General features: G+C 40.3%; 2 protein-coding genes across 6 annotated transcripts; both read right to left on the reverse strand.

The window, feature by feature from the left end:
* Nucleotides 1-8,333: 8,333 nt before the first annotated feature.
* On the reverse strand, nucleotides 8,334-108,880 carry MRPS28 (mitochondrial ribosomal protein S28). The gene is made up of 3 exons (XM_065895747.1): nucleotides 108,637-108,880; nucleotides 92,090-92,271; nucleotides 8,334-8,757 (listed from the first exon to the last, which is right to left on the reverse strand). Exons 1-3 carry the CDS (start codon nucleotides 108,850-108,852, stop codon nucleotides 8,589-8,591), a joined length of 567 nt encoding a protein of 188 aa, XP_065751819.1. The 5' UTR covers nucleotides 108,853-108,880; the 3' UTR covers nucleotides 8,334-8,588.
* Nucleotides 108,881-112,976: 4,096 nt separating this feature from the next.
* Nucleotides 112,977-232,899, reverse strand: TPD52 (tumor protein D52). 5 transcript variants are annotated; one of them, XM_065895741.1, is made up of 8 exons: nucleotides 155,907-156,045; nucleotides 141,823-141,938; nucleotides 132,205-132,353; nucleotides 130,492-130,593; nucleotides 129,428-129,454; nucleotides 120,753-120,794; nucleotides 118,801-118,849; nucleotides 114,609-114,728 (listed from the first exon to the last, which is right to left on the reverse strand). In XM_065895741.1, the coding sequence occupies exons 1-8, from the start codon at nucleotides 156,043-156,045 to the stop codon at nucleotides 114,609-114,611; spliced, it is 744 nt and encodes a 247-aa protein (XP_065751813.1). The 5 variants fall into 5 exon arrangements, with proteins under 5 accessions (XP_065751818.1, XP_065751817.1, XP_065751813.1 ...); XM_065895742.1 differs by lacking the exon at nucleotides 129,428-129,454; XM_065895744.1 differs by lacking the exon at nucleotides 120,753-120,794.
* Between the last annotated feature and the right edge of the window lie 55,459 nt (nucleotides 232,900-288,358).

Here is a 288,358-nt window from a genome sequence, read left to right on the forward strand (position 1 = left end):
AAAGCCATCAAGGAGTTAAGGCCTTCCGTATAGGAGCCCTCAGAAAACTGAATCCTGCCAACCATGTAAGTGAGCTTGGGAGAGGACCCTTCCCCAGTCAACCTTCAGATGAGACCCCATCCCTGGCTGACAACTTGAATGAAGGCCTGTGACAGACTCAGAATCAGAGGACCCAGTTAAATTGTGCCTGGGGTCCTGAACCCACAGAAACTGTGACATAATAAATGTGTCTTGTTTTAAACTGCTAAATTTGGGGGTAATTTTTTACTTAGCAATATACAATTACTATAACACCTAATGTGTAATGGTGGAACATGATGACTGCAATAAATACTCCAATTTGAAAAGGTAAAGAATAGAGGGCACACAGCAATCACTGGACCACAGCAATATTAAAATCCTAGTAGGTAAATGTTATGGAATTCCCATCTTAAGGTAAGGGGTGTTCCTCGATTAGACCCCTATTCTGCCTCACAGGATTGGCTCTCAGGTCCATCTTTCTCCACTGTTCCTGGCTTCTCAAGGGGTCCTTTCTGTTCTGTCATACTCCTTGCCATCTTGTGAAGAGAACATAAGAACATATCAGCTAAGCCATTTTTAAAGACCCCTTCCTGGCTGTAGGAGTTGGGGTTCATGAAATCTTTTTATACCTTGAACAGTTTCAGTCTCTTTTAGTCTAGACTGGAAGCACTTCTGTCAAAAGGTATCTCCCCAAAACTTTTTGAGCTTTCTACTTATTTGATTCCAATAAACTTCATATGCAAAAGGCACACCAACAATTTTTTTTTTGGAGGTAAGCCTTTAGCTCTCTAAACTTAATTACTTCACTTTGGGCACATTCAGGCTTCTGTGACACTTTGCCCTTATGATTTCTGTGAGTTCTTCTGTCCATCTGAAAGAATCTGCTAGACATATTTTAGTCCTTTCAAAAGTCCTTTCAAGATGTTTTAGCTACATTCTAGATTTGGTCTTTACCCTGAGGTCATGTCAACACTGTAGATTTCACTTTTGCTTGAGCAATGTTTTAATGCCTACACCCTTGGTTTGATAAAATTTTTCCTGAATTCAACTATTTCTTGTAGTACCATATTAAATGCAGCTTATGCTCCAACATTCTGCCTCAAAATGTTTTGCCAAATGTCTCTGTTAATTAGGTATGTTTTCTATCTTCTAAGTTACCTCAGGTGACAGTTTTACCAAATGTCTTGCTACTACTTAACACAGGCTGCTATTTTTCTAGTCCCCCATAACAATTTTCCTGCTGCCTACCACCCAATCCCAGGACCAACGCCACTACTAGGTACTAATTTCTGTATCAGTTAGCTATTGCTGCTTAACGAACAGCCACAAAAATGTCAGTGGTTTACAATAAGCTTTCACTTCACTCACTGGTCTACAAGTCTGGGATGGCTCTGTTTCAGGCTGTGGGTCCATTAGGCTTGGCTCTGCTCTGAAGGTCTGTGCCATAGAGCAAAGCCAAACACTAAAGAATGTTTCAGCCTCTGTTCACTGTCACTAAGATCCCACTGGCCAAAGCAACTCATATACCCAAGTCCAAAGTCAAGGGGTAGGAAAGTATAATTCATCATCATAAGACCACGCTGAGAGTATGCATTTACAGTATTACTACACTGAAGGGAAGAATTGAGATCAATAATTCAATCTTTCACACTAAGTAAAATTTTATTTGAATGAGGGTTTCTGTGCCCATAAATGTCTTAAATTCCTGGCCTAGATGATTTCTAAAGTCTTTCCTAGTTGTTTGAAACACCATGGAAATAGAAAGAACACTTGCATGGAAAAGGGCAAATCAGCAAATACAGAAAGAGGCCAGTTCTTTTTGGCAAAGCACTGGGGGTGGTTATGGGTTTCATCAAACACCTGAAAGGAGTGCAAGAAAGGAGGTTGTGAAGATGCTGTACAATGAACCAGCTTATCTTGAATCACCCCATTACTTATTATGGGATAGCATATTTTTCTTTCATGCCGTTAAGTTGTTTAGGTCACAGACTCATTCAATTGTTAAGTTCAAAAATATATTCTAGCACAATGTTCACAGCAGCATTATTCACAGCAGCCAAAACCTGGAAACAACTCAATGTCCATTGATAGATGAATGGATAAACAAATGTGGTATATACATACAATAAATATTATTCAGCTTTAGAAAGGAATGAAATTCTGATACATGCTGCAACATGGATGAACTTTGAAAACATTTATGCTAAGTGGGATAAACCAGACATGAAAGGATTAATATTGTATGATTTCACTTATTGTACAACACTACCTACAGTAGTCAAATTTATAGACAGAAAAGTACAATAGAATGATGGTTATGGGGGATGGGGGCAGAGAGAAACAGGAAGTTATTGCTTAATGGATAGAGAGCTTCAGTTTGAGATGATGAAAAAGTTCTGGTGATCAATAGTGGTCATGGTTGCACAACAATGAGCATGTATCAATACTTAAAGCCACTGGATTGCACATTTAAAAATGGTTAAAATGATAATTGTATATTAGGTATATTTTACCACAATTTAAAAAAAGGATTTGCTTCATCGAAAAATATACTTTTTCATTTTAATTTTATTTATTTTTATTTTTTTACCATCTTTATTGGAGTATAATTGTTTTACAATGGTGTGTTAGTTTCTGCTGTTTAACAAAGTGAATCAGCTTATATGTATACATATATCCCCATAACCTCTCCCTCTTGCGTCTCCCTCCCACCCTCCCTATCCCACCCCTCTAGGGGGACACAAAGCACCGAGCTGATCTCCCTGTGCTATGCAGCTGCTTCCAACTAGCTATCTATTTTACATTTGGTAGTGTATATATGTCCATGCCACTCTCTCACTTCGTCCCAGCTTACCCTTTCCCCACCCCGTGTCCTCAAGTCTATTCTCTATGTCTGCATCTGTATTCTTGTCCTTCCCCTAGGTTCTTCAGAAACTTTTTTTTTTTTTAGATTCCATATGTATGTATTAACATACGGTATTTTTTTTTTCTCTTTCTGACTTACTTCGCTCTGTATGACAGTCTCTAGGTCCATCCACCTCATTGCAAATAACTCAATTTTGTTTCTTTTTATGGCTGAGTAATATTCCATTGTATATATGTGCCACATCTTATTTGTCCATTCATCTGTCGATGGACACTTAGGTTACTTCCATGTCCTGGCTATTGTAAATTGTGATGCAATGAGCACTGTGGTACATGACTATTTTTGAATTATGGTTTTCTCAGGTTATATGCCCAGTAGTGGGATTGCTGGGTTGTATAGTAATTCTATTTTTAGTTTTTTAAGGAACCTCCATACTGTTCTCCATAGTGGCTGTATCAGTTTACATTCCCACCAACAGTGCATGAGGGTTCCCTTTTCTCCACACCCTCTCCAGCATTTATTGTTTGTAGATTTTTTGATGATGCCCATTCTGACTGGTGTGGGGTGATATCTCATTGTAGCTTTGATTTGCATTTCTCTAATGGTTAGTGACGTTGACATCCTTTCATGTGTTTGTTGGCAATCTGTATATCTTCTTTGGAGAAATGTCTGTTTAGGTCTTCTGCCCATTTTAGGATTGGGTTGTTTGTTTCTTTGATATTGAGCTGCATGAGCTGCTTGTATATTTTGGAGATTAATCCTTTGTCAGTTACTTTGTTTGCAAATATTGTCTCCCATTCTGAGGGTTGTCTTTTCGTCTTGTTTATAGTTTCCTTTGCTGTGCAAAAGCTCTTAAGTTTCATTAGGTCCCATTTGTTTATTTTTGTTTTTATTTCCATCTCTCTAGGAGGTGGATCAAAAAGGATCTTGCTGTGATTTATGTCATAGAGTGTTCTGCCTATGTTTTCCTCTAAGAGTTTGATAGTGTCCCGCCTTACATTTAGGTCTTTAATCCATTTTGAGTCTATTTTTGTGTGTGGCACTAATTATAAATTAGTGTTCTAATTTCATTCTTTTACATTTAGCTGTCCAGTTTTCCCAGCACCACTTATTGAATAGGCTGCCTTTTCTCCATTGTATATTCTTGCTTCCTTTATCAAAGATAAGGTGACCATATGTGCATGGGTTTATCTCTGGGCTTTCTATCCTGTACCATTGATCTATACTGCTGTTTTTGTGCCAGTACCATACTGTCTTGATTACTGTAGCTTTGTAATATAGTCTGAAGCCCGGGAGCCTGATTCCTCCAGCTCTGTTTTTCTTTCTCAAGATTGCTTTGGCTATTCGGGATCTTTTGTGGTTCAATACAAATTGTGAAATTTTTTGTTCTAGTTCTGTGAAAAATGCCAGTGGTAGTTTGATAGGGATTGCATTGAATCTGTAGATTGCTTTGGGTAGTATAGACATTTTCACAATGTTGATTCTTCTAATCCAAGAACGTGGTATATCTCTCCCTCTGTTTGTATCATCTTTAATTTCTTTCATCAGTGTCTTATAATTTTCTGCATACAGGTCTTTTGTCTCCTTAGGTAGGTTTATTCCTAGGTATTTTATTCTTTTTGTTGCAATGGTAAATGGGAGTGTTTCCTTAATTTCTCTTTCATATTTTTCATCATTAGTGTATAGGAATACAAGGAATTTCTGTGCATTAATTTTGTATCCTGCTACTTTACCAAATTCATTGATTAGCGCTAGCAGTTTTCTGGTAGCATTTTTAGGATTCTCTATGTATAGTATCATGTCATCTGCAAACAGTGACAGTTTTACTTCTTTTCTGATTTGGATTCCTTTTATTTTTCTTCTCTGATTGCTGTGGCTAAAACTTCCAAAATTATGTTGAATAATAGTGGTGAGAGTGGGCAACCTTGTCTTATTCCTGACCTTCGTGGAAATGGTTTCAGTTTTTCACCATTGAGAACAATGCTGGCTGTGGGTTTGGCATATATGGCCTTTATTATGTTGAGGTAAGTTCCCTCTATGCCAACTTTCGGGAGGGTGTATATTCTAAAGCTAAATATGAATAATTAGGGTAATCTACACCACTGTACCTCTCTACATAATGGAAAACTAAAGAGTTGGCTACATTAATTAATTAAATCTTAGGACAAATAAAAATGAAATTGGGAAGGGCTGAGAAACTTATGACATATCTATATTTCAAATAAAATTATACACCTACAAAGATATGGTAAACCTGTCATGACTGATAATTCACTTATTTCAAGTTTATATTCTTGCTCAGAAAACCAAAAGACAAATCAGAACTGTAGTTTTTATACATTGGCTCTTGGATGTTTGGAAACTGTGGTAGGCATAAAAACACACTATTCAGGTCTCCCTCAAAAAAGAAATAAATAAAGGGGGTGGGAAGAACCTTTGTGAGGTGATGGATGTGTCTATGTCTTGATGGTGTGATGGTTTCATGGCTGTAGACTTCTCCTCAAACTCCTTGAATTGTATATATTAAATGTGTACAGCTTTTTACATGTCAATCATACCTCAATGAAGTGGTTTAAAAAAGAGTGAGAGTCTGATTTGTGGAGTGTACGTCGTAGACAGCCTCTAGCTGCTGTACCTTCAGGATCCACCAACAGTGTTCATGCTGAGGTGATACACTGAGAATCTCCAATGATGGAGCTTGGTGGGAGTACCAGAGATGGACCATTCCTACTTAATACAGGACTCGTCTAATGGGTCATCTTTGTTCTGGGGTGCTTGACCTACATAATTTGTGAAGTATGATGAAGTGTTTATGATTTGCAAGTTTTTATATTACATCAGGACCTCTCTCATGAATTCCAGATCCACGTATCCAACTGCCTGCAGAACATCTCCACTTAAGTCGTTAATAGGCATCTCAAATTTAACGAGTCCAAAACAGCCCTCATAGTCCCCCTCAAACCTGCTCTTCCCTTTCCAATTAAAGGCAATTCAATTCTTCCAGTTGCACAGGCCAAAAACCTTGGAGTCATCCCTCACTCCTCTCTTTTATCACACACTCCATATCTAATATGCTAGGAAATACCACGGTCTCTACCTTCAAAATATACCCAGATTGCAATCACTTCTCACCACCTCCACTGCTACTCCACTGGTCCAAGCTACCAGCATCTCTCACCTGGATTGCTGCAAAGTCTCCTAACATTTTGCTGCTGCTGCCCTTGTTCATCTTCAGTCTACCCAGCTAGTACAGGATCCAGTGAAATTGTCAGTCAGATTATACCCTTCCTCTGCTGAGAATCCTGCAAAGACCCTCCACCCCAATCAGAGTAAATAAAAGCCAAAGTTCATACCAGGACCAACAAGACCTCCCTCACTTCTTCAGGTTCATCTCCTATTCCTCTTATGCTCAGTTACGATGGCTTCCTCCCAAGCCCCTTAAATGGGACAAGCACAATCTGGTCCTTTGTAGTAGCTGTTCCCTCTGTTAGAATACTCTTTCCCAGGGACTCATGGGACTAGCTCCTTCAATCCTTCAGTTATTATCCAAGTGAATTCCTGGTAACTATATACAGGGATGGATGTTAACTAGACTTACTGTGGTGATCATTATGCAATATATATAAATATTGAATCATTCTGTTGTATACCTGAAACTAATATACCATTATATGTCAATTATATTTCAATTAAAAAAAATCTCTTTAAAGAGCTTTTTCTAAATACCGTATCACGGGAAAAATAAAATCTTTTACATCAAAAAAAAAAAAGTAAATTCTGAGGGTTTCCATTGACAGCACAACCTAAATTTCAGTCTATCACTCTGATACCTCATAACCCCAGTCCTTGCTTTATTTTTTTAATTGAGATATAATTGAAATACATTAGTTTCAGGTGTACAGAATGATTTGCTATTTGTGTATATTGGGAAATGATCACCACAATAAGTCTAGTTAATATCCATCCCTATACATAGTTTAAAATTTTCTTCCTTGTAATGAGAACTTTTAAGATCTATTCCCCTGGGCTTCCCTGGTGGTGCAGTGGTTGAGAGTCCGCCTGCTGATGCAGGGGACACGGGTTCGTGCCCCAGCCCGGGAAGATCCCACGTGCTGCGGAGCGGCTGGGCCCGTGAGCCATGGCCGCTAAGCCTGCGCGTCCAGAGCCTGTGCTCCGCAACGGGAGAGACCACAGCAGTGAGAGGTCCACGTACCAAAAAAAAAAAAGATGTACTCTCTTAGCGACTTTCAAATATACGATACAGTATTATTAACTATAGTCACCATGCTGTACATTACATCCCCATGGCTTATTTATCTTATGGCTGGAAGTTTGTACTTTTTAACCCCTCTCACGCATTTTGCCCCCTCTCCCCACCACCAACCCCTGCCCTGGAACTACCAATCTCTCCTCTGAATCCATGAGCTCTTTTTCTTAGATTCCACATGTAAGTGAGATCTTATGGTATTTATCTTTCTCTGACTTAATTCACATTGCACAATGCCTTCAAGGTCAATCCATGTTGTCAAAAATGGCAAGAATGGGCCTCCCTGGTGGCGCAGTGGTTGGGAGTCAGCCTGCTGATGCAGGGAACAGGGGTTCGTGCCCCAGCCCGGAAAGATCCCACATGCCGCAGAGCGGCTGGGCCCGTGATCCATGGCCGCTGAGCCTGCGCGTCCGGAGCCTATGCTCCACAACGGGAGAGGCCACAACAGTGAGAGGCCCGCGTACCGCAAAAAAAAAAAAAAAAGGGCAGGATTTCCTTATTTTTTAATGGCTGAATAATATTCCATTATGTGTGTGTGTGTGTGTGTGTGTGTGTGTGTGTGTGTGTGTGTATCACAGTTTCCTTATCCATTAATCCATTGATGGAAACTTAGGTTGCTTCCATACCTTGGCTATTGTAAATAATGCTGCAATGAACATGGGGGTGCATATTATTTTTGAGTTAATGTTTTCATTTTCTTTGGAAATACCCACAAGTGGAATTACTGGATCATGTGATAATTCTAATTGTTTGAGGAACCCCCATACTGTTTGCCATAGTGGCTGCATCAACTGACATTCCTACAAACAGTGCACAAGGGTTCCCTTTTAAAACTCCACATCCTCGCCAACACTTGCTATTTCTTGCCTTTTCATGACAGCCATTCCAACAGGTGTGAGGTGGTATCTCGTGGTTTTGACACGTTTCCCTGACTTTGAGCACCTTTTCATGTACCTCTTGGCCATCTGTATGTCTTCTTTGGAAAAATGTCTATTCAGATCCTCTGCCCTTCCTGCTCTATTTCTGTCCTCAGCACACATCCCTAACATACTATATATCAATATTTTACTTATTTGTATCAATGTCCCCCAGCCAGAGGTAAGCTCTACTAGGCAAGCAATTTTGTCTAACTTGTTTACTGCTGTTTCTTTAGTTTTTAGAACAGTGCCATGCACAAAGAGTGCACTCAAAACGTATTTATTGAATGACAGAGTTTCTCAGTACAGTTTACACTATTCCAATCAAAGGAAAGAATGGGTATAAAAACAGGAGGAGGAGAGCTACACCTAAAGAAAATTCTGACAAATAAGAGCTATAATTATAGCTTGCATTTACTATGTCTTCTCCAATCATTTATTCATAATTATCTAATGGCATTCGTGATGAATACCTGGGTTCAACAAAAAAGGAGTGAATACGCTAAGCAAAGTTCATTTATTTTTCACGACGTTCTTCTTTTGATTTTGAGTCTTTACTCTCCTGGAGTCCTAACAGAATTGCTTCAGCCTCTAGGATAGTTGTATCTGTTGTGGCTCCCAAGAACCTAGATGTAAGTTCAAGATCTAATAGTCGCAGCCGGACTCTGGTTCCTTTCTGGTATTTCCTAAATAGTAAGAAAAAAAAATTCCATTAATTCTGAATATCACTAAATGAACAACTACTTTAAAGTAAAACCCAAATTCTAATTTTGTGTTGGCTCAAGATAACAGAATTAACACTAGTATATGAGAAATAGTTGTTTTTGACAGAAAAGTAATTTAGTTGTATCAGAATTTTCATCTTAAAGCTGCCTTTAAAGATTTTATAACCTAAATAAAAATGTATTCCAAACTGAAATTCAAACAAGTTGGTTCTTGAAACTGACATTTATTTTAATGTCAGTTATTTTTAAAGTCAAAAAGTATCAAGGGGAAAAAATGTTTTCAGAAACATTTTGGTTTCTAAAATTAAAATCTTCTTTTAAAGTAAAAGAAATTTTACAAAAACAAAATGGAAAACAGTCTAAGGGCAAAGTACTTAGTACTGGGGATTGATTGAACTGTAACTAAAGTATAATGCTGGCCATAACATGCATGACGGCTCAATTTGGTCAAAACAATTATTCAAGTATTTCATAATACGAAATGAAAACTGATACTCATTTGTCTTTCTTCCTTGACCAATTATTTTAAGAGTTTAACATCAACATTATGAAAAGGTACAGGAGAGTGAAAATATGGCTACTGAATGAAAACCACAAATCTTTAAAAATCTAAAAATATATACCTAGAGTACTCTAAGTCTTAAAATTAAAATTAAAACAATTTTATATAAACAGAAAATGAAGAAACAGAGTTCTCCAAAAAAGTCACTGGAAAATGATTTTAGTAGACCATACAATGAACAATGTTTGATTAGGTATTCTGGAGGAACTTATAAGTGGTCCATCAAGTAAACATTTAGGCTATTTGGCTTTTTTTTTTTTAAGCTATTTTTCTTTGTGGTTACAGAAGGAAATGTCCTTTTGTAAAATTTGGAAAATCAAGATGTCAGTCACATTTAGTCAGTCACATATAGTCCTTCTATATGTATGTTTATGTATATATGTACATGGGTATGTGTATCTGACGGCATAGACCTTACTTTCTGTCTCTGTTTAAAAAAATTAAAGAGATATCCTAGAATATTAAGGCATAGCTTTATATTCTTAGAAAACAGCAGTTATAGAACACATTCCATATGAATTAACCACTGGGAAAACAAGCTAGTTCACAGACAAGGTAAAGCTGAACACTATTTTCTGCATTACTTGGAGCTGTAACCTGTGTTCTAATGGAGTCTTTCATTTGTCCTTACAGCACTACTCCAGTGATTCATTTAATCAATCAGCTTTGATTCACGTCGACCACCTTCCTCCCCGCTACCCCCCACACAACATCCAATTAGTTATCAAGTTTTGTTCATTTTTTAACACAGATATTTCTTGAGCTTAGCCCTTCAGATCTCATCATCCTTAGCTAAAGCTTGAGGTAGGACCTGGTCTTCCCGGAGCCCACCTTCCTAGTCTACTTCTCACGATGGTTCCGTATCTGCTCTGCTTATGTGGAAATGGCCTAACGTCCATTCCCACACACTTCTACTGCTCTGCACCTTTGCTTCTGTTGTAGCACTGCTTGGCCTTTCCTTCTAAATAAATCCTATTGATTCCTAAGTATCCAGGTAGAATGCATCAAATGCAGCTCCTGAGAGCCTCCACATTCCCCTTATCAGAATGCAGATTCTGTCATTGGAATTGCCAAGGAAGACAGAGGTTTTGCAGTCACAGACTTGGATGCAAATCTGAGTCCTGCTACTTACGAGTTGGGTAACCTTGGGTAACTTGCTTTCTCTGAACCACAATTCCCTCATTTATATAACAGACTTCGACCACTTGGCAGGTTTGCTGGGATGGTTAAATGGGATAATATTATATATTGAAAACGCACAGCCCAGTAAGTGCAAATGTCAGTGCCCTTCACTCACCTGTATTGGTTAACTGTGTAAATCTCCGATTTCTCATTAGATCGAATACTCCCCAAGATCTGGCACTGTATTTATCTCTGTATCCTTCCAGTGCCAATGCAGCAGGTCCTCAAATGTTCGTCAATAAATTAACAAGACGCTTGCTGGCAAAAGCCACCACACCGACTACCTAGGCTTTCCATTCTCTTGGCCTTAGCAGCTGTGTGGCCTGGCTCATTTACTTAACCTCTCTGAAGTTTGCCTGGCACAGTGCCTGGTGCACAGTAGTTAATAAAGTTAGTTCTCTTCTCCTTCCATTATTCATATCTGGCCTATAAACAACCATGATGAAGGGCAACAGTGACTTTTTATGAAAAGGGTTGAACATTCACACACACTTGGGACACAATTTCTGGGCACAGTCTCACTGAAGGGGAAGCTCTCAGTGTAGATGGTTCTGTGTCATAAAATGCTAGCAATCTCCTGTTAAAAAATAAAATCAAATACCACGAGTGCACAGTATGCTTGGTAGTTTATGGAAAGGAAAACTTTTTCTAGGTGTAGTAGCCTTTAATAATATGAAAGTTTTGTCTTCATCTCTAAAAATTATGCAAATTCTAGAAGTTATCCAGTGAGTTGGTAAAGGAGATGAAAAATGGAACTGCAGGACTTTACATGTGCTAAATGAATGAAGAATCACCCACATGTATATACCTTGCACCAAACAAAAAAAACCTGTAGAAGATTTCTGACTTCTGCTACCTGGAAGTAGCTGTTTCTACTTTTATGGTACTTAATTTTCACTGTGCATTATTTCTATGTGTTTCTTCCCTAGCAGACTACAGGTTCGTTATGGGCAGGGCTTTAATCACATCTGCCTCTCTTACAGTACTGAGATGTATACATTTCATTTAATGTAGCCTTTTGAACAGTGGTTTTTCACTTTCCAGTACATCAGAAGCACCTGGGGTGCTTATTAAAAATGCAAATGAGGGAAGCAACCCCAGAGAGTGAGCTGGCAAATCTAGGGTGGAACTTGGGAATTTCCCTTTTTAACAAGCTCCCCAGGTGATTTGGATGCAGTCTTCTCTGATCAGCATTTGAGAAAAATCTGGCCTAGAATTACCTTTATTGTATACAAGACAGAGCGTCCTACACACATACAAAGGGCCAGTAAAATGAGGACCTCTGACAGGACTTTGTGGCCACCATTAACAGCCTTTGAGGGTAACAGATGTTTCCTATAAGTGATGAAAAAGCCAACAGACTTTAGGGTAATTTAAACAGATCAAAAAAAAAAAAAAAGGTCAGGGAATGACAATATATAATGGAGAAAGGCACCTAAGAACAGTCCCTTGAACAAAGCCTACTGACAGCGGGGGTGGGGCTGCCTCTCCCAGACACAGACTGTCCTTTCTGGGAGTCCCGGGACATGGAAAGGTTAGCATAGTCCTCACTCAACAGGAATAGGAGCCATACAATTAATGTGGAGTTTATCCGCGCTTTAACTTTTCTTTTTTTTTTTTAACATCTTTATTGGGGTATAATTGCCTTACAATGGTGTGTTAGTTTCTGCTTTATAACAAAGTGAATCAGTTATACATATACATATGTTCCCATATCTCTTCCCTCTTGCGTCTCCCTCCCTCCCACCCTCCCTATCCCACCCCTCCAGGTGGTCACAAAGCACCGAGCTGATCTCCCTGTGCTACGCGGCTGCTTCCCACTAGCTATCTACCTTACGTTTGTTAGTGTATATATGTCCATGCCTCTCTCTCGCCCTCGCGCTTTAACTTTGAAACACTTTATTAAAGGGAAGTAAAGAAATAACTAATGTATTTCTGAGAACTCCATTTCTGCCAATGAAATGTGAGGTGAACCTTCAGTATTGTAGTCTTTGACAATCACTTAATACTACTTAGTCTTCCCATTTGGGTTTCCACTGTTCCACATAACAAGATTTAAAATGAAAATGCCAGTAAACTCTTTCCCCAGCTTGTTCATGCAGTTCTTAAATGGTCTGTTTATTCAAAGATTTGGGCCTAAGTATAAATATCCAGAAGAGGCAATGTGGTGGTCAAGACTCTAGACTCTGGAGCCAGATGGCCAGATGTGTGCCCAGCTCTATCCATAAAACTGCAACTCTGAGCTGTTACTTCATCTCTCTGTTTCAGCTTCCTCATTTGTAAAATGGGAATAATTACACCTTCTAGGTTCCTATGAGCATGAAAAGAGTTAATACCTGCCAAGCCCTTATAAATACTCAATAAATGTTAGCTACCATCATCAGTCACCACCACCACCACCACCACCATCACCATCAAAACAAACCCAGTGACACCTGATGCTCCAGCCTTGGTGTGATGGGGAGTACAAGAGCGGTCCCAGATATAATTCCAAGTGATAATTAAACCAATGAAGGATTTCTGTAGAAGGTATGTTTTGGGGGTGAGTTTTCTTTCAATAATTTGCTTTGATTCAAATCTTATTTCAATGGTATAAGCATTCCTCTCTCAAAATGTATTATATAATGTATATAACATGCAATATATATAAATACATTATAAATGTCCTACAAGAAAGAAAACAATTTCTCTTGAAATGAATGCTGAATTTCCTTTGAAGATGTGAGGCAAAATAGCACTGAACAAAAGCAAGTAAAATTCGGAGAACTGCACATTTAACAGTCCACACTTCCCAGCATTAACCACAATATAACTGAAAACAAGAAAGTAGAATATATTGTCAGTCACAGTGACTTATCTATTCTAGTATTCTTTATGACAGTGGTTCAAGGAACACTGAGGATTGAGGGGCAGGTAGAGCTGTCTAATTTTACCTGTCTCCTATCACTCTTCCTTAATTCTTGACAGAGTTAAGCTGTCAATGAATCTATTTTTAGCACATACTATTTCTTGGAAGGGGAAGATGATCATCTCAATAGGTTCATTATTTTTTCTTCCAAGAAGCATTTTTAAGCTTCCTTTAAAATTTACCATTTCATGCTGGAGAGGGTGTGGAGAAAAGGGAACCCTCTTGCACCGTTGGTGGGAATGTAAATTGATACAGCCTCTATGGAGAGCAGTATGGAGGTTCCTTAAAAAACTAAAAATAGAACTACCATATAACCCAGCAATCCCACTACTGGCCTATACCCTGAGAAAATCATAATTCAAAAAGAGTCATGTATCACAATATTCATTGCAGCACTATTTACAATAGCCAGGACGTGGAAGCAACCTAAATGCCCATGGACAGACGAATGGATAAAGATGTGGTACATATATACAATGGAATATTACTCAGCCATAAAAAGGAATGAAATTGGGTCATTTGTAGAGACATGGATACATCTAGAGACTGTCATACAGAGTGAAGTAAGTCAGAAAGAGAAAAACAAATATTGTATATTAACGCATGTATGTGGAACCTAGAAAAATGGTACAGATGAACCGGTTTACAGGGCAGAAGTTGAGACACAGATGTAGAGAACAAACGTATGGACACCAATGGGGGAAAGCCGCAGGTGGGGGGGGGGGGGTGCTGTGATGAATTGGGGGATTGGGATTGACATGTATACACTGATGTGTATAAAACTGATGACTAATAAGAACCTGCTGTATCAAATAAATAAAATAAAATTCAAAAATTAAGGGAAAAAATTTACCATTTCAATAGTAGACTTAACTTCTAACCTAATCAACCATCCCCTTTCTTTATATACCAGACACTATCTCCTCTATGTCTTCTTTCTATAATGAGGTTTTATTATTTTAAAATTTTAATTAGTTTTTCCTCATTCCTTTGATTACATCAATGGACTCTTCCTTCTAAAAATGCACAAATACCCATAATTTTGCTACAATTTAAGAGGTTCACAGGTTACCTGAAGGTCATCTACGGACCTATAAGATTACAAAGTTTTGTGCTAGATTTTAAGTCTGTTAATGTTTCTTGAAGTGAAAGAAATGGGTTCTCATTCCATCTACACAACAACATTGCCTTGTGATAATTATGTCTGTTGTTTAATTCCCAATGTGTTTCTTAATGAAACCTAGGACTTCAATGAACAAGCTCACTGGGCCACTGCTCCCAGCCACACAGTTGGTGGATGGGATGGAGACATTCTGTAATGCGCAGAACTCTTCCATACAACAGAGTTGTCCTGCATCTGTGCCAGACATTGATGTGGGTGAAAAACCTGCTTATAATTATCTAAGCCTAAAACTCTGTCTGCTAAATACAAAGAGTTGTGTTTTTAAAAATAAGAGTTTAGGGCTTCCCTGGTGGCGCAGTGGTTAGGAACTCGCCTGCCAATGCAGGGGACATGGGTTTGAACCCTGGTCCGGGAGGATCCCACATGCTGTGCAGCAACTAAGCCTGCAAGCCACAACTACTGAGCCTGCGTGCCTAGAGCCCGTGCTCCACAACAGGAAAGGCCACTGCAATGAGAAGCCTGTGCACCGCAACAAAGACCCAAAAATAAATAATAAATTAATTAAAAAAATAAAGGTTTAAGTATACACCAAATTTCCAAGAATGTGATTACTGTGTAAATTAATGGAAGACTGACTTTGTCCACAATGTTAGCAAGAGTTGCTCACTATTTCAGAAAATCACACTGCCATAACAACACCACCATTTCATTTTTGTGTCTTGCTACATGGGCTAAATGTACCTTCTTTACAGCTTAAACTTTGGCTTATTGTTTGCATTGGGAGGAGATCCATCTCCTCTACACCTGCTATCTAAAAGTATATGATTTATCTTCTCACCTTTCAATGAAATGCATTGATAAAAACTTAACTATCAATAACACCAAAACACTGCTGCCCAACATAACTTTCTGTAATGACAGAAACATTCCATATAAGGTGCTCATTGAGCACTTGAAATATGACTAATGTGAGTGAGGAACCAAATTTTAAAATTTTATTTAATTTGAATCAAATTTAAATAGCCATTCAGTGCAGTTGTAGACAATTTCAAATTGACAATAAAAATAGTAAACATATTTGTCCTACAATATATACGCTGGAAGAAAGGCTAGTTTTACAGGAAAAATAGAACTCTGAAATAATTTGTTATAATAAATAGCTATTACTAATTAGATTCCAGCAATAATAAACCATCAGATCCATGTTTGCCATTCCTAACTCCTCTAATGTTTCTTTCCTTTCTGTTATTTTTTGTATTTTTCCTCAAATCTGTGTGACACTGTACTAGACACATAGCAACTGAACTGTCTTTTAGATATTTAGAGGTTAAAACAAAATTCTCTGTGAAGATAGCTTCTTCCATATTACAGACAGAAAATTAAGGTACATGGAAGTCACTTGCCAACACCACAAAGCTGTATAAGAGGATTCACAGACTTTTTTTCTCCTCTTCCTTTTCTCAAGTTCTCAGTTACCTCTGACTTCTTGCAAGAACTGTAAACTTAATCCCTTTAGGAGTGATAAGAAGTTACCACTTCATATGGTCTCATAATGTCTTCCCTTTGAAATAAAATGTAAACCATGTTGCTGCCACCCAACTCATTGTTTTAACTGTTCCCCACTAGAAAAATGGTTACTTTCAGTGGTAACAAATAATAAATTATCAGAAAAAGTCTCCATGGCTTAATGCAAGGTTGTCTATTTTTTATACCTTTTTTAATTAGAAAAAAAAACTTTGGATATTAGTTTTTCAGAAACGCTGTATTTCATATTATAAAACATTGAATACTGTTGTCTTGAAAGCAAATAGGATGTCTCCAGTGAGCATGTTCAAAATGAAAATAGCCTGTGTTTTCACTGCTTGGTGTGTTTCTTTAACTTCAAGTGCTTGCCTCCGACTGATCTTTGTGAACTCCAGCCTAAATGGACTCAATGCCAGCCTTCACCATCACTGCTCTCTTCCACTGCGCATTTTCGCAGACCATATGCTGCAGTAAATGAGCCTGCATGTCTGAGCTGTTTAGGAAAAGGGCAATTAAATCTGGTTTTGCATTTCTGTATTAAGGACATGGTTTAAAGACTTTCCTTTGGAGAGGTTTTTGACATTCTTTCCACAGACATTCTTTAACATCTGTCAGTGCATGCTGGTGACGGTTCTCGTAGACTTAAAATAGAGACAGTCTCTCTGACTAGTTCTTTGATATACGTATATTAAATAATACAAAGCCGACAAATACAAGGCTTGGATTGAACCTCAGTATCCAAAGAGAATCTTGTAAGGAATTCTGACTTTGCTAGTCAATTTAGCTGTCTTGCTGTAATCTTAGTTCTCAGAGGTTTTAAAAATAGTTCTCTTGAAATCATTAACCATCTATGTTTTCATCCCAGTAAGTTAAAATAGTTTAGAACTTTTTCTGATTTTCTTACAATTCGTTAAAGTTTTAAGACTTTAGAAGTAAAATTTTGTTTTCCGAAGACAGAAAGCTACAATGTTTCTAATGGTTCAATTACCACCTATTTGTCTTTTCTAATTCATACAAATGTTCACAGTAATGCTGATCTCTGTGTGAAGCCCATACTTTGTCCGTGTGTGTGTGCGTGCGTGTGTGTGTGAGGGAGAGCATTTGCATGTGAGCATGAGGGAATATATGTACTTTGTTCTTCTTTAAATGAACTGTCTGGGCATCAATTTCCTCAGTTTTGAAAAGCACAATGTTAGAAGAGACCTAAGGTCTTTTGCAGTTCTATGATTTTATTCTACTTTTATACAATTTTAAGTGTTTGAAAACAGATATAGTATAGAGAGCTATTAAGTGAAAAACTGATTAAATATACATACAAAATGCAAAATTTTAAGACTTTTTATTAAATATATAAAACATTATTATAGTCTTAAATATTCAATTAACAAATGAACTTTTATAATGCAGACTCTGTGGTGTATCTCAGATTTGTCTCCTTTTTCAAAGTACCATCACTGTGTTTCCTTGACAGTGTTTCTAGTCTATTGCTTCTTTCTGTTCAATCTGTAAGATGCCTGTCAAGACTGACTCACCACATACAATCTATTCTGTCTTATCAAGCACAGCATCCATGGTTAACAAAATAAAGGTAGAGAGCGCTCATAAAGTTCTGTAGCTCTCCAATAATTCAACTCATTAAAACTTAAAATGTTCATAATACTAAAATGCATTTCCTCAAATTGCTATCATCATGGATAAGAATTTTAATCTTTTTCTGCAACTCTACTATAAACGTATGATTTTGTTTTCCCCTTAAACCAAATTCTTTTTAACCTTGCCCTGCCAGTTAAGTATTTCGTGAAATAAATAAAAATATAAATAAATAAAAAATATAAATAAAAAAATAATAAAAATAAATAAATAAAAAAGAATATACACACATTTATATTTAGAGGGGTCAAAAACTCCAAAGGAAACATAAGGAATAAATGCCTTCAGGCACCTGAGATACGCTGATGACTAACATTACATCAAAGTTGGAGCCAGAATTACAGCATCTAAGCAAAGGATACATTTTGTGGTATACAAGTTTTGTTTTATGAGAAAAGAAAATATACACATTTATTGCCAGAGATAAGTTTTGTCAGTGTAGAACAGAGGAAGGAATATGGGCTTTAAAAAGTTATAGATGGGTGGAGTCAAGATGACAGACTAGGAGGACGCAGAATTCGTGTCTCCGCACAACTAGGGCACCTACCAGGCACCAGTGGGGGACCACGGACACCTAAGGGGACGGGAGGAACCCCTAGCGACTGGGTAGGATGTGGGGAGTTGGGGGGGGAGTGGGAGGGAGGAGAAGTGTAGGCTGGACGGGACTGGTGCCCTGAGGGGCGGCTGGGGGAGGAGAAGGGAGCCCACGCCCAAAGGGGGAAACTGGGGGACCACTGGGAGGGCAGAGGATCAAAAGGGAGCATGGCCAGGCTTCCCCCACTCACTTCGGCCCCCAGGAGCCTGCTGAGATCCCCGGCCTGACCCTCTGCCCACCGAGGCCCACTCCAGCTGCGCGGATCCTGAGGGAGTGTGAAGGAGGGAAGGGGGAACAAAAGTAAAGGTCTGACCTACTGACCGGCACCCCTGAAGGGTGGTTGGAGGAAGGGAGTTCCTACACCCAGCGGGACCCACCCACGGTTAGGGATCCAGCAGCAACGGGGGAGACCATGGGGGGAGACAGTAGGCGGGGGGCAGGGAGGAACAGAAGGAAACACGGCCAGAGCTTTCCCTGTCCACTTAGGCACCAAGGAGCCTGTTGGGCTCCAAGGCCTAATCCTCTGCCCTCAGAGCCTCCCTCCTGCCGTGCAGAGCCCAAGCCCCACCCCTACACCCCAACCCAGGGCCCTACCTCTACACTCAGAGACACCCTCTGAGACACCCTCCAACGGCTCTGGGCCTAAACCCCACCCACACACCCTCACCCAGGGCCTTCCCTCCAAACTCCGGAACTCCACACTATGGAGGACCCCCTTTGGAAGTGCTGCCTCTCCCCTTCCGCATAGGTCTTAAGCAGAGGCCCCGCCCCACGCTCAAACATCAACCCCACCCCTGCCTAAGAGCCAACCCCACCTAAACTCTGCCCCCCAGAGCCAAGGGCCTTTTTTTTTTTTCTTTCCTGTTGTGGTTTTGTTTACCTTGTTGCAGTTGTTTCAATTATATTTTAATTTTTCCCAATATATTTTTTATCTTTCTAACTTTATTTTATTTTTTATTCTTTGTTATTGTACTGCTCCTTTTTTCTTTTTTTTTTTGCCACACCACATGGCATGTGGGAACTTGGTTCCCAGGCCAGAGGTTGGGCCCGAGCTCGTGTGGTGGGACACCAAGTCCAAACCACTGGACTATCAGAGAACCTCAGACCCCAGGGAATATTCATCAGAATGAGGCCTCCCGGCGGTCCTCATCTCACCACCAAGACCCGACTCTATCCAACTGCCTGAAAACTCCACTGCTGGATGCCTCAGGCCAAACAACCACTAAGACAGGAATACAGCCCCACCCATCAAAAAAAAAAAAAAAAAAGCGACAAAAAAATATGTTACAGACGAACAGCAAGGTAAAAACCTACAAGACCAAATAAATGAAGACGAAATAGGCAACCTATGTGAAAAAGAATTCAGAGTAATGATAATAAAGATGATCCAAAATCTTGGAAACAGAATGGAGAAAATACAAGAAACGTTTAACAAGGATCTAGAAGAACTAAAGAGCAAACAAACAGTGATGAACAACACAGTAACTGAAATTAAAAATACTCGGGAAGGAATCAATAGCAGAATAACTGAGGCAGAAGAATGGATAAGTGAGCTGGAAGATAAAATGGTGGAAATAACTGCTGGAGAGCAAAATAAAGAAAAAAGAATGAAAAGAATTGAGGACAGTCTCAGAGACCTCTGGGACAACATTAAATGCACCAATATTCGAACTATAGGGGTCCCAGAAGAAGAAGAGAAAAAGAAAGGGTTTGAGAAAATATTTGAAGCGATTATAGTTGAATAATTCCCTAACATGGAAAGGAAAGAGTCGATCAAGTCCAGGAAGTGCAGAGAGTCCCTTACAGGATAAACCCAAAGAGAAACACACCAAGGCACATATTAATTAAGCTATCAAAAATTAAATACAAAGAAAAAATATTAAAAGCAGCAAGGGAAAAGCAACAAATTACCTACAAGGGAATCCCCATAAGGTTAACAGCTGATCTTTCAGCAGAAACTCTGTAAGCCAGAAGGGAGTGGCAGGACATGTTTAAAGTGATGAAAGGGAAAAACCTACAACCAATATTCTCTACCCAGCAAGGATTTCATTCAGATTCGATGGAGAAATCAAAAGCTTTACAGGCAGCAAAAACTACGAGAATTCAGCACCCGCCGAAACCAGCTTTACAACAAATGCTAAAGGAACTTCTCTAAGCGGGAAACACAAGAGAAGGAAAACACCTACAAAAACCAAACCAAATCAATTAAGAAAATGGTAATAGGAACGTACATGTCAATAATTACCTTGAATGTAAATGGATTAACTGTTTCAACCAAAAGACACAGACTGGCTGAATGGATAAAAAAATAAGACCCTTATATACGCTGTCTACAAGAAACCCACTTCAGGCCTAGGGACACATACAGGCTGAAAGTGAGGGGATGGAAAAAGATATTCCATGCAAATGGAAATCACAAGAAAGCTGGAGTAGCAATACTCATATCAGATAAAATAGGCTTTAAAAGAAAGACTGTTACAAGACATAAGGAAGGACACTGCATAATGATCAGGGATCAATCCAAGAAGAAGACATAACAATTATAAATATTTATGCACCCAACATAGGAGCACCTCAATACATAAGGCAAATGCTAACAGCCATAAAAGGAGAAATCGACAGTAACAATAATAGTGGGGGACTGGAACATCCCACTTACACCAATAGACAGATCATCCAGTTAGAAAATAAATAAGGATAAACAAGCTTTAAATGACAGAACAGACCAGAGAGACTTAATTGATATTTTTAGGACATTCCACCCAAAAGCTCAAGAAAACACTTTCTTCTCAAGTGCACATGGAACGTTCTCCAGAATAGGTGACATCTTGTGTCACAAATCAAGGCTTGGAAAATTTAAGAAAACTGAAATCGTATCAAGCATCTTTTCCAACAACAATGCTATGAGATTAGAAATCAATTACAGGAAAAAAACAGTAAAATACACAAATAAATGGAGGCTAAACAGTGCATTGCTGAATAACCCTTGGTTATTTCACTGAAGAAATCAAAGAAGAAATTAAAAAATACCTAGAAACAAATGACAATGAAAACCAGACAATCCAAAATCTATGGGACGCAGCAAAAGCAGTTCTAAAAGGGAAGTTCATAGAAATTCAAGCTCACCTCAAGAAACAAGAAGAACTTCAAATAAACAATCTAAACTTACACCTAAAGCAACTAGAAAAAGAAGAACAAAGAAAACCCAAAGTTAGTACAAGGAAAGAAATCATAAAGATCAGAGCAGAGATAAATGAAATAGAAACAAAGAAAACACAAGCAAAGATCAATAAAACTAAAAGTTGGTTCTTTGAGAAGATAAACAAAATTGATAAACCTTTAGCCAGACTCATCAATGAAAAAAGGAAGAGGACTCAAATCAGTAAAATTAGAAATGAAAAAGGAAAGATTACAACTGACACTGCAGAAATACAAAAGATCATAAAGGACTACTACAAGCAACTGTATGCCAATAAAATAGGCAACCTGGAAGAAATGGACAAATTCTTGGAAAAGTACAATCTTCCAAGACTGAACCAGGAAGAATTAGAAAATATAAACAAATCAATCACAGGTAATGAAATCGAAACTGTAATTAAAAATATTCCAACAAACAAAAGTCCAGGACCAGATGGTTTCACAGGCGAATTCTTTCAAACATTTAGAGAAGAGTTAACATCTATCCTTCTGAAACTCTTCCAAAAAACTGTGGAGGGAGGAACACTCCCAAATTTATTCTACGAGGCCACCATCAGCCTGATACCAAAACCAGACAAAGATAACACAAAAAAAGAAAATTATAGACCAATATCACTGATGAAAAGAGATGCAAAAATCCTCAACAAAATATTAGCAAACAGAATCCAACAACATACTAAAAGGATCATACACCATGATCAAGTGGGATTTACCCCAGGGATGCAAGTATTCTTCAATAAATGCAAAACAATGTGATACACCATATTAGCAAATTAAAGAATAAAAACCATATGATCATCTCAATAGATGCAGAAAAAGCTTTTGACAAAATTAAACACCCATTTATGATAAAGCTCTACAGAAAGTGAGCATAGAGGGAACCTACCTCAACATAATAAAAGCCATATACGACAAACCCAAGCCAACATCATTCTCAATGGTGAAAAACTGAAAGCATTTCCTCTAAGATGAGGAAAAAGACAAGGATGTCCACTCTCACCACTATTATTCAACAAAGTATTGGAAGTCCTAGCCACAGCAATTAAAGAAGAAAAAGAAATAAAAGGAATACAAATTGGAAAGGAAGAAGTAAAACTGTCACCTTTTGCCAGTGACACGATACTGTACATAGAAAATCTTAAAAGATGCCACCAGAAAACTACTAGAACTAATCAATGTATTTAGTAAGGTTGCAGGATACAAACAAAATTAATGCACAGAAATCTCTTGTACTCCTATATACTAACAATGAAAGATCAGAAAGAGAAATTAAGGAAACAATTCCATTTACCATTGCAATAAAAAGAATGAAATACCTAGGAATAAACCTACCTAAGGAGGCAAAAGACCTGTATTCAGGGCTTCCCTGGTGGCGCAGTGGTTGAGAGTCCGCCTGCCGATGCAGGGGACATGGGTTCGTGCCCCAGTCCGTGAAGGTCCCACATGCCACGGAGCAGCTAGGCCTGTGAGCCATGGCCGCTGAGCCTGCACGTCCAGAGCCTGTGCTCCGCAACAGAAGAGGCCACAACAGGGAGAGGCCCGCGTATCGCAAAAAAAAAAAAAAAAAAAAAAAAAAAGGCCCCAAATAGCCAAAGCAATCTTAAGAAAGAAAAACAGAGCTGGAGGAATCAGGCTCCCAGACTTCAGACTATACTACAAAGCTACCGTAATCAAGACAGTATGGTACTGGCACAAAAACAGCAATATAGATCAATGGTACAGGATAGAAAGCCCAGATATAAACCCACACACATATGGTCACCTTATCTCTGACAAAGGAGGCAAGACTATACAATGGAGGAAAGGCAGCCTCTTCAAGAAGTAGTGCTGGGAAAACTGGACAGCTAAATGTAAAAGAATGAAATTAGAACACTAATTTATAATTAGTGCCACACACAAAAATAAACTCAAAATGGATTAAAGACCTAAATGTGACACTGGACACTATAAAACTCTTAGAGGAAAACATAGGCAGAACAGTCTTTGACATAAATCACAGCAAGATCCTTTATGACCCACATCCTAGAGTAAGGGAAATGAAAACAAAAATAAACAAATGAGACCTAATGAAACTTAAGAGCTTTTGCACAGCAAAGGAAACTATAAAGAAGATGAAAAGACAACCCTCAAAACGGGAGAAAATATTTGCAAACAAAGCAACTGACAAAGGATTAATCTCCAAAATATACAAGCAGCTCATGCAGCTCCGTATCAAAAAAACAAACAACCCAATCCTAAAATGGGCAGAAGACCTAAATAGACATTTCTCCAAAGAAGATATACAGATTGCCAACAAACACATGAAAGGATGCTCAATGTCAGTAATCATTAGAGAAATGCAAATCAAAACTACAATGAATTATCACTTCTCACCGGTCAGAATGGCCATCATCAAAAAATCTACAAACAATAAATGCTGGAGAGCATGTGGAGAAAAGGGAACCCTCTTGCACTGTTGGTGGGAATGTAAATTGACACAGCCACTATGGAGAACAGTATGGAGGTTCCTTAAAAAACAAAAAACAGAACTACGATACAACCCAGCAATCCCACTATTGGGCATATACCCTGAGAAAACCATAATTTAAAAAGAGTCATGTACCACAATGTTCATTGCAGCACTATTTACAATAGCCAGGACAAGAAAGCAACCTAAGTGTCCATCAACATATGAATTGATGAAGAAGATGTGGCACATATATACAATGGAATATTACTCAGCCATAAAAAGGAATGAAATTGAGTTATCTGTAGTGAAGTGGATGGACCTAGAATCTGTCATACAGAGTGAAGTAAGTCAGAAAGAGAAAAACAAATACCGTATGCTAACGCATATATATGGAATCTAAAAAAGCGGTACTGATGAACCTAGTGGCAGAGGAGGAATAAAGATGCAGACTTAGAGAATGGACTTGAAGGCGCATGGGGGAAAGGGAAGCTGGGATGAAGTGAGAGAGTAGCACTGACATATATACACTACAAATGTAAAATAGATAGCTAGTGGGAAGCAGCTGCATAGCACAAGGAGATCAATTCGATGCTCTGTGATGACCTAGAGGCATGAGATAGGGAGGGTGGGAGGGAGGCTCAAGAGGGAGGGGATTGGGGATATGTGTATACATATAGCTGATTCTCTTTATTGTATAGAGGAAACTAATGCAGCACTGTGGAGCATTTATACTCCAATAAAGATGTGAATTAAAAAAAGTTATAGAAAGGTCTAGATTTGACTGTGACTGAGTACAAGAAACTTACCTCGTATGGACTGTTTACTTATCTGTAAAGCGATACATAACACCTGGCAAGGCTGCTTTGATGCCTAACACATTATAAGGTATGGAGAGTGCCTGTCACATATATACAAACTCAATAAATAGTAGCTATTATGAAATTCACTACGTTGATACTTATATAAAGTATAATAGATAACTGAAAGGATAGTAACTTCAAATATAATTTTATTGAAGATAACTAGAATACTGTTCAAATGGATAAGTCTGACAGCAACCTTCAATATATATAAAAGAAAAGGAAAACGAAACTCATTGAAGGCGTTCTTTAAGTCTGAATTTGGGGCTGAGGGAGGAGGGTAATAAAATCCAGGGGTTATTTTATAAGGACAGACTTGGTGAGTCTGCAGGGAGTCAGAGCTGAGAGGCAAAACACAATCAATTGCCTATGGAAGCGTTTTACAGTGTTTTCTTTTTAAAAAAAATACTGATGCCTGGAGTCCAACCCAGACCTACTCCCTCAAAATCAATAGGGTAGAGCTGGAGATTCATGCATATTTGGGGAAAAACTCCTCAAATGGGTCTTGTTCAAAAAGTATTGGTTAAAGTGTTCATAAGTTACATTCTCTGAGTCTCTGTCTCAATCAAACTCCAAATGAATGGTTCACGGCAGTTTGGGGGCCAAGCTGAGTCTTGCTCAATTCAAGCTTTAATTTCCCTAACACGTGCACGCAGTACAGACGTTATACAGAAGGTCAAAGTTAGAACTGCACATTTTAAATATCAAATGTGAGACGAGCAAGGTTGTTTTTCTATTATGAAAACTGAAGAGATTAATATGTATTTCCATCTATACAAAGGGCTGGATCATTTTAGGTTGGTCATATAAGGATTATTGCAGTTAAGGATATATTTTCATGACCAAAAGATTTTCAAAATCACTTCCATGGCACTTGAAAACCTAACACTTGCTGGCATATACAACAACTGTCAAATTTAGCTTCAAAATTATCTTATGGCAGATGTCATCTCCTGATCCCATCCCTAAAATGTCCTTAATAATGTCCTTCAATGGCAGAAACTCTGTCTCCAGATTCCTAACTCCTGTAGTTTTGCCTACATTAAGAGAACAGAGGACTTCTAAATTCACTGTTACCAACTCATTTTCAGAGTTTCCTTTTTTCTTTTAATCTTGTTTCTGTCTCTCTGAATTAGTTACTTATTAAATAAGTATTACTGAATTTTCAACAAACACCTGCTCAACTGGGGTAAGGGGGTACCAACAAGAAAGGGAGAAACTATCCTGCTCCCTCCCAACCCATGGAGGCAAAAATGGAGTGAAAACCCATTTTCCATCAATTCCCTCGGTGGGAGGTAGGACTACTTTAGCAGGTCAGTCCTGATTTCTGTGCCCTTTCAGTAAGACATGAGACTTTACCAGATGTCTTTTGGAAAGCCAAATACTTAAGAGATTGTTATCTCAGTAGCCTCTGTGGGCTGGCAAGAGTCAGAGAGAGAAAAACCTTTCAAAAAAGAGTCAAATACATGCCTGCAGATTTCATGTAATCCAGAGTGTTTCAAACAGCATCCTCTGTAGAACGAGACTCAGTGTCTGGGGCTGGCGGGGGACGGTGGCGGGGGGGGGGGGCGGTTAGGGATGGGGTAGTGGAAGCAGGGAATGGAGCACAAAGACTCCTATCACATGCTGACAAGGCTGAAGTCAGGTTGGTTTTAAGAGAGACCCTTAGGGCTTGGAATAGAGCTTGTGACTTGGCACTTTACAGTCCCGGGCTGATATTTGTCATCTGCACCCCCACATCTGGGTATATGCATTAAACACTCTGGTTCATGCCCTTTTAAAACTGAGGGCAATGAAGCCTAGAGAAGTTCTGTGAAATTAAAAATAAAACAGAAAACTGACTACATACATTCAGAAAAGCAAGTTGTTTACAGGCATTTCACGTGATTAGGTGCTTTTAGATCACTGAAAGCTCAGTAAGAGTCACCAATGCGATTTTGTTCCCCCCCAAAGTTAATGTAATTTAGGCTGAATTAGTACAAGTATATATTCCACATTTCCCACGTGATAATCCCAATCTCCTTGCACTTTTCTAACCACTCTAGGGAATTGTCACCTGTTTGGAAAGAAGACAGTGAAAGAATCTTGTATTATGTGAATGAAAAATTAAGGGAAGGAGAGCAGTTAACAGGTTGAAAAAGGACCTTATACCTGTCAGAAGAATTTGAAAGGCAAGGATTAGATAATGATATTATTAAAGAGGTCACAATATTTACTTTGTGCATCTACTTTGTATGCCTCCAAAAAGCAGAAATAAGAAAAATGGTTAGAAGTTACAGAATGGCAGATTTAGCAGATTTCAGCTTAATATGAGGAAGAACTTCTAACAGAGTTGGCTGGAAGAGGAACTGGGTGTTTTGTGCATTAATGGAGGAAATCACAGGGAATTTTCAAGACGGATGAGCAATGCGGCAGTGATGGAGTTGGAATTCAGTAAGGGCTGAATCAGATGACTTCTAAGATTCCTTCCATTTCTAAAATTTTATGATTCTATGACTCAGAATACTTATTAGGTCTTTCCACCATTCAGGAAGCATGAAAGCTGGAAAGCAAGTTAAAAAAAGAGCAGCCAAAGGGTCAGAAGGCAGGTCAGATATGCAATAAAAAATTGAAAATCCGATCACTTTTTAGTTTACCTTTCAGCACTTAACTCTTTCAGACCATGTTGGTGCCTTGACTTATTTCTGGATAGCAATATCCGCTAGGCACGATTAACTTACTCATCTAGCTGAAATCTGAAGTTAAAGATGATTCCTGACATGACTGCTGGCTAGATGACAAACTAAATTTTGTTTCAGATAGAATACACAGTTAATTGACCAGGAAAAACATATGTTTTACCCCTTCTATTTGTCACTTCCCTAGGTAGGCCATTTCTAAATCACCCTCTGCTTGGATACAAATGAGAAAAGTGACAGAGGTCAAACAGAGCTACCTTTTTCTGTTACCGTGCTCTCTTTAATAAATTTATGTTAATGTGATACTTTTGAAATTGCACTCTGTAGCACTGCACTACACTAGAAATAATAGGCACCTGATAAACACTTGTGGAAGACTACAGTGAATATACATTCTCACGTGCTACACAAAACTTCTGCAACTGGAGTTGTACACTGGGAGTCTGCATTTGACCACAGTGCATTCCACCACTAGTCATATGTGCACCTTAACTGGGCTCCAATCTCAAGGCCACACTGATTTACTTCAAATCCTGAGCAGCAGCCTACATGTTGACAGAGTGTTACAGAATGCTGCAAGTGCTCGCCGATCGCTGGGTCATTCCTATCAGCACAGGAGTGTGCCTGCACAGTGACCAGGGGGCTTCTGCTCAGCCAGCTGATGATTTTTTTTGCTTCTGATTTGAGAAAAGAAATTGTTTCAGAGCAGATTGGTATCTCTAGGGTGACTTTATTCTAAATGCTAATAGAGTAAAATATTGTTAAGAGTCAAATATCTTTGGAATAAAATTCTGCAAAAAAAAGAAATATTACACACTCTGAAGTCTCCGAATCAAAATCAAAGCATCTCTTTGTGATTAAAAATGGTAAATAAGAGCCTTTTTTTTTTTGCTTTTATTTTTATTTAGTAGGAGGCTGTGACTATTTCCTTGGGATTAGATAATGATACTATTTCAAGGCTTTTACTACCCAGAAACAAGATTCAAAAAATACTAAAATTCCAAAAGAACTGTGTTAGGTTAGCATTTTGACTAATATTCGCATCTCTGAATAAATTCTTATGCTCTTAAAGTAAAGCAAAACAGGGAAGAATAGTGATTAAAATTTTTTCCTTCGCTACTAAAAAGGGATTAAGGAACTCAACTTTTTTTTTTTTTTTTTGGCAGTACGCGGGCCTCTCACTGTTGTGGCCTCTCTCGCTGAGGAGCACAGGCTCCTGACGCGCAGGCTCAGCGGCCAGGTCTCACGGGCACAGCCGCTCCGCAGCATGTGGGATCTTCCCAGACCAGGGCACGAACCCGCGTCCCCTGCATCGGCTGGCGGACTCTCAACCATTGCGCCACCTGGGAAGCCCAAGAAACTCAACTTTGATGAGCATTCATTTCCCCTCTCAAATTCTATTTTATAGAGGTTATCTGTATATAGCTTTCCTTGTCCATGTACATGGACTTCCTAAATCAGTGCCTACAAAACGCGGGAAAAAAGCTCAAGATCCTAGAGCTTTTAAACTTGCCAGAAAAGGGTGAATGAATAGCACAATTCTGTTCAAAAAGCATATATCATGTCATATTAATAGCTAAAGAAAGCCATGGTTTATTGGTTTATTGTTCAGTGATAACTAGGACCATGGATAACAAACTGACAGTGTTTAAGAACAATTCTGTTCCCCAATTTACTCGTTTTTTTGCGAACAACTCTATGATCATTATGTAATCTTGAGCAAGGTTACCTTTATTGTAAAATGGGGATCACCATAGTACCTACCTCCTAGGATTGCTGAGAAGATTGTACCAGAGAATGTATATACAGGACTTGGGAAATGCTCAGTGAAAGTCTAGTCAGGACAGGCCTTGATTTAACAAAGAAACTGTTCAGGCATATAACTAGTTCTGTCACAATCAATGTAGGTCTGGCTGTAAGGCTTACTGGGGCTGGCAAACTGATTTGGCAAGCGGTTGATTCCTGTTGGGGTTGGACAGAAGTTGACAAGAAAGTTTTCAAAGATCTCCTGTTCAAAGAGATTGGGTTTAACTTTAGATGGCTGTCGATTGCTAATCTACTGGATAAGCAGCTGGACTCTTGACCAAATGTGTTTCTAGACCTAGAGGGCCTTTCTGTTGAGAGTAGGACCCCCGTGACAAAGGATACAGGAACAGAACATGAGCCCTGAGAAAGGGGGGCCCAGCATGAGTGCTTGCCCTGGGTCTGGGGTTCCAACCTGTCAGTTTGTTCGTTGCTTCATTGCTTCATTCATTCATTTATTCAACAAATATTTCTTAAAGGCCCATCTGTGGCAGGCACTGTTCTAGGTGCTGGAGTAACCAATGTACAAGAAAGACAGTGTTCCAGTGCTCATAGAGCTTACATTGTGGTAGGGAGGAAAAGACAATAAGCAAACAAATCAGGTAAGAGGAAGTGCTGTGCAGAAAATTTAAATAAGGTGATAATATGACAGAAAGGGGTGACATTTGACTGGGTCGTGAAGGGAGGCATCTCTGAAGTGACATTTAAGGGAAGCTCTGAATGACAAAAAAGGAGCCAGCTGTGTAAAGATGGGGGCAGGGCATTTCAGGCAGAGGCACAGGTAGTTCAAAGGCTCAAAGGAACAAGTTGTCATGTTTAAAGAAGCAAGAGAAGGCCAGCGTGGCTGGAGAGCACTGGGTGACAGGGACACTGGGAGGAGTGAGAGGGCAGAGAGGAAGGCAGGAGGCAGGCCACCCATAGTGCTTCAGACCCCAATAGGAAAGGTTTGGGATTTATTTTGGAGAAATACATGATCAAATTTCTGTTTTTAAGATCACTCTGGCTACTCTCTGGAAAACAAACTGTAGGAAGTGAGGATGGAAAGACTCTGGGTGGGGAGGACTGAAGTGCTAATTAGGAAACTTATCCATGGGCAAAGGTGTTGCAGTGAGATATAGCTGTGCTGGCACACCAAATTCCAGGATCAAAGCAGCTGGATCTAATCCTACCGATAATACTGTGTGTCTTGGTTATAATTCATCCAGGATCACAGTAGAGCTGGGCTGAACCTTTTAATATACTGCTTGTATTTTCTTGTTTTAACAAACAATTTATGCACGTGTAGAACCACGTACTTCCTGTTACAATTGGCAGAGCCTGGCTGTTAACGTCCTCTGGGGTGGCAAACTGCCTTGGAAATAGAGTTGGATCTTTTTAAAGACAGACAGCAGTTGACAAAGTTTTCAAAGATGCGTGGTGCAATCTGGGGAGGCAAGACTTTAAATTTCCTAAAGCAATGTCTACTCCTACATTTGTTGGTCTATATAAGTGTATTAGTGTGCTTGGGCTGCTATAACAAAACTGGGTGTCTTAAACATCAGAAATTCATTTTCTCATAGTTCTGGAGTCTAGGGATCTGCAGTCCAAGATCAAGGTTCTGGCTGATTTGGCTTCTGGAAAAGACTCTCTCCCAGCTTGCAGACTGCTGCCCTCTCACTATGTCCTCACATGGCCCCTCCTCAGTGCACACAGAGCAAGAGAGTACTCTCATGTCTCTTCTTCCTTTTATAAGGACACCAATCCCAGTGGATTAGGTCCCCACCCTTATGACCTCACTTAACCTTTATTACCTCCTTATATCCCATATAGTCATAATGGGGGTTGGGGCTTCAACATATGAACTTTGAGTGGACACAATTCACTCCATAACAATGTGTTATTATGAATTCCTACTTGTGTGAGCACAAGCAAATGTTAAATTTTTTTGAAACACATATTTATTGCCACTATATAACAATGAGATATTCAGGATATGAAGAATAAATCTGTGATCTCAAGGAGTTTAGAGTCTAGCAGGGGAGATAATTACAGTGAAATGTGGAATACTATACTAGAGATAGTATATGTAAACACAAAGAATTCTATTAGGGCAAAAAATGTCAGGAAACCATAAGGAGAAGAGCTGACAGTTATGTTAAATTATATAGAATGAGTGGGAATTCACCAGTGAGGTAGACAAGAAAATCCAGAACTACCTCAAAACCCAACCTCTATGAAACAGGTCTTCCTTGGACTCCCCCAGCCTGAAGACATATATCCTTTTACTGAGTTTCAAGAATAACTATTGTTTGCACAGTTCTTTTGCCCATTAAAGTAGTGCTCTGAGATACAGCTTCTACTATTCTCTTGAACTATTTAAGTCTTTTGTTATCAGTAAGTTTTAATGAGTGCATGCCTATGTTTCTTGAAGGTAAGGAACATAGCTGATGAATCCTTCAATAGTAGTAAATGAAGGTTCTTTGATTTGAGGAGACTAAAGGATGTATAAGAGAGAACTGAGATGTGAGAATTAGGAGGGTTATAATCAGGTTCTGACACCTCATTAACAAAGAGAATATTCCAGGTTAATTTCTCTGGGTCTCACTTTTTTCCTTCGGAAGAGAGAGTTGACTAGGTATATACAGTTCTGACAAGCTCTATGAACATACTAGTTCAATCTCTCATTCAACTACCTTGTCTAATTAGGGGTTTCTTAAAGGTACCAGTCTTTACTACTTTAAAAAAGATCTCCTTTCCCTTCTTGTTCAGATTTTATACAAGCAATTAAAAGGCCATAAAAATTCATCCAATATTATATTTAACATAAAAGGGGGGAAGGAAGGAACAACAAAAAATTCAATTATCAATCCTTCAAGTTTAAATGTTAACCTTAAAATACAGTTAACATCTAGGGTAACTGTTCTACTTCCAGTAAACTGTAAGGAAAATCAGGACAGATAATAGTGGCAGGCATATTAAATACTCACCTTTGCTTTCTAGTGATTAGATTTAAACGCATGGTTTAACCATTTCACAATACAGCATTTATATTTAAACAAAAACACACTCTAGCTATACACAAAGAGATTGCTAAAATGTAAATCATGCATCTTCTGTTTTATAACAAAATCTCATCCCAAATGAACGAGTGGGTGGAGAAGAAACAACTCAATTAAAAAGATATTTTCTATAACAATTCCAAAATAGACTAGTTTATTAGTAATTATCCAAAAAAGAAATAGTTTCATTTGAAAAGTTGGTTACAGTTCTAACTTTACAGTCACAAACTCTCTTGTCAGATCAAACAAGTGCTTGCAAAAGTAATTCTGATGCCCAAGCATGGGACAGGCTCCATGACCACAAAACTATGCCAGCTCTACCTTTTAAATAGAGTTTGCCAAGATGAGTGTGTTATTAGCCAGGCTTGGCTGAAACAATCCACTGCCCACAAAGCTACTTTAATGTACTGTCTCTATTGAAAATCACAGAGGTCCAACAATACATTACGATACTTTCCCATCACTGCAGCAATTCCCACCACAGGCAACACTTTGTCTCCAACAAAGAAGCCTCACATTCTACGTCTGCACAAACCCCGATCCTGACTAGTACTGTGTGGCTGCCAAGAGGAACATCTGTGTGCTCGACAGTACACAAAATTGGCTCTTTTCTTTTTTCTTTCTCTTACTTTCTGTTTTCTTCTTCTTTTTAATTTCCTAGACAATAAACTATGTGATTGCTGGTAAGGAAATGGTCTTTCATTCCCATCCTCTTCCCTTTTATTTGTTTGTTTGTTTGTTTAAAGTGACAAACAACTACATCTGCCATCTACTATTATTACTTTAAATCCAAATCCTGAAAACACATTAAATTCAAATCCTGATTCCCTATGAACTTAGACTTGTGATCATCTGAAGAGTATTGACTTTAAAGATGAAGATCCTTAAAGGTATATTAACTAAAAGAAGTTACCGAATTCCGAGAATATTCTAGAACTTTACTTATATAGAGTGAAAAATTCAAATAAAAACTAAAAAATGGTAATATACTCACGAGAATAAAAAACTTGTAAACTATATGTTCCCTGTAGAAAGTTTACAACAAAAGCTATTACTTCCATAAGAATATTACATTTTGGTGTTTCATGCCAAAGAAAGACTTTTCTATTATGTTTACCTTCACCTCAAATCAATATTTGGGCTTAAAGAGGTAAAAGAAATTAAGGTGCACCAAGAGACAAATGCACAAAGAATATGACTAGGAATTGACCAAAGGAAAATTATGTATTATAGACCCACAGTTTCTATCTGCTCCCTAAACAAAAGAAAGAAAAAGGCTCAATTTCATTAGTGATCAAATAGATGCAAATTAAACCTAGATACTTTTGCTATCAGTATGGTTAATATTTGAAAACAGACTACACATGTTTGCAAAGGAATGGAATAGCTGGCATTTTAAATTAGTACTACCTTTCTAGAGAGCAATTTGGCAGTATGAGTGTTTATACAAATTGGCCCAGCAATTTCACTTTTTGGATTTTATCCAAAACAAGTGAGAAGAGATGGGCACCCAGATGTTTACTGTGGCTTTATTTAAAATAGAAACAACTTAGGAACAGATAAATATCCAATTACAGAGGCTCTGTTAAATAAATTATGATACAACTCTTCGAGGAGTACTATACAACCAAGAAAATGAAGTTTAAGAGAATATATAATAAAAAATTTCACTACATAGTTAAGTGAAAATAGCAGGTGATAAAATATGATATATAATGGCAATCCACCTTTTAAAAATATATGCCTGCTTAGGAAAAATAAAAAATGTTAACAATAGTATTTTCTCATGGTGGTGTAATAATAAATTTCTCTATTTTATAATAAACATGCCCTTAGTTTTAAACCAGAAAAAAGTTCCTTAATGATTTCTTCTTAGAATTGATGGAAAAACTTAATTTATTATCATTAAATAAATAAAGGGTAATCCATTTCTTCTCAAAGATACATTAACATTTTCCCAGGTTTTCAGAAACTGTTCCATTGAAAATCATGTAAAATTTCACATGAAAGCTGTAGCAAGAGACAAACAGGAAGAGGGAATCACTACAATAATTTAAGATTGAGAATGGAAAAATCTCTTAGATTTATCACTTTAAGTAGTAGTTGGCAATCACCCAATTGTAGCTCAAAAAGTTTAATGAAGATAGTTAGAGCTCACACTGATTTCATAGCCTGAAAGACCAGTCCATGTGAAATGTACCTCTTTTAGTAGATTAAAACAATGAAACAACATAAACAAGAAACAACTGTAATTTTATGTGTGTGTGTGTGTGTGTGTGTGTGTGTGTACTTAATTGGTTGAAATGGAATAAATGGAAAATAATGAAGTTTTCTATTCTTTAAGTCAAAGATAATACGGAGAGCATTTTTTACCTGTCTTACCTTATACTACAAAACTGGATTAATAAGGAAATCACTTTCCAGTTTTATTCTAAAAGGATGAAAGGAATTCTCTACTACTTTCCATTTAATCTGTTTACTCTCCTCTGACATCTTGCACAGGAGCCAGGAAGCTGCAAAGAGATCTATGAATTCTGAAAGCAGACAAAAGTGTGGGCTTTATCCTTTGGGTTATATCATTCTTTTTCTGTGATACATTCTATAAACCAGTTTTAAATTACATAGCTTGTTTGTGATTCTGCTACAGTAACCTATGTATTTCTTTTGAAAAAAAATAAAATTTTCTGCTTAAAATGGCCACCAAAAAAAAGTATTTGCAAAGCAGCTGTTAAATAAATGAGACAGACAGAGCTGTACTCTGTTAATTGACACCAGTTTACTACATGGTATTTAAAAACCATCACTGGAAAAGCAATAAAAAGTGTCCTGCTTTGTGATCTGGATTTCCCCTCACTGTACACAAGCAGGGTTTTCATGTGATATTTTTAAAGTGTTATTATTCTAGAAACTAACTGATCCATCTGTTCTTTATGTTCATTAGTATATGACCAAATATGTTCATAAATAAAATTAAAGGCAGAACAGTTAACTAGATATGTGAAGACCTCTCAACAAATAATACAACTTTTAAAGGATATACAGATTCCTTCTGGTTTAATTACTGAATAAACATACTGCAGGGGAATGCTTGTCTGTCAAGCGAAATGTGAATGCCGTATCACCAAGACGCAGGTGGAGGGTGTGCCACAGAAACAAAGGCCCTGTGCTGAACACTGGACTTTATTTTAAATGGAATTTAACTAAGTCTTGCTATTTGCCATGCATCGTACTTCTTGTACTTTACATGTTCTTTCATTTATTCTCACACAAACAGCTTTAGAGGTAGGTGTTACTGTCATCATTTTCCAAGTGAAAAAACTTTCCCAAAGTCACAGAGCTAGTAAACAGCAGAGCTGGGATTCAGACCCTGATCTCTCTGACTCTAGTCTGTGCTCTTTTTACCACGTTATAGGGTCAAGAGAAGTAGACTGATCAAATGCTGACATTATGGAACACCTTATGGTTGAAGTTTCAGCAGTGACACCACCAGATCAAAGATACCTTACTTGTTGCCAGTGTCTCCCCTATCCTCAAGACACTGGCAAAGTCCATTTGTTAACACAAGTTAGATCCAAACCAACTGTTTGACAAAGGAGAATTTATAGATAATTGGACATTTTTTTTTTTGGCAAATTTGTCAAAAAGGCACAGTAGACTATCAAGTCATAACCTGATTTCTAGGGAAGCTGAACTAAAAGTTCAGTGATATAAATAGGTTTTCTGTTCAAGGAACTTTGATTTGATCACATAAATAAATGAAAAAGAAACAAAATTAATCTTTATATACATTCACACATATTAAGTAGGTGAAACCAAACATTTAACATAAAATCTGAATGGAGGATTCTCTGCCTGTGGGAAGGGGGAGAGAGGTGGCAGGATGTCTATGGTGACTACTGCTTCTGCGTACTGTTTCTATAGACAGGCCCCGGCAATCACAGTTTCAGAGATACTTACTGAAAGATCAGGGCAGAGTTTCTCTACAAATTCCTTAAGACTGGATTCAGCTACCTGGTTTCACAAATGATTTTCATCCTTCCCTTCAAAATGATTTTGCTCACGTTGAAAAAAACATCGTTTGTGGTCACGCCACATTCTTACACATTTCAAAGCGGGTCAATACTCCTTTGACAAAGTCATTGCTTGCTGAGAGGCTTATTGATTCCTAAAGACTCATCATGATGCAGTCGTGCAAACAAACATCTTCCATGTCATCAATCAGCCCATTGTTATTTTTTAAATACTTTGCCTGCATGGTGATTTTAAAACAAAAAGTATAGCTAGTCAGAGTTGCCTACAATACACGTAATTCCTTGCCATTTCTAGGTCACTGAGACTATAACTGCATTTTAAATTTTATTGTACAAGCAATGTTGTAATAAGAAGTAAAACAAAAAACAAACAAAAAGCCCAGCCTGGTCTCAGTCGTCATTAAGATGACTTGGTACTTGTCTCAATTTCCCACATGGTTTTAGAAGTAAACCACTTCTGATCTCCTCTTGGCTGAGAAACCAAAAAATCTTATTAAGAAATATAGGTTAATGAGGGTTGGTGAAGCTCTTTAAGAGGGCTGGAAGTATACAAACATTCATTTTGAGTTAGTGCTTGAAGTAGTTGGGGGATGTGTTGAAGGCTGATTTCTGGGCCTCATCCCCAGATATTCTGATTCTTTACATTTGGGGTGAAATTAAGGGATTACATATTGGGCAGAAACGTATTAAGAAGAGACCAGGTTTTTACAGAGGTTTTGTGGCCACTGTTTTTAGAATTCCACATTATTTTCAGGTTCTCTGGTCTGTTCTGAAGAGCTGTCATTATAGGAGTCTTATTCTAGATAAATGATTTTTAAAGTTTCTCTTATAAATTTTGCTCTTGACAGCAGTCTTGCAGGATGGGGTATATACTATAAATTTGGAAAGAACAACAGGCAAGTGATTAAGAAGCCCTGCCTTTATGTCACAGCAAAAGAAACTATACAGCAGAATCTTTCTTTTTTCACAGTCTCCAAAGGTGGTGTATAGCTTTCCCACAGTATCAGGTTGCTGGTCTAGGTACACACACAACCTAGGTGATAATTCACTCAGATTTAAACTACTTTTTTCAAAGCCAACTTTCCCAAACAATGCATCATCTACATTTTAAATGGTAGGTGAAATTCTACCACCACTCTCAAAAAAAGGGACAAGGAGGTGTATTGTACTGGACAAAAGGAATGGAGAAAAGTATTGACAGTACAAGCAATCTATAGTACCCTTGGGGTAGAAAGAATTGTTGAAAGTTTTCTCACACATGAAGAAAGCAATGAAGCATATAACACTGATTATATTTCATTATTATTTGGACCTAGGTATTGAAATACCTGAAAAGAAGCTATCATTTGTAAATATGTATAATCCCTTTCCCCCCACTAATAGAGAAATCACTGATATAATCCTATGCCTAAATATAAAATTAAAATGTTAAATCAGATTAGTAGGACATTAGAAAAATATGTGTCTTTAGAAGAGGTAAGAGATAATCTTTGGCCGTTATTTTATAAATTTAATCATTTGGCGAAATATATGAAAATCCTCAAATATTCTAGCCCCTCCTCAATTCCAGATGTGGTAGTATAACATCTTGATCCATTTCATTACTCCCTCTATTCTTCCAGATCCCCAACTGAAGAAAGATGCTCCAAATAGCACAAAGATGTAACTATTATTCTCCACACCTTCTATTATTCTCTGTATATAAAATATTGAGTTTGTACAATCGTTTTTTTTTTTAATTGAAGTATAGTTGACTTACAATGTTGTGTTAGTTTCAGGTGTACAGCAAAGTGATTCAGTTATATATATATATTCAGTTATATATATATTCAGTTATGTATATATTCAGTTTATATATATACACACACACACACACACACACACACACACACACACACACGTTCTTTTTCAGATTATTTTCCATTATAGGTTATTACAATATATTGAATTTAGTTCCCTGTGCTATACAGGTTGACTTGTTGTTGCATTTGTACAATCTTAAAGCCAGAGACTTGCCACACTCAGTTCTCCACACTAAACCATTATTGATTAAGAAAGCTATCTGCAGAGCAAAACAAACTAAATATAGTATAAAATTTACACTCTTGAAGCTCTCTGAGAAGTCACCCAGTCAAACCTCCTGCTCTTAGTAGCCCTCCTAAATCAACAGGAGCTTGAAATACAGCTCTTCCAAGATTTTAGGCTCAAATTTGTCTTTAAGTCAAACTAACTAGCATGAACTAATGAGCTGGAAATGAATTTGGAAAGTTTGGTTTTAAATGTTGAAAAGTTAAGTTCATTGTTACTTGCAAAAGAAAGAGAAAACTGTCAACAATTTATTCAGATCTAAAGAGAAGATAGATTTGTATATCTTCCATTGCACCATCCATCCTAAGAATTTGTAACTTGAGTATTGTACAGTAGGGAGAAAGGGATTAAGAAAAGTGTTTTTCATATTCATGCTCATGTTAATTATTTTGACCATTGCTATGGAAGAAGGAAAAGCGTAGTATGTTTATTTAAGTTAGTTTAATGTGGTCAGATGGCAAGGAAATATGTTGAAGAAGTTAGTAAATAAGCTACATCAGCTAAAGCTCTTGGAGGTCTGAGACTCAACTTAGACCCCCTAGTGCACACAGTTTCTTACTGAGGGGACAAGATGTCTGAGAAAAGTGAACTTAAAATTTCGGGTAAAAATGAGAACATTGCTGATTTGCTTGAGGATGTTCAGGGACTGTATTTTAATCCTGTAGGAAAGCGGGTAGAGAGATGGTGACAGAGACTGCACTGACTCTCCCTGGCCAGGTCAGGCTGCACTTCAGGAAGCAACACATTTGGAAGATGGGTAAAAATAAAGTCACAATTTCAAGAGAGCCACAAATTGTCACCAGCATGAACTATGCTTTGCAGCTATCTCAGGATGGCTCAGGTTCAAGAACTGACTCTGCTCAAAGTGAAGGCATGACATCTCTGGGATTTTGAAGATGATTCTCAAAATCCCGGAATTATCCCCAAATTTCTGGCTAAATAACCAATTCCAGGCAATACTTGTATCCATCTGGTTCTGTGACACTAGTTTCTTTCATGAAACTTCTGTGAACAAAGCTGAGAGGACCAGTACCAGAAGCCTGGAAGTCAGAGTTGTTACGGGTCAATGTGAATTTATCCAAGAGTTCTCAAGAATAGCAGCGTGTTCACTGACTTCATCAAAACACATCTCTGGGCAACACTAGGCCACTATTTGTACACTTTTATCACCTAAAGTTAATTAGACTGGTCTTGAGAGTGCTGTACAAATACTAAAAAAAATTAATAAATATTTTAAAAGTTTCTAACAAGTTATTAATAACTATGACTAATACAAGATAAAATCTCATGTGCTGTCTACAGATAAAAGGGATTTTGAATATGTGGCCTACTTTTGAATAAAACAAACAGTTGTATGTCCCTGTCCTAAATAACTCAGGAAGGGGAGATTCGGGGGTGGGGGGGAATAAAAGGCTAGCAGGAAACTCAATGAAAACGACTTCAATATCCTTCCATTAATTATCCATATTTTTAGGAAGAATCAATAGCCCTAATCCATTTGAATTGGCCAAGATCTAAGATTAAAAGACACCCCCCCCACCCAGCCCCCACCAATTGTTTTTTTCATACTTCTGTTAAATTTTGTTGTTAATTCCAAGTGCTATTTCCCCAGCTGTGAAGTCAGGCTAGCAGCTGCCTTAGCAAACCATGCCAACCAACGCTACACCAATACATAAAGACAGCTGCCTTGCCTGTCCTTACAGATGAAAGAAGAGTGCTAAAGGCCTAGAGAAATCTCTAGTACTGGCAATGGCTGTGTAGGCAGCTGCCTGCCTGTCATACTGCTGTAGAGTGTGCTGTGCGACAATAGCTACGAGAGAACAAGGAAAGGATGAATACAACTAATTTCTACCAATAATGCATCCTGTTTCCAAATTGTTTTCTTTATGAGATATTACATTGTTTTTGATATTTAAAATTTTAGATTCTTCAGCATGCTATGCACAGAGGCAAATCCTCACTATTACATAAACAGTACTGATTTCCACTTTCATTTTAATAAATTAAGCAACAAAGAATCTTAAAGACTTGTGTCCAAAAATTTAAGAGTTACAAACAACAACTGATTTTTCTAACATTAACACTGTATAAAGCTTCAAAATAATCTGAGAATCATCCCAGGGTACAACTGAATTTGAGACTGACAATAATTTGATGGGAAGTAACATTTGTAAGAGTGTTTCTATTTCATTAAAATGGCCCTCTTTGAATATATTTAATATGGATTAAAGTCTAGACAGAGTTTATAAGCAGAACTGATATTTATATTTCTTTTTTAGAAAACATTTTTATTTTATAAAAATACTGTACACCATACTTGATCATGATGTCTGCAATTTACTTTGAAATATTTAAAATATACTTACATACATTTCAGGGGATGGTCAATTGTAGTCATAATAAAAATCCATATTCTAAAGGTGGCTCCTATAAAAGCCTCTAATATCTGTATTTCAATGGACAACTGACCTTTTGCTAATCACCATACTGAATGTCAGAAAAGGTTTCATTGGTGAATATAGTGGCCTATAACTAGCATGATGAATATTAAAAATGGGCTCCCATTTGTGAAATAAAAAGCATTCAAGAAATATGGGCTAGCTAAAGAGTATTTTAATTTGTTCCATCCTTTCACAAAAAAAGCCTAGGAACCAACTGGGCAAGGATGCTTTCCTTGATGGACGATGCCCTCCTTTTAAATCAAACACTCCTCTGTCAGCCTGAAACGTGGAGGATTCTGTTTGCCTGTTGCTGGTATGAAGGAGACAGAATTCCCCTTTAAGTGACCCCTTTACTGCAAAGTGTTGGGCAGAGCCCCTCTGAGGACTGAGAACAGGGATTTCCTCCTGTTCCAAGTACTGTCCTGTCTGTGCCTGCTTGTTAATACTTAGTTAACAAATCTCTGTATGTGTGTCTTTATGTGCAGCAGATTTGGGTCTGAGATTTGCTTTCATTATAACTTGATAATGATGTGAAAGGAAGTAGCTAGTCCTTACCTGCTTCAAATTTCTTTGGAGGTTACCATTTTCTACAGAAGGAACCCAAGAATAGAGCATGACCACACCTGCTTAAGCCAGTGTGGAACAGAAGTAAGATATGTATACTTAAGATTAATCCTATTTAAAGTTACAATCTTGTCAAATACAAAATTTCAAATCAACTAACTATTACTATCAACAAGGGGTGTTTATTAATAATATAGTTAGATCGATTGGCATAGGAACATATGACTTTATACAAAACCTATAATAAGTTTTGACAAAGCCAGTATGTAATTTTGGAAAGTCCTAGCATCCTGCTCACATGGAAAGCCATTCAGAGATCTGTTATTGTATTAAAGAAAAAAATATATACATAACTGTACAGAGAGAACTACTAAAGGGATGTTGGAAAGAAGCCTACCCAAAAGGCAGTGTGTTTATAAATATAAATTTACTTTCCTAAATCCCTCAGCAAGAGAACTGAGAAGAATAAAGTGTCCTGATACAAACCTAAGTATACATAGGGAACTTAGTATATAATAGAGAAAACATTTTAATCTTGTAAGAAAGAGGAAGGGCCATTCAATAAAATGTATTGGGAAGTTGGTTTACAACTGGAAAAAAAAATTACGTATATCTCCATATCAAACCATACACAAAGATAAGCTGTATAATAGATACAGGGTTTCCTTTTAGGGTGATGAAAATGTTCTGGAAATAAACAGTGATGATGGTTACGTAACACTGTGAACATACTAAATGCCATCCAATTGTATACTTTTAAATGATTAAAATGGTAAATTTTATGTTATATGTATACTATCACACTAAAAACAATAAGTTACCAATATATTACAGAAACTAAGTGTGAAAAATCAAGCTTTGAATACATTGTACAGAAACAGTGGAAATACCTTTTTGACCTCAGGGTAGAAAAGGCTTTTCCAGATGAGACACACAGAATACAACTATTACAGCTGGATAACAAATTATCCTAAAACAGTGGCTTCGAATAACCACAATCATTTCTTCTGCTCAAGAATCTGAAATTTCGGCAGGACTCAGCAGGGACAGCACACCTCTGCTCCACACCATGTCTGCTGGGGTGACTGGGCTGGGACAGTTCCAGGACGGCTCACTCACAGAGATGGCAAGTTACAACCGACTGCTGGTTGTTGTCCACATGTAACTTTGTACGGGGCTTGGGCTTCCTCACAGGATGGTGGTTGTATTTCAAAAACATCCCACGAGACAGGAATTGCAAGTTATAAGTTTCTTAAAGCCTGGGCCCCAAAACTGGCACAATGTCACCTCTGCTAGTCTATTGTTCAAGGAATCATATAGCCCAGATTCAAGGGGGGGATACAGACCTTCTTTGATGGGAAGAATGTACAAAGAATTTGTAGGCTGTGTTTTAAGACTGCAAGAGCCATTCCTGAAGGAAAAGATGGGCAGAGTTGACTATACCAAAATTTAAAACCCTTGCATGACAAAAGTCACTGTGAAAAAGGTACAAAGGTACAAAAAGGACATTTTGAAAAGAGGTAATTTGTAACATATATAAGAAAGAATATCTAGAATATATAAAAATATATAAATCAGTAGGAAAAAACAGTCAAATAGAAAAATGGACAAAGAATATGAACAGTCAACCCATAGGAGAGGAAACCTGATTGGCCAATATATAAAAAAGATGTTCAACGTCACTTTATAGTGATGAGGAAAAAGCAAATAAAAATATATCATCTATTAGACTGTCAAAATAAAATAAAGTCTTAAAAAAAAAAACCCAAAGTTTGAATATGAGGGAAAATGGGAACCACCATAAACTTTGAATTTAAAATGGAATAATAATGTTAGAAAGCAATTTGGCAGTATTTTAATAAAACAGAAAATGTATATACAGTCTTCAATCCAATGATTAAGCTTTCAGATAATATAAGGAAGCAAATGCATTTGTCTCTGGAGATGTAGATAAGAATGCTAATGCTCATAATATTTAAAATATTAAAAACTAGAAACCACCTAAAGTTTCATCAATAGGGAAAAGTGTAAACAATCATTGAGGTATATCTATAGAGTAGAATCTATACAGCAGATAAAGTGAATGAACTAGATCTCAATGTAGATTCTTGGATAGATATCAAAAATACAGTGATGAGTTAAAATGTTACAAGATGATATAAAATAAAACATTTTTAAAATAAAATAACATGTTTAAATTAAAAACACACACAAAAAGCGATATCATATATTCTTTATGGCTACGCACACATAGAGTAAAAATATTAAAAAGTACATATTATATGTTATATATTCAAGATGATAGTTACCCCTGGAGAGAAAGGTAAATGGTATGGGGGAGTTAAACATACTAAATATACCAGAGAAAACTGGCTATTCACCACAGATTTCTGAACCCTCTTCATGCTGTTGCTGGCAGGTCAAGGATTATATTCCCAGCACCTTTACATCGAGGTGGGGTCATGTGACATTTTCTCACCAATGGAAGGAATATGAGCAGAAATGAGGCTGGTCACACAAAGACCAAGGAACTTAATCAGTGGGAATGCCTTCCACAGTTTCTCTTTCCTTTTCCATCAGCTTGATCCACATGAGCACTGTGACCTTGGAACATGTGCTGCAGATGGTGGAGCCATAAAATGAAAGGAGTCTGGGTCTTGACATCGCCAGCCATTACCCAGGAACAGTGACATGGCAGTGTTATATGAGTGAGAAATAGTGGTAAGCCATTAGAATTCTGGGGTTTGTTTGGGTTTGTCTCAGTTAGCTTCACCCAACTATACAAGAGGGAGCCTCAATTTTTTTTAACCTGTTGATTTGTCTCCTTGATTAAGAAGAAATCTGAAGTAAAACAATAACAAGAAGAACCACCACCACCAAAACCAGTGTTTGGTTAATTCTAGGTGGTGGACATTCAGGTAGCTGTTTTATTTCCCATAGTTTTTCAGTTAAAAAGAGGTTTTATTAAGATATACTTAACAAAGTTAACCATTCCTTTACTATTTTACGAGAATGCTGTATTTTTACAGATTTAAATATTGCTTTCATGTCAAGGAGTCAACTCAATGGACATGTGCAGCTCCAGAGCTTTCCTCTTTTACTTCTATGTTACCTGAATAAATATAATACCCCATTAATTGTCAATATAATGAATGACTTCAAATTTTTCAAAATTATATATAAAGAAACTATACAGTCTAAAAAGGTGGGAGAGAATAAAAGAAAAAGCAAGTCCATACAAGTAATGCTGTGCAAATCAGAAGAAAAATAGCTAACATTTACTGGGCACTTAATATGTGCCCAGTACAATATTCTTAATTAGTCAATATTCTTTTTTTTTTTTTTTTTTTTTTTTGCGATACGCGGCCTCTCGCTGTTGTGGCCTCTCCCGTTGCGGAGCACAGGCTCCGGACGCGCAGGCTCAGTGGCCATGGCTCACAGGCCCAGCCGCTCCACAGCATGTGGGATCTTCCCGGACCGGGGCACGGAACCTGTGTCCCCTGCATCGGCAGGCGGACTTTCAACCACTGCACCACCAGGGAAGCCCAAGTCAATATTCTTAACTTATTAAGTCCTTCAAGCAACACTACAAGGTATGTACTGTAAAGCCACATTTTACAATAAGAGTGAAAGAGATTAGTGAGAAATCTTCCTAAAACTACTAAATCTAATTTTTGTTAGGGACCAAACCAAAAAGGTCTAACACAATTTCAAGACCAAATTTTTCTTATCCAACGTTCTTAAAATAGAAATCTAAAAAGCCTTTTTGACCCCAATGCTCCATTTTAAATACCAATTCCACTGCTTACTATTTTCTAAATATTTCATGAGCCCCAATACCACTGTCCAAAGTTACAACCCCAATACCACTGTCCAAAGTTAAATCATTAAGTCAAAGTTAAACCACACCTTGACTATGGCAATAATCTGTTACCTCTCTTCTGGACCCATCTCACCCTTCCCTCCATCTGAAAAAAACTTAGGAAATTCTATGACAATAGTCATGTTTTGATATACTACAGTGTGGCATTCTTGGATTACTCTCTTAATATGTGTTTGCTTGAAGTGAGGCAGAAATAGATATTGGAACATAAGCTCTTTCCTACTAATGAAAATACAAACAATCCTCCTAGCCAAAAGAGTCTTACTTTTTTTGACAGAAATCCAATTTAATATTTACTCCAAGGTTCAAAATCTTATAGGAAGAGAACCAATTTGCCAAAATTATAGCTAGCTTTTAAAAATATCATTCACTACATATTAAAATACACCTTCTCTGTTCAAGATATCCTACTAGGAAAACAAATCCCTAGAATGCAACACACCATTATATTTCCAATGACCACTTGCAAATGACAGGATTCATTTTCTTCTTTCTTTGTTCTTACATAATTTCTAAATTTTCCAGTTACTTTTACAGTACAGAAAAAAATGTATCAGCAAGTCACTAATCATAGATCTACAAAATGATTACTTTCCAATTAAAATTAGAAGCTTTTCTTAAAAGGCATCATTTCAATTTAAAATTTCAGAATGCTCTCTAAGTATTAAAAAATCAGCTTAATAGACAAAAAAGAAAACCTGCAACTTGGTACTCTTGTATTTTAATAACAGGGAGTGCTAATGTAGCCAATGTATTTAGAAAACAAAAAGAAACAGAAAAACATAAAAATTGGAAGGGGGTGACACATTTTCATTGTTCACAGTGACGGTTATGCTGTGGAAAAGCCTAAAATAATCAAAGTAATAAGTATTACAAACTATAAATTTAGTAAAGTGACTAGATACAAAAATAACAAAAATCAAGCAGTCATCATAGTTATAAACAAAAATTAGTATGAAGACATAGTAGATGAAAAGATATCACTAGCAACAACAACAACAAAAAGATAAAATATCTAGGAATAAACATAAAACATGTGCAGGATCTCCATGAAAACCAACCAACAAACCCTTTCAAACCTTGATCTATATGTCTCTTCTTATGTCAGTACCATACTGTGTTAATTACTGTAACTTTATAATAAGTACTGAAATCAGATAAGAAGCAATCAATATTGTTTTGGCTATTTTAGTTCTTTTGCCTTTTCAAATAAATTTAAAAATCAACTCATCAATTTCTTCATAAAAGTCTGCTAGGACTTTGATTGAGATTGCTTTAAATCGATAGATTAATTTGCAATATTGATGCCTCCATTTATGTAGGTCCTCTTGAATTTCCTGTTGTGATCTTTTGTGTTTTGGTGTGGAGGTTTTGCATATCCATCTTTCATTAAATTTATTCCTAGACATTTTTATGCTATTGTAAATAAAGTTTTTCAAATTTAATTTTCTAATTGTTTATTTCTTAGTATACAGAAATACATTGGCTTTTGTATACTGATCCTATATCCTGCAACTTTGCTAAGTTTACTTTTAGTACTACTAGGTTTTTGCTGATTCCTTTGGGTTTTCCACATATATGACTGTGATTTTTGCAAATACAGTTTCACTTCTTCCTTTCCAAACGGTATGTCTTTTTTTTTTTTTTTTTTTTTTCCTTCAGTACGCGGGCCTCTCACTGCTGTGGCCTCTCCCGTTGCAGAGCACAGGCTCCTGACGCTCAGGCTCAGCGGCCATGGCTCACGGGCCCAGCTGCTCCGTGGCATGTGGGATCCTCCTAGACCAGGGCACGAACCCGTGTCCCCTGCATTGGCAGGTGGACCCTCAACCACTGCGCCACCAGGGAAGCCGCCAAACTGTATGTCTTAATTACTACTGTGGCTAGGACCTGCAGTATAATGTTGAATAGAAGGGGTGAAAGTGGGAACTTCCCTGGTGGCCCAGTGGTAAAGAATCCGCCTTCCAGTGCAGGGGACACGGGCTCAATCCCTGGTTGGGGAACTAAGATCCCACATGCCGCAGGGCAACTAAGCCCACGCCACAACTACTGAGCCTGCGTGCCTCAACTAGAGAGCCCACGCGCTCTGGAGACGGCGTGCCATAACTAGAGAGAAGCCCACGCACTGCAACGAAGACCACCCTCGGCAAAATGAAAGATCCCGCATTCCACAATGACGACCCCATGTGCCTCAACAAAGACCCAATGGCAGCCAAAAATAAAAATAAATTAAATAAATATTAAAAAAAAAAGACTACTTTTGAAAAAAAGTGGTGAAAAGGGGACATCCATGGACGTCCGTGTCTTATTTCTGATCTTAGAAAATATTGAACCTTTCACCATGAAGTTTGATCTTAGTTGTAGGTTTTTCACAGATGCTTGTATTAGGTTGAAGAAGTTCTCTTCTATTCCTAGTTTGCTGAATGTTAATTAATGAATGTGTGTTGAATTGTCAAATGCTCTGTGTCTGATAATATTATTCTATTAATATGATAAATTACACCGAGTGAACTTACATTCCCAGAAAAAACTCCACTTGAGTCAGGATGTATTACTCCTTTAAAAAAATTACTTTTGGACGGCTAGCCTTTCATTAAGGATTTTTACATCCAAGTTCATGAGATATTGTCTGTAGTTCTCTTTTCTTGTGACACTTTGGTCTAGTTTTGGTAGCTGGTATTTATTTTGTTATCATGAGGTGGTATGGAGTGGGAAATCAAGTAGCATGGGATGTGTCTGACAATTATTAGTGGAGTAAAGATAATTACATCAGTGATACAGCATAAAGTAGTGGTTTGCCTGAACCTTGGAAGCAAAAACAGAGCTCTAAATTTTAACACTTAGAGGGACTGGTGCTGTCACCATGATTATATTTCACTAAATACTGTCTTGAATTGTACCTTCCCAGGTATCTCTTATGACCAAATATTATATGGCATAATTAATATGTATATTATAGTTCTTGGCATAATAGACCTACTTGAAGGTTGGTTCATAGTAATTGTTGCTCCCCTCACATGACAGAAAATCATTTTTTGTGACTTTGTTGATGGGAAAACGATTTGCAAATAAACACCAAATCTCCGGGATGCGAGGGAGGCTGGCTTAACAGAATCACCAGCTAAAAATAAAATACTGGATGTGACCATAAAGTTTGACTAGTATTTCCAGATTTTATCTTTTAGATCTCACTCCTTCACCCCAAGGATACAACTAAAAAGGTTTTCATATTTCATATAATATTCATATTACCAATAGGACATTTGCTTATCTAATATTTTGGTGTTGATCTTTATTTTTAAGTAGTTTGGATGAAACAGTAACAAAGCCGTTGGTCTTCAGTGGACCCTCTAGCAGCCTTTTTCAACTGGGGTTCAGCCAGAGACAGAAGCCCTACAGATAATGGTTTGAATGACTATTTTATCAATTCTCCCAGGGATCATAAGAAGTTAATTCTTTTTTAACATCTTTATTGGAGTATAACTGCTTTACAATGTTGTTAGTTTCTGCTATATAACAAAGTTAATCAGCTATATGTATAGAAGTTAATTCTTTATATACAATGTGCCTCAGGACATTAGGGCATAATTCCTCCGTGCATCCTGGCACACAGGCAGCAATCTCCTGGGGTTGCCCTCCATGGTGAATTAGGGTTGTGGGACCATGGGAAGGGAAGATTAATTTCCTTGCCCTTGGCTTGGGCATCACATTTTCACTTTGCAGTGAATCCTGCAAATTTCGCAGCCAGCCTAGCAGATCCTGACAAGTCTGAATCAGTCATGGTGGTCTCTCCCCCTGTCAATGATTGCTTTGTATCTTAGCATGTGATGAAATTCCAACCAATAATATACAGACAAATATCTGCAGGGGAACTTCTGGGAAAGTTTTCTTACTCTTAAAAGAGACACAAGGGGACTTCCCCGGTGGCGCAGTGGTTAAGACTCCGCCTGCCAATGCAGGGCATGGGTTCGAGCCCTGGTCCGGGAGGATCCCACATGCCACGGAGCAACTAAGCCCTGTGCACCACAACTACTGAACCTGCACTCTAGAGCCCGCGAGCCACAACTATTGAGCCCATGAGCCATAACTACTGAAGCCCGCGCGCCTAGAGCCCATGCTCTGCAACGAGAAGCCGCCTCAATGAGAAGCCGAGTAGCCCCCGCCCAAAGCCTGTACACCACAACGAAGAGTAGCCCCCGCTCGCTGCAGCTAGAGAAAGCCCACACGCAGCAACAAAGACCCAACGCAGCCAATAAATAAACAAACAAACAAACAAAAAAGAGACACAAGAAAGAGATACCCCCTTTTCTGCATCTTTAAGTTGTCAATTCTGGATGTGATACCTGGCACTGTCACCACTATTTTGCAACCATAAAGGGATCAGCCTGAGTACAAACCTATATGGAGAGGAGGGCTAGTCTAGACTAGAGAATTATAAAGAGGAGGACCAGGGCACTCATCACAACTAAATTACAACTGTCCTACCTCTGAATTCCTTGTTATTTTAGTTAATAAATTTCCTTATTGTTTAAGACAGTTAAAGTGGGTCTTTCTGTTAATTGCAGCTGAAGAATTCTAAGCGCTGAAAACATCTTGGTACATAAGATATTGCACTTTTGGTAGTAATACAGATCTCACAGAACCTATTTTATCAACTTTGGAAAATAGATGCCTATTCCCCTAAGTGAATTTTATGTATTACATTGTCCATATTTTAAATCAAACCATTCAAAAACACCCCCTTTCAAAACTTGCTGGAATATTCTCAGTGGTTTCTAGATCATAGCTAGATAGATAGAAACAATTTTATTCATACAGATTGAGGGGTATCATCATGATGGATTTAACATGGTATATTAGAAAGAAACTAACTTTCTAGTAAGCCTATTTTCTTTCTCTTCCTACCCTGGCCTTCCAAAATTAAGCGCATCATCAATGAGCTGTGTACCAAATAAATAGAGAATAGGAACAAACGTATTTCCACTGGAAACAGAAATCTCACTGTATTCTATCTGGCAAGAGTATGACATCAGCTTTCGTACAGAGGTAGAAATGTTCTTCCTATGAAGCATTCTGGTGCCAAGATCCAAATGGTCTGGAATTTCATCTCCACAAGACAAAGCCACCATCAGAGAAAGAGCAACAGCAGATGCATCCCTGTCCTCACTAGCTCAGTTCCTCCCACATCCTTGTATCTGGGTACTCCACATAGGGAAGCGTCCCACACCCTCAACAGAGTTCCTTATTTCCCATGAGCAGTTTCCCTGCTACAGGGAACCAGCTGTTCAATACGATGGATGATTGGGTGTCTCTTGAGAGCTGCCTAGGTCTGCAAAGCAAATGATCTATTCCTGGATAATAATAAAGAGAAGACTGGATAGTAACATTCACAATTGGATACATTTGATAAATTTGTGTTAGGTAAAGCTTCCAAGAGCTTTAGGGACAAAAATTTCATCGGGTTTGGGGGAAAATGATAACCGATCACACACACACAAAAAAAAACCCAGTTAAAACACATGATTACAGCTTTCTCAGAGATAACTTTTGGTAGTGAGAAAATTAATTAAACATTCCTTGGAAGCCATGGAGCTGAAGTCAGTGCACTGACTAACGGAGCAGCTGTCAGTGCAAAGTGGGTTCCTGTCCTAATCCTGTTCTGACCTCAGACTTGAGCCTGAGAACCTGTCAGAAAGGTGCTCTCACAGTGGAAGACATCAAGCAGCAGCTGCTTGCACTCAGCAGGCTGCAGCCGTTTTCTCTTGCTTTAAAAAATACAATGCCACTCTGCTTGCATATTTCATGACACAAGCGGTATGCATAATTCTCCTGTTGCTGCAGAGGACAGTGAGGTTTCAATTCCATTAGTACACTGCTGTCCAGTGACAAGAATGCATACACTACTGTCACACACAGGAATATGGTCATCTCAACAGGCTAGCAAAAGCAGCCAGACAAAAACCCACCTGCTCTATGATTCCACTTAAATAAAGGTAAAAAGCAGCCAAATTAATCTCTGGCAGTGGATGTCAGGATGGGGATGACCTGTATAAAGGAGAGAGGAGGTAGTGATTGAGAGCGGGCACATGTGAGGCACCTGAGGTGCCAGTAGTTTCCTATTTCTTTTTTTCTCTTTTTTGGCCACACCATGCTGGCATGCAGGATCTTAGTTCCCAGACCAGGGATCGAACCCGGGCTCCCTGTAGTGGAAGCACAGAGTCCTAACCACTGGACCGCCAGGGAAGTCCCTAGTAGTTTCCTATTTCTTAAACTGGGTGATGGTTACGTATGTGTGTTCACTTCGGGATAACTGAGTTGTATACATAGGATTGGTACACTTTTCTTTATGAGTGGTATTCTTCAATTAAAGGATTGAAAAAAGAAAAAAAAATGATTAACTACCAAACAAGATAAAACTCATAACCACTCTGACCAAGCAACTTACTAACCCCAAACTAGCTAGCAGTTCTCACCCAGGGTTCCCCACATCGCTTCCTCAGACACAGGCATGGCACATGACACTGGATGTGGCTGGGACCTCAGCTGGGGCTATCACCCAGAATACTACCTACCTTTGGCCTCTCCATGCGGTCTGCGATCCCTCACAGTACGGCAGCTAAATTCTAAAAGAGAAAGCGAGGTAGAATCGTCTTATGACCTAGCCTCAGAATCGTGTCACTTCCAGTGCATTCCATTTGTGAAAAGTGAGTACTGTAAGACAAGCCTATCTGCAAAAGGAAGGGGATCAGACTCCACCTCTAGATTGCAGGAGCATCAGAGAATTTGTGGATATGTTTAAAAATCAGCACAGTCTGATGCTGCTCACAAATTATTTACTTTCCCCTCACAAACAAAATACACACATTCCCGCCTCCCAAGATCTCCACAAAGTCTCATTTAGTAAGGTGGCATCAGGCTAAGGCTCAAAGTCCAAGATCTCATGATCTAAATCAAGTCCAGGTGCAAATGAGACACCTTTAGTGTGGTTCCATGGGAACAGATCCTTTATTGCCATTCCTCTTGATATGAAGCCCTATAAGCTAAAAAAACAAAGTACACGCCTCTATACATAAATACCCAACATACACTGGCGGGCCAGGCATAAGAAAACTGCTCTAGACCCTCTGTCCTAAAAAGGGGGGAAAAAGGAGGCACATAGCAGGTTCTGGCCCATAACAACTCCAAAATCCAGTCAATCTTGCCAGTTGCTTGATTAAGGCTTAGTCCCACTATCTGGGAACGACTCTCTAGGGCTCTTCTCTGCCCGCTGGGTTCTTGGTTCCATCCTCTGAACTATGTTTCCTTTTTCATAAAAGGTAGCCTGCATTTGCAGTGGAATAGTAGTTTTCTCAGCCTGTTTCCTCCCCTTAGAAATCCAGGAGTCCAAATACCTCTTCATTTTAGACAGTCTCTGTCCCTTTTAGTCACAGATAACAGTGTCTCCTCCAATACAATTCTCTTAAAAATTTTGTGAGTTTTCTGAGTAATACTGGAATTCACTCCATTAGACCAAAGCAAAGTCACACCCACAAATCTTGTTGAGATAAGCCCTTCTCTAACTTCAAAACTGTTACCGAATAATGTCCTTAAGAATATTAGAAGGTCTATTTAATCTATTTAATGAAAGAAGATCAGTGAGGCACACCCTTTAGATTTTAAGAGGACCTTTTGTCTATTTGAAAGGGTATATAAGATACCTCCTTATGAAATCATTCTGAGGTCTGGATAAAGGGTTTTACAGTGACATCTTTGACGTCATCTTTAGACCATGTTTCCCTGACAGCACCCTTGGATTTCACCTTTGCCCATAAGCCATTTCGTAATTTTAGAATCATCTACTATCTGGAGAGGCAAAGAATGAGAAAATAAATTTATTTTTGAACCCAGCAAGTCCTGGTTGATTTTACAGTTAGCATCTTGTATTTTAGCTTATCTCTCCTCTCTTCTCATTTTATTTTAAAGGGTAGAAGAAGCCAGGGGGCACCTTTAACCTCTGCCTGGAAAGCTCCTTATCTAGGTCATCTAGTTCGTTAGGTACATTTTCAATTTTCCATATTATTGTGATTATGTTGCCAAATTTCGTCCACTTTACAACAAAGATACCCTTTCCTTCAACTTCCAGTAATGTCTAATCCCTCACTGACAGTCTCCTTGATGCCCCTTAGGCTCCTGCTAACATGTCAAGGTTCATACAGCTTCCATCCACTGCCTGGTCCCAAAGCCAAAGTCACATTCTTAGGTTATTTTTATATCAGTATTCTACTTTCAGGTACTAGAATCTATGCCAGTCATCTTTTTCTATGTAAGATACCACTCCAAAACTTAGTGGCTTAAAACAAAAAATCATATACTTTGGGCCTTCCCTGGTGGCGCAGTGGTTGAGAGTCCGCCTGCCGATGCAGGGGACACGGGTTCGTGCCCCGGTCCGGGAAGATCCCACGTGCCACAGAGCGGCTGGGCCCGTGAGCCATGGCCGCTGAGCTGCGCGCCCGGAGCCTGTGCTCCACAACGGGAGAGGCCACGACAGTGACAGGCCCGCCTACCGCAAAAAAAAAAAAATGTCATATACTTTATAAATCTATGCTTCTAATCAAATTTCGAAACAAAGGTTTTGGTTGAAACATTTGTTTTATGGGTAAAGTTGACTTTCTATGTGTAAAGATGACAATTTTTCAGTACTTCTTAGTTATTACTGGACAGTATTAGAAATGTTTCTGAAAATTAAGAATAGCTAACATTTACTGCGGGTTACTAAACCTTTCAGCCTCTGATTTTCCAAAGGCAAGTGATATAGGACCAAACCTGTTGGAATGGGACTCAGAAGAGTTCTAGGTGTCAGTCCTAGTTTGAACAAAGTTCTCTGGCCCTTGGTCTAAAAAATGAAAGGCTGAACAGAATACTTCCTTTCTGCACTTAAGTTGAGTGATTATAAATTAACAAATTTATAACAAATGAACAGTTCTTAAGAACTGTTCTTTTGAGAATTTAGCAAAGACTATCAGGCCCTTGGTACTAGAAACTTTGCCTGCCTTCCTGGCGCAGCCGGCCTCGTGTGGCAGCTCCCACCACATGAACTCTGACCTCAGATGAGACCTGGGCCACTCGCAGTTCTTGAATTGTCTGGGCTTGGTTTGTTTTCCCTTTGTCCCCTGGGCCTTGGCATGAGCCATTCATTCACTCTGCCTAGAAGCCTTCATCTCTCTGGCCCATTGTCTTTTTCCTCCAATTAGACCAAACTCCTATTCTCAAAGAAACTTCCCAAGTGCTTTGAGGTAGACACAGCATTCCCAAAACCCACTCTAGGATGTTGAGTATGATGACACTGTCACACATTAGGTACGCTTTTGCTTTTGTCTGTCCACCCTCCTAATGGTGAGACTCTGGAGGGTAAAAACTATGCTCTGGTCATCTCTGTGTTTTTAACATGTAGGACCGTACCTGGAATATAGCAGAAAGTCAACAAATATTTGCTGAATGAATGCATTTTAACTCTGCTGATAATGATGTGGTCCAAGAACACAAAAAGTCTTTTAAATGGTCAACTTTCAGGACTGTACAGATTAACTGCTATATTGTATTACTGCAAGCTAGGCTAATGGTTTAGTTCACATACAACTTACATTTACTATGCTAAAGTGGGGTACTTTGGGAGAGGTTAACTATAAGCATAGACTATTAATAATTTTTTTTATCTACAATATTTCCCATTATTACAGCTTTTTAAAACAGCTTCTGAGCTATAATTTACATATCATAAAATTTACCCATTTAAAGTATACGATTCAGTGATTTTTAGTGTATTCACAGAGTATATTCAGATTTTTAGTATATTCACAGAGTATATTCATTTAGTGCCACTATGGTCACACCTAATTTTAGAACATTTTTATCACCCCAAAGAGAAACCTTGCACTCATTAGCAGAAACTCCCCATTTCCCCCTCTCCTGGCCCCTCGCAATGACAAATCTACCTTCTGTCTCTGTGGATTTGCCTATTCTGGACGTTTCATATAAAGAGAATGATACAATATGTGGTCTTTTGCGACTGGCTTCTTTCATTTAGCATAATGTTTTTAGGGTTCATCCATGCTGTATTACAATGTCTTTATCTTTTGCAACATTTTCAAAGCAAGAGCTAGAAGAGAAACATGTTATCATCACTTTTGCAAATCTCCCCCAGATAGCATGATATGAAAAGAGATCCGTGAGTGAAGGAGAAAATGTTGAGATTCAGAGGAACTCAAAGGCTGTTTTAAAAATGATTTTTATTGCTAACTAATTTTGATTGGTACACCAACAAGTTTTTAAAGACATTTACAAAAAAAAAAAAAAAAGGGAGTTCAGAGACTTTGCTGATGGGTGTGTATCAACACAAATTGATGTAGAGAGTGGCAGCTGCCCTGCTGCTCCACTCTGTCCACACAGCTAAAACACTCACAAACGTTGGCGTGTGCTCAAAACTACAGACACTAGATTCTGCTGGTATAAAAAGTCAGGGTGGGGGCTTCACTGGTGGCGCAGTGGTTGGGAGTCCGCCTGTCGATGCAGGGGACAGGGGTTCGTGCCCTGGTCCGGGAGGATCCCATGTGCCATGGAGCGGCTGGGCCCGTGGGCCATGGCCGCTGGGCCTGCGCGTCCAGAGCCTGTGCTCCGCAGCGGGAGAGACCGCAACGGTGAGAGGCCTGCGTACCGCAAAAAAAAAAAAAGTCAGGGTGAATTTTTCTTAGATCTTGTAAGAAATGTTTCAAATTTAACCCCCAAGTATACCCAAACTACTTTTGATCTGCTCAACTCACTTGAATCAAGCAAATTACACAACTGCAGTTAATAAGGGCTCACTCTAAGCCTTTGTACAACACTGCCTTAAAGATAGATATGGGGTTACAATCTAGTTTGGAGAGTTAAATAAATAATACAAGCCCATCTATGAATGAGTACCAAAATAAATGTGTGGTATAGACAATGGCAGTAGCCCTTTAACAGCTGGAGCTACACAACAGATTTTAAAATGAAATTCTTTCCTGTTTTCACATGTGAGCTTATAAAACATTAGGGTGTACAGGATTATGTTACTTTAACTGCAGCAAAGATTATTGAACTAATGACATTCTATTGTTAATCTTTAATTGTAAAACCAAATCAGCTCCAAAATACTGTTATTAATATACAAAGGCTATAGAACATGAAAAAAAAATAGAATTGTTATTCCCAGGGATGTATTCTACCTATTTTAATTTTATTTTATTATTTTTTAATATTTTTTAGCATGTATCAATACTTTATTTTTATTGCTGAAAAACCTATTTTTAATAATTATAGGAAAATTGGCTTTTCTAAATAAAAAGACAACACAGCTTTCTCTGAGGTATACAAGACTTTGTTATATTTTTGTTATAGTTAGTTTTTTAAAGTTGGGTTTCATCCTGAAAGATGAAACGGTACAATTCTAAATAAATGGGACAGAAGGACGTTTCTAATGCAAAGTGGTTTCCCCTATCTGAAATAATTTTGCCCAGAAAATTTTTTTGGCAGAAAGAAATTCAAGCACATTTACAATATGGGTTTTTGGTATAAAGGAAAGATTAGAAGCTTTAGCCCTAAGAGAGTTATGAACCATTCAAATAGCAAATCAATTTATTTTAGCTAAAAAGAGAAGTAGAAAGTATTTAATTACAATCCTTGGTAAAGTGTAGATCTGTACACTTCACAAAACTAGGGTATGTTTTTTAAGGTAATACACATTGATAATGATATTTTATTTCAAAGGTTCATAATCTTATGATCAATATTAATTTTATCAATAACAACTACAATAAAACTCTAGTACTTTCTTTTCTTGAAAAAACACTGAGGCTAAATAAACATTGACTGATTGAAACTTCTCAACACTGCCAAATCTCCCCATGGATCATTCCCAAACCTCAAGTCCTGACAACATCCTGTTTTACAGGGAAGACTGCTTTCCACACTGCAGCCTCAGAGAGGTGACAGGGCTTTCCTCAGGGGGTTTAAACTAGCCCCTCCTTGCACGGTGCAAAGCACAGTGCAGTGAACCACTACAGTCTGCTGGATCACAGGTACTCCTGCCTCCTTTTTAAAGAGACAAATACAAAAGGAAAGCTGGATGGGAAAATGCCTGGCTGCTTTTGTCCCTTGTCTGGACAGCCTCTCGCTTTCCCACAACAGGTAGGCACAAGCACAGACTGCTGCTGAATGCTCCAGACCTTGCCAAGATGCTGAAACCCACTGGTTTCTGCGGTTGTCCCATTTTCTACTGATCCTGGCTCTTTGCCAGAGCTTAATTAAGCCACCGAAAATGCCGGATGGTTAACCCTCTCTGTACTGCCCCCACCTACAATTATTTGCGAAGCCCTCTGATATGCTTTCACTCTTCCCAAAGATAAAGATAAGTGCCAGACTGTAGCAGTGCACAGCAGGGTGCGTGGGTGGGTGTGTGCAGGTAACCACAGTACAGTAATTGCTACCAGTACTTACTGTAAAGGAGAAACTCAATATCTAAGGCTAGGGTTCAGGAAGCCACTCCAAAATATACGTGGAGTTTGGTTTTATTTGTTAGGGTTTGGAGTAAAGTGCAGAAGACTTCTACAGTTTAATCATGTTTAACCTCAGGGAAATAATTTTCCATTAAGAGAAAGAAAACAAGTATTCGGATCACAATGTCTGTTGTGAATCCTTTTTACCATATGAACAAAACATTATAGAGCTTTTGAAATTCCCAGAGCCACTGCTGTTCATTAAAAAAAGAAAGCACCCTTTTAAGACTTAGGTGCTTTATCTTTTACAAAATGAAAAAGATCAAACATAAAACCTTATTTGTAAGCAAAGCAATAGTGTCTCTGGGTCTCTTGCTAAGATCAACAGCAATGAGGATGAATGAGGGGAAGCAGTGACAATGGTCAAAATGGGTGAAAGGAAGCTCTCTGTTGAGGCCAGCCTTCCCTGATTGCAATCTTTAGACCCAAGCCCATAACTCTGTTTAACTACTATATCCTGAATAAAAAGTTAATTCTGCTCTAATGAGAAGCAAGTGAAGTCACATGATGAGAGGAAGATTGAGTAACCTAACTGAGCCCCTACAAACTGATATCATAGAAGATCTGTATTTGAAGATAATTTAAGAATATCTGAATTGGATTCAGGAGAAATGCAGGAAATTGATTGGTCAGGCTAATTATTTTCTCTTTTTGACAACAGGGTATCCTACTACACACAACAGATAATTAAGTAATCTTCTCTCAGTCTATATTCTGTAGCAATAGACATCTACAGATTTTCAGCTTCCACCTTCCTGATAACAATGAGGCAATTTTAAAGGGACCAAAGTGACAGGAGTCACTTTTCAGCTATCCAGTACCAAATTCATATTCCCATTTTATCCCAATAGTTTTCCTAATTCTTCTTGTGCTTCAGTTACTTGTACTTATAATTCCCATTACTGTGTGGGAAAATAACAGCAAAAGTTGACTGCTTTCCCTAATACCTATCATGGATACACAGGAATATTCCTATTTGGTGAAGACAGAAAATTTCACACCTATACAACACCACAATATGGTCAAACAAAAGAGTGGCTTAATTAATTGCTGGCCAAGAGCCATGTTCTTTCCAAATCAAGGCTTCTACAAGATGGCATATGGTTTGTTATTTCTTACAAATATGAAAAGCCTTTTGAAGTGATTATACTTGGTATCTGTCAAAATAATTCTATATATGAAACTACTAAAATTTTTTAAATTATTTGTAAAAAAAAAATTCATTGTAAGAATTTGAAAATAGTTTTCATTTCTGAGAGTTAAGATTAGTGACCAGCATGCATTTTAGTAAATATTTTAATTTCACATAGTGTTGTTCCATGTAGAATATGCCAACTTTAGGAACATTAACAGGAAATATAATTTTTAAAGTAGAAAGATTACTTCTTCATTTTTGCCCATTTTCAAATGCAGAATATATTTAGTATTTGATATTTTATTGTATCATTTATTCTATTAAATTCAATCACAAGGCCATTTTTTTCAAAATTGTGCTTGTATTGAGGATGGTAAAAAAAAAAAAAAAAAAAAAAAAAGAAGGCATTTAATCTGAGTTCCCTGACTGTAAGAGTTTTCGATTATTCATCATTATATCTCCAGTACCAGGATACAGGAGGCCGTGATGAATTTCTATCCTCTGAATAACCACCACAATCTCAAACATCGCACCGCACCCAGCCCTAACACACTCGGAGCCGTGCATAGCAAGGAGGCATGGGTTGAGCCCAGTCCACAGGACTCTGGCTCAAAGGGCAGCATAATCCAAGCGCTTAGGCATCCTGAGTGCTTCCCCCTCAAGGTCCCAACGCGATTTGTAACTACCCACTTAGAGACATACTGCAGCAAAACATTTAGGAGACAGGAAATGTCAAAGCATCAGAAAAACCTCGAAGTTACAAGGTCTTAAAACTGTTTTACTCTGTCTCCTGCCTCAGTTCCGTCCTGATAGACTTCATAATGCTACTAGTAATGGTGTGAATCAGAAAAACTAAGACAGCATATTTTTATTTTTAAATTGTGACCCAATACCTACCACAGAGTCAATCGCCTACTAGGCTTTTAAAAATACTGTAAAATAATGAATTATGGAGGTGAATGAAATACAGGTATACAGTGCTCTCTTGGTAAATGGATTTTCATGGTTGGTGGGAACATATTTCTAAACATGTTTTCTTCTACTAATATAAACGTATTTTGTCTCCAAAGGACATTGAGGATGTGATGTACCAGGACTGCTTTATTCATAACTTTGGCTCCTTTGAATACTGAAAGAAACTAGAAAACACAGCATTTATTAACATAATTAATAGCCATAAAGCCTCAATTCACTCCAATGTACTTGTATTTAGAATTGTACCGACTGGGGAGCGTGGACCTCTTGCAAATACTGTCCTATACCGGGGTATCAGGACAATGAAACACAATGGATAAAACCAGTAGGCAAGCAATCAAGACAAAGTTATCAGAGGTAGACCTTCCAAAGTGACTTAGTAAGATGGGATCGTATGGGATGGAAACATAAAAATTATCTTTACCTTACACACCTGAAAAACTAAAAGTGAATGGAGATTACTCATTCTGGAGTCATGGGAATGCACTGTGTCATCAAAGGAAAACATGCAAACAGCTGTGGCAGAGGCTATTTTAAAGCACCCACCTTGCGGCTCTTTTAGTCCTCCTAATCCATTATCTATTTTCAGTTAAAAATCATTAATGTCCAGCATATAAGAACCTAGACACAGACAAAAAAACACATATTTTTTTCCTACGGGGGTGGTAACCAGATGTCAATAGCTGCAGCTGTGACTATATAATTACCTGTTTGCATTAACGGAGACCACAGTTTAGATTTAATAGGTCAGATGACAATGCAGCAAAATGCATTTAGCCTATGATTACCCCTTTTCAAACATTCTCTCACTCGCAACTTCGACCCTGGGAACATAGCAGGCACAGACTTAGGTCAATAAGAAACACTGGCCAGCACAATAGGCCTTGCCTCAAACAGCGCTGTTGACAGACACCAGCACAAAGGAAATGAATAGAGTCCCCCTCAGTTCTCACACAGAGCGAAGAATGACTCAGTGTACTGCTGCTTTGGTGCTCTGTTTGTACAGTGTATACAGCTTTTGTCCTCAGCCACTGTTCACAGCTCAATGGGGGCTAAAGAGCTGAGGAAGTGAAGGCGGAAGAATGCTCCACACTCTTCCCTGTGGCCAGCAGTTGTCTCCAGAGGCACAGAACAGGTCAAGAGAGAACTGGAAAGTCACCTGCTAAAACTCCTCCTACCCCAGCTTACCCAAATAAAGTGATTTTTGCGTTAAAATACAAAGAAAGCATTATTTAGAGTGCCTAGAAAAGAGCAGAAAAATCACCATTGCTTTGATATTAATATACTAATTGACTGAATTACTGGTCTTTTGGAGTTTTGCTTTCTGTCACATTTCTCATATTTCTTTTTCAAAAGCTTATGTTAGGTGTAAAGAGAAATTGGGACTGGCTCACAGTACGGAACTAAAGTAACGCAGGCCAGGACTCACTAGAGACCACAGGAATAAGGCCAAAGAGCAGGTAAGGAGGCAAGATTCAGGTAGGGATCCGAGGCATCAGCAAGGCTGGCAGTGAGCATTTCTTTGCTTGTATATTAGCAGCATATTGTCCCAAGTATATACACATCTATCTTTATGCCTACTTCCCAAGGTAATGGGAGTATAACAATAAAGAACCCAACCCAGGGATAAAATAGAATTCTAAGACAATTCATTGGAGACTATGAATAGACAGTACCATAGGCTTAAGATTGGTTTGCTTGAGAACTGGCCAAGAAACGTAGCTAAAGTAAGCGACAAGTGTGAAAGATGAATGAAATGTCATTGCCCTGAGCCAAAAACATCCTGGCAGAAATGCATCTGCGTTTATGTACATGTTTTGGGATAGGACTGTGTTCAAATTCTGGTTCTGCCAATTACTAGCTGTGTGACTTTGTATAACCCCTCCAAATCTTAATTTCTGCATCTGTAAAGTGGGATGTCCCTCCATTTCTCTATCCAAAAAATAATTATTGATATATTAATAGTACCTACACTTCACTGGTTGCTGTAAAGATAAACTACATGTAAAGCACCTAGAACAGGACCTGGTACTATGTAAATACTCAATAAATATTGCCTATACTAAGCACTAGCCCCTATTACCGCTACTATAATTCTCTAACTAGTACTAACATCACAAACTCCATTACCACTCCTACAGAGAGAGAACTGCTTTTTCAGGACTCTACAGAAAATTCTTACCAGATGATTGAGATCGCTATTCCTTGAGTCCAGGAGGATATTTCACATACCCAGAGGCTGTCTGTAGTGGTCTCTAGTAAATAAATTCAAGCTTCATGGATGGTATACATGTGACATAAACTATATATAAGACACACAAGCTTAATAATATTAAAACTTTAAAAAAGGTAATGATTTGAATTTTTCCCAAAATCTACATCAATGTACAGCCTAATAATCATTCCCAAAGCAATTATACTCCAATAAAGATGTTAAAAAGAAGATAAAGATACCAAAAAAATATATATTCCTAAGGGGGAAAACAACAGCAATTTTAATTAAATGCTTGATATTCTAGGGTCCAGATACTCTTTTAAGTGACTTATCTAAGGTACTATTATTTTTACAGTGAAGAAATTAAAGGACAGAGCATTAAGTAACTTGCTTAAGATTACACTGTTAAATAAGTAAACCCAGGCAATATGACTTCCCATCTAGTGCTCATAAACACTACACTGTACCATTTCATTAATATTCCTATGAAAGCAACTGTAACAAATTGCTAAGTAGTACTATCCTTATTCTTACACTTAGCAAAGGAAAGAAGTCCTTTCAATAGAAGATTCTGGTACAGAATCAAACCATATACCCACAAGTAGCCTCATAAATGATAATATACTATTAATTAAAATATGTTTAAGGTATATCCTTTTTGAAGAACAGGCAGTTGCTGACTACTTCTAGTCTAGTAGGAGTCAAAAAGTAAAAAGCTTTGTTTAATTGTTTTCACCACCACACAACCATAATTAGTTTCACGCTTATGAATTTAATCTTACATGTTAATTATATCTGCAATGATTCTGAGAATGCAAAGAAGTTAACTAATGAAAAATAACTGCCTTGAGGATAGATGCTTTAAGCATATAAATGATCACAAAAAGAAAAAACTGTCCCCAATTTCAGTAACTTTCAGAATGCCTCCCCACATTTAAATCTCTCATGGTATTGGTCAATGGATCATCAATACCAAGCAAGAACCATGTCAGAAGTTTAAGGAAAATTTTGCACTTATTTAAAAATTCATTCCATATGTCTCTGATTTAATTTATTCTTCAAAATCTAAACTTGTATAAACATAGACAAATATTCATGAATGACCTTGATTACAATTAAATTAAAAATAAAGGTAACAGACTTCCATATCCAGCGGTATGTTAGGATAAGTAAACTGACCAAAGCTCCTGCTAAAAAGAAATAAACACAGTGGTTAAAATACCAAAAAATGTTTTCTTTAATTGTACCACTGAGTCAGCAATTTAGAACTGATTATAGAAAGGCAGAAAAAGAAAAGAGAGCTGGAACTCAAAGAATAAACAGAGCACTGAAGCTGGGTTTTGCAAAACTTGAGCTTCTTTTAACATTTCTATAGACACAAAGGGTCACTACATAATGGGAAAAAAGAAGAAAATTACCTAGAAGATAGGAAAATTCTAAATTTGTATGAAAGAGGTAAAACAGTCTCCAGTTATATACAGTAAAAGTTTAAAGGATTACTAGCAGAAAAGACAAATCTACCATTAAAACTGCTTTGAAAATGGAACATTTACAAAAATTGACCAAACACTGGGCTAAAAAGGAAGTTTTAACAAATTTCAAAAATTTGGTATTTTTCCTCTGGTCACAATACAATTATGCTAGAAATTAATAATAAAACATTCTTACTTGTTTGGAAATTTAAAATACACTTTTATACAACTCATGCCTCAAAGAAGAAATAATGGAACTTAGAAAATAACATGAAAATATATAAATTAGCCAAGTTGTTCAACTGTACTATATAACAACATAATATATACTAATAAAGCACTTTAATTCTTGCAAACTAATTTATTTAATAGCCTGCAGTTTTTCTGGCTTTAGTTTTTTATAATTCATAAGAAGAATACTTGATTAGCACAGTATAATCATATATGCTAACTATAAAAATGTGACCAATATTTTTTCATTAAAATAAATTATGTTCTTGGTCGAAACAATAAGTGCACCCCAATGTTCACTGCAGCACTGTTTACAATAGCCAAGACACTATTTACAATAGCCAAGACATGGAAGCAACCTAAATGTCCATTGACAGAGGAATGGATAAAGAAGATGTGTTACATATATACAATGGAATATTAGCCGTTAAAAAAAATGAAATAATGCCATTTGCAGCAACATTGATGGACCTACAGATTGTCATACTGAGTGAAGTAAGTCAGACAGAGAAAGAGAAATATCAGATGATATCCCTTATATGCAGAATCTAAAAAGAAATGATACAAATGAACTTATTTACAAAACAGAAGCAGACTCCCAGACTTGAGAGGAAGAACTTATGGTTACGAGGTGGGAGGGAACGTTCGGGGGAAGGGAGAGTCAGGGAGTTTGGGATCAACAGGTACACACTGCTATATTTAAAATGGACTACTGTATAGCACAGGGAACTCTGCTCAATGTTATGTGGCAGCCTGGATGGGAGGGGAGTTTGGGGGAGAATAGGTACATGTATATGTATGGCTGAGTCCCTCTGCTATGCACCTGAAACTATCACAACTTGTTAATCAGCTATACTCCAATATAAAATAAAAAGTTAAAAAAAAGTCTGGAAACAATCCAGATGCCCATCAACAGGGCACTGATAAATAAATCATGGTACACTTCCCCACCAAAATAAAATAAAATAAATTTATTATGTTAAATAAATACAATTATTTATTATTAATAAAATAAATTATTTATTTATTATAATTATTTATTTATTATGCTCTATCTTACTTTATATTTATTAGGAAGCTTCCTTGACTAGGCTATCCCAAGGTATTACCTGTTTGAGTTAGTTTGGCATCTTAAAATTTTCCATCTTGAAGATATACATGTATGATTCTTTGAGTTCAATGTAAATGTCCTTTAAAAAAAAACTTTTGACAAATTGCATACGTGCATTTAAAGCACCCTCGATTCCTGAATGCTATAGAAAAAATGTTTATGTACCCCCAAACTTCATATGTTAAATCCTAATGCCCAAGGTGATGGTATTTGGAGATGGGGCCTTTGGGAGGTGATTAGGTCACAAGGAGAGATAGAGCCCTCATGAATGGGGTTAGTGACCTTCTAAAAGAGACCCCAGGGACTTCCCTGGTAGCACAGTGGTTAAGAATCCACCTGCCAATGCAGGTGACATGGGTTCAAGCCCTGGTCCTGGAAGATCCCACATGCCGCGGAGCAACTAAGCCCATGCGCCACAACTACTGAGCCTATGCTCTAGAGCCCGCGAACCAAAACTACTGAAGCCCGCATGCCTAGAGATCATGCTCTGCAACAAGAGAAGCCACCACAATGAGAAGCCTGTGCACCGCAACGAAGAGTAGCCCTCGCTCGCCCCCCACTTCCTGCAACTAGAGAAAGCCCGCCCACAGCAACAAAGACCCAATGCAACCAAAAAATTAGGTAAAAAAATAAAAGAGACCCCAAAGAGCTCCCCTGAACCTTCTGCCATGTGAGAACAAAACATGGAGACAGCTGCTATGAACCAGGAAGCAGATCCTCATCAAACACCAAATCTGCTAGTGCCTAGATTATGTGACTTCCCAGTCTCCAGGGCTGTGAGAAATAAAGGTTTGCTGTTCAAGGCACCTCATGTATGGTATTTTTGTTGTAGCATCCTGAAGAGACTAAGATACTGAATAAATTCCGATTTTCTCTATATTCAAAAACTAGCTATAAAACTTGGCAAGAATCAAAGAATCATTTGAAAAAAGTTAGGAAAATAACATTAAAAACCAGAACCCTGAATTATAAGTGTTTAGAGGTATACTGGATATGTACTTGGATTTAAAAACTTGTGCTGGAACCCACACCACTGTGTTTCCCATTTTAAATGGCTAATTCTGGTAATGTTCAATCCAAATGCATATGCTGAACTGAAAATATGAAGGCCTGATCTGTATTTTGAATCACTGAATCCAAGGATGTTGTCTGAAAGCCAAACACTTTCAAAAATGGTAGCCTAGTGTGCCTGATAGAACATCCTGGTAGCATATCTTTGAAAAACCAAGAAAGAGAACAAGAAGTTTTTGATTTGTAGATACTGACTCTTAGCTCCCCAAAACAGAAGTTAACTTAAACTAGCTTAAGAAGAAAGAGAAAAAATGAATTCATTATAAGGATATAGGGGTGCCTTCAGAAACCCTGGAGCAGACTTCAAGAAGGGCTGGTCGAGAAACTTTGAGAAGCCATGAGAGACTCAGGCAGTGAACCCTCTCGTGATTCTCACCAGTCTTCACTCCACGTGTCTGCATAATTCTCTCCTTTGAACCAGCTTTCTGTGTTCTCCAGTCTGCATGGCATAAAATATGGCTACTCAAAGCCCTTGAATTTACAAGTTAAAGAGACTAATTACCTTCCCCTTGTTCACAATTCCAAAATCCAAGGGGATAGAACTTGGTTTGATTCCAGCTTGGTATAGGTGCCTACTCTGGTCTCATCAGGTGGAAAAGGCCACACTACTTCAACATGGCTGCCCACAGACCACTGCTTGGGTGGTCAGGGGTAGCTAAAAGTGCTGTTGTGTTGGAAACTGTAAAAGGCACTCAGCATAAGCAAGAAACAAGCGTTTTGCATGAGCAACATGCTTTCTGATGGAATTTCATATTGCTCTGTGCCCGGGAGGCAGGTGTCAAGTTGGATAATCAAGGTTGAAGACACTGCCTGAGGTCTTGGGTAGGGGGATGGGATACTAATCGGGATCAAAGAGGTGGAGGGCAGATTTCCTCAAGCAACAAGAGTGTACAGCAGAGAGAAGTGTGGCCAGCACTGCCCCAAGAAGCTGACAGGTCATGTTTGAACCTAACCCTCCAGTTTCTCTGCATTTGGCTAGCGGAGAGAGACTTCTGACAGAACTGCTGAGCTCCTTCTCCCTGGAGCCTTTACTAAATATCTTGAGTTTTTGTTGCCTATACTAAACAGTCTGCCTGGCCTCAACTCACATAATTTGATACATACTATTTATATTATGTTGACTGCACAGATATCTACATAAGTAAAAGTATAGCAAAATGATCTTGCTCATCTCTCAGGTAAAGCATAACTGTCCACCCATTTGCTCAGCCTATAAATCCTAGCATAATTCTCTATCTCTTCTTTGTCTCCTTCCTGCTTATTTATCGATTCTTACTCTAAAATATCTTTTTAATCAGTCCCCTCAATTCCATCAACAATACCATAGTTTTAATTCAAGATCTTTATTTATTTATTTATGGCTGCGTTGGGTGTTCGTTGCAGCGTGTGGGCTTTTTCTCTAATTGCGGCGAGCAGGGGGCTGCTCTTCGTTCCGGTGTATGGGCTTCTCATTGCGGCAGCTTCCCTTGTTGCAGAGCACAGACTCTAGGCACATAGGCTTCCGTGGTCGCAACTCACGGGCTCAGTAGTTGTGGCTTGTGAGCTCTAGAGCACAGGCTCAGTAGTTGTAGTGCATAGGCTTAGTTGCTCTGCGGCATGTGGGATCTTCCCGGACCAGGGCTCGAACCCATGTTCCCTGAATTGGCAGGCGGATTCTTAACCACTGTGCCACCAGGGAAGACCCTTAATTCAAGATCTTACTATCTCTTTTCTGAATTTTTAGAATAGCCTCCTAATTGACCCTTCTGCCTCCAAATGTCCAATATATTTTGTACTAGCTTCAATAATTTCCATTTTAAAGCAAACTCTTGTCCTTGTCACACCCCTGCTTATAAACCGCTAATAGTTCTTCACAGCAGCAGAGGTCCCAAGCATGTCTGTACATCAGAACCACTTAGATCCCTACCCCTCATCCTAACCTTTCTAAATCAGAATCTCCTAGAATGGGGCTTAGGAATTTGCCTTTTTAACAAACCCCCCTCTTGATTCTAAAGTAACCAGCCCCAAATCAATCTCTGGGTTTGTGTTATGGAAACTCCAAGACACTCTGAACAGAATACAAGTCAATTCACAACCTGAGTTCAATCTCTTTCTAGTCTCATCCCCTGCAACTTTCCCTTTCCAGCCTTATTCACAACACACAACCCTTTCATATTACTAGGCGTCCACACATTCTGCCTTCTTCTCTTCTCTACTTAAGGACCTTCTACTCATTCTTTAGGAATCAATTCAAATATGATCTCTTTCCTGAAGCCTTCCTTGACTGCCTCTGGCATTTATCCATTCTTAATTACAGAGTTTAAGAGGCAGTCTAGAGGTGGTTAAGAGTATATAGGCTCTGCAGTCAGACTCCAAATGTTTGAATCCAGGTTCTGCAAATTACTAATGAGTGAGTGACTCAGGGCCTTGGACAAGTTACTCAACCTCTCTGTGCTCAGTCGCTGACACTATAAAATAGGAAAAATAATACTGTAAGGTTAATGAGTTAATACATGTAAAGCATTTGCCTGGATCATAGCAAATGGTCATTAAACATCAGCTTCCTGTTTAGAAACTATTCATATCACTTAGACTATGAACCAGACTTTTATATTAAGTCAATCAATTTAAGAGCTCTCTTTCTTAGTTGTGGTACAAAACAACAAAAAAAAGAGGGTAATTTATATATAAACTTCAATGAAACTTCATTTACTTCTCAAAAGGTGACTGAGGATGATGCACTAAACCTATTTTAGGGAAAAAAAGGCATTTATATGGGAAGGATTGTCTTTTGAAGTCATTCACTAGGGAAGCAGAAAAAACTTAGAAATCTTAGATACTTATTTGAATTTCAAAAAAGAAAGCAAATATTAAGCCTAGCTTTGGGCCATTATTTTTTAAATATATAGTAAGAGAACTTAAAAATCTGGACTAAAATCTCACACAGCAAAATTTCCATTATTTATAAAACTAAAAATTCAGCCAAAAATATATTTCAAGAAATCCTATAGGTCTTCAAAATAACTAGAAACAGTACAAAAACTTTTAATGAATCCTGCCTTTTCTCTAATTACTAAAGTAATGTCTGAAATGGAAAAGATAGAGGGAAAAATTTGGCCATCTCCAACAAAAGAAAAATTATGGTTATGCAAGGTGAGAAGTAAATAGGAAAACTATATTTGTGCTCAGATGCATCCTCTGTAATGTTACTAGATGCATTCTCATTTTGTCTTATTTTGCTTCTGAACTATCAGCTATTAAGCAAGGGTAGAAACAAGATACAGTGATCTGGAAACAGGAGTCAGCTCTTCTTCCACAGAACACATTTCTCCTTGGACCTCTTCATTCATTCAATAAATATTTACCCAGCACCTACTATTATACATGTTTGGACACAGCAGTAAACCAAAGAGCCAGGCATGTGTGATGCCATTCCTGTGGCGCTTATCATAGGAAGAGCCTCTACATTTCAACAAATCCAGCGCACCTTATACACCGCCATGAAGAACATACGGCTCCACCTCCAAATTATCACCATTAGTGACCCCAGAAGATAAAATCTACCTTGCTCCCAGACTTCCAGATCATGGATTTTTAACCTAGGTTCACGGGTCCCTAAAGGTTAAGGAATGAGTTGGGGGAATCTGTGAACCCTGTACAATCACATGCAAAATGTGTGTATGTATACACGTGTGTGAACTTTCCTAGACACACAATGTGATTTCACTATATTCTCAAGCGGGCCTATGACCCCCAAAGTACAAACCATCACTGTTCTAGGCACAGGAAAATTCCTACAGTTCTGTCCTACTGAAAAGACTGCTGCCATATACCAACACAGACGGCAGCTGGCAAATTCTCACCTGACATTTTATAGCACAATATTCAACAATTTTATTGACAAGTTACATTTTACTCATCTAAATTCCATCCTCTAATGTTCTGAGTACCAGCAATCTAGTCAGTCTGTTAGACAAAGACTTCTTCCAAAAAAACTGTTTACAGAACTTGGGCTCCGGTAACTCTTGCAATATAATTCTGTGTATAACTGAACCACAGAAAAATAACTCCTTAATTTGTGGTTAGAATAACCACTGCAGAACAACCTACGGTGGGTGGCATGAAACTATCACAATTATAAAGTAACCAAGCAAATAATATACTATGTCTATAACAGATAAAATGTTATAAATCCAAAACATACATTGCTATAAATAAAGTCTCTGGTTATTTGCTGAGATACTCTGACTAACATGGCAGTGACAAGGGCTACTCTTAGCTTGCTTTATAAAGAAGCAACTAAAGCTATTTGACAGTAGACTCTGTGGCACCACATGTATTGTTTGGGCTAAGAAATGAGGTGAACTGCACTGTATAGTAACTTTGGGAAAATGCTGCCTTTAATATAAACAAACAATGGACTTTCCTTTAGAAGCCATGATAAGGGAGAGGAGGGCAGCGGGATTAGTCCTACAAAATCAGCATGCCTGCAATTTGGGAAACCATGAATAAAAGCAGTCAGTGTGCCTAAATGCCTATTTGTTGACAGCTGTAATCAGATCATTTCCCCTCAAATTAAAATCATAGATTTTAGAGTTGGTAAGGCTGTAAAAAGATCTACAAGATGATGGGACTGAGGACCAAAGACCATGCGTGACTTGCTCAAGTTCACAAACCAAAACAGAAAGAAACTGAGTGTCCTGACTCCCTTACTCTGCCATTTCTTTTTCAGGAAAGACTATTGTTCTGCGATTGCATTTGCTCGGGATTCCAAATAACTTGATTTGGGGAGAGAGGAGGAGCCTCACCTAGCTTTTTGGCAGGTGACATAAGGCTTTTGGGTCTTTTACCTGGCAGGGAGAGTTGGCCAAGTGACTAATACACTATTTTTATAAAAAAAGCATGAAAATCTGCCTTTTCAGATTTTCAGATTTTCAATGTGACTCCTTTTAAAAATTGCCCGTTAGGGTAAATCAAACGGGAACAGGAGGTTAGAAATGCAAATTCTAACGTGTAGCCCCAGAACCACACCTTGAAAACCAGTAGGGCAATGGAATGTTCTGTTGGCCAGCTGCCCACTGAAATTTATAAGGAATTCCAGAAGACACTGAGTACCGGCAATTCTCATAAGACAGTATGGTCTTTTGACCTGGGTTCCCAGAGGCCCTTTCAGAGTACTTATGAGGTGAACACTTGTCATAACGCCTCTAAGATATTACTTGGCCTTTTCCACCATTCTCAAGTAAACAATGGATTTTCTAACTACATAACTGAATGAAAAGAAAGCAGAAGCCTATGAAAACCTAGGTTTATTTATTATTATTCAAGAGATCCATGTCAGTTTCTAATGTAATCATGAATTATAATGAAGATGACTGTATTAAAAAAATAAAATATAATTCACATACCATATAATTCACCTATTTAAAGTAAGCACTTCAGTGGCTTTAAGTATACTGTACTCACTAAAAAGAGTTGTGCATCCATTATCACAATCAATTCTTAAACATCGTCATCACTCCTAAAAGAAACTCTACAGCCCCTAACCATCAACTCCTTAAGCCCCTCCCCTCATCCTCCCATCCCTAGGCAATGACTAATCCACTTTCTACCTCTAAATATATTTGCCTATTCTGGACATTTCATGTACATGTAATTATACAATATGTAGTCTTTTGTGACTGGCTTATTTCACTTAGCATAATGTTTTCAAAGTTCAGGCAAGTTGTATCTTCATTACTTTTTATGGCTGAATAATATTCACTCACACACACACACACACACATTTTGTTTATCATTTCATCAGTGGGTGGGCATTTGGGTTCTTTCCACCTTTTGGCTATTATGAATAATACTGTTTTGAACATTTGTTTATAAGTTTCTGAGTAGACATATGTTTTCATTTCTTCTGGTTATATACCTGGGAGTGGAATTGCTGGGTAATGTGGTAACTCTGTTTAAGTATTTAAGGAACAACCAAACTATTTTCCAAAGTGGCTACAGCATTTTATATACCCATCCATCAGAAAGTTCTTGCTTTTAAAAATGATAATAATTAAACAGATCGTGGGGGCTTCCCTGGTGGCGCAGTGGTTGAGAGTCCGCCTGCCGATGCAGGGGACACGGGTTCGTGCCCTGGTCCGGGAAGATCCCACATGCCACAGAGCGGCTAGGCCCGTGAGCCATGGCCGCTGAGCCTGCGTGTCCGGAGCCTGTGCTCCGCAACAGGAGAGGCCACAACAGTGAGAGGCCCGCGTATCGCAAAAAAAAAAAAAAACAAAAAAAAACAACCAAATTAGAATTTATCTAATCAAGTGATAGCTCAAACTTTCAGTCATTAGAAAGAAGAAAAACTATCTTTAAGATGGAAAACTGATGGATATCCAGAGGGCAAAGTAAAGATAATACGCTGATTTGGAAAAGAAAATGAAAGCTAGCTTCTACAACCATATAGTAAAGATGATAAAGACTTATTGTCCAATGGGTTTGTGGTAAACAATTTGGGAACAACAACTTTATAAACTATGCAGTAAACTGCATATTCTGGATAGTGACGGGCTTTGCTTCTACATACTGGGTGTGCTTCCTATATAGGAAGGCAAGGCAAGTTAGTATCTATGACTACTAAGTGTGAAGCAGAGCTTAAAAGAAAATTTGGCCAAGCACGACTAACTCCCTTGGGTGCTTCTGCCAAGGAGAAAGTCTACAACATTGGGAACAGCAGCAGGTAGACAAGTGGCCAGGGGGAAAGTATAATTAAGAGCAGAAGAGAGAGTGAAGATCCTCAGAAGATCCAGGTACACAGAAATCTGAGCTTTTATCCCATTCCAGCACCAGCCACTTTGTCCTTTCTTGTCAGCAGTGGTTACAGTCTTCCATAATTGCCTTTAACCTCACCATTACAATCTCTGGACAACGATGGCTGACAAAGTAAGAAACATGGTTTACATCACAACCCAGCACCCCCATAAAGAAATTACCTTCTACACACACATTAACACATAACTGAAATAAGTTTCCTAAAAGCTATAATTAGTCTTGCTATATGCAGTGCATTCTAATATCTCCTATTCTATTTTACTAAAGAAAAAAATGCTGAGAATGACACAGTACATTGCGGTTTACAGTCTACCAAGAACATAGCTCAAAATGTAAGTTAATAATATAAACAGTCAAGACTAATTCTGCATATGGGCAGGCAATGACAACTATGTCATTGTTGTCACCTGGACAATAGTGATTTCAAGGAAGTAAGAGAGGTTAAAATTCAAATAAATGTGTCTTAAGAACAACAAAAGAAGGTAATATGAGCTCAATGCATATTAGTAATCATTACTATGGGGTGGGGGGAGTAGGAGTCCTGACTTATTCCAAAGTAAATTTTAAACAGTTTTTAAAAAAGACTGAAATATTGGGCTTCCCTGGTGGCAGAGTGGTTGAGAGTCCGCCTGCTGATGCAGGGGACACGGGTTCGTGCCCTGGTCCGGGAAGATCCCACATGCCACGGAGCGGCTGGGCCCGTGAGCCACGGCCGCTGAGCCTGCACGTCCGGAGTACCGCAAAAAAAAAAAAAAAGACTGAAATATAAAACTACAAAATACTAGAAGGAAACATATGTCAATATTTCCATGGAGGGAATGGTTTTTCTATGTATGACAACCAAACTAGAAACTATAGAAGAAAAAATATGCAAAATCAATTAGATAATAATAGAAAAATGTTGTATGGCAAATGTAACCAACAATATACTGGTAGTAAATAGTTTTAACAGCATGACAAAGGGTATAAATTAATAAAAACGTGATAAATCCAAAGACTAATGAGCAATTGGAACAGGCCAATGAAACTGGAATACAACATTCATTTCAGAACTAAATGAATGGCAAGATATTCACCACTGCTAGTCATGAGAAATGCAAATTAAAACAATGACAGTATTTTTGTCTATTAGACTGGCAAACATGAAAAATAAAATGATAACTAGTGTTAGGGACAAATAGTTTCTTTGTGGCAAATGGGAAATATGTATAAATTTTTAAGGAATATACATCCTTTCCAGTCTTCCCATTCCAAAGAATTTATTTCAAGGAAATAATCCAATAATCATATCAAGATTTATGCACAGAATTGTCTCTGAAGTGTTTATAAAAATAGTGAAGACTGGAAACAACATCAACAACATCAAATAAATTACAGTAATGGATGCTATATATTCCATATATAATGACATATTTAGACACCTAACTATTTGGAGGGAAAACCCAGTTATAAAATAGTACTCAAAAATATGATTTCTTTAAGAAATTTTTTTTATATTACGTTTTCACTAGATGTTCTTTATTTCTGTTAAGTTATGTAAATTTATTGGATTTTGCAATAAGCTTTAATTACTTTTGTAATAAAATATTTTTAAAATAAAAAGATGAACAACCTTAATTATACCAAGTGCTCATATACATAGCTCAGGAAGACACTATAATCCCAAAAAGATAAATAAGCTAGGCAAAGAAACTAACAATTTACAAAAAAGGAAATACTAGTAATAAAAAACCTATGAAATGTTCAATCTGTTTGTATAAGCATGAAAAATATCAATAACCTCTAAGCCTAGTTATTCCACTTAATCTTTCTTCAGGAAATAGTCCTAGAAGTCTTACCCTCAAAGATGTTCATGGCTGTGCCACTTATAAGAGTTAAAACAGTAGAAACAACCTAAATGTCTAATAAACAGGATTGCTTAAAGAAATTGTGTTATATTTAGTGATATATAAAGCATCCTTCATAATGAAAAAGGCTATGCTACAAAATTGAGAAACTTGTAATTCAAAATTATATAGAGATTAAAACCATATACAACCAAAACAAAAATCTGTGTCTAGATGAAAAGACTGAAAGGAAATTCACCAAAACGACTGGTGGATCTATGAAGGTTTTCTTTTTGTTGTTTCTTTTGTTTTTAGCGTTTTAGCAGTACTTTTTTTTTATTGAGTTATAACTGACATATAACGTTACATTAGTTTCAGGTGAACATTATGATCCGATACTTGTATACACTGCAAGATGATCATCACAAGAAGTCTAGTTAACATCATCACCATACACAGTTACAAAATTGGACTTACGAAGTTTTAAAATTTTCCTACTTAGGGAATTTCCCATAGCTTTTCTATGAGACTGCATTACTTTTACAAGTTGAAACAAAAAGAAAAAATTATAACAGAAATTCCAACATAAGTGTAACTTCAGTAATTTGGCTTGATCACTGAAGAACATTAGCTTTGACATTGTGGTGATCAATATATATCAATAGAATAAATAAATGAATTAAAGTTTTAATCTAAAATGAAGAAACCAACAGAATTAATTGGATTTGGTTTGGTCAGTAGCATTATTTTTCATAATAAATAAAAGAGTATATAGAAAAGTGGGAAAGAATACTTGCATAAATTGAAATTTATGCATTTTCAGTAACCCATAAATTTTTAATGTAAAAGAACACAGTATTTGATGATATTTACAATTATAGATGTATAAATACTTCTTTTTTCTACTTTCCTAATAATAAAAAATGCAACTTGAAACATTTTGCTTAGTTAATTATCCAATTCAAAAAAATGAATCTGAAAAGAGAGAAATGTACACAGAAATGTAGATGGACCACATCACAATGTCAATAGTTAGAAAGACATACTTTGCAATTCAGACTAGAAAGGTCAATACGGGAACAGTTCACTTGTTTATTAGTCAGTGATGGTTTACCACTGACAATGTGGGTGAATTTAGCTTACATGAGGTAAATATTACTTGATAACATCTCTGGTAAAGTGATTTGGTAAAACAGAAATCAAAAGGTATGGCTTAAGTTAAACTATGGCTTATACTTAATAATGTTTCTTGATTATTTTACAAAAGCTTATTGCAACATAAAGTTGTTCAAATGTAAAAAGTGATACCTAGAGGTATGTTTTATTTGATAAACATGTTATTTAAATATTTTAAAAGAAACAGAACGATCTGTCTTAAGTGAACAGACTGCTGAGGATTCTATCCTCTCAATGCATGGAGCAACAGGTTGGGCTCCACTCCAAACCCTACCGTGTACTAGTTCACTGACTGCAGAAGTTTCCTAACTTCTCTAGGCTTAGTCAGCTTGCCTACAAAATGTGGATAATGTTGCCTAGTTCAAAATGTTACTGTATCTTATCCTTTTTTTCTCTACAAAATTCAATGTAACTTATCTCAAATATTAAAAAGACAAAATAAGAGTAAGTTATGGTTATATATTTGAGGGCTGAATAGAGAATTTGGATTATGACCTTCATTTCACCCACTCCTCATCCCACCCCCATCTCTGAAAAAACAAAACAAAAAAATAAATATGCAGTTTCCAAGAATTGTGACATAACTTTATTCCAGAAAATGAAATCAGTGGATAACCACCCCTTAGGAAATGAGCATAGAACAAACTCATTTACCATGAGTTAAAACATAATAATTAGAACGGAAAGAGGCAAAACCTCACTACCTTAATGATGTATTATGTTTTTTTACTATAGAAAATTGAAAAATGTTATCAGAAATTCCCTGAAATAAACATATCTTGGTAATCATTTCTAATAGAAAAAGCATTCAGTCACTAATTTGGGGTTTATATTTTTATTTGAAGATAGGAAGGGACACATAACCTATACCTTCAAAATTCAGCCAGACTAAAAAGGTAAATAAATTTTTATTCTGAAAAATACAAAATTTCAAGAAGAAAAACTGTGCCTGCATACGGAAGTTGGAAAATGGTTATTCAAAATGTTTGTGATGGGGTCTTGATTCTTTGAGAGGCAGTGTTGGAGAAATAGGCTTTGGAGCAAGAAACACCTGGGTTAGAATCTCAGCTCTGCCACTGAAGAGTTATTGGATCTTAGGCAAAGCAGCAGGGCCCTCTGGCTAGGTTAACGGGAGGGGAATTACTCCTCCTCTGCAGCCTCCACAATGAAAAGATTAAACGCTGGTTTTCAGAGCTTTCTCTGCAGTTAGGGAGGAGCCATTTTATACAGGTCTGATCAAGGAAAGGTAGGCTGAAGTCTGGAAGAGATTTCTAAAAAAGCTTTTGTTTTCCTGATAAAAGGGACAGAGAAGCTGACTGTACCCTCCCCCACTCTCTTCCTCTCTTGAACACAGACATGTAGCCCAGGAGAATCAGCAGCCTTATTGTACCTGTGACGCAAGGAGAAGGCAGCGCTAATGCTGTCAGGCTGCTGAAGCAACCACGGAAGCTCCAGCAGCCAGGATTCTTATGCAAGAAAAGTAAGTCTCTATATGTTTAATCCACAAGTCTTCAAGTTTTCTGCTAAGTTTAACTGACACAAGTCTAAATGATTTGAAAAGTCACTTAATTCTCTGGGGCTCACTTTTCTTCCTCTGTAAAGTAGATAGTAAGTAGATAGTAAGATATGTAAGTAAGGTATCGTTCGTTATCTGTTCGACACGTAGAAAAGGTAATGTCAGCTGTTCACGATGATGATGATGATGATCTTATTTCTCACACAAGCCATTTACAGTAATCATTTCATTCATCTATTTTGAAGGCAACAAAATTGAGGCTCCATGAATTTAAGCAACTTGCCCAAGATCACACAATTAATAAGTAGTACAGCCAGGATTCAAATTCAGAAATTCTTATTTCAGGGTCAATGAGCTTAAACCACTACGATGCGTAGAAAAGTGACTCAACATAATAAGAGCTAAAGCTAATAATCATTGGCTATAATGATTATGATAATGTTAGACAACTATGAAGACAAGAACAAGTACATCCTAATTTTCATTCTGGAAAGTAATAAATTCTCATTAGTTCAACATTAATTTTATTTTTCTTCTTAAAATTAGGATGATCTCACTTCTTTACTGAAACAGGAATACTCATTACTCTTCATTGAAGGAAATTTTGTTCCTTTATAAAACCAAAGGGCAACTAATAACAGTATACATCAACCAATAATTGCAATACCTACTGTTAGCTAAATGCTTCTGTGACTCCTGTCTATCAAAAAAGTAAGCAATGGGGCTTCCCTGGTGGCGCAGTGGTAGAGAGTCCACCTGCCGATGCAGGGGACACGGGTTCGTGCCCCGGTCCAGGAAGATCCCACGTGCCGCGGAGCGGTTAGGCCCGTGAGCCATGGCCACTGAGCCTGCGCGTCCAGAGCCTGTGCTCCGCAACAGAGAGGCCACAACAGTGAGAGGCCCACGTACCGCAAAAAAAAAAAAAAAAAAGTAAGCAATGAATATTTATGGTGAACTTATAATCTGCAAGGCACTATGCCAGATATTTTAAAATTATTTTTGCCAAAGAAATAGCATATGTTTATTTTCTTAAAGTGACTTAAGACTGCTTTAGAGGGAGAATATCCTAACAGTGCTAAAAATTGGGAAGTGGCTGCTGCTGTTAGCAATCATCAACATCATCAGCATCATTACTAACATACACAGATTTTATATCACAAGCTCGCATATATTAAGCATTAGGTACCACATTTGGAACGTTTTCCTTCAAATGTCAGGATGTTTCGTTTCCTTCAGTGAAATAAATGAAACAACTTTAAAAAATTCATGCTGAAGGTGCAGTACTTGAAAAACAAGCAAAATTCAAAATTAAAGTTTCTAAATAAATTACATTCAGCAAACAGGCTAAAATACTGATAACTGCAATTAGGAAAAGATATTTAGTTCCTGGAAAAGATTGAGATCTAAAGAGTTGATGTGTAGTTGTTAACTTTCAAAAATAGTTTGGCATATATCTTTCTAATAAATAAAAAATTAATGTAAAGGCTAAAAGTAAATGGATGGTGAATAAAGTAGAAGTTTTGAGGTAAGGTTAACTCAAAAACGTTAAGTCTCAAATTATGTACGTTCACAGCAATATATTTTTGGAAGCCAAATAACATATATTCCACACTGAAAGAGGTATAGCTCTCTCCATTATATATCATAACAATAATTGATAACCACATTTTCAAAAAAGTACTGTATATAAAAGAAAATGCTTTCAAGGAAAATACATCAAGGAAAGAATCATTTGCTTAATAAATTCAAAAATGACACAGGCAATAGCATAAAATCCACGTGAACGTTATAATATGCTCAATCAGTACTAATTAAGCTAATTAATAGCTAATCTGCATTTTTAAAATGAACACAAAGTATTCTATTTTAGGTGCAAAATTAAGGTTCTGAATTAAAACTTTAGAAGAAATCTAACTGTAGTACACTTATGGAAAAATCTTTTCTTAAAAATTAAAACAAGCTAAAAGCAGAGCATCATATTTTCAAGTACAGGACTATGTTGAAACTGAATTTACCAAATAAAAGAAGACGGGATACATATAAACGAAGACGTAAGTGTCATTTACAGGCTTATAAAGTATTTTTCAATTATTATAATGCTGGGGTTTTTTATTAGGGGAGCTCCAAAGCACTCCTTTTTAAACAATTCTCTTGGTTAAATTAGCCTAGGTTTAGACTCTTGGATAAAGGAACTTTCACTGTACACACTGACTGATGTAGGATTAGAACCAAGGCGTCTTGCCCTCCGGGCCCACGTTCTTCCTGATACTTGCCCCGCTCAACTTCCCTGCACATTCCAAGAACCACTGTATCTCCTTCCTACCATTTTATCCTCAAAAATTTTATAAAGCACTTTTAGAGGAGTGTAGAAAAACAATAGGGAAATAGAAGGAGAACCAAGAAAAAGAAGGTATATGACAATTTCAGAAACGGGTACAGCCAACAAAGAGTGCTGAATATTACAGACAGCTTGGGCAAAAACGACTGGGCAGGGGACCAGAAGGTCACTGATGAATTTAAGAGGGTGTTTTCAATTAGTACAATGGTGAGGGCAGAGTCAGGTGGGCTAAACTGAGGAAGAAATGGAAATTTAGAAAATAAGGGTAATTTGAGGGACAGGGAGGAACAGAATGATAGCTTGAAGGGTAAAATGTTTCAAACTTTATAGAATTTAGACAAGATGATACAGAAAAAATTTAAGGTAGAGAATAGGAAAGCCAGGGAGTATTAGGTTGAATCATTTGAAATTTCAGATATTCAACTATTTTTTTACTTTAAGAAACCCAGCAATTTCACACAGATTAAACTAATGTATGAACTTAATAAAGAAGAAGATAAGGTGATATGCTAAGGAGGTGGAAGACAGGAACAAGAGACCTGAGATTGAAAAAGGTAAAGTAATGCAGAATCTACTAGAATGAAAGAATTTTCAGAACTCTGGTTGATGTCATATAATATGATCCTATATTGAATACACCTGGCAAGACATGTTACCTCTCCGAAAGGATCCCATCTGCTATTTTTACATTTGCCTTTCACTTTTAGAAACAAAGCTATTCAGCTCCAACAGGATGCTTGAACCTGAACACCACAAGATTTCTTTCTGGGGAAAAAAAAAATCACACTCACTTAACGTGGCACAAACACAAATCTGCACTGATGCCGTTGCCTTTCTTTTTTGTTTTGTCGTGTGTTTTGCTGATAAAGTCAGAAGTTATAGAAACTTAGAGCCCAATATGAAGTTGCTAATTTCAGGTCTACTGTTATTCTACAGCCTAATTTATCATATATCCACTTTCATATGGCCAAACATCTACAGAATAACCACATGTCTAAAACTGAGCTCCGGGCTTCCCTGGTGGCACAGCGGTTAAGAATCTGCCTGAAAATGCAGGGAACACGGGTTCGAGCCCTGGTCTGGGAAGATCCCACATGCTGCGGAGCAACTAAGCCCGTGTGCCACAACTACTATGTCTGCACTCTAGAGCCTGTGAGCCACAACTACTGAAGCCCGCGTGCTTAGAGCCTGTGCTCTGCAACAAGAGAAGCAACCGCAATGAGAGGGCTGTGCACCGCAATGAAGAGTAGCCCCCGCTCTCTGCAACTAGAGAAAGCCCACTTGCAGCAACAAAGACCTAATGCAGCCAAAAATTAATTAATTAATTTTAATAATTAATTAAAAAACCTGAGCTCCATGTCCTGCCCTATGAACAGCAACTCCACCCAACTTCCCTTTTGCTGTGACCTCCATTTTTCTAGTCACTGGGCTGGAAACCTCAAGCCCCAGTCACCAAAGCCTATCAGTCAATTCTTTAAACAGTCTCTCCAAGCTTTTCTTTCCCATCTCTTCTCACTCTAGGCCAGCCCCTAGTAAGCCACTGTCTGGATTACTGTGACAGTCTCAGAACTGTCCTTGCCCATCCATTCCATCCCACACATCACTACCAGTGTCATCGTTCAAAAACACCAATCCCCAAATACAACGCCTTTGTATCTCCACCATCACAATTTTTCAGCTTGAAATTCAGAATTTTTTATCAGGATCCTTGTCTGTCTAGCAAAGTAAATATTTCATTATTCCTTAAAACTTCATCCAGGCCATGGGCTCTTGACCCATGGTGGTTTTAAAATATGTACACATATTATGTATATACCTCCCTCTAAAAGGTGGGGACTAACTCCTCTCCCATTGAGTATGGGCTAGGCTTAGTGACTTGCTTCTAAAGAACAGAATACGGCACAAGTGACAATGTGTGACTAGGTCATAAAAGACATCACAACGACCTCAAGCTCTCTCTTAGATTATTTACTCAGGGGAAAGCTAACTGCTATGTCATGAGGACACTCAAGCAGCCCATGGAGAGGTCATGTGATGAGGCCTGAGGCCTCCTGTCCACAGCCAGCACTAACTTACCAGGCAAGTGAGGAGCCACCTTGGAAGCAAATTCTGCAGCCCCAGTCAAGCCTTCAGATGACTTCAGCCTGGCCAATATCTTAACTGAAGCTCATAAGAAACCTTGAGCCAGGACTGTCCAGTGAAGACACCCATGGATTCCTGACCCACAGCAATTGTGTGAGATAATAAATGTTTATTGTTTTAATCCACTAAGTTTTGGAGGAATATGTTGCACAGATGTAGATGACTAATACAATCCCCCCAAGCTCATTCTCAACTCTGTGCCATTGCTCATGCCGTCTCCCCCACCACTGTTCTTTCATTATCCATCTCCCAGTGCCCCTCCCCCTATCCTTCAGAATCTAGCCAAAGTTCCATCTCCTTGAGAAGCCCTCTTTTTTGTTCATGAAACCATTTCAACTCTCGCTTCTCCAGTTCTCCTTTGAACACTTCTGTGCTTAACCACACCATTCATTTAGGCATTTACTCATATATTCCTCTGTGTTGCTGGGCTCTATGCATCTTTCCTTCTAAAGATGCCATACAGTTCTTCTAAACTGCATTCAGCACACTGTAATTTAGATACTCAATAAATATTTGCTGAGAAAATTAGCAAGTCATACATACACACTCATTCTGGAAGTGTATTTGATGAGTATATAAAAAGTAGAGGTTGACAATACGGACTTAGAGCTAACATTCTCACCAGTCTGCTTATTTACTAGCCGCTGACTAGTTTTTAAGTTACTTAAAATCTCTGTAAGCCTCCGTTTCTTCAGTGCTTTTTAATGAGGATTCTAACAGTATCTACCTTAGATTAATAAAAAGATTTTTAAAAACCAGAGGCAAATCTCTTAGCAAAGTGCCTAGCACAGGGTGTTCAACAAATGTTAGCTATTATTGTTCTTATTACTAACCACAAAGTACATGTTGAAATTCTGGGTCCCTGAAAGTCTCTAGATGTTATCAAGTGGCAATCTAAATTAATACGAAATTCTACAAACTAAAATAGAACTCACAATTTCTATTAAGATAACTTTTAATTTTTCTAAAATCTACTTTTAAGTCAATAGAACTACAGCCTGAATCGATTGCAGGAGTGCAGCCTTGACTTTTTCTCCTCATTGTCCTATTAAGATATTAACTTCAAAGCTTTTGTGGGAAGACTTAATTGCTTGCATTCCTTAACAAGCAGCCACCATAGTAGTTTCCAGATTCACTTTTAACCTTTACAGTCCTGGGAAGGCATATACGGCAAACTTACTAGACATGTAAATTTACACAATCTCTGGGTTAATATAGCTGTATGTATGTGAATATGCCACATAAAGTAAATCAATTTTGTACATCAATCAAAGTAGAATCCAATAGAAAAAAATCAATCCAAAAGAGCACTGCTATGCCATATATCCAAGTGGAGAGGGTGGGTGGGAAACTTTAATGCTATTCATTAAAAAAATTTTTTTTTATTGAGGTATAATTGACGTTTGACATTATATTAGTTTCAAGGGTACAACATAATGATTCAATATTTGTGTATATTATGAAATAATCACCAGAAGTTTAATTAACATCCATCACCATAAATAGCTACAAAAGAAATTTTTTTCTTGTGATGAGAACTTTTTAAGATCTACTCTCTTAGCAACTTTCAAATATGCAACACAGTATTACTGTAGTAACCATGCTGTACATTTTATCTCCAGGACTTATTTATTTTACAACTGGAAATATGTACTTTTTGACCCCCTTCACCATTCCACCCACCCCACAACCTCACTTTGACAACCACCAATCTGCTCTCTGCATCTATGATCCCCCCCTTTTTTTGTCTAATGTTATCCAGTCTGAATTACATGTGTTTCATGAACTCATATCATTCTTGAGATAGTTCATAATTTTCTTAAGATTTATAGTATTTATAAGAATATTTATAATATTCTTAAGATTTCTTATTAAAAAATTAAATACAGCAGATGCTCCTTTATCCTAAAAAAATAATCAGAGATCTGTTAAGGAAAACCTAATGATTTTCAATCACCAATCTATTTAAAAAATGCATATTTTTAATTGTAAATCATGTCCTCTGGAATAAAAAGAACTACTTAATTCAAATTCTTATTTTCTTTTCCCCCCTACCAATACACCTCGAAAACTTTAGTTTTTGAAACATTTAGTATCTATCCAACTCTTTATGTGACCCTATACATCACACAACCTGAAATAGAAACAAAGACTGGGAAATTAGCTTGTGTATTCCACCTTAGTGTCAAACAAAAGTACAAATAATATTCAGTGCCTGTGCTAGTTACCTTAGAACTGCCAATCATGCTTGTTTTGAAACGCTTCGATTTTCAGAGCTGTTAATCATGTGTGTTGAGAGAGATGTTGGGTGTAGAAATAATGCTTTAAGAGAGGCAATCTTCATGAAACATTAAGAAATCAATGGACTTTGTAAAACTGAACTTTAGGATTTTATAGAAAGGTATACAATTCTTAAAAAAAATTAAAATATAACATAATGAAATAAAAAGATTTAGAGAATAAGACTCTTTAACCAAAAAGATATGCATGGTTTAACCACAGGGATTTTATATTTCAGTGAAAAAGAGGAATGTTCCTTAACTGATACTAATCAGAAGTATTATAACTAGGAGTGGGAAAAGGAGAATCAAACTAATCTAAATCTGGGCATTTTATTTTTTATTTTTGAAGCAGGCAAAAGTATCAATATAATACATTTCCCTTCTCCACCTCCCCAATACAACTCAATTTACTATCTACTAGTCATTCATGTCTGAAATCAAACACCATCAGAAACTTTTCCCTCTGACTCACAAGCCACCATTACTTAGTTACCAAGACCTGTTTCTTCTATCTCCTAAATTATTAATAAAAGTCTCCTTTCCTGACCCCTAGACTTAATTCACATTCTTATCATTTCTTTCCAGAAGCTTCCTTACTGGCCTCCCTAACTCTGGTTTCATTCTTCTAATACGTACTCCACACCATACCACAGCCAGAATGGTCTCACTGAAACACAAGTGTGGTCCATGTTACCTGTTCCAATACTTTAATGTATCTTTACCACTTTCAGAATAAAGGCCCAATGTTCTAGAATGGTATATAAATCCCTTGAAGATCTGGCTCCTGCCCATCTCCCTACTCTTCCCCCTCACTCCTCTTAAACTTAAGCCAACTAAGCCACTTGAGTTCCCGGAAGAGCCGGGCTCTCTCACACTGAAAACTCTTGTCAAGTACAGCTCCCTCCCATTTTCTGCACTTTGTATCTCCTACCCATCCTTTACAACTCAGTTCAACTGTTGAACTCAGCTCCTTTGGGAAACCGTCTCTGACACAAGCTGACTCCATCATCAATGCCCTCTTCTCCGTTCCTGTAGGACACAGGAAATAGAACTCATACGGTACTATGTATATCGGTTTACTTCTCTATCCCGACTGAATCACTAACTCCCTGAAAGCAGGGATTGTCTTTCATCTGTATATCTCTAGCATAAAATGCAGAGGTGGCACACAAGAGCTGCTCATTAAGTGTTTGCTGACTCAGTGAAAAATCGTACCATGGCCCAGTTTACTTAAAAGTAAGACTAATAGGGGTTTCCCTGGTGGCGCAGTGGTTGGGAGTCCGCCTGCCGATGCAGGGGACACGGGTTCGTACCCCAGTTCGGGAGTATCCCACATGCCGCGGAGCGGCTGGGCCCGTGAGCCATGGCCGCTGAGCCTGCGCATCCGGAGCCCATGCTCTGCAACGGGAGAGGCCACAACAGTGAGAGGACCGTGTACCGCAAAAAAAAAAAAAAAAAAAAAGATTAATAAAATCAGCAGCTTAGTTCTTGAGATGGGTAAAATGTACGACAGGTACATTCCAAGCCAACCAAACTAATCAATGCCGTAAAGCAATACTTTGCACATAACAATATTCTTAAAAGATTTACTCATTCACTTACAAATTCACTGTTAAGAATTGGCACCATCTCAAGTAGTATTTGAGATCCAATAATCCTATCTTATTTTCGCTACCATTCCTACTGGTGGTGTTAAAGTCTCAACCATGACAACTGCTCTTATCCAAGACACTCAGCACCTTGATTGGTTCAGCAAACACTTTTCTGATATGTGACAACTCTTATCAAGGGCATCAGTGAACAGGCAGTCAACACAGGCAAGACCCCGACCTGGTTACACTTCACTTATCAGGAAGTTAGTTATCTGGTGACACCAAGTTTCCACAGAACCCAATGAGAATTAAGCAGGGGAGTTTAGGAGCGGTCAAAATATATGTTGAAGTTCATGTACTAAAGTACATACACTTTACTTACATAAGAGGCTGTGAGGTCCTTACTCAAACTCTAGTTGTTCTTATTTTTAAGTACAATTTTGGTGACCAATTTCTCAGGCATCAGATATGAGAGGAAAATTAGGAAGTCTAAGAAAGCTAAAAATGCAGACACAGATAAAACAGTAGAAAAAGAAAGATGACACCCAGAGGTGAAACACAAAAACTACAGAACTGGAGGGTTATGTAGCTGAGAAACAATAATTCTATATATTTGAGTTGAGATACAATACAGGAATTAATGTTTATAATTATGACCTTGAGTTATCAAAACAAAGACAAAAAACAGGTTAAACAACTTTAGGTCTAACAAGGTTCAAGAAAATAAATGACACATTTTATAAAACGAATCAATTAAAAATTAAGTGTTATATGCATAAAGAGTCAACTTTCTACTATTTGTAAAATAAACTTTTTTGAAATATATCATTCCCAAATAACAAGAGGCATTCTGACTCTAAGCTACTAATCATCGTCAGACGTTAACCAGTTCCTGTGACTACAGGTCTCACTACAATTATGATTCACAGCCATTATGAAACAAAGCCTGGGCCCTCTAGTCATTAGCTTATTGGGGGTAATACTATTCAAATATACTATACATGGACACCATAACCCAGGATATTAGAACAGGTACCTGTCAGTCTTTAACAGACCTCTATCAGAGCTTCACCACCATACTGTTTTCAGGGTTCCTGGTATAAACCTGGTTCATACGTGAGGCTACTTTAGGACGTTTCTATGACACTTTAGTAGCTGTATGTTGTAGGATTTAGAGAGTAGCACAGTACAGTGAAAGAACATTCCTGGGTGATGGATACACACAGCCCTAGGATTGAATCCCTGCCTTGTGAACTATAATTGTATGGCTGCACCACCTTATTTATGCTCAGAGACTCATTTTCTTCATTTGGAAAACGGGGAAAATATCTTCTACTTTCTATGCTTCTTGTGCAGAATAAATCTGACGATGTACATAAAGTGCCAACATAAGTTTTTAAAAAATTGGCTATTGGGATTATCAGACATAGAAAGGAAATGATCTTAATCCACACTAGGACAAATTTTGTGAAATTGTGTGCTGTATTAATAACACACACACACACAAATGTCTAAAGGGAAAAGTGCTTTATATTTTTAAGTCACGGTAGAAGCCCTCTGACTCATAGGTTGGTTCACGGAAAAGTAGGTCAAAGTGAGGACTCATTAAGAAAGTATACACATATACTCTAAAGATATTAACTTAGCAACTAATGCAAATATTCTGACACAGAGCCAGGTTTTCTTGCTAAGTAGAGGCTCACTCGCTGGAGCTCTGCACTGATCTCCTTAAATAAACAATACCTAGACTGCAATGTCTGCAATTGCCAGAGTCAGTCACTTTAAAGTAATGCAGGGACAGAAAAGACATTTGGAAAGCAATTCCTTCCAGATTTTTATGCTTCCCGCCCCCCGCCCCACATCTTTATGGTTTACTTGCTCAAACTAATTCAACAGCAATTTCATTAAAAAAAACTCTCCTTTATGGAGCCTTTCTAAAACATTAAAATTAGCTTGTATAAGAACAAAAACCCTTCCTATGCTCATATTTTATTAATTTATGCAATAATCAAATAAATTACCTAGCGATAATATAAATGGGTTTTGGAATAAACACAACTAGCTTTTGCTAAACACATACCTCAACTGAAAGAAGCAAAAGTGCCCAGTTCTAGTAGAGGACTACTAATTCCTAATTGTCTAAGTGCTGGTATGAGTCAATGGGTTTTATACAAGAGAATCTTGATTAATTTAGCAAGTCAGTTAATTCAATGACAACTGCCAAAGAAATTAATACCAGCGTCACTATGGTTTGTCATAATTTGACTTCTGATTCCAAGTCATAAATTGATATTTAAAAACATATAATGGTTAAAACTTTTGAGGTTGGTACTGTAAGAGTTAGGTCCCATCCACACCTCCAAAATTTCTGAATGTAATTATAATATTTCTATTTTGCAACTCACTCAAAGTAGGTCACAATACTACCTTTCATGCTTAAATACTATAGTTTATATTCTGTTACTATTAATATAACATCTTTCTAGACTTAATTTTTCTTTTAGAAGTGTTTTTCAAACTTTTTTTTGGTGATACAAATACTCACCACCACTCCCCCACAACACCTTAAACAAAACACTCCCAGAACTGTAACATATAAAACAATGAATGCAGAGCTGCTCTGAAATAGGGCCTAACTCCGCTCTCTACTCCCAGGGCAATCTCTGAAGCCCTTCTGCATAACCCTATAGCTTCTTGGGTCAAAGACTGAAAACTTGGTTCTTTTAAACAATAATCAAAAATATTAAAACAGGGCTTCCCTGGTGGCACAGTGGTTGAGAGTCCGCCTGCTGATGTAGGGGACACAGGTTCGTGCCCCGGTCCGGGAAGATCCCACATGCCGCGGAGTGGCTGGGCCCGTGAGCCATGGCCGCTGAGCCTGCGCGTCCGGAGCCTGTGCTCCACAACGGGAGAGTCCACAACAGTGAGAGGCCCACGTACAGCAAAAAAAAAAAAAAAAAACAAAAAAAAACAGAACTTATTAAAAGGCTGTAGCTTAGCTAATTAGAATATTCAGTTAACCAAAACAATTTAGGATTCTTATCAGTTGTTTATCACCTTTTTTAAAAGAAGCAATCTGGTGGCATTTTAGACTTTTAGCAATAGAAGTAGAGGTCAAAGGCCTTCTCTGACTACTGTTATCTTCTACTCGCCAGACATCCTGTCACCATATTACCACTTCTTACTTATTTAATTATCAATTTCTAAAATTGATTTGTGCACTAGTTTACTATCTGTTCCTCATTCCCCCAATAGACTAAGTTCCCCCAACTTCATGAGAGCAGAGAGCTAGTCTGTCTTCTTTATCAGCCCTTATTTACAACAGTGCCTGCCAAATTGAAGAGGTCCAGTAAGCATTTGTTGAATAAATGAATGAATGAATGAACAAACGAACGAACAAACCAACTCCTACACCAGTATGGCTCCTCCCTTTTCATGATCCTCAATCATGAATATATTGATTTTGTGAGTGCTTTGGAAGTTTAAGTGGGAATTCCTGGTGAGAGTGACTGGATACTGGGCGGGTAGATGGAAGCAGTAAAGGTAACTATGGCAGATAACTACAGAACAAAGAGATACAGGCATTTAATTCTCCTAAGGAAAAAAAAAAGACTCTAATACAGTGACTGCCCCCTAGACTAGAGAATTTATTTTGCAAAATTATTATGAGCCACCACTCTCCCCCCACAAACACTTCTGTTAAACAGACTGCTTCACTGGGAGGAGAGTACATGTGGAGATGGGGGTTTCAACCATATAGTAATTTCTGTTAATAGGATGTGTGCTTATGTGGTATGTACATAGTTTTCAATGAACAGTTAATTTAATTTTTCAATTCATTAAACTGAAATTTAATTAAATTAATTAAAATTAATTTAATTAATGTTGCAACAGATTCCAATATTTAACCATTTAGAGCTATACTACACATAAAATAAATTCAAATCATATTATAGAATTAGAGAAATATCTAGTCAAAAATGCTGATATTTAAAATTCTGTGATCTAGTTAATAAGGCATAAGAATCAAATCAGAAATTCTAGACACCTAAAGCATTCTGAAATTTTATGCTCAAGAATATATCATAAAATGGGGAAAAAAACTTTAGATAAAAGAATATCCACAAAGAAATAAATATCCATGAAAGAAATATCACACACAAAATTCCATCCACAAATATAAAGAAACATGTATATAACTGGCATTTGCAATTTATAATAAATTTGACTGAGCAGGTGAAATACCCATAATTCAGCAGAGTTATATGTAAAATACATCTTTTTATAAAGCTAATACCGGATGTTCTGGCTGCATGTTAGGTCAGCTTGTAAGAATAAGGATGGCCGCTGCAACTGGGTGGCACCCATGGTAGCATGATGTAAAGCTTATCAATTGTAGGGAAGAGAGGAGAGGATTTCTTTATATAAAACAAAGCAGTACTTCATTTTCAAATTACTGATATATTTTCTATTAATGAAAAATGACCTGCTACAGCTCCTGCTGACAGTATGAGAGAGTTTAGGTTGCCTCTCTTGAAGGACAATTTTAGGACCACATATCTTCACAACTTGCCTGGTGCAAAATCCCTCAACAGAAATTCTTGAGGGATGTCATCATTAGGTCACAAAAACCCTAAATCATCAGGATTTAAAGAATAATAATAGTAGCATCTGTTTACTATATACCAATCACTGTTCTAAATCTTTACATACATTATCTAATTTAATCCCTTCAATACCCCATTACACAATAGATATAGGTTGCAGTATTAAAATCTAGATGGACAGACACGTCTTACTTAGAACTTTCTTTAGGTTTTACTATTTTTGACTAAGTTTGTATGTTATTTGATATACCAGGGCAAGTCAAGACCTAGCCATTACCTCTCATGCCACGTAGCACAGAACCCATTTTCTCTTCCAGGTATCACCTGGTTTGCATCGTTCACCTTGCTAAGACACCGTTTAGCTTCTGACTACCTGCAGTAGGGGTGTGCTGGAGCCAGACTGCACCAGCTTGTGAAAGCTGACTGTGCACTCATATTTCCAACTCCACATTCAATGACATCACATAGGTAACTTAACATTGGCCATGGTGGAACTATTTCATACCACAGAAATCGGCAAATCAAGGCCTTTTATTTATTGGAGAGCTGGCTGTTAAGTATCTACTCACATATCACTGATCTGAGAACATGTGTATTCAGTTGAGTTTGTCAGGTCCTATTCAGATTCAGGTAGAAGGGGCTCCTGTCTCCTAACTGGGCGAGCCCAGTTATCAAGACGACCTTTAGGTATCCAGAGCTCTCGGGAAAGAGGCAACCCATTCTTGTAACTGCTCCCTTAGAACTAGAGTAGACTCTTTCCTTACTCATATCTATGGTCTGACTCATTCTTAAACATCACAAACTTCTTCATCACTGTAATTCATCTTATCTAAGATGCCACTGATTCTGAGTCACCATAATTTATGTACTATTAAGAATTTTTAAATTACCAATTAAACTGCATCAACTATAAGATGCATCCTGGTGTCAGAAATATTAAAATCTAAAAAAAATGTGTACATTAAAAATTGGTGGAAAAAATTCATTTCTATCTTGATGACTATTGTTTTCCAATCTCAGAGTCTTAGTTCCACCTCTCTTTTCACTCTTTATATTCTACTCCCAGGTCTCCCACCTTAGTGGTTTTCATAAGGCATATTTATATTCACAATTATCTTTATCTACACAAACAATAAACAGAATGAATTCTGTTCAGGAAAAATTATAATCCGGAGAGCAGATGCAAAATAGTAAGAAAAGAAAATGATAAAGCATCAGAATTTGCTAAAGTAAGAGAAAGGAACATGAAGAAACAGAAAGCAGAGGTTTCTCTGAGAAGCAGATGGAGACTGTGGAAAAGAAGAGGCAAATACTCCAATAAAGATGTAAAAAAAAAAAAAAAAAAAGAGGCAAAAAAGTTACACGTAAAATGGCCTGAGCAGCATGTATTATTCCCAAGCTGGTTTTAACTTTATGGCATGATATGGTTTATTATCAGAATGGACATTCAAATCTTCCCCAAAACTGCTCTCACTGCTTTGAGAAGACATGGATCTGGCCTAACTTGACTAATATGACATGATATGAACTTGGCCTAACTTGACTAACTAGCATGATGAAGAGAAATAAACATATTTTCTGTCTTTTCAAAAAATCACCAATTAAAGTCCAGTAATACTTTTGAGGTATTTCAACTTTTATGCACACGCTTAAAGCACTTAGAAATGATTCTACTTACTCTCCATCCACTTCCGGTCTTTTACATACACAAGGAAACTTGCCACCAAAATCTATATAAAGATCATTCTCCACAATATGAAAGATTCGTCCAATGACTAGTTTATCCTTGGCAGGTCCCATCTGTGTAAGAGGAGAATGTCTCAGCATAGACGCGAAGGATTCCACATCTTTTGGAGAGCCCTAAATATGAAAAGAGATATTTATATGCATACAGTTCAATGCTAAGGTATAATATGGTAGGTATAGTAATGTCTTATAGGGGAAATTTTTAAAAGTCAATTTGCTGTATATTTACGTTTTGTAGCAATAATAAAAATACTGAAATGGAATTTTGCTTTAAAAAGCCTGGGACGCTCTTCAACTTCCTTTTCCTTCCTTTCCTTCTTGAAGAGGAGCCAGGGAAAAGCAGGCATCTGTGCTTGGTGGGGGACGGCGCAGATGTGGTGGCCCAGGGTGGAATCTGGAATGTGAGCGGGATAAGGAGCCCCCTTAGACAAAGCTTCAGGCCTGGGGCAAGGAGGGGGTAGGGAGGCGAGTGTGCGAGGAGGGCATGCAAGAAGGCAATTGGCTTCATTCCTAGTACTGACCATCTGCAAAAAGCAAAATGCCTTCGAATACTGGTTTAATGAAAGTGACTATGCTTTAATACAAATTTAAGTGAGCATTAAGATAAAAATGATTCAGGGTCCTTTAATTAGCAGTCTGAACACGAGCTCTTGTTATGTAATATTTTCAAATGACTTGACTTTATCATTTTAATGTTGTATTTTAACATTATAATTTTCTTCTTTTTCCTAAAGTAAAATTTTAAAGCAAAGACAGCTTTAATTGTTTTGTGCTACTCACTTTCTAGGAGTCATCTGACGTACTGAATTTACTTGAGGTAGGGCTGAACATATAATGCAAGCCGATTACTTTTTTTTTTAACTTACCAAAATTTTTTCCAAACACATGCTTTTTCAGAAATCCACGAATACAGATTTGTGTCTTCTACTCATCTTTAATTTGTGTGTGGTGTGGTGTGTGCGCACTTCAGTTCAAACTAAGGGAAGCTGAGTTTCTGTTTGTGAGAGCTCATCACAGAAGAATATTAACAATCTGATCTGCCTATGTATATCCTGTATCTGGAATGAATTTTACATTTGTTATTTAAGGGAGAATTACTAAGAGTTTGATAATACACTTACTTTAAAAACTACAAAACCATACTTATGACAATGTTAATGCATGGGATACTCCAAGGATTAGAAAATAATCAAATGCCCAGCCAGGAGCTTACTAAGCAGAAGAATACATGCCAAACTAAAAACATAGCCACTACTCAGCTCTAGCTGCAGTTGCAGTTCAAGTCCAGTGTTGCCACATCTTTTGATCTTCCAAGAAAAGCCAGAAATCCATATATTAATGTAAAATTTCCAATTTTAAGTGTTTATACATTGAAAAAAAGTCTTTCACTTTATAAATCAGAGCACATTTTGACCTATGAACCAAAAGTTTATGACCTCTGCTTCAAGAAAAAGAAAGTCAAATCATCTGACAGATACCAAGTCCCTTAGATGCTGGAGGGAGGATATGGTGATAGATTTGTTTCAGTGGGTTGAAACCCAATGGGAAGGAATCCTTAGCACATAAGGGTTGATCTAAACGAAAGACAAGTCAGTAGACCTAGATGCCAAATAAAGCTGAAAAGGTAGCCAGGAATATTACACTTTGAGCCATAATACTAGTTTTATGATTCTACACAGTATAATATTTAATTCCTTAAACAAGCACCTTGAAAATAGTTCTTTTGCAGACAGCCAAGCGTGAAACACATCTTATAGGCTCAACACAGAAACAGCTATGAATTATCCTCTTGATGCAAAGAGAGTAATACAAAGTACGCTGTCAGAGACAAGTGCAGCTACTATAACCCTCTGCTGGGAACCACTATACCATCCAGAGCAGCTGGGAAGAGCACCGTTCCAGGCAAGACCAGACAGGTTATCAGCTTGGGGGTCTCATTCTGCTTACAACCTGGGAAGGTCCTTCTCATTTTTCCCTATAACCTGCTTTCCCATTACTCCGCTTCTGTGGTTGATATCTATTCTTCTTCTTCTTCATCTGTTTTTTTTTGGGGGGGACGGGGGGCAGGTAGACTTTCAATTAAAGCCATGGTGTCATTAAAACAGCAGATGAGAGGAAGATACAATAGTAGATCTAATACTTGAATACTTACTGAAGATAATTCAGCCATCACTAGGGCCTCCTCCTAAAACAACAATCTCCTTTACAACTGTGAAGGGCTGAGATTAGTATGATAGTAAATGGTATTTCCCTCTAGGTTTTAGAAAATAGAGTGTTCTTGACTATTTAATATGATCTCTTGAGATTTTTAGTAAATGTGTTGTGAAATATTTATATTATAAACTTTATAAAATTATGAATAATTATTTTAAAGGAGATTTTAAAATCAAGTAAAACAGAATGCTATTGCTTTTTGTTCCATTATTTTTGCCTTCACTTTGTTATATTTTACAATGGAAGTCAGTGTGTTTTCAGTGAGTGAAATGATTTTACCACAAGTATAAGACACCTTGATCAATACCTGAATTTGCTTTTAAATTGTATGCTTGCTATACTTTTTGGAAACTATAACAAATAATTAGACAAAGCCCTCCTTCAAAAAACATGGTCTAGAATCATCTCTGAATTCCTCATTTACTTGTCAAATGGCTTCTAAAACTAATAAATGTAGCACAATCCATGATGACAACCAACACTGTAGGCTCCTCTCATGCTGTTGCAGACTGTGAAGACTCCAGGCACACTGTCACCTTCTGGGTGTATCATAGATCTCAGTGTCTAATCCTGCTTATGGAAAATGTTGCTACAAAGTTCATTCCTAAAGTTGTCATAGGTAAAGCAGGTGCCTTAGGGTGGACTGCTTCCTTTAAGAATTGGTCATAAATCTCAGATTTCCAAAGTATTCCTGTTACTCTGCAGTACTGTTTTTTCACTTTGAAGCCTGAAAGTTGAATAGCACTGCCCAGATAGAACAGGGGAAGGTAAATGAATTACAGATATAGGGAATAGTTCCACTTTCATTCATTCGTTCATCAAATATGTGTTGAATACCGAGTGCCTGTCATGTACCCCAGACTCCATTCTAGCCTTGATATGAAAATATATGAAACAGTTAAACGAACGTGAGAAGACATTAGGGTCCAAAAATTGCTGAAAACAATTGCTACCCTCATTCAGGTTGTAAAGAGTCCTATACCAAAGGCTAAGTGGGTTAGACATTATCCTATAAGCAGTGGGAAATCAAAAGAAGTTTCTCATTAATGGGGTGACAGTACTTGTTCTTTGTTTAAAAAAAAAACTTTGGCAGCAGTATGCAAAATGGACCAGAGAAAGGGGGAGGGGGAAATGGAAAGGGGGCAAACTGTTGAGAAGCTCCTCCACTAACTAGGACAGAGATGATAAAGGGCCTACACTGAAGCAGTGGCCATAGGGAAGAAGGGATACAGAGCTATTTACCAAACAGTACAGCAAAGACTTGATACCCAATTGGCTGTAGAAAGCAAGGGAAAAGGGGAGCCACTGACGAGGTGGGAGAGCAGTGCAGCAGAAGTAAGAGAGTAAGTTAGTTTCACACTTATTAGGTTTCTGATACCCATAAAATTTTAGGGAACACTGTCTATCTGGTAGGTAGTTAAAAATAATAGTGCACTTTTTTTTTTTTTTGCCACACCACACGATTTGTGGGATCTCAGTTCCCCAACCAGGTATTGAACCCAGGCCACGGCAGTGAAAGCACCAAATCCTAACCACTAGACCACCAGGGAACTCCCATGGTGCACATATTCATATACGTACTTACATAAATTTACAAATACGTTTACAGTAATATTATATAGATACAAATTCCTCAGAAGAAATATATCAAATGCTAACTGTAAAAATTTACATATAGAACTTTTTTCTTTATATTATTATTATTTTTTTTTTTTTTTTGCGGTACACGGGCCTCTCACTGTTGTGGCCTCTCCCGTTGCGGAGCACAGGCTCTGGACGCACAGGCTCAGTGGCCATGGCTCACGGGCCTAGAAGCTCCGCGGCAAGTGGGATCTTTCCAGATCGGGGCATAAACCCGTGTCCCCTGCATCGGCAGGCGGACTCTCAACCACTGCGCCACCAGAGAAGCCCTCTTTATATTATTTATATTAGAAAATCTAGAACACAAAGAATATGTAGTACTTAAAATTTTTTAATATATAAAGCCTATGTACATATGTATGTATGTATAAAACTATCATGCAGGGACTTCCTTGGTGGCACAGTGGTTAAGAATCCACCTGCCAATGCAGGGGACACAAGTCCAAGCCCTGATCCGGGAAGATCCCACATGCCATGGAGCAACTAAGCCCATGTGCCACAACTACTGAGCCTGCGCTCTAGAGCCCATGAGCCACAACTACTGAAGACCGCGCGCCTAGAGCCCGAGCTCCACAACAAGAGAAGCCACCGCAATGAGAAGCCACCGCAATGAGAAGCCCGTGCACCACAACGAAGAGTAGCCCCCGCTGGCCACAACTAGAGAAAGCCCACACACACAGCAACGAAGACCCAACACAGCCGAAAATAAGTTAGTTAATTAATTAATTTAAAAAAAGAAATAAACTTAAAAAAAACATAATGCATATGAAGACATTTAATACATAGCTTGGAATCAGAGGCTACTAGCACTAAAGGAAACACAAGGTATCAGCGAGTCCAGCCACCTCATTTCACAGACAATCACCATACCTGCTTCTCACGGCCACATGATAGGCTGAACAGCGATTTAAATACAACTGCCTCAAAAGGTGGAAAGTAGAGAGAAACATTATTTTAAAACTTAAAAGTAAGGACATAGTACAGTAGAATAACAGAAATATTTAGGAAATCTGGGTTCTATGGTCAACTCAGCGACTAAATAACTAAAAAATCTTGAGTAATAAGTCTTCTAACCTCTCTAGGTCTGCCTTCTCATTTGTAAATGAAAAGACTGGATACCTACCAAGTTGAGTAGTAGGAATTCCTAAATATTCTAAAATATAAAAATGTTTTTTTAAAGTAATAAACTATTGAAAAGGGAAGACAAATCCTACCTAGTCCCTTTTTAAACTTAAACAATAACAAAAATAATGAAATGCTCTATGTACTTTACTTCATATTAGTTAGCAAGAAAAACATTTCATCATGTGTCTTCTCTGACAAGTAACTTAAAAATGACTCCCTTCTATATACAGATTGCCAACAAACACATGAAAGGATGCTCAACATCACTAATCATTAGAGAAATGCAAATCAAAACTACAATGAGGGGCTTTCCCTGGTGGCACAGTGGTTAAGAAGCTGCCTGCCAATGCAGGAGACACTGATTTGAGCCCTGGTCCAGGAAGATCCCACATGCCACGGATCAACTAAACCCGTGCGCCGCAACTACTGAGCCTGTGCTCCGCAGCAAGAGAAGCCACCGCAATGAGAAGACCACGCACCACAACAAAGAGTAGCCCCGGCTCTCCGCAGCTAGAGAAAGCCCACCCACAGCAACAAAGACCCAACGCATGCAAAAATAAATAAAAATAAAATAAATTTATATATAAAAAAACTACAATGAGGTATCACCTCACACCAGTCAGAATGGCCATTATCAAAAAATCTACAAACAATAAATGCTGGAGAGGGTGTGGAGAAAAGGGAACCCTCTTGCACTGTTGGTGGGAATGTAAATTGATACAGTCACTATGGAGAACAGTATGGAGGTTCCTTAAAAAACTAAAAACAGAATTACCATATGATCCAGCAATCCCACTACTGGGCATATACCCTGAGAAAACCATAATTCAAAGAGAGTCATGTACCACAACGTTCACTGCAGCTCTATCTACAATAGCCAGGACATGGAAGCAACCTAAGTGTCCATCGACAGATGAATGGATAAAGAAGATGTGGCACATATATACAATGGAATATTACTCAGCCATAAAAAGAAATGAAATCGAGTTATTTGTAGTGAGGTGGATGGACCTAGAGTCTGTCATAACAGAGTGAAGTAAGTCAGAAAGAGAAAAACAAATACCATATGCTAATATATACACATGAAATCTAAAAGAAAAAAGGTTCTGAAGAACCTAGGGGCAGGACAGGAATAAAGACGCAGACGTAGAGAATGAACTTGAGGACATGGGGAGGGGGAAAGATAAGCGGGAACGAAGTAAGAGAGTGGCACGGACATATATACACTACCAAATGTAAAACAGATAGCTAGTGGGAAGCAGCCGCATAGCACAGGGAGATCAGCTCGGTGCTTTGTGACCACCTAGAAGGGTGGGATAGGGAGGGTGGGAGGGAGATGCAAGAGGGAGGAGATATGGAGATATATGTGTATGTATAGCTGATTCACTTCGTTATAAAGCAGAAACTAACACACCATCATAAAGCAATTATACTCCAATAAAGATGTTTAAAAAAAGATATCAGAATGAAATGTTTATGTATTACAAAAAAAAAAGACTCCCTTCTATTAACTGTGCTGCAACAACTTCAGTTTCCTCAACCCTAACCAGTAAATGTTATGCTCGTAACAATGCTCTTTTAGTAAAATTAATGGATTAGTGGTTCAAGATGGCAGAATGAGTACTTACATTTCTCTTTTCCCTTCCTGAAATTCCATTCAGATGGTAAAATGAACGAAAAAATTACAAACCCTCAGTATTAAAGAGAAGAAAATGGAGACAAAAAGTATATGAGATTTCAACAACTATTTAGTGGACTGAGAACATGTAGAAGGGTGGTAACTAGTGAAGCAGAATGAAGGAAACTGCAGCTAAAAACACATGCAGTATGAAAATAAGTCAATCTATTCTGAAGAATCCCATAAAGGTGCTGGACTCCATCAGGCCAGGAATTATAGAAAGCTGGAATGAGAAGAGAGGCTGAAAACAAAGGGAATAATTAAAAGAATACAGGCAGGGAAGGCAATTTTCTGTCAAGCACAGAACAGCTGGCAGAGAAGGCCAAGCGCACAATACCTAATAATAAGGCATTTATTGCCCTGGCAAAATAAATACAATAAACTTTTTTTCTCTTCTCTAAAAAACATAATAATAATTGAATAAATTGTCTAGAGAAATAAGTTAGGAGGGTTGGTTATGCAGCAATAGGTAACTTAGCCCATCAGGAAAGAAAAGAATCGAAATGACAGGTCTTTGGCAAGGTATCAGCAATTAGCAAGGCCTGGAGTAGGAGGGCGGGCTCCTGAAGGCTCTGAAGTCAAACCGCATGGTTCACGTCCTGGCGGTACCACTTACCAGCTCTGTGGTTGGGGCAATGCACTTAGACTCTCTATGCTGCTGTTTACTCACCTATAAAATGGGGTTAATAATTATACCTATTTTACAGGGTTGTTGTGAGGATTAAATAAACACATGACTATACGTAAAGCTCTCAAACTGTGCCTCTGACAGGGCAAACACCTCCTAAAATGTAGCTTTAAACAAAAAATTAATCAATTTCTTATAGACCCAGTCACCATCAAGTTTTATGGATAACCCTAGTAGTTTTCAAACAGAACAATTTTGCCTGCCCTCCCTCTCCCCACCCCCCAATCCCCCTTCTTCCCCGGGGACATTTGTCAATGCCTGAAGACATGTTTGATTCCCATGACTAGGGATGTTACTGGAATGCACGGGGTAGGGGCCGGGGATGCTGTTAAACACCCTACAATGTACAGGGCAGCCCCCACAGCAAAGAATTATCTGGTCCGAAGTGTCACCAGTGCCAAGACTGAAAAACCCTGCACTCAGCAGACCCAGGAGCACACGGCAGGCCACGTACAGGAGCAATGTCCGTTGCATTTAGGAAGATCTAGGATGGAAGGCAAGACAAAAGATTAAGGAAGTGAGATCCTAAGACAGAACGGCTGCCAAGTAGTTCCAGACTGAGTATGAAGAAAGGTAGACCCAGAAAAAAAGCTGATAGACTGGTAGACAAAGGTGGGATTCAGGAAATGGAGAAGGTGAAGAGGGTAAAACTGTGGTCCAAGAGGACTCAGGAGTTTGAGAACTTGAAGATAGCGTTCCAAGTGATAATGAATTTGTATACATATAAATTATGGTATATCTGCAATTAAAAGAAAGTAGAAATGAAGGTCTAAGAATATGATACTTAGAATACGATGTGCATCTCTGTTGCCCAAGTGTTAGTAAAGTCATCGATGTACATGCTGAAGTCCATGAAGATGGCAAGTAAGAAGGGGAAAAGAGAAAAGCTGTGAGTCAAATGCTGAAGAAAAAAACTCAAAGAATTGAGAAGATTTCTATCAAGGAATCTTTCCTTAAATATTTCTAACACAACAGTGGTCTGAAATGGTAGAGAAGCAAGAACCAAAATGACTCCTTTTCTTCTCAGACCCTTCTGAGAAGTAGTGTTATCAAGAGAAATCGAGGAAGAAAGCAAGAAACACTTGTGAGAAGCTTAAAGGGAGACTGTGCACAGAAAGATTTAGGAGACTTGGGACCAAGGAATACAAACCTAGAGAGCAGGCTGAAGGAAAGAAGGCAAGTAAATGTGAAAGAACAGTTATCTCCATGATAACCCAGAGAACAAAAGAAGAAACTTCTGGAACTTCTAGTGATGGTTTTTTACTTCACCCTTTAAACTGTTGTTTTTTGTGAATGCTTTAAAATGTGTATAATAAATTGTACTGTAGTACATAAATCTTTTTAAAGTAAATATTGGGGCTTCCCTGGTGGCACAGTGGTTAAGAATCCACCTGCCAATGCAGGGGACACGGGTTCGAGCCCTGGTCCAGGAAGATCCCACATGCCGTGGAGCAACTAAGCCCGTGCGCCACAGCTACTGAGCCTGCGCTCTAGAGCCCGCGAGCCATAACTACTGAAGCCCGCATGCCACAACTACTGAAGCCCGCGTGCCTAGAGCCTGTGCTCCACAACAAGAGAAGCCACCGCAATGAGAAGTCCGCGTACTGCAACGAAGAGAAGCCCCTGCTCGCTGCAACTAGACTAAGCCTGCACACAACGAAGACCCAACAAAGCCAAAACTAAATAAATGAAATAAATAAATATTGGAAGATGTGTTCAAAAATTTCTTAATGAAGGGGCATTATCAAAAAAGTTTAGAAACCTTTATAATAGAGGTATATCATAGTAGCAGGAGAATAATTATGCCGGATAGGGAGAAATATAGTTACAAGAGGAGACTGGATAACCCGAATGATTTGCATGATTTTGCTAATTTATAGCCACAGAAATTGACGATATATGTGGGAATGGATCCTAAGGATACTGGATCAGGGTGAGAGGAAGACAGCGTTGCCTTGAGCCAAATTTACCAATATAGGCTCACTAAGCAGAGATTCAGATACAATACATTAGCTTAAATGGCTGAGAGTGATAGGCTATACTAGATGAAGCTGAAATACCAGAACTTCCTCGGTATACCACAAAGAAAGGTATCCAAAGGCTTGAAGTGAATGGAATGCTGGAGTGAATTGACTGTTTATGATCTGTTCACCACTCCTTACTATGGCCCCCAAGAGGATCTATTAGATACTCACTTCACCAAGGCTAAGAGAAGTACCTGTGTGAAGGGAGCACCAACATTCCTGAAAGCTGTGTGGCAGTGATTCTCTGTAGGCCAGGACTGACCGTGAGAACTGCTGCCAACAAGAGCTCCCTGAATTCAATGCAGATAATGTGGCAGGAGTCAAGCCAGCACTTACTAGCCAACAACATGGTGGGCACCGTTATCATGATGCAGCAGAGCCTAACAGCAATCCAACTAATCTGACCCGTAGAGCTCTTTGGTGTCGGCTGGTTGGTTATGGTGTCCTTAGAAATAAAATAGATGGGAAAACTCTAGTTCTAGAGAACAGAAGTCTGACTTGAATACCACATATGAATATCAAGGCCCCTCAACCAATTCCCAAAGTTGAAGCAATTCTCAGACACCAAGCCTTCTGAATGAAGAGGAGCTTGTGTCCCCTCGAGGAAAGATCCCACTACAAAAGCAAACATTTATATCACCCATCTTCCTTCTAGCTTTCCCAAAAGGAGCTGTGGCTATTTACCAGAATGTTCACTGAGGAAGGAAAAATCATCAGACCTTTCAGGGATTATCTGAACTGATGCTAACTCTTCAAGAACCAACTCAATGCCAGTCAGAACAGGGGCTTACGGAGATCACATGATAAATGGAGTTTTAGCTCAGCTCTATCCCATGAACCTGCTCTATAGTTCTCTCCCTAGTTCCAGAATGCACAACTGGAATAGGTATACTCAGCAACCGACAGGATCCCTACACTGGTTCCTTGATCTGTGGAGTGAAGGCTATTAAGGTACAGAAGGCCAAGTAAAAGATGAATTTGTTTGGTAGGTAGTAGAACTTCCCCTACCTACCAAACAAGTAAATCAAAGGCAATACCACATTCCTAGAGGCATTGCAGCCATTAGTGCCACTATCAAGGACCTGGAAGATGCACGGTGGTGATTCCCACCACATGCCCATTCAACTTGCCTATGAGGCCCTGCAGAAAACAGACAGGTCTTAGAAAATGACAATTTATTATCATAAACTTAATCAAGTGGTAACTCCGATTTCAGCTATTCCAGATGTCATTTCACGGCTGGAGCAAATCAAATATCCTCCAGCACCTGGTATGCAATAATTATCTAACAAATGCTTTCTTTTTCTAGACCTGCTAGTAAAGACTATATACCTCCAGGTTACATTAATTCTCTAGCTCTATGCCATAATCTAGTCTACAAAGACTTTGATTGCCACTCCATTCCACTGGACAGCATGCTGCTCCATTTCATATGCTGATTAGACCTGGAAGCAGAAAGCTGCAACTCCTCCTGACACATGGTAAGACACATATATGCCAGTGGGTGGGAAATAAATCCCACAAAAATACTGGGCCTTAGTGAAATTCCTAGGGAGCCAATGGTCTGGGCTACGTCAACTTACCCTTTCTTACCACTAAGAAAGAAGCTCAATGCCTAGTGGGTCTCTTTGAATTTTGTAGGCAACAAATACCTCATTTGGACATGCTTCTTCAACTCTTTTACCAAGTAACCCCAAAAGTTGCCAGTTTTGAGTGGTGCCCAGAACAATACAAGCCTCTGTAAAAGGTCTAGGCTATCAGGTAAGCTCTTCTACTACTTGAGTTTTACAACCCAGCAGATGTGGCAGTGGCAGTATATACACGTAGAATGAGATTCTGACAGACCTCCCTAGGCGAAGTGTAGTGCAGAGCTAGAGTACCTTTGAATGACAGCAGTAAAGGACTTTGAGCATATACTTGAATGATCATTTTGCCTGGAAAGAGAGATGGCCTAAGGTGGGATCTATATTGATTCGTGTGAATGACTAATGATTTTGCTGGATGGTCAGGGATTTAGCAGGAACATGACTGGGAAATAGATAACAAGAAGGTCTGGGAAAGAGATAGGAAGATAGAATGGACAGAGTGAGAAAATAAATGTGAATCACTTCTTCTGCAGAAAAGAATCTTAATAATCAAGGGATAAGATAACTAGTCATGTGGAGGTCAGTCAACCTCTTTCCCCAGCCACTCCTGCTCACCTCCCCAGTGGGTTCAAGAACAAAGCTGCCATGACAGCAGGGATTGCTTCTGTCTTAGGGGTAGGGGAGGTATCTCACATGTCCCAGACTACTGACCAACTAGGCATTTTACCAGGTGCAGGCCCAAATCCCTACAAACCAGGCTCCACTCAAATGTGATAGTTTCCTTTATTTCCTATGTTATTTAATACCTATAGATAAAAACAAACTTAAGAGTTGTAATCACATTAGAAAAATTAATCAAAAGAGAAAATCTTAATATAGCCTTTAAAAGAAAAAACAAAGCAAAATCCAAACACATTAAAAGAAGGGAGTGAGATGCCTGAGCAAAAATAAGAGTTAAGAAAGATATTCAACTAGTGAAAGCTAATGCTGACTTGAGAAGTCCTAAGAGTCTGATTGCGTACGATCAGAGCATATGACCACCCACAAAACAAAATACATACAGAATATATTCATCTTTTCTTTGTAGGAAATGTATAGTATTATTTATAGGTATATTATAGCTGTTGATTAAAAAACCTATTTTTCCTAGAGATTTATATCTACCTCAATACACTCTTTCATTGTTTTTATATTAACTGGTCATTTCCTCTAAACCTCCTTTGAAAATGTTAGACTCTACTGTGAAACTAGACATTTCAGAAGGTTTTATTTATTAGTTGGAGATAACTCTCCTAAAATTCTCTAATGTAAAAACCAGGGAGCACCATGGTTAAAACCAGAAATATTTTTCATCATTCCTTTACATATTAGTTTTTAAAACATTTGTGTAATTTTTTAAGTTGTCAGTATAAAACTAGTGAGAAAACAAAGGGTTAAATAAAGCTGTATAATACTGCTATTTTATGAATTTAGAAGACTTAAAACTTATACTAAAGATAAGAGAATTGAAACAAATCCTTCAAGTAAGCTATTTTTTGGATTTTCCCAGTATTCTGAAAGGACAAAACAGCTGATTTAAATATTCTATCTTCTGGAATATTCCAGCATTTTGAAATAAAAAGTGCCGATAAGAAATATTCATGAAAAAGTAAAAAATAACATTTAAAAATATTTACATAAACTAATATATTGCTAAAATGAAACTATAAAGTATAACATCAGTATTCTACATAAATAAGCTAAAATAAAATGTTATTCTCCATCTTAAAAAAATAAAACATTCTGTGTAGCCTCAAAAACTCTTGCAAACCATTTTATCAATGTGCTGAAAAGTAATATGCCCCCCTCTACTGTTAAGAAACAGTAATATTCATAAAGCAGAAAACCAATTCTGCTCAACTATTGCCACCCTGTGGCTATAAGGTGGATCTTTCACTATACCATAGCTCTCCATCGGCTTAACACGTTCTACAAATCTCTATTGTCTAAGTGACATAAAAGGGTTAAAGTTTTTAAAATAGTAAAAAAAAAAGAAAAAAGGTATTTGACTTTAAAAATGTATTTAGCAAACATTTACCAGGTCCTGTATTCATAAGTATGTGTTATGTTGGTTACAAAAATGAAAAGGACTTGGTCCCATCCTAAAAAAAAATAAACAAACAAAAAAACACTTAAAGAGATACATGCATAAACCAATCTTAAAGCTAATGAATCAAGGAAAAGATAATGGATAAGTGAGCATGGATGAGTAAATGGCCTTTCAGGTCATTTAAACTTGAGATTCCTTTAACTGGTAACCTCACTGAAATTTTAGGATAGGGAATTCATGATGAACTGTCCTTGATTAAATTCCTGCCTGCAGGGGAAAGTCCCTTTTAAGGATAACTTGCTTGGCTCTTACTGAATATCACTTATTTCTGAGGTGCACATATATATACATGTCTGCACTTTGAGAGTAAGAATTAAACCAATGGGTAGGATGTCAACTTTCATTCCTATGTATATATACATTTTAATCCAATAACACGAGATGTTATTTCTCATTTATAGTTATTCAGACATCAAACTGTGTAAATCTTATTCCAGTTCATATCAACAAATATATATTAAATCCCTACTTATGTGTAAGGCATTATGCAAGGAATGAAAAGGGTAAATAAAAAACTATCCCGACCTTCAAGAATTACAATCTAGGAGACGGGATAAAAGAAGTTCACAAATGGCTCTAATATAACTTAAGAGTTGTGTGTGTAAAATAAAGGTAGCATAAAACAAAGCCCCAAGACATTCAGAAGGAGTTTCACCTGACTGGTGAAATGACAAAGGCCTAAAAGAACAGGTGATTTTTACTATGGAATTTGCAGGCAGGGAAGCTAATTCTAGGGGAAAGAGCAAAGGTAAAGAAATAATGCTTTGTTTAGGGAACAGCAAACTGTTTACCTTCTAAAAACATTTTTTTAAGCAGAAACCATGTTACAAATTAAATCTTACATAGAACCCCAATATATATAACATTAAGTGTAGTATTTTGTTGGTATAAGTGTATTTTATGAGTTCAAATTAATAGCACTTACTTATTAAGTCAAAAAATGTGAACATGCAGTTATTTTGATAAAAATTACAAACTGGTATCAGAGGTGAGAGATAAACAACTCCAGTTTCCAATTTTGTATTTTGTTTTGACTGTCCACTACCAAGAAAATCCACTTATAATACCCCACATGTATAAGTGGGTGAGGAAACAGGCACTGTCATGCACTGTCAGACACTGTCACGTAAGTGGAAATGTGCAGTCTGTATGTATCAAAACTCAAACTGTGTGTACACATTGACCTAGTATATATCCCATAAACAAGCAAAAAAAGGTAAATGCTCACTGTACCACTGTCTGTATTAAGGGGGAAAAAAACCCCAGAAACAACCTAGAAGCTCATTAGTGAAGGCCTGGTTAAATAAAGTATGCTATATCCACACCATGGAATACCAAACAAGTATTTTTTCAATGAGATATACAGTGAGACCTCTGTATTCACAGATGCGGGAGCCGCAGAGGGTTACCTGCACCATTTATATAAGGGACTTGAGCATCCAGGGATTTTGGTATGGCAGAGGGTCCTGGCACCAAACCCCCGTGGATACCTAGGGACAGCAGTAAGTACACTACACTACACATATATAACGATACGGGAAAATATTCAAAGTTATACTTAAGTGAGAATAGCAATTTTCAGCAGCAGCAATGAAAATATACTGAGTGCTTATTATCAGATACTTGTGCTAAGTGTTTAAATAATGAATTCAGTTAATCTCATAATAATCCCATGACAGGTTTTCCTTTTACAAAAAAAGGAAAGGAAGATACACAGATATCAAGTAACCTTCCAAGGAAACACAGCCAGTAAATGACAGAAAAATTAGAATTCAAACCAAGTCTGTCTGAATCCAGAGCTTACATTGTTAAACATTAATAATGTAGTTCAAAACTTGTACGTTTTTAAGTATATATATATATATATATATATATAAAATTAGCTTATATTCATATATGCGTACATAAAATCCCTAGCAGTATGCATTTATAAAAATACACCTTCCAGCTTTGAAAAAGTGAGAAAAGAAAAAGGGGGCTTTTATATTTCCCATAGTAACCTTCAGTGCTATTTACATGCTCCTTTTGCAATACTATTTTTATACTTTACAATTTTTTTTGAAAAATCCTGATCACACAATAAAGACGAACTTTATTCAGCTTGTAATCTCAGGATACTCTTCAATTAAATAGTTCCAGAAACTTCAAAGAGTGAAGTGAAAGATTTTTCACAAAGTTGAATCTTTACATCAATACCTAACAACTACTCATATTCCTCATCATAAATATGTCACAAAAGTACTGAAAGTTTCCAATAAACACTAAAATAAAACTAATGTGGTACCTTCAGTTTTCTTATTACTCTGACAATTGTTCTTGCTCAGTTATTACTCTGGAGTAGCACATTTAATTCACATGCTCAAGCCTGTCCTATCCTCACTTATACAACCGTTTGCGAGCAGTCACACAAAGATCTCAATTCAAAGACTGCTCAGATTGTCCTGAAGTTCAAATGTGCACTTTCTGTTCTATTCATTCATTCACGCATTGGGCAAACACTTATGGAGTGCCCACTAAGAGTCAAGCACTGTGCTAGATGCTGGGCAGTTTTCTATAACCCACGACACTACCCATCGGTAAACTGGTACTGGTTCCCAAGGCGATGAGTACAGAAATTGAGACAGTTTATGTTCATACAGTTTAATATTGCCAGACATCCAATTTCATGTCCGCTGACTCAAAAAATCTGACTTGTATTTTCGTCTATTTCTTCCATTTTATTTATCTAGTAATGCTATCGCATTTTACAAAATTATTGCCTCGGACAGATGGATTTTTTTTTAAAAAAAGGTCATTTACAGAAAAGGAAAGTGAAGCATTGACAGGTTACATTACTTGCTCAAGTTCATAGTGACAGTAATTCTCTGATTCACCTCTCCACTGAATTAAGAAATATTTATGATGAGCCTGGTACGCCAGACACTAAGGTCCACACTGCAACTACTAGGTAGAACAAGAGGCGCAGAGGGCCCTGCCTCTCCCAGTGTGAGTCCAACTTTACTCGGAGTCCCAAGAGTCGCCCTAGGCGCGTCACCAGCAACGCTCGCTGCTGGTTTCCCTTCCAGCACTCGCCTGTGGAAGACGCATGCAAAGCAGTGTGGGCAGCGCACGCCCAGCATGTAGATACTGTACAAAAGTACAACAAACGGAAGAAAAACACCACCACACGCTCTGTTCTAAGTGGCCAGCAGGTGCGACAAGCCACACCGCGACCCCCAACTCTACTCCCTACGCCGGGCCCCGTCCCCGCCTCTCGGTCCCACCCACCCTGCCGGGCCCACCCCCTACGCCGGGCTCCGTCCCGGCTCCCGGCTCCACCCACAACGGCGGGCCCCGCCCGCCAACGCGTCGCTGGCTTAGCCCCCACAACTCACTCTCATCCGCCCGAGCTCCGCCTTCCGCTGCAGCTCTGAGTGCCGCTTCAAAGAGCTCGCGAAGCCGCCCACGGGCGGCCTAGGCTCCGTGGAATCAGAACTCTCGCTTCCGGAGCCACTTTCAGTGCCTGCGTCTCGACAGGGCCGAAAGAAGAGAAGCACTCGCAGAAAATGACTGTCGGCAGTCACGGCACGGGTCCGGCACAGCGCCGCCATGACGGCTCCACAACCTCTGACCTTTGGCTTTTCCGCGAACGTGCAGGTCACGGGGCGGGGCAATGAGAGGTCCGCCCACTTGCGGAGCACTGTGGGCCGGTGGGCGTGGCCTAATCGGTGTAAGGTAGAAGGGTGGTGTGAGAGAGGCTTAAGGTAAAATTGGGGGACTAAATCCTTGGTGGCTCCAGTCCCCCACTAGTAGCGACCCGCTAAGTTTTGCATGGAAAGGGTTTTGACTCGGAGCAATTTCGCCCTCGCGGGTGCCCTTTGGGCCTGTACTGCTGTAAATTCTGGTAATGCGACTCTTGCTGGCCCCGCCGCCTGCATGTCTGCCCCAGATGGCCCCAAGGGTCTCTCTGGTCGCCACCGCTCTTCAGGTCTTTGCTCAAATGCGAGGTTCTCCTTGACTATCTTATTTAGAATTGGAATCCCAGACAATATGCTACGTAGTTTACTTAGTAGTACTCTTTGTTTAGCGTCTGCTCTCTCGATTTGTAAACTCTGAGGGCAGGAATTTTGCTGTTGAATACCTGACAGCGGGCACATGGTAGGGCGCAAACATTTGTGAAATCCCGGATCTAAGTTTCGTTACAAAAATATTAACTTGAGACATTTTTGGTCACCTCTTAGCTACAATCCCTTCTAGGGAATTAAGGAATTTCGTAATGCCAAAACATACACCACCAGAGGCCCACCCTCACTTATGCTTTTCTCCCTACCCGCCCCATGTTAATTGCCAGAATTTGCCCACCTTCTTCAAAACCGAGCCTAACTCCATGCTTGAAGTGTTTATGAATTAAGCTGTCCACCCAGCTTCTACCCAGCATTCTTATATTAATGCGCAGTTATCTGGAGGGAGGTAGCAAGCACTTTTCCAGCTCATTTACAAGTACTTGGACAGAAGGAATTTTTATGTATGACTACAGCCCCTATTTTAATAATGCTTTTGACTGAGACTTTTTTTTTTTTTTGGCCGCGCTGCGCAGCTTGCGGGATCTTAGTTCCCCGAGCAGGGATTGAACCCATGCCCTCAGCAGTGAAAGCGCACAGTCCTAACCACTGGACCACCAGGGAATTCCCAATAATGCTTTTGACTGTGGATTTTAAAACTCTGATGTTCTCATCAACTGCGTAGACAGAACCCTAGAAGTGCACTAACCTTAGAATGGTGCATGACTGTATGGATCACACACAACTTATTACTAGCCACCTGTTCGGCAGTCCTTAAATTCGGTGGAGAGCTTAAGATAAATTCTACTCCAGGTGAGTTCTCCCTTTTGGTACATAAACCGTGTCTTTCCCTTGACCATTAATGCAGTCTTGCCGAAGATATTTTTGCATTACTTTTTATGGCTCTTGCTACTTCTGTTTCCCTTCAGGAAAAAGTGTGGTAAATTGTAAAGGGTGTTGACCAGTGTTCTTAGCTCTAGTTCGACCTCCTGTCCTCATCGCAGGGAAGCCAATTTAATGTTGCTGATTTGGTTTCCTCACGTAAAACCAAGTTATTAGCCTCTGTCTTAAATTTAAGGAAGTGTTTTGTAAACTTAACTAAATCAGCATCTACAGAACAAATGGGATTACTAATATCCCAGCTCTAAAATTCAGTAGATGTATTATCTTCGTGTCCTACCTCAGCCAGATGATAAATTCCTTCGGTACTGTGATAATGCATTTGGAGACAAATCCTGATGTTTTTAATGGATAAGAGTAAATTTGCATCAACTGACTTCAAGTATGCCTAGTTCTCTGCCTTTGGTAGAGCATCAGAAGCATCAGATGAGAGACAGGGTAAAGGACTGAGGGAATCTGCACACTGTCCTTGCCTGTATCAGTGCCAATTGTGAAAACAACCCTAATGGCAGTATTTCAACATCATGGCACTTCTGATCCTGCTGTATTCCTTGAACCACCCTTTCCTTCTTGATTTACTAAAAACACAAGCTTCTTTCTTCCCATATAGCTTTCAAATTGTTAGTATGCTTTTTAAAAATATTAGTAATGGCAGATGACAAGTGAATAAAAAAGTAATTCAAGTTCTGGCTCCATGTCTACTGGCTGTGGTTTCATCTATCAGATGGTGACAGCACCACATCCTTGAGTGAGGAATTAAAGGAAATGGGTGTGAAATGCCCAACACCTACTAAAAGCTCAATAAATAGTGGCTATTAGTGGCTAGGTGGAGGTGACCAGAAGGTGACTTAGAAGTTCATGCCTCTCAAACATGCATGAAAACCTGGAATAAAGATAGGGCTAGTGATACACCGGAAAGATACGAGTATTACTGTAAAGACAGTCATTTCAACCATAGAGATGAATACAATCATTAAGGAGGTTGTGTAGAAGATTACTAGAGATAGGCAATAACATTTAAGGAGTTGGAAGAAGAGAATACCAGAGAATAGTCAAACTGGAAAATGAGAAAATAATTCTAGAAACCAAGGGGAAAACTTGAAAGCACACTGAGATGAAGCGTGTTAAAGTGAAAGTCACCAGGTAGCGTTTTATTTAAGTAAAATCCTGGCAGGTGATAGGCACATGCAGGCCCTGCCCTCTCAGGGCTCACAAACTAAAAGTGAGTTCTTTTGGCTCATTTTGATTTTGGTTCATTTTCATTTCACAATCAGAACGTGGAAATTGAAATCTGTGGATTGTAGGTTTACTTAAAAGTGATAATGCTTTATTATTAACTGTAAGCCAATACGGTCTCTATAATTAATCCAATTACAATGGGACAGTCACTAATTAATGGCCAAACATCTCCTCATTATGGGCAAAAATCTGATTTTCCATCTGGGTCTTAAGAGCTATAAAGAAACACATGCAATCCTGATATAGGGCCTTATGCAGCCTCTCTGGCACAAATACAGCAAATAGTCACTTACAAATGTCTTTTTGTAGTCAGCATGTAGTGTTTTTGTTTGATACACTGAGTCCATACAGCTGCTCCTGGTTCTTTCTATACCCAGGATATGAAGGGTCTGGAGAGAAGCTGTATCATGAATGGATTTACCCACTTTCCTCAGCAGATAGGTAATACAAAAGAACCCATGCCCAAATTATAGAATTTTTATTGTTTTCAAATACTATACAAAAAAAAAAATAGACAGTATTATCTTTTCCTTAACAGATCCAGAAGTAGTGAGTCCAAATTCAACATGTTTTTTCTCTATTTCAGTAGTTTCAGTTACTACTAGGATAATCCAATGGTTTCTCCTCTCTTCCATTGATTACTTTGGCCTCATAGGTATGAGAATTCTTGCTTTATTTCCCATAAACTCCATAAATTAAGGAGTTCCTTTGTAAGAAGGGGATAATTTTAGGAATTATTTTCTTCTGTCACACTTCTTGAATCCTTAAATATCTGAGATTTCACTCCTGTTGCTATGTTTTTCCAGTGTCAAACACAAAACACAGTAGAATGACCGGGACCCCTCTCTGCTGTTCTTAGTAATTACTGTGTTCTAAATTGCTTAAATATCTGTGAATTCATAATATTGAATCTTCCACAAAGACTACTTGGAATAATATTTCTAAGTCGATGTTTATTTTTCTAAATTTATCGTCCCTCTTCTGTTTTGTTGCTTTTTTGTTTGTTTGTTTGTTTTGTTGCTTTTAAGAGGCAGAGTACTCTGCGATAGATTAAATCATTTCTAAATTAAGTGTAGGTAGATGTCTAGAAAAGTGATTCTCCAGTTTATTCTTTTACAACCGTCACCAATACCCACATACACCCATCCCACCTTCCAACCCTAGTTCTATCATTTCTCTCATAAAGTAAGGAGACTTGAGGATATTTCACTCAACTAAAGAAACTGCCATCTTCTCCATTTTGCTTTGTTAAAAAGACAACAATAGGGCTGGACATCCAAGAAACAATGTGATGAAAAGAAGATGTGATAAAAACAACTGAAAGACTAACTGGTTGAAAAAATAATTTAACAGCTATGTTGAGTAACCATGATATTTCTATTAAAAGACAAATTTCTACATGTCGACTCCTCTAGGACAATGCTTCAACAACCTTTGCCTTAAAGCCTTTTCAAGTAAATAATGTATGGTAGTCTAATACCATGAAGCAGTGATTTAAAGCAGATGGTAAAAAACGGCCTTTTTTTTTTTTTTTTAAAGCATAGATACCGGTTGATTATGTAACACAACAAGCTGTTTCCAGACCACTGGTCTCATAATAAATATTGAGACCTATACTACTGATATACACAATTTATTAAGCTTTTCACACGTAATAGAGCATAGTTTCAGTCGCATCTGAAGTGCTAACAAAAGCTCCAGCGATCAAGAGCATGTTATCAATATTTTATAACAATCAACACTTGTAGCTTTTCAGATTTGGATAAGATAATTTATCCCAAAGTAAATCTAGTCATGCTTTTAAAAAATGCTTTAGGTCACTCCAAGCTTGGCAATTAACATTTGGCATAAACAATAATAAAACAATCACAACTTGATAAATAACAAATACAACATTGTAGGCCATAACCATACACAGCATAAGGGAAAGATGGTGACGAGTAAGTAGTCATTAGAATTAATAGAGTACCTTGGCCTCCATGCAGATACTTCCAGAGGCTTTGGTTCATTCAGCCCTGACACTCAGTTTTCAAAGCAGGGGGCAATATCTACAGTATCATTTTGTAATTTCGAACACACTGAAAACAAGTAAGTAGAAAATGATGAGTTGATTTTTATTAATGCATTAAATCCTCAGGAGTTATCACCAACCCCTTAGTATAAAATTTTTTCAAGTTATATTAGTCATGTGTGCTTCTTACTGTAAATGCTGCTAAATGAATTAAATGAAGTCAACAATGGTTCCCCCAATGTGATTGATTTTAGCACTTTTCAGCTACCTAGATCTAAAAATCTTTCAGGCTTTTGAACTGAATGTTTGAGGACAGTGTTCATATTTCAACCTATTGATAATACAATATGCTTGATTCAGAACATTAACTTACAGTCTATTCCAAAACTAAAATTTTAATCTGGTGCAAAATAAGTAGCTATAAGTGGCACAATAACCATGACGCATAATGACCATGACACTGAAATGGTTACTGTCACAGATGGTGATAAACAAGGATGTGAGGGCTCCGCTCTCAAGTCGCCTAGGATTTTGAATTACTGTCTGTACATACTGTCACTTACAAAACTATAATAAATTGAATATTTAGTCTGGTGTCTTCAAACACCCAAGATGTAAGATAACTTATTCCAAAACAATATTTATCTGAAAATATTTTTTGTACCTGGTAGTTCTTCCCTTGGAGGCAAAGAACAATTTGCCAAAACTTTTAATAACCAGGATACAGAAAACTTGAAAGAACAATCTTACCTAGGAATCAAATATACAGAGATTCAAAGAGGAAAAAAGAAAATTGTATAGAAGACAAAGATCAAACTGGTATCCCAGATCCAGAGCAATTTTGTAAAGTAGGAAAGCAATTATGATAACCCACAGCTTCTTAGGTCATTCTAGTGAGGATCTCCAGGTACTATATATGTTTTTATAATGATATTTTCTAAATAAAGGGCCTTAAATGCACATAAAAGGGTGTTTCCCAGGAATAGAGGTTAAGATATTTTTACATTGTTCAACCCACAAACTATTTGGTCAAAGGAATATGTAAAGCTCAACAAAAGCACATCTGGTGGAAATTCATGGCAATGAATGTTGACAAGATGTGCTTGGATCTCGCTTGCAGCATCTGGCAGTGAGTAGCAGAACAAAGGTAGGAATCTCACAGGCTCTCCTGTGTCTGTTCTGGAAGAGGCTCCGTGGTGGTGGAACTAGCGTTTGCAGTTGAATTCAAGACTTCTCCAAAATCACCACCAGCAGGCTTGGTTCCTCCTACTTTAGACTTTTAAAACAAAAGTTCAAAAAGGAAGAGACATTAGGAAACATAAACTTCGCTGACTCTGCATAAAGTAACTCAAATTTTACTTTGAAGAATAAATCAGGAGCCTAAGAGCTCAGTGATTATTTGTACAGAATTTAGTACTGTTGTAATGTTCCATGCGGTCTCACAGAAAAACTTACGCAGTTTCCGTGCTGAAATATTCAAATTGGTAAATTCTACCCCTCCACTTTTTTCCCCTATCTGCTTATTGTTCTTCACGGGGAAGGTTGTCTGAAGAATTTTGTAAGGCCTATTATGCTAAAGTATCTACTGAACTCTCTTTGTATTTGGATAACACTTTGTGAAATATTATTGAGTAAAACAAAGGAAAGAAATATATGTATGTTTCCCAGTTACAGCATAAACTTTCTAACCTTTTGCTGCTTAAAGAGTGGTACATGGACCTAGAGACTCAACATCACCGGGGAGCTTGTTAGACATTTGGAACCCCAGACTGGCCTCCCCATCTCCATCTGCAGAATTGAAATCCAGGCTTTAACAAGATCCCCAGGTGCTTCCTATACACATTATAGTTTGTGAAGCACTACTCCAAGTTATCTGGCCTGAAAATCTGTCAATAAATATTTGTTTGAATGAATTTATCTGCCCCGCATTTGTATACTATTGTATGCTTTTCAAAACCCTTACACATCCTTAGTGACACTGATGAATCTATGCTTCCTGCCCACCGTCACCCCCTCTCCTGCCCCCGTTACATCTCATGACTGACCAACAGGACAGCTGACTAACATTAAGAAACCAGTCAATGATCAAGGATGCAACTCACAGTGGGCTTGCATCTGACCTTGCTTTTAGCTCAGTCTTGACTGGCCACAGATTCATTAACAATCGGAATCTCGTTGAAATTTTCTCTCTCATTTCTTCTTGGCCTCCCATCTAAAATCTTTGAATTGCATGAAAAATGTGCATGACTTGTATCCACTGTATATTTATTAAATTTATTAAAACATTCCTTAATTACAAGAAAATGTGAAGACCTCTTGCAATTCACAAGTCTAAAACAACTCCTCCCCACAACTCGTCCCTTCTCTATTCTAAGACCATGAATGTCAGTAGTAACTCCCAGTCAGACTCCTGGAGTTATCCTTGGTCGTTCCCTGTCTTGTTCCACATCCAATCGATCACTAAATTTTTCTGTGTCACCTGTAAAGTCTAAATATCTCTCAACTCTGTCCCACTGGCACTAGCTCAACTCACCACACCAACATCTTTGGCCTGGATTACAATGCCTCCCTCCCACCTTGTCTCCTTCTCCAGTCTCTCTCCCCTTAGCTCTGCAGGGCAGACAGTGATCTTTCTAAAATGCACAGAAGAATGTGCGACTCAGGTTGTTTAAAATCTTCCAGTGGCTTCCCACACTTTCCTTAATGTGGCCCACCCATCTCTCTAGCTACATCTCCTGCTCAGTACCCCACAGCACAGCAAAGTTCCTGCTGTTCCTCAAAGGGGCCCCAAAGCTTCAAACATTCCCCTCAACCTAAAGGTTTGGTTTCCATTTACATTACTGCATCTGAGAAGCCTGCTCTGACCTTCCCTCCTGCCAAGCATGACAGAAATTCCCGCTACTTATCCTCCTGCAGCCTTGACTTCCACTGTCATAGCACCTTACCCTGTGTTTACTTTCACTGGCCATTTAATTGTCTAAACATCTTCAGAAAGGGTCTGTGTCTCTGTTGCTCACCATGGTATTTCCAGTGCCCAATACTCATCTCCTGGCACATGGCAAATGCTCAATAATCACAGTTAATGACTTGATCCAAAATCTAAATGTAAGTACATGTAGACCCGATGTTTAACTGAATATCAATGTAAGTTAGAAAAACTGCCTCCCAAGCACACAATTATATTTTACAGCTTCCTTGGTGATATTCGTCTAATACACTATACTATTAAAAAAAACATTTTTATTTGAATGGTGCCCAGTCATATTTAAAAAACTGATTTCACTACAATTTAGAGTCTGAATATACTCAGGAGGAAAGTACACAGTAAATGACCTGGAAGTTTCTCCTCTTCTTCAGTGTCAAAAGAACTGAGGCTTTCCTGGTTTTCCAGCTAGTCATTTAAAAAAACTAATGCTCAGGGTAGATTTCAAGGAGAGGCTATGATATTCCTAAAACATTGAGAACTAAATCAGAGTAAAACCTTGACTTCTTGCAACGTACAGTTTGTTTTCAAACACCTGACTAGGCATTAATAAGGATAAAGCAGGCCTCTGGTACTGTCCTAAAAGAATGACTATGGGGCTTCCCTGGTGGCGCAGTGGTTGACAGTCCGCCTGCCGATACGGGGGACACGGGTTCGTGCCCCGGTTCGAGAGGACCCCACATGCCGCGGAGCGGCTGGTCCCGTGAGCCATGGCCACTGAGCCTGTGCGTCCAGAGCCTGTGCTCCGCAACGGGAGAGGCTACGACAGTGAGAGGCCCGCATACCGCAAAAAAAAAAAAAAAAAAAAAAGAATGACTATGATGTATTTTTTGCTCATCAAACACGTATTAAGTAGCTGTGATATGCCAAGGACTACTCTAGGCCCTGGAGAAGCATCAGTGAGCAAAAAGAACAGGGGCCTGCGTTTGTGGGTTCATTAGAGCAAGCGTGCTAGGGGGGTTGAACGAACAAGCTGTAGGAATGTTTGTACAGTGTGATTCCTTTTTGAAAAACATTTACACATTTATGTAGAAACAGAAAAGGTGGGTAGTAGCGTTTGTATGCGCAAGAAAAAAAGATTCAGATCATGATACAGTGTTTGGTTTTCTTTCTGTAAGCATACCCTGATTCTGTAATTTTAAAAAGATATATTTAAAAGCAAGTGACTCAATTGCAATTCTAAAAGACAAAATATGAATATTTTAAAGCTGATTTATATAAAACATTTTAAGATATTAGTTTTAACCCTTAGAAAATAACCACAGTAACTACCAGAATTTGTTTAGGAAGCAATGACCATATGGGCTTTGCACTTCTCTGTAGAGAAGTCTGGGCAGTGGATGGGAACAAAACAACATTTTTGGTCACTTGTGATCCTTGATGATTTTATAGTTTTGAATATAATCTTGAAGATAATACAATTTACAAATTAATAAAGCTGATTATGGGAAAATATCCACCTTCACCAATATCAAAGCAATCAAAAAATAGGGGCTTCCCTGGTGGCGCAGTGGTTGAGAGTCTGCCTGCCGATGCAGGGGACACGGGTTCGTGCCCCGGTCCGGGAAGATCCCACATGCCGCGGAGCAGCTGGGCCCGTGAGCCATGGCCACTGAGCCTGCGCGTCCGGAGCCTGTGCTCCACAGCGGGAGAGGCCACAACAGTGAGAGGCCCGCGTACCGCAAAAAAAAATAATAATAAAACAATGAATTATCAATGATGATCACCACGGCATCATCATAATAATAAAAATGTCCAATAATTAAGGATTGAACAAACAATACCCATTATAAGGCTATGTAAGCAGCCACTGAACATAATACTGAAGAAGAATAATGATACAGAAACATGTTTATGGTTAATTCTTTTCTTTTTTTAATTTTTAAATCTAATTTTATTTATTTTTTTATATAGCAGGTTCTTGGTTAATTCTTTTTTAAAGTGTAACAGCACAGTCCTACAACATCATTGTCTGTGGGTCGTAGGACCACTTTTTTGTTTTTTATTTTTTGTACTTTTCTATATTGCTTTTAATTTTCCACAGTAAGATTTATATTAAATTTTGTCCAATTACAAAAGTATTTGAATAATGCAAAAAGCAGCACAAACTTCTAAAGTACTACTGTTCTTTAAAATTATACATTTCTTTTCAGCACTTATGCTGGCCATGCTCAATATACACTCAAAAAAATTGATTAAAAGAGTATACATCATCTTAAGTATCCATAAATAATGTAAAGAAAGTTATTGAAGTTCTTTAACTATTTTTAGAAGGAAATACTAATTTGAATAATTTACCCACACCAAAGAAAGTTAAGGCACCAAACAAGATAACACAAAAGACCCTGTTCATTTCTCTACTTGCCTTTAAGTTTTCAACCTTTTCCTCAAACGATTTGAATGTTGGGGAGTTTCTATGGAGAGAAAAGAAAAACAAATAGCAAATTACAAACACAACAAAAAAGCCAACAATTTTGAAAACATTATTAAGCTGACTGTATTCCTCTTCACCATTATTCTCAATCAGCAAAAGAACACATATACCATATGTGACACCTGTTCCACAGACGTGCAGGCATACGTACAGACGTTTTATTATGTGAGATTATCTATTCTGTTCTAAGATTTCTACAACGATGTTTTCAATTCCTTGAACAGAGCCAGTCTTAGACATATACATAGAGTCAAGTACATGTGTGAAGAGATGGAACAAAGTCAGGTACAACGTTGAGTCTGTCACTTTCCCAACCAACTTGTCACGGTATAAGAAAATGCCACTGTTGGATCAGTCTCATTCTGGTTAAGGTGCTACACTAGAACTCATGTTTAAATTCACATGTTGCCTGGCAAGATTTCTACATGAACCCACATCACCTAAGCAGGACAAGCAAACCATAGGAGGTTCCACACCAGGGATGCTGGTTCCCAGCAGCAGCATAACAGACAGGGAGAGGAGAGACCAAAAGGAAGGGAGGAGTACAGAAATGTGGCTTCAGCCACTTCACAAAGCTGCCCCAACTGACAGAAGCTCTCTAAGCCCACAGGAAGCCTCTCCTGTGACTTCACATTCATCCATTTGAATTAAGGAGGATCACAGCACCTGTGCCGCTCCCACCTGGGTTTCCAGAGCTTTTATACTATCCACCTGACCTCCAGTATCCTTCCTACTACCATGATGAAAAAGGAGAAGAAGGGAACAAGGGGTTTCCTCCTTCCCATCGTGGGGACAGGCAATCGGTCCCAAAGTGTGGTCCCCAGACCAACTGCATCAGTAGCTCCTCGGAAGTTGTTAGCAAAGCAAATTCTCAGCCACCCCAGGCCTACCGAATCAGAAACTCAATGTGGGCCCGCTAGGCAGAGGCTTTTAATAAGCCCTCCAGGTAGCTCTGAGGGACACTAAAGTTTAAGCCAAGCATGTATAGTTAAAAATCCTCTGCCTCTATAGAGAGGTCAGGTGAGGTCATAGAATGTGCCACTTGCAAGTACTTACTGATGAAAGAGGACACTAGAATCAGAGCACAGTTGGCTCCAAATGTTACAGTGGGATGAGGGAAGTAGAGATGGGGAGGATGAAAGAAAAGGGGGGCTTCCCTGGTGGCTCAGTGGTTAAGAATCCACCTGCCAATGCAGGGGACACAGGTTCGAGCCCTGGTCTGGGAAGATCCCACATGCCGTGGAGCAACTAAGCCCATGCATCGCAACTACTGAGCCTGCGCTCTAGAGCCCATGAGCCACAACTACTGAGCCCACGCGACACAACTACTGAAGCCCGTGTGCCTAGAGCCCGTGGTCCGCAACAAGGGATGCCACCGTAATGAGAAGCCCGTACACCACAATGAAGAGTGGCCCCCGCTCGCCGCAACTAGAGAAAGCCTGCGCACACCAACGAAGACCCAATGCGGTCAAAAATAAAATTTAAAAAATTTATTAATTAAAAAAAGAAAGAAAAGGGGATTGTAACTAAAGCTAATGCAGACGGAGGAGGTGGGACACCTACATCCATGAAAACAGAAGGTTGATTAGATGAGCACTGTTCACTTTTTTTTAATTAAACAGATTCCACATATGAAACAATTTAACAGGTTTACAAAACAAAGAAGAAATGATCATTCCTTTTTCTAATCGCAAACATTTAATGGATTTCTTACACCAACCTAACATTGTTAGGAAGAGCAACTGAAAACTGGTGACAGTTTTCACAGCTTGTTTAGAGTAGAATTCTAGCTCCTACTTCAGAACAGTTCAAGTTAAACATCTAGATAAGAAAAAAAATAAGAAAACATCAGACCAACTACATTTTGTAAAAATATACTTTACCTCATAGCAGGCATGCTAATTGAGTGTTGAATGGAGCGTATACTAAGAGGCAGCATTAAAAAGAGATAGAAATGGAGTTAGTAAAGTGGCGATTAGACATTATAAAAAGCAAACAAAACTTAGTTTTCTAGGAGCTTGTTCTTCCGGCACCATGAAGTATTACCTGCTTTTTGAGGTGGAGGGGATCACAATTATTTCAACATAATTTACATTTATTCATGAGCCAATTTAATTCTAGCAGTTAATAGAGCTAATAATCAACTTTGCATTCTTATAGCACTTTGAAAATTGTCGAGTGCTTTCACCAGTATCTGTAATGAATCTAGCATCAAGGCTCAAAAGTTAATAATTTACAGGTCACAGCACAATCGTGAATGGAACTTGGGTCTTTAAGACTCATAATCCAATGTTCACCACCTCCCCTCAAAAAATGAAGCACACACACAAACACACGCGAAACCACTGAAGGGCTCCTGCAGTCGTTTTTCTCCCACATACCTGTTATCAGAACAGGAAGGTTTCAAAGTCACTATTTGACAACTTCAAGTGACTTTAAAATTACATGTCACTTCTTAGTGGCAGTCGTATCCAGTTTTCTAGTAAGAGACACCTGTACTTCATCTCAAACTAAATGTTCTTATAGGCCATTCAAATAACATTTGATCCCCTGTTTTACAAGGACCAGCTTTTTATTCAAGGGCAAAGCAGTTCACTGACCATTCGGGTTCAAGGTTATCTACCTCCAGCCATCTCCCACAGAGAACACCTCACAAGATGAAAGTACCTCAATTCTTGGGCTCACTAAGTCAATGTATGCACCCTGCTGATACTGTTAACATGTTTATAAGCATTTTGATCACTGACACAGCATTTTGGGGTATGCTGGACAGTCCAAGGTTTCAATTCTCAATTATATTTAAATACTCTGTGTGTTTATGATTTCGTTTTCTCCAAGATTCCGTTGTTACAAATGACAATGTGTTTCAATGCAGAACTCCTCAAATCTAGTTCTGCATTAGTATGGAGTATGATCTTGATATGAATCAAAAGAAGCTGACAGCTCGTACGGTCAAATAATCAGTAAAATATTTGGACATCTTCGTACTTAATGTTGTACACAATACAGGAAAAGATCCATTGTAGCTCAGCATTCTCTCTTCCTATCACAATGGTAGATACCTTGGATATAAGACTATATTCTCGGAGGAATTTGCTAATTCTTTTCCTGCTTGATTTATTGCAGTGTGCTGCATCCATATATTAAAGACAGAGATCAATAAAAATCACCTTTCTTAGTTTACAATACCAGAACTCCAAAAGCTACCTGCCCTTCCTTGGACCCTTCTGAAAAAGCTGCCTCTGTAAGTCACGTTCCCAAAACCACCTTCCACCATCACCAATATAATAACTGGATCAGTAGAGGTCCACCCACCAGAGCTAACCTCCTGGTAATTTACAAATTGTTTAGACCAAATTTAAAAAAAGTTTGATTTGAGATAATTAAGGTTCCTATCCTGGGATTTCGTAATTAGAACACTAAACCGCCGGTCAGTTAGTGGTAGGTACTTGAACCAGAAAGTCATATAGTGTTCGATGTTGAGGAAGACATTTGGGGGGACCAGGTACAAGCTTCAAGAATGCAGAGGAAACCAATTCCCAAAGAAAGGATTGCATATAAGCACAGAGAGAGGTAGAGGGAATGAAGGAGAGATGAGCATTCAGGGAAGAGGGCTCAGGTGGTAGAGGAATGGGTTTCTTGGTTTTTTGGGGGTTCTAGAAGCTACCTTGATTTCTAACAGCTTTTCAATGAGCAGGACTAATCTGGGTGGGGCCTGGGCTTGCTTCCTTTCCTCTCCTTGGATTCCAAAAGAACTTTCATTCTATGCAACACATTCCCTTTTTTTTTTTTTTTTTTGCGTTACACGGGCCTCTCGTTTGTGGCCTCTCCCGTTGCGGAGCACAGGCTCCGGACGCGCAGGCTCAGCGGCCATGGCCCACGGGCCCAGCCGCTCCGCAGCATGTGGGATCTTCCCGGACCGGGTCACGAACCCATGTCCCCTGCATCGGCAGGCAGACTCCCAACCACTGCGCCACCAGGGAAGCCCTACATTCCCTTTTTAGGTGAGCGAAGTCACATAGTTTTTTGTTCTTCCTAACCAAAAGACTCTGCTAGAACATTTTGGCAGAAATTACCAAATTCTGGCAAAAGAAGGTGTTTAATGGCTGAACATGTGATAAATTGTTTGTCCGAAGGACTCACACATTGAATTCAACAGTATCAACAAAATGAGAAAATGGGTGGATAAAGCAAGTATAAATCTCAGAAATGCACAGTCAATTCTAGTCACTGACTCTCCCTAAGATCTCCCTAAGATCTGTAAAAGATCATTTCCTCCAATGGCCAATTTGTGGATACTGTGCCCCTTTAAACAGCCTACAAACTAGTTAAAAGGGACTAGGGCAAATGCAGAGTGAAAAGAATGATCATAAAGGTGAACTGTAGATGCATCAAGTTGACTATCAATTCCACATCCAGCGCACAAAATTATTTCAGGATTATCCTACATAAGAAACAAGTCCTGAGGTCATAAAAGTTGAAAAACTGAATTATAAAAGTCAACGAAGTCACATGGAATTATCAGGGGATGGAGAATTAACACAAGAAGGCAGTGGAGAGCTTATGAATGACTCATCAAGGGATCTTCCCTGGATTAGGCAGGAGGAGAAGGACGGTTGGTGAAGCATCAGTGCCAGGGGATATCAGGAGAATGGGGAAACTGACAAACAGGGTAAACAGTCAGGAGAAGACAATAATGTTGGAAATACAGACAGTTTAAAAAAAATATTTTGTTTTTACAGTATTATCATAGGAAAGGACTACCAATACACTTCCAAGAAAACCAAGATAGAAATGATAATTTGGGGCCTTTAAGTTATTAAGCACCTAGAAGGTGCCAATGATGTTTATAATATGACTTAAAGAACGTTAAAAATGAACACTTTGAGAATTCTAAGAAACAGTGCAGCATCTCTTGTAAAGGACTTTAGGGTCTTTACAGGATCATGACAAAATCATCCTTGCTGGTGTTGTGTTTCAATTAGCAGTTAAGGCAGAGAAAGAATTTAAATATTTGAGTACCATGAAGGATACATCCACTAAATCCGTTTAAGTGGGAATGTACGAGAAAAAGCAAGGAAATGATTACAATAAGGTGTTTATTTTGTGATGAATGGCTGAGTTGAATTTCTGTATGTTTTACATTTCAAAATAAGAAAAGATTAAAAATATACCCACTGGGGCTTCCCTGGTGGCGCAGTGGTTGAGAGTCCACCTGCCGATGCAGGGGACACGGGTTCGTGCCCCGGTCCGGGAGGATCCCACGTGCCGCGGAGCAGCTGGGCCCGTGAGCCATGGCCGGTGAGCCTGCGTGTCCGGAGCCTGTGCTCCGCAACGGGAGAGGCCACAACAGTGAGAGGCCCGCGTACCGCCAAAAAAAAAAAAAAAAAAAAAAAAAAATACACCCACTGAACAGAGAATGAAATCAGTTAAATTAATACAAAGTCGAGGTGTTCCCACTTTTGAGGTAGCCATTACAGCAGGAAGAACAAGGAGTACATATCAATTTCAGGTCCACCCAGTTATCTGAACTTCTCTACAATCCCTATTTAAATGAAATTCCACTTTGTTGGTGGCTAGTCTGTAATCTAACAATTGGGCAGCTGTCCTTGCATTTCTAGCTTCTCTACGGAAGGTTACACAAGCTTCAACTTGCCTCAACGTACACATCATCTCTAATATCACTGAAGTTTAAATACAATACGGAAAACTTCAAAAGCACAAAGCCACGTTGCTGCTGGACCAGAACTGTCTCTAACAGATATATTGTGAGGATCTGTTACCATCTATGAAGTTTAAACATAATATGGAAAACTTCAAAAGCACAAAGCCATGTTGCTACTGGACCAGAATTGGCTCTAATAGATATATCGTGAGGATTAGTTAGAATTTATAAAGCAAACTTTATGAAAACTTTTTCCAGCTTGATTTTGGCTCTCAAAGAAGGTAACCTATAATCAAAGTAGGAATGTAAATCTGGGTTCCTCAAAACACTGAGAAAAAAAATCAAAAAGGGCAACCTGATTCTCACTCAGAAAACACAAAGTACTTTGCAATCTAATAGTTACTCTTACTTTGGAAAAGTTATTCTTTTAAAAAGCTGAATTGAGTTTTTAAAGTTTCCTTGTTTCTTACATAGGTGTCTGATCTTTTCATACCTAATAATAAGAAAGGGGGAGGGGTAGAGGGAAAAGAAGAAGGAAGGAAGTAGTAAACAGAAGATAGAGAAAGAAGAGTTAACGGTCAACATGTCTGAAAGCTTATCTATGTATTAGTATCCCCTTTATTTTTTCAAAATAATCTCTTGATCATAGGTGATGAACCAAAGGAACTGCTGGACCGTGCCTGTAGGGCCTAAGTCTTAAACTATCATTGCTCTGGGGAGGCAGAACAATGCAGAGGGTGGTGCAGGCTCCTGAACCCGGGTGTGCCTGGGTTCAAGTCCTGGCCTTCAGCCACGTCGCTGTATGACTTTGAAGAAGTCACTTAACCTCTCTGTGTCTCAGTTTTCCTCATCTGTAAAATCAGAAAAATAATGGCACCTGCTATACGTAGTCATGCCTGAAACACAGTTCACCATTATTATTGTTACGGATAGCTTTAACTGAAACACACATTAATATTTATTTCATTTTATATTATTTTCTTTAAAGCTTTCAAATTTCACCCAGCTATTATTTTGGTTGGTAACTTGAACCCTAGAGTCTAGAACAGTGCCTGGCACAAAGCTGACATTCAATAAATACTTTTGAGTGAAAGAATGAATAAATAATTGCAGTAACTAAAATTAGGAAATATGGGCATAAAAGGCAGAAAAGTTCATTAAAGCTTTTCAAATTCAAATCAAAAGGTACTCTATTACAACAAGAGAAAAAAGGTCATTTCTTTTCCTATTAAGTGGTAGAAATTTTTTTTTTTTTTTTTTTTGTGGTACGCAGGCCTCTCACTGTTGTGGCCTCCCGCTATTGTGGCCTCTCGCATTGCGGAGGACAGGCTCCGGACGTGCAGGCTCAGCGGCCATGGCCCACGGGCCCACGGGCCCAGCCGCTCCGCGGCATGTGGGATCCTCCCAGACCGGGGCACGAACCCGCGTCCCCTGCACGGCAGGCGGACTCCCAATCACTGCGCCACCAGGGAAGCCCCAGAAATTTTTTTTTTTTAAAAGAAATTTTCAGCAAAATGGAATTATCTGGAATGACTTTAATGAGTCCGAAACCAACAACAACAACAAAAATATCTAGAGGTTTACGTGAAGAAACACACATCCAAAGGATGGGCTTCCCTGGTGGTGCAGTGGTTGAGAGTCCGCCTGGCGATGCAGGGGACACGGGTTTGTGCCCCGGTCCAGGAAGATCCCACATGCCGCGGAGCGGCTGGGCCCGTGAGCCATGGCCGCTGAGCCTGCGCGTCCGGAGCCTGTGCTCCGCAACAGGAGAGGCCACAACAGTGAGAGGCCCGCGTACCGCAAAAAAAAAAAAGGCGAAATTTCCTTTGAAGATAAAGGCAAAGTTAATTACATTTCCTCCTAAATATATCAGAAATATTTGACTAATGAGGCTACTGAATTATTAGAGCATGCTATTAATAACATGAAAATTGATGTTTACACTGACAGCAAGTGAAATGAGAAGGCTCTTTTAAAGTTTCTCTCAAAAAAAAGTAAAGGCATGAGTCAGCGTTTGCCATGTATGTGTAGAAAACAAGCCAACAGGAGAGGAGTGACTATGAACATACCACCTGGGGAAAAGCTGTTTGTCCCCAAAGGGCCTCCCTGCCGCTGACACCTAATTGTCAGGGTGTCAAAAATAGACATCTCTATCTCTGTCTCTGTCTCTCCCTCTCCCTCCTTCTCTCTCCCCCTCTCCCTCCCCTTCCTCTTCCTTACTCACCCACCCAAGGCATACAGCAAATATCTATATCCCAAGTGCTAACTTATTAATTGATAATGTAGTACAATTAAAACTGTTGCTGACTCTATTCAAGTCAGCAAAATATCCGCAATTCCATCAGAGAGCGAAATCATTGCCACAAGTCTGCTGGGTTAGCATGGACTCGGAACAAAGGGTAGTTAACAAGATTACCCAACTAATTCAAGCACTTGCAAAAAGGGGCCCCCTGCATCCATCTCCATGGGAGGAAAGGCCTTGCTGCTGGGATGGAAACGCTCAAATCTGCCGCCCAAGCTCCTCTCCTTGCACAGCTCTTGGGGGCATGTGGCCAGTGTTTGCCTCTGTGACTCACTCATCTAAAAGATGTGGGGTTTCCTTATGTTATCTATTGTATATGTTTTTATATACTTCTATTATATGTTTGCATATATTTTCTATTACATATGAACCCATGAAGTCAGATTACAATCAGGACATCTTGATCTAGAAATGATTTTTTTTTTTTTTTTTTTGCGGTACGCAGGCTTCTCACTGTTGTGGCCCCTCCCATTGAGGAGCACAGGCTCCGGACGCGCAGGCTCAGCGGCCATGGCTCACGGGCCCAGCCGCTCCGCGGCACGTGGGATCTTCCCGGACCGGGAACCCATGTCCCCTGCATTGGCAGGCGGACTCCCAACCACTGTGCCACCAGGGAAGCCCTAGAAATGATTTTTTAAAGTGACTTTACCCAATTTTTAATCTGTAAGAAATAATTCCAAAATTTAGATCTCAAAAGATAATATCTCCCATTTCCAAATTACAATATAAAGCCTTACTTTAACCTGCATGTATTGATACACAATATATTGTTCATTAACAACCAGACTGAAAATGATAGCATATAATCTCAATTGCATTTTTTAAATGAAATGAAAAATAGTGACTGTGTAAGCAGCTAGAAAAGAGCTGCCCAACTCTATTTCTGGTGAATTAAAAAGACAGAACATACTGAGCCACACTTATGTACATCTGGTTAATCTTCTCAAAGGTACAGAAGATGTCATTCCTCAACAGCACTTACGAAGTTTTATATTTTTGTTTACATCTAACATTGTTTTATAATCAGGTATTAACAGGGCTCTTCCATTCTTAACTCATTCCCAGGCCCTACTTCCCTCCCCCACTCCATCCACTCAAAGATTTCAAGCTCTTTCTGAACAAGAACCGTGTCTGATCTAGGTTACATTCTTTAGACCTGTCCATGATAGGCACCTTAGTATTAGTAGAATGGATTATGTGAGTGAATACATCCTCACACAACTCAAACAACTTTAGATAAAACTGTCTTTTAACAGTTTCCTAAAGCACTTAGGCCATTTTCAATTGAACACCAAAGACACAGAATCAATTCCTATCACTGATTTCTTGGGTTTTTTAGCACAATTTTGAACTTTAAATAGTTCAACACTTAGGGACTTCCCTGGTGGTGCAGTGGATAAGACTCCATGCTCCCAATGCAAAGGACCCAGGTTCAATCCCTGGTCAGGGAACTAGATCCCACATGCATGCCACAACTAAGAGTTCACATGACACAACTGAGGAGCCCACGTGCCACAACTAAGACCCAGTACAGACAAACAAATAAATAAATAAATATTTAAAAAATAGTTCAACACTTAGAGTTTGTTTATCCCCATGATTTACTCTGACTTTCAGGGCTAAGTGTCATTAAGAGAGAGCCTCAGCTATAAGTACCTATGTGATTACTTAAGAAGGCACAATGCTAGGCCACAGCAAGTGACCGCTTGAGAAGACAATTCACATTAATAGGAACAGAGATGGAGACTAGTATATTATCCTTCCTGCTTACACTCAAAAGACCTTCCTCCACCTTAGTTTTCTCTGACTACTAATAGGATAATCAGAGAGTCTGTATGGGAGAGAGAGGAGAGGTTTGCTCAATATCACAAAGACTCCTTCTATAAGGCCTGGTTTGGGCTGACATCTTTTTACTGTACGTTCTTTTTTGGCCTAATATACTTTATTTTTCCTTTTGCAACCATGAAATGTTCTTGTGTGCATAATTATAGAATACAACCAGTGTAACGAAAAAATAAAATAGTATAAACACTATAAGCTAATAAAACAAGTACTAAAACATGCTGAGTCATGGTATATTTGGTATATATCTTAGGCATATTTTACTGCAATAAAAAAATTTCAGAGTAACCTGTACAGGACAGAAGACTAACATTGTGAGACAGTACATATGCTGTCTATTACAACTGCATAATGGGACCCAGGTGAAGGAAGATTCCAACATCCTGACAAAGGCACCAAAGAAATTAAAGCATCAAAAAACAAACAAACAAAGTCAGACATTAAAAGGGAGGAATTCTGCATACCATGGTAAAGCTGCTTCTTTTTACCAAAAAAAAAAGGAAAATGTCAAAATCATTTCCATATCCCTTTGAACCACAGTGTCAAATTATTCTTCTTTTAATGTATCCATTACCCATGGTATACAAGAAATCCTCCCTTGAAAATAGGAATGCACCAGAGAAAAGATATTCCAAAAGGCAAGAAAATTACATAGTGGACAAACACAACCATCCAATGTGGCATCATAATCTAAGCACACTTGTCTCAAACGAGAGCTAGGCTGCAGTGATGGTTCAAACTCTCCTTACCTAAAGGAATGTGAAAAGGCTTGCAATCTGCAAGAAGCCAGAGTAAGCATTAAAAAAGAAAGGAAGTTCTGGTAAATCTAAAACAATTAAATAACCTACTTTTAAAAAGATGTGTAAGGGTTTAACTGAAATCTGAAGGGCTACACAATCGAGTCAGCACAGAAAGAAAAGAGAGCACCTAAGAGAAGTATATATAACTGTCAAAAGGGTTTAAGAGAGCCGTGTTTATTACATTGTGTTGAAAATGATAACAGTCCAAATACAATGAGCAAGGCATCTGGTTGTTTTGGTACAAAGTATAATATCAATTAGCCAAACTTATTCAACCAACAAAATTCTGGTTGTAAAATCTACTTTCCCCACAAACGGAAAACACAAAGTCATGCAATCTGAAGGATTGTTTTTTTTTAAACACAAATCTTTCATGCCAACAGAAGCACAGACGATTTAATCCACATTTGTCATTTTCAGCGCTATTTTAATCCACAGGGTGGGTGGCGCAAGGCACGGGTGGACACAAAAGCACTGTGAAGTGGTTTTACCAAAATGGCCAGGAAAATTCTGCAGACGCACTGAAAATATAAATACAAAATAAAAAGCAACAGCTCAAAACAAGATTTGGGCCTCGGCAGGAACATAAATGGTACAAAGCAATGCACAAACGAGCATGTTGTAAGCACACCATGGGACAAAGATGTACCTCCCGGAAGTGCAGGCAGGATTCGGTGCTCCGGGACTCATCCCCATCAGACACCAGGCTCCGCCCACAACCACAGGTTTGCAAACGCATACTTACCCGGTGTGATCAAGAACGACTTAAAGGACAAAATTCACAACCAGAATTTTTCAACAACCTTAAATGTATTCATAAGATGATCAGTTTGAAGGCTATGCCTAAAAGAGTTTAGGGAAGCATTTCGGGTCCTGGTTTGAAGGAATGCCCTCCCTCACTCAAACAGAGAGGAATCCAGCATCAGCCAGAACCAGACAGGAAACAAACGCAACCATGATAACAGATTTTAATTTGCCTCAGCTTAATTAAGCCAGGAAAAATGAGGACGTACTTTACGTCTTCCAGCTTTTTGGTGATGACTGATCCAACAGATGAAAAAGCAGCTGAAGCCTTCTGTCCAGCCTGAGATAAGGTTTCAGAGGTCTTCTTGTACCTATATTAATTTATAAAAGAACAAAGCAAAGAAAGTAAGCTAACCTTTCCAGTATCCATTATTTAGAATTCAGTGACGACCACCTCTTGAGAACTCTCAAAAAAAAAAATTTAGAACATCTAAAACTCTTCACAGCCACCAGGTCAGCATCATCACATCCACCAGGTCAGCATCACCACATCATCTTTTACTTAACCATCATTTCAGATACAACCTTCTGCAGTGCTCTAGGACAACCAGAAAGATAGAGGCCTATAAAGGCAGGGCCAAAGAAATCCGGGTAAGGGCTAAAAATAGTCATGGAGCCAAGATCAAAATGAGCCATAGGTTGAATGAAATTATGTCTCTTTATTTTTTCCCTTTTCCACTTAAGCTAAATAAAACAAAAATGAAATCAGATTCCTCACATGTCTTTCACAACTTTATCTCCTAAAAAGGGGCCAGAAGCAAGGTAGGACCCATGGGTACTTTTTTATTATCCAAATCAATTTTGGGGGCATAAAGATTTTTTTTTGAATTTTGCATATCTGTTGAGCTATCAAATAAGGACCAGTGTATTCTCAACGGGGTACGTAAAAGGTACAACACTTCAGATGACTTGAGTGGGATATTTGCTATAGCACAAAGGTATAATTTACCATCTCCCTCCTCCCGTCTACACAGGGATTAGTGAAGGGAAAAACTAAAACAAAAATGAGAGAATATGGTACTTGCACCAAAGAGGTTAAGATCCCCACATTGTAGAAAGGAATGCTCAGGCATTTTTACTTACCCCGTCAAGATCAAATACTAAAAACAAAAAAACAACCCAGTTTATGATGATACAAAGAATGGTGTCCTGCATGTTTCCCACTGCCTACTTATATGGGCAGAAAGTGGAGGTGGTCACCCTCGTGCTGTCATGTCAGGATGCAGTCAACCTCACTGCTGCTGGTCACCAGCTCAACAGATGGGACTGAACAGAGAACACAGTTCGGAGACTGTCACTACAAGCCTGCTCCTCCTTGTGTCGGGAAACAAAACTGCATCATGACACTGTTGGATCAAAACCGTGTGACCAAAAAGACCAAAAGATTAAGGGGTGGTCCTCTGCCACCAGCATACATCAGAGATGGTGACCTGAGAATCTTATGGTATGTATAGAACAGGGTAAAAAAAAAAAAAAGGACTGGCTCTGTACTGGGCCAGACCTGAGTTCAAATCCTGCCTCCATACTTTGAGAGGTTTGCGACCTCAAAACTTATCTGCTCCTGTTTCCTTATCTAGGGCTATCTCACTACCCACTCTACTGGGTTATTCTGAGGATTAAGCGACTCATGTATATATCTGCTAAGTCGATATATAACGTTTTTAGAGCTTAGATTTTATTTCTTCAACTCACGTATGAGGCTGGTTTTCTTTCTGTTCCCTAGAACAGTCTGAAACACTGAAGTTAGAGAAGGGTCAGATACACTTGAGAATGGGGGGACGGGGGGTGGAACGGGCAGTGCCCTGCGCAGTACAGAGAAAAGCTGCAGAAACGTCCTCAGTGCCTTTCGATCCCGTCCCCAGACAAAAAGGGCAAAGTGTCCTTTACAGTTTCTAGAACAATGTAGAATCAAGGGAACATACGCAGACGTGGCTGTCACATCTTGCCACCCTTTGGCGATGTTCTGTTTTAGTTCCTGGAGCGAATTGATCCCGAGTTTCCGCTTGATCTCCGTTAGGTGCTTCTCTTTTGCTGCTAACACTTGAGACAGAGTCTGGATTTCTTCTTCTACCTGTGAGGAACAGGGTTGGGGTAGGTATACAGTCATTCAAAAAGTTAAGATGGTTAGCACAAAACTATACTCAAAATTCTAGTCATTTTAAAACATTTTTGATTCATTTATCTGCCCCTTTAAAAACAACATATGATATGTTTTTACGTAAACCAGTTACATGTTGATCTCTTCTGTAAAGCTGCTTTCCTCTCTTCTCTATATTTCCATCTTGACACATCCCCAGTTACCTCACAGAGGCTGAGGGCTCAAACCTCCACGCAGATAATATTCAAACTACTCTAACAGCCACTCTCCCAACTGCTGGGTCTGCATTTCCAGCTGAACACTGCTGCTTGAATGCCCATAAAAACTCACATCTTGGGCTTCTCTGGTGGCGCAGTGGTTGAGAGTCCGCCTGCCAATACAGGGGACATGGGTTCGTGTCCCAGTCCGGGACGATCGCACGTCCGGAGCCTGTGCTCCGCAACAGGAGAGGCCACAACAGTGAGAGGCCCGCGTACGGCAAAAAAAAAAAAAAAAAAAAAAAAAACCTCACATCTGTGTTTTAAGCCAAACTAATCTCCATCCCCACCAAAATACACACAACCATGCCAAATCAAAATCCAACTTTCTTGCATATTTCATATGAGTTTATACTCTAGTATAAACCGGAGCTCACACTGTCAGCCTCTGTACCTGCTAAAGTCACAAGCATAAATAAACCACACTGTCTCCCCCAGAGAGTCCTGCAGAGGTGTGGACCCTCTGATGCTGACTGACCAGCCTCAGCTTGGTGGTTAGAAATGGGCTCCCAACCCAAGGTCAGCCAACCCATCAAGTGGCCACCAGCCAGTCTCATTCAGGAACGTAGTTTAAGGGCTTCCCTGGTGGCGCGGTGGTTAAGAATCCACCTGCCAATGCAGGGGACACGGGTTCGAGCCCTGGTCTGGGAAGATCCCACATGCCGCGGAGCAACTAAGCCTGTGCACCACAACTACTGAGCCTGCGCTCTAAAGCCCACGAGCCACACTATTGAAGCCCATGTACCTAGAGCCACAACAAGAGAAGCCACTGCAATGAGAAGCCCGCGCACCGCAACGAAGAGTAGACCCCGCTCACCGGAACTAGAGAAAGCCTGCACGCAGCATCAAAGACCCAATGCAGCCAAAAATAAATAAATAAATAAATTTATATATATATATATATAAAAGAATGTAGTTTGAGAAACTATGATCACACTGAGAGTAGAAGCTTGGATAAAGAAGCCCTGAAGTACAGGTGGGGCTCAGTGAGATTCTGAGATGTTTCAGAAGCTTAAATATACTTGAGGAGGCCAAAACCATAAACAGAAGCTATGAAGAAAAAAAAAAAAAAAAGACTTACAGAGTACAGGAAAAGCCTAAGTCAGGAAAATAGAGGGAAAGGGCAGACCCACAGAGAGAAACGGACACCTGGTGGAAAAGACTTTTGTCCCAGGAAGTTGAAAAACTGGGTCCCTAAAGTACAGTTGGCCTTCTGTATCCACGGGTTCCACAACCACAGACGCAACTAACTGCAGACTGAAAATATTCGGAAAAAAAAAGTTCCAAAAAAAAAACACCTGAACTTGCCACGTGCCGGCAGCTATCTACATAGCATTTACATCATACTTACATAGCGTTTACATTGCCTTAGGTATAATAAGTAATCGAGAGATGATTTAAAGCGTATGGAAGGATGTGCATAGGTTTTATGCAAATACTACACCATTTTATAAAAGGGACTTGAGCATCTGTGGATTTTGATATCCACAGGGGTCCTGGGATGAACCCCCTGCAGATACCGAGGGCCGACCATACAGTCATTAATATTCAAGACCCTTAGAAGAATGCTTCTCTTGGCTTGTGGCAAAGCCATATTCTTAGTCTTGACCTACACAACACTTCTATGAGCTCAAAGACAACATGGCCTGTAAAAACAACAGAGTATTGTTAAGCGAACTGACAGTACTCAACAAAAGGAAAGAAGGATAAATCAAATGTGATGTGGCTGCAGCTGCCAAAGGAAAAAAAAAAAAAAAAAAGAATAACATACTCTCAGATGGCCTTAATTAGAATACAGGCCCATAACAAAAATAATCCTCTGTGCTTATGAGACAGGACCACACATACTGTACCCTTGTGGGAAGTCACAGTTTGAGAAGTATATTGACAAAGTGGAATATGAGAAGAAAAGGGCAACAGTGATGAATAAGGTTCAAAATCAAGTAAATTAAATGACTTGCCCTAAGTCACCAAACTAATAATGTAGGAACCAGAATTTTAACTCAGGTTTTCTGAGTCCACTTCTCAGTTTACTGGCCAATTCTCATTGCACATTGTTAGCTTTCTAATATTTCTCTTTACCTGAACTCCAAATTTCAGATACTTCAAAGACTAGACTTAAAGGTTAAGTTTCCTACCCCTTGACCCATCCCTGAGGTATTCACTTGCCCTAATGAAAGTTAGAAAGAAAGACCACTGTAAATCTTTCTGACCAATACATGACCCAGTACGTTCCCTGCTTTTGTTGTTGACTGTGCTGCTAACATACCTACCTAGCTCAAGCTCAGAATACCGTAGCAACAATTCCTTAATTATGGAATAATGAGTGGAAGAGTTACCACAAAGCTATGGTAATTAAGATTGTGTTATAGAACTAAGAGTCCAGAAATAAACCTGCACATTTATGGTCAACTGATTTTCAACAAAGGTACTACGATAAGTCAGTGGAAAAGAGTATTTTTTTTTTCCACAAATGGTGCTGGGACAACTGAATTTCCATATGCAAAAGAATGAGGTTGGATCCCTAAGTCAGACCATATATAAAAATTAAGATAGATCAGAAATCTAAATGAAAAAGCTAAACAATAAAACTCTTAGAAGAAAACACAGAGGTAAATCTTAATAACCTTGGATTAGGCAGCATCTCTCAGATATGATACCTCAAGCACAAGCAACCAAAGAAAAAATAGATAAATTGACATCCTCAAAATTTAAAACTGATGTGTTTCAAAGGATAGCATCATGAAAGTAAAAACACAACTAAAAGAATGGGGAAAATACTTGCAAATTATATATCTGATAAGGGTCTAGTATGCAAAATACATAAAGAGCACTTACAACTCAATAACAGAAAGGCAAATAATCCAATTAAAATGGACAATGGATTTAAATAGACATTCTGCCAAAGAAGATATATAAATGACCAATAATCATATGAAAAGATGGCCAATACCATTCATTAGTAATTAGAGAAGTGCAAATGAGATACTACTTCACCCCCACTAGGATGGCTGTAATCAAAAAGACAAACAATAACAAGTGCTGACAAGGATGTAGAGAAATTGGAACCCTCATACATTGCTGGTGGGAATGTAAAATTGTGCCGTTTGGCAGCAAAACAGTTCAATAGTTCCTCAAAAAGTTAAACATGGAGTTACCGTATGACTCAGAAATTCCATTCTTAGGTATATAACAAGAGAACTGAAAACATACGTTCAAACAAAAACCTGTACATGAAGGTTCACAGTAGCATGATTCATAATAGCCAAAAAGTAGAAACAATCTAAATATCCAACAACTGATCAATGAATAAACAAAATGTGGTATATACCTATACAACAGAATATTATTCAGCCATAAAAAGGAATGAAACACTGATACGATTGCAACATGGATCAACCTTGGAAACATTATACTAAGTGAAAGAAGCCTGTCACAAAAGACCACATGTTGTTTGATTCCATTTATAGGAAATGCCCAGAATAGACAAATCTATAGAAATAGAAAGTAGATTAGTGGTTACCAGAGACTGGAGAGAGGGAAGATTGGGAATGAACGCTAATGGGAACAGGGTTCCTTTCTGGGGTGATGAAAATGCTCTGGAATTAGGTAGTAGTGATAGTTGTATAACCTTGTGAATATATATAAATCAAGGAACTGTACACTTTAAAAGGATGAATTTGATGGTATATAAATTATATCTCAAAAAGGAGTAAAAAAAACTAATGTTTCTTATCTCCATTTTATTAAATTTCTACAACTGTTTCAAGCAGTGACTCTAATGTAAAAAAACTGAACCTTACCATTTTCTTTAAATGTAAATAATTTTATTATATCTTATTATCATTATTATGATATCATGGTTATTATGATAATACTGTGATATCACAGTGTCATATATGATATGAGGTAAAGTAATAGTATATCTGCCATATCTCATAGAGTTTTCAGAAAAATTGAATAAACTTCTGATAAAACGTGAATACTATACAAATAAAAGGATAAATGCACATGCATCAGAGTTCATGAAGACCTGGACACAAGACTCAGTGCTGCAGTGCATTACCTTATGACCTTAATCTCCATAATCTTGGATTAGGCAATGGTTTCTGACATGTGACAACTAAAGCCCAAATCACCAAAGGAAAAACAGATAAATTCAACTTCATCAAAATTAGAAACTTCTGTGTGTCAAAGGGTGAAAAGAAAGTGAAAAGGAAAACACACAGAATGGGGGAAAACGTTTACATATCATATGTCTGATAACTTCATTTGTTAAATAACATTACATAATCTATTGGGAGATTTAGACCTACATTAAGTGCTATTACTGTTAAGTTATATTACTGATAATGACATAATTATACTGAGAGCAGGCAAGGATTTGGAAAAACTACTCTCTCACATACTATGAGAAATCTTCTGGATAGCATTTTGGCCTTGTTGGTGTACACGGGAATGACTCTGTGACCTTAAAACCCAGTAGACCCAGGGATTCTACTTCTAGGAATTTATTCTAAAGAACTAATTAAAGAGGTGCCTAAAGGATTATATGTAAGTACTTCCATCAGAATACTGTTCATAATAGCAAAAAAGGGAAACAACTAAATGTTTATAAATAATATGCCCATTAACTAAAAATGAGCTTAAAGCAATTAAAAAATGGGCTATGCAGCAATTTAAAATGATGCTTTAGAAGATTATTTACTGGCACAAATTTTTTTTTGAAATTCAGTTAAGTGAAGAAAAGTTACAGATGTGTATTCTGATGCCTTCATAAAATACTGAAATGTTATAGCAATACATAGATAGCAAAAAGTCTGGAAATCTGGAAACAGATAATCTAAATCTTTTACACTGTAGGTATTTTAATTTTCTTTGATTTTTTTTGTTTCTGCACTAAACATAAATAGCTTGTGGAAAAAGTATTTTTGTTTTATCTTTTCAAAATAACAATATTAGGCATGCACGACACACTCAATATTTTTAATTCTTACTCTCCTCGTAGGGCTTATCACCAATCTGCCTTGCCCATCCTATCCCCACCTAGTTTATAAAATCTGATGTAAAAAAAGTGGATTGAACAAACAGATAAGTGAAAAAGAAACAGGAATCTTGAACAACACTATAAACCAACTAGAGCTAACAGACATAAATAGAACACCTCACCCAAAAACAGTAGAATACACCTTCTTCTCAAATGTACATGGAACAATTCTCCAGGACAGAGCATATGTTTGGCAACAAAATAAGTCTCAATAAATTTAAAATCATACCAAATATCTTTATCAACCATAATGGAATGAAACTAGAAATCAAAAACAAAATGAAAATTGGAAAATTCATAAATGTATCAGAATTAAACAGCACACTCTTAAACCACCAATGAGTCAAAGAAGAAATCACAAAGGAAATTACAAAATACCTTGAGACAAATGAAAACAAACACACAGCATATTAAAACTTATGAGAAGTAGTAGTAGTAGTGCTCAGAGGAAAATTTATAGCTGCAAATGCCTACATTAATAAAGAGGATTTCAAATCAAGAACCTAACTCTACACCCTTACAGATCTAGAAGAAGAAGTGTAAACTAAACCCAAATCTAACAAAGGAAGATAATAATAAAGATTAAATATAAGCAAAATAGAGAATAGAAAAACAATAGCAAAAAATCAATGACGTCAAAGGCTGTTCCTTGAAAAGGTCAACAAAATTGACAAACCTTTAGCTAGACTGACAGAGGAAAAAAAAAAGAAAAGATGCAAGTAGCTAAAATCAGAAGTATAAGTGGTGACACTACTACCAACCTTATAGAAATAAAAAGGATTATAAGAAAATATTATGAACAATTGTATGCCAACAAACTAGATAACCTAAATGAAATGGATGCAATCCTAGAAATTCACAAATGGTCAAAACTGACCCAAGAAGAAACAGACAATCTGAACATATCTATAACATGTAAAGCAATTGCACGAATAATCAAAAATCTTCCAACAAAGAAAAGTCCAAGACCAGAAGGCTTCACTGGTGAATTCTACCAAACAAAGAAGAAATAAGGCCAATTCTTCTCAAATTCTTCCACAAAATAGAAGAGAATGGAAAACTTCCTAACTCATTCCAAGAGGCCAGCCATTACCATGATACAAAAGCCAGACAAAGATATCACAAGAAAACTTGAAGTCAATCCCTCCCATGAATATAGGTGCAAAAATACTCAGCAAAATACTAGCAAACCAAATCCAGAAGCATATTAAAAGGATTATACACCATGACCTAGAATACATACACCTAGGATAAAGTGGGATTTATCCTAGGAATGCAAGGATGATTCAACATATGAAAATCAATCAATGTAATATACCATATTAATTGAATTAAGATGAACACATGATCATCTTAATAAGGTGCAGAAAAGCATTTGACAAAACCCAACACCCTTTCATGAAAAAAACACTGAACAAACCAGGAAGAGAAGGGAACTTCCTCAACATGAATAAGTGCATTTATATAAAAAACAAAAGCTATCACCATACTGAATGGGGAAATATTGAAAGCACTTCCCCCAAGATTAGGAACAAGACAGGGATGCCCACTGTCACCGCTGCTATTCAACGTAGCACTGAGGTTTCAGCCAGATCAATAGGGAAGAAAAATAAATAAAGGCATCTGAAATGGAAAGGAAGAGTAAAATGACCTTTAACTGCAGAAAATATAAGATATAAGATAACTGCATTATCTTATATATAGAAAATTCTTAAATAATGCACAAAAAATCTATTAGAGCTAATAAGCAAATTCAGCAAAGTTGCAGTATACAAGATTAACATGGAAACTTCAGCTGTATTTCTATACAGTAGCAATGAAAAATCTGAAAAGTAAATTAAGAAAATTCCATTTATAATCACATCAAAAAGAATAAAATACTTCAATATAAGGTTAACTGAGGAAGTATAAGATTTGTACACTGAAAACTATAAAACATTGCTAAAAGGAATTAAAGAAGATCTAAACAAATGAGAAAACACTCCACATTCATGGAGTGTAAGATTTAATATTGTTAAGGTGGCAACACTCCCCCAAATCAATCCTCAGATTCAATAAAAGTCCTATCAAAATCCCAATGACATTTTTTGTGGGTAGAAAAGTAGATTCTAAATTCATATAGAATTGCAAGAGACCTTAAATAACAATTTTGAAAAGGAAGAAAAAGGTGAAAATGTCACACTTCTCGATTTCAAAACTTACTACAGAGCTATAGTAATCAAAAGAGTGTGGTACACTCAGAAGGACAGACATATAGATGAATATATCAGAATTGAGAGTCCAGAAAGAAACCTTTACATCTATGTGAAATGATTTTTGACAAGAATGCCAAGAGCATTCACTGAGGATAATCTCTCAACAAATGGTGCTAACAAAACTAAAGTCACATGTGAAAGAATGAAATTGAACCCTACCACAAACCATACACAAAAATTAACTCAAAATGGATCACAGGCTTATATAGAGGAGAGAAGTTTTAGAAGAAAACATAGTGCAAATCTTCATGATTTGAGTTTGGGAAATGGATTCTTAGATGTAATGCCAAAAGGACAAGCAACTAGAGAAAAAATAAACTGGACTTCATCAGACTTTAAAACCTTTGTGCATTAAAACACTATGAAGAGGGACCTCCCTGGTGGTCCAGTGGCTAAGACTCTGTGCCCCCAATGCAGAGGGCCCAGGTTCGTTCCCTGGTCAAGGAATTAGATCCCACATGCTGCAACTAAGAGTTTGCATGATGCAACTAAAGATCCCACATGCCGCAACTAAGATCCAGCGCAGCCAAATAAATAAGTTTTTTTTAAAAAAGACACTATGAAGAAAGTAAAAGGACAACGTATGGAATGGGAGAAAATGTTTGCAAATTACATTTCTGATCAGGGTCTAGTATCCAGGATATAGGAAGAGCTCTTACATCTCAACAACAAAAAGGCAAATAATGTTTTAAGAACATGGCAGAGGTTTGAATAGACATTTCTCCAAAGAAGGCATATAAACGACTAATAAGCACATGAAAAGATGCTCAATATCATTCGTCATTAGTGAAATACAAATTAAAACCACAATGAGATACCACTTTACACTCACTAAGATGGCTATAGTCAAAAAGACAGAAAATAAAAAATGTTGGCGAGGAAGTACAGAAGTTGCTGATGGAGATGTGAAACGGTGTCCCTGTGAAAACAGTCTGGCAGGTCTGAAAAAAAATTTACCCATGGAATTACCATGTGACGAGCAATTCTACTTCTGGGTATATCCCAAAGGAATTAGAAATAGGTATTCGAACAAGTAGTTTTCCACAAATATCCCTTAGCTCAGTATCTACAATAGTCAAAAGGTGGAAACCACCCAAATGTCCATCAACAGATGAACGGATAAACAAAATACAATGGAATATTATTCAGCCACAAAAAAGCAGTGAAGTACCAATACAAGCTCAACAAGGATGAACCTCAAAAACATCATACTAAATGATAAAAGCCAGATACCAAAAGTCACATGATATGTGATTCCATTTAAATGAAATATTCAGAATAGGTAAATCCATAGAGAGAGAAAGCAGATTAATTGTCACCAGGGGCTAAGGAAGGGAAAACGGGATGCCAGCTTAGTGAATATGAGGTCTCGTATGGATGTGCTAAAAATGTTTGGAGCTAGACAGAGATGATAATTGCACGGCATTGTGAATATGCTGAATGCCACTGAACTGTACACTTTACAATGGTTGATTTTAAGAAAAAAAAAAAAAAAGAGAGGAAGGTATGGAAAGAAGGTTCGAAGTACCTCTATCCACAACACTGCCAAGGGAAGAAAAAAGTCAGTGAAGCAGCTGAAAAGCCAAACACATTGGGGTTAGTAAGGTCACTTAGAAGATATTCACTAGTAGCCCTCATCCATTTCCCACTTCACACCCTACTTCTCAGATCCACTTTACCTGTACCTACCTTCCTTTATATAAAAACCAACTGATCTCACACTCCCTCGTCTCCTCTCCCCCACTCAAGATCTCTAGGAGAGTAAACACATGTTGCTTTCTCTGCCCTGAAACTGAGTCTACGATATTACCATGTGCTTTAGAAAAACAAAAGACAATATAGTAAGTGCAAAACATGAAGTTCCAGAAGGATTGCGCCTTTACCTTTGCAAGTTCTCTTCTTAGCTCTTCTCTCTCCTCCTCTGATAGGGTCTCAGTGGCACTGATAGTGGCAACAACATCTTCTCCTTCCTCGGGTACTGGGTCTGTTCTCATTAGACCTTGTTGGAGATCAAAAAAAAAAAAAAAAGTCTGTAAGGTATGAAAGCTAAGTAAAATTCTCCTTTGGGCTCCTCCACTGCCCCAGCCAGAATAAAGCCAATTAGGTTAGAGCCACACCTCATTTTTCTACACCTTCAAATGATGTGGCTCTCCCAGGAACGCACCAAAAAAAAAAAGTCTGACCTAACCACTGAAAACCACCAAATGACACCCTACCAAAATATGAATTTAAAAAATACAGCGCCGGGCTTCCCTGGTGGCGCAGTGGTTGCGAGTCCGCCTGCCGATGCAGGGGACACGGGTTCGTGCCCCGGTCTGGGAAGATCCCACATGCCACGGAGCGGCTGGGCTCATGAGCCATGGCCGCTGAGCCTGAGCGTCCGGAGCCTGTGCTCTGCAACGGGAGAGGCCACAACAGTGAGAGGCCCGCGTACCGCAGCAAAAAAAAAAAAAAAAAAAATACAGCACCCTCTCTGCTTTTGTTCATTTCTCCAGTCACAATATACTTACTGCAAAGCAGAAGAGTTAAGAGGCCAAGAATGGGATCTTCCCAAGACTTTAAATGCTTAACTAGTCAATCAGCATGACTAATAATTCATAGTAACCAAAGGAAGGAGACTGTAAATGTCTTTAGCTTCCTCTACTAATCAGATTCAACTCTTAACAGCCTCAATGAAGAACTATCTAAAGAAATTTTATTCCATTTCTTTCCCTTAGTTAGTGGAAGTAGGAGACACCTTCTTGTAGCTTTTTAAAAATATGTATCTCATCCAGATACCCTTTTAAAAATCCTAAATTATATACTCAGAGAAATGACCAACACCCACATAATATTTCTACCAAAACACTATTTATGACCAATCCTGCCACACCCATTGCCCTGGAATAGAGCCAATGTCTACTCATCCATCAGGAAGAACTCAGTATTTTCAGAGAGTAGCCAGGAAGCCACCTGCCTCTCGGCAAGTCTCCCCTCTCTTCTGCCCAACCAACCAAGTACAAGGCTAAGAGCGTGGGCAGTGAGGCCCCTGAACCTTGGGTGACAAATTTAAGAGGGCACTAAAAAACCTCAATATAAATTATTTTAATATTTTAATGTAATATTTTTTAAAAATCAAAGTTAATTCAAAGAATCCACGGTGAACAAAGTACCAAATTTTTAAATAGACAGGCTCAGTATGGTTGACTTTTCCTTTTGCCTCAGGCTCCAAAGGTGGCTTTTCATAGCACTGTTACTGATCTCGTCTTTATTTAAAATGTTAGTATGTTGTTCATCATGGATTCCTTCCATTTTAATCTTCTTAAAACACTGCATTAACATAATACTCATCTTGATTGCAGGGCTTTTCGATGCCCCCTTAAATTCTACACCTGAGGCGAGGGCTCGCTCGCCTTACGCTGGTCGCAGTCCTGCCACCCATTCCCATGACCCAGCTGTGGGAGTTCACAGTCTCCTCTGGCAACAGCTTTTTTGCACCGGGAACCAGGAAAAGGTCTCCTCCTCTTCCTGCTCTTTGCCTCTTTCTGCCAGTGAGCATTCCAGGGACCACACTGTTCCCCACCAGCCCTCACGTCCACTTCTGGGAAGAGCTGGTTTCACCACAGTGGCAATGTGGCATCCACCCAAAGCAGGATGCCAGGTGGCAGATGACAGACTTAAGAGGCAGGCAGAGAGGAAGACCGACAGAGAACAAGCACGCTGTTTGACAAGCAGCCAGCGCCATGGCAAGCCCAGGAGGAGTATACGTACGTACATTGTGTAAAAGGTACAGACACTTGCACATGATCTATTGTATATTAACTGCATAAGAGTAGTTGATAATTACAGTAACAATAATTAGTAGCATAACAGTGCCTACCTGAAAGGTGTTTACAGAATTGTTAAAGGCATAAAAGTAATACAAATAAAACAATTCAAAAACCACAAACTAGAGTGGCAAATAGGATCTCCTTCAAATCCTCTCATGCAAAGACAATACGTGACAGGTACAATCAGTGGATCGAAAGGCTCAATGAATAGCTGCTTCTGCAGGTCCCCTCTACAATATCTTCAAGCAGATTGCCCAAGTACTGATAGAAATCTCATCATGTCACTCTCCAGCTTAAAATGGTTCCTTTAGTAGCTCCTTGTTGTTTTCAAAGCAACTTCGACCACGTAGTTTAGCACACAAGCCTCACTGGCCCCACCCCCTGCTATCTGGCACTGGAACCTCTTACTCCAGCTTGAGTCATATCAAACTGCGGACACGGTGCCGTGCTATATACGGCCAGAAACCACTGAGGAGGGTCCATGTGTGCTTGCAAATGTATGCCCTATACCAGATTATTCGACAAAGGTGCGTGAGACTGAGGATGGGATACAAGCATACAGGCAGCAATCGTATGAGGCAAGAGAATAAGAACCACAACAGAGTTCATTACAAACATTATTTTATTTTTCATGTTTTGCTCAGACCCTCTCAAGTTCTCCAACTAGGACAGGACCCAACAAAGCGCAAGAAAACTCAGGTGCTGGGACTTCCCTGGTGGTCCATGGTTAAGAATCTGCCTTCCAATGCAGGGGATGCAGGTTTGATGCCCGGTCAGGGAACTAAGATCCCACACGCCGCAGGGCAACCAAGCCTGCGCACTCTAGAGCCTGCGCACCGCTACGGAGAGCCTGGGTGCCGCAACCAAGACCCGATGCAGCCAAATAAATAAATAAACAAAAAACTCAGGTGCTAAACCATGCCTTAAATAGCAAAGCTTCTTTCACACTTTTTAATAAACACTGTTTTGCAAATCTACTTATGGGGGAAGAGGCAGTATCTGATTACTAATAATGCTTTACGCGTAACTGCCCAATTCCAGAAAGAATCCAAGAGGATTCTGATATTAATCAAGAATTTAGTTGAGCTACCAGGGAAAATAAGAATCTCAGAAAAGGGCGTTCTGGGGTTGTCCACAGTTAGCTTCGGGACCTCCAAGATGACCTTGGGATTTTATACTCAAAGAAAGCTGGTAATTACACGTTCTGCTTTTTTCATATTAGCCTGTAGGTGGCAGCAAATTATCAATATTAAAATTTAAAGGCGAGGTTTGTTTTAGGATCATCGACTAGGGAAAAAATTGGAAAATTAAGGACATGAAGGAAGAACAGAAACATAGATATCGAAATCACCTGCAAAACCTAACAGTCATGACTTAGGAAAATTATTAATAACCATAGCCGCCACCACAAAGTGCATTCTATTTACATCCAAATCTGAGCTAAGTGGTCCCAATACATTACATCATTTACTTGCAACACTTCTGTGAGACAAGGATCACCATCACCATTTACAGATGAGGAAACTGAAGCTTACAGAGGTTAAGCAACTTGCCCATGATAACATACCTGAATACATGGTGGAGTTAGGACTCTGAACCTGAATATTTTTATGCGAAAATAAAACTTCAAATCATTCATTGTACAAAGCACAAATAAAGACAAGAGTAGGGGGCTGAAGGTCAGACTTGGGAGATACCTAGAGGCAATAATAAATAAGACTCTGTAAAAAATGGTAGAGTAGATCAAAAACAGTCTTTTAATCATTTCCAACCATATAGTTTCCTCAAACCTTGTTATGTGTTTCTAGGTATTATCCCATATCTTATATGTTCAGTAAGAGTAGAGTATTTATTGCAGAGGTAGAATCTGGCATGCTGGAAAAAAGATATTAATTTCTCATTCATAACATGAAAGTTGGGCCATGGAAATGTATATCAGTATAGATTACTGATAACTAATGAGAACCTACTGTATAGCACAGGGAACTCTACTCAGTGTTCTGTGGTGACCTAGATGGGAAGGAAATCCAAAAAAGGGGATATATGTATACATATAGCTGATTCACTTTGCTGTACAGTAGAAATCAACACAACCTTGTAAAGCAACTATATTCCAATAATTTTTTTTAAATATAGATTACTAAAAACTATAAATAATTCAAAAATTCTTATTTGATCATTAATTTTAATGTTCCTCCTCAGAGTCTGACAGAAATGTATTTTTAAAAGACAGAGAAGAGAGAGAAAATATGACATATTTATTGAGATCTAATATACCAGCCACAGTGAGGGGAGACACATTTACATATTATCTAAAAAAAGGGCAAGAATCTTACAACCAACACCCAATGAGCAAAGCAGTATTTGCAGTATTTACTTCCATTAGGAAACTGAAGTTCTCTGAGGTTCAGTAATGTGCCCAGAGTCACAGAAATTAAAACGCAGGTGTTTCTGACTCTAAACTCTTACTCCTTCATGTACACTTTTCGTAGAGAAATTCCAAAGAGCAGGGGGAACAAACAGCAGGTCAGAAGGGAAGCTGGAAGCAAAGGGCGTTTTGTTCCCTGCAAGTGTGAGAACACACGGGGTGCCTGGCTTGAAAGTCACAGATACCATTATCGAGCCCAAGTGACTGCAAATCAGTGATAATTCGTTCCATCAGGTTACTAACATTTTAGCCACTTGCTTAATTCTTCTTCTAGTTGTGCAAACAGATTGCCAGCCTGTCTTCAGTTGCGTGCATGGGATCACCCTGAAGAGTTTCATCTGGGGAGGAGAGCCTGAAGCCCACGGACAGGAGAAGCGTTGGTTGCCCAGGTGGGAGACCCACCGCCAAGGGAGCGATGGGGATGAACCAGGAGAACAGTGCCCCTTCAATCCTGAGACACAATTTTTTCTTCTACATTTTACATCTTTGAACTGGAGATCATTGTACAGCCAGCCAGCTAGGCAGTCCTTGTGGCATTGCTGTTTGTCACCTGTAGCTGTGCCTCAAAATGTGCAAAATGGGTGTCAGTGGCTTAGAAAAATCACAGACCTCTCTTCTAAGAAAGGCTGTATCACAGGCGTTTTGTGAGAGCAAGATAAATAAAACAGACATGGAGTATTTCTAACTGAAAGGGAATTCAGATAAGTCAGGCGATGCACGTGAAGATGTTTCAGGAAAACTTGAACTGAGCTGACTTTAAAAAGGATGCACGGGGGCTTCCCTGGTGGCGCAGTGGTTGAGAGTCCACCTGCCGATGCAGGGGACACGGGTTCGGGCCCCGGTCCGGGAAGATCCCACATGCCACGGAGCGGCCGGGCCCGTGAGCCATGGCCGCTGAGCCTGCGCGTCCGGAGCCTGTGCTCCGCAAGGGGAGAGGTCACAACAGTGAGAGGCCCGCGTACCGCAAAAAAAAAAAAAAAAAAAGTATGCAGAGGAGTGTTATGATCAATGTATATGTCTGAATAAATCTGAAAAAATAAGCATAAAATTTTAAGTGACAATTTTACTTAAAATAAAGTTTGTTTTCACTTAAAATAAGCTAATTTTAAGTGAAAACACTGTTTTTTACTTTAACTTGCAGCAATTTTTTCCCTTAATGAAACGTAAAATGGTACATCGTAAAATTCGTAAAATCTGTGGTGCCTTTGATGTGATGAAACATGATACTTTGGACGTCAGAGAATTTGTTAGTGCTTTGAGGAAAATGAAGTTCTTAGTGTTTTGCTTCAGTGGAAACATGTCTGAGGAGTGAGAACGGTGGGGAAGAACGAGGAATAATGGGGAAAAGACTTCAGTCTTGAACAGTCTCCAGTTCCAGAAAACAAGGTCCTGAAGTCACACCCTTATCTTTTCACCTCAGGACTCAGCGCCCAAAATAAAGCAAACGTTCATAAATATTTCACTTGAACTGACTTATTTGCTAAAGATTTGTTCCAACTAAGTTTCTCTTTTCTCCACTCTCCTCCCACCCCATGCATAGCCATCCATTTGCTACATAGTCCCAAAAATTTCAACCAGGGAAGGAAGTAAAGCTTTTTTGATACATATTTAGAACCTACAACTAAAACTAAGCCACAGTTGAGAGTTTGGTGGGTACCTCCCTGCTCAGGTGTGGTGGGTGCAGCCCCTATAGTGGAACCCTAAACAGTTCTCTCTTCCCTTCAGTTCTTCGTCTTTCACCTTTTTTTTTTTTCCAATCAAGGCCAACTATTTCCCTTCAAGACTTTCTATGATTATCAACTACAAAAATTTTAACCATTTTCATACACTTTTAGATCTGAAAAGAATTTTGGATCATTTAAATCCAAACACTTCACTGTGTAAAGACAGGAAACACAGGGCAGAGATTTTTAAAACTAGATGGTGTTGTGGGTTGACTTGCGTCTCCCCCACCCCCCAAAAAAGATACCTTCTACTTCCAACTCCCAGGACCCATAAATGTGTCTTTATTTGGAAACCGGGTTGTTGCAGATGTAACCAAGATGATATCATACTGGATTTAGGTGGGCTCTGATCCAGTGGCTGATGTCCTTATAAGTAAAAGGGAGTCTGAACACTGGGACCCGGAGAGAACATCATGTAAAGACCCAGAGCGCACAGAGACACAGGGAGCACGCTGTGTGATGCTGGAGGGCAGAGACTGGAGAGATGCAGCTGCCAGCCAAGGCGAGCCAGGGGTTACCAGCGGGGAGCTAGGAAGAGGCAAGGAAGGATGTCCCTGCAGGTGTCAGAGAGAGCATGGCCCCGCTGACACCCTGATTTTGGACTTCCAGCCTCCAAAACCGTAAAAATAATAAATTTCTGTTGTTTTAAGCCGCTCGGTCTGGGGCACTTTGTTATGGTAGTCCCAGGGAACTGAGCCCCAGGAAACTGAGCCCCAAACCCCGTTACCTGTTTAAAAAATAAAAAGGCAGGGGCTTCCCTGGTGGCGCAGTGGTTGGGAGTACGCCTGCCGATGCAGGTGGACGCGGGTTCGTGCCCTGGTCCGGGAAGATCCCACATGTCGCAGAGTGGCTGGGCCCAGGAGCCATGGCCGCTGAGCCTGCGCGTCCGGAGCCTGTGCTCCGCAACGGGAGAGACCACAACAGTGAGAGGCCCGAGTACCGCAAAAAAATAAATAAATAAATAAAAAGGCAATAATTCCACCTAGCTCTCTTTTTATAAGAATATTTTAAAGGACCACGAAATCAAGGGTGGGCAGATACTCAGTGTTCGATAAGGATTTGCTGTTTCACCTTCCTGGGTCCTACAAGTCGTCCTGGCGATTTCCTCTCCCCTCCTCCACGACGCTTGATTCACAAGGCTCACTTCCTCACTTCCCATCACTCTCCAACCCCTCCCTCAGCATCTGCCCCTTCTCCGCCCCTTCAGCTAAGGACAGTCCTCCGTCACGATCTCATGTGACATCTCTAGGTAGCGCAGACTGAACCTCACTCTGAAGTCTCCGGTCCTGATACCTCCCACTGTCCTCCCTGCGTTTTTTCCTACCTCTCTGAGATGTGCCTCCATCTCCCTCTCCCAAGGAGTCCACTTCACCCTCCACCACCAATCCCACTACCCCTGCCTTAGTTAAGGCTCTTCCCATGTTTTGCTTAGATTCTTGCCCCCAAAGCTCCTTGATGGTCTCTGTCCCCTCCAATCCATTCACTGCCCTGCCAACAGAGGGATCTTTCTAAAACATGACTCTGACCACGGCACTCCTTGCCTGCCATACGTCCTTATATGGCTGCCCACCTGCTAGTAAAGCTCACTGCTCTTGACAATCTGGAGCCCACATATCCCATCTCCTGCTACTGTCCTCACGCCCACACCCACCCCTGTGCGCTCACTGCATCTTCCAAACTGCAGTTCCTCTGCAAACATGTTATTTGATGGGTTTATTTTTTTTAAGGAACTTATTAAAAAGTGAGTTAAGATAAGTTGCCTCCCCTACTTATTTTTCCCATCTGATTTTTTTATTATGGTAAAATATATAACATACCATTTGCCATCTTAACCATTTTTAAGCATGAAGGTCAGCGGCATTAATTACATTCACAATGTCGTACAACCACCTCCACCCTCTCTTTCCACATCATGCTCTCCTTTCTGTCTTTGCACATGTTATTTTCTCTTCCTGAAACCCTCTCCTTATTTCCAAGTCCCATTCATTTCAATAAACCAGTAGGAAAAGTCTCCTGCTCTTGGAGGAAATTCTCCAGACCTGGTGACCCGGGCTGCTCTGGGCCTAATACCCCTCCGCATATTCCCTACTGTACTTAGAACACAGCCGGCTGGGCAGTATTTGACCTTAGCACTGCGCTCCGAACACGTAGCTTCGGCCCCGCACAGTATCTGGCGCAGTGTCTGGCACACAGGAGATACTCAGCAATACTCTCTGAATAAATGAATTGTAGGAAGGCATCCCGTGGAGTCAGAGGGAGAGATAGGAACCCCGTCTCCCATCCTGGTCTACCTTGCCCCTCTTTTTATTTTATGTATTTCATTCTCACTTCACTGCTTTCACCTAAAAACAGACGTAACCTATTTAAAACAGACGTAAAATGACACTTTTCTGAAGCAATACAACTCTGTGTCATACATAATCTAATAGATTGTTACCATTTGGAGCAGGGCACCTACCTTCATGTTACACAGAAGGTGTGTACACAGCAAACACTCCGTGGTTGAATAGGTGGGGCGCTAATGGTCTCGGAGCAGGAAGGATGTAACATCAGCCACCTCCAAGAACATTCAGTTAGGAGGGAAGAAGGTGCCACAAGAGAAGTGTAAGGTATCGGCTATTGAAGTCAGAATGTTAACACTGTCTACCCAAGGGAGAATTTGTAAGAGGATAATCAAGGCCTAGAAGCTTCTCTGGAAAGTAAAACTGTATACACCTCTCTTACACAGTCTTCAAAGAGGCAACAATGGCTTTAAGACAAGAGGAGGAATAAGAAACTTCAGTCTCTGGGGTTGTTTTCTTTAAGCATATCCAGGAAGAAATATGCAGCCCCTTTTTTTAACCTAGAGATACCAAAAAAAAAAAAAATATATATATATATATATAAAACATATAGTTCAAAATATCTTTAGTGGTCATATCCACAAAGGTCACAAGATAAAAATTTTTCCCCTTAAAAGTCTGTGCTTGGGGCTCCAACTTTCTGTGCCTTATTCTTTGTTTCCAGATGTAACAAAATCCAGAAGAGGGGGAGGAATACTTGGAGGTCCTCACACCAAAGTGGTTATCCTTAAGAGACCCTAAAAGCAAAGGATCCACTTAAGACGAGGCTTCCCAACTGTGACATGGTGGAAATTTAGAGCAGGACAGTTCTTGGCAGGGGGTATCCTATGCAGCGTCCCATGGGGCATCCCAGGCATCCACCTACTCAGTATCTGCAGCATCCCCTCCTGCACCCAGTGGTAGCAACTAAATCGTCTTGAAATCTCCTCCAGATGTGGCCAAATGCCCACAGGGGGGCAAAAGTGCCCCACTGACTTCGGGCAAGGGAGCCTCTGACACCTGCTATTTGACATTGATTATTTTCAGAAGAAAGAGATTCAGGAGCACGGGTTGTGAAACCTTGATACTCCTTAAGGCTGTGATTTTCCCGTATTTGCTCATGGTGAGAACAGTAAAACCTTAGGAGAGAAAAATGAGTGGAGTAATTGTCATGGAGACAGCAAGCAACAAGAAAGCTGAGGAAACTCGAGTCACTCCACCCAGGGAGGTGACCCAGGAACCCAGGAGATGAACTGGGCAGTGACAGGGTCATCAAAGAGGAAATTCCTGCAAGCCGGGGAGGGGAGGCAGACAGCACCGACGCAAAAGGGGGAAGAGAGCTCTCTGGCCAGACGGGCCACCGTGCTCCTGGGACTCAACTCTGAAAACAGGGCCCGACACAGCAGTCAACTTCCTGCCCAAGAAAAAAGGTCAACCTCCCCGAACTCCACTTCCCAGGAAGAGTGGAGGAGGAAGAAATGACAGCAAAGGGAGAACATACTCGTATTTTCAAATGTTTCATGTGCCTCTCCAGATTTTTTTTTTTTGGATCTTCAATGTATTGTAAAGATGAATAATTATGGTTAATATAGAAACAATTTTAAAGTCCTAATTAACACAAGTGTGTAAGAAACATAATGAAGAACACATTCTTGGTTAATGAGGAAAGAATTTATCTCAAGGTTTTATTTCCCAACACACTTGCTGGAGTTCCAAGAGTTAGAACCAATCCCACAGCATGCAGTTTTCACCATACCAAGAATCTTTAAAATTTGTATCCAGAATCATATTGATAAAACCAGCTGACCTCTCTCCAGATATTCTTAAACTGACCCTTGAATCTCTTCCATCTTAAAAAAACAAAAAAAAGAGAGAGAGAGAGGAAAAAAAATCTTTAGCCAATTATTTCAGAGCCATCTGTCCCCACAGCCCCAATCAAGTGTAAAACTGGCAAAACTGGGGCACTCCATGAAAGGGGGTGAAAGGTCAGCCATGGAGGAATTTGGGGATCCCCAACGGGGAAGTGACTCCATCCTCAAATCTCCTCTGTAGGAATAAGAAGGTTCCACATCTCTTCAATTCTCAGATTTTTATTTTGTAAACCATATATTTGCTATTTAAGACCTTGACAATCCTGAAAAACTTTCAAGAAGTGATGACTCCTTCCCTAAAAAGAAAAGAGAATGGCACAGAGTAGAAATCAAGAAGAGGTATAAAAGAGAATGAAAAGGACATTTCAGTTCGAGTTTTTCCCGTGTTGTTAGAGTTTCAAATACGACAGCACGAAACTAAAATGTCAGAGTTTTAAATGGCTCCTATTTCCTGAAACCACTAGAAATAACCAAAGGGGTTTTTTTTATAAACTAGGGCTGCATCTTTCTGTACGTTAGAAAATCCTTAAGAGAGTGAGTCTACATAAATAACATTTGGGAAGTTTTCCTTGTAGATGTTCACAGGATGGAAGAGAAAAATGCAGTCAAGGAAACCAGCTGTGAGGCCACTCTGCTGACCGCATGGCAACATGGGAAGTTCAGGTCCAAGCGGCACATGAGGAATCAACAAACTACCCCACTTAAGACCCCTGACCAAAGGAAAGGTTAGTCCTTAAATGATTAACCTGTTGTATGATATCCGTTACCAGACAGGTAGAGATTTCCTGTGATCAAAAAACAAACAAACCAAAGGAAAAAAAAAAACACACTGGTTTAAGAACTGAGGGTGAGTATGAGTCCCGACTTAGGCTAAACTTTGTGATTCGGGGACTTAACACCTCTCTTGGCCTCCATGTTCACATCTGTAAAATGAACTGCAGTGTGATTTACTCTTTGCCAGTTTCATATCATTCATTCATTCATTCACTCATTCATTCAACCAACAATACTTGTTGAACCACAGCTGTCAAGCACTGTTCCAGGTGCTGGGGGAAAAGCAGTGAACAAAAGACTGACACCCCTAATGGAGCTTTGTATTCCAGAATCTGAAATCGGTGCTTTTCAAACTATGCACTGTGAAATCCATTTAGCAGTACCAAACGAGCATTTTTAAAAGAAGAAATGGAATAATATAAGATATCAGAGTACATCACACATAGTAAGGATAAGTTCTGTTTCACAGGATTCTGCTTCAGCTATTGACATTTGTATCTATGAGAGTTGTGGATCAAGAAGTATATGGCATTTCTGAACGTGGGCTGGCTGTACCAAGAGAATTTTAAAGTCCCTGATAAAAGACCTCTTTTTGTTCCAGGCACTGGCCCTCATCCTGTCCTTCACTCAGATTGCTTCTGAGGAACATTCTACCCACAGATTAAATCTTGTTACCTTCTCATTTGCCCCATGATGGCATTTTGGATAAATATCAAAGAATATGCTTTTCAGATCAGTGTTCCCAGCCTTTCTGAGTATGATTCCTTTTTTTTTTTTTTTGCAGTACACGGGCCTCTCACTGTTGTGGCCTCTCCCATTGCGGAGCACAGGCTCCGGAAGCGCAGGCCCAGCAGCCATGGCTCACGGGCCCAGCCGTTCCGCGGCACGTGGGATCTTCCCGGATCGGGGCACGAACCCGTGTCCCCTGCATCGGCAGGCGGACTCTCAACCACTGCACCACCAGGGAAGCCCTATGATTCCTTTTAACATCAGTCCTTTTTTTGTACTACTTGTCTGCTGATTAGGAAAATGCGTAGTGGTCAATAGCCACGTGAGCTTTTAAATGGATTTATAATGTAGGAATCCATCCTAAGCACTCCTATCTAGAAATACAAAGCCTGCACACATACAGAAGACAGTACTCATTCCATCTACGCCTCACATTTGATGTTCAAACAGATTTGCAAGCTTCTTGTGCCCCGAGTAGTCCTGGGCACAGAGACTGGAGATCCCCACTTTGATTTGCTTATTTTAGAATCACCATGTTCTTACTAGGTGACTGCTTATGGGGGTTTCTGTTTGTTTTACTGCTCTCTCCGCTGTTCCTTTTTTTTTTTTAATTATCACAAACTAATAAATCTCATGAGCACTGGTGGGTGCACGAGTTTGTTTTCAGTTTTTGTTGTTCACTGCTTTTTTTTTTCTTTTTTAATCATTCTGTGTCTAATCCCATGAGCCCAGACTCTTACAGATTGCTAGTAGGAACTGGGGAGGTAATTGTTCAAAATTCTCCTAGAGACACACTCAACCCTACCCACTGCTTCTGTTTTAACAGAAAACATCCAAAGGCAGCAAATACTACAGCTGGGAAAAGTAAAAGGAGGTGGAACAGAGACATAAAAAGACTGAGAGATACCTCAAACGAGTGGCAGAATCCTCCTGGGAATCTCGAAGCCTTGCACACTGATCACCAAGATCTACCTGAGGTCAGGTCACTACGGTCCCAGCTCCCATGGCCAATGTCACTTAGGCTTCACTCTGTCATTGAGCGCTAACTTCCTACTGTGTGCTGCTCTTGAAGCATTTCCTGCACATAGGACTGAGAGGTGAGGATGGAGGAGGTCGTCCTTTGGGGGCAGGCACCCAGCTGCTGCCTGCCAGTCCCCAACTTCTGGAGATCAGCTCTACCCTATTACTGTCAACAACTTTCCTTTCCTGGAAATCCAAACTACACCCCCACAGGTGGCCACGGATTGTGACCAATGGTGAGAGGCATGCTGCTTTAGCGTGCTCCCTAAAATACTTACAACTAGGTTTCGTGTTGTGGCCTTTACCATCTTTTTCCTAATTTACCCACTTTTGAAGCTTAAGAAGAGAGAAATGTGACCTACTCTTCGTTAGTAAGGGAAACATTAACTTCTAGGAAAATCTGCTTACTTCTCTGGCAAGTCACAGAGGTCGTTTAAACCGTCTCCAAGTGTTAGCTGTAAAGTGACGGGACTGGCTTGGATGTGGCTGATGCTGCTTCCAGCTTTGCGCTGCCGGTACCGATAAACTAAGCTCTTCCTTGATGGTGGCTCCGGGCCTGCAGAGCAATCTTAGAGCAGCACATGGGAAGCAATGACTGCTTCCAAAGGTCTAGCAGCTTTGAGTTTTTCTCTTAAAATCTCTCACCTGGATATCTCTGCATGTTGCTCACAGTATTCCAGAACAAAATCCAGGCCCTCCCTTAGCAGAACCTTGAATTTAGTCAGTGTTTCAGATGCTTAAGCCTCATTTTCGCAAAGACAAAATTGGGGGGAGGGGGGATCTTCATAAATTACATAGGTGACCAGAAGCGTTCGGATTCCCCCATTTTTGTTATTTATCAGCTCAATGAACTCTAAGTGATCAGAAGACCTCTAATGCCCATACAAATAGTTCTACCTTTAAAATCTACTCAATATTCTGTAATATCCTGTATGGGAAAAGAATCCGCAAAAGAATAGATATATGTATATGTATAACTGAATCACTCTGCGGTACACCTGAAACTAACACAACACTGTAAATCAACTACACTCCAATACAAGATTAAAAAATAAATAAAATAAAATCTAAGTTCCCATTTATTTATATATATTTAAATATATAACATATATTCTAAATATTTAATGAGCCATCTAGCTCTCTGCTTGGAATCTGTAGCAGCTTTACGAACCAGTGGCAACAGAGCAATATCCCGGTACCTTTTTACACTAAGAATTTTAAGGCCCGGCAAATCCCAAGTTGTGTACAGGTTTCATTACAGCAAACTTAACTTTAGAAAACTAGTAGTTACCAAACTTCTGAAGAGTAGGTGATCCTGGTGGGGATGTATTTTCACTAGGATACAAGTAGAGATAGTTTCTGTTCACTCCTGTGTTAAAATCAAACGGGGACTGGTAGTCCTCATAAAAATCCATCTCTCTACTGTCCATTCCAGATGAATGCAGAACGCATAGTTCTATCACCGCCTGCTATTCCTCGGTTGAGCGCTGCTCTGCCCGTATTCCCTTGGATCACTGCACTGGGCAACCGCGCGAAAAAAATCAAGCCCAGGTTTCTGAGAGCTTGGCTTCCTGGCCCAGGTGCAGCCGTCACGCCCTTGGGATAAGAGGGCTGTTTAATAAGTGACTTCTCCCCAGCAACCTGAGGAAAGGCTCTAGTCACTACTAGAGCCTAGTTCATTTCAGCCAACAGCCAACAACCTGGACAGGAAACCAAGCTTGCTGGAGCTTTCTTCAGTAAACAAAGGAGGACCTGGTGCCGCAACATGGCCCCGATGTACAAACAGTTCAAGCAAATGTCAGACACTGGCAGATTGACAAGAAACCACAATTTATTATTTTTTTAAATCACTCACTCAGCTGACCACAACTACACCAGGGCAGACTTAATCTTCTAGGACAAGGAAGGATTACCAGCCGGTAATCTCCCACAAATGCCATCTGGGGGCTACTTTTTTTCCACCCTGGATTAGAGTGGAGTCCTGAGAGCCAAGCTTCCTGGTTAAGCGACCGGCTTTCTGTGTGTGGCTTGGTAGAGAAATAAAGCTCCATTTCCAAGATGACTTTATCTAAAGCAACGTCTGGCTTTAGTGTAACAAAAATGTCAGTCTGACTTGTCTTCCTTTCCTTTCTTTTCCTTCCCTTCCCTTCCCTTTTCTGCAAAGATGGTGTTTCCGTTTCAAGAGAAGAAAAGCCCTGCAGGTGAAGCGCCCAGGTCCCCGTGCCCCTTCCTTGTTAACCAAGGTCAGGCCTGCAGGGGTGGCAATAGCCTGGGTGCGAACACGACTTGCACAGCAACCGTCCTGGTTGGCTTATAAAACAAAACTTCTAAGTCACCAGATCCACTTCCCAGCCTCTTCACAGACCCTTTCTGAGCTAACCCTGGCCTTTGCCAGAGTGACAGCATTTACGGTTCCTGCTGCTTTCACCCACGTGGCTCAGCTCATATTAAAGAGGTGAAAATAAAAGCAACCCCTCCCGTAGGCGGGAGATGGTCTGTTACTGCATAACCAAAAAAAGGCCGTGTTCTGCCTTTTCAAATCCACCTGATAAAACGGGAACTCAATATACTGTCCCTGGATTGGAAGCAAATATGAAACAAAATATTTTAAGCATAAAAAAAAAACAACCTGTGGCTAGTGTATAAAATATATATGCACCAAGACAGTCTATATTCATCTTAAGAGTTATCTTCTATTTTTTTTTCTGTTAGTCTCATGTTGTACTCTAGTTTTGGCAAGTCTATCTAAGTTTTTAAAAAGTTTAGTTGTAACAACAACAAAAAATCAACCTGTTTTTCTCCTAAGAGATACCAAATTTTGGGCAACTATAAATGCTGTTTATTCTATATTTAGAAATAGAATAAATGGTTTCTTATTATTGGAAAAAATGAGTTGGCTGGTTTTTTGAAATTCATAGTATCTCTTACCGAGATAGGGCAGGCATCACAGTTACGTTCTTGGACTAGATGTGGTTAATGGGGCCCCTGACCCTTTCAACACTCTACACGTGGTCACCAAATCACTGGTGGAAAAAAAACATTTCTCCATTCTCATGCTTCCTCCTTGAGCCACAAGTGTTAGAAAGTGTTACAGGCTGATTGTGTCTCTTCACAATGCATATGTTGAATCCCTAACACCCAATATGATGGTATTAGGAGATGATTAGGTTTAGATGAGGCCAAGAGGATTGGGCCCCTGATGGGATTAGTGTCTTCCCAAAAAAAGAAGGAGAGCTAACTCGAGCTCTCTCTCCACCACACGAGGACGCAAGACGAGAGCCATCTGCCAACAGGAAAAGGGCTCTCACCAGGATCAAATCAACCAACCTTGAACTTCCCAGCCTCCAGAACTGTGAGAAACAAATGTCTGTTGTTATAAGCCTCCCAATTCTGTGGTAACTTATTACAGCAGCCGGAACTAAGATAAAAGATATTAGCACCGACACAGGTAACAGAGCAAGCCGCAGCCACCTCCAAGCTCCTCAGAACCCTCAAAATTCCCATGTCCTTGATCTTTGGTGTGGACCCCCATGCTACACCCTCTGCCTGAAATGCTGCCTTTTTTCTGCCTGCTAAGCTCATTCGTCTTTCAAGACTCAGGCAGAAACGCCATCTCTTCTCGGAAGCCCTGCCTTCTCCAGCTCTCCCTTCCGCCAGCAGCACACAGGATGTGATGTGTCCACCTGCCAGTCCCTCTGGACCCGGACAGCCTTCCCTCCAGGGCAGGGGCTGCATTCTGGACTGCTGTCCTCGCTCTAATCCACGTGGAGTGAAGAAAGGAAATAAGCTTATGCAGACACTGCATGCCTTATTTATAAACATGAGCATTCAGAATTTAAATGATGTCTCAAATTTTTACTCTACTTGCTTAGGTATAATCTTAGGACCGTTATGTAAAATCTGTCTCTTTGAACCAGCTGTAGTTCTCCAGTCAGGTCGCAGTCAATACATTCTAGCACGTGAGGAAAATAAGAACAGAGAACCAGGGGTGGGAAAAGCATGGGATATGTTAATGGAATGGCAAAAAAATTCAGTAGGCTCAAGATTCACAAACTAAGTAGAAGGGAGCCGTAAGATATAAAAAATGGAAGTGTAGCTTAGGGACAGACCATTAAAGACCTTGAGTGACAAATTTTTATACTTAATATAATGTGCAAAAAAAGCCACAGAAGGTGTTTGAGCCAGGGGGAAACAGGATAAAATGTTTTATAAAGATGACTCTGGAAACAGTGTATAGGATGCACTGTAGACAGAAAGAGGCTAAAAGAGGGGGGACTCACCGGGAGGATCCCACATGCCGTGGAGCAGCTGGGCCCATGTGCCACAACTGCTGGAGCTCGTGCGCCTAGAGCCTGTGCTCCACGGCAGGAGAGGCCACCACAATGAGAAGCCCGTGCGCAGCAACGGAGACCCAATGCAGCCAAAAATTAATTAATTAATTATTAAAAAAAAAAAAGAGGGGGGACTCAGAGTCTACTGCCACAGTCCAGGCAAGAGGAATCACCTCCACGTTTTCCACCTCTATACTGAAGCACCACCAAGAGCTCTTCATCCAACGTGTACACATAATATGCCTTTTTCATCCTTTCCCTCTTTTCGTTCGTCACTGACCGCACCGACTGCGGACCTACCTGAAGCATTCCAGTACGGACCAGCGCCCCACAGTGTGGCAGACGTCTCCTGCTTGTCTCTTTAGCACCCTCTTTTCCTTGAAGAATCCCGCTTCACCTTCTCCACAGGGTTCCCGGGGGAGAGTCTTCCGTGGTTCCTGCCTCTGCCCCTGGGCACAGGTGTGGGCTAGCGCTTCAGATCTGGCCCATGCAGATAGCCCACCCCCGTGCTCACAGGGACTAGTCTAAGGGTAGATATCTGACCCCCAAAAGCACCAACTACAGGCCTTCCCTGATGTTTACTCAATGAGTAATGGGAGAAAGTGACTCTTCCCATATGTCCAGCTGGGGGAGCTGAGAGCTCTTTCTGCCCCCATGCCAACAGGCAAGAGAACCAGTGCAGAAACTGGGAAGGGACAGAGGGAGAATCGGTGACAGCAAAGGGACAGAGCAAGAGCATCTGAGTCCCTAGATCCAGCTGCCCTGGGGTTCCCAGTTATTAAACAGAGAAATTTCGATTCTGCTTCACTTACAGTTGGAGTTGGAGTCTATCAGTTCAATAGAAAGAATCCTACAATATCTACTTTACAACCATCTCACACTATTACCCCTCCATGTTTCAGCCAAACCTGATTTTCCTATTGCTTGAATACATCCTAAACTTGGCCTAGGCAATTTTCTCGGACTAGTCTCTTTTCCCTATATTTTTACCTGTCAAATTCCTATCCACTTATCAAGTTCAACTTAATAAGTCACATATGAATGGTCTGTATACAAGGAATGTCTACTTTAGTGCTATATAAAATGGAAAAAATAAAGAATACAAATGCTTCCTAAAAGTGGATTATTTAAATGCTAAATAGAACATTCACGTAATAGAAAACTATGCAAACGTGAACATGATGACGTAGAAATGTATATATTTACAGGGAAAGATATCCTTGGTATCAGTAAACAAAGCAGGTTCCAAAACTGTTTGCACTGCATGGTCCATAATTGTGTGATAATTGGAGAGACCAATCAACCAAAAGAGAAAGTGGGCAGAGGAGAAATCCCAGAAAAGTGTGTATGCACTGCAGTGCCAGCAGAGGGCACCCATGGGCAGCTCAGAAGTTAATATTCCAGCCAGTAAAGTATACACCACAGAGCAATAACCCACTGGATGACTCCTGTTAGTGCAAATGGAAACGGAGTTAAGTACTAATGACTACAAAGAATATTAAGTTTCTACCTGCCCGTTAACACATCATTCAAATATGTCTAGGCAGGTTCTCCCTAATTTTGAAAGAGTTCAAGAGATAGTCTATGGAAAAGCTATATATAACACACAAAAATTTACTTGGAGGGAGCTTGCAGGGCACACAGACAGACGATGCAATTGCCCCACAGGAGTGCCAGGCCACAGATATCAGATCCTGTGAACGTGTCATAATGACACAGCAGACAGCTGGCCAAATACAGGACAATTTGATCACCAACATAATTAAGGATAGCAGTGGATTATAAACCATTAAAAATAGGAGTCCAAGAGTCCATATCCAATGGATAATTGCATGTGTCAATTTGACTGGATCACGAGGTACCCAGATATTTGATTAAACATTATTGTAGTTGCATCCGTGAAGGTGTTTGTGGACAAGATTAACTTTAATTGGTAAACTGAGTAAAGCAGACTGCCCTCCCCAAAGTGGATGTGCTTCATCCAATCTGTTGAAGGCTTGAACAGAAGAGTCACTCTCTCTGCCTGACTGTCTTCGAGCTGAGATATCAGTCTTCGGTGTCTGGACTTGGACTTGTAATGAAATTTACACCGTCATCTTTCCCGATTCTCAGGCCTTCAGACTCAAACTAGAAGTAGAGGAGTGTCCCCCTTATTAGTAAAGAATACGTTTCAAGACCCCCAATGGGGGCAGAAACCATGGGAAATTTTCCTATACATACATACCTATGATAAGGTTTAATTTATAAATTAGGCACAGGAAGAGATTAACAATAATTAATAATAGAATGATTATAAAAATATACTAATAAAAGTTATGTGAATGTGGTCTCTCTTTCTCAAAATACCTTATTATACAAATTTAATGCCTTTCCCACCTTAACTAAGGATTTATCATGCACTGTGGCTGTTAACTTTCGCAGTCTGAGATGCAACAGCAAAACTAGCACAAATTTCTTTTTCCTTCTTCACAATTTCACAAATAGATTCATTCTTACCGTAGATCTCGTCATCCCCAGCATACAATATTTTTCTTTCCTTAATTAGTTGAGAACTTTCATCTTTTCACTTAAAGGAAGCACTTAAAGGCTTCTCTCTGGCATACCCAAATTGCCAGCATCACTACTCTTTGTGCTTTGGGGCCTTTATTAAGTAAAACAAGGGTTACTTGAACACAACCTCTGTGATACCGTGACAGTCTCTGATAACTGAGCTGGCTACCAAGTGACTAGCGGGGCAGGATACACTGAACAAAAGGCTGATTCACGTCAAAGGCGGGGAGGAGTGAGACAGCACAAGTTTTTACCACACTACTCAGACCGGTGAACAATTTAAAACTTATGAATTGTTTATTTCTGGAATTTTTCATTTAATGTTTTATAATTGCAGGTAACTGAAAGCACAGAAAGTGAAACCACAGATAAGGGGGAATTACTGTATATCATCAACCTTCCTGGGTTTCCAGCTGTCACTGCTTGGAACTCCTCTGCTTCATAATTGTGAGGCAATTCTTTACAATAAGTCTCTTATTTATAGATAAAGATGCAGATATATAGATATAGATATCCTACTGGTCTATTTCTCTGAAGAACCCAGACTAACATGCCATACAAATAATAAGTAGATCAATAAAGAGGAAGAAGGAAGCCTCTTAGAGAAAAACACTGCATCCACCGTCACCATAGAGACTCAGGCAAGAATCAGGAAGAAAGTTTTATAAGTGGGATATATACGTGGTCTTTTGGGGCCTCCCCACAGATTAATTAGGTGTTGGAATGGAAAATACAGTAACAACACGGGGGAGAAACTGAACACTACCTTTACTGGATGATCAACATTGCTATCACTCGAGAGGCAGGTGGACGTGAATCTTCAAATGTGATACCCTGAATACTTATGAGGTATTCACGCTAAGAATGCAGAACCTGGATCTGATTATGAGGAAACATCAGACAAATCCAAAATGAGAAAGGTTCTTTTTTTTTTTTTAAAGAGGTAGAGGCTGCATTGTTCAAAAATGTTGATGTCACAAAAAGCTGTGAAAATGATCCACATTGAAGGAGACTAAAAAGACATAACAACTAGAAATGATACCTAATCCTAGACTGGGTCCTGAACCAAAGAGAAAAAAGAAATTCTATAAAGGACATTACTGGGTCAGTTTAAAAAAACTGGAATACAATGGCAGATGAGATAAAAGTATTGTATCAATATTGAATTTACTGAAGTTACAACTGTACTGTGGTTATGTAAGAGAATATCCCTCTCCTTAGAAAGTACAAATGGAAGGATTTGGGGGCAAAGTGCTATGATGTAAGCAACTTTCTCTCTAATGGTTCAGAAAATAAAATACTATGCATGTGAGAATGATAGAGCAGATGGGGTACAATGTGAGCAGTGGGTGAATGATCTAGGTAGAGTATGGAGCTGTTGTCTTAGTATTCTTTTTTTTTTTTTTTTTTTTTTTTTTTTTGCAGTACGCGGGCCTCTCCCTGTTGTGGCCTCTCCCGTTGCGGAGCACAGGCTCCGGATGCGCAGACTCAGCGGCCATGGCTCACGGGCCCAGCCGCTCCGCGGCATGTGGGATCTTCCCGGACCGGGGCGCAAACCCGTGTCCCCTGCATCGGCAGGCGGACTCTCAACCACTGCGCCACCAGGGAAGCCCGTTAGTATTCTTACTCTTGCAAAGTTTCTGTAAGTTTGAAAAGGTTTTTTTAAAACTGACTGAGAAGAACTCCTCTTTATGGGGTTAAGTAGGCTTGAAGCAGCTGGAGTGGCAAGGCACAGGCTCTCTCTCCCAGCCATAATGGGGTGAAGTGTCACAAAAGGATAGACATACAGACCCCTTCTGGTTCCTGGCCACTGCTGAGACCTAAAAGGATTTTCTCCACCTTCCCCTGAAGAAGCAGCTGATTGACCCTCCACGGGAAAAGGAGTCTCACCATCATATCTTTGCTGGTCACATCCTGCCTGAGGAAAACCAGCAGGACCCTGTTCCATGATTAGCATGAGACAGTACAGAGGCCGAGGGGTTAAGAAACACCACCGCCATTTCTCCCCCAGTGCCACGTAAGGAAACCTTGACTCAAAACCAAAACAAAACAACATAGAAAACAAACTTATGGTTACCAAAGGAGATGGTCAGGGGAGATAAATGAGGAGTCTGGGATTAACATATACACACTACTATATATAAAATAGGTAAACAACAAGGACCTACTGTATAGCACAGGGAACTATACTTAATATCTTATAATAACCTAAAATGAAGAAGAATCTGAAAAAGAATATATATACATGTATAACTAAATCACTCTGCTGTACACCTGAAACCACACAACATTGTAAATTAACAATACCTCAATTTAAAAAAAAGTACCATGAACCAAGCACACAAAAAGGTACTTAGTTTCAAATATGAAATCCAATTTAAAATCACAAGGGTAGAGGCTCCATTATTTACACAATGTCTCAATTAATCCTCGAAAAACCCCTGTGAGGTAAGCGCTATGACTGTCCCCATTTTTCAGATGGAAACAAAGCAGAGACAGGGTCTGTAAACATCCTCTCCTTTCTGCACCAGGAGAAAGCTGGACTGCAGTTAAGAAGCAGGTGAGGAACCAGAACCTCACATACCAATCACCTGAGGATCTATAACAATGCAGCATCTGCATCACTAACAAGCACCGGACGGGGGGGAGGCTGCTGGCAGGGGACCACACGGAGTAACAAAGTGATGGAGGACCTTGAACAGCAGGCTATGGAGCACGAACGTGATTTTCAGAACAACAAAACAACAATTACTTGCCAGCATTTACGTCATCCTTCTGGCAACACGGGGTTGGTAAAGTTATCTCCAGTTTCCAGATTAGTAAGGGTAAGGAACCGAAGGACAGAGCCCAGAAGTCCCATAGCAGGAATCCTCACACTGCATCTAAGCAAGGGAGAGCTGTGTCAAGCTATTAGAAATGGGAGGGAGGTGGTCAGAGCTGTGTTTTACAACAGGGGTCCCCAACCACCGGGCCATGGACTAGTACCGGTCTGTGGCCTGTTAGGAACTGGGCCGCACAGCAGGAGGTGAGCGGCGGGCAAGTGAGCGAAGCTTCACCTGCATTGACAGCCGCTCCCCATTGCTCGCATTTCCTCCTGAACCATCTCCCCCATCACTAGCATTACCGCCTGAACCCTCCCTGTCCCCAACCCTGTCCATGGAAAAACTGTGTTCTATGAAACCAGGCCCTAGTGCCAAAAAGGTTGGGGACCATTGTTTTAGAAAGATCGTTCCTGCCTCTATATGAACATGGATCACAAAGGGGAGATAGGAGATCAGTGAAACCATCAGCAGCACCAAGGCTGTTATGGACTGAACTGTGTCCCCCACAAAATTCATATGTTGAAGCCCTAATCCCCAATGTGACTGTATTTTGGATACAGGGCTTTAAGGAGGTAATTAAGGTTAAATAAGGTCATAGGGTGGGGCCCTAATCCAATAGGAATGGTGTCCTTATAAGAAAAGACAAGACACCAGGGAAGCACATGCCCAGAGGAAAGGCCCTGTGAGGCCTTTGAGAAGGTGGCTGTCCACAAGCCCAGGAGAGAGTCCTCACCAGAAACCAACCCTGTTGGCACCTTGATTTTGGACTTCCAGCCTCTAGAACTGTAAGAAAATAAACTTCTGTTGTTTAAGCCACCCAATGGCAGCCAGAGCAAACTAATATAAAGAGTGTGATCCAGGGAGCAATAGTGGAAAGAGAAAGGCAAAGACATATTCCAAGATACCACGGAGGGAATCTTCAACAGACCCTGAAGTCCAACTGGATGACTGGGGTGTGGGGGAAATAAAGACCAAGCTCTACCTGTGATTCCCCAGCAGGAGCTGTGGAAGTCTGTGATGGCATCAATGAAGATGAAAGGAGGGAGGAGGAGTGGTGGAAGGAGGGAGAGAGGAGACTTTGAAGGACCAGAAAGTGGATTCCATTTGGGCAGGTTGGGTTTAAAATGCTCAGAAAATTCTGAATGTAAATGGCCAGCCAGTGGTTAGAAATTAAACTCTGGGGCTCAGGAAAAGGTTAGGGCCAAAGATATCAATGTGGGAAACCCCAAGACTGTCAAGGAAGAGCCCAAAGAGAAGACAGGTCCTATGAAAGGAAGAAAGAAAAAAGGCAGGGAACACCTGCAAGTAGGAAGCAGGCCAAGAAACCTGCAAAGAGCAAGAACTGCCCTTTGATGATGATGATGATGGTGCTGATGGTGATTATGGTAATGGTGGTGGTGGTGACGATGGTGATGGTGGTGGTGGTGGTGGTGGTGGTGATGATGGTGGTGGTGGTGGTGGTGGGATGGTGATGATGGTGGTGGTGGTAGTGGTGGTGGTGATGGTGATGGTGATGGTGGTGGTGGTGATGATGGTGATGATGGTGGTCGTGGTGGCGGTGGTGATGGTGATGATGACAGTGATGGTGATGATGATGGTGGTGGTAATGGTGGCGGTGGTGATGGTGATGATGACGGTGATGGTGATGATGATGGTGGTGGTGATGGTGGTGGTTGTGATGGTGATGGTGGTGGTGGTGGTGGTGATGATGGTGGCGGTGTTGATGGTGGTAGTGATGGTGATGAGGGTGGTGGTAGTGATGGTGATGAGGGTGGTGGCAGTGGTGGTGGTGGTAGTGATGGTGATGATGGTGGTAGTGGTGGTGATGGTGGTGGCAGTGGTGGTGGTGGTGGTAGTGATGGTGATGGTGGTGGTGGTGATGGTGATGGTGATGATGATCGTGGTGGTGGTGGTGGTGATGGTGATGAAGACACATAACTAGCAAGTGGTGAAGCTAGGATTCAAACTCGGGCAGTCTGGCTCAAGCGCTCTCAAGAGGCAAAAAACATGGACAAAAACTTCAGTGACCAATACCACAGGAATAGTGGGAGGAGAGAAAGTGGACAGGACGAAATGCTACAGAGATTTATAAACAAGCCACTGGACTCGGTGTCCCGGTGATCCTGCATAGAAATTTTAGTCACAGCAATGGCAGAAGACAGGTAAGGGGGAGCAGAGGCCAGGGGAAGGACGAGAGGCTAGAAGTGAGTGAACAGGAGGTGGGGGTGGCTGGTCTGTATGTTCCTTTGTAGTGTATGCGACGGATGAGATAAAGAAGGCAGTTCAGGACGACATCCCTGGCTCAGGAGGAGGTTTCAATTCCTACACTGCATAATCCTGACTTTCTTTTGAAAGTATGTCAGCCGTCAGATTGGAAATTCTATGTTAGAATTGTAGGAAATACTCCCTATGAGAATGCCATTACTTTCTCCCTTTATTTTCTAACGCAAGGGGAAAAAAGTCTATTGTGGCACTGTGTTCTAAGAAAAAACTTTACCCCTTGGAACCCCCTTCTCCAGAAAAATGCACAAACTAGTAATATATTCAAATTATTCAGACCTAAATGCAAATCTTTAAGTGATAAATGAGTTCCAACCAACTCTATTACTTGACCTATTGACTTGCAAAGAAATTCTCACTTGGCAGGAGCTTTGAATGTTATGGGTGGAGTGTGTTTCTGCCCTCTCAAAATAACTGAAATTGAGCTCCTGTCCAATAAACAGGCCAGAGGCTTTTTTTTCTTTCCTTTAAGAAATGTTTTTGGAGATATTAAAGAGCAAGAGGCTTAAGAAAAATCTCAAACAACCTAACCTTACACCTAAAGCAATTAGAGATAGAAGAACAAAAAAACCCCAAAGTAAGCAGAAGGAAAGAAATCATAAAGATCAGAGCAGAAATAAATGAAAAATAAATGAAGGAAACAATAGCAAAGATCAATAAAACTAAAAGCTGGTTCTTTGAGAAGATAAACAAAATTGATAAACCATTAGCCAGACTCATCAAGAAAAAAAGGGAGAAAACTCAAATCAACAGAATCAGAAATGAAAAAAGGAGAAGTAACAACTAACACTGCAAACATACAAAGAATCATGAGAGATTTCTACAAGCAATATAATGGACAACCTGGAAGAAATGGACAAATTCTTAGAAAAGCACAACCTTCAGAGACTGAACCAGGAAGAAACAAAGTATAAACGGACCAATCACAAGCACTGAAACTGAAACTGTGATTAAAAATCTTCCAACAAACAAAAGCCCAGGACCAGATGGCTTCACAGGCAAATTCTATCAAACATTTAGAGAAGAGCTAACACCTATCCTTCTTAAACTCTTCCAAAATATACAGAGGGAGGAACACTCCCAAACTCATTCTACGAGGCCACCATCACTCTGACACCAAAACCAGACAAAGATGGCATAAAAAAAGAAAACCACAGACCAGTATCACTGACGAACATAGATGCAAAAATCCTCAACAAAATACTAGCAAACAGAATCCATCAGCACATTAAAAGGATCATACACCATGATCAAGTGGGGTTTATCCCAGGAATGCAAGGATTCTCCTATATATGCAAATCAATGTGATACACTATATTAATAAACTGACGAAGAAAAACCAGATGCAGAAAAAGCTTTTGACAAAATTCAATACCCATTTATGATAAAAACTCTCCAGAAAGTGCACATAGAGGGAACCTACCTCAACATAATAAAGGCCATATATGACAAACCCACAGCAAACATACTCAACAGTGAAAAACTGAAAGCATTTCCTCTAAGATAAGGAACAAGACAAGGATGTCCACTCTCACCACTATTATTCAACATAGTTTTGGAAGTCCTAGTCATAGCAATCAGAGAAGAAAAAGAAATAAAAGGAATACAAATTGGAAAAGAAGAAGTAAAACAGTCACTGTTTGCAGATGACATGATACTATACATAGAGAATCCTAAAGATGCCACCAGAAAACTACTAGAGCTAATCAATGAGTTTGGTAAAATTTTAGAATACAAAATTAATGCACAGAAATCTCTTGCATTCCTATACACTAATGATGAAAAATCTGAAAGAGACATTAATACTCCCATTTACCACTGCAACAAAAAGAAAAAAATACCTAGGAATAAACCTACCTAGGGAGACAAAAGTCCTGTATGCAGAAAACTATAAGACACTGATGAAAGAAATGAAAGATGATACAAACAGATGGAGAGATATACCACGTTCTTGGATTGGAAGAATCAATATTGTGAAAATGACTATACTATGCAAAGCAATCTACAGATTCAATGCAATCCCTATCAAATTACCAATGGCATTTTTTACAGAAGTAGAACAAAAAAATCTTAAAATTTGTATGGAGACACAAAAGACTCCGAATAGCCAAAGCGGTCTTGAGGGAAGAAAACGGAGCTGGAGGAATCAAGACTCCCTGACTTCAGACTATACTACAAAGCTACAGTAATCAAGACAATACGGTACTGGCACAAAAACAGAAATATAGATCAATGGAACAGGATAGAAAGCCCAGATAATCCCATGCACCTATGGTCAACTAATCTATGACAAAGGAGGCAAGGATATACAATGGAGAAAAGACAGTCTCTTCAATAAGTGGTGCTGGGAAAACTGGACAGCTACATGTAAAAGAATGAAATTAGAACACTCCCTAACACCACACACAAAAATAAACTCAAAATGGATTAAAGACCTAAATGTAAGGCCAGACACTATAAAACTCTTAGAGGAAAACACAGGAAGGACAGTCTTTGACATAAATCACAGCAAGACTCTTTTTGACCCACCTCCTACAGAAATGGAAATAAAAAAACAAATGGAACCTAATGAAACTTCAAAGCTTTTGCACAGCAAAGGAAACCATAAACAAGATGAAAAGACAACCCTCAGAATGGGAGAAAATATTTGCAAATGAGGCAACGGACAAAGGATTAATCTCCAAAACATATAAACAGCTCATGCAGCTCAATATCAAAAAAACAAAGAACCCAATCCAAAAATGGGCAGATTTAAATAGATATTTCTCCAAAGAAGATATACAGATTGCCAACAAACACATGAAAGGATGCTCAACATCACTAATCATTAGAGAAATGCAAATCAAAACTACAATGAGGTATCATCTCACACCAGTCAGAATGGCCATCATCAAAAAAATCTACAAACAATAATTGCTGGAGAGGGTGTGGAGAAAAGGGAACCCTCTTGCACTGTTGGTGGGAATGTAAATGGATACAATCACTATGGAGAACAGTATGGAGGTTCCTTAAGAAACTAAAAATAGAACTACCATATGACCCAGCAATTCCACTAGTGGGCATATACCCTGAGAAAACCATAATTCAAAAAGTCATGTACCACAATGTTCATTGCAGTTCTATTTACAGTAGCCAGGACATGGAAGCAACCTAGGTGTCCATCAACAGATGAATAAAGAAGATGTGAATATATACACAATGGAATATTACTCAGCCATAAAAAGCAAACGAAATTGAGTTATTTGTAATGAGGTGGATGGACCTAGAATCTGTCATACAGAGTGAAGACAGAAAGAGAAAAACAAATACTGTTTGCTAACACATATATATGGAATCTAAAAAAAAAAAAATCGTTCTGATGAACCTAGGGGCAGGACAGGAATATAGACACCGATGTAGAGAATGGACTTGAGGACACGGGGAGGGGGAAGGGTAAGCTGGGACGAAGTGAGAGAGTGGCATGGACATATATACACTACCAAACGTAAAACAGATAGCTAGTGGAAAGCAGCCGCATAGCACAGGGACATCAGCTCGGTGCTTTGTGACCACCTGGAGGGGTGGGATACGGAGGGTGGGAGGGAGACGCAAGAGGGAGGAGATATGGGGATATATGTATACATATAGCTGATACACTTCATTATACAGTGGAAACTAACACAACATTGTAAAGCAACTCTACTCCAATAAAGATGTTAAAAAAATTAATAAAGATACAGAGGATATATATAAAAAAAAAAAAAGAGCAAGAGGCTTCATTCCCTCCCCTTAATAACTACCTCCAAACACTTTTTGGTTGATTCTTCAACTGGGAGAGCCAGAACCTGTCGAGAAATCTCAAGAATGCCTGAATTCTCTATCTCCAGGGAGCCAGGGACTAGAATCTAAAATTGTGCAAAAAGGTCTCTTTCAGTGAGATCATCTCTTATCCATTCGGGACGTGTTCTTGCCACTACTGTCCTCGGACTGAAGAGGTTTCATGAGCACAGCAGGAAATAACAGAATAGCTCGATATTCGCCATGTGCTCAGATCGTTAACTACAATACACAAATTTTTCATTTTATAAATAGAGTTTGAGTTCAAGTGTTATGATCCCTCCTCACACTGATGAGTGGTTTCAGTAATTGCAGGCTCAGGCTGAAGTCTTCCAACCAGTGCCTCTCCAACTTTTACGTTCACAAACCAACTGGGACCGAGATAAACTACAGATTCTGACCTAACAGATCCGGGATGGGGCCTGAGATTCTGCCTCCTGGACAAACTCCAAGGTGAGGCCTGATGCTTGCTTTAGACAACAGCTGCTAATCTGCCTTAGGATGAAAGCTTAAGCAAAATCTAATGCTTGTCATTTTACATGGCCTTAGCACTTACGAAATATCTATCTTGGAAAATAAGAGACAGATTTTGTAGCCAAAGGGTGTTTGTTTCTTCAGGGATTGTTTTTGTCCCGTTTGTTTCTTCCCTAGCAGCTCACAAAGCAAGCAAGTTTAGACGGGGGACAAAATCGGCTATGTCACAACAGGTGTACACTTGCCTGGCCTTTTCAATGTGATAATTACTTAGAGTTTGGAATTACAGTAATATGAAGAGTCTGGAGCAGTTGCTCAGTAATAAGAGAATGGCAGCAGGCCGTCCCGTCTAAGGGTATTAATGGTGTATTTAAGAGCACAGTGGTCTCTATGGAGAGATTACTGGAAGATAAAGAGGTTTCGCCCAAGCTGAATGTTTCCAAGTTGTTGACTGAGCTTAAAGAGGGCTCTGCAGGGGGGCATAAACACACCCGACTGTCAGAGCTCTGAAAGGAATAAATGAACTGGAGGACCAAATTTTAATTTGGAAAAACTTTTCACAGCGCTTACACAGCTATTCTCAGCAACTAGAGGCTCATAGGAAACACTTCGCCTGAAGGGAACGAGAGTTGCTGGGCAACAGTAGGCACCTATTTAAAATCAATATTTGGCCATGAACTTGAATCAGCAGCAAGCTGAGGCCGACCAAACATGCTCAGAATACGCTACCGCCAAGTCACACACATAGGGCAGCCAAGCTTGCTTTTCAACTATAATTAGTTAATAAAGTATATCTAGTGGATTGATCACTAAAAAAATACGCAACACAAACATCGCCCATTTCTTCCTAAATTTTATTAAGAAATAGAGTCTCATGCTAAAATCTACAGCGTTTCTATCTAAAAACCCGCTACTCTGGATAACAAATGCCGTATCCAGACACAAATTTCATGTACTTTTCTTTTTAAGGGCAACAGGAGAATACCAATGTCACAAGTGAAGGGGAGTCCATTATCCTGAAACTAAGTCAAGGGCTAGAAGGCTTCAAAATAGCCTCTTTCCTCTGACAAAAGATAGGGGACCTGACAAGTTTTAAATATCTGACTTAGTAACAGCCACATTTATTATTATTAAGGCTCCTTACTGACTCTTCTCAGTTTTAGAAGCCATCATTATCAAACAGGTATTTGTTGAAACAACACATATTTTTCTTTATTCCAATAAGCTCTCTCAGAAGTAAAATGATAGGATAATTCAAGATGCAATGGGAACAGGACATGAGGTGAAAAGTGCTTTCCTAAAAAGCACCCAGAACTCTGCAGTCATGCAAGTACTGTCCTGTTGTCCCTGAAAGATCAAAATAAAGAGCTACTGTATGATTGAATCATTTACTCAATATGGCTACGACTGCTAACTAATCACAGAACAAATTTCCTCTTATTGTTATGCACACAGCTAGATTCCATTTCCCAGCCTCCCTTGTACTTAGATGTGGCCATGTGACTAAGGTCTGGCCACATGAAAATGATATCTATGTAACATGAGGGACATATAAAGACTGTTGAGAGCCACTGAGATGTTGAGGCCTTTTATGCAGCAAAATTTAGAGGAAGCCGAATGACAAAAATATTTTGCTAAACATAGCTTCAGGTGGATTTTTTTTGGGGGGGGGCTGTGTCAGGTCTTCGTTGCTGCATGCAGGCTTTCTCTAGTTGCAGTGAGTGGGGGCTACTCTTCGTTGCGGTGCGCGGGCTCACTGTAATGGCTTCTCTTGTTGCAGAGCACGGGCTCTAGGCATGCGGGCTTCAGTAGTTGCAGCACTTGGGCTCAGTAGCTGTGACTCACGAGCTCTAGAGTGCAGGCTCAGTAGTTGTGGCGCACAGGCTTAGTTGCTCCATGGCATGTGGGATCTTCCCAGACCAGGGCTCGAACCCGTGTCCCCTGCATTGGCAGGCGGATTCTTAACCACTGTGCCAGCAGGGAAGCCCCTCAGGTGGATTTTTTAAATTCCTCTTTTATTTTTTTGTCCTCCAGTTTTATTGAGATATAATTGACATACAGCACTATATAGGTTTAAGGTGTCCAGCATGATTTGATTTACAGACATCATGAAATGATTATCACAACTTTGGGGAAAATCCATCATCTCATACAGATATGAAATTAAAGAAATAAAAATATATATTTTTCCTTGTGATGAGAACTCAGGATTTACTCTCTTTAACAAGCTTCATATATGACATACAGCAGTATTAATTATATTTATCATGTTAAACATTACATCCTAGTAATTATCTTATAACTGGAAGTTTGTACCTTTTGACTGCCTTCATCCAATTCCCCCTTCCCCAGCCCCTGCCTCTGAAAACCACAAATCTGATCTCTTTTTCTATGAGTTTCTTTGTTTTTGAAGTGTAATTGACCTACAACACTATGTTTGTTTCTGTTACATAACCTGGTGATTCAGTATTTTTATACATTTCAAAATGATCACCATGATAAGTCCAGTTATGATCTATCACCATACAGAGATATTACACAGTTATTGACTATATTCCCCACATTGCACATTTTCATACCTGTGACTCATTTATTTTGTAACAGGAAGTCTGTACCTCTTAATCTCCCTCACTCTTTTCTTTCTTTTTCTCCTTCCCTCTGGCAACCACCTGTTTGTTCTCTCTATATATAACTCTGTTTCTGTTCTGTTCTGTTTGCTCATTTGCCTTGTTTTTTAGATTCCACATATAAGTGATATCATACAGTATGCTTCTTTTTCTGTCTGACTTATTTCACTTAGCATAATACCCTCTAGGTCGATCTATGTTTTTGCAAATGGCAAGATTTCATTCTTTTTTCATGGCTGAGTAATAAGACACACGCGCACGCGCGCACACACCACCCTACATCTTCTTTATCCATTCGTCTATTGATGGGCACTTAGGTTGCTTCCATAACTTGGCTATTGTAAATAAAGCTGCAATGAACACAGTGGTTCGTGTACCTTTTCTAATCAGTGTTTTTGTTTTCTTCAGATAAACACCCAGGAGTGGAACTGCTGGACCATATGCCGTTCTATTGTTAATCTTTTGAGGAATCTCCATCACTCTGCATCTTTTGATTGGAGCATTTAGTCCATTTATATTTAAAGTAATTATTGATATGTATGTAGTCAGAGCCATTTTGTTCATTGTTTTGAGGTTGTTTTTGTAGTTCTTTTTTGTTCCTTTCTTCTTTTTTGCTCTCTTCCTTTGTGATTTGATGACTACCTTTAGTGTTATGTTTGGATTCCTCTCTCTTTTTGCGTGTGCATATCTACTATAGATTTTTAGTTTGTGGTTACCATGAGGTTTATATATAGCAATATACATATATATAGCAATATATATGTGAATATTTTAAGTTGCTGATCTCAAGTTGAAACACATTTTAACAACCCTACATTTTTATTCCTCCCTCCAACCTTTACTGTTTTTGGCAATGTATTTTACATCATTTTGTTTTGTGTATCTCTTAACTACTTATCATGGATATAGACAATTTTACTCCTCTTGTCTTTCAATCTTTCTACTAGCTTCGTGTGTGGATTATTTCCCACCTTCATTGTATGTTTGCCTTTACCAGTGAGATTTCTTCTTTCATAATTTTCATGTTTCTGGTTGTGGCCTTTTCTTTTCTGCTTAGAGAAATCCCTTTAACATTTCTTGTAAAACAGGTTTGGTGGTGCTGAACGCTCTTATCTCTTGCTTGTCTGTAAAACTTTTGATCTCTCCACCAAATATGGATGAAAGCCTTGCCACGTAGTATATTCTTGGCTGTAGGTTTTTCACTTTCATCACTTTAAATATACTGTGCCTCTCCTTCTGGCCTGCAGCAGCTCGGTTAGGCTGTCCCAGTAGGGAGGTCATTGTCAACAAGTGTACAGTCACCAGGGAACAAGAGGGAATCACCAGGCCAATAACCTATTTCAGGTCCTGCAGTCATACTCCTAGTTGTTTAACCCAAAGGAACTGAAAACTTACATCTACGCAGAAACCTGCACACAGATGTTTATAGCAGCCTTGTTCACAATTGTAAGCAAACAAGATAGCCATCAATAGGTGAGTGGATAAACTGTAGTGCATCTAGACAATGGAATATTATTCAGCAATAAAAAGAAATGAGCTATTGAGCTATGAAAAGATATCGAGCAACCTTAAATGTACATTGCTTAGTTGAAAGAATCCAGTCTGACAAGGTTATATACCGTATGATTCGAGTTGTATCACATTCTAGAAAAGCCAAAACTAGGGCGAGGGCTTCCCTGGTGGCGCAGTGGTTGAGGGTCTGCCTGCTAATACAGGGGACACGGGTTCGAGCCCTGGTCTGGGAGGATCCCACATGCTGCGGAGCAGCTGGGCCCGTGAGCCACAACTACTGAGCCTGCGCGACTGGAGCCTGTGCTCCGCAATGGGAGAGGCCACGGTGGTGAGAGGCCCGCGCACCGCGATGAAGAGTGGCCCCCGCTCGCCGCAACGAGAGAAAGCCCTCGCACAGAAACGAAGACCCAACACAGCCAGAAATAAATAAATAAAACTAGGGCGACAGTGGTTGCCAAGGGTTCAGCAGGAGGGAGGGACAAAGAAACAGAGCACAGGGGCTTCCCTGGTGGCGCAGTGGTTGAGAGTACACCTGCTGATGCAGGGGACGCGGGTTCGTACCCCAGTCCGGGAGGATCCCGCGTGCCGTGGAGCGGCTGGGCCTGTGAGCCATGGCCGCTGAGCCTGCGCGTCCTGAGCCTGTGCTCCGCAATGGGAGAGGCCACAGCAGTGAGAGGCCCGCGTACCGCAAAAAAAAAAAAAAAAAGGTGAGCCCTAGTATAAACTATGGACTTCGGTTAATAATAATGTGTCAATATTGGTTAATTAATTACAACATATGTTCCACACAAATGCAAGGTGTTAATAATAGGAGAAAAGGGAAGGGGAGGAGGAGGAAATAGGGGAACTCTCTGTACTCTCTGCTCAATTTTGGTAAACCTACAACTGTTCTAAAAAATAATTTACTGGGCTTCCCTGGTGGCGCAGTGGTTGAGAGTCCGCCTGCCGATGCAGGGGACGCGAGGTCGTGCCCCGGTCCGGGAGGATTCCACGTGCCGCGGAGCGGCTGGGCCCATGAGCCATGGCCGCTGAGCCTGCACGTCCAGAGCCTGTGCTCCGCAACGGGAGAGGCCACAACAGTGAGAGGCCCGCGTACCACAAAAAAATAAAATAAAATAAAAATAATTTACTACTTAAACAAACAAACAACATACTTCACCTACTCTGCCACTCTGCCTATGGGAAAGCACCCAGGGCACTGAAACTCATCTGCTTGGGCTACTGTCAAGGCTTCATAAGTATCTGAAGGACCAGCACAGAAAGCATGTTTAGAGCAGGTCTGAGTTCATGATAAAAGAAACGATGACTTAATTATCAAGCTCCATTATTAATGCAAACTAGATGTTCATCTGAGCAGCTCTAATTAAATTTCTCCCATGTATTTTTAAGAAAACAATTGTAGTGGTTTGAGTACCTGCTTCCTCTCTAAAGATGTTGAAAATTTATGGAAGAACATTGTCATCTTCAAAGAATCTTCCACCACAAGTGAGCGTGGCTCACAGAACTTGCTAGTGGACTAATATCTCTCTAGAAGTAACCAGAAACAGATATCTATCTATTCAACATAGAAGTAGGACACCAAGTTCAAGACCTACATTTATCCTTAAAGTCTTTTATTCTTGGCAAAATTCAGTTAAATCTTTTCTGTGGATTTCTAAGAAGACATACATGGCCCCAGCATTTCATTAAAGAGTGTTCTAAATATCTAACTGGCATGCTGATCAAAACAGAGAGCAATTCCAAATTTAGATTCTCCATAAGAGGATTTGATTTAGAAAGACAAACCTCTCAAGAAATCTGGCCTCCAAATTTTGAGAACTGGAAATCCAACGGTGATAACTGCAGAGGGGGAGAATGACACCCAGGAAAAGCTCCCAAAGACCAGAAACCATGGGGATATTTGTCTTAATAGGAAGATTATTGCTTTAAATAAGCTGATCCAAGCCCTAATGATTTTTCTGTCACATTGTCTTACTTTGAAATAAAAACAGAAACGCTAACCAAAGTGACTTTTCTTTTTAGAGTTGGCTCTGCTGCTTAAGAGCAAGCAGAGGGAGAAAAGCAGGAAGACGCCGGGGTGTCCTCAGCACTTCCATCTAAACACCCATACAGCTTTTACAACAGAAACTAGAATCTTTATCACTGGGAAACTACCTGGATCAAGGTCCGTTCTGGCTGCTGGTGGAGGCCAGCTCATCACATGGATGAGTAAAGGATCCCAGACAAGGATGAGTCGGTCCACTGCCCTCAGCCACCTGGCCAGCTGATGTTCACTGAGTGCTCTACTGGGTGCTACAGTGATAGACTTGCTAGTAAATAGCACCGGGGACCCAGTCAATAAGATACTTAGTGAGGAGAAAGGGAACAGAGATGATCTAGATAACAAATAAGCCTAACAAAGGAGTAAATTAGGCAACCAGTGAAACACGCAACTGGGAATAGTGTGGATGACATGGAGGGGCACCAGGATGTCGGGATGAAGGGGTAGAACTCAGAAGTTCATAATAAAATTGCAAAATGCACTAGTCAGCTAAGGCCGTCTAACAAATTACCCCAAAATTCAGCAGCTTAGAACATCAAGCATTCATTATCTCACAGTTTCTGAAGGCCAGGTATCAGGAAGCAGCTGAGCTGTGTAGTTCTAACTCAGGGATTCTTATGATGTCGCAGGCAAGGTACCAACTGGGGCCGCAACATCCAAAGGCTTGACTGGGGCTGGAGGGTTGAGCTCTCTCACACAGCAGTTAGCAGGAGGCTCTAGCTCCTCCCCACGTGGGCCTCTCCAAAGAGCTGCTCACAGCAGGGAAGCGAACTCCCCCAGAGCAAGAGATCAAGAGAGAAAGAGAGACAGACAGACAGAAGCCAGTCCTTTAGAACCTCATCTCAGAAGTGACATCACATGTCATCATTTCTGCCATATTCTACACCTGGTACCTTGTTGCAGGAGGTGACTATACAAAGGTGTGAATACCAGGATCACGGGAAATATCTGAGCATAAAAAGTATCCATTTCCAAGATTAAAAGGCTGAGCAACCAGAAGCTGATTTCATGGAAGGAGCAAGTGCTCTGGAGTTGGGCAGAGCCGGAGATCCATGACAATTCCACAGCTGTCTCACCTTTGGCAAGTTTCTTCCCCAGCATAAGCCTCAATTTTCTCATCTGTAAAACTGGGCTAATATCTACTTACCCCTTTAGGGTTGCTGCCAACAGCCTAGAACATGCTTAGCATATGCACCCAGTAAACAACGGCATGTGTTACTAAATAAACCACTCTTACCTGTAAAATTGACACTGACCCATATTCTAACAAAAGTCACCAAGTATTATTACTATAGCTTTGCAATTATTAACAATACAGCACATGGGCAAATGAGTCATTCAGGGTATCTACTAAAAATGAAGATTAATGGCCTCACCTTCAGGAATTATGATCAGTAAAAACAAAAACGACTGTGTCTGAAATTAAAGGCTTACGATATGACAAGCAGTGTTCTAAATGCTTCACATGAATTGACATCTGACTCCTGAACAAAGCGGGAGTTAAGGGCGCAGGACTCCACACACTCAAAAATCTGCCTCAAAAGCAAAGGAAATGAAAATGACTCACCCAAGGCAGGAAGCTGAAACAGTTTAAATAGAATCAGGACTCAAGCCTAGTTCTTTTGATTCCACCTATTGTGATGTCTAATTGAACACAGAATTCTTCCTCCCACCTAGTTAATTTAAAGGTCTGTAAAATGAAAATACAGGTACTATATTTATTGAAAAACCCAAAAATAAGTGGACCTGTACAGTTCCAACCTGTGTTGCTCAACAGTCAACTGTATTTAATTCTCACAATGCTATGAAATAGATATTATCCTTACCATGAGCAATATTCCCACTGTACAGATGAGAAAACTGAGGTACAGAAATATTAAATATCTTGCCTAAAACCACCCAGACAAGTAAGAGTCAGATTCAGAATTTGAACCCAAATAGACTATCTCAAGCTTGTGTTCTTAACCATCATCCCCTCTACCTTTCAAAATCAGGTCATGGGCAGGGCCTAGGCATGTTTATTTTTAACTGGTATTCCAAGTGATTCTGATATGAGTAGTCAATAAATACACTTAAAGAAACTCTGAACTCCTGGCAATAAAGAATAACACTAGCTTCAAAATTGTATCTCTCCTAAATTTAAAAAAAACAAAGCAGATTTTATCAGGCTAGTTAACTGATGGACTTCTTTGCTAAGGCAAAAAGATATACCAAGTGGAAAAGAAATTCCACCTCCAAACTGATGCATCAAATCAGTTCACACAGGTGATCTTCCTGCCTCCAGACTCTTCGGTCCTTCTCCCCATTCAATGCCATAGGACCTGGCTTCCTGGACTCTTCTCCCTAATGTACTACCAGGTTCTATCATCTGCTGCCTGCTCGCTGAAGCGTACCTTGACCACCTATTTAAAATCACAACTACGCTCTTTCCTAACCCACATACACACAAAACCAGTCCCATTATCCTGCTCTATTTAGTTCGTCAATAGTATATATTACCTAACATACTATATGATATACTTATTATGCATACTGATTACTGACTCTCTCCCCCACTAGAACGTAAGTTATACAAGAGCAATATATTTTTTTTTCTTTTTTGGTTTATTTTGCACATTGTGCAATGCCTGACATAAATAAATATTTGTTGAATGAATATACAAACAAATGTCACTGCCCAACCCTAAACCTTTCAATAGCTTCCCACTGCTTATCAAATGAAGTCCAAGCATCGTCTCAAAGATTCTGGACGCTAACTGACCTCTCCCCATCTTTAACCTCCCTAACTCAGACTGAGAAACCCAGGGAGTCAGCACTTCCTCTGCTTCCTGCTGACTTTGTTCAGACATCCCCTCTCCAGGGAATGCCTTGTCCTCTACCACACCTCCATCTATAACCTCACACCTTCGTCAAAGAGACTCCATTCTCCAAGGCCTCTGAAATGGTGTCTTTTTTCAAAGACTTGCCTGAATTCAGACGCATAACAGGGTCCACTCCAAAGGCTTAGTTTTGCCAAGTGCCCAATTTCCTCTACTCCCCTATAGGATGAATCATGTCTGAGTCACATCTTCTCCACCGATGTGAGTCCATAGAGGGCACTGATAGCATCTGGGGTTAGGGGTGCACCTGCTTCCTATACAACAGGTGACTGGCTTGCTACACATTTCACAAGCCAAGTCAAGCAAGGTGCCTGTCACTTACAATGCTCCCTCTGGTTTTTCAAAATTCCCGTCACATGCACCTTTTCAAGCTTTCAAACTTTTTTAAGCACAGAGCCTGCCCTAGTTTCTCTCACTGGACCCCACATTTGAAGCCATAGCTGATCGGCTAGGGAGCCTGCCCCAAGTACAAAGAGAGGCCCATGTGCAGATGGAAGACAAGCCTGACAGAAAATCTCCACCCATCTGGGGTGGCTTATAATGAACAGTGTGACCAGACCAACCAGTCTGATCTTTTCTCTGAACAGGAGGCTAAAATGGAGACAACGAGAGAGTCAGTCATGAGAACAGAAACCACAATGGCATAAAGAAAGATGACAATAAGTAGAGCAATGAGAGCACAGAAGCCAGCAAGAAGAGGAGAAAGATCAAGTCGTTTAAGCAGAAGAAAAGGGGGAGGGACCATAACGGTGGAACACAGTCTCTAAGGAGACGGTTTCTGGATTTTCTATTCATCTAACCTGCAGAGAACAGACTACAGACTAACTCCTGGACTACTGCTATGTTCCAAAGATACAACCTGATTATATGGCTGATCCTATTCTTCCTATTCTCTATGAATGTTTACAGTAAAACTCATCAACCGAGGTAAACCAAGCATATTGGTTTCTTCAAGCCTAAAAGAGCCTAATTACACGGGAGGCAGCAATGAACAATGGTTAAGAAAATGAACTTGATACCAAGCCAGAACCAGAAAGGAAAAGGTGGAAAAGTCTGACCACATAAAAATGTCAAACTTCTATGTGGCAAAAATGTCCAACAAAGGTAAAAGAAACTACTAGTGGGGGAAAAAATACTTAGAAGACATATGTCAAAGTCTAATTTCCTTAATATAACAAAAACCTCGTTAATAACCCAACAACAAAGTGCAAAGGATATAAAGTTCGTTATAGATAAATAAATGTAAATAGTCAACATATGACAAAAACCTTTGACCTCATTAATAAGTATAAATCAAAATAAGATAAAAATGTTCATAAATCATAGGGGCAAATATGAAAAAGTAAGATTATTCTCAGTGCTGGAAAGACTGAAAAGAAACTCTTTCATGCAGACTGGTGAAAATTCTATGAATTTGTTAATATCTACTAATATTGAATATGACATCCCTTTGACCTAGCAAATTCAACTAAGAACACTCAGACACATAGTATCACCAAAAAAACCCCAAAATATATAAAAGGATACTAATTGAGGCATTATTTATAAATATTAACAGTCATAAATAGGTTATTTATAAAATAGTATGTGGTTGTTAAAAAAATTAGTTAGGACTTTATGGAAATTTTTCTAAAATATAAAGCTTTACAAAGCAAGGCAGGAATAAAATGAGGAATGAAAGAAGGTCATTATTACCAACCATGGAAATACGAATAAAAAGGATTATAAAGAAATACTACGAACAACTGTATTCCAATAAATTAAATAGATGAAATGGACAAATACTGGGCTTCCCTGGTTGCGCAGTAGTTAATCTGCCTGGTCCAGGAAGATCCCACATGCCGCGGAGCAACTAAGCCCGTGCGCCACAACTACTGAGCCTGAGCTCTAGAGCCCACGAGCCACAACTACTGAAGCCCGCACGCCTAGAGCCCATACTCCGCAACAAGAGAAGCCACCACGATGAGAAGCCTGTGCACCGCAATGAAGAGTAGCCTCCACTCGCCACAACTACAGAAAACCCACGCACAGCAACAAAGACCCAATGCAGCCAAAAATAAAATAAATTAAAAAAAAAAACAAAGAAAGAAATGGACAAATACCTAGAAAAACATAAAATCCTGAAACTGAAGCAAGAATAAATAGAAAGTGTGAGAAGAACTCTTAAAAAGTATAGGGATTGAATTAGTAATCAAAATACTACTACTATAAGGAAAAGCCAATGGCTTCACTGGTGAATTCGACCAAGTATCAAAAAGTTGATAATAACAAGTGTTGGTGAAGATACAGAATCTTCATACACTGCTAGTCAGAATGTAAGACAGTGTAGTCACTGTAGAAGGCAGACTAGCAGTTCCTCAAAAGGTTAAACACAGAGTTATCAGATGACTCAGCAATCACCCTCATATATACCCAACAGAAATTAAAACATACATTCACACAACTGTACATGAGTATTCAAACTAGCCAAAAGGTGGAAATAGCCCAAATGCTCATTAACTGATGAATGGATAAATAAAATGTGCTATATCCACAAAATGGAATACTTTTGACAATAAAGAAATTAAGTACTGATACATGCTATACCGTGGCTGAATCTTGAAAACATCAGGCTAAGTCAAAGAAGCCACAAAAGAAGACACAAAAGACCATATATGCATGAATCCATGTATATGAAATGTCCAGAATAGGTAAATATATAGAGACAGAAAGCAGATTAGTGCTGCCTCGGGCTGAAGGCAAGGGGTGGGGGGAGGTGAAGAGTAACTGTTAACGGGTAAGGGGTAGCTTTTGTGTTGCTGTTCTAAAACCGACTGTGATAAAAACTGCACAAGTATATGAATATACTAAAAACCACTGAATTATACACTACACGGGTGAATTGTATGGTATGAGAATTTTATCTCAATAAAGCCATTACTTTTTTTTTTTTAGTTTTTATTTTCAGTACATTAAATTGACTCATAAAAACATTCTAAAAATGCACAATTTTTCCTTTTTAACAAAGTATAATAAAACATAAAACTCCCCAAAACAGAATACTTGACATTTACAATTCAAAATCTAATTAGAATATTAAATATTTATGAAACTATATCTTTTAAAAATATTTATAAAGGTACATGCAATTTTGTAGAACCGACATAAAAGAATGGCTCAAAAATGGGAGAATTTTCCTTCATTCCGAAAAGAAAATATGTCCAGTAGAAGCTGTGATGATTCTTGAGTACGAGGTCTTCAGTTTCAGTACCAAAGCCTGTCTTTGAGCATCTAAGAACTTTACGCATGTGAGGGGCTTCTTAACACTGGGATGACCTGGCAGGTGCGCCCCTCCCTCCAATAACAGTGTAGTAACATTGACCTTTGGCCTCAACCAGCACACTAAGTAGTTTGCGAGTGTTGATTAAAGATAACTCACTTTGGTTCAGAACCTCGGGACTTTTCAGTAATTGTGCCTCTTCAGAACCCATGGCTTCAATAAAGCCATCACTTTTTGAAAAGCAAGGTAAAGAATAAAATAGAGTATGTATAATATTATCCCATTTGTACACATTTTTACCCACGGGTAAGTGAATGTACTGGAACTTGGATAAACGTTTTCTGGAAAAAAAAAAGTGAAACAATTTAACCGTAATTAACAATGGGAAGGGAGATATGGTGAATGGGTTAAAGAAAGGAATTTCAATTTTCACTCTATCCCTTGCTGTTCACGTAAAATTTGTCTTACACCATGTAAAAGAAAATGTAACCTTTTTTTAAAAATTTATTTTTGGCTGCACTGGGTCTTAGTTGCAGGGTGCAGGCTCTTCATTGAGGCACATGGGCTTCTCTCTAGTTGTGGGGCACAGGCTCCAGAGTGTGAGGGCTCTGTAGTTGAGGCACGCAACCTCTCTGGTTGAGACGCGCAGGCTCGACAGTTGTGGCGCATGGGCTTAGTTGCCCCGTGGCATGTGGGACCTTAATTACCTGACCAGGGATCGAACCCACATCCCCTGTATTGAAAGGCAGATTGTTAACCACTGGACCACCAGGGAAGTCCCAAAAACTTTTTTTAAATTTTAAAAATAGGAGCTTTGCATGGTAATTAAAACCAAACAGTACTTCATAGATATAGAGAACAAACCAGTGGTTACCAGTGGGGAGAGGGAGGGTGAGAGGGGCACATTAGAGGAATGGGATTAAGAGTTATGAACTATGAACTACTAGGTATGAAACAGATAAGAAACAAGGGTATATACTGTACAGCACAGGGAATTACAGCTGTTATCATATGATAACTTTTAACGGCATGTAATCTGTAAAAATACTGAATTACTATGCTGTACACCTGAAACTAATATAATATTGTAAATCATGTATAGTTCAAAAAAGTTTATAAACCCACAGAGTACTGGCACAAGAATAAACAGATCTTTGCATACAAAGGAATTTAATATATGACAAAGGTCAGTATCAGTGGAGAAAAGATAAACCATTCCTTAACGCAGGCCAGAAAATCCAGATGGAATAAAAAGCTATTTAAACCATGAAAAAATATACTCAGTAAAAATGTTAGAAAAACTATAGGAGATTACCTTCATAATTTGAGTGATGACTTTTCTAAGATATAAAACGCAAAAGTTACTAAAAGACTGACAAATTTGTTACTACAAATATAAACTCAGAATAAAACATAAGTTAAAAGACAAGTGATAGCCTGCAAGAAAATTGTGACAACAGATGGGAATTTACATACTTTGCACCATACATATAATAAGAATTCAACAGATGTATCTTAAACTAACAAAATCAAAAATAAATTAATATTTTTAAATAAAATAATGAATAGATTGAATTACAGGTTGATTCTGTAAAAGATTTTTTTTTTACTTCAGCTAAACATTTTTTTTTCATACAGCAGGTTCTTATTAGTCATCCATTTTATACACATCAGTGTATACATGTCAATGCCAATCTCCCAATTCGTCACACCACCACTACCCCCCTCTGCTTTCCCTCCTTGGTGTCCATACGTTTGTTCTCTACATCTGTGTCTCAATTTCTGCTCTGCAACCAGTTCATCTGTACCATTTTTCTAGGATCCACATACATGAGTTAATATACAATATTTGTTTTTCTCTTTTCTGACTTACTTCACTCTGTATGACACTCTCTAGATCCATTCATGTCTCTACAAATGACCCAATTTCGTTCCTTTTTATGGCTGAGTAATACTCCATTGTATATATGTATCACCTCTTCTTTATCCATTTGTCTGTCGATGGGCATTTAGGTTGCTTCCATGACCTAGCTATTGTAAACAGTGCTGCAATGAACATTGGGGTGCATGTGTCTTTTTGAATTATGGTTTTCTCTGGGTATATGCCCAGTAGTGAGATTGCTGGATCATATGGCAATTCTATTTTTAGTTTTTTAAGGAACCCCCACACTGTTCTCCATAGTGGCTGTATCAATTTACATCCCCACCAACAGTGCAAAAGGGTTCCCTTTTCTCCACACCTTCTCTAGCATTTGTTGTTTGTAGATTTTCTGATGATGCCCATTCTAACTGGTGTGAGGTGATACCTCACTGTAGTTTTGATTTGCATTTCTCTATAATTAGTGATGTTGAGCAGCTTTTCGTGTGCTTCTTGGCCATCTGTATGTCTTCTTTGGAGAAATGTCTATTTACGTCTTCTGCCCATTTTTGGATTGGGTTGTTTGTTTTTTTAATATTGAGCTGCATGAGCTGTTTATATATTTTGGAGATTAATCCTTTGTCTGTTGCTTCGTTTGCAAATATTTTCTCCCATTCTGAGGGTTATCTTTTCGTCTTGTTTATGGTTTCCTTTGCTGTGCAAAAGCTTTGAGGTTTCATTAGGTCCCATTTGTTTATTTTTGTTTTTATTTCCATTACTCTAGGAGGTGGATCAAAAAAGATCTTGCTGTGATTTATGTCAAAGAGTGTTCTTCCTAAAAGTTATTGATGGGACTTAAACACAACATATATATAGAAGTGAAGAGCAGCTTTAAACTTAAAGATAGTTTGTAGTTTTATTGAAACTGTCATTTGACCTTCTTCAGTGAATACTATAAAACAATGTGTAGATGGTTCAAGACAGCACCAAAGAAAGATCCTGAACTCACCTCCTCCCATGAACCTGCTCCCAAATCTATAACTACATAGGGAATAATTCCCTCAGATAGGTACCTGAGAGTGGAGATCAGAGCGTCCACAACAAAGGGTAAGAGGAAAGCAGTGAGATGGCTAGGAGATCCAGAAATACAAGCTCAAGTACAAACCCACACCCCAGCAGAAATGATCCACCATCAGGAGGGATCACAAAGGTACGGTTCTCTGAGAAGCAAGGGATTTGAGCTCCACATCAGGCACCCCAACACCCTAGATCTTGCACAAGAGAGATGACCCTCCCAAACACCTGGCTTTGAAAACCAATGAGGATTAGGAACAAAGATGACGGAGTAGAAGGACGTGCTCTCACTCCCTCTTGCGAGAACACCAGAATCACAGCCACCTGCTGGACAGTCACTGACAGGAAGACACTAGACCTCACCAGAAATGATGCCCAACCTCCAAAGACAAAGGAGAAGACACAATGAGACGGTAGGAGAGGCGCAATCACAGTAAAATCAAATCCCATAACTGGTGGGTGGGTGACTCACAGACTGGAGAACACTTTATATCACAGAAGTCCACCCACTGGAATGAAGGTTCTGAGCCCCACATCAGGCTTCCCAACCCCGGGCGTTCAGCAATGGGAGGAGGAATTCCTAGAGAATCAGACTTTGAAGGCGACTGGGATTTGACTGCAGGACTTCGACAGGACTGGGGGAAACAGAGACTCCACTCCTGGAGGGCACACACAAAGTAGTGTGCACATTGGGACCCAGGGGAAGGAGCAGTGACCCCAGAACAACCTGCTAGTGTTGGAGGGTCTCCTGCAGAGGCAGGGGGTGGCTGTGTCTCACTGTGGGGACAAGGACACTGGCAGCAGAAGTTCTGGGAAGTATTCGTTGGCATGAGCCCTCCCAGAGTCTGCCATTAGCCCCATAAAAGAGCCCAGGTAGGCTCCAGTGTTGGGTCGCCTCAGGCCAAACAAGCAACAGGGAGGGAACCCAGCCCCACCCACCAGCAGTCAAGCAGATTAAAGTTTTACGGAGCTCTGCCCATCAGAGCAACAGTCAGCTCTACCGACCACGAGTCCCTCCCATCAGGAAACTTGCACAAGCCTCTTAGATAGCCTCATACACCAGAGGGCAGACAGCAGAAGCAAGAAGTCCTACAATCCTGGAGCCTGTGGAACAAATACCACATTCACAGAAAAATAGACAAGATGAAAAGGCAGAGGGCTATGTACCAGATGAAGGAACAAGATAAAAACCCAGAAAAACAACTAAATGAAGTGGAGATAGGCAACCTCCCAGAAAAAGAATTCAGAATAATGATAGTGAAGATGATCCAGGACCTTGGAAAAAGAATGGAGGCAAAGATCGAGAAGATGCCAGAAATGTTTAACAAAGACCTAGAAGAATTAAAGAACAAACAAACAGATGAACAACACAATAAATGAAATGAAAACTACACCGGAAGGAATCAATAGCGGAATAACTGAGGCAGAAGAACGGATAAATGACCTGGAAGACAGAATGGTGGAATTCACTGCTGCAGAACAGAATAAAGAAGAAAGAATGAAAAGAAATGAAGACAGCCTAAGAGACCTCTGGGACAACGTTAAACGCAACAACATTCACATTATAGGGGTCTCAGAAGGAGAAGAGAGAGAGAAAGGACCCGAGAAAACATCTGAAGAGATTATAGTGGAAAACCTCCCTAACATGGGAAAGGAAAGAGCCACCAAAGTCCAGGAAGTGCAGAGAGTCCCATACAGGATAAACTCAAGGAGAAACACACCGAGACACATAGTAATCAAACTGGCAAAAATTAAAGACAAAGAAAAATTATTGAAAGCAGTAGGGGAAAAATGACAAATAATATACAAGGGAACTTCCATAAGGTTAACAGCTGATTTCTCAGCAGAAACTCTACAAGCCAGAAGGGAGTAGCATGATATACTTAAAGTGATGAAAGGGAAGAACCCACAACCAAGATTACTCTACTGGGCAAGGATCTCATTCAGATTCGATGGAGAAATCAAAAGCTTTACAGACAAGCAAAAGCTAAGAGAATTCAGCACCACCAAACCAGCTCTACAACAAATGCTAAAGGAACTTCTCTAAGTGCCAAACATAAGAGAAGGACCTACAAAAACAAACCCAAAACAATTAAGAAAATGGTAACAGGAATGTGAATGGATTAAATGCTCTAACCAAAAGACACAGGCTTGCTGAATGGATACAAAAACAAGACCCATCTATATGCTGTCTACAAGAGACCCACTTCAGATCTAGGGACACATACAGACCGAAAGTGAGGGGATGGAAAAAGATATTCCATGCAAATGGAAATCAAAAGAAAGCTGGAGTACCAATACTCATATCAGATAAAATAGACTTTAAAATAAGGAATGTTACAAGAGACAGGAAGGACGCTACATAATGATCAAGGGATCAATCCAAGAAGAAGATATAACAGTTATAAATATATATTTATATTTACATAGGAGCACCTCAATACATAAGGCAACTCCTAACAGCTATAAAAGAGGAAATCGACAGTAACACAATAATAGTGGGGGATTTTAACACCTCACTTACACCAATGGACACATCATCCAAAATGAAAATAAATAAGGAAACAGAAGCTTTAAAAGACACAATAGACCAGAGAGATTTAATTGATATTTATAGGACATTCCATCCAAAAACAGATTACACTTTCTTCTCAAATGCACATGGAACATTCTCCAGGATAGATCACATCCTGGGTCACAAATCAAGCCTCAGTAAATTTAAGAAAATTGAAATCATATCAAGCATCTTTTCTGACCAAAACACTATGAGATTAGAAATGAATTACAGGGGAAAAAAAGTAAAAAAACACTAACACATGGAGGCTAAACAATACGTTACTAAATAACGAAGAGATCACTGAAGAAATCAAAGAGGAAATCAAAAAATACCTAGGGACAAATGACAATGAAAACACTATGATCCAAAACCTATGGGATGCAGTAAAAGCAGTTCTAAGAGGGAAGTTTATAGCTATACAAGCCTACCTCAAGAAACAAGAAAAATCTCAAATAAACAATCTAAACTTACACCTAAAGGAATTAGAGAAAGAAGAACAAACAAAACCCAAAGTTAGCAGACGGAAAGAAATCATAAAGATCAGAGCAAAAATAAATGAAATACAAACAAAAAAATAGCAAAGATCAATAAAACTAAAAGCTAGTTCTTTGAGAAGATAAACAAAATTGATAAACCATTAGCCAGACTCATCAAGAATAAGAGGGAGAGGACTCAAATCAATAAAATGGAAAATGAAAAAGGAGAAGTTACAAGAGACACCGCAGAAATACTAAGCATCCTAAGAGACTACTACAAGCAACTCTATGCCAATAAAATGGACAACCTGGAAGAAATGGACAAATTCTTAGAAAGGCATAACCTTCCAAGACTGAACCAGGAAGAAACAGAAAATATGAACAGACCAATCATAAGTAATGAAATTGAAATTGTGACTAAAAATCTTCCAACAAACAAAAGTCTAGGACCATATGGCTTCACAGGTGAATTCTATCAAACATTTAGAAAAGAGCTAACACCCATCCTTCTCAAACTCTTCCAAAAAATTGCAGAGGAAGGAACACTTCCAAACTCATTCTATGAGGCCACCATCACCCTGATACCAAAACCAGACAAAGATACTACAGGGCTCCCCTGGTGGCGCAGTGGTTGAGAATCTGCCTGCCAATGCAGGGGACACAGGTTCAAGCCCTGGTCTGGGAAGACCCCACATGCTGCGGAGGAACTAGGCCCGTGAGCCGCAACTACTGAGCCTGCGCATCTGGAGCTTGTGCTCCGCAACAAGAGAGGCTGTGGCAGTGAGAGGCCCGCACACCGCGATGAAGAGTGGCCCCCCCTCGCCACAACTAGAGAAAGCCCTCACACAGAAACGGAGACCAAACATAGCCAAAATAAATAAATAAATAAACAACGTTCCCTTTAAAAAAAAAGATACTACAAAAAAAGAAAATTACAGACCAATATCCCTGATGAATATAGATGCAAAAATCCTCAACAAAATACTAGCAAACAGAATCCAACAACACATTAAAAGGATCATACACCACAATCAAGTGGGATTTATCCCAGGGATGCAAGGATTCTTCAATATACACAAATCAATGTGATACACCATATAAACAAACTGAAGAAGAAAAACCATATGATCATCTCAATAGATGCAGAAAAAGCTTTTGACAAAATTCAATATCCATTTATGAGAAAAACTCTCCAGAAAGTGGGCATAGAGGGAACCTACCTCAACCTAATGAAGGCCATATACAACAAACCCACAGCAAACATCATTCTCAATGGTGAAAAACTGAAAGCATTTCCTCTAAGATAAGGAACAAGACAAGGATGTCCACTCTCACCACTATTATTCAACATAGTTTTGGAAGTCCTAGCCATAGCAATCAGAGAAGAAAAAGAAATAAAAAGAATACAAATTGAAAAAGAAGTAAAATTGTCACTGTTTGCAGATGACATGATACTATACATAGAGAATCCTAAAGATGCCACCAGAAAACTACTAGAGCTAATCAATGAATTTAGTAAAGTTGCAGGATACAAAATTAATGCACAGAAATCTCTTGCATTCCTATATAATAATGGTGAAAAAACTGAAAGAGAAATTAAGGAAACACTCCCATTTACCACTGCAACAAAAAGAATAAAATACCTAGGAATAAACCTACCTAGGGAGACAAAAGACCTGTATGCAGAAAACTATAAGACACTGATGAAAGAAATGAAAGATAATACCAACAGATGGAGAGATATACCACGCTCTTGGATTGGAAGAATCAATATTGTGAAAATGACTATACTACGCAAAGCAATCTACAGATTCAATGCAATCCCTATCAAATTACCAACGGCATTTTTTACAGAACTAGAACCAAAAACCTTAAAATTTGTATGGAGACACAAGAGACCCCGAATAGCCAAAGTGGTCTTGAGGGCAAAAAACGGAGCTGGAGCAATCAGACTCCCTGACTTCAGACTATACCACAAAGCTACAGTAGTCAAGACAATATGCTACAGTAGTCAAGACAATATGCTACTGGCAGAAAAACAGAAACATAGATCAATGGAACAAGATAGAAAACCCAGAGATAAACCCACGCGCCTATGGTCAACTAATCGATGACAAAGGAGGCAAGGATATACAATGGAGAAAGACAGTCTCTTCAATAAGTGGTGCTGGGAAAACTGGACAGCTACATGTAAAAGAATGAAATTAGAACACTCCCTAACACCATACACAAAAATAAACTCAAAATGGATTGAAGACCTAAATGTAAGGCCAGACACTATAAAACTCTTAGAGGAAAACATAGGAAGAACACTCTTTGACATAAATCACAGCAAGATCATTTTTGATCCACCTCCTAGAGTAATGGAAATAAAAACAAAAATAAACAAATGGGACCTAATGAAACCTCAAAGCTTTTGCACAGCAAAGGAAACCATAAACAAGACGAAAAGATAACCCTCAGAATGGGAGAAAATATTTGCAAACGAAGCAACAGACAAAGGATTAATCTCCAAAATATATAAACAGCTCATGCAGCTCAATATTAAAAAAACAAACAACCCAATCCAAAAATGGGCAGAAGACGTAAATAGACATTTCTCCAAAGAAGACATACAGATGGCCAAGAAGCACACGAAAAGCTGCTCAACATCACTAATTATAGAGAAATGCAAATCAAAACTACAGTGAGGTATCACCTCACACCAGTTAGAATGGGCATCATCAGAAAATCTACAAACAACAAATGCTAGAGAGGGTGTGGAGAAAGGGGAACCCTCTTGCACTGTTGGTGGGAATGTAAATTGATACAGCCACTATGGAGAACAGTGCAGAAGTTCCTTAAAAAACTAAAAATAGAATTGCCATATGATCCAGCAATCTCATTACTGGGCAAATACCTAAAGAAAACCATAATTCAAAAAGACACATGCATCCCAATGTTCATTGCAGCACTATTTACAATAGCCAGGTCACGGAAGCAATCTAAATGCCCATCGACAGACAAATGGATAAAGAAGAGGTGGTACATATATACAATGGAGTATTACTCAGCCATAAAAAGGAATGAAATTGGGTCATTTGATGAGACGTGGATGGATTAGAGACTGTCATACAGAGTGAAGTATGTCAGAAAGAGAAACACAAATATCATATATTAACATATATGTGGATCCTAGAGAAATGGTACAGATGAACTGGTTTGCAGGGCAGAAGTTGAGACACAGTTGTAGAGAACAAACGTATGGACACCAAGGAGGGAAAGCGGCAGGGGGTGGGGGGGGTGGTGTGATGAATTGGGCGTTTGGGATTGACATGTATACACTGATGTGTATAAAATTGATAACTAATAAGAACCTGCTGTATCAAAAAAATTTTTTAAGTAAATAAATAATACAAAAAACTGCACTAAAACAAACATTCAAATTGATTTTTGTTGGTTTTCTCTTCCTCTACCCACACAAATTAGTGAATATACCCAGCCAGGTACAAGATTATTATCACGATGACCAAAATCAACACTCTACCCTTTTCCACTAAGAAAAGATAATCAATTTAAAACTAAGGGTTATTTCAGGTGAACAAGGCAAAACTGCCACCCTTTCATGGCCCCAGAAAAGACAAGATGTGACAGGAACCCAAATGCCCAAGAAGTGACAGAACCCTTCTCTTCTTTGTGCAGCATAAGAGGCCACATTATTCAACTCAGTTAAAAGATTATGATCACACAGACTGGGGATTTTGACTGGAGGTTTGTATAAGGAGCTCTCAGAAGGTCTTAGGTTTACTCTTACTTAATGTAGTCATCAATCCTCATGAACACCACACTTCAAAACTAACAAATACACTGTATAAAAGTAGCCAAGCCCGAACAGATCAGCCAAAGGAATCCTCTGAGACCTCAGGAGCCACGGAAAATGTAATACAATTATCTCCCCCCGGAACTCTGTACATTTGTTAGGAAGAGCTCCTACTAGCATTTCATTCTCAGTACAAATGCCTAAAATTAATTCCAAAACAAATCAAGCCAAGACTTCACCAGGTTGTCTTGAAGACACTAAACCTGCATTGGTTGATCACTTTGTCTTCTTGAATTCACACAGGTAGCCAGGATTATAGGCAGGGCTTCAGTCTGACTCTTTCCTTTTCTTTTTTCATTTGGAAGATTTTTACTGATTTCCAACTGAGTGCCTAGAGCTATGGATAATAAGTCTTTTTCAATTATTAGTAATTAGAATTAATAATAATGTTTATCATTATTTCTACTTTACAAGTTTCCCTTGTACTTTCAATACACTATCTCACTTAATGCTTCAAAAAAAAATCCCTGGGCAATTACGTTTTATCACCATTACCATTTTATAGATGAGAAAACAAAATCAAATCAATTATTTAATTTGGCTATAATCTCGTGAGAACTAGGAATCAGGTCTCATATCATGACTATGGCTTTCTCTATTACAACCCATTGCATCTGAAAACAACACAAAAATCAGATTAAACCAAGAATGCACAGAGGGAAAAAGGCAATGAACTGGAAGCAGCATTTGGGCTGAATGAATGGCAACAAAAAAAGGACATGACAGTTCTAAGGACAATAAGTAAATTGGTTGACTAGAAAGTAAGGTTTGGGGAACCTTCAGTGCCAGGCTGAGAATTCTGACTTGTGCCTATAGGCCAGTGAAGAGCAGGCCAGGAGCAAACATGGCAATCACAGTGGTCAGGGGCACCATTAAGGTCCTTTGGTCAGGAGGCTACCAGCTGAGACTCAGGAAAGACAATGAGAGTGGGAATGGTAATGGGAAGTAGAGAGGTAACAGTTCAGATCTGCATCTTAGATGAGTCCCTCTGGTGATTACGGAGGAGCAATTGGAGAGGGAGAAGCCCAGAGGCAGGGAGACCAGTTAGGAGACCTGCAGTATCCAAATGAGGATGAGGTCCTGAGCTAGGGAGGGGCCTGGTGGTTTGTGATAGAGAAAAAGATTAATGCTGAGAATATTTAGGACATAAAATTTACAGCCCTTATAAGATGATGGTATATAAAAGAAAGAAGAATGACTCTCAGACTTCTAACACAGAAGACTGGGTAGATGGTGCTGCCACCAGCTAAGAAAAAGAACATGGGAGGTTAAACAGATTTAGAGAAAAATTAATTCCATTTTGGTCAAGTTCATGGGCTATCCAAGTAGATATGTTGCCTGGGCAGTTGGAAATAAGATTATAATACTGATGTAATAACCAAGGAAATAGGTTTGCATTAGCATACAATGGTAGCTGAAAATGTGAGAATGTATAAGCTCTCTGAAAGAGAATATGCAAGGGGGCAGGGAAACGTATCTTTAAGAAATGGACAGAGAATCTAGAGCCTTTAAGTCCTGGTCAAGGAGATAGGAGTAGTTCTGGGAAAGCTCAACACCTAGAAAGAATAGAAAATAGAGTTTCAAGAAAAGGAATAGGCAGCAAAAACAAAACAAAACAAAACCAAAAAATGGTTATGAAGAACATAGGGGCAGGACAGGAATAAAGACACAGATGTAGAGAATGGACTTGAGGACACGGGGTGGGGGAGGGTAAGCTGGGACAAAGCGAGAGAGTGGCATGGACATATATACACTACCAAATGTAAAACAGATAGCTAGTGGGAAGCAGCCACATAGCACAGCTTGGTGCTTTGTGACCACCTAGAGGGGTGGGATAAGGAGGGTGGGAGGGAGATGCAAGAGGGAGGGGATATGGGGATATATGATAGGTATAGCTGATTCACTTTGTTATAAAGCAGAAACTCACACACCATTGTAAAGCAATTATACTCCAATAAAGATGTTTAAAAAAAAAAGGAATGGGCAGCGGTGTCTAATGCAACAGAAACATCCAGCAAAATAAGGAAGGAAAAATCAGTAGCAAGCAGGTGGTGACTGGTGACGTTGGCAACAGCACTTCAGGTAAATGATGAAAAGAAGTCTCATTCCACGAGCTGAACAAGACCGAAAGGTGAGGAAGTGAAAACTAAGAGAGGGACTTCCCTGCTGGCGCAGTGGATAAGACTCCGAGCTCCCAATGCAGAGGGACATGGTTCGATCCCTGGTCGGGGAACTAGATCCCACATGCATGCCGTGACTAAGCGTTCACATGCCACAACTAAGGAGCCGGTGAGCCAACAACTAAGGAGCCCGCCTGCCGCAACTAGGGAGCCCACATGCTGCAACTAAGGAGCTGGCAAGCCGCAACTAAGGAGCCGATGAACCACAACTAAGGAGCCCGCCTGCCGCAACTAAGACCCAGTGCAATCAAATAAATAAATAAATAAATAAACTATGACAGCTGCCCTCTCTTTGGCAGAACTTTGCAGGAGAAGCGGAGGTAAAACATTAGACAATACTAGAGAGGGACCTATGGGCAAGAAAGGTGTGTGGGCATGTTTCACATACTGAAACAATTGTTCTCAACCTGGGCCAGACATCAGTCCTTGTTAAAAGGTCCCCTGGTGATTCTAACGTGCAACTGAGTCAAGAACCTCTGGACTCAGCGATATTAGTTTATCAAAAATGGAAGAGTGAAGATTCAAAACAGGGAGAGGCTGAGTAAGGAGGAACAGAGCCTCGGGTAGAGATGAAGATGCAAACCTAGTGCAACCAGAAGGGAGACATGATCCGGGTATTTCTTTTTCCAAACAGTGATTAATAAGCCGGCCAGGGCTTCCCTGGTGGCGCAGTGGTTGAGAGTCCGCCTGCCGATGCAGGGGACACGGGTTCATGCCCTGGTCCGGGAAGATGCCACGTGCCGTGGAGCGGCTAGGCCCGTGAGCCATGGCCGCGGAGCCTGCGCGTCCAGAGCCTGTGCTCCGCAATGGGAGAGGCCACAACAGTGAGAGGCCCGCGTACCACACACAAAAAAACACAAAAACCTGAATACTGGGGAGCGGCTGCAAACACAGCTAGCTTACCATTAGCAGAGAGGTTTGACTGCACAGAGATCGTAATAAATCAACTGCTTGCAGACTCATATCAAAACCCTATCAGTGAGTGGCAAGTGAAAACAAGCTCAGGGTTCCCGCTGATTCTGGTGAGTTGTATAATTATTTCATTATATATTACGATATAATACTAATAGAAATAAAGAGCACAATAAATGTAACGTACTTGAATCATCCTGAAACCAGTCTGTGGAAGAACTGTCTTCCACAAAACCAGTCCCTGGTGCCAGAGAGTTTGAGGACTGCTGCTTTATAGAACTGTTCATTATGATGAAGGGAGGAAAGAGTGTCCATTATGATACTGCTACACAAAAGAAAAGTCTGGCTGCATTTTTAAAGTGAGATTGCTGTAAATGTCAATACGAAAACATGTCTCATTACACTGCTAAAATGAAAAAAGCAAAGTGCTATGGCAGAGACTTCTATGTGTTTACTAAATCACACTTCTTTTTCCTCCAGGCCATATGGCTAGACTACATTTCCCAGCCTTCCCTGTGGTTATGTGGAGCATGTGACTAAGACTGGCCAATAGAAAGTGTGTTAAAGTGATGACTGCCACCTTTAGGCCCTGCCCATAAAAACCTCCTTTGTGATCTCTGGTGTTCTCTCTTTCATATTCCTACAGGTGGGAGTAAAGCTACCAGATGGAAGAAGCCTGGATCCCCGAGATTCTGCTTAATACAAAGCTGCCAAGGAGCTCCACTCAACCAAGACACCACACACTTGACCATTATGTGAGAATTAAAATGTTACTGTGAAACCACTGCAATTTTGAGGTTATTACAGGAGTCATCCTGTAACCTGTAACCTGACCATCATGGGTCCCATTCGTGACCTCTAAATAAACACACTCGCGTGAGCGTGCGCACACGCACACACGCACACATGTTGATATATAATATAAAAATATAAAGGTAAATACTAAACCATTAACGGCTGTTATCTATCAGAAATGGGACTGGGGATCAGCCCACCTGGGGATAGAGGTGCTTTCGCTTTTCACTTTACGCTCCTCTGTGCTGTTTGGTTTTTTGGTTGCTGCTGCTTTACATTTACTAAAAAGGAGTCATGGAAATCAGGTACCTGCTGCAAATGTCAAAGGTTACCTTGAACCAACTGCCCGCTGTCCACAGTTCTACAGACTGTCTCGTATCACTGCACAAACAGAAGAAACAATTATCTCATGATGTCCTACTATATCTCAGTCTTTATTATTTTACTTGGAATTTGTTCATTTTGTACATATTAGCTTTAGAATTCATAAAATGAATTTTTTTTTTTTTTTTACCTTTAGCTTTTATGCTGATTTTTACTTATCTTTATGCCTGGAAGGAAAAGACACGTCATGCCTTATAACGGTAAATTCTGTTCTCAGTAAAATATCTGACTGTGAACTTCAGGTACATCCCATTTCTTCTATCTTACATGAATAGATCATTTGTCATTGAATGTTTCACGTTTTCCATCAAAATTTGTAATGATTTTTAAAACATTCATTTTTTCACCTTTCATGTTTTACAAATTTCTCCAGATCATTTTCCCATCTTGATTTTTTGGGGGGAAGGGTGAATAGAATACTATCAGAATGAGGTCATCCTTTGTAATGTTATATTCCAGTTATAAAAAATATAAATTATTGAATATTTTAAATCTTTAACTCTCTCAGGTTTGCTTGAATGTCCTGGAACTAGCAGGTAAATTTTGGTTGAGATGTTCCTTCACTTATTTTCAAGAATGAAAATGTGTAAGATCCCTGTTTGACATAACCTCATTCTCACCTCCTTATTTATATTGAATATACGTGAGTTTACTGCTGATGAAAAGTTCTTGGTTGTTCCTACTACTCATATCTGCTTGCCTCAGAACATGAACTCTTAAAAAGAACAATTTTTGAATAAGTGCTATTATTTTAAAAAAAATCACAACCAGATACAAAATACTGACAAATGTTTAATTATAAAATAACTAAAATAATTAAAGCATATCATTTATATTAAAATTAAACATTATTAAATTTAAAGTTATATAGCCACTAAATCTACATTGAAATTCACACACCAGCGTTACAAAATCTGCTAAGGCCCAGACAGGAACAAACTCCCGGGCACTGGAAACAGAACGCCAGCCACAGACATGTCAACATTGGAATTTGTCACTTATACCTAAGTGCTCGTAGCTTTTCTTTGCTCTTGTATTCTATCTTCATGTTTTTGGTGATGCTGTCCTACTCTTCCCTAAAGAACCACAATTCACATTTCAGAGTCTACACAGCTGATTTCACTGAGTTCGGCAGCTAGAAGGGCTGGAAGTGGCAGCATCCCCCCATCCCTCTCAAACCGCAATTTTCTGGCTGTAATTCTAAATGTTTACCCTGGATTAGAGGATGGTTGGCTCACACACTTCATACTCTGAACAGGGCAAATGAATCAGCTTTAAAGGTGAGGAGCTCACACCTGACTGGCTCAGATACAGGTGAAAGAAGCAAGAACATCTTCTCAGAGGAAGACAAGGCAGAGGCTGAATATGGGGCTTGGAAAAACTGTACAAGTTTGGAATAGACATGATAATAAGAGTGGGAAGAGTGAGCGAGTGAACTGACACAGACCGAGAAAAGCACAGAAAGTCTGTACTATAGGCTGGATGAAACCACTTTTAAAAACTTCTAACTCATTTTGCAATGCCTGGTGGCAAAGGCCAGATCATGTCAATGCACAGCGTAAAACCCCACAAAGGCTCCCCAGTGCCCTTAGGACCCAGTTACATGTGGCACTGAAGACCCTTAGGCCCCTAGTTCCCTCTGGTTTCTGCAATACCAACCCCATCACATTCCACAAGCTAACCATTCTGTGCAGTGAGCGAGCAGTTCCACATGCTGTTCCCTCCAAAGCCCTCTTCTTGTCCACAGCAGGGATTTGTACTTACCCTCTTAAATTGAGACGGACCATATAAAGTCTAGAAATCACAGGTTAACATACTAGAAAAAATTTTGCACATCTTGTAACTTAAAGTAACGTTCTGTGCTATGAGTTACACATTAAGATGCAGAGCTACCAGCTGGACGGTGCAGAGATATCTGGTTGAACGTTGCCTGCTCTCAGAATCAGCAGTCACCCTTCATCCAACCCACCAGGAATATTTTCTTCCCAACAAGAGTTTCAACTCACTACAATATTAACTAAAGGATGGGAAATAAGTATCTGATTTCATGGTTCCATTAAGGAAAAGATGAGCCATTTTAACATGTTTAAACTGTTTTCACAACTCAAAATAAATGATCATTCAATCCAAGTGCAAAAAAAAAAAAAATTTTAAAGAGAGATCCAGGAAGAAAGTCGTTTACACAGAAGTTCCTCCAGACTTTTCCCCAAGTCTTTAGAGTTATATTTGTTCTCACTCACATATAGAGTGCCTTCTGGAAATCGTTAAGGGGGAAAGGAGTCGCAGTCTTAGGAGTCAGTGACTGAATGGTAATTAAAGCCATGGTCCTGTGCAAGATCACCTGAAGAGAGAGTGTCACTAAAAAGGAGAGAAAGGGGCTTCCCTGGTGGCGCGGTGGTTGAGAGTCCGCCTGCCGATACAGGGGACACGGGTTTGTGCCCCGGTCCGGGAAGATCCCACATGTCGCGGAGCGGCTGGGCCCATGAGCCATGGCCGCTGAGCCTGCGCGTCCGGAGCCTGTGCTCCGCAACGGGAGAGGCCACAACAGTGAGAGGCCCGCGTACCGCAAAAAAAAAAAAAAAAAAAAAAGGAGAGGAGGGCCGAGAAGAAAGCTTTGTGTTGAGAGGATGAGAAAGGGTCAGCAAAGCTGACACTGAGATGTCCAAAACGCCTCACCTACTAGAGGGGAAGCAAGTGGCCCAACTGGCCCAGTGATTTCACTCTGCTTGACTGTTACGTTTCTCTTTGGTATTACTAAACTATTATTCTGAGGACAAGAAGTCTACTTTGTTAATTGCAGTATACATAATTCGCAGGAAAATATCTAGCAAAACGGATGCCCTCAAATACTATCTGGTACACTAAGGAATACAGATGCCCTTTTAAGTGCTAATCTGATATTCCCTAATATCCAGGTCGAATCCTCTTCCTCTGTCTTCAAAAGATCTGTATTGTCTCCTCAACCCTCTACTCCTACGACTCCTGGGCCAGACTCCAGCTGAATTATAGCCCAGAGTGATAGCCAGCACCGTCAATAAGGTGGCTTTTTAACAAGAGTCGCTGGGCCGATGCTAACAGTTCATTTCTTCCACCCCCACTCAACAGTGTTGAGATTTGGCCACATGCAGTCTTCGCTGGGATAGGGTACCCTGCAGTGATCCCTATGAGAGGACTTAACTCTAAAAGACAAGGTACTCAGTGGCCAGTCACAGCCATACATCTCCTTACAGCTACTCTAGGTAGCAATCACCTATACCAAATGGCATGAGACAAGTTGGCTCATTTTTCCAGCCAATATCCAACATATGTTACCTCAATGAACTACCCTATCCTAGACTCCTCACCCTGCCAGTCACTAGGAAGAGCTCTAGTACAGGCCCTAATATAACATTTATGTCCTTGACTGAAATTGCGAACCTCTAACTCCTAAGGCATTGACTTTTCAACATTTCTGGTGCTTACATCACAAACACACATACACACACAATTTACAATTAAAACAATTTTCAGAAAACAATGCTTACCATTATAACACGCAAGGCATTATTATGTTCTACATTTTAACAATAACAACAAAAACAGCTGGTCAGAATCCACACCCAAGAACGGGTCCCAACACACAGTGTGAAAAATATACCCTATGACATACTCCTGACACTCAGCAACTCCCGGAATCCTCTGAGTTAGAGAGAAAGTAAAAAAGGAAAAGTTGAAATAATAAATTTCGCTCAGCCCCAATCACATTTAAGTTCTTAGCTCCATTTCCCCACATTCATAAACTACACAGTAATGCTTGGGGCTTCTACCTAATCAAGGACAACCTCAGGCAGTTTTATTCAAATGCAGTTAATTACCCAAGCCCTAAAATTCTTCTTCCAGTCCTACAGCGAGTGACTGGAAAATCCACACACAACCCTAATTAAAACTCCCTTATCACTCTTACCAAGTCTGGCTCAAAGGCAAATTTTCAATCTTGTCAAAAAATTTTAAAGGAAGTAGGAAGGCAGCAAAAACATCAGCAAAAAAAACTAAATTTGCTTGGACAGAGGACAGTCAACACATTTTCGTACCTCCGCAAAATGGACCACTGGTCGCAATTAAAAAGAGTACAATCAATCTATAGAGACAGAAAGTAGATTAGGGGTTGCCTGGGGGCGGGAATGTGGAGGGACTGCAAATAGGCACAGGGCAGAGGGAAAGGTTCTAAAATTGGGTTGTGGTAATAGTTACACAACTCTAGTTTACTGAAAGTCATGGAATTGTACACTTAAGATGTGAATTTTAAGGTAAACTATATATTATTATTTATTGCAAGTTATACCACAATAAAGCTGTCTTTTAAAAAAAATCCATACATGTTAGATAAGGAAAACCATTAAAAAAATACATGTTAGTTAAAATATAGACTAATGTGTATGACATGTTCCCATGTGGCTTTTTTAAATGGTTATACGTAGTACCTGCATGGACATTTCTGGAAGGATATCCAAGGATCTTGATCAAGACAGTCAGTCATCTCTGAGAAATGGGTAGAGGGTGAAAGAGTTTGACTTTAACTGTATATGCCTTTGTACTGCTTGAAATCTTCTTCCTTGAGCAAGTTGGTGAGAAGCCCTCAGAAGCAGGACTCTCACAGGAGTCCTGAGTGAATTATGATGCTAGTTAATATTGTCCTTTGAGGGAGGGGCTTGTTTCATCCTGCAGAAGTTAAATACTTCTCAGTAGGAGACTACATTAAACAGGACACCGTCTTTGACGATAAGACACCAAAAGTAACAAAATCTTTTCTCAGTCCTTATTGCATAAAACCCAACAGGAAGAGAATCTAAATACAGTTTGAAGAGGAAAATGTCGTTTCCTAAGATTTAGTCATCAGCCCCCAGTCCTGCTGGAGCAGAACTCAGAGTGGTTTACGCTTTGCAATCATCAGTCTAAAAAGGCATCCGATACCTTCTATATAAGTACAGGACTATATACATCGAGGGAACTGCAAATATATTCCTCATCAAGATTGATCGAAAATAAGAATACAGAAATGGAAAAACTAAAAATGAACCCAAAAAGGCCACTGAACACCACAGTCCCAAAGCTTACAACCAGATCTTAGCTGCTGCCTGGATCGAGGCCCAGGTTCTGCCTTCCGGCCTCACCTCATTACTTGGCTTTTGTTCGTCTGGGGACCTGATCGGGCTCTTCACCTGGCTGCCCAAGAACACTGTGAAAATTAAGAACCTGTGGCTCACCGCATCTCCCTTTCCCCAACTTCCCAAAATGCAGCTGTCTTCTGGCCTTCAGCCCACTCTATCATCACACGGCTTCCTGAAGGCCAAGGTAACCAGAATCTGGACCATAAAATACCAGCATTCCCAACTCTGAAACACAAGACCTGCACCCAAGACCATTTGGGGCCCCTCCCACACAGATCCTCACCTGCCTGTGGTGTACTTTCCTCCTCCCACGCCACCCTGAGGAACGTCCACCATCACTACCACCTCTTGCCACAAAACGTCGCCCCCCCCCCTCCACCCGGCTACAAAGCCTGCTTCTGCACCACACCAGCCCCTCCCCGGGAGCTCCCTGCCCTCCCACCCTCAAGCGCTGCACAGCCCCCTGTTGTTTCACCCCCCGCACTACAGGCCCTGCTTCCACACTCACCTATCTGTGCTTACTTGGATTATTTCAAATACAGTATTCAACCCTGAGTCACCTGTATGCACTGAACAGCTGCAACGTCCAAGACACTGGTGGTGATGGGATTTTTGTAGATAACATTTAGGACAGCGTTTTGTTTTGTTTTTTAATGGCAGCTTTACTGAGACATAATTCACATAACCAAAAACTCCACCCTTTAAAAGGGTACAATTCAGTAATTTTTAGTCTACAAAGAGTTGTGAAACTATCACCACAATCTAATTTTAGAACATTTATTCAGCCCGAAAAGAAACCCTGTACTCGTCTGCATCTAGGAGAGTGCTTTTATGAAAAACAAATTTTTTTCAGAGTTTCAGACTTGCAAACTTTAGAACCTTTAAAATTATAAAACACTCACGCTATCAAAAAACTGTACAGTATGTGATCTAGATTAAGATGGCTAATAATTACCCGCGTCGGGCATATGTAACTTAAAGGGCAGAGGTAAAGGTTTCCCCTGGGGGAAAATCTTCAGTACAACTATTAAAATAACAAGGAGTAGTAGAGAGCAGTTTGTATTTGGAGAGTGCCTCATGGCTTTTTTTTCTATCCTCCCAAGCATCCAGATAGATATATAGTGCATTTACAAGTGGGGAGCCTGAAGCGCAGGGGTGACCCACACAGTCACCAGGCAGGTCCCCCAGGCCAGCTCTTCTCTCAGTCTTTTTTCCTGGACCCATACTTTCTCCACTATTCTGCCCCAGGAAGAACTACACGGCCAGCGCGATGGGCAGGCTCTGTGCGACCATTAAGCAATTCCAACTTTATATCTGCCTGGAAAAAGGAAAAGAAAGGAAGCCTATTTATACTCTCAACACAACAAAACGTGCCTTTGTTTTATGCTAAGGCCCTGGAGATTCTGTCAGCACTGGTCCAGCAGCGGCACACACACACTGGTCCGAAAGCCTCCGCAAATGCTTTTTCCTTGTTGAGTGCTGAGAACGTGAGCCCCCTCCAAAGCCCACGTCCTGGGTTATCCTGAGGTTACCCCAAAAGCAGGAGTGGAGCTAGCCTGACAAGGAGAAGTACCAGTGCCTTGCCCAAACGGTGGGCCAGATGGGTTAGACACTTTTAATTAAAATGAGGTAAAATTACTTAAAATTCTAATTGTCTCCAGAATCACAGCATCTCTTACTCACCAAGTGCTTAACATAACCTGAACCACTGGTAACACCTGGGCTCCGGCTGGTTAACGATTTTAGCTTTTTCCAGGAACATTAACTCTTTTTCAGACACAAGGTAGTATTTAGTGGGTTTACTCATTAGTCACTAAGCCTTTAATGTCCTGAAAGAGATTAACGAAAGTCTGGAAAGTAATCCCTTGTAAGTAACAATGGTTATGTCTTCCCCATGGCTACAGAAAACACCCACAGTGTAGGACACCTAAACACTGCCGCCCACTTAGATACACACCACAGACACACACACACACACCCCTCCCACACTTACTCTATTTTTATCTGAATTGGTTACATATGGTAAAACATTCTACACAATCCCACATAAATAAAATGGTTAGCTGCACTGCCTTCTAGGAAATTAAACACTTCCACCATCCTCCATTCCTGCACCACTCAAAAACAGAAAAAAGGTGGAGGGGTCAACATATCACACCACCTAGTGAGGCCACCTCAAATTTAACCTTAAAATCCAGTACTTGTTCTCAATTCTGTCATCCTGGCAGGAAGAATAAACCAAGAGAGGCATTTACAGGGACGACACACGTATGTCTGTGTGTGTAGAGGACCATGGCCGTCCACGGCACTGTAAGGCATGGATGAACCGCACCACCTCAATATGAGTAACACCTGGACCATTTCCTTCAAACACAAACCCCACCTGCCCTACAAATCTGACTCAGCTCCCCAGCTGGCGGTAACCTCTGAACTCTCACACTTGTGATCTGTACCTCTGTATGCACGTGGCTTTCCACCTGGGATCACAGTTATGTATAAAATGTAACTCCCCACAAGACCAAGCTGTCTGAAGGTTAATTCCACATCCCATTCATACCCCTCGGAGCTCACACAGCATCGACATCAATTTCACCTCCCAGGCATCACTCCCTAGCCCCTAGGTTCCAGCGACAGAGGCTCTGCACCTTTTCCACACACATCACTCCCCAGGCCATCTCTGCCGTGAGCCGCAACATGGTTTACAAGATGGCAGCCGAGGATGGCTGGCAGTCGTGCCCTGTGTCGTCCCCTCCCACGTGGTACCAGGGATGGTCTGTGTGAACTACGGAACGCAGCTCCTGGGTTCTCTCTAGGATCATTCGCCCTCAGGGAAACAACGTCACTGGCAGCCTTATGGAGAGGCCCCTGGAGTGAGGAACTGACACCTCCGGCCAAAGACTTGTGAATGTGGGATATTATCAAAGTTGACAAGAGTTTTTTGACCCTCTGGAATAATTATGGCTTATTTTCTATTAGGACGAACTTATTTCCAAAGTATGATTCAATCCTTCATATTTCTTCTGCACTGCTGATTTAAACAGAATATTTTCACTTTTCTTCTCATTCAAACCCCAAATCAAGCTTTGAGATGACTGAAGCCCCAGCCAACAATTTTACTGCCACCTCATGGGAGGCCCTGAGCCAGACCGTGTATCTGGCCAGTCTCAGATTCCCGACCTTCAGAAACTGTGTGAGAGAACAAATGTTTGGGTTTGTTTTTTTTTAAGCTGCTAAGTTTTGGGATAATGTCAGGCAGCAATAAATACTAAGGCAATCTCCATACCACCTTTATCTGGCATGTTCTTTCCTAGGCCCAACTACCCAAATTCTCAAAGTTGTGATCCAGTGACGGTGGTTTATCTTTTACAAAAATGCTCTGGACTGTCCCCTCACCAGAATTACTTACTCTTTCTCTCAATTCAAATTGCATGGGTCACTGTTTAACACTGAGGTTACTCTGTCATATGTCGCAGTTAAGGCTCACGAGCCCGCATCCCGTAAGCTCTCTGAGGCACAGATCAGATCAGGGATTCTCACCCATCCCACACCTGTGTACAGAAAAAACTAGGAAGTAATTCTACCAGACTTGAGTTACTGTTGGGCTGGTTCCCAGTAATAAAGACTTGATTATCCATGCACAAGCCTGCTCTAGCTGGGACCACAATTTGAAAAATGGGGAGAGTCAGAGAAGGAGGCAGGAAAAGCACTATCAGATTGGTCCTGGGCTGAAGTCAACCTTTCCTTCCCTTCCCAACCCCTATACTTTCCCTGGTAACTCCATCAGAGGAGAGTGAGGCAGGATGAATAAATGATAGAAACATCGAGTCTGCACCTTCACAGGGCAAGTCAGGTAGAGCAGGTAGTCTGGAAGGCAACAGAACACCCCCCTCCAAGTCAGCAGCACTGGCTTCCAGCAGCTGATGGTTGCAGCCACACAGCGTGAACTTGGGAATCAGACCCATCTGGGTTTGCATCTTGATCTCACAATTAGGAACCATAAGACCTAGGAAGAAAGCATCCAGTTCTTGGACCTTCGGATCTCCCACCTGTAAATTATTACAAATTACTAAGGCAACTATAGAAAAGACTAAATGAGATCAACCTACAAGTTTATGTGAAACACCTGGAAGAGTGGGGAATCGTCTCACCCACTTCCCTTCCCCTCACTGAAGCCAGACTTCAGGAGAAGCTGTGCCCCAAATCGGAGGGTCTAAGCTCTAACATGAGGACCCAAAGTCAAGTCATCTCTACTGCCCTTGTCACTACAAATCCCAAAAGAGGCTCTAGGGTTGGGGAGACAACCCCCAAATTCACCTATATACCTACATACAGCCCCAATTAAAAAGTTTGGTTCCGGGCTTCCCTGGTGGAGCAGTGGTTGAGGGTCCGCTTGCCAACGCGGGGGACATGGGTTCGAGACCTGGTCGGGGAAGATCCCACATGCCATGGAGCAACTAAGCCCATGCCCTACAGCTGCTGAGCCTGCGCTCTAGAGCTCGTGGGCCACAAACACTGAGCCCGCGTGCTACAACTACTGAAGCCCGTGCACCTGGAGCCTGTGCTTCACAGCAAAGGGAAGCAACCGCGATGAGAGGCCTGTGCACTACAATGAAGAGTAGCCCCCGCTCGCCGCAACTAGAGAAAGCCCGCGTGCAGCAATGAAGCCAAAAATAAATAAATTACTTAAATTAAATTTTTAAAAAAATTTGGTTCCTTCCAAACATACATTTTCTCTTTGACCAGAACTCATTAAAACATAGCAAAAGGCCACCCATAAGTATATTCTAGGCTAATTCCTTGTAGTATCACCCCAAAGAACTCATTGTACCTAATTTATATGTTGGCCCTCCCCCACCTGACTATACCTTCCTTAGGTGCCAGAGCCATGGATTCATTTCTTGTGCGTGTGTGTGTATGTACATATGTGTGTTTTAAGCTTCATAATTAGCACAATGTCCACCACTTTAAAAGCAACTAATTTGACCAATCAACTAGAAATTATTATTTCTAGAACTTACAGGTATCACATAACCCTACTCTGGGGACTAAAAAAGTAGAAACATTGAAAAACCTACTAAGGATTAGATAGTTCAATTTTCAACATAAAGCATGTCTATTAAGATGCTAGTACATTACACTGTATTAAGCACCAAAGCAGACAAAAAGAAGCAAAACACTTTCCAAAACAATGTTATTTATGGTCTCATAACATTCATGAATTATAAAGATTACATTTTTAAACAATCGCAAAACCCACAACTAATAGTTCATTTGTTGGTTAATCTACAAGGTGAAATCCATGTAAAAGATTCCAAAATTTTAATTATACCTGACAAATTTTGTAATCAGCTTTAAAAAAACGTTCAAGGGGGCTTCCCTGGTGGCGCAGTGGTTGAAGGTCCGCCTGCCGATGCAGGGGACACGGGTTCGTGCCCCGGTCCGGGAAGATCCCACATGCCGCGGAGCGGCTGGGCCCGTGAGCCATGGCCACTGAGCCTGCGCGTCCAGAGCCTGTGCTCCGCAACGGGAGAGGCCACAACAGTGAGAGGCCCGCGTACCGCAAAAAAAAAAAAAAAACATTCAAGGTTCAGTCAGAAGCAAACCAGGGCAGTCATGCTTCTTCAAATGAAAGTGATCCTTGTCAGGCAAGTGTATATTGTAACATTTTGTTCTTTCATCTACTATGAAGCATCTCATGATATTTCAAACAACTAGTAAATTACATCTTAATTTTACCAACATACAAAACCAGGAGTTTGCAACAGGAAGCCAATTCTGACTAACATAATACTTTTTTAAAAATACTGAACAGTAAAAAATGGTAGACATTTTACAATGTGGGAAACCATAAAGAAATTGATCAACACTCCTCACAATCAACAGGGCTCCTCAAGCTGACTAAGGTTAAAGACCTTTCACTCCTGCTCCCTTCCTGAAAGGCCCGAGTGTCTTGTCACACAGCTGACACCTGCACCCATCTCTCCATAGCAACTGCAGCAAGCCCTTCAGCGCCAGCAAGGGCATCAGATGTCCCCCCCAACCCCGCCCTTACATTAAATACTTATTAGGTTTCAGAATAGCGGCCTTCTTGGGGAAGTTCATGAGATGTACACATGACTCAGAGCCTACCACTCTTCCTTCAAAAACAATCCTTTTTTTTTTTGGCCGCACCACACAGCTTACAGGATCTTAGTTCCCTGACCAGGGATTGACCCCAGGCCCTCAGCGGTGAAAGCACAGAGTCCTAACCACTGGACCACCAGGCAATTCCCCCAAAACACTCTATCAGATTCACTGGAGTAAATCCAGAAAGGGAGTGTCCACAACTGGTTCCTTTGGGGTCAGGCAGGCACTGGCCTATCCATTTTACATGGTATTCAGTGTCTATTTCTTTAAATGGTATTCAGTGCCCATTTTAATCAAACCTAAGGGTTTTCCCATTTTTTAGGTCATCTCTATCCCCTCAAGTACCTCATCCAATAAGTTGTAACAGAAAAAGATTTAATAAAGCACTGTATCTAAAATCTAATAAGCCTCTTAGATCTTGGCTGTTTGGAAAGAATTAATACCGTAATGAGTTACTCTGTTGGTTAGTTTTTAATTTGTTTCCCCACACCCCATGCGGTTCAAAATGCACAACTGTCTCATGCCCGGCTGAAGTATTCCTGGAAGAGGCTGCCCTGTATTTGGGAAGCCCTCGTGTTAAAATCAGCACAAATTCTGTTGTCACTCATTAGGGTATCTTCACATCCCAAAGCAGAAGCATAAAAGCAGGTAACAGATACTTAGGTTTCCTTAATGACAAAAAAGGATTTTCCTTGCATGAAAAGCAGATTCTCCCAAGAAGCTCAAAGATATGATAGTGATCTTGTTTAAGCCCAGCCTGGGGCCAGAAGTGAGCAACATGAGTAAAGATTTTTGACGGCAAGTGATCTTGGGCAAGCGTGGCAGCTGTCTCCATAAAAGTTTGAACACATCTTCACGGGAAAGCAGTCTGTGTGCTACAGAAGAAGCCAGACTACCAGGGAGCTGCTGAAATGTAAGAACTCCTTCCTCTGCTTCTTTCCCTCCAGGACCTCGCTCAGCGCCTGGCATACAGGGCCATCTCACCCGCAGCAGTCCATGGCAGCACGGTGGACAGTCTGACAAACCAGGGAAGCCTAATACAGACATCAAATCTTTGAAAAGACGAGTTTCCTTTACATGCTGTAACTCCAGACTAAATCAACATTTTCACTTGTCTGAGACAAAGGAGAAAACAGAAACCATTTTCTCGAAATTGAACTTAAAAGTCATAACCTTTATTTGGGAGTATTCTTTCTGATTTTGGAGGGTGTAGAGAGATGTTTAAAAATCTCATATTTTAATTTTAGAAACGGTGGCTTTTTGTTGGTTGGTTTTAATGACTTGGCAAAACAGGATTTGAGGACACAGTGTGAGCTTCCCAGCCCCAATTTTAATTTCACCAATCTATGAAATCCTAAGTATTAGGAATGGTAGTGCTGAGATGTTACCCTGCACTTACCTATGACCGCAGCCCCTAACACCTGCCGACTCACCTAGCACATATCCCTGCCCAGGACAGAACAGAAAAGGAGGAATAACTGGTGTTGAAGGTGGAGGGCATGAGGAATGTTGCATTTGGTTATAAATATAGAGAGTCTGACAGGGGTGGGGGGGTGGGGATATCCAAGATTGGAGAAGTCTAACAATGACTTCACATAAAAAGATACATTTGGACCTAAACCCTCTAGAAACTATGTGAGCCATTGTTACTGAGGGCATTTCTTATCCATCAAGGGTATTAAGGGGGGAAAAAAAAAACAAACTTGAATATCACTGTTTTAGGAAGTCCGCAAAAAATGAAAAAAGACTGGCCAGCAGCCCGAAGCTCATTTCAGGTTGAATTTGTAAAGAGTCCAGTCAGCACATTTTTATAATTTTCCTAGCAACTTGGCTTAGCCCCAGATTAGGAGGAGACTAAAACAAATTACCCAGGGCTGGGCATTAATATGGTGAACATCACAGAGAGTCAGGGAGACACCAGCATCTATTAGAACAAAAATGAAATAAAAATATACGTGTTCAGCAATTTCACTTCTTCATGTTACCCTAGACAAACCTGCTTACATAAAACAGGAATAAAAAAAAGATGCTCAGTGTAGCATTTGTTTATAATAGTTTTTTAAAAATACTGTAATGAACCAAAATGCCCATTAACAAGTCAAACTAAGGCATATTTACACTCTGGAAAACTAATACAGCAGCACATATGGTATGATAGCATTTGCTTTTTTAAAAGGTGAGCGCATGCCCGCGCACACACACACACACACACACACACACACACACACAAATCAATTATTTGAGTGTCCACAAAGTGTGGTCCCTGAATCTGGAAACTTGCTCAAAATGCAAATTCTCAGGCCTCCCCCCCCTCCCAAGAAGGACTGAATCAGCGATCTGGGTCCAGCAATACATGTTTGTGCAAGCCCTCTGATGCAAGCAAAACCCAGAGGGCTGCTGTCTACATGGGTCTATGTACACATCCCCAAGAAAGGGACTGACAGGATTCACAGTAACTGAGGTCTCTGAGCGATCACCTTTATCTATATTCTCCCCCGCAGCTCTTTTTTTTTTTTTTTTTTTGCGGTATGCGGGCCTCTCACTGTTGTGGCCTCTCCCGTTGCGGAGCACAGGCTCTGGCCGCGCAGGCTCAGCGGGCCATGGCTCATGGGCCCAGCAGCTCCGCGGCACGTGGGATCCTCTCGAACCGGGGCACGAACCCGTGTCCCCCGTATCGGCAGGCGGACTCTCAACCACTGCGCCACCAGGGAAGCTCCCCAACTCTTTTTTTTAAACAAGGAGATTGTATTCATGCATTGCTCCATAAATTAAAAGTAACTTTTTTCAGATACTACAGATGGAGATTGGGGAAGCGGTAACTATGCAGCTGCGGCGGAGGAAAAGCTGATGGAATGGGAGAGCGGAAGTTCCCTAAGACCTGCTGAAAGGGGAGGTCACAAACAGGAAGAACAAGCCCAGTAGGAATTTTACTCCAGAACTCTCCACGTAGTTCAGCGGGTCCTACTGGTGTGCCTGTGGAGAGTGCAGGACAGTCAACTCTCGTAGGAAGGACAGCTAGCTACCAAAGGAGAAAAAAGAACAAAGCAGACATTGTTTTGGAAAAGCTAGACTTTATATTATAAAGTCATTTGTTGTCCTGTTTTGTCGATTCTTCAGCATTACACACTGCAGTTGCCAATGCCATGTGCACCCCAGCTGTCATCCTTACACCTGCTGGGGCTGTTTTGCAGGTGACAAGAAAGGGAGCTTTGAAACCTAAGTCACAAATCCTAGTGCACACATCTAGCCACTATGCCTCTAACCTTGACCATCCTCCTTCAAGGTAGTGGGACCTGGAAACACACATGCACACAAAGACATACACAAACATTGTACTTTATTTTTTAACTTGACCATCAGAAGAAAATCAACCATTACTGCTAATATTTATAAAGATAAACACACAAGGGTAGTTAGGAATCCTTTTTAAAATAAGGTTTACAGAAATCTATATGTTTAAAAACAGGATTAGCTATACGTAATTTTCAGTTGAGAGATGGCAGTAAGAGGTGACCTATTAATCTCCATGCTATGACAAGTCATGCTCTAACCCAGGGATAAAAATAAATGGTATTTTATAAAGATTTATGAATTTTCCACTTCTAAATTTTTTTTAAAGTGAGAGCTTAGCTGATTTGATATCAAAAGTACATGGTGTCACCCTTGACACATACAACAATTTTAACAGCCAACATCTAAAACAGCCTAGATATTCTTACTTAACTTTGCCACAAAAGATCAAATAGAAGTTTCGCTCTATATAACAAGTGCTCTTCAAATTTCACTGAAGAGAAAAAGCTGGATAAAAGTACACTCTCACTCTGGGGTTTTGGGAACATCAGCTACTCCAGTGTAAAGCTTTATTCTCTCGCACATTGCGAGGTCATCACAACCCACTTCTTCTTTGACACAAGCAAAACCCCACGCTCGAAGTGATTGCAGAACTACAAAGAAACAGCTGTATGCCATTCAATTTTCTGGGCCATGTTTCTCCATGGTACAGAGAAAAATAATTTCTTTTTTTAGCCTAAAAGGAAGCACAGTTCTCCTTCTCATCTCCCACCATTCGGCCAATTTTTTTTTTTTTTCTCCCTTTAACAAGGCCAAATTTTTATCTCTATCCATGTAAGAAGCTTGGGTTCTTTACCCAGAGAAGATGAAGCAAAGAGTGTTGTGATAACCTCATATAATAGAACTATCCAATTAAAGAAAAAGATTTGCCACATCAACAGTATTAAAGACACAGACACGGAGAACAGACCTGTGGTTGCCAAGGGGGAGGTGAGGTGGGGGGGGAAGGATTGGGAGTTTGGGGTTAGCACGTGCAAACTATTATATATAGAATGGATAAACAACAAGGTCCTCCTGTAGGGCACAGAGAACTACAGTCAGTATCCTGTGATAAACCATAATGGATAAGAATGTACCTATCCATATATGTATAACTGAATCATTTTGCTGTACACCAGAAACTATCACAACATTGTAAATCAACTACACTTCAACAAAGTAAAATAAAAAAGAGTATTAAACAAAAACATACTTTACCTCTAAAGAGAACAGGCTTAGGGACTTCCCTGGTGGCACAGTGGTTAAGAATCCGCCTGCCAACGTGGGGGACACGAGTTCGAGCCCTGGTTCAGGAAGATCCCACATGCCACTAAGTAACTAAGCCCGTGTGCCACAACTACTGAGCCTGCGCTCTAGAGCCCATAAGCCACAACTACTGAGCCCATATGCTGCAACTACCGAGGCCCATGCGCCTAGAGCCCGTGCTCTGCAACAAGAGAAGCCACCGCAATGAGAAGCCCGCGTACCACAACGAAGAGTAGCCCCCGCTCACCGCAACTAGAGAAAGCCTGCACGCAGCATCTAAGACCCAACACAGCCAAAAATAAATAAAATTAAAAAAAGAATTAAAGAGAACAGACTTAAAACTTGAGAAAAAGAGTATGAAAAGAGTAAGATGTAAGCTATATTACAAGATCATTTTGCAATATGTCTACTGTAATATATCTATGCCTAAATGAGTTAGGAAACAAGTTAAGGTAAGAGGCAAGACACAGAATATAACTGCCTTTAAGTCAGTATTTGTCAGAGAAGGCCTAAGCATTTACTGATAAGCAGCTTTCAGTATAAACGAGAGCCTGGCACCTCTCTGTTTGTTCAATAAAAGAGCACTGCAACTCTGGGAAGCTGTGCCTTCCTGGGGTGGGCGGGCTTGAAAGGCACCTTCTAGAACAGACATTTCTTAATGCCCAGTAACAGCTGGAGAAAGGAAGAAGGCTAGCCCTGCCTCTACCTCCCTACCACAGCCCTCCAACCTCGGGAGCACGTCAATCCCGAACATCTTTTCCCTCCCCCATCCCGTCTCCACCCTCATCCCCAGCCCCTGCACCCAGAGGTAGAGAGCTGATCCCGAGATGAGGGGCCAGCCATATCCTCAGGGGAGGCTGGAGGAGCCAGGTCCGCCCACCACAGTAAATGACAGAACGGCGTGGGCAGAAACGAGCCGTCTGAGCTCGGATGGGTGACCCAAGACAGCTGCAGTTCCCAGAGGAGGTCCACAACGCTGCTGTGAAAACAGCCGTCCTCCTCGACACCCACCCCCATCGAAAGGCCTCCTGCGTGGAATACTCAAAACTGTGCCCGGCAAAGCCAACTTTAAAGCAGATCTCTTATGTGAAAGAAGTCAGGCACAAGGGAGTCTCGGGTTCCCTCTGAACCGAGGAAAACTGACCTCCTGAAGGCCTGCCAAAGCAGCCTGTGTTTCAAGTAAACGCTTATGATTAAGAGCCTGAACCCTGACTCGACAGGGTGTGTTCAGGGCAGGGGGGAGGAGGGCAGAGGGGACAAATATGACTGAAACCAAGGCCTGCATCTTGGTTTGTACTTTCATTAGAACATGTTTATGTTTCCATTAGTATATCTGTCCTTTAATTAACATGGATATTCAAAGACAGAATGATGCTTCCGCACGAACAAATAAACGTGGGAGAGGAGTGCTTAAGATTATAGGGATCACTAGGTTCTTTATTAAAAGGAATGTTTTATTACAGTCTATAATCATGTAATATCTTTGAAAAAGAAATGTTTTATTGCTTTGCTTTTCTACACGCTTCTCCACTAAAATTATGTTTAACCTATGCTCCCCAAAATGATAAAGAATTACTGCAAAGCATATAAAAATACTAAATATGTTAAGTGCAGCTGCTTTAACGACACAATGCCCAGTAACTGAAGGAAGTTAACGATGGCCATAGTTGCTTCCAAAAAGCAAAAACAAAAGCCTTCTGTCCACAACAGCCATCTCGAGACTGCATTTGATTTGCCGTCCCAAGAATTTTGCCATACGGGCATCAAAACATTTCACTCATCCGTGGTTCCCACAATGATTCACAGGCAAGATTCCTTACATTTGAGACTTGGTATTATTAAGTAAATCAGCTCCATTGAGGTAAATCTATGTCTATAACAAATTCACTTAAAATAAGATCTCTCTACGTGATTGAGAGGAGGTAAAATATTGCAGATAAACTACACGATCTTAAGGAGCTCTTTAAGCCCCCTACACGTCAAACCCCTTCATCAGGAAAATGAAAGAGAAAGAGGACATCTGCCCAGAGCTGATGCGAGTGTCAGATAAGGCATTCGCTGCCCACCACTGCTTGGCTGGAGCCAGGACCCAGGATGCACCGAATAAATGTCTTAGCACCATCACCACATAAAATTCCCTTTTTCTTGCACACAGTACTGGTTAAAAAGAACTAAGAATTTCAAAATTTTCCAAAGCTGAAAGACCAAAACCATCCCCAGCTTGCCCTCTGCACCCTTTCATTCACCTTTTCCAAACTCTAAAGAAAAGACAAGCAGAACTGCCATGCCCTCTGTGGCAGGACACACTGAGAAGGACACAACAACATTCTTCTCTTGTTCAGTGTGGCAACTATGGGTGCGGTGTACTGGTATTAGTGAGAAAATGAACACACATAAAAAAATCCCCCCAATGGCACTTCACTGTCAAAAGCAAAAGGGTGAGGGGACTTCCCTGGTGGTGCAGTGGTTGAGAATCCACCTGCCAATGCAGGGGACACGGGTTTGAGCCCTGGTCCGGGAAGATCCCACATGCCGCGGAGCAATTAAGCCCGTGAGCCACAACTACTGAGCCTGCGCTCTAGAGCCCGAGAGCCACAACTACTGAAGCCCACGTGCCACAACTACTGAAGCCCAAGTGCCTAGAGCCCGTGCTCCACAACAAGAGAAGCCACCGCAATGAGAAGCCCAGGCACCACAACAAAGAGTAGCCCCTGCTCACCACAACTAGAAAAAGCCCGCACGCAGCAACGAAGACCCAACACAGCCAAAAATAAATTAAATAAATAAATAAAATTGGAAAGCAAAAGGGTGGCTGAGCAGACAGGCATCTTGGTCAGGAGGAGAGTCAGCAGGGGGGATTCCTGATGCTCTCCCCAGGCAAGTGCCGGTGACAGCACCAGGAGCCCAGGTGGAAGGGGCCACCCATCCAGCAACCTCTCCCTCAGCTCAGGAAGCTGGAGCATCTGTTGGTTGCCAACATGTCCAGAGTCCGAGGTGGTAGTGACAGTATGACAAAGGTCCACATCCTGGGATGGCACCTGATTCTATAGAACTGCAACTAACACTTCCCTCAATTCCTTTATTTTTTTTAATTTATTTTATTGAAGTATAGTTGATTTACAATGTTGCATTATTTTCTGCTATAGAGCAAAGTTATTCAGTTATACATATATATATATATATATATATATATATATATACACTCACATTCTTTTTCATATTCTTTTCCGTTATGGTTAATCACAGGATATTGAATATAGTTCCCTGTGCTTATACAACAGGACCTTGTTGTTTATCTATCCTATATATAATAGTTTGCATCTTCTAATCCCAAACTCCTAATTTATCCCTCCCTCACCCCCTTTCCTCTTTGGTAACCATAAGTTTGTCCTCTATGTCTGTGAGTCTGTTTCTGTTTCATGGATAAGTTCATTTGTGTCATATTCTAGATTTCACATATAAGTGATAATCACATGATTTTTGTCTTTCTCTTACTTCACTTAGTATGATAATTTCTAGGTCCATCCATGTTGCTGTAAAGGGCATTATTTCATTCTTCTTTATGGCTGAGTAATATTCCATTGTGTATATATACCACATCTTCTTTACCCATTCATCTGTCAATGGACATTTAGGTTGTTTCCATGTCTTGGCTATTGCGAAGAGTACTGCTATGAACATAGGGGTGCTAATAAGTTTTAAAAATGATATGGGGGCTTCCCTGGTGGCGCAGTGGTTGAGAGTCCGCCTGCCGATGCAAGGGACATGGGTTCGCGCCCCGGTCCAGGAAGATCCCACATACCGCGGAGCGGCTGGGCCCGTGAGCCATGGCCACTGAGCCTGCGCGTCCGGAGCCTGTGCTCCGCAACGGGAGAGACCACAACAGTGAGAGGCCCGCATACCGCAAAAAAAAAAAAAAAAAAAAAAAAAAAAAAAAAAATGATATGGCTTCCAAGTGTTTCTACCTTTGCCCAGAATTCACACAGAGAAACCCAAATAGTTCAACCATTACAGTATAATTTTTGAAAATTCCCAATTAATAACTTGAAATATTTTTTTCTAAGCTTTGAATCATTATACACACACCGAAAAGGGGGGGTGAGGGAGAGACAGAGACCTAAATTTGCTTCACAATAGCAATGAAATTAATTGATAATAAATGAACAAACTAGGAAACCTCTTTTCAGGGGGGTTTTTTATTCCTAAAGAAAAAAAAATTAATACTAATAGGAAACACAAAACATATTGAATAAATCCATGAAATCCCTTAAGTAAAAGCAAAACAAAAAGAACAAAAGCAACAAAACTCCTGAGTTCCATTTTATGTCCCCAAATGGGAAAAGATTAAAAAGAGAAAGAAGAAAGTGGAAATTAGGTTCAGTAAAAAGACGGGAAACGAGAGAAAGGCTAAGGGAAGGAGAAGGGAAAAGCAAAGATGGACAACAGAAAACTGAAAGAAACAACCGTGCACACACCCGAACTGAGGGGAATGGACAGACTGACATGGGATCTGAGGTTTACGCATCACTTTGGATTTTAGGGAATTATCAAAGCGACCTAGTGCACTTTGCTCCTTTGTTTTTTATATTGAATGAAAGATTCTTTAAATTCTATAGTGCTTTACAACTTTCAAAAGCTTCACACATATGACTTCATATAATCCCATAATAACCTTTTTTTCCCTTATCCCTACATTGCCTTTCTTCTATTCCCTCTCCCCAGTGGTAACCACTAGTTTGTTCTCTATATCTGTGAGTCTGCTTCTTTCTTGCTTTACTCACTAGTTTGCTGTATTTTTTAGATTCCACATATAATTGATATCATACATATATCTTTCTCTGTCTTATTTCACTTAGCATAATGCCCTCCAAGTCCATCCATGTTGCTACAAATGGCAAATTTTCATTCTTTTTTATGGCTGAGTAGCATTCCATTGTATATATACCCATCTTCTTTATCCATTCATCTGCTGATGGACACTTAGGTTGCTTCCATACCTTGCCAATTGTAAGTAATGATGCCATGAACACTGGGGACCTAGTATACTTTTACATAAGAGGTCGCTGCATTTCAAATTTAACAGCTACAGTTGCCATTGTGAAGAGAATAATCAGACTAGGACAATGTCATCAGACCTTCATGGGTAGTGACCACAGCTCCAGTCAGAGGCTACCTGCAGGGCAGCAAGGCTCCCAGGACTGGAGTCTCTTCTCAGGGCTAAAAAGAGGAAGGAAGTTTGGGAAGAGATTGTAATTCTGGGGAAAGTAAAAGCCCCTAAACCAAGAGAAAGCTGTCATGTTATCTTTACTGTTCGTCAAAATCTTCATTGAGTTCCTGAAGCAGTGAACAGCAGCGACCCACTGAAAAACCACCAGGAGAACCGACTGAAAGGTCAACCGTGACCCCAGGAGAACAGCTGGCTGACTTTCCAGTGCGGGTACAGCCTCTCTGGAGGGAAAATCATTTCTCAAGAGACTATTTGACAAATTCAGACGCTGCATAAATCAGCCCCGCAGCCGACACGTTCCACGATGAAAAGGGGGGTGCTCACAATTCAGGTTTGCCCTGAGAAATCACTGGTTTAGAAAAACATCACAGCTTTACTATGATTTGGCTATGTCACCTCGAGGCTAAATTGCTTCTCTGGCTCTCATACCACCCAGAGAATGTATAATGCGTTCGTTTTGCAGGTATTTAATAAATACCTATTCTCCGCAAGGCTCTTACACATTAAAGTGAATGACTGCTTACAGACTTGAGCGCCTTGAAGGTCAAACTCTAGGACAGGACTATTAAAATACATTTCGCATTAACTAAAACCAGTGACATATACAGGAATAGCAAATCCAGTCATTCTCCCTTGCCTTGCTTTCTTCTCTCATTTTACAAACATGCACAGAGGTCAAACAAGCATCCTCTCTGCGTATGAAAACAAAAACCAACACTCAGTGCAGGCAAGCAAATCACCGATGTAATCCAAATTTCCCTTTAAAACACCACTTTGGGGCTTCCCTGGTGGCGCAGTGGTTGAGAGTCCGCCTGCCGATGCAGGGGACACGGGTTCGTGCCCCGGTCCGGGAAGATGCCACGTGCCGCGGAGCGCCTGGGCCCGTGAGCCATGGCCGCTGAGCCTGCGCGCCCGGAGCCTGTGCTCTGCAACGGGAGAGGCCACAACAGTGAGAGGCCCGCGTACCGCAAAAAAGACCCAGAAAACAAACAAACAAAAAAAACCCACCTTGCTTCTTGAAAGAGCAGTCTCTCAATTTGTGGGTTTTTTTTTTTTTTAACCATATTTGACCATTCTCACAGGCCCCAAATCCATGGGTTCTGCCCGCTCCATTCTCCTCAACCCCCTCCCAACCCTTGGAGCTTGAATCTCTCAGCATTATCCATGACTGGTCCTTACCACCAAAGCCAATATCTACTGTCCCCCCTCGATCTACTTGGCCTCTCCAGGGCCTTTGAAAGTTAAACTCCTTATTCCTGTACCTTCCTCTCCCTGCCCTGAAATCTTCCGATTCCATGTTCTGTTCTACTTTTGTTCCTGGGCCGTCTCAGCAACTTAATAGCTTCAAATATCACATGTGCTAATATGTAAGTAATATGCTAATACTTAATAGCTTCAAATGATCACGTCTCGCAAACCTTGCTCTCCTGCCCAGTTCCTTCTTTTTTCTTTAATTTTTGTTATTAAAGTGTAGTTGATTTACCATGTTGTAGCAATCTCAGCTGTACAGCAAAGTGACTCAGTTATACACACAGAGACATTCTTGTTTTCTGTTCTTTTCCGTTATGGTTTATCACAGGATACTGAATATAGTTCCCTGTGCTATACAATAGGACCCTGTTGTTTATCCTTTCTATACGTAACAGTTTGCATCTACCAACCCCAAACTCCCAGTCCATCCCAATCCTTCCCCACCTCCCCGTTGGCAACCACAAGTCTGTTCTCTATGTCCATGATTGTTTCTGTCTCATAGATAGGTTCATTCGTGCCATATTTTAGATTCCACATATAAGTGATATCATATGATATTTGTCTTTCTCTGTCTGACTTACTTCACCTAGTATGAAAATCTCTAGCTGTATCCATGTTGCTGCAAATGGCACTATTTCATTCTTTTTTATGGCCGGTTAGTATTCCACTGTATATATGTACCACATCTTCTTTATCCATTCCTGTCGATGGACATTTAGGTTGTCCCAGATCCTTCTCTTCAAGATCCACAGTTCACCCATGAACCCATCCACACCAACATCCCACAAGGACCTGGTGGTGGCTTTAAAACATGTGCACACCTTTGTCGTGCACACACTCTTCCCACCAAATATGGAGTCTAATTCCCCTCCCCTTGAATCTCGGCCAGTCTTTGTGCCGCATTTCTAACAGAATGAGGAGGAAGTGATGCCATGTGACTTCAAGGCTAGGTCACGCAAAGACACAGCCTCTGCCTGCCTCTCTCTTAGGACCCACAGGTTGGGGGCCCTGGAGTAACACATAAGAAGCCCAGGCACACTGAGGCTGTATGCTGCTGGGTCAAGAACATGGTCTGCAGCTAAAAACAGTACTCAACACAGGCAAGCAAATCACCATCCTCAAACAGCTCATGCTGTTTTCACCGGAGACCATGGGGATTGAGTCAGGTGCCCGAGGAGCCCCAGCTGCTGGCATCTCCCCAGTACAGCCACCTTCGTGTCAGCGAGTGAGTCTCTGGATGAGCCCAGCCTCGTGCTGCAAGCCTCCCAGCTGAGCTGAGTGGAGCAGAGACAAGTTGTCCCCACCAAGCCCTGCTCAAATTACAGATCTGTGACCATATAAAAAATGCTATGGTTTTAAACCACTAGGTTTTGGGGTGATCTGTTATGCAGCTTTGGATAAACAGAACAGACCTCAGATGTAACACACTCCAAATGGAATTCCCTTCCTTCTGCCTGCCTCTGCTCTCTTTCCTGTTTTCCATGTGATCTGAAAGCCCTTGTCTGTTCTTTCCTATCCTCAGATCCTCTCCCCTCACATCTGACTTGTTCTACCCAAAGATCCCTCGGGAATCCAGCACCACCGCCTCTGGCGTGGAACACAGTGATACCCCCTGCCTGCTTTGCCAGTACCTTCTATGCAGCTGGCAAAATGCTATTCTAAAACTAAACTCCCACCCACCTACCACCTGCCTATCAGAACAGAGTCCTGATTCCTGATCCCAGCGCACAAGAGTGCTCACACACCCCTAGCGACCACCTAGAAGTCCAGCCACAAGGAACTTCTGAGGATCACCAGCCCTTTCACGCCTCTGAACCTTCTTCCCAAATTCCCTTCCTCACCCTTCCTTCTCTCACCTACTTAGCCTTCAAGTCCAAGTTCAAAGGTCACCTGCTATGAGACCCCTCTCCTGATGACCAGCCAGAGTTGCTCACTTCCTCCTCAGCCTGTCATGCAGCCCTTACAACCTCCACTTGACTACAGTGACCAAGTTCTCTGTGTGTTTCTTCAGCCTGGCCTGTAAGCCTGAGGGCAGGCATCATAATTGTCTATAAATAAACGAAATGTTTAATTTGAATGGGGAACCACTGAATTAGCATTTTACAGAAATGCTCACCTTCCATTTCAGAATCAGTATCTATTGAACCCCAGTGCTAGTCACAGATTTTTACTCAATTTTCGCAAACAGTTGAGGTATTATCAGCCTCAAAGGGTTAAGTGACTGATCCGATGTCTCATCACCAAAAAGTGATGAAGCCAAATTTCGAACCCAGACGTAACTTCAGGTCCAGCATTCTTTGCCCTGAACATTTACAATGAGTTCTGGTGCACGGGGACAGACACATGGCCATAGTCTGGTGTAGATACAAGTCCTACTGCGCCCTTCCCATGGTAGCTACCATAGCATGGCACCCTTTAGAACACCTCTGAAAGGAAAAGGGACAAGATATAGAACTTTTAGGTAGTATAATATGTTGCATAAGGACATGAACTATATGGCCAAATATTTCAGATTTAAAACCCAGCTCTGTCTGCATCAAGCTATGTGCCCTTGGAGAAGTTATTACTTCATTCTTTTTTTTTTTAAATAAGTAAATTTATTTATTTATTTATTTATTTATTTATTTGTTTATGGCTGTGTTGGGTCTTTGTTGCTGCGGGCTGGCTTTCTCTAATTGTATTGAGCGGGGGCTACTCTTCGCTGCGGTGCTCAGGTTTCTCATTGCGGTGGCTTCTCTTGTTGCAGAGCACAGGCTCTAGGCACGCGGGCTTCAGTAGCTGTGGCTCGTGGGCTCAGCAGTTGTGGCTCGTGGGCTCTAGAGCACAGGCTCAGTAGTTATGGCGCACGGGCTTAGCTGCTCCGCGGCATGTGGGATCTTCCTGGACCAGGGCTTGAGCCTGTGTCCCCTGCATTGGCAGGCCAATTCTTAACCACCGCACCACCAGGGAAGTCCCATTACTTCATTCTTTCACATTTTGTTTCTTCAGTTGTAAAGCAAGGATATTATGAGTGTGGCTCACAGGTTTGTTACAAAAATTTTCAAAATGAAAAAAAAAAAGCATTTAGAACAGACCTAGTATATAGAAAACACCCAGCAGATGTTGTCGTTGCTGGCATTAGTGGTAGTAATGGTATTACTAAATGTGACCCAGTAAAACCCCAGTTGGAAAACTTAGGTCATTATAATGCAGGGCCTGAAGTGGTGTCCCTTCAGATTCCAATTTTGTTTTAATTAGTTGGAAGGAAACATTTCTAAAAAGTACTTAGTGTCCCCAGCCCTTTAAACTGTTTGCAAATGTAGTCTAAATTGTTCTTGGCCACTAGGTTACTCTCTTAGAGACAACAGGTGTGCGAGCAAGTTTTTGTAAAACTCTCCACATCTAGTAGAGGAAGAATGGGGAGGTCATGGTCACTCAGCTTCTGGTTCCTCATGTGTGAAATGGAAATGATACCCGTTCTACCACCCTGCAGCACTGAAAGATGGAAATGGAATAATATGAAGAAAAATTAGAAAGAGTTCTGCAAAAACCAGATGGAATCATCATCATCACCATTCTGATCACTAATAGTGATATACCGGAAGTGATACACTCAGTATATACCAAAATGGAAAGTTGGTCACCCCTTTGCTAAAATGCCCCAGCCAGCCAAAATGTTTGCATTTTTCCCTCTTTACATAATTTGTCTTCTGGTTAACTAGTAGCAAACCCTTTCCACCACTGTCAGCAACCCCATTACCCTTCTCAACTGCATTCAAAGAAAACTTCTAAAATGTATTGACACCATCCTTGCCTCCTAAGTTCAGGATACATTAGCATCAAATAACTACCCTCAATAAAATAGTATAGAAAACATATTTATGAAAGTATTTACTGAGCACTACATCCAACATCCTTTGGAGAACAAAAATTTAATCAGCACTGTCTCCTCCTCTATCTGTAAATGTATACACACGCACTCTTACATATATACTTGGGAAGTAAAGTACCAGTCTGGTTTCTATTTACAGACCAGATTTTCAGTGATTATATATAAAACTATAAGCACATTTGGAACATGTATTCTTGTCTCCCTGCCAAACAATTAACTTTCCTTAATTCTTAACCTTTTCTATCTAATCCCATCTGATTTTATATAGGTTAGAAATCTTTCTAATGAATGTATGTGCAATAGGACAAATATTTATGGAGTACCTACTACACACACACTCAACTGAGAGCTGGGAATACGAACGTAAGAACTTTCTCCTACTGACACGTCGTATCTAGCCAAGTACAGATCCTAGTGGGGTGGATAAACTACTATCTTTATTCCTACAGCCCTACTGATTGCACCATAAGCTCCTTTTCCACACCACAATGCCTCCAACAAAGCTCAAAATACAATGGGTGAAGTTTAATCCTGTTTATTCTCAATCTGAAACTTTATAAGGTCATGTCTTACATCATTTTTAAACTGACATTTACATTTGCACAGCTGTAACATGAAACACATTCACCTTGCCTATAAGCCAAGGCATGTAAATTACTAGTCTTGCCTAAAACCACTACTTTTAGTATTGATTACAAAAGCGTCAGAAGACACAAAGACACAGAGAAGGAAGTATTGAAAGCAACTCAGAGCCACGCAACTTACTCTATAAACTGTCACCGAGAAAATATCTGCTCTTAATAATGTCTTTTCTTAGTAAAAATAACATAAAGGATTCAACATAATCAAAATAAAAATAGAAAAAAATAAATACTTGCCACAAAACACAAAGGTTTAATATGAACAGGGGAGTGGGGTGAGGGTAAAAGAAGGCACTAAGATCCCAATTTTAAAATGAAGGAGCAAACAATCTCAAAAGGGGAACACAAACGGCTAATATCATCTACAGCCTTTCTAGCAAGTGGAAGAATTTTAAATGAAAAGAGATGGCATTTTTTTTACCTGTAAGCTTTATAATTCTTTTTTTTTTTTTTAAAGGGCAATGACATCTTGCAGAAAAAGAAACAACCGAGAGTGAAAAGGCAATTTACAGAATGGGAGAAAAAACATCTGCAAACCATATATCTCATGAGGGCTAAGTATCCACAACATATAAACAACTCCTACAACTTGACAAAAATATTAATAATAATCCAAACATAAAATGGGCAAAGGACTTGAATAGATATTTCTCCAAAGAAGACATACAGATGGCCAATGCAAAGCTGCTCGACATCACTAACCATCAGGAAAATGCAAATCCTAACCACGATGAGATATTATCTCAGACCAATTAGGTAGGCCAGTATCAAAACGAGAAAATAAAAAGTGTAGCTGAGGATGTGGAAAAATTAGAACCCATGCAGGCTCCCTCTCTCTTCAGTTTTGGCCCCTACAACCTTCCCATTTCCCTTTAAAATAACTGTTGGTAGGAATGTAATATGGTACAGCCATTCAGCCACTATGGAAAACAGTATAGAAGTTTGCAAAAAGAAAAAAAAAACAAACCTAGAAATAGAACTACCATATATACCAGTCATTTTATTTCTGGGTATTGAAGGGGTTCAGAACAAGTCTCCCTCAAATATACCACTCTGGCACGTGGACTATTTTGAGGTGAAGGCATTCAAGACCCAGCAGATTCAGGAAAAACCTGCCTAAAAGGATTTAGATAGAGGGTCTAGCGCAGGAAGGGAACTATCACAAGAGATAATTACAAAGAGCACAGGTGAGGTGTTGAGCTGGGGGTAGCTCAACTGGGCCTAGAGATCAAAGTCCTCCCTGGATCCCACTGTCCTGCGTGGCATGGCAAACATTTGTTTACCAAACCTTTGCTCTTCCCATCTTCCTGTGATCGTCTTCCTTCTCTTTGAAGACCCAGAACCCTACCCCCTTCTCCGTAACACAGAATGTCATATAAGTCTCAATTCCCTGAATGCCTGTGGGTCTCATATTCTTGTAAAACCCCCGCACATATGGAACTAAATTTGTTTTTCACCTGTTAATCTGTCCTACGTTAATTTGATTATCAGACCAGCCAAAGAACAAAGAAGGGTAGGGGAAATAAAATTTCCTTTCCTACAGTATATACCCAAAAGAATGGAAAACAGGACTCAAAGAGTATTTGCACACCCATGCTCACAAAAGCCAAAAGGTGGAAGCAACCTCTGAATGCCCACTGAAGAATGAACAAAGAAAATAAAGTATGATAAAGAGAATGGGGCATACATATAGACTGGAAAATTATACAGCCTCTAAAAAGATAGAAATCCCACAATATGCAACAACATGGATTAATCTTGAAGACACTATGCTAAGTGAAATAAGTCAGTCACAAAATGACAAATACTGCATGATTCCGCTTTAATGATGTAGGTGAAGTAATCAAACTCATAGAAACAGAAAAGAAAATGGTGTTTACCAGGGGCTGTGTGGAGAGAGAAATGTATGTTGCTCAATGGGTGCATGGTTTCAGTCATCAAAATGAAAAAGTTCTAGAGATTTCTTATACAATAAGGTACATATAGTTAACAATACTTTCCTGTACACTTAAATATAGCTAAGATAATATATTTTATGTCATGCATTTTTTACTACAATAAGAAAAAGCAGTAACAATTATGTTTTCCAGAAAGCGATTTAGCAACAGGCATGAAAGGCCTAGACATACTGACATCCTTTGTCCTGTATCAGGAAGTTTATCTTAAAACAATTTCTCTTTAAAGTATTATAATAGCTAAAATGAAAAGCAATCTATATTCCAGCAAAGAAACAGTTAAATAAACATCAAATGCTGAAAGGGTACAGTCATCAAAAAATGTAGTTTGGAGATACTTTTTTAAATGACATGTTAAAATTCTGATTATCTAATAGTATCCAAAATACAATACAAAACTATATATATATATATTATGTACAGTATGACTATGATGAACATATACTGGGACATTCAATAAAGAAAAAAACAAGGTCTAATAAAAGAAAGAGAAAGGGAAACGGGGGGGGGGGGGGGGGGGGGGGGGAGAGGGAGAGCAACGGGGAGGGAAGAAAGCTATACCAAACGGATTTCTGTTGAATTTGCATCCAGACAAGTTGATTCTAATGTTCATTTGGAAATAAAATCTGGCAAGAATAGCTAGGAAAAACTCTAGCAATAAGAAGAAAAACAGAGTGAACAGGAGAGACTAGCCCTTCCAGACATTTTTACATATTATGAAGCTACAATAATTTAAACCGTTTAGTTGCTGGGAATGAACAGACAGATCAAGGGGAAAGAAAATAATACAGGACTTTAGTATTGATAACAGTACTATGTCAAATTAGTAAAGGAAAGATCCATTAGTCAGTGAATGGTATTGGACAATTGAGTAGCCAGCTGAGGGGCTGGCAGGCGGTTGAGATTCATAACTCACATTTTTTAATCAAAATAATCTCCAGATGGATGAAAGATTTAAATGTAAAAAATAAAAACATAAACTCCAAGTGAGAATAGCATTTCTAGGAATGATTCAAGAGCAGAAGCTATAAATAAAAACCGCCATCAATTAGTATTTCTGCTTGGAAAAAAATCACCAGAAAGTCAAAAAAGGAATGACAAACTAGGAAAAAATATATTAGCAATTCATGTCATGGACAGAGGGCTACATTCTATAAGTCAAGAAGAAAAAGAGAAAAGAAAAATTGGCAAAGTATATGATCAGACATGTCACAGAAAATGCAATATAGATCTCAAACATATCAAAAGAAGTACAACTGCCTTCATATTAAGAAAAGTATATAATAAAGCATATACTGAGAAACTCCTTTTCCCCTACAAGATAAGCAAAGATGAAAAAGTGTGACAACACCCTGGGCGCATGATGGAGGGAAGCAGATGCTCACACATTGCTGGTGGCGAATAACTGGCACCAGTTCTATGGAGCGGAATTTAGCACATCAAAATTGAACAGTCACATTCTTCTAAGAATTCTTCCTACAGACATACTGGCACATTTATCAAATAACTTGCATACAGATTTATTTGCTGCAGCTTTGCTTTCATAGCAAAATATTAGGGGAAACCTAAATGTCCATCAATAGGGAACAAGATAAACATCACCTGTTATGGTACATAACATGGTACATCTACAAATAGACATCTACAAATAGCCCTGAAAATGAAACAGCTCTATATAACATTATGTTCAATGATCTCTAAAATATACATTGTATTTCAGTGAAAGAAGTTAGACGCTAAATAATTTGCGTGCTACAGCTTATATAATACACACACATACATATATAGTATTTAAATACATGTGTGTACACCTATATAAGTAGAATCTCTCTGGATGGATGGAGAAGAAACTGTTAATAATGGTGACATCACTACCCAAGGGAAATAGCCTCAGAGACAGGAGTGGAAGGGAGATCTACATTTTGCAACCTTTTAGTCATTCTGAACGCTGTATCATGTGCATTAATTACCTGGTCACACTAGTCAAAATGATGCTGGAGAAGGGTATTTTTAAAATATACTGAGTTTAAAAAGGGAGGGGAGGCAAGATATAAGATGAAATAGTCAATAGGAGATTACTTTGTGATTTGTTTAAAAGGATAGATACATGGATGGATATAAACCAATACGTTAACAGTGATTTTCCAGACTAGGATTATAGGTAACATTATGTTCTTTTTCTCCATCTGTATTTTCTGACTTTACTAAAATGAACAATACTCTCGGTTACGAAGAAGTATTTTTAATTTAAACATTTTGTTAACTTCCACTAAACATTAAATCCCTTGGACACTTTTCTAATAAAAAAACACTGCTAAGATTATGGTTTCTGGACAGCTGGTACCCACCGAGTTTAAATAAAACTTGGAAGAGTCTCAGAAGAGAGATTTTTACAACAGTCAACAATTAAAACAGAAATAATTAACCCCACAAGGAAAATAAAATAATGTGAGCCTCCAACAAAAGGACCAGCAGCACAGAAGTTCAGGAGATTCGGGTGTTCTTTTTTGTTTGGAAGCGTGATTGTATTTGTTTTTATTGTGTACACAGATTATGCGGTTTTGAGGTCTTTCTGAAGGATCACGACCCCTCTTACCACTCAGCTTTTCCCTAGGGACTAGGCAGGTTGCTGCATAAAAATAAATGCAGGAAGTGAATGGGAGCTAACAAAGACATTAGCACCATACGGAAAGTGAGACTTGCCCAAAGACACCAAGAACCTGGGTGGGTCACACCTACATATTTGTGAGCAGACCCTCAAAACTCTTATCCATTCACCCCTATGTTTGTGTTACCTGTAAATGAGCGACACCTTACCTTTCTGTTATTTCTAAGGCATAATTACCATGCTGAAATTACAGTAACCTATTATTGTGTCATGGTTTTCTTACAGCTTTCTCCTCTCCCAGTTGTTTCAGCCCCAGCAGCCTGCCCTCACCCCATTAAAATATAAAGCTTTGGTGGTAGTAGTGTTTTAATTCAAACACAGATAAAATGCTTAGTGGCTAGGTGACTGTCACTTCAATATAATGGTGCTAAACGACAAGTTATTACTAACATAGGAGAGTACTCGAGTACAATTATCTATTCAGCCCCATAAAAGGCAGTCAGGAGATTTTTTCCACAATGTATTCTCTAGCTAGCCGGCCGCACTGCACTTTCAAAATGGGAAATGGCACACACGTTAAGTGTGCTTTGCTGGGCTGAACGCGTAATAACTCCTGAGAGGCGCTATGTGGTTTACAGTACATTTTAAATCATTTGATGTTGACTGCTCTCAATATAAGTAGAGTATTGTATACAAAGTCTGGGTATAGTAGAGGACAGGAAAAACAGAATCTCAGGCTGATACTAAAAAGCATTCAGAATACATGGTTGAAAACAAAGGTAAACTGCTCATTTTAAAGCTTCATAGCTCTGTTAAAAATCAGTAGCAAAGGACAGATTTTGACAACTTCATAAGAAGTAAGGGATAAGGAGACAATTCAACAGAGACACGTACTTAAGACAAGAGGTAAGGCATTTAATTTTGCATCTAGAGGTTTTTTTTTTTAAGGGACAAACACAACAAACTCCACACATACCAAAAGAGTAAATTAAACAAATTCTAAAATGTTCTGATTTGGTTTTAGATACTTCGAAAAAAATCACAAATTCAAGTGACAATCACAGGGGTTTTTATAAACCTTCTTTCAGCCAACGTACTTTGCTGGTGAACCTGCAGGTTTACAAACGCAGGTTCTTCCTTCTCAGTCTCAGCCTGGAGTCTATGGAATCGCTGAAGACTGAGCCATCCCCTCTACCAGTTCAAAGATCTGACGGGTAAACTTACCCTCTACGCTCAATGCAGCTTTATCAGCAACTTTCTCCACCCAACCAGATTTCTGCTTCTTTAAAACACAGAGGAAAAAATGTACAGGAGGAAATGGGAAGCAAATGACCAACTTAGAGGGACATCGGAGGTTACAGGAACCTGAAGGTACTTGCTCTTGGGCACTTTTCCCTTTCATCTGAGGCAGTCAACACACATTTCTGAACACCTACTATGTGCTGTGGGAACATAGAGATGAAAAGGCAAAGGAGACAGGCAGAAGGAAGCAAAAGTATAAGGAAAGGCCATGTGGTTCTAAGACAGCAAAGCTGTGTGGTGAGTCAGCTGACCTTGCCCAGGCGGGTGGCTCGTCTTTCGTTTAGCCAAGTCTCCAGACTCTCCACTTTAAGAGGATGGATTTCCCTAGCCGTCCAAGAATGACAATTAAAAGCAAGGACTGACATGACTAACAAATATCCTGACCAAAGAAAACATCTGAAAATTAGAGACGGAAAAAGACTCCTCTTATAAACCAAGAAATTTATTAAATATGTCTTAGACACACACACACACACACACACACACAGAAAAAAAAAAAACTAGTCCTACAAAAACCACACAAAGGGGCTTCCCTTGTGGCACAGTGGTTAAGAATCCACCTGCCAATGCAGCGGACACGGGTTCAAGTCCTGGTCCGGGAAGATCCCACATGCCGCGGAGCAACTAAGACAATGTGCCACAGCTACTGAGCCTGCGCTCTAGAGCCCACGAGCCACAACTACTGAGCCCGTGTGCCACAACTACTGAAGCCTGCGTGCCTACAGCCTGTGGTCTGTAACAAGACAAGCCACTGCAATGAGAAACCCATGCACCACAACGAAGAGTAGCCCCTGCTCGCCGCAACTAGAGAAAGCCCACGCACAGCAACAAAAACCCAACTCAGCCAAAAATAAATAAATAAATTTATTTATTTTAAAAAGAAACAAAACACACAAAGTGCATCAGCAAACTGGACTATTACAGAAGTACTAATGGCTGTGACTCTTAACAGCCAAACTAGAATACAAAATCTAAAACAAATTAGTCACTCCATTCACCTGAGTCAAACACAGCTTTGTCCACTTTGACAAGTACCACATACAGTTATGTATTCTAAAAACATCTTTATGTTAAATATGACAACGTAAGACATACAAACGTTCACATATTTGACACCCTCACTGCCCCCATTAAAATCCAGATTAAAAAATGCTGACTTATTTGGTGGCCCACAGGCCTCCTCCTAACAATACATATAAGACCTGTGAGGGGCTTTTTGACTCAAACATTTAAATATTTACCATGTGCAAATCACCAGGCTACCCAACCGTGGACAAAGATGAAGTATATGCTTCTAACCTCAAGACGTATAAAATCTAGACAATATGTGTGCAAGTGTATATATAGTGTATTACATATGCACTATATATTACATATTGTATAGCTAGCGGGAAGCAGCTGCATAGCACAGGGAGATCAGCTCAGTGCTTTGTGACCACCTAGAGGGGTGGGGTAGGGAGGGTGGGAGGGAGAGGCAAGAGGGAGGGGATATGGGGATATGTGTATATATATAGCTGATTCACTTTGTTATAAAGCAGAAACTAACACACCATCGTAAAGCAATTATACTCCAATAAAGATGTTAAAAAAGAAAAGAACTGACACTTAAAAAAATATATTGTATAAAATGTTTATAATATACACACTCAGATGTCAGGTGTGAGATTAATTTGAGGGGTGGGGAGAAAGGAAGGGTTGGAAGGCTCCAAAGATTCTATCTTACAACTTATCAGAAGTAAAACACAAAATAGTATATATGGAATATGGTTTTATTTCAACAAAAACTCACATGCATGAAAGTAAATACTGGAGGGTAAAAAAAAAAAAATTAATGAAAACTGTTGTATTAGAACTCAAAATAGGAATAATTCCTATCCCCCACTTCCTAAAATTTACCTTAATATCGTTACTCTTTTTTTTTTCTTTTAGCGTCTATATATCTTTTTAAAAGCGTGCCACGAATCTGTGTTACGGTTAGTGGGTTATTATCAGCAAAGATCTCTAGGATGTGGCAATGTTTAAATCCGAAAACCTTGCCCTCCTACTGCCACATCTCTCTTAAACAATGACTCAACTGGAGGCAATTTCACTTAATACACTATATTCAAAAACAAGTGCATCCAAAGCTAGAGTAATCAGATTAGGGATTTTGTGTTGGGGGGTTTCACCTTGATGGGTAAAAGGGGACCCTTGCTATGACAAATTCCCCGCCTGCAAATAAACCCGTAGCCACTACTCCACAATTGGGGGATGTTAAATGTTTGCATCCAAAGCCATCGCCAGGGGCTCAAACGCCACCCAAAATCCTAACCACGTTAAGGAGAAGAGGGCAGAAAGTCTTCACATGCGGGTGGGGAGGACTTCACGTTCCCATCTTGCGGGGCGAAACAACCCACTGTCCTCAGTCCCTCAGTTTCCACCGGTCACAAGAGCGAGCTGAACAGGACTCCCTGGGTACTGTTTTCCACCAAAGCGCATCTCGATCTGCAGCCCCGGCTCGGTAAGCCTGGCGCCAGCCCTCCGCCGCCTCCCAGAACCTTCTCTCTCTTTTTCTTTCTGCTCCGTCTCTCTCTAACACACACGCGCGCCCCATCCGCCCTCTCCGGCCGACAGCGCCGCTCCCTGCAGCAGGGCCCCACCAGGACGCCGGATCCCGATCGGGGGATGCAACTCGCGGCGCAGGCACCGAAGCCTCTGCACCTGCTCCGGCGCCAGGCCGCGCGCCGCGCCGGACCCCGACTCGGACCCCAGCGCCGCGCCGGACCTCGCGCCCATCCCGGAGGCGCCGTGCCGGTTGGCGTCCGCGCCCTCACCTTGCTCGCCGCGATCCATGTCTCCCGCCCGCCGGCAGTGAGTCCCCGCTCGGCCCGCCCGCCCGCCGCGCTCCTCTCCAGTCCTCCGCCGGCGGCTCCCGGGAAGTCCCTCCCCCCGGAGGCGTAGAGCGCGGCGGCGCCGCCCGCGCGCGGTGGGGAGCGCCTCGCCGGGGCGTCACCCAATCACCTGACCCCGCCGGCTGGTGCGCTCCGCCGCGTCGGCGCTGGAGGGAGGACGGACGGAAGGACCGACGGACGGAAGGGCGGGCGGGGAGGGCAGGCTGAGATCAGGCAGGAACTCGGCCCGGGGAAAGAGGGAAGAGGGGGAAGGCGAAGGCTCTGTATCACCGTGGGGGCCGCGTGGGGACCGGGATGGCGTTTACGTTCCACCCTCAAGTTATTTATCATATCAGAAGTTTCCTCGGGGGACCCTGAAGATTCCCTTTCTTTGCCTCCGCGAGCGCCTACTCTTCTGTACTTATTGAGTGGCAAAAACAGGAAGGTTCTTTCGACATGCCAGTGGCTCTTTTTCCCTTATATTCTTCATGTTCTCCCGCTGCCGAAATAATAGCCTATGCTATCTGCCAGACTAGGTCCGAAGCAAGCCAAGAGGCGAAAATTACAAAGAATCTCTCGAAAAACCATGTGGTCCTGTCTTTTAATAGCGCAGGGTTTTCGGTGGCAAATTAGGAAGATTTTCCTGTAATAAAATCTGACTGTTTTGAGTGCAGGATTAAGGACAACACGCTGAGATGAATTAAATGAAATGTTGGAAATGAATTAAGTTAACCAAAGGGTAGAATTATCAACAGGGATCTTTTGAAAATGTAATTGGAGGCTTCATGTCCATTGATCAACGGACAGTTTGAAGTTCCTGTAATAACACTTCTCGTGATTAGCATTAGCACTCTATTTCCAAAGTGTTCTGCAGTTTCTCATCTTACGTGAAGTCACTTTCATTACCACATAGTTCTAAGGTGGTAACCCAGTTTCCTAAGCTGTCTGCAGCTACGAATAAGGCAAGCTTCTTTTTGTGCTACGTGGAGACTCCGGCTTGGCCTTCAGCCCGCAGCGTCGCCTACGACTTCACACACGCTAGGCTTTTGTTAGTATGTTTTCTAATTGGCAGCAGTTACCTGAAGCAACTCCATGTTTTCTGTCCATTGCGCTGTAAGTAAGTGTATCTCTTTCCCACCTGCATTGCCAGCGTCTTCTCGTGAGGTTTGTTCTGTTTATCTCAATCCGCTGAGACCTCTCCTCTTTGATTGCCCCTACTCCCACTGCCCTTGGCTTCTCTCCTGTGGCACTCACCCCTGGGACTCATCTCCCAGGCAAGCCTGCTACAGCTATAGGGCTGTCTGTTTCACAGCCCTGCTAGGTCATAACCTAGCAGCTTATGAGCTTCAGGAGGTCAAGGATCATTTGTGTCATGGTTTCATTGCTTTAATTATGCTATGCATTTAGTCAACATTGTAAGTTTAGCTTTCAGGTTTAAATAATAAAAAAAAAAGAGGTACATTGTATCTACTAATAATCCAGTGTTTGTAACAAAGAGGTGCAATGATAGCTTTTTTTTTCTTTTAAATGACCTTTTAAATGTACCAGTAAGGTAAATGTTGGCATTGGCAGGAAGTTCTATAATGTGGTCAAGAATTTTTGACTAGCTGCTGCTCAGATAAATGGCTGGAAAGACAGTCTCTCAACCTGTGGACTAACTTGTGGACAAAAAAATAGCACTTGAAAATAGTGTTGGTTCAAAATATGATTTATTCTCTTCGTATCTATTTAACTTGCTATATAGTGATGAACCTGACTGTTACGTATGTTGGGAGAGAAAAATGACGTGTTTTGAAGAATTTATGTGCTTGTTCGCATCTGCGGCTAATAGCATACAGATGCTAATAGCACAGCCCATACCCAGCTTTACCATTTTTCTTCCTAAGAGAACCCAAATATTATTTGGGATAGCGGTGTGTCCAGCTGAAACATGGCCACTTTAACCTCCCTTGCAGCTGGAGGTGGCACTCTGACACATTAATGACCAATGAGATATGAGCAAGAAACCTCCAAGAAATCATTCGGAAAGAAAGACTTGGCTGGAACTAGAGATGATCATACTAAGTGAAGTAAGTCAGCCAGAGAAAGACAAATATTATATGATATCACTTATATGTGGAATCTAAAACGTAATACAAATGAACATATTTACAAAACAGAAACAGACTCACAGATGTAGAAAACAGACTTATGGTTACCAAAGGGGAAAGGGGGGGAAGGGATATATTAGGAGTATGGGATTAACAGATACACACTACTATATATACAATAGATAAACAACAAGGATTTACTGTATAGCACAGGGGACCATATTCAATATCTTGTAATAACCTATAACAGAAAAGAATCTGAAAAAGAATAGATATATATGTATGTATAGCTGAATCACTTTGCTGTACAACTGAAATTAACACAATATTGTAAATCAACTATACTTCAATTTTAAAAAAAGAAAGACTTGGAAACATTTTTTTCTTCAGCTTCCCCCTTCCAGCCTAGAAGGGCAGCAGCCATCTTGAAACATGAGGAAGGAAACCACAGCCAAGTTTGGCAGAGTAGAAAGGCAGAAAGAGCCTGGGTCTTCAGTGGCATCATAGAGCTGCTTCTTATGGGAGAAAAAATAAACGCCTGACTTTTTTAAACCACTAGAGCTGACTTCCTGTTACACTGAGCCAAAAACATCCTAACTAATACAACATGCCATTTTAAAATTCCCTTCCTGGCATGTACCAGCATAGGTGGATTCATGCAGCCCTGAACCTTAGACAATATTAACTTAATTTTCTCTACAAGGCTAAAAAAGCACTGTTTATATTATAAACAACCTAGCATGTAATAGTTCCACAAAAGCCTACTTTTCTCTTGTGTCTTCCTTCTACTTATTTTTTTTCTTGACAAATAGAATCTGTACTTACAACTCATGATGTGTTACAACTAAAATGAATAGAGCTTATGTTTTAGCACACCGAGGAATCTCTGGAGAATGGCAAGCACTCAAACTGAGCACCGGGGTGCATTTAACTGAACCATCCTTTAAAAGCCTCAGTACAGGAGAGAGACACTAGATTTACTTTGCAGGGTTGTTGTTGTTAATGGTGACATGGATTTTTTTTTTTCTTTTTTAGTTTCTTTTTTCAAATACCCATTCATTGGTGAAATTCCTACAAGAAAATGTACCAAGGGAACTCCCTGGCAGTCCAGTGGTTAGGACTTGGTGCTTTTACTGCTGTGGCCCGGGGTTCATCCCTGGGTGGGTAACTAAGATCCCACAAGCTGCATGGCATGGCCAAAAAAAAAAAAAAAAAAGAAAATGTAGCAGAAAGCAGATGAATTGAAGCAAATGAAAATATTAAAGAGGTTAGAAACAGAAGCCATACATTATAAGTGGAAACTATACGCTCTGCCCTCGTTGTACCCATTCCCCATCTGATAGCCAGCAAAAAGCACAAAAAAGGAAAAGGCCAGATGGTCTTTGCAGGCCCACCCCTCACATTTGTGGGACCCAGGGTGAGGGTACAAACAAAGGCCCTGGCCCTTTCCTCTGGCTTGGTCTTTTTACCTAGGACTCTGTCCTATAGTCATGCTGGCCTGCCATGCTCCTATGCACAGGCACCTCAGCCAGAAATCCCATCTCGATCCACCCTTTCCCATCAGCCACCCCTTGGTCACACCTGTAGTTGTAGACTAGGATTGCAGACACCCAGGGCATGGTGTATAAGAGGGTGCAGGAATGGATGGGTATGTCCAATTGGTGCCAAGGATTCCTTACCCTGAGAAAAGCACTGGTGGGTGATCTCTAAAACCCAGGGACCCGTACGGGGGTCCCCAGTAGCCTGGGTCTAGGATTGCCAGATAAGATACAGGACACCCAGTTCAATCTGAATTTCAGATAAACAACAAATAATTCTTTAGTATAAGTTTATCCCCTGCAATATTTGTGACACACTTATACTAAAAAAAAAGTTATTCATCGTTTATCTGAAATTCTTAATGGGGTCCTGTGTTTTTGTTTGCTAGCTCTTTCAACCCAAACTGTTTCTAAGGGCAGTTCTGGCTCTCTGATCACTAAAGGCCTATGATACCACAATTTTGAAAAAGTGACCATATTCCAGCAGAAAGACAGACTCTTGATAGTTGAGCTATGGAAGTAAATGAGGTACATATACTAGGTGAAAGTTAGGAAGGCCAAGAAATCAAGGACAAGTTTTGGAGAAATATTGATTTTAATAACAGGTAATTAACACTTAATTGCTTTAGAAAATATTACAGCCATCTTGTATTCTCTCAGCTATGTAAAAAACTGACTGTGAATATGATATAAACAACTTTAAAATGCATGAAAATGGATATTGGCAGGAAAGAGTACTTAATACTAATGGAAGTTAGACATGTAAATCCCTAAATGTTAACAGGAAGAGATCTCAAGTTATTGATTTTGACTATGTTAAGAAAAGCCATAGACCACTTAATGTTCCTTGTATTTTTTTAGCCACTTTGAGTTCTGTGTGTTTATCAGATTACATCATGGGAGCTGGGTGGGGAGGGGAGCGCAGGGAGAGCCGCGGTCCCTTTTTTCCTGGAGCCTCAAACACTGTTCTCAGTATTTTCACGTATCCTTAAAACTACTGTCCGATATAAATTGCACTAATTATGTATAGATTCAATAATTAAGTGATTAACAGTATTTGTACATTTTTAAACCAGCATTCGACTCAATGACATGCAGGTCATCTCCTCCCTGCAGAGATATTTAGTTTTCCAGAGCACCAATGTTCCTCTTCTAGAAATGGTGCAGGCTAGAATAGCAAGTGCCCAAGGTCAGGGCTTGAGGAGCCACTGCCCCAAAAGGCAACTCTGCAAGGCCAGATACAACTCAGAAAACCTGATTGGATTTAGTTGAACAGTCGCTTAAAAGTTGACTTAAGGGACTTCCCTGGTGGCGCAGTGGTTAAGAATCCGCCTGCCAATGCAGGGGACACGGGTTCGAGCCTTGGTCCAGGAAGATCCCACATACCACGGAGCAACTAAGCCCGTGTGCCACAACTGCTGAGCCTGTGAGCCACAACTACTGAAGCCTGTGCACCTAGAGCCTGTGCTCCGCAACAAGAGAAGCCACCGCAACAAAGAGTAGACCCCACTCACCGCAGCTAGAGAAAGCCCGCACACAGCAACAGAGACCCAACACAGCCAAAAATACATTAATTAATTAATTAATTATTTTTAAAAAGTTGACTTAAGTGAGCTTTGAGATCATTTTAAAACCATCACAATCCTGGGCTTCTCATTTAAGCTTCTCTGGCTCACTCTCCTCTAAAATTAGGAGGCATATGTTGGGATAAGAATGGCATATCACACACATTAATTCATTTTTAAAATTTATTTTATTGAGATATAATTCACATACTATAAAATTCACCCTTTTAAAGTATACAATTCAGTAGTCTGAATGAACATTCATTCATTCTTACTTCCTCCCAATGCTACTAAAATTACAGAAAAGGGGAAAACCCATGAGGACAAAGAGAATGCAAGAGGCTGCGTAATCATAACTGACCTGGCAGATCTGAGAAAGCTGACTGCTAAACTGGCAGTGGGGAAAGCCAAGAAGAACCTAATTTATAATGCAGAACATCTAAAAACCTCGGGACTTAACACCAGGTATCTGCGGGTGCAGAGAGAAAGTGAGGCTCAGTACAGGAGGATTGGTTGAAAGGCTACTTAAGGAGTTAGGTTGTAATTCCCTCCCCAGCTCTGCTCAGAAGACTGAGGTGATTTCTCTGGAGAAAGAAACTGGCCAATCTCTTGACTAGAGCACAGTAAGTACATTGAGGGTGACTTCCTACCACAAGCAGAGAAGTTCATTAGCCATTCACATCATGAATGCTGAGATCCCCAACTTCCCTTGGTTCTCAGAATGCAGACAGCCAGTCCTATGAAAGTTGGAATACCCTGAAAGTAGGAGATAGAAAGACCCACCTCTCAGGAATTTGACCAAACCAAGAGAAAACAACCCCTAAAATGGTGATCTTGTGTAAGCCAGATCACCTTACCCTCAAGCCCATGGTCCACGAGTCTTGCCCGGGCACCAGGAAGACAAGTCAGCTGCTTAAGGTCCATGACAGGCAGCCATGAACCAACAGAGTGTTACACAATGGAAGACAGAGACCAAAATAAACACAACAGAAAGGCAACTTACAAGAAACAAACTATACAGGGAGAAGAAAACAGATTTTTCTGCTACAACTTTTGATATAATAACTATCATTATTATATTCAGAGAGAAGTAAAGATATCCCAAACATGAAACAAGTATTTGCTATACAAAAAAAAAGGAACATTCAGAGAATAAAGAGTTCTCGGAAGTTAAATATAATAGTAGACATTAAGATACTATAATATAGTGGTAGGCAGAATAAGGATCCCTAAAGATGTCTACATCCTAAGCCCTGAAACCTATGGCAAACTGGACTTTACAGATATGATTAAGGTTAGGGATCTTGAAATGAGGAGATCACCCTGGATTATCAAGTGGGCCCAATCTAGTTAAATGCGCCCTTGAAAGCTGAGAACTTTTCTGGCCAGACGCTGAGAGATGCCACAGTAGAAGGAGAGGAGAGATTAGACGCATGAAAGGGACACCACTCACTGTTGCTGGATTTGAAGATGGAGGAAGGGGGCCACGAGCCAAGCAATGTGGGGGCCGCTGGAAGCTGGAAGAGCCCCCAGCTGACAGCCATCAAGAAAACGCAGGGGCTTCCCTGGTGGCGCAGTGGTTGAGAGTCCGCCTGCCGATGTAGGGGACACGAGTTCGTGCCCCGGTCTGGGAAGATCCCACATACCGCGGAGCGGCTGGGCCCGTGAGCCATGGCCGCTGAGCCTGTGCGTCCAGAGCCTGTGCTCCGCAGCGGGAGAGGCCACAACGGTGAGAGGCCCGCGTACCGCAAAAAAAAAAAAAAAGAAGATGCAGATTGCAGCCCTACAATCGTATGAATCTGAATTCTGCCAACAACCTGAATAGGCAAAGAAAGATTCTTCCCAAGAGTCTCTGGAAAGGATCGCAGCCCTTCAGACTCCTTGACTCTAATCCGTAAGATTCACGTTAGACTTCTAACTCTCAGAACTGTAAGATTTGTGTTTTTTAAGTCACTTTGGAGTAGAAAGTCAAGTAAATTTCCTAGAAAGTAGAACAAAACAGAAGGACCTGACAAATAGAGGAGAAAATAGAAGAAAATTAGAAGGCTGATCCCAGAGATCCCATATCCAAAAAAAGAGCTCGAGAGAGATGGAGAAAACAGACAGAAGAAAATCATCAATGAAATAACTCCCCAAATGGAAGAACATGATTTCCAGATTGAAAGGGATCACTAGGGGCTGAGAGCATACCATGTATTTATGAAATTCAGAACATTGAATATAAAGATCCAGAGATGAAAAGCAAAAGGTCACTTTCCAAGTACAAGGGTAAAAATGATTTTTAACTTTTGAACCAGACTAGAGGACAATGGAGCTCTAGCCTTAATTTACTAAAGTGATTTCCCCCTTATTTTCTCCTTGTATTGAGGGGACAGAATGGGAGTGAATGGGAAAGGAAGTTAAGAACAGGTGACAGTGAGGTGTGAATAGAAGGCATAATGCCTCATCTGTCATAGTGGAAAGTTGGTGGATAATGCCGGAAACGGAACAAGTACCCACATCTGCATGTTATTTAAAGATAGGAAAGTGTTTTAAAAAATGACTTTAGGGCTTCCCTGGTGGCACAGTGGTTGGGAGTCCGCCTGCCGATGCAGGGGACGCGGGTTCGTGCCCTGGTCCGGGAGGATCCCACATGCTGCGGAGCGGCTGGGCCCGCGCGTCCAGAGCCTGTGCTCCGCAACGGGAGAGGCCACGGCAGTGAGAGGCCCGCGTACCGCAAAAAAAAAAAAAAGAAAAATGACTTTAAAGTGATTGCCTTCAGGGAGGCACATACAAAGGGTGCAGGAGGGGACTCCTGGAGTTTTTTGCAACAACTCTTGTTTTCCACTGTAAAATATGTGCATGTATAAGTTTAATAAAAACTAAAACCTGGGAAGTGAAAACAAACCAGAGAAAACAACAATCAATGACTAAAATGATAAGTTTAATAAGTAAAGTGGCATGAACACATTTAGTAGTCCATAGTTTGTTTAAAGAGAGTTGTTTTGTATTTTCCTTGAATTGTGTTAGACTTAAAATAGCCAGTGAAACGTCTGTACGTGTTCTGTGCAGAGAGCTCTCAAGCCCTTCACATTTCCAGCAGGATACAAAGGCCCTGATGACTCTATTTCCAGTCTCCCTTTCAGCTCTAAAGATCTGTGGTGCCTAAGGAGATGGACAAAATATATTGTGGGAGATCCAAATAGATTGCAAGGCAGGTTGCAATCACATTTTTGGAAAAGTGTATTTGAGTATTGGATCGTACGCATAGCAGGATACCTAGGAGGATGTTGACCAAGCATTAATCACGGTTATTTTTTTATGGTAGGCTCAAATTGTTTGTATTATCCTCTGTTGTTTCTTGTTATATTTTTAACACTAAGCTTGTGAAAAGCAACAAAGGTATTTTTGTTAAGGAAAAAAATCTAAGGAGTCAACGACCAAAATATTTTGTATTAACTCTTTCTATCCCACAGGAATCTTAGAACTTGCAATCTTAGAAATACTGATCTTCGAGCACCCAACCTCCCAGCACTTTTTTAGTCACTTTGTTCTTACCTTTAGCAATCGCTATTTGCACAAAGCCAAGTTCTTTGGAATCATCTGGTATTTCTGCCTGCTCTTCTTTCCCCAAACTCAACTTTTTAGAATGAAGAGGAACAAAAACTACAGTATGAGGTCAAGAGTTATCCATGTTGTTTAATAGATACAGAGTTTCAGTTTGGGATGAAGTTCTGGAGATGGATTGCGGAGATGGTTACACAACAGTGTTAATGGTTAAAATGGTAAATTTTATGTACTGTATATTTTTCCACAGTTAAAGAATTATCCAATACTTGCCCTTTATTCACTTCTAATCAATCATTATAAATAATAGTTGACTATTTAGGAGGGACAGAAAAAATGTGGAATAAGTTTGAGAAAGATGCTAAGTGCTGTAAAATTTCTTAACCAATCCATGTTTTCTGAAGGCAGTTCTTGATGTGAACTTCAAAGTTTCTATCGTGAAATAAGTGTTTTGTTGTTCTTCCATTAGGGAAATGAAGAGACATTTGACTCTGAAGAGGGGAATGGAAAAAGGAGAGTAATAGGGTTCCTTTATGCAAAATGTTTTGGTCATTGTTACAGATTCCCCAAGAAATAGATTGTGAGATGGAGATTCGTGCGCAGGAAGCTTACTGGTGAGTCCTCCGGGGATCTCACCTGTGGGGCAGAGAAGCAAGCAGGTGAACTTTGAGACAGTCACAACAAAGGCCTCATCCCATCCCTCTGGGAGCTCTGGAGCTGGGATGCTCCTTCAGAATTGTCCCAAATTGAAGCAAGGAGTCCTGCCTTAATACCCCTATGTTGACCCATCCTAGGAAGTGGGCTGCCCTCAGGAAATAATCTTGGGCAAGGTGGCTTTCTCCTGCTGAGGGCAATTCTCCCAGAGAAACTAAGCTGAAAGCCATCAGCTGTCTACACTGCCAGTCCTGAAGGGAGGGTCTGGGTAGTACCACTCAGCATCCTTTCAATCATATTCTACAAACTTCTTGGGCATCTCTACCCACTTTATAAATTAGTAATATAAATCAGAACAGAAGTAAGAAGTGTCAAACAAAGAAATAAGAACTAAACTTACCTTCTAATGACATGGGAATTTAAGAAAAATGTCCCACTGCCCAAGTGATAGGTGCTTGACCAGAACCTTCCCCTTCCTCAAAGGGCCAAAATATACTCCTAATGTCCTTATAATGATGTACTATGACATTATCAGTAAAATCTTTTCAGAAAGCTTCATTCATGGTGCATTTTGAGCCCAGTTCTCATACTCAAGAGAAAGAAAGAAAGAAAGAGAGAGAGAGAGAGAGAGAAAGAGGGAGGCAGGGAGGAAGGAAGGAAGGAAGGGAAGAGGGAAGGAAGGAAGAAAGAAGGGACAAAGGAAGGAAAGGAGAAAGGGAGGAAAGAAAAGAATAGAAAAGAAAAAAAGGAAGAATTTTAAGCCATTTCGTGAACTCAGTCCTAAAGCCCAAGATACACAGTAAGATAAGCGCCCTTCCTCCACAAACACTCCAAAATTAAAATGATGGATCGCTAAAGAGAATCTCTCTCTTTCCCTCATTTATCTTCCTCCCCAGGGAAAATGCCAAAGAAGCATGAGACTTCTAAAGTAAACCATTAGATGCAGATGTGAAATTACTTACCAGAGAGCTACTACTTCTGACACAGGAAAGAAAAATATTCTCTCTTCAATCTCCACTAATAAACCACCTGAGGGTTCCCATTAGTTAAGGGGTTTATGGACTCCCACTTGCTGGCTTATGAATGAACTGTCTGAAAAGTATTTCCTACGGTTCTCTGTTGAGTTTTTAAGTTTTAAACTCTGCATTGAAAAACAAATTGAGCTATTTTCTCCAATTCCTTTTTCATTATATTCAATTCTGAAACTTTAATGGAACCAAAAATCAATGTGAGGTCACATACTAATACTCTTATTTTCCCAACAACATTGAGGTGAGAGAATGACATCTTGCAAATGAAGACACTGAGACACAAAGATGTTAAGAAACTAACTCAGAATCTCATACCTCCTAAATGTCAGAGCTATAACTCCCTAGAGATCTCCCTTTGGGTTTAGAGAACTTTCCACTACATCATGACAGCAAAACAGCTCTGAGGATGAATTAATGCACTGACACAGCTTCATTCAGGGAAGAAACACACACACACGCAAGTGAACATTTCCTATTTGACCCACCAGCCTGGTGCCATCCCAGTGGAGAGAACTGGGAACAAAAAAAATTATAGAATAATCACGTGACCCGGGGCTGGAAACTACTTCAAGTGAACATCTGGTTTGGTCCTTTGCCTTCAGGGAAATAAAACCTTATCATTATGTCCATTTTAGTTGAGTTACAGAGAGGATGAGTACACACCCCAGATGTATAGCTATTAATGAAGGGACAGACAGAACCCAGGTTTTCTCTACTTCCCCAGGTGAACTAGACCTGCAGGTTGAGTCCTCATAACCACTTTGTGGATAGGCAACAGTCAGACTATTTTAAACTGACACTGGTCATAGTTGGGGCAGCCAATCTCTCAAGAGCTGGAGTGGACATCTGTCTACACAATATAATTTAAGGAGTCTCTGATTACTACTGAGAGACTGAATATACAAACAGACAATGGCCAGACCAGATAGGACAAGCGAACTCTCACCCACAGCCTGCAGAAAGCAGTCCAGGAAGCCAAACCACAACCTCTGCAGTGATAAACCCAGAACAGTCAGGATTTGGTCACTGACTGCCAGCCTTCCTATTTGGGGCCCACCTTTTCAACTCAGGGTCAACCAGAGAAAGCCAAATATGTTCCCCAAACCAATCACATAAGATTCTCACTGCTAGTCGGCCTACCTGCAGCTTCCTCATGCCAACAACCTCCAGTCAGAACATACCTGAAGCCTCCCCTTCTTTTTCACTATGGTCATCCCTCAGTATCCACGGCAGGGGTTGGGGGGAGGTTTGGTTCCAGGACCAAGACCCCAAATCCAAGGATGCTCAAGCCCCTGGTATAAAATAGCATAGTATTTGCATGTAACCTACACAATCATCTAGTTTAATTCATCTCTAGATTACATATAATACCTAATACAATGTAAATACTATGCGGACAGTTGCCAGTGTACAGCAAATTCAAGTTTTGACTTTGGAATTTTCTGTAATTTATTTTCAAATATTTTTGACCCCCAGTTGGTTGAATCTGTGGATGTAGAACCCACGGATATGGAAGGCTGACCGTATAAATCTTCCCACTCTCCTGTCTGCCACAACTAGAGAAAGCCTGTGTGCAGCAACGAAGACCCAACGCAGCCAAAAATAAAATATAAATTAATTAATTATTTTTAAAAGAAAAAAAAACTGACTGGTCTGACCCAGAAAGGGATCTAGAGGATTCCTCTTTCCACAGTAAATCTGACAGTCAAAAAATGGTCCCAAAAGTAGGGCAAATCCCCCTAATAGCCAAACCTGAAATACTTCTTATTAAGTCAATTGGACCATAACTCAAATGTGCAAACAAACAAACAAAAAAAGATAAAATTGTAGGTGATTCGGGGATAATCTAGAAAATAACTTTCAGCAACATTTGTAAATTTAAGATTACATAACAGTGGCATGAGTGATCTAGACAAACCCTTAGAGTTTTAACTCAACTTCACAAGAACCATTATGACCCATTGCTTATTAGAGCTGCATCTCTGACCCGGTTGTAAAGGCTTATCCCCCTTACTTTAGGGCAGTAGCTGCCAGGCAAAACTGTCAGTGCTTCTGCTGAAATAGTTCTAGGTTCCCTACTTGGCCTTGTATTTCCTCATGCAATCCAGACGTTACTACCTAATGAGAAGATACAACTCTTTCACCCAGCCAATTAACCCACTCTCTCCCTCTCACATCACTGTTCACCATTGCAACACCCTGATTCCAGCCACTCCCTGACTCTACCAAAAGAAGGGGAACGCCGTGGTTGACTTACTTCAGTTAAGGAACTCTCCTTACCTTACTCAAATGTATTAGAAACTCCTGTTGAGAACTCTGACCTAATATTACTTGTAAACAGATTATACCTCAGAATCGAAACTGGAGGGCAAGCAGGATATTTACCTACTAATTTAAGCTTTTCTTTAGAAGATAGTCCTCTACCTGAGGTAAAATCAGCCCTGATGACAGAAATTTTACACTTCGTAGAGTTTGCCAACTATCCAAAAACCAGAAAGTCAACGTACACACAGAGAACAGGTATGCTTTTGGAATAGGACATTTTTTGACATGCTTATAGAAACAAAGGGGGTTTCTCACCACTGCTGGAAACTCCATCCAACATGGACAACAAGTTAAGGAACTTTTAGATGCCCTCCTACTTCTTGGAGAGGTGGCTCTCACAAAGGTTGAGGCCAAGCACGAAGACAAAATATGGACGATGAAGAAATGTTCTAGCAGCACTTCCAAACAAAAAGACCTAACCAAGGTTATGATCCTAGCTATAGCCCCTAAAGATAAATCTCTGGAGAGATTCAATGAGGCCATTATAAAACATCTGTCTGTAGTCTCTGGTTTTGAAAAGGAAGGATGGGGAAAATCTGGCTGTGCTCTTCACATAGATAATCTCTGATGCTCCCAAGAGTGCTGCTTTGTGGCACCAGATGATTTCAAAGGGATATTAGCTAAATTTCTCCATGAAACTACTCGTTATGGTGCAGAAAATTTGGTTACCAGCTTAAACCAACATTCCTGGGGATTTCTCAGGGTATATGCCCAGTAGTGGGATTGCTGGGTCATATGGTAGTTCTATTTTTAGTTTTTTAAGGAACCTCCATAGAAAACCATAATTCAAAAAGAGTCACGTAGGGCTTCCCTGGTGGCGCAGTGGTTGAGAGTCTGCCTGCCGATGCAGGGGACACGGGTTCGTGCCCCGGTCCGGGAGGATTCCACATGCCGTGGAACAGCTGGGCCTGTGAGCCATGGCCACTGAGCCTGCTCGTCCGGAGCCTGTGCTCCGCGGCAGGGGAGGCCACAGCAGTGAGAGGCCCACGTACCGCAAAAAAAAAAAAAAAAAAAAAAAAAAAGAGTCATGTAGTTTCATGCCTGTCTTGGTGCAGCTTGTGAGGAAGGGAAATGTGAACTTCCCAAAGCAGAAAGATCCGGTAATGTTTTCAGACTGCCGGCTACAGAGCCTCATCACGGTGAACTCCTTTTTGGCCACTTGCTGAAAAAAAAAAAAAAGAGTCATGTACCACAATGTTCATTGCAGCTCTATTTACAATAGCCAGGACATGGAAGCAACCTAAGTGTCCATCAACAGATGAATGGATGAAGAAGATGTGGCACATGTATACAATGGAATATTACTCAGCCATAAAAAGAAACGAAATTGAGTTACTTGTAGTGAGGTGGATGGACCTAGAGTCTGTCATACAGAGTGAAGTAAGTCAGAAAGAGAAAATCAAATACTGCATACTAACACATATATATGGAATCTGGAAAAAAAATGGTTCTTAAAAACCTAGGGTCAGGGCAGGAATAAAGATGCAGACGTAGAAAATGGTCTTGAGGACACAGGGAGAGGGAAGGGTAAGCTGGGACGAAGTGATAGAGTGGCATGGACATATATACACTACCAAATGTAAAATAGATAGCTAGTGGGAAGCAGCCGCATACCACAGGGAGATCAGCTGGGTGCTTTGTGACCACCTAGAGGGGTGGGATAGGGAGGGTGGGAGGGAGACGCAAGAGGGAGGAGATATGGGGATATATGTATATGTACAGCTGGTTCACTTTGTTATACAGCAGAAACTAACACACCACTGTGAAGCAATTATACTCCAACAAAGATGTTAAAAAAAAAAATACTGGGGAAACTTTTAAAAGACAACTGGGGTAATTGTCAGGTGTGTGGTTTGTCAACAACTAATCCTGAGAAAACTAAAGGTGGGGGAGAGCCAGGATCTGATGACTCTCAGGCCCTTTGAATACCTTTAGGTGGAATTTTTTTTCCCGCATTTATTTCATTCTCCCCAAGGGATTTGAATTTGTTTTAGTTATTGAACGTCTATTTTCGAGAGGAGTTGACTCAGTAACATTCATAGAGCAATAAACCAAATCTTTGCTGCCTGGAAGAGACTAAACAGAAATCCAAATTCCAATCTTGTGAGCAGTTCTTTTTTCCTAGATCTCCATGTGCCAATCCCAGATACTATTTCGAGCAATTCTTTTTTCCTAGATCTCCATGTGCCAATCCCAGATACTGTTTCCTCTGTGGGAAAGATGCCTGATTCTGTTTGTCTCAGAGTAGCACCTCATGCACTTCACAGATAACGTTCCAAGGCTTGTCTGGAGCAGAGACCCTAATCCTGCTAATCACCAAAGCTGGAAAGTCGAACTCAGACCTGAACTCAAAACATGGCACACTTGATTACTGAGGCACTATATCTTCAGAAATTACTGACTCACTGCTTACACAAACAATCAGAATAATATTTCCAACAGTAGGAATCATACAAATAAAAAAGACTGTAGAGGCTTCCCTGGTGGCGCAGTGGTTGAGAGTCTGCCTGCCGATGCAGGGGACGTGGGCTCGTGCCCCGGTCCGGGAAGATCCCACATGCCACGGAGCGGCTGGGCCCGTGAGCCATGGCCGCTGAGCCTGCGCGTCCGGAGCCTGTGCTCCGCAACGGGAGAGGCCGCAACAGTGAGAGGCGCGCGTACGGCAAAAATAAATAAATAAATAATAAAATAAAAAATAAGACTCTAGGGCTTCCCTGGTGGCGCAGTGGTTGAGAGTCCGCCTGCCGATGCAGGGGACGTGGGTTCGTGCCCCGGTCCGGGAAGATCCCACATGCCACGGAGCGGCTGGGCCCGTGAGCCATGGCCGCTGAGCCTGCGCGTCCGGAGCCTGTGCTCCGCAACAGGAGAGGCCACAACAGTGAGAGGCCCGTGTACTGCCAAAAAAAAAAGACTGTAGGAAGCACATCACTAACTCTGGCAGAAGTTATTAACAAGACAACTCTTTGGCACAAGTAGAAACAGACAATAGTGTAGCTCTGGATTCCCTGTTGGCTGGTCATGGGAGCATTTGTATCCTTGCTAGTACTTCTTGCTGTGCTTAGATCAATGAAGCAGGCAAGATAAACAAACTATGTACCTTATGAAGAAATAAAGCTACTTGGCTTCCTCAGCTTGGTCCTCAAGGTCACTGGGCTTGTTCTCTGGTCCAGGGTTGGGCCGTTGGGGTTCCTGGTTTTGAAGCATCTTACAGGTAATATTAATTGTTCTCGTTTTTGTCAGAGTGGTCATGACGCTGGTGCACCGTATTCTCACTCTAGAGTTTTCATTGCGTCTGCCTAGTCATCCTGTTGCCACACGATCACCATGATGAAAAAACAAAAAGTCAAGAAGATCTCTCAATACACGTGGCTATGGAAACAAGCAGACAGTCCCCAAGAGGTAAAGATCTGAAACTCAAGCATTCCCCGAGTTGGTCAACTTCTCAGAAGTGACAGAATGACCAAAAGAGGGGCCTGAGAGACTAACTGTAGAAATGGATAATAGTCAGATCAGATCATATATGACCATAGAACTCTGAATCCCAGCCAGTTCAGGAAGCCAAATCGCAACCTCTGCAGTAAACAGCCCTGAAGAGTCAGGACTTGGTCACTGACTGCCAGCTTCTCTATTTTTCATCTCTGCTTCCAACTCAGGACCAGCCAGAGAAAGCCAAATATGCTGACCCCATCACTCATGTGATTAAAATCCTTCACTCGTGACCACACATGACTTTCAAGGTTTAAACCATTCCTCTTAGAATATTCTTGTAAGTTTCTACTATATTCATCAGCACTCTTTTGACTGCAAATGATAGAAACCCAACTCAAGGTAGCTTAAGTAAAAAAGAGAATCACTGGCTCACATAACTGGAAATAACAGGAGTGAAGTAGAATTCAGGCACAATTGGGTTTAGACTAAGCTAATGGGATTCAGGTAGGGAAAAGAAGCTAAAGTGATCTTCTGGGTGGGACCCTTTGGGCCATTCAAAGTATTGTTGTCGTGCTTTCCACTGATGATATGTAACTGGGATTGATGTTTCTTATGCTTACGGTTCAGAGAGGATTATCTTCATGGAGAAGATGCAGAAGTGCGAGTCCCCTTGGAGCTTCACAACCCTAATAATAACTTTGAGCTTTAATTCTCTTTGACTGATGGTTTTGCCAGTTGGAGCCTTTGACAAAGGAAGGTAGCCTCTGTGTGGAGTCAACCTTTGAGCTTTTGGAACTGTCACCTCCGAAAAGCAGCAGCTAGAAGCAAATACTGGGCTCTTATAGAAACTGAATTCCTGGCCTAGCTAGGCCTTGTGACTCTTCTTCCTGATATTCCGATTTTGAAGGACGACCAACATGAAGTCAAGGACTAACAATATAGAAAGGACCCAAGAAGCCTCAGTGGTCAAACGCAAATGGTGTATTCTAGAATGCAGCCGGCCTGGCCTCAGAGGTACCTTGACTGTACGTGAAAAACTGGCAGCTATCCCTTTGGGTATACGTGACCTAGATCATAAAGATAATGACCACTTGTTTGAGTACACTGCCCATCGAGTCCTCCTACATTAGAGAGGTGGGCCAGAGTAGGAGACATACTGGGTCTCGGTCAGCTTTGTAAAAATATGCTTGTAATGGGGGAGGCTGTATACGTGTGAGGGTAGGAGGCACATGGGAAATCTCTATACCTTTCTCTCAATTTTGCTGCAAACTTAAAACTGCTCTTAAAAAAAATGTTCTAAAAGCAATATTCAACAGGGCTTCCCTGGTGGCGCAGTGGTTAAGAATCCGCCTGCCAATGCAGGGGACACGGGTTCGAGCCCTGGTCCGGGAAGATCCCACATGCTGCGGAGCAACTAAGCCTGTGTGCCATAACTACTGAACCTGTGCTCTAGAGCCCACAAGCCACAGCTGCTGAGCCCACGTGCCACAACTACTGAAGCTCTCACACCCTAGAGCCTGTGCTCCGCAACACGAGAAGCCACCGCAATGAGAAGCCCGCGCACCGCAATGAAGAGTAGCCCCTGCTCGCCGCAGCTAGAGAAAGCCCGCGCGCAGCAATGAAGACCCAATGCAGACAAAAATAAATAAATAAAATAAATAAATTTTTAGAAAAAGAAATATTCGATAAATAAATATTTCCTAAAAAAAAGTTCTTATCCATCTTGCAACCTGACCCTCTTGGACGAAAGGTCTAGATGCAGAGGATGATTGGAAAAAACGGTGAAGTTATGGCAGCGGAGGGAACACCTTAAGATCCAAAAGGCGTGGGAGAGGGAGAGGAAAGGACATTAATGGTCTTCCTCTTTTATTTAGCTATTTATTTATTTATTTATTTATTTATTTATTTATTTTTGGCCGTGCCATGCAGCATGTGGGATCTTAGTACCCTGACCAGGTATCGGACCGTGCTCCCTTCAGTGGAAGCGCAGAGTCTTAACCACTGGCCGCCACGGAAGTCCCAGTCTTTATCTTTTAGAACTGCACTTGGAGCTACTTCACAAAACCTCTCCCAAGCTATTGCAAGTGCCTTAAATTTAATTGACTGTTGGAGGGGAGGGATAGATTAGGAGTTTGGGGTTAACAGATACTCACTATCATATATAAAATAGATAAACAACAGGGATCTTCTGTATAGCATAGGGAACTATATTCATTATCTTATAACTTATGATGGAAAAGAATCTGAAAAAGCATATATAACTGAATCACTTTGATGTACACCTGAAACTAACACAACATTGTAAACCAGCTGTACCTCAGTTAAAAAAAAATTTAATTGACTGTTGAGTCTAACATTTTCCATCTCTATTTGATCACCATTCCCTTCAGTGCTGTCAAGAAGTCTATCGGAGGGCTTCCCTGGTGGCGCAGTGGTTGAGAGTCCGCCTGCCGATGCAGGGGACACGGGTTCGCGCCCCGGTCCAGGAGGATCCCACATGCCGCGGAGCGGCTGGGCCCGTGAGCCATGGCCGCTGAGCCTGCACGTCCGGAACCTGTGCTCCACAACGAGAGAGGCCACAACAGTGAGAGGCCCACGTACCGAAAAAAAAAAAAAAAAGAAATCTATTGGAAATAGCAGGGAATGGCCTTAGCTTCTGTTAACTCCACTGGATGTCTTCTCCCCTCCCATTCTGTAGTCATCACTCCGTCACTCAGTGGGGCAGATGAATGCCACTTGGCTGGTTGTATGGATAGATTAGACAGGCTGGACTGACTGCCCTTAGGCCATCCCTCCAAAATATAAGGTCTAGACTCAATTATTCAAACTGACCTGGGAACCCCAAAACCCACCCACCAGTCAGGAGGCTACACTGGATGCAGTATCAGACTGTGCTCTCTGACTGATGTCAGCCCCACTTGGGGGCCTCAGCAACTCTAAAGAACACTTTCTTTCTGGGGGCACCATGTGTACTTCCTGTGTGGAAACTGGGCATTAACTTGCCTCTCTCCCCAAAACATGTTGCCGTAACACATTAGAGGTGGCCATAAGGACCTTCAAGTATTTAAGAAAACATCACAAGTAGATCATGTAGCCCTTAGACAAGAACAGAGATCTCTCCCAAATGAAGCTTTGCTACTTTGGGAAGCTTTCCAGTGGGATAACTGACTGATGTGCACCCTGTAGACAGTTTTCCCTAATGGTGCAACTCATCCAATTAGACAAGATGATTTATCTTGTACAGCAAACCCTGACTTGTCTTTTTAACCCCCAAAATATGTCTTCGGTAGCTATTGAATCTGCCACTATCACAGTGAGTTACTTGCATTTGTTCCAAATAATCTCGTTTACTCTCAAATGCATGCAAATCGTATAAGGTTTCTTATACCCAAGCTTGAAAAATGATTTCCCAGTAGGCTGCCTGTCCTAAAATCATGGTATTTATTCACATGGAGAGATCTTACCAGAACCCCCTGCTTGACTCCGTTCCAACACCCCGGCAACTGTGAGAGTGGCCAGGGGTGGAGGCTGCAGCGCGAGAGGTGGTGCCGAGACCGCCAAGTGGAGCGGAGACCTGGTGAGGGCATCGTCGGTGGGGCTTTTGCCCTTGATTTACTGGGTGGGGGCCGGGTGCTGCTGGCCCTCCTTCTAAAGTGCAATGCAAAAGCGACAGCGTCTATATGCAGCGTTTGCTCGGTTGCTGTTGCTTTAATTTTTTTTGCTTGTGTTTTTCTTAGCAATTAAATCTGTATGTATGGAATTAAAAACCTCTGCCATACGTATATCCACCAATGGGCCTTATTACCGTGTCGTGTAGAGGGTTGGTTGTGTCATGCCACACTCAGAATGCTGTGTTTAGCTTTGTTTTTCCACAGTTGTGTTTTTTCAGTCATTTCTTCATGGGAAAGTAAATGATTTAGTTGGAGCAAAAAAAGACAAAGATGATTTAAAATTTTTCCCTGACTTTAGCTGACGTGATCAATGATACCACCTTGGCCCTAGAAGGTATTCAGACCATCTTCAATTCACTGGTCAGGGTTGTTGATAGAATTGCCCGGACGTCTTCTACATAGACCGAGGCAGAGTCTGTGCAATCTCCAATCGATCCCTCTATAACTGTATTAAGACCTCAGGCCAAGAAGAAAAGTCAATACAGAAGCTAAAGGAGAAAGGCATCTGGCTAGCTAAGAGAGACTCTGTTGGCTTTTGGAATTTGTTCAGCAAAGTATGTTCGGGATCCTGGGCGGGCGGGCTGGAGGGTGGGGTATGGCTGTGGTCAATACTCCAGGTTGGCCTCATCCTGCTGTGCTTGGAGTGCTGTTGATAGTAGCCTTAATTAAATGTTGTATGAGACAGATGAAACGGATTCAGTCCCAGCCTCTGTAAGTCAGATTAATCAGAGTGGCCGGCAGTGGCATACCCGTGGGAAATTTCTTCATAGGTTTCTCACGTTTGTTTACATCTTGGGAGCAGGGCCATTGATAGTCTTTATTCCAGACTGTCTTTTCCAGGATAAACGCTCTTGAAAGATAGAGATAGTGTTTCCTCTGGAGCAAAGGGCAGGTTTGCTTACAGCCTTGTAAGATAAATAGTGTTTCCCTTCTAGGCAAAAGTCAGGCAGGGTTACTTCCCATTATAAAATATTCAGCTGCCCCAGACTCAGGTTCCCTCTCCTGTAACGCCACCCACTGTACATGCAGGCTCTCTACATCATCGGGTGGGAATTGGAACTCAGGCTACCGCTGCAAGAAAGTCTCAATACTATGGCTACTGCTTTTGCTGTGAGTAATAAAGCCCTCTGATCCACGAATACTGCGACAGGAAATCCAGTATTGGGACACAGATCCATGAAACTGTAGCAGGCTTATTTGTTAGCTTGCAGATAGGATAAAGTCCTTTTTTTTTGCGGTACGCGGGCCTCTCACTGTTGTGGCCTCTCCCGTTGCAGAGCACAGGCTCCGGACACGCAGGCTCAGCGGCCATGGCTCACGGGCCCAGCCGCTCCGTGGCATGTGGGATCTTCCCGGACAGGGGCACGAACCCGTGTCCCCTGCATCGGCAGGCGGACTCTCAACCATGGCGCCACCAGGGAAGCCCAGGATAAAGTCTTAACCATTATTCCTTCTCCTGCATTCAGTAACGATTCTCATGGAGATTGTCAGGGGTAAGAAAGGTATTATTTATCTATTGACTTGGATGTCCACACGGAGATGACCAAAAGAGAGTGCGCTATTGTGGTATTTGACCTACAAGTAGTATTAAAGACATGGACTAGGAAAAGGTTCCTAGGAAGAACACATAACATAAATGGTGCACTGAAATCAGCTCACACCTGCTCACAAGAGCCAATTTTGTGCATATTTTCCCAATTCTATGTTCAGTGACTTCATGTTGGTAGCAAAGTGGGCCATACTGAGAGTATCTACACCATGGAAATGAGCAACTGCTACACATCAAAGCTTCCCCCCACTGCTGGGAGAGCTAGCTGTTATCAGCATGCCTCAGACTATGGTGTAGCTCATAAGAAATGAGGACAGCTTCCTTAATCTATTTTCTTCTTCTGTGAAATGTGGAGAATACATGTATCAAGGGATTGCTTAGAAGATTAAATTGGAGAATTCATAAAACATATAGAATAGTGTTGGTATATATTGTATTAGTTGAATCTAACACGCTACCAAATTGAAGATACAGCCTAATTTTACATCATACTGCCAAGAAAAATAAAACACTCGTAATTGAATTATGATTTAATTGATTGTAAGACACATCTCAATCTCAGAGATGGTAAAATGTAAAATATGTCTTAGAATGAATGAAGTACAGTAGCATGCTTATAATATAATTCACTAATAGTATATATCACTGTGACTAGCTAAAATGTGTGTATGTGTGATAAAAAATCATTTGTCCCGTTCTATTATTTTAATTATCAATTTATTCAAATTTCTAACAAGAATGCTGACAAATATAGTTTGTAATAATGAATGCACCGCATATAAATAGGAGAGGATGACTATTTTTTCATAATAAAACCAAACACAAAATTCAATGAGTTTTGAATTTCAAAACAGTTTTTTTATAAAAAAAAAAAGATTTAAACATACAAGAAACATCTGTGGGACCATAAAATAACACTTGCAATCATAAACAAGTGAATGCAAAATTAGGAGTTCTCTGAACAATTTATGAACATTTTAGAAAAACATGTAAACTTACATGAAAAGTGAGAGGAGTACTAAGTATATTTATGTCCTCGGAAAAGGATTGGGAACTGGAGAATAATTACAAAAGAAGGGAACTGTCTAAGGTATAATTATCTGAAGACTGTGGGAATGAATTTATATTGTATAAAGTAAAATTCCTGGAAACAAGTGAATACAGGCTACCAAACTTGGAGAGAGAAGAGAAACTACTATGTTTGTACAAAAGAGCTTCAACGAGAAATGCGGTTTATTTTCTTTTTTACACCATTGCGACTAAATATAAAATATGAGAGCCAACTATAACCATGTGAAGAGTTTACAGCTATTACACAGAATACAGAGGTTGAGCAGGCTATGAAACACAATGACCTTCAGTAAAACTTGACTCCAATCCCCTTAGAAGCAATCTCTAATTCCCTCCGTGGAAGTCTAATGTGCAGAAGAAGAGCTGGCTTTTGACCTCAAAATAACTCCAGGGCTCAGGACACTGTTTCCGGACTCATCTGCCTAAATGCGTACTTGCCAGCTGACCACAGCTCAGGTGCTCTGCTGGAAGTCATTTGCAAATCACTTTTCCGACCATGATGGGAAGGACAGTCCCAAAGATCAATGTGATAGAAATTTTGTGAAATTTTGAATCAGGAGACTCATGTCTGGCACGTCATTTAGACACGTGCCTCAGGCAAAGCAGCTTGTGATCCCCTCGGAGTTCTTATCAGCAGAAGGGAATGGTAAAACTTGCCTTCCAGGGGTCATTAGACTCCCCTGCCCCTATGCCCCACCCCAGTATAAGGACCCAGTGATTACATTGCACCCACCAAGAGTCATGAGACTCCTGGAAGAATCAAGACATATATTTAGGGGTCGGCGGGAAGATGGCGGAAGAGTAAGACGTGGAGATCGCCTTCCTCCTCACGGATACACCAGAAATACATCTACACGTGGAACAACTCCTACCGAACACCTACTGAAGGCTGGCAGAAGACCTCAGAGCTCCCAAAAGGCAAGAAACTCCCCACGTACCTGGGTAGGGCAAAAGAAAAAACAGAGACAAAAGAATAAGGACGGCACCTGCACCAGTGGGAGGGAGCTGTGAAGGAGGAAAAGTTTCCACACACTAGGAAGCCCCTCCGCGGGCGGAGACTGCGGGAGGTGCAGGGGGGAGCTTCGGGACCGCGGAGTGGTGCACAGCGACGGGTGTGGAGGGCAAAGCGGGGAGATTCCTGCACAGACGATCGGTGCCGACCGGCACTCACCAACCCGAGAGGCTTGTCTGCTCACCCGCCGGGGCGGGCGGGGCTGCGAGCTGAGGCTCGGGTTTCGGTTTTGGACGGAGCGCAGGGAGAGGACTGGGGTTGGTGGCTTGAGCATAGCCTGAAGGGGTTGGTGCGCCACGACTAGCCGGGAGGGAGTTCGGGGAAAAGCCTGCACCGGCCGAAGAGGCAAGAGACTTTTTCTTCCCTCTTTGTTTCCTGGTGCGCGAGGAGAGGGGTTTAAGAGCGCTGCTTAAAGGAACTCCAGAGACGGGCGCGAGCCGCGGCTAAAAGCGCGAACCCCAGAGACGGGCGCGAGCCGCGGCTGAGGGCACGAGCCCCCGAGACGGGCGCGAGCCGCGGCGGGAAGCGCGAGCCCCAGAGACGGGCGCGAGCCGCGGCTGAAACCGCGGACCCCAGAGACGGGCGGGAGACACTGGGGCTGCTGCTGCCGCCACCAGGGGGGCTGTGTGCGAGCACAGGTCACTCTCCGCGCCCCTCTTCCACGGAGCCTGTGCAGGCCGCCACTGCCGGGTTCCCGGGATCTGGGGACAGCTTCCCCGGGAGTACGCACGGCGGGTCTCAGGCTGGTGCAGCGTCACACCGGCCTCTGCCGCAGCGTCACGCCGCCTCTGCCGCCGCAGGCCCGCCCCGCACGCAGTGCCCCTCCTTCCCCCATCCCCCAACCCCCGGCCTGAGTGAGCCGGAGGCCCCGAATCAGCGGCTCCTTTAACCCCGTCCTGTCTGAGCAAAAAAACAGACGCCCTCCAGCGATCTGCGCGCAGGGGCAGGGCCGGGTACAAAGCTGAGCTCCTGTGAGCTGTGAGAGCAGGGAGGAGAGGGGGAGGTCTCTCCCGGCAGCCGCGGAGGCGGCGGATTGAAGCTCCACAATCAACTTGATGTGCCCTGCATTGTGGAATACCTGAATAGACAGGGAGTGAGCCCAAATTGAAGAGGGGGAATTTAGGAGCGAGATCGGTGATTTTTTTTCCCTTTTCCTCTTTTTGTGAATGTGTGCATGTATGCTTCTGTGTGAGATCTTGTCTGTATACTCTTGTTTCCACCATTTGTCCTAGGGCTCTATCCGTCCATGGTTTTTTTTTTTTAAAAAAAAAAAAATTTTTTTTTAATAATTAATTTTAATTGTAATAACTTTATTGAACTTTACCTTCGTTCTTTCTTTCTTTCTTTCCCTCCTTCCCTCCTTTAGACAGCGAATCACCCCAGGTTGAGGGGGTGGTCTCTGGGAGCAGGATTTAGGATTTTTCCCCCTTTGCCTCTCTTTGTGAACGTGTATGTGTATGCTTCTGTGTAAGATTTTCTCTGTATAGCTTTGCTCCCAACAGTTGTCCTAGGGCTCTATCCATCCATGGTTTTTTTTAAAAAAAAATTTTTTTTTCTTAATAATTAATTTTAATTGTAATAACTTTATTGTACTTTACCTTCGTTCTTTCTTTCTTTCTTTCCTTCCTTCCTTCCCTCCTTTAGACAACAAATCACCCCAAATTGAGGAGGTGGTCTCTGGGAGCAGGATTTAGGATTTTTCCCCCTTTGCCTCTCTTTGTGAACGTGTATGTGTATGCTTCTGTGTAAGATTTTCTCTGTATAGCTTTGCTTCCAACATTTGTCCTAGGGCTCTATCCGTCCATGGTTTTTTTAAAAAAAAAAATTTTTTTTTTCTTAATAATTAATTTTAATTGTAATAACTTTATTGTACTTTACCTTCGTTCTTTCTTTCTTTCCTTCCTTCCTTCCCTCCTTTAGACAGCGAATCACCCCAGGTTGAGGAGGTGGTCTCTGGGAGCAGGATTTATGATTTTTCCCCCTTTGCCTCTCTTTGTGAACACGTATGTGTATGCTTCTGTGTAAGATTTTCTCTGTATAGCTTGGTTTCCAACATTTGTCCTAGGGTTCTATCTGTTCTTTTTTTTTTTTTTTTTTTTTCTTTTTTTCTAAATATTTTTTAGTACAATAACTATATTATACTTTATTTTATTTTTACTGTATCTTCTTTCTTTCTGTCTTTTTTCCTTCTTTCCCTCCTTCCTTCCTCCCTTCCTCCCTCCCTCCCTCCCTCCTTTCTTTCCTTCTTTGCTTCTTTCTTCCTTCCTTCCTTTCCTCCTTTCCTCCTTTCCTTCTTTCTTTCCTCAAACTTCTACTAATTCTCTCTACATTTTCTCCTTCTTTCCCTCCTACCTTCCTTCCTTCCTCCCTCCCTCCCTCCCTCCTTTCTTTCCTTCTTTGCTTCTTTCTTCCTTCCTTCCTTTCCTCCTTTCCTTCTCTCTTTCCTCAAACTTCTACTAATTCTCTCTACATTTTCTCCTTCTTTCCCTCCTTCTTTCCTTCCTTCCTCCCTCCCTCCCTCCCTCCCTCCTTTCTTTCCTTCTTTGCTTCTTTCTTCCTTCCTTCCTTTCCTCCTTTCCCTCTTTCTTTCCTCAAACTTCTACTAATTCTCTCTACATTTTCTCCTTCTTTCCCTCCTTCCTTCCTTCCTTCCTCCCTCCCTCCCTCCTTTCTTTCCTTCTTTGCTTCTTTCTTCCTTCCTTCCTTTCCTCCTTTCCTTCTTTCTTTCCTCATACTTCTAATAATTCTCTCTACTTTTCCTCCCTTTTATTCTGAGCCGTGTGGATGAAAGGCTCTTGGTGCTCCAGCCCAGGAGGCAGGGCTCTGCCTCTGAGGTAGGAGAGCCAACTTCAGGACACTGATCAACAAGAGACCTCCCAGCTCCACATAATATTAAACGGTGGAAATCTCCCAGAGACCTCCATCTTAACACCAGCACCCAGCTTCACTCAATGACCAGCAAGCCACAGTGCTGGACAACCTATGCCAAACAACTAGCAAAACAGGAACACAACCCCACCCATTAGCAGAGAGGCTGCCTAAAATCATAACAAGGCCACAGACACCCCAAAACACACCACCAGACGTGAACCTGCCCACTAGAGAGACAAGATCCAGCCTCATCCAGCACAACACAGGCACTAGTCCCCTCCACCAGGAAGCCTACACAACCCGCTGAAACAACCTTAGCCACTGGAGACAGACATCAAAAACAACGGGAACTACGAACGTGCAGCCTGCAAAAAGGAGACCCCAAACACAGTAAGATAAGCAAAATGAGAAGACAGAAAAACACACAGCAGATGAAGGAGCAAGATAAAAACCCACCAGACCTAACAAATGAAGAGGAAATAGGCAATCTACCTGAAAAAGAATTCAGAATAATGATAGTAAGGATGATCCGAAATCTTGGAAGTAGAATGGACAAAATGCAAGAAACAGTTAACAAGGACCTAGAAGACATAAAGATGAAACAAGCAACGATGAACAACGCAATAAATGAAATTAAAAGTACTCTAGATAGGATCAATAGCAGAATAACTGAGGCAGAAGAACGGATAAGTGACCTGGAAGATAAAGTAGTGGAAATAACTACTGCAGAGCAGAATAAAGAAAAAAGAATGAAAAGAACTGAGGACAGTCTCAGAGAGCTCTGGGACAACATTAAACGCACCAACATTCGAATTATAGGGGTTCCAGAAGAAGAAGAAAAAAAGAAAGGGACTGAGAAAATATTTGAAGAGATTATAGTTGAAAACTTCCCTAATATGGGAAAGGAAATAGTTAATCAAGTCCAGGAAGCACAGAGAATCCCATACAGGATAAATACAAGGAGAAATACGCCAAGACACATATTAATCAAACTATCAAAAATTAAATACAAAGAAAGCATATTAAAAGCAGCAAGGGAAAAACAACAAATAACACACAAGGGAATCCCCATAAGGTTAACAGCTGATCTCTCAGCAGAAACCCTACAAGCCAGAAGGGAGTGGCAGGACATACTGAAAGTGATGAAGGAGAAAAACCTGCAACCAAGACTACTCTACCCAGCAAGGATCTCATTCAGATTTGATGGAGAAATTAAAACCTTTACAGACAAGCAAAAGCTGAGAGAGTTCAGCACCACCAAACCAGCTTTACAACAAATGCTAAAGGAACTCCTCTAGATAAGAAATGCAAAAGAAGGAAATGACCTATAATAACGAACCCAAAACAATATAGAAAATGGGAATAGGAACATACATATCGATAATTACCTTAAATGTAAATGGACTAAATGCTCCCACCAAAAGACACAGATTGGCTGAATGGATACAAAAACAAGACCCTTATATATGCTGTCTACAAGAGACCCACCTCAGACCTAGAGACACATACAGACTGAAAGTAAGGGGATGGAAAAAGATATTCCATGCAAATGGAAACCAAAAGAAAGCTGGAGTAGCAATTCTCATATCAGACAAAATAGACTTTAAAATAAGGACTATTAAAAGGGATAAAGAAGGACACTACATAATGATCAAGGGATCGATCCAAGAAGAAGATATAACAATTGTAAATATTTATGCACCCAACATAGGAGCACCTCAATACGTAAGGCAAATACTAACAGCCATAAAAGGGGAAATAGACAGTAACACATTCATAGTAGGGGACTTTAACACCCCACTTTCACCCATGGACAGATCATCCAAAATGAAAATAAATAAGGAAACACAAGCTTTAAATGATACATTAAACAAGATGGACTTAATTGATATTTATAGGACACTCCATCCAAAAACAACAGAATACACATTTTTCTCAAGTGCTCATGGAACATTCTCCAGGATAGATCATATCTTGGGTCACAAATCAATCCTTGGTAAATTTAAGAAAATTGAAATTGTATCAAGTATCTTTTCTGACCACAACGCCATGAGACTAGATATCAATTACAGGAAAAGATCTGTAAAATATACAAGCACATGGAGGCTAAACAATACACTACTTAATAATGAAGTGATCACTGAAGAAATCAAAGAGGAAATAAAAAAATACCTAGAAACAAATGACAATGGAGACACAACGACCCAAAACCTATGGGATGCAGCAAAAGCAGTTCTAAGGGGGAAGTTTATAGCAATACAAGCCCACCTTAAGAAGCAGGAAACATCTCGAATAAACAACCTAACCTTGCACCTCAAGCAATTAGAGAAAGAAGAACAAAAAAGCCCCAAAGCTAGCAGAAGGAAAGAAATCATAAAAATCAGATCAGAAATAAATGAAAAAGAAATGAAGGAAACGATAGCAAAGATCAATAAAACTAAAAGCTGGTTCTTTGAGAAGATAAACAAAATAGATAAACCACTAGCCAGACTCATCAAGAAAAAAAGGGAGAAGACTCAAATCAATAGAATTAGAAATGAGAAAGGAGAAATAACAACTGACACTGCAGAAATAAAAAAAATCATGAGAGATTACTACAAGCAACTCTATGCCAATAAAATGGACAATCTGGAAGAAATGGACAAATTCTTAGAAATGCACAACCTGCCAAGACTGAATCAGGAAGAAATAGAAAATATGAACAGACCAATCACAAGCACTGAAATTGAAACTGTGATTAAAAATCTTCCAACAAACAAAAGCCCAGGACCAGATGGCTTCACAGGTGAATTCTATCAAACGTTTAGAGAAGAGCTAACACCTATCCTTCTCGAACTCTTCCAAAATATAGCAGAGGGAGGAACACTCCCAAATTCCTTCTACGAGGCCACCATCACCTTGATACCAAAACCAGACAAGGATGTCACAAAGAAAGAAAACTACAGGCCAATATCACTGATGAACATAGATGCAAAAATCCTCAACAAAATACTAGCAAACAGAATCCAACAGCACATTAAAAGGATCATACACCATGATCAAGTGGGGTTTATTCCAGGAACGCAAGGATTCTTCAATATATGCAAATCTATCAATGTGATAAACCATATTAACAAATTGAAGGAGAAAAACCATATGATCATCTCAATAGATGCAGAGAAAGCTTTTGACAAAATTCAACACCCATTTATGATAAAAACCCTCCAGAAAGTGGGCATAGAGGGAACTTTCCTCAACATAATAAAGGCCATATATGACAAGCCCACAGCAAACATCGTCCTCAATGGTGAAAAACTGAAAGCATTTCCACTAAGATCAGGAACAAGACAAGGTTGCCCACTCTCACCACTCTTATTCAACATAGTTTTGGAAGTTTTAGCCACAGCAATCAGAGAAGAAAAGGAAATAAAAGGAATCCACATCGGAAAAGAAGAAGTAAAGCTGTCACTGTTTGCAGATGACATGATACTATACATAGAGAATCCTAAAGATGCTACCAGAAAACTACTAGAGCTAATCAATGAATTTGGTAAAGTAGCAGGATACAAAATTAATGCACAGAAATCTCTGGCATTCCTATATACTAATGATGAAAAATCTGAAAGTGAAATCAAGAAAACACTCCCATTTACCATTGCAACAAAAAGAATAAAATATCTAGGAATAAACCTACCTAAGGATACGAAAGACCTGTATGCAGAAAATTATAAGACACTGATGAAAGAAATTAAAGATGATACAAATAGATGGAGAGATATACCATGTTCTTGGATGGGAAGAATCAACATTGTGAAAATGACTCTACTACCCAAAGCAATCTCCAGATTCAATGCAATCCCTATCAAACTACCACTGGCATTTTTCACAGAACTAGAACAAAAAATTTCACAATTTGTATGGAAACACAAAAGACCCCGAATAGCCAAAGCAATCTTGAGAACGAAAAAAGGAGCTGGAGGAATCAGGCTCCCTGACTTCAGACTATACTACAAAGCAACAGTAATCAAGACAGTATGGTACTGGCACAAAAACAGAAAGATAGATCAGTGGAACAGGATAGAAAGCCCAGAGATAAACCCACGCACATATGGACACCTTATCTTTGATAAAGGAGGCAGGAATGTACAGTGGAGAAAGGACAGCCTCTTCAATAAATGGTGCTGGGAAAACTGGACAGGTACATGTAAAAGTATGAGATTAGATCACTCCCTAACACCATACACAAAAATAAGCTCAAAATGGATTAAAGACCTAAATGTAAGGCCAGAAACTATCAAACTCTTAGAGGAAAACATAGGAAGAACACTCTATGACATAAATCACAGCAAGATCCTTTCTGACCCACCTCCTAGAGTAATGGAAATAAAAACAAAAATAAACAAATGGGACCTAATGAAACTTCAAAGCTTTTGCACAGCAAAGGAAACCATAATCAAGACCAAAAGACAACCCTCAGAATGGGAGAAAACATTTGCAAATGAAGCAACTGACAAAGGATTAATCTCCAAAATTTACAAGCAGCTCATGCAGCTCAATAACAAAAAAACAAACAACCCCATCCAAAAATGGGCAGAAGACCTAAACAGACATTTCTCCAAAGAAGATATACAGAATGCCAACAAACACATGAAAGAATGCTCAACATCATTAATCATTAGAGAAATGCAAATCAAAACTACAATGAGATATCATCTCACACCAGTCAGAATGGCCATCATCAAAAAATCTAGAAACAATAAATGCTGGAGAGGGTGTGGAGAAAAGGGGACACTCTTGCACTGCTGGTGGGAATGTGAATTGGTTCAGCCACTATGGAGAACAGTATGGAGGTTCCTTAAAAAACTACAAATAGAACTACCATATGACCCAGCAATCCCACTACTGGGCATATACCCTGAGAAAACCAAAATTCAAAAAGAGTCATGTACCAAAATGTTCATTGCAGCTCTATTTACAATAGCCCGGAGATGGAAAGAACCTAAGCGCCCATCATCGGACGAATGGATAAAGAAGATGTGGCACATATACACAATGGAATATTACTCAGCCTTAAAAAGAAATGAAATTGAGATATTTGTAATGAGATGGATAGACCTAGAGTCTGTCATACAGAGTGAAGTAAGTCAGAAAGACAAAGACAAATACCGTATGCTAACACATATATATGGAATTTAAGGGGAAAAAATGTCATGAAGAACCTAGGGATAAGACAGGAATAGAGGCGCAGACCTACTGGAGAACGGACTTGAGGATATGGGGAGGGGGAAGGGTGAGTTTTGACGGGGCGAGAGAGAGTCATGGACATATACACACTGGCAAGCGTAGTAAGGTAGATAGCTAAGGGGAAGCAGCCGCAAGGCACAGGGATATTAGCTCGGGGCTTTGGGACAGCCTGGAGGGGTGGGAGGGGGAGAGTGGGAGGGAGGGAGACGCAAGAGGGAAGACACATGGGAGCACGTGTATATGTATAGCTGATTCACTTTGTTATAAATCAGAAACTAACACACCATTGTAAAGCAATTATACCCCAATAAAGATGTTAAAAAAAAAAAAAAAAAGACATATATTTAAAAAGTGTTTATATATTTTTAAGCTGTAAAAGTGCTTTACAAATATAATAAATGAATTATTAATTAGTGCTTCCACTATCACTCTTTTTTTTTTTTTTTTTTTTTTTTTTTTTGCGGTACGTGGGCCTCTCACTGTTGTGGCCTCTCCCGTTGCGGAGCACAGGCTCCGGACGCGCAGGCTCAGCGGCCATGGCTCACGGGCCCAGCCGCTCCGTGGCATGTGGGATCTTCCCGGACCGGGGCACGAACCCGTATCCCCTGCATCGGCAGGCGGACTCAACCACTGCGCCACCAGGGAAGCCTCACTATCGCTCTTATTACTACACTACTGCAGAGCTGGCAAAGTGGCAGTCACCATATCACTGTATTATGAACTTGGGATAGAATTCTGTACAAAATGATAATTTGATAATGAAGATATATTAAGATGTCTTCTTAAAAAACTAAAGTGTTTCAAGATAGATGTTTCACTACACTTTCTACTATAAAATCTGAAGGAAGGCCAGAACTTTTAATTCAGACAGACAGGGCTTTGGTTCTGGATTTAATATCTTACTAGCTGTGTGATGGTGGGCAGATTACTTAACCTCTCTGAGTTTAGGAAGCCCCACTTCCCAAGTTTGTTGTGAGCATTCCATCATGGAAAGTGCCTAGCTCAATAAATTCTAGCTTCCTCCTTCTGCTCTTAAATATTTTATCTTTTTTTTCTTTACATGTTGTAGGGAGCTTTGGAAGAGCTCAAGGGGGTTATACGTGATGCTTTATAGATCGATAACAGCATTTATTCCACTCTTTCTATGTATCAGGCACCATGTTAAATCTTTACATAACAGTTTCCATTTAATCCTTACATAACCCTGTATTAGTTTCTTAATGTTACTGTAACAAACACCCATAAATTTAGTGACTTAAAGCAACACAAACCTATTCTCTCATGGTTCTGGAAATCAGAAATCTAAAATGGGGGACTTCCCTGGTGGTGCAGTGGATAGGACTCCGAACTCCCAATGCAGGGGGCCTGGGTTCTATCCCTGGTCAGGGAACTAGATCCCACATGCATGCCGCAACTAAGAGTTTGCATGCCACAATAAGGAGCCCACCTGCAGCAACTAAGGAGCCCATGAGCTGCAACTGAGGAGACCGCCTGCCGCAACTAAGACCTGGTTCAACCAGATAAATAAATAAATATTTTTAAGAAAAGAAATTTAAAATAGGTCTGCAGGGCTGCAGTCCTTCTGGAGACTCTAGCGGGTATCCATTTCCTTGCTTTTTCCAGCTTCTAGAGAACACTCATCTTCCTTGGCTTATGACATCATTCTGACCTCTGCTTCTGTTGTCACATCACCTCTCACTTTCCCGCCTCCCTCTTTCCTGGATAAGGACTTTGGGATTACATTGCACCCACCTGGATAATCCAAGATAAACTCCCCATCTCAAGATCCTTAATCACAACTGAAAAATCCTGTTTGCCATGCAAGGGAACACGTTGACAATTTTCAGGGACTAGAACGTGGGCATCTTCCAGGAGTTCTGCATCCGCGCATGCCTAGTTAACATAGGAGGGAGTTGAGGCTTCTCAGGTGATGCACTTTGTGAACCAGAACCCAAGTTCTGAGTCTCGATGGCAACCTCCACCCACTGTTGCATACCCAGAAGCAATGCTGCCATTTGATATGAACTGATGTGTTTCATTGTGGGCGTGGTTATTACATGGATTGTGGTGATGACACAATAAATAAGAATCAGACAGGAATTTATTTTGTGCATTGTCTTGCGTCCAGCAGCCATATTTACTATGTACCATCAAACTGATCACTTAAAAGATAAATTTAGTATCTAGGTGGCGTTATATCAGTTGTTACACAGAATTCAACAAAGACCCAATTCAGTGTCCCTGAGGGAATTTCCAAGACAAACAGCATAAAAGTACAAAAGTATATGTGTCAAACTGAAGACCAGTGGGGATCACTGCACAAACTGGGAAGCACAATTAGCACATTCATTAATTTGGAATTGTCTTGCGGGTCGTTTGTAATCGAGTTCATGACTTACCTCAGGTACTGTCTTTTTTTCTTTTTTAATCTTACCCAGTTTAGTGAAATGTTCCATTCCTATTTATTTATTTATTTATGGCTGAGTTGGGTCTTTGTTGCTGCACACGGGCTTTCTCTAGTTGCGGCGAGTGGGGACTACTCTTCGTTGCAGTGAGCGGGCTTCTCATTGTGGTGGCTTCTCTTGTGGAGCACAGGCTCTAGGCGTGCGGGCTTCAGTAGTTGTGGCGCACAGGTTTCGTTGCTCCGTGGCTAGAACCTGGGTCCCCTGCATTAGCAGGTGGATTCTTAACCACTGCACCACCAGGGAAGCCCTCAGTTACTCTCTTAATTACAACTACTTCAGTGAAAGTATTGATTGAGGTTGAATATTTGCTTTAATTTTTTTAAATGTGGAGTTTAACCCTACTTGTAGGAATTCAAGCAATGATAACTGCCATGGATATAACTCAAATATTTGCTCAAGAAAATAACTCACTTAGAAATTGGTAAAAACACTTCACTAGGATTGGAGTGCTGAGGTCCTAGGACTAGTGTCCTGAACACTGGACACATATTTGTCACTGCTGATGCAAGTTCCTGACATCTCTCAGGCTGGTCTCTGGCTCCTAATGTTAGGATGAGCGTAGTTTTGAAAGGAGGGCAGGAAGGAAAGAAGGGAGGAAGGGAGAGGAAGAAGAGAGGGAGAGAGGGAGGAAAGGACCCCACCTTGCTTGGGCTGCTGGCCGAGTGCTAAGCTGGCTGAGCGGCCTTTGACCTTTGGAGAACAACTCGAATCACAGCTCCCATGCCAGTCTCTGGGCTGTTCAGACTGCAGGTGCAAATCTGAAAGTGCATGACATATATGCAGATGTGGGTGAAAATGTGCCTTTGACTTGGGGCTCTGAAACCATGTGTCACTCGGCGAGACAAGAAACTGAACCTCGGACTGGGGAGAGAAACTGAGCTCCCAGAAGTCCCATGGGCTCCTGTCAATGTCAGTGCGCTACCCCATTTTTGCTCTCGCACTACTTTGGGGGGATTTGAAAAACACTCTGTCTCAGAGGTGGGAGGGGTCAGGGAAAGCCATATGTGAAAAAAGAAGAAGTACTCCATCTGTGTTCAGTACAAGTAATGAGGTCATTATTTGCTCATCTGGTAGAATTTGAAGCTTCACTCTCTGTGGCTTTCCTTCTCCAGTTCGTCCATGTCTGCGGTTTTGAAAAGAACTAATGTCCTAATTCCAACTCCACCACGAGCCTTCTGCTTATCTACATTCCACACTGCAATTCTATATGCACAATTCAATTAAGGTATTTATGTCTGGTAAAATTTTTGCTCAGCTCTTCATAGAATTCAGTAGTAAAATATTGTCTACCGAAAACTAGAGAAGTGAGATAACATGCAGTTTTACTTTTTATGATTACCTCCTGCATCTTGCCACATCTTAAATGTCTTTCAGTCTCTTCTCTGTATGAGTAGAATGAAGCGTTCTAGGAGCATTAGCTAATGGACCACCAGCTTCACTTAATTTCCTTTGAGAAGATTTATCTTTATTTATGTAAGTACCAGCAACCGGGCAGCAGCACACTTATGGCTTGTAAAACACTCTTTTCTTTAGTCCCATAAACACAATGAGTGAAGAACAAAGCATTATCATTTTTCTCACATGCATCACTGCCCAAAACGAAATATATGTTAGGTATTTTCTGAGTTTTTTTTTTTTTTATGGACAAAAATCATAAGCTATGGAAATTTAATAATGAATAAAGTTTTCACAGGAGAAGTTTTTGTTTGTTTGTTTTGGGGGTTGGGGGATTTTTGGCCATGCTGCATGGCTTGTGGGATCTTAGTTCCCCAGCCAGGGATTGAACCCGTGCCCCCCGCAATGGAAGTGCAGAGTCCTAACCATTGGACTGCCAGAGAAGTCCCTGAAGGAGAATTTTTTGAAAAAACATTTTTGCTATTAGGTTTGTTAACATTTAATCAGGAGCGAGAGCTTTTCAATCTAAATATTGACCTGGTCCTCTGAGCTGACTCACAAACAGGTTAGCCATTAGGAGGAATCTTCCAAGGGCTGGTGAGGGGCATGGGGGCTTGTCTCCTCCTCTGCGGCAGAGAAAGAACCTTCAGCATGACTGTTTTCCATCATTTTGTCTCCTCAGGAAGTTTCCTAGAAGTAAAATCGTAAGGTAACCACCATTTTGAGGTCTACAGTGGGCCAAACTGCCCTAGACCCTGTACACACGTTTTTCGATCCACTCTTTATATCAACTTTCTGAGGTGAATAATATCCCAGTTTTACTTGTAAGGGATACATTCAGGCCTCCCCAGTCTTTGATTATAAATAGGGTTGTGGTTTTAAGTCGTCAAGTGAGGACACTTTGAAGTCCCTCTGACTGAGGACAAGAAATGACCTGTCCCAGTAACTGGCGAGCATCTTAGGTGAGCGTCTTGGCCCTGGAGCAGTTCCTGTTCAGATTCCTGTTCAGATTCAGGCTCCTTGTAAAGTCGCCAACCCAGGCCCCTACTGCCGCCACCTGGGCCCCAGAGGAGCCTGAGTGGGGAGAAGACAGGAGAAGAAGGAAGGAAAGAAACGGTCCCCTTCACTGAACTTTCATGGGTGTCAGGTGACATGCTATGTGCTCTGCCCACATTACCCATTTGTCCTCACAACAACCCTCTGAAATAAATCCTATTATTATCTCCATTTTATGTGGTGAAGGAAGAAAAGGGATCTCTGAGAGGCTAGGGAACACGTTAGGCTAGCAGGTGGCAGGCAGCTGTCACACGTGTAGGTTTGTCTCCTCTCATGAACTCTAACTGCTGGGCTAGAGCTAGAATTATTAGATTGCCACTAGATTATAGTAATAGATTTACTGCCAAGTTCATGCTCTTAAAAGTAAATATATGGGGCTTCCCTGGAGGCGCAGTGGTTGAGAGTCCGCCTGCCGATGCAGGGGACACGGGTTTGCGCCCCGGTCCGGGAAGATCCCACATGCCGCGGAGTGGCTGGGCCCGTGAGCCATGGCTGCTGAGCCTGCGCATCCGGAGCTTGTGCTCCGCAACAGGAGAGGCCACAGCAGTGAGAGGCCCACGTACCGCAAAAAAAAAAAAAAAAAAGTAAATATATGTTTTATTTAATTCTTCCACAGAATAGAAAAGCCCATACAAATCCTATTCAGCATGACTGACTTAGGCTCCTCTGGCTACTGTAACAAAATATTATAAGCTGAGTGGCTTAAAGTACAGACTTTTATTTCTCATAGTTCTGGAGGCTGGGAAGTCCAAGATCAAGGTACTGGCCCATTTGGTCCCTTATGAAGGCCTACTTCCTGATTCATAGATGGCTGTCTTCTTTCTGTGTCCTCCTATGGCAGAGAGAGAAAGAGAGAGAGAGGTGTTGAGGAGCTGTCATTTTCTCTTCTTATAAGGACACTAATCCCATCATAAGGGCTTCACTCTCATGACCTAACGAACTCCCAAAGGCCCCACTTCCAAGTACCATTACATTGGAGGAGGGTGGTGGTTGGGGTTCAACATATAAATTTTTGGAGGACACATTCAGTCCGTAACAACAATGAATACAGAAAACTATTTAATAAGAGATGTGTGGAGAGGGGGAAGATGGCAGAAGAGTAAGATGCGGAGATCACCTTCCTCCCCACAGATACACCAGAAATACATCTACAGGTGGAACAACTCCTACAGAATACCTACTGAACGCTGGCAGAAGACCTCAGACCTCCCAAAAGGCAAGGAAGTCCCCACGTACCTGGGTAGGGCAAAAGAAAAAAGAATAAACAGAGACAAAATAATAGGGACGGGACCCGCACCAGTGGGAGGGAGCCGTGAAGGAGGAAATGTTTCCACACACTAGGAAGCCCCTTCGCGGGCGGAGATTGTGGGTGGCGGAGGAGGGGAGCTTCGGAGCCGCAGAGGAGAGCGCAGCCACAGGGGTGCGGAGGGCAAAGCGGAGAGATTACCGCACAGAGGATCGGGGCCAACCGGCACTCACCAGCCCCAGAGGCTTGTCTGCTCACCCGCCGGGGCGGGCGGGACTGGGAGCTGAGGCTCAGGTTTCGGTCGGAGCACAGGGAGAGGACTGGGGTTGGCGGCGTGAACACAGCCTGCAGGGGGTTAGTGCGCCACGGCTAGCCGGGAGGGAGTCCGGGAAAAGTCTGGACCTGCCGAAGAGGCAAGAGACTTTTTCTTCCCTCTTTGTTTGCTGGTGCGCGAGGACAGGGGATTAAGAGCGCTGCTTAAAGGAGCTCCAGAGACAGGTGTGAGCCGCGTCTAAAAGCTTGGACCCCAGAGACGGCCATGAGACGCTAAGCCTGCTGCTGCCGCCACCAAGAAGCCTGTGTGAGAGCACAGGTCACTATCCACACCCCCCTTCCGGGGAGCCTGTGCAGCCTGCCACTGCCAGGGTCCCGGGATCCAGGGACAACTTCCCCGGGAGAACGCACGGCGCGCCACAGGCTCGAGCAGCGTCATGCCGGCCTCTGCCGCCGCAGGCTCACCCCGCATCCGCACACCTCCCTCCCCCTGGCCTGAGTGAGCCAGAGCCCGCGAATCAGCCGCTCCTTTAACCCCGTCCTGTCTGAGCGAAGAACAGACGCCCTCCGGCGACCTACACGCAGAGGTGGGGCCAAATCCAAAGCTGAACCCCAGGAGCTGTGCGAACAAAGAAGAGAAAGGGAAATCTCTCCCAGCAGCCTCAGAAGCAGCGGATTAAATCTCCACAATCAACTTGATGTACCTGCATCTGTGCAATACATGAATAGACAACGAGTCATCCCAAATTGAGGAGGTGGACTTTGAGAGCAAGATTTATGATTTTTTCACCTTTTCCTCTTTTTGTGAGTGTGTATGTGTACGCTTCTGTGTGAGATCTTGTCTGTTATAGCAATGCTTTCACCATTTGTCCTAGGGTTCTGTCAGTTTTTGTTTTTTTTTTTACTTAAAATAATTCTTTTTCTTAATAATTATTTTTTATTTTAATAACTTTATTTTATCTTACTTTATTTTATCCTCTTTCTTTCTTCCTTCCTTCCCTCCCTCTCTCCCTCCCTCCTTCCTTCCTTTCTTTCTTTCTTTCTTCTTTCTTTCTGCTTTCTCTCCCTTTTATTCTGAGCCATGTAGATGAAAGGCTCTTGGTGCTCCAGCCAGGAGTCAGGAATGTACCTCTGAGGTGGGAGAGCCAACTTCAGGAAACTGATCCACAAGAGACTTCCCAGCTCCACATAATATCAAATAGCGAAAATTTCCCAAAGATCTCCATTTCAACACCAGCACCCACTTTCACTCAATGACCATCAAGCTGCAGTGCTGGACACCCTATGACAAACAACTAGCAAGACAGGAACACAATCCCAACCATTAGCAGAGAGGCTGCCTAAAATCATAATAAGTCCACAGACACCCCAAAACACACCACCAGATGAGGACCTGCCCACCAGAAGACAAGATCCAGCCTCATCCACCAGAACACAGGCACTAGTCCCCTCCACCAGGAAGCCTACACAACCCACTGAACCAACTTTAGCCACTGGGAACAGACACCAAAAACAACGGGAACTACAAACCTGCAGCCTGCAAAAATGAGACCCCAAACACAGTAAGATAAGCAAAATGAGAAGACAGAAAAACACACAGCACATGAAGGAGCAAGATAAAAACCCACCAGACCTAACAAATGAAGAGGAAATAGGCAGTCTACCTGAAAAAGAATTCGGAATAATGATAGTAAAGATGATCCAAAGTCTTGGAAATAGAAGAGAGAAAATGCAAGAAACATTTAACAAGGACCTAGAAGAACTAAAGATGAAACAAGCAATGATGAACAACACAATAAATGAAATTAAAAATACTCTAGAAGGGATCAATAGCAGAATAACTGAGGCAGAAGAACGGATAAGTGACCTGGAAGATAAAATAGTGGAAATAACTACTGCAGAGCAGAATAAAGAAAAACGAATGAAAAGAACTGAGGACAGTCTCAGAGACCTCTGGGACAACATTAAACTCACCAACATTCGAATTATAGGGGTTCCACAAGAAGAAGAGAAAAAGAAAGGGACTGAGAAAATATTTGAAGAGATTATAGTTGAAAACTTCCCTAATATGGGAAAGGAAATAGTTAATCAAGTCCAGGAAGCACAGAGAGTCCCATACAGGATAAATCTAAGGAGAAACATGCCAAGACACATAATAATCAAACTATCAAAAATTAAATACAAAGAAAACATATTAAAAGCAGCAAGGGAAAAACAACAAATAACACACAAGGGAATCCCCATAAGATTAACTGCTGACCTTTCAGCAGAAACTCTGCAAGCCAGAAGGGACTGGCAGGACATATTTAAAGTGATGAAGGAGAAAAACCTAAAACCAAGATTACTCTACCCGGCAAGGATATCATTCAGATTTGATGGAGAAATTAAAACCTTTACAGACAAGCAAAAGCTGAGAGAGTTCAGCACCAGCAAACGAGCTTTACAACAAATGCTAAAGGAACTTCTCTAGGCAAGAAACACAAGAGAAGGAAAAGACCTACAATAACAAACCCAAAACAATAAAGAGAATGGGAATAGGAACATACATATAGATAATTACCTTAAATGTAAATGGATTAAATGCTCCCACCAAAAGACACAGACTGGCTGAATGGATACAAAAACAAGATCCATATATATGCTGTCTACAAGAGACCCACTTCAGACCTAGAGATACATACAGACTGAAAGTAACGGGATGGAAAAAGTATTCCATGCAAATGGAAACCAAAAGAAAGCTGGAGTAGCAATTCTCAGATCAGAAAAAATAGACTTTAAAATAAAGACTATTAGAAGAGACAAAGAAGGACACTACATAATGATCAAGGGATCGATCCAAGAAGAAGATATAACAATGGTAAATATTTATGCACCCAACATAGGAGTACCTCAATACATAAGGCAAATACTAACAGCCATAAAAGGGGAGATCGACAGTAATGCATTCATAGTAGGGGACTTTAACACCCCACTTTCACCAATGGACAGATCATCCAAAATGAAAATAAATAAGGAAACACAAGCTTTAAATGATACATTAAACAAGATGGACTTAATTGATATTTATAGGACATTCCATCCAAAAACAACAGAATACACATTTTTCTCAAGTGCTCATGGAACATTCTCCAGGATAGATAATATCTTGGGTCACAAATCAAGTCTTGGTAAGTTTTAAAAAATTGAAATTGTATCAAGTATCTTTTCTGACCACAACGCTATGAGACTAGATATCAATTACAGGAAAAGATCTGTAAAAAATACAAACACATGGAAGCTAAACAATGCACTACTTAATAACGAAGTGATCACTGAAGAAATCAAAGGGGAAATCAAAAAATACCTAGAAACAAATGACAGTGGAGACAAAACGACCCAAAACCTATGGGATGCAGCAAAAGTTGTTCTAAGAGGGAAGTTTATAGCAATACAATCCTACCTTAAGAAACAGAAAACATCTCGAATAAACAACCTAACCTTGCACCTAAAGCAATTCAAGAAAGAAGACAAAAAAAAAAAAACCAAAGTTAGCAGAAGGAAAGAAATCATAAAGATCAGATCAGAAATAAATGAAAAAGAAATGAAGGAAACAATACCAAAGCTTGTTCTTTGACAAGATAAACAAAATTGATAAACCATTAGCCAGACTCATCAAGAAAAAAGGGAGAAGACTCAAATCAAAAGAATTAGAAATGAAAAAGGAGAAGTAACAACTGACACTGCAGAAATACAAAAGATCATGAGAGATTACTACAAGCAACTCTATGCCAATAAAATGGACAACCTGGAAGAAATGGACAAATTCTTAACAATGCACAACCTGCCAAAACTGAATCAGGAAGAAATAGAAAATATGAACAGACCAATCACAAGCACTGAAACTGAAACTGTGGTTAAAAATCTTCCAACAAACAAAAGCCCAGGACCCGATGGCTTCACAGGCGAATTCTATCAAACATTTAGAGAAGAGCTAACACCTATCCTTCTCAAACTCTTCCAAAATATAGCAGAGGGAGGAACACTCCCAAACTCATTCTATGAGGCCACCATCACCCTGATACCAAAACCAGACAAGGATGTCACAAAGAAAGAAAACTACAGGCCAATATCACTGATGAACATAGATGCAAAAATCCTCAACAAAATACTAGCAAACAGAATCCAACAGCACATTAAAAGGATCATACACCATGATCAAGTGGGGTTTATTCCAGGAATGCAAGGATTCTTCAATATATGCAAATCAATCAACGTGATACACCATATTAACAAATTGAAGGAGAAAAACCATATGATCATCTCAATAGATGCAGAGAAAGCTTTCAACAAAATTCAACACCCATCTATGATAAAAACCCTCCAGAAAGTAGACATAGAGGGAACTTTCCTCCACATAATAAAGGCCATATATGACAAACCCACAGCCAACATCGTCCTCAATGGTGAAAAACTGAAAGCATTTCCACTAAGATCAGGAACAAGACAAGGTTGCCCACTCTCACCACTCTTATTCAACATAGTTTTGGAAGTTTTAGCCACAGCAATCAGAGAAGAAAAGGAAATAAAAGGAATCCAAATCGGGAAAGAAGAAGTAAAGCTGTCACTGTTTGCAGATGACATGATACTATACAAAGAGTATCCTAAAGATGCTACCAGAAAACTACTAGAGCTAATCAATGAATTTGGTAAAGTAGCAGGATACAAAATTAATGCACAGAAATCTCTGGCATTCCTATACACTAATGATGGAAAATCTGAAAGTGAAATCAAGAAACACTCCCATTTACCATTGCAACAAAAAGAATAAAATATCTAGGAATAAACCTACCTAAGGAGACAAAAGACCTGTATGCAGACAATTATAAGACACTGATGAAAGAACTTAAAGATGATACAAATAGATGGAGAGATATACCATGTTCTTGGATTGGAAGAATCAACATTGTGAAAATGACTCTACTACCCAAAGCAATCTCCAGATTCAATGCAATCCCTATCAAACTACCACTGGCATTTTTCACAGAACTAGAACAAAAAATTTCACAATTTGTATGGAAACACAAAAGACCCCGAAGAGTGAAAACAATCTTGAGAGCGAAAAATGGAGCTGGAGGAATCAGGCTCCCTGACTTCAGACTATACTACAAAGCTACAGTAATCAAAACAGTATGGTACTGGCACAAAAACAGAAATATAGATCGATGGAACAGAATAGAAAGCCCAGAGGTAAACCCACGCACATATGGTCACCTTATCTTTGATAAAGGAGGCAGGAATGTACAATGGAGAAAGGACAGCCCCTTCAATAAGTGGTGCTGAGAAAACTGGACAGGTACATGTAAAAGTATGAGATTAGAACCCTCCCTAACGCCATACACAAAAATAATCTCAAAATGGATTAAAGATCTAAACATAAGGCCAGAAACTATAAAACTCTTAGAGGAAAACATAGGCAGAACATTCTATGACATAAACCACAGCAAGATCCTTTTTGACCCACCTCCCAGAGAAATGGAAATAAAAAACAAAAATAAACAAATGGGACCTAATGATACTTCAAAGCTTTTGCACAACACAGGAAACCATAAACAAGACCAAAAGACAACCCTCAGAATGGGAGAAAATATTTGCAAATGAAGCAACTGACAAAGGATTAATCTCCAAAATTTACAAGCAGCTCATGCAACTCAATAACAAAAAAGCAAACAATCCAATCCAGAAATGGTCAGAAGACCTATATAGACATTTCTCCAAAGAGGATATACAGATTGTCAACAAACACATGAAAGAATGCTCAACATCACTAATCATTACAGAAATGCAAATCAAAACTACAGTGAGATATCATCTCACACCGGTCAGAATGGCCATCATTAAAAAATCTAGAAACAATAAATGCTGGAGAGGGTGTGGAGAAAAGGGGACACTCTTGCACTGCTGGTGGGAATGTGAATTGGTACAGCCACTATGGAGAACAGTATGGAGGTTCCTTAAAAAACTACAAATAGAACTACCATATGACCCAGCAATCCCACTACTGGGCATATACCCTGCGAAAACCATAATTCAAAAATAGTCAGGTACCAAACTGTTCATTTCACCTCTATTTACAATAGCCAGGAGATGGAAACAACCTAAGTGTCCATCATCGGATGAATGGATAAAGAAGATGTGGCACATCTATACAATGGAATATTACTCAGCCATAAAAAGAAACGAAATTGAGTTATTTGTAGTGAGGTGGATGGACCTAGAGTCTTTCATACAGAGTGAAGTAAGTCAGAAAGAGAAAGACAAATATGTATGCTAACACTTATATATGGAATCTATGGGGAAAAAAGAAGTCATGAAGAACCTAGAGTTAAGACGGGAATAAAGACACAGACCTACTAGAGATTGGACTTGAGGATATGGGGAGGGGGGAAGGGTAAGCTGTGACAAAGTGAGAGAGTGTCATGGACATACATACACTACCAAACGTAAAATAGATAGCTAGTGGGAAGCAGCTGCATAGCACAGGGAGATCAGCTCAGTGCTTTGTGACCGACCACCTAGAGGGGCGGGATAGGGAGGGTGGGAGGGAGGGAGACGCAAGAGGGAAGAGATATGGGAACATATGTATATGTATAACTGATTCACTTTGTTATAAAGTAGAAACTAACACACCATTGTAAAGCAACTATACTCCAATAAAGATGTAAAAAAAGAAAAGAGATGTGTGTGTCTTCTTTCACATCAGAACTATCCATCCTGTGTGTTCTTACATATGGGTATGCTATTACATGCTTTAAATATTACAGAAATGAATTTGTTCTAGGGTGATCATATGCTATGGTCTCCCCAGTACAGTCTGAGTTTATGCCTGTTGTCCTGGTGGAGTTATTATAACACCTCCTTTTACTGTCAAAAATGTCCTAGTTTGGATAATAAATTACATGATCACCCCTCTTAGTACCAATATTTCAAAAACATGTTTGTAGCTTGGTAAGCTTTGTTAATTTTTGAAGCTGTATGATAGGTGTGTAGGGGTTTAACTTCCATAATAAAAAAATCTTAAATATTTATATTTATAGTTAAGTTTTTTTCTAGTTATGGTTTAAACAAATATGGAGTAATAACTTATTTTTGCTCAAGTGATTATCTCTCCCTCGAATATAAAAACATCATCACCAGGGGCTTCCCTGGTGGCGCAGTGGTTGAGAGTCCGCCTGCCGATGCAGGGGACACGGGTTCGTGCCCCGGTCCGGGAAGATCCCACATGCTGCAGAGCAGCTGGGCCCGTGAGCCATGGCCGCTCAGCCTGTGCGTCCGGAGCCTGTGCTCCGCAACGGGAGTGGCCACAACAGTGAGAGGCCCGCAAACCGCAAAAACAAACAAACAAACAAAAAACATCGTCACCAGGATAATAACTTAGAGTTCTCTTTTCATATATAGAGGTGTGTTCTTGAAGAATTATTGTAAATGAAAAGCATACAAACTGAACTAGTATAATTGAAAGGTTTTCAATGCCCTAGGAGTATTTGTTACATTAAAAGACTAGAGGAAATCCTGTCACTCAAAAGAATCTTTTTGTAAAAGGATCATTAATGTCCTTATTTTCCTTCTGCAAACAAATGTATTTCATATAGCCCAAGGAGCAACATGGTTTACACAGTTTTCTCAACTGTAAAACAAGAAAAATACTACTACTTACCTAGAAAGTTGTGAGGGTGAATTCTGAAATTTCATGTGAAGAATATAGCTCCCTGCCTGGCACAGAGTAAGAACTCGATAGATGTTACTATTTATATCAGCTATTGCCAACATTTTTCTTTATGGAGAGGTGATGTATTGTATCAAGTAAAGTGTTAAATGACAGCAGCAACAAAACACTCTTGGAACTCATTACTGTTTATTACCCTACTGAGTTTTTGTAATTGAAAACAGAGAATGAACATATTTAATGTGCCCCAGTGGGCAATGTTGGAGTAAAAATTATATCAAAAAGATAGTTAGGGGACTTCCCTGGTGGCGCAGTGGTTAAGAATCCGCCCGCCAGTGCAGGGGACACAGGTTCGAGCCCTGGTCCGGGAAGATCCCACATGCCGCGGAGCGGCTGGGCCCGTGCACCATAACTACTGAGCCTACGCACCTCGAGCCCATGCTCTGCAACAAGAGAAGCAACCGCAATGAGAAGCCCACTCACTGCAACTAGAGAAAGCCTGCATGCAGCAACAAAGACCCAACGCAGCCAAAAGTAAAAATTAATTAATTAATTTTTGAAAAAAGATAGTTAAACGAATTTTACAGTTTCCCATTAATCCATGCAGCCAGCCAGCTAGTCATGAACTATTTACTGAACGTGCAAGCCAGGACCTGTGCCACTGGACGTGGCAAAGCGTGTGACCTGCAGGTAGGTGATGCTGAAGCACCGAACAGTCACAATGTTAGTTTGCTTCGTTTGGTGGAATTAAGAAATTCTGGTTCAATTATAAATCTTCTCAGTAATCAATACTATACCTTTCCACCCTGGCCAGAGAGTTATCTTCCACAGGCTTTAGCAAGGAGCAAAGATGTCTCTGATGTGCTTTTCACTTGTACATTTTCTATGCCTGGAGGCTTAATACAGTCTATGAAAAATCGTTCTTTCATTCTTTTCATTCTCTCTCAAAGCTTCAAGCCTCAGGGCCTTTGAAATAAATCAATACTGAATTCATTGACTTGGGCGTTCCAACAGAACAAAGGGAACTTCAGAGACTAGACAAAGCATTAAAAACATTTGGAAATTTTTTTTTCCCCAAAGTGCCCACTTTTTTTCTGATTGGAATAGCAACAGTTAACAGTATTCTCGCAGCAGGATTGCCATTGCTTTGCTTGTAAACAAACTAAAAACCTTGTCAATCTTCCCCTTCCCAAATTCATTTTCTAAATAACAAAGTTAGTGTGTCCCCATTTAAACAATAACGACTAATTTTAAAAAGAGAGTGTAATGATAAAATGTATAATTTTATATAACCTGCTTTCACCCCACTTTATGAATAGTTTTCAAACAATATATGTACTCAAGTATATTTCAATTTAAATAACGTCTTTGTAATTAAAATACTTAATAAGTTTTCCTGAGTATGCAAAACAAGCCCTTTCACCTGTTTCTGGAAAGCTTACAGGATTGAAGAAAGCAAAATTAGGAGACAATAAGCATACAACAGTGGTATCATAGGTTCAATAGCTTTGGGTTGCTAAATATTCTCTTTGGGTTTCTAGATCAATAAAGAGCAGGAAGCTCTGGCTTCTGTTAGCATGTTTTCAGTTATAAGACAGAGAGCTCAATTCAAACCAGTTCACAATAACTAGAACTGGTTAACAATAACAATAACTAATTTAAAGACGGGGCAACCTGAATTTAGCAGCTCTGTGATATCAGAAGAACCCAGTAAGAGAGACAACCAAAATGACACACTTTTTCCTTTACACACTCACTTCTTTTCTAGAATCTTACTGCCATAATATATACAATCCCGCGGTGATACATCTGGCTAGTACTGAGGCTACCAATAGATAGTATGATTCCAACAAACCCTCAAACACTGTAGCCTCAAAAATCTCACTAACCTACCATTCTTTAGAATAATATTGACTTCACGATACCTTGTTTAAAGATATTCTGCATAGTAATGGGAACCAAGAATTTGTTATCAGAGGATTACTGCTACTATCCTGCATAATTATGAGACTTACAGCAAGCTATTAATCCCGACGATTTTCAGTTTCCTAATCTGTAAAATGGAGCTTACAAATAATGTGCTCCTAGACTTTATGAAGAGTACCTAACAAAACCCCACAGCAAACATGTTACTGAATGATAATGCCTTAGGAGACTTCCTTCAATGTCTGCAGCAAGCCATTCATTTACCTCTTGCCTGTGGCTGCTTTGGTGCTACTTTGGCAGGGTAGCTGCGACAGAGAGGATAGACTTCTCGAACCTAAAATATTTAATCATATGATATTGCTTATATGTGGAATCTGAAAAAAAAAGATACAAATGAACATACAAAACAGAAATAGACCCACAGATATAGAAAACAAACCAACGGGGAAAGAAGGGGGAGGGATAGATCAGGAGGATGGGATTAACATGTACACAGTACTGTATGTAAAATAGATAACCAACAAGGACTTACCGTATAGCACAGGGAACTATACTCAATATTTTGTAATAACCTATAAGGGAAAAGAATCTGAAAAATAACATATATGTATGTATAACTGAATCACTGTGCTGTACACCTGAAATTACCATGACATTGTAAATCAACTATGCTTCAATTTTTTAAAAAACAAGCCTAAAGGGCTTCCCTGGTGGCGCAGTGGTTGAGAGTCCGCCTGCCGATGCAGCGGGCACGGGTTCATGCCCCGGTCCGGAAAGATCCCACATGCCGCGGAGAGGCTCGGCCCGTGAGCCATGGCCGCTGAGCCTGTGCGTCCGGAGCCTGTGCCCCGCAACGGGAGAGGCCACAACAGTGAGAGGCCCAAGTACTGCAAAAAAAAAAAAAAAAAAAAAGCCTAAAATATTTACTATCTGCCCTTTATGGAAAAAGTTTGCCATGCCCCGAGATGGAGAAGGAAGGCTTTAATACCAGAGATGTAGCTTCACAAGGAGTCTTGTTTTTCTGGATGATTTCTGGATCATGGGAAATAGGAAGAACAATTTAGGAACATACATATTTTTATCCAAAAAGTGTCTGCCAGAGTCCCAGCAAGAAAGCGATGGCCTCAGGTAACGAGGAGGGTTTATTTACAAAGGTGGGAATTTAGGAGCTGGGGCTCACCACTGGAAAGGGTAAGGGGAGGGAATAGCTGCCAGGATCGCAGAGAACAGGACTCTGTACAGTTAGTGGCCCCAAGAAAAGTGGGGATTTCCCGTCGAGGGATACAGCCAACTCAATGAGACCTCTTGGGGAGGGAGGAAGGGGGATAAATACCCTGACTTAGCTTGCTTTCCTCTTCCTTCATTTTTCTTACTGGGACTCCTCACTGGCTGAACCCAACCAGAGTGACAGAGGACTTTAGAACAGATCATTGAGTCCATACCATACAGGCTCCTGGCAGAGAGCAGAGTGGAGACATGCACTTTAATGAAACTTTTTACCCGTGTATTTTAATTTCATCATTTCATATAATCATATAAAAACTATACAATCATAATTTTATATCACTTAACTTCCACATTTTAACCTTTTATCTAATTGGCTTCCAGCATCATTGCCATTCTAAATGTTTCAACTTTACTTGATTTTATTTTATTTATTTATTTATTTATTTATTTATTTATTTATTTGTGGTACACGGGCCTCTCACCGCCGTGGCCTCTCCCATTGCGGAGCAAAGGCTCCGGACGCGCAGGCTCAGCGGCCATGGCTCACGGGCCCAGCCGCTCTGCGACACGTGGGATCTTCCCGGACCGGGGCACGAACCCATGTCCCCTGCATCGGCAGGCGGCCTCTCAACCACTGCGCCACCAGGGAAGCCCTTGATTTTATTTTTAACACAAATTTTTTTCAGATTAAAATATTTATGGTTAATAGAAAAAAATTTTACTGAAATGTATAATGTAGAAAGCCATCATCCCCAAATCCCCTCAGCAGGTATAATCACTGTGAATAACTGATGTATATTCATCTAGATTTGGGTGCATATATACATATACATAAAAGATATTTTATTGATATTAGTAGTAAGATAAATGGTACTTGACTTTATACACCATTTTTAAACTTTCCCCTTTATTCAGTTAGTAAGTCCTGGGAAATAAAACAGGATATCAAAAAGATATCTGGGAGTTCCCCGGTGGCCTAGTGGTTAGGATTCCAGGCTTTCACTGCCATGGCCTGGGTTTAATCCCTGGTCAGGGAACTGAGAGCCCGCAAGCTGCACAGCTCGGCCAAAGAAGAAAAAAAAAAGATATCTGCACTCCCATGTTTATTGCAGCATTATTCACAATAGCCAAGACATGGAAACAACCTAAATGTCCCTCAGTGGATGAATGGATAACGATACCGTGATATATTTATTGGAATGGAATACTATTCAGCCACGAAAAAGAAAGAAATCCTGCCATTTGCAACAACATGGACAGACCTTGAAGGTACCAAGCTAAGTGAAATAAGTCAGAGAGAGAAAGACAAACACTGTATAATCTCACTTATATGTGAGAATCTAAAAAAACTGAACTTGTAGAAACAGAGTAGAATGGTAGATACCAGGAGCTGGTGGTAGAGGAATTGGAGAGATGTTGGTCAAAGGTTATAAACTCGCAATTAAAAGATGAGTAAGTTCTGGAGATCTAATGCCCAGCCTTGTGATTATAGTCAACAATACTGCGTATATACTTCAAAGTTGCTAAGAGACTAGACCTTAAATGTCCTCACTACGAAAAAGAAGTGACGTGATGTGGTAGAGGTGTTAGCTAAAGCTATGGTGGTAATCACATTGCAATATATAAAAGTATCAAATCAACAAATCGTGTACCTTAAGCTAGCACAATGTTATATGTCACTTATACCTCAATAGCAAATATATTTTGAAAAAATTCCATGCATTCATCCAAATATTATATATAATACAAATACAAATGTATACTAAGATATTTGTATTAATATTAATGGGGCTTGACTGTACATATTATTTTTAAAATTTTTATTTTAGCTTGGAGTATAGTTGATTAACAGTGTTGTGTTAGTTTCAGGTGTACAGCAAAGTGATTCAGTTATACATATACACGTATTTTCTTTTTCAAGTTCTCTTCCCGTTCAGGTTATTACAGAGTATTGAGCAGAGCTCCCTGTGCTATACAGTAGGTCCTTGTTGGTTCTCTATCTTAAATATAGCAGCGTTGTACACATTTTGAAGCTTGCTTTTTCTTTCAGTTAAGTATGTATCTTAAGAAAATGTCCAGCATTTATTCATTCACTCATTCATTCAAAAAATACTAACACCTATTATGTGGCAGGCTTTGTTCTAGGTGCTAAAGAGGCAGCAGTGAAATAGATGATGTCCCTAACCTCAATGTAAGTGAGTAGAATGGGAATAAAGAGAGCAAACAATTAAATGGATAAGTGGTAAGTAAAGGGGTACCTGGAAAGGGGCTAGAGATAACAAGAGAAGTTTTATTCTTGGTTGGTCATGAGGGAATCTCCTCAAGAAGATGAACTAGAGCAGATAACTAAAGAATAAGAAGGTCAGACCATATGATGATCTGGAGAAGTGCTTTCCAGGTAGAGAGAAGAGCAGGTGCTCAGTTCCAGGGATGGGAGCCAACTTGGCTTGTTCAAGGAACCCAGAGAAGACCAGTGGGGTTGGGATGGAGCTAGCAGGATGGGAGAGTGGTGGCCGCTATGACAGGTCCCTAGTGTCCTGGTAAGAGGTTTGCAATTTATTCTGAGTGCAACAGAAAGCCATGAAAGATTTAAGCAGGGATGTGATATGAGTTTATCTAGGATTTTACAAGATCAATCTAGCTGCTAAGTAGCTAATGGACTGTTTGGAGGGCAAGAACAAAAGCAGAGCGACCAGGTAGGAATCCATTTCTGAGAAAAGCTGTGACTCACTGAGGTTCTAGGAATATAGTGAGGAGCGGTCAGATTCAGGGTGTATATTGAATAGAGAATTCATGGGATATGCTGATGGATTGAATGGGGCAGAATGGTGATGTTGAGGGAGACAAAAGTCAAGAACAACTCTAGGCTTTTGGCAGGAGTCATCCCTAACATTTGTACATTTATCTTTATACATTTATGTGACTTACTGAAGGATAAATTCTGAGAAGTATTTTTTTTGGGTCAAAAGTTATCACTAGTTTAAATTTTATTAGATATTGGAACATTCCCTCCCAAAATATTTTTTTTTCTTTTTTTTTTTAGCTGTACCGTGTGGCATGTGGGATCTTAGTTCCCTGACCAGGGATCAAAACCATGCCCCCTGCAGTGGAAGTATGGATTCTTAACCACTGGACCGCCAGGGAAGTCCTAATATTTCATTTTTTTAATTCCTAAAGTTGGAAATATTAGCTCTAACCATCTAGCCTCCTGTCTTTTTAGTCTCTTATAGATCCTGTTTTAGATATTACCAGTCTTATCTATTTAATTTCTTTCCCCTCTTTTATACTGCTTCATTCTCCTTTTGTTTTTCCTGTATTCCTTTCTGATGACTCATCTTTGTACTGTCTGGCCAGAATCTGGGCCTGAAGGAGCGTGAACCATGGAGGGTTTACATTGTAAACAGGAAACTCTCTCCCGGCTGCTCAGGTACCTGCTCCCTTGGCCTCCTGTGAAAGCAAATTCCCAGGGCAGTTAGCAAGTCTCTCTCCAAAGAATTTGTTCTGAGGGGACTTTGCGAACTCCAGGGTTAAGTCTCTTCAGGGCCATACATTCCACAGTGAGAGTACCATGGTTGATGTGCTTAAAAAGTGTTACTTATCAACAAGTTACACGATTTGGTGTTTACATTAAAAAAAAAAAAAAATCTCTTAAGGGGGTATTCCCTGGTGGTCCAGTTGTTAGGACTCAGTGCTTTCACTGCCATGGCCCGGGGTTCAGTCCCTGGTTGGGGAACTAAGATCCCACAAGCCACTTGGCAAGGCCAAAAAAAAGTCTCTTGTGGTAAAACCCATGGACTCCAGGTATATTTTAGGCCAATGTCAATATTAAACCACAAGACAGAAGGTGGTGATGGCATGGGGGAGGGACGTTCAGGGAGCGGCCTGAGTTTGGTCAGAAAGCAGGTGCTGGTAAACCTGAGAGACTCTGAGAGGAGGTGGCACAGAAGTTTAGCGGCCAAGTTATTGGTACCACTTCTAAACCAGCTGTTTGGGGGGATGTGGTTCAGACCTCTTGTCCTGCACTGGTTACTGTCTGACGCTATTTATGCTAATTCCTTTGCAGACCACAGTGGTCCCTTTCCTCCACGTCAACCTCTGTGAAAGGTCCTCCACACTGGCCTGAGCTCTGCCGCCACCCTGACGCCCCACGCTGCTGTCTACTTCCCTGTTCCAGGGTCTGCCAAGGCCACATACGTGCTGCGGGCTGGCCAGGGCCAGAGCTGGAAGGAGGAGGTGGTGACCAAGGAGAACCAGCTGCAGTGCCCACTCAAGGCCTCCTAACCGTACGGGCAGCTCCCCAAGTTCCAGAATGGAGACCTCACCCTGTACCAGTCCAATGCCATCCTGCGATACCTGGGCTTCTCCCTGAGGCTGTGTGGGAAGGATCAGCGAGAGGCAGCCCTGGTGGACACGGGCAACTACAGCGTGGAGGCCCTCCACTGCCGATACGCCACCCTGATTTTCACCAACCCCGAGGTGGGCAAGGAGGACGATGGGAAGGCACTGCCCAGGCACCTGAAGCCTTTTGAGCCCTGCTGTCCCAGCACCAGAGAAGCCTGAATGCATTATGGGCAAGCAGATCTCCTTCACAGGCTACAAGCTGCTGACTCATCGGGTCCTGGCCCTGCCACGCTGCCTTCCCACCACGCACAGCAAGTAAATCGCCCCGTTCAACAGGAAACAGTGAGGGCTTGTGGCACTCAAGAAGAAAGGGAGCTGCCTGCTTCCCTTTCCCCAGGACCAATCAAATTTCCAAGAGGTTCTCCACACTGAAACCAGCTTTCAGATGCACTTGAAGAATCTTTTCCTTAGGGCTCAAGCTGGCCACCAGTTCATCCCAAACCAAGTTTGTTCCACACGTGGCCCCTCTCAGACCCAGAACCAATAACAAGTCCCTTTTCCCCTTCGGACTATGGTACAGAAGACAGCGCACCTGTCCTCTCTCCTCCTATCCTAATGGTAAATTATCCCTCCAGGATTTTATCATCCTTTCCAGCTCTTTGCCTACCCTGGTCCAGATTTCTTTTCAAAATTTTGGCCCTCAAAGACAAAGTGTGTGTGTGTGTGTGTGTGTGTGTGTGTGTGTGTGTGTCTGTGTTTATAAGGGCACAGCAGGACTTTCTCAAATGTGGGTCTTTGATCACAAACATTGTTATACTATTTGCCATTACCTGGGGAATAGATATTATTGGATTATTTGAGATTTTATTTGAGATTTGAGTTTTCTTGGCCTGGGCGTTTGACTTTGGGTTTGATAGCATGTGCTCCAGTTAGAGAACCATTCATGGATGCTTATGTAGAACTGGAACTACGCTATGATTGTGAGATTGGGGATCAAAGAAGGGAGCTACTTCAGGAGGCCCTAAGACTTCCCAATGAGTTCATGGAGAAATGTGTTTTCTCCCTCCTTCCCTTTCTCCTAATGCCTTATTTTTTAAGCCAGTTGTGAATAGACTGATAGGAGTTTAGATGAGCTGGTTGCTTGCCTCTAAAGAGACCAGAAAGACTGGTGTTCTTTTATTACAAATACTACCTTGAAGTAGGAGTACCCTGAACAGATAACCGGCCTACCAGGTAATTATGCCCAGAGAGGAGCACAGGACTTCAATTTTTCTTGCTCTCCTTGTCTCAATTTTTATTCTTTCACTTTTAACTGCTTTATAAATACAGTAACAATTTCTTGTAACAAGTTTCCTCATTTATCTATCTTGGAGTCCATTTTGTGGGGAGCTGATGGTGAAAGAAATGTCAGCAAGTAGCATTACTCAGTGCAGGGTATTGGATGAATGGTTTCCTGAAAACGATTTGGTTTTGCTGTTGACAAGGAGGTTTGGATACGGCTGCTTTAAAAATTGCCCAGGCTAAAAATATGGGGTAGAACTCTGGGGATTGGCTGCTTATTCTTTTGTGCAATGGGTGTGGGTTGGCCTTTTAAGACCTGATTCCCTATTCAGCCTTCACAAAGGGACATAACTCTATCTTCAGACTACCTCCTGGCAAAATCAAGTCTCAGTAGAGCAGATACTTGCTGGTATCTGTAGAGCAGGCACCAGCTCACTACCTCCCAGTGGCTGAGAGCATCAGTATTCTAGTTATGGGGACTTGAAGGAAACACAGTCCCTTCACTCTTATCAGAGTCTAAAATCTATGCCCGGGACTTCCCTGGTGGCCCAGTGGTTGAGAATCCACCTGCCAATGCAGGGGACATGAGTTTGAGCCCTGGTCTGGGAAGATCTCACATGCCGTGGAGCAACTAAGCCCATGTACCACAACTACTGAGCCTGCGCTCTAGAGCCCGCGAGCCACAACTACTGAAGCCCACGTGCCTAGAGCCCGTGCTCCGCGACGAGAAACCATCGCAGTGAGAAGCCCGCGCGCCACAACGAAGAGTAGCCCCCGCTCACTGCAACTAGAGAAAGCCTGTGAGCAGCAATGAAGATCCAACGCAGCCAAAAATAAATAAATAAATTTATTAAAAACAAATAAAATAAAATAAAGTCTATGCCTGGACCAAGCCAGACCAAAAGAGATCGAAGTCTCAGTAGGTCCATTGACCTAGGGCATTTGAGGCTGCTACACAGGAGATCCCAAACCCAGA

This window comes from Phocoena phocoena, chromosome 17, assembly GCF_963924675.1.
Source record: "Phocoena phocoena chromosome 17, mPhoPho1.1, whole genome shotgun sequence".
Taxonomy (NCBI): Eukaryota; Metazoa; Chordata; class Mammalia; order Artiodactyla; family Phocoenidae; genus Phocoena; species Phocoena phocoena.

Coding starts and splice junctions, on each gene's coding strand:
- MRPS28 (XM_065895747.1), bottom strand. CDS start 108,852: ATGGCGGCGCTGTGCCGGACCCGTGCCGTGACTGCCGACAGTCATTTT. Junction 92,272..108,636: donor CGGAGCTCGGGCGGATGAGA/GTGAGTTGTGGG, acceptor TTTCATATTTAG/GGCTCTCCAAAAGATGTGGA. Junction 8,758..92,089: donor AGACCGGAAGTGGATGGAGA/GTAAGTAGAATC, acceptor CTTACTATTTAG/GAAATACCAGAAAGGAACCA.
- TPD52 (XM_065895741.1), bottom strand. CDS start 156,045: ATGGACAGTAGAGAGATGGATTTTTATGAGGACTACCAGTCCCCGTTT. Junction 132,354..141,822: donor TAAGAAGAGAACTTGCAAAG/GTAAAGGCGCAA, acceptor TGTTCCTCACAG/GTAGAAGAAGAAATCCAGAC. Junction 120,795..129,427: donor GCCTTTTCACATTCCTTTAG/GTAAGGAGAGTT, acceptor GCTGCCTCTTAG/TATACGCTCCATTCAACACT.